This window comes from Artibeus jamaicensis, unplaced genomic scaffold (assembly GCF_021234435.1).
Source record: "Artibeus jamaicensis isolate MK-2021 breed Jamaican fruit bat unplaced genomic scaffold, CSHL_Jam_final contig_685, whole genome shotgun sequence".
Classification (NCBI taxonomy): Eukaryota; Metazoa; Chordata; class Mammalia; order Chiroptera; family Phyllostomidae; genus Artibeus; species Artibeus jamaicensis.
The window spans coordinates 10,690,691-10,979,048 of record NW_026521924.1 but is presented as its reverse complement, the minus strand read 5'-3'; the positions used below and the strand labels follow the sequence as shown (position 1 = coordinate 10,979,048).

The 288,358-nt window shown below is 42.3% G+C and overlaps 2 protein-coding genes, 1 non-coding gene and 1 pseudogene across 6 annotated transcripts; 2 read left to right on the top strand and 2 right to left on the bottom strand.

The window, feature by feature from the left end:
* Positions 1 to 73,234: 73,234 nt before the first annotated feature.
* On the bottom strand, positions 73,235 to 125,753 carry GPCPD1 (glycerophosphocholine phosphodiesterase 1). Of its 4 annotated transcripts, XR_008392600.1 has the most exons (21): positions 125,577 to 125,753; positions 120,003 to 120,076; positions 116,926 to 117,022; positions 113,836 to 113,920; positions 107,894 to 107,969; positions 105,537 to 105,578; positions 103,337 to 103,460; positions 99,338 to 99,569; positions 97,199 to 97,361; positions 96,697 to 96,829; positions 95,603 to 95,657; positions 93,178 to 93,270; positions 89,901 to 89,978; positions 89,167 to 89,206; positions 88,116 to 88,177; positions 84,550 to 84,615; positions 83,120 to 83,256; positions 82,523 to 82,658; positions 82,004 to 82,164; positions 79,672 to 79,731; positions 76,472 to 76,535 (listed from the first exon to the last, which is right to left on the bottom strand). XR_008392600.1 is itself a non-coding variant. In XM_037147743.2 (20 exons), exons 2-20 carry the CDS (start codon positions 120,046 to 120,048, stop codon positions 76,346 to 76,348), a joined length of 2,016 nt encoding a protein of 671 aa, XP_037003638.1. In that variant the 5' UTR covers positions 120,049 to 120,076; positions 125,573 to 125,752; the 3' UTR covers positions 73,235 to 76,345. The 4 variants fall into 4 exon arrangements, 3 of the variants coding, with proteins under 3 accessions (XP_037003638.1, XP_037003637.1, XP_037003639.1); XM_037147743.2 differs by lacking the exon at positions 79,672 to 79,731 and having other exon boundaries at positions 73,235 to 76,535; positions 125,573 to 125,752; XM_037147742.2 differs by lacking the exon at positions 79,672 to 79,731 and having other exon boundaries at positions 73,235 to 76,535; positions 125,577 to 125,752.
* Positions 125,754 to 140,708: 14,955 nt separating this feature from the next.
* LOC119051178 (immunoglobulin-binding protein 1-like) lies at positions 140,709 to 261,223 on the top strand. The gene is given in 9 exon segments (XM_053671060.1): positions 140,709 to 140,738; positions 140,897 to 141,174; positions 158,871 to 159,011; positions 182,886 to 182,971; positions 187,013 to 187,660; positions 204,963 to 205,080; positions 241,151 to 241,329; positions 256,946 to 257,791; positions 257,794 to 261,223. Coding segments are annotated over 4 exon segments (1,284 nt in total). The 5' UTR covers positions 140,709 to 140,738; positions 140,897 to 141,174; positions 158,871 to 159,011; positions 182,886 to 182,971; positions 187,013 to 187,660; positions 204,963 to 205,009; the 3' UTR covers positions 257,982 to 261,223.
* LOC119051213 (small nucleolar RNA SNORA26) lies at positions 141,203 to 141,322 on the top strand. The gene has a single exon (XR_005082883.2). It is a non-coding gene; the product is annotated as a small nucleolar RNA SNORA26 (small nucleolar RNA).
* On the bottom strand, positions 146,610 to 147,286 carry LOC119051158 (ADP-sugar pyrophosphatase-like; annotated as a pseudogene).
* Positions 261,224 to 288,358: the final 27,135 nt, after the last annotated feature.

The following is a 288,358-nucleotide window of genomic DNA, read 5'->3' as shown; positions in this document are numbered from 1 at the left end:
CTCCCAGCACCTCCACATGTTTGCCAGCCTGGAAGCTCTCCAAACTTCCTACTTGAAGGATTTTTGGCGTTGGTGGAATAGTGGTGAGCATAGCTGCCTTCCTACTTTAAGGATTTTTATGGAGACCTCATTATGTATGCATGAGTGATTGAAACATTGACCACTGGTGATTAACTCAACCCTCTCCCTTCCTGGGGGTCACTTGGGGCTGAAAGTTCCAAACTAATCACAGGCTGGTTCCCCTTACAACCAGCCTCCATCCTTAGGGGCTTTCCTAAAGTCACCTAGTATATACTCAGGTGAGGTTAAATGGTGCTTTTTGTGAATAATGAAAGACACTTTAATTGCTCTTATCACTTAGTAAATCCCAAGGGCTTTGGTAGGTCTCTGCCAAGAACAGGAGGAAGACCAAATACATATTTATTATTATATATCACAATATCACTGCCCTGGCTGCTGTGGCTTAGTGGATTGAGCACTGGCCTGCAGACAGTAATGTTGCTGGTTTGATTCCCAGTCAGGGCACATGCCTGGGTTGTGGGCCAGGTCCTGGGGTGGGGATGGGTTGGGGAGGTGTGGGGAGGTGAGATGTGAGAAGCAACTGATCTACAGATTTCTCATGCATTGGTGCTTCTCTTCTCTTACTTCCTCTCTAAAAATAAATAACTAAAATATTTTTTAAAATAAGTCAAAATATTACAGAATTAACTAAAGTAACTTGTAATAAATAACTCACCAACCCATAATGGGACAGCAGATAGGTTTTCCCAAAATAGGTATGGACTATTGGGATCTAGTGAGGGAGTAGGGCTAGGGGTCATGGGGATTTTCTGTATGAGGACAGAAGGTCAACATGGGGGTTCTGGGAATGGATTTGGGTGGCAGAACAGGAGGCAAAGAGGAAGGAAAGTGCACTGAGGACAACACAGACTATGATGTGAACGGTGTCCCTGGAATTATGCAAAGTGGCACCCATGGGTTGCAAATGGATGAGTCACCTCTGCCAGTATCATTGGGGCAATGGGAGATTCCAATGAGCTAAAGGGTGGGAACCACTTTGGTAGGTAAAGTATAAACAAAAAGGAAGTTTCATTGACCAGCTGTGATTTTCTAAAATGTCCACTTTTCATTCAAATGAAATGAAAACACAACTTAATACATGAGTCAGCCATAGAGTGGGGAGGGTTAATAATATATGCCAAACTGGCTATCATAAGATGAACCAAGTAAGCTATGGGGCTGCAAATTAGGGAAAAAGTGATATTAAAGAGAACCTTCCCCCACAATATATAGTTATTGCAATATAGTTATGGAAAGATGTGGGTGTGTATCCATATCACTACCCATTCAGAGATATAGGAAACTCTTACAGGCAAAGATGCCCTCACTCTTAGTTCCCTTGCAAAGCCTTTTCAGGTATAGTATTCTTCCGCAACTATTTTGTCATCTTTAACAACAGTATCTATCATTTGGTCTTGGGATAATGAGTTTATATGCTTGTTTATCCATCCAACTATGAACTCCTCAGGCTGAGGGATTATGTCTCCAGTGTGAGCACTGAACAGGCATTTCTCACTAAGAACTTCTAAAAATAAATGAATGAAAGGGCTCCTGCAAAGAACTGAAGCCCTTGAAAGCTTTTTATTTCCTCAGAAGTGTGAATTAACATATGTGGAAAATGCATCAACTTGGTTGCATAATCAATTCTTGTTCTTCCCCCTTCAAGTGAGATGAGAAGACAGAAAGTGTCCTATTTAAGGAAGAACTCCATCCATGCATCCATCCATCCATCCATACATCCAGGGGAGGCTGAGTAACTTCTATGACCATTAAGTGCTAGAAGGTTGATCTGGACATGCTGTGTTTACTGTCCCCCCTTCCTTTTGGCTGCAACTAGCAGCTCATGTGTTTCTGCCCTTGTCTGGAGTGAGCTTCCATGTAGCACTGCTTGGGACTGGGGTTCAAGTCTGTCCAGTTCTGGAGTTTTATTAAGCAGGTCCATTTAATTCCTCTACACCCTCTGGCACTATATGATGTCCTCTGTTTTAGTAATGACATACTATTTTGGCCTCCCAATTTCTGTTCCTTTTACATATTTCTCAATATATTTGTAATTCAGTGACAGTGAGGTGCAGTGGTTTTAAATTTAACTGGATGCTATATTTAACCTATGAAATGCTAATACTTGACCTGCTGTTTGAACCTGGTTGTATTATTAGTTTTGTTCATGGGATAAAAGAAAGAGATTTTCTGAGTCCAATAGAGAGAGAATCCAAGGTTATCAAGGGTTTATAAAGATGAAATGAACTGTGGATAAACAAACCGTGACCGTGGAAGGATTTCTCAGATAGATGGGAATCATCACTACTATCCACAGTCCCCTCCTGATGGTGAGGGTGGTGATCACAAGGACAGTTTGACTGACAGCTGCCCTTCTTTTATTAGAGTTTGCTATGGGCCAGGTCCCATGATAAATGTTTCATATGCAATAACTTATTTAATTTTAACAAGTCTGCGAGAAGTAGGTGTTTGTGTCTGTTTACAAATAAATATTCTGTGGGTTAGATAAATCAAGTCATTTGCCAAAGGCCACACAGTCCGTAACAGGTGAGAAAGAACTTGAACCCAGACCTCCCCAACTCCACTCAGGGTGACTTCATGGAGGTGGACCTAAGATTATGCCTGTCTCAGCACTGCTGATATAGGAAGAGGTAAAAAGCTCCCAAGTAAATTTGGGAGCTTTTCTTTTGGATTTCAGCTCACTCCAGAGTCCCCGAAATCATTAAGTTCATGATTCTCCCAGTCTATAAACATAACCACAATTATTCATAAGCACAGGAAAAAGTCTAAATAGTGGTAGGCCAGTAAATAAATAACAAGTAGCTCTCTAAAAAATTTTAAAGCCCTGATATGTACCTTCTATTATTGTTACTGAACAAGAGGAGGTGGTTCGAGGGAGGGGCAATACAATATTTGGCCCACCTAGGGATGCCCAAAACTGCTATACAACAGGGGCCCCTCCCAAAAACAAAATACTAAAATCTACTGGGCCCTTCTGTCCGCCGCCAATTGGAAAGACATCTCTTAATGCCAGAGATTTGTGAAAAGGAAACAAAATGTTTATTTAATGCTATTCGGGCCTAATGCCACCACTAAAATATCAAAGTCCTTTAGGGTATACACCTACACCCACACAGCGCTCCCTTCTCCCATTGTCCCAACTCCGGGTACCGTAAATCAGGAAAAGAGCACACATCTGTGTTGCAGGCCGCTGGCACCATCAGCTGTGTCACCGTGCAGGCAGGATCTCGAGTTAATCCAAAGTACTGCGGTACCCTCTCATGGTCCACTGGCAAGAGTCCTTTGTACCCAGTTCCAGTCAAAGTCTCTGTTGCTTTTCAGGCCCCGTGGCCAAAGGGGGCACCCCAAAGCCGCGTGGGCCTCTTCTACCAAAGCTGCAGGAGTCCGCACTCCACCAAAAGCATGTGGCTTTCTTCTTCACCTGGCTGCAGGGATCTCCATTCTGGCAAAGCTGCGTGGTTTTCCCTTTCACCTGGGAAAGAGAGGGGTCTGCACCCTGCCAAAACCACGTGGCCCCCTCTTTCACCTCACCAAGAGGGGGTCCTCACTCTGCTGAAACCGCGTGGCTCTCTTCCTCTGGCCAAGCGGGGACCATTCATGTCCTGGAGCCAGTCTTTTCCAAGCTCTCACCTAGGCGCTCTCACTCCGGAGCGCAGCCCCTGGTTACCTTCTGAAGTCCAAGCCCTTCTCACTCAGGAGAGCAGCCCCTAGTCCCCATCTTGAGTCCCCTGCAACTCCCTTCTTCTCCTCAGGAGCGCCAACCCTAGTTACATTCTCCTGAGTCCTAGTCCACTCACTCAGGAGAACAGCTCCTAGTTTCATTCTGAGTCTCTTCTAGTTCCATCTCACTCAGGAGAGCAGCCCCTAGTTACATTCTTGAGTCCCTGCCACAACCTTCTCCCTTCTCAGGAGCACCGACCCTAGTTACATTCTCCTGAGTTCAAGTCCACTCACTCAGGAGAGCAGCCCTTAGTTACATTCTGAGTCTCTTCTCACTCAGGAGCGCAGCTCCTAGTTCCCATCTTGAGTCCCCCCAGTTCCATCCTGAGTCCCTGCTAGTTCCTTCTCTCTCCTTTCTCCCTCACTCCAGAGAGCAGCCCTTAGTTACATTCTGAGTCCAAGCCCTTCTCACTCAGGAGAGCAGCCTCTAGTTCCCATCTAGAGTCCCTGCTCACTTCTGCCTGGCTCCAAACTTGGCCACTGCTATTTAACATATCTATGAAACCAGTTAAAGGTTATAGGTATGTTAAATAACCATTCCTCCAGAGGTTAGCTCCAAAACTGTTGCTATGCAAAATAGCTCTCAATGGCCTGGCTCCATTCATCCCTTCCCCCTGGGGGGGGGGGGGGGTGAGGACATCTTATATGTCTCTCCAATATTTCTATACACTTTGAATTCTGGACACCTTTCTAAATATTTTTTGGGGGGCCCCCCTGGCTGCACCCTGTATCACTATGATCTGTTTCTGCCCACAGAATACTTCTGATACCAAATGTATAGATTTTCCACACCATGCAATCCTCCAGTCCTCTGTGGATACCAACTGGGTACTCTACAATTTGATTCCATTCTAACACTAACCATCCAAAGTTAGCACAGACCCCAAGAGTGAATGGATCAGTTTCGGAAACTGCCTTCCCTCTGATTCAGATGCCAATCATAAGTGGCACATCACCAGGTTACCCACACTCCGTCCAACTAAGTTACAAATGCTTGGTTCCCATGACCCTGTCCTCAGGTTTGATAATTTGTTGTAATGACTCACAGAGCTCAGAGGAAAACTTTACTTATTATTGCTGGTTTATTGTACAGGATGTTATAAAAGATATGAATGAACAGCCAGATGAAGAGATCTGGAAGGGTCCTGAGCATAGATTTTGTGCAATTTGAGGTACACCACTGTCCTGGCATGTGCATGCATTCAGCAACCCAGAAGCTCCCCAAACCCTATCATTTAGGGTTTGTATAGAGGTTCCATTATGTATGCATGGTTGGTTAACTCATTGGCCACTGGTGATTAACTCAGTCCCCAGATTAACTCTTCCCTGCTTAAAGATCAGAGGTCAGACTGAAAGTTTCAACTCTCTAATGGTTTGGGTTCAGCTGGCAACCAGCGCCCATCCTGTAGCTATCTAGGGGCCTTCTAAGAGTCACCTCATTAGCATAATAAACTCAAGTGTGATCAAAGGGTGAATAACAAAAGATGCTCCTCTCGTTTCTATTGTTCAGCAAATTCCGAAGGTTTTAGAAGTTTTGTTTTTTTAATTCTATGCAGCAGAGAGAAAGAAGGAACTACTACCCTTTGCAACAACATGGATGGAATTGAAAAGTATTATGCTGAGTGAAATAGGCCAGGTGTTGAAAAACAAATACCATATGATCTCACCTTTAACAGGAAGCTAAACAACAAAACAGACAAGCAAGCAAAATAAAAACAAATACACTGAAATAGAGAACAGGGGGACAGCGACCAGAGGGGAGAGGGAAGGGAATTTAAGGGGAAAAATGGGAGGGATTTAGAGGAACAAGTATAAAGGACACAGGGACAATAACTAAGGGGGGTGGAAATGGGAGGGAGGTGGGGTGCATGGAGGAGGGGTTGGCTGGATGGGAGAAATAAACAAAACTGTACTTGAAAAATAACTAAATAAAAATTAGAAAAAAAGTTAATGAGAAAAGTTCATACATAATAAACACAATAAAAAAAAAGAAGTTTTGTGCCAGGAACTAAGAATAAAGAACAAACTGTATTTTTCATTATATCACAAGATCATAGTAGCATTTGCCAGTTTCCATGGTATAAATATGCCCAGCGTGGCCAGACCAATTTCAAGCTACCAGCTCCAACAGCTTTGAACGTGGAGTTGGGGGGAGATACACAGCTGGTAGGAGCCACCTCTATCTAGCACACCACTGTTTAAGCAATGTTGTCAAGTTTTGAGGAAGGAGATGATAACTAAGCCTCTTCCCATTAATCTGAACCAGAAAGGTGGTCTTACACTTAATAACTTGCTGGTTTTCTGTATCGTGTGCCTTTATTGCATTCAGCTTGTGTCATCAAAGAGCTACAGTACAGTTCCATAAATGTTATGAGAGGAGAACACAAAAGTCTTAGAAGACTTGATCCCTGTCTTATACATACTCTGGCCCCCTGAACTCAGCTGGTCCTCAGAGCAACTCTGTAAAAGGAGGGGGAGGCGGAATAGTCAGCATTTTAGCAATGACAAAACCAAAGCGCCATACCATCTGTCTAAGGTAACACAAGGGTATGGGAGAAGTGTCTGGACAACATGTCCCTCTATCAGTACAGGCGCTGTTATCTGCAGCCAATTACTTCTCCTTGGAAGTAATCTAGGGCAGTGTCAAGCAGGTCCCTAAACCATCCAAGATCGGGCATCTTGGGGCTCTATCCAAGTGCTGTTCACCTTCTTTTACACAAACTGCTTATCCTGGTGTCTGTCACCAAAATAGAGGTGTGGAGCCTTTGGAACTGGTTGGCAGTCGTGACCATACTCTGTCCTAAATGCCTGTATTTCTTATAGGTCCAGTTCTATCTCCTTTTAGTAGTATATTTTCAGTAAAGTATGCAGTGACTTCAAACTACTGCTCCACTGTGTACATGCAGTGAAGATTCAACAGTCATTGGATTGAGAATCACAAAAGTTGATTCTCTTGCTGATGAAAATGGGGTTCTTTCACAGGTGCACAAGGGAAGCATTCTGAGGGACCCACATACGGGAGGCCGTGTCATGGTAAGATTTATTTGGGTGGAAATAGAAGGCTGCCCCCAGGTTCCCAATGTCTCGTCTCCTCCTCTCCCACAGTGGAAAAAGCCCAGCCTTGTTTTCATCCAGCCCAGAAATAGTCCAGTGTCCAGACATTTTGCAACACTGGTTCAGTCCATGTCTCTGTCCTGATAAGGTGGATTGGTCTGCTCCTGGCTGGTGCTGTGCCCAGCCCCATGCTGTCTGCTGAGGGCCTTGGGTGGCTGCTAGGCTCACACGGCTATGGAGAGAGAACATGCAAACACACAGGGTGAGTGCATGTTGCCGGGGGAGGGAGAGAAAGGGTCTTTGTCTTTGTTAGGCTCAGGTTATATCATGTCCGGCATAAGACGGACCAGGCGCCCTTCTAACTTCCCAATCTTTCTTGGGCTTACACTGGGTCCTCCCCCTAACCAATTCATTTCCTAGATCTTCCGTGGTTCTGTGTCCCTTATCCAATCCAATGGTCTCCCCAGGCTACACAAATGGTCTCTAAGGTTCTGTCTGAAGACGTCTTGTCTTCTACTGCTCATGTGCTTACCTTCCCCTTTACTGTTCTATCCTCCCTGCAGTCATCTGTGGCGAACAGACATGGTCCCCTGGGGGGGGGGGTGATGCTATAATTTCCTAGTGACGGAGGCAAGCAGGCTCAGTGTCTGATTCAGCTCCCCCATGTATTAAACTCAACAATATCTGATTCCCTTTACTTCCCTCCTTCATTAATATATAGCTACCTAGCCTAACAATGCTTTTCAACTGTGATGTACTTGAAATTCATGTGACCAGTAGGGACATATGCAAAAGCAGCTGAGTTTTTAATTAAGCAAATTTCATGCTGCCAAAGGGATATTGTACACTTTACTGCACTTTAAAAATAGGAACTGCAAGTATTAAAAGAGCAAAGTGTCACATTTAATAATCACAGTTCAAGGCTTAATCATAAATTACATCTACATACATCATAGACATGTAAAAATAACTATTAGAGCAAAATTTAAGGAAATATAAATGCTCAAGTATGATTAGTTTCAACAGCTACCTGTTCTTAATTACTGTGCCTCTTAATCAGCCTGGCTTCACCTGAGTTCCCAGAGGGACAGGATATTCATATTTATCTTAAACTCATTTAAATAAAAATAATTCAAGGACATATACCCAAAACAAATGCTTTGGGGCTACTAAATATCAAGTCATTTCAGCTGAATTCTTTTCCCTATTAAAAAAATTTAAGAGCCTGTTTCTAACATAATCAGAAAGTATTCCATTGCTTTCTAAGATTCCCAGTTAGTTCTCAAATGTCCGTTTTGACTTCCTTGATTCTTCTTGCAGATGAGAGAAAGGGTCCTGCAGTAGCTGATGCCTCTGATATGAGTCAGAATCGTTTCCTTGTTGATAGGAAGGTGTGGTCCCCTTGGCTGGACAAGCTGTCTTGCTCAGGACACTCCCTCCAGTTGCACCTCTGGGAATTGGAGCAGCATTAACTTGCAACTTCCCATTTATTTCTGTATTCATAGCTTGACCTTTGACACAGACTTCTTTTAGAGCTATCTGGAGTAAGTCATTCTAACCCTATTCTACAATGAACTTTACATTTCTTTCCTTCTTTACCAATGGGAAAAGAAAAAAAATCCTAGGATATTTGCAGGCCCCAAACAAAACAATAGAGCTGTTAAAAGAAAGATGCTGTGAAAATTAGCAGTGCAGTGAGAAGATGGTGTGGAGGGGATAAGCTCTACCCCGGCTGCTCCTCCAAAACAGCTTGGCTGATAAGAATCTTCTGGAAGCACTTACTGCAACAAAACCATGTTCAGAATCCCAATTCTGTCCACAGGCAAGACAGACACAAAAGCACTTCCACCTCCAGGGTTTTTCCTGACTATTTCTCTGCTCTTTTCTGTAACCAAATTACATCATAAATGTGAAAGCATTCTCTATCTCAGCTTCCACACAGAAAATTGAGTTAAACACAAAAGAGAAGCAATTTCTGGTTTGTGGGTCTGTTGGTTTTGCAGAATTTCAGGAGAAAAGGATAATTTGGTGGTAAATGCATAATCCACCTTCTCACCTTCTAATGAGGAACCCCCAAGGATGCTCAAGGCCTCAGAGTGCAGGAGTCTCCACAGGACCACTGTGCTCATTTTCTTATGGAAATATTTCGGATTCCTCATCTCAGCTCTGTCCCAGGCCACAGGACTATCCTCCAATCACTCTATTTTCCTTCCCAATGAAAAGTCATCCCCTCTTTATTTCTGAATATTTTTTCTAGACAGATATCTGTGCCCTTGGCCATTCAATCATTCCATTATCAACACAGTACTTTAATAGGTGCTATTTTATTGCTACACAAGCCACCTTGCCTGAGGATTGATATTATTCTCATCTGATAGAGGCTCAGGGTCTCCAGGACAACCCAGATCACACTAGTCACTGGCAGGAACAGTCCCCAGATTAGTCTTCTGCCAACTTCTTTATAGCCCATAATATTTTGGACTGATTATTTTCATGATTTAGAAGAGCTCAGTGTTGAGACTGAGGCTGGAGAGTTAGCATCAGGAAATGCTCATATTGCTGTAAGAGGAGCTGGGTTTTGTCACTAGTCTATTCTAAAGTGTTCATCTTGCAGCATGAGGTATTATGGGCTGAATGTTTGTCCACCCCAAAACATTCATATGTTGAAATCTAATGCCCCATGGGCTAGTATTTGGAAGTGGAGACTTTGGGAAGTAATTGGGTCATGAAGATAGGACCCACATGAATGGAATTAGTGCCCTTATAAGAGAAGCCAGAGAGCTAGCTCACTCCCTCTCTGCCACAGGAGGATACAAGGCAGCCATCTGCAAACCAGAAGAGGGCCCTTTTTACAGCATTAGACACCAAGGGCTGGGAACTTTGGAGAGAATTTTTACTGACATGGTTTTTTTCTTTTTTAAATAAAGTTCATCTTTAGCTATTAATATTGGTGGGTACAACATAGGGTTGACACTGTGTGCAAGATTCATGCTTCCAAAGTTCAAATCATTGTTCATGACTTACGAACTGTCCAACTTGGGAAGTCATTAAAGCTCACTAAACCACAGTGGTCTCATCTTTAGAGGGGGTATATTAATAACACATTAGTATTAATATATTAGTATTAATAGAGTTCTTGTAAGGATTACACAAGTTTGTAGACATAAACACATAAGGTGTTTATTGAAATGCTGAAAAATGTTATCAATTATTATGTTTTTCAAATTGAGTAGAGAACTTTATATTCTCCAAGTATACTTGGAGAATGTAAAGTTTTAAAGTAAGTCAATTGAAAATTTTTCAGACAACTAAATACATTTGCTATCAATAAAGTAAATCAATGTTAATGATGTTCTTCCTGTGAAACTCCATAGACTTGGATTTGCATCTAGCCTATAACACATCATGTTAGACTTTCTAAAAAAAATAGACTTTCATCCAGGAAAGACTTAGACATAAAAAATTGAGAAGATAATACCCTCTACCCAGTTCCTCCTTGTGGCTAAATCTTACATTACTGTGATATGTTTGTCACAGTTAATAAACAATTATTGATACATTATTATTAGCTAAAATCCATGCTTTACTCAGATTTTCTTAGTTTTTACCTAATGTCCTTTTTCTGTTCTTGAATCCCGTCCAGGACACCAGACTGCATTTAGTCATCATAGAGTCTCCTGAGGTTCTTTGTGACTGTGGCAGTTTCTCAGACTTTCCAATTGTTTTCAAGTACTGATCAGGTATTTTGTAGGTTGCCTCTTTACTGGAATTTGTGTATGTGTTTGGGGATGGAAAACATGGGGGCAAAGTGCCATTTTCATCATATCATATCAGGGGAACTTACTATCAAGATGAATTTCACTGTTGGTGTTGACCTTGATCGCATGCCTGAGGTAGTGTCTGTCAGATTTCTCCACTGTAAAGTCACTCCCTCATCCCCTGTCCCCTTTTCACACTGCTCTTTAGAAGGAGGTCACTATGTGCAGCACACGCTTAAGGAGTGGAAATTTATGCTCCCCTCCTCGAGGGCCAAGTATCTACACAAGTTATTTGTAATTCTTCCGCATTGCCTCTTCTCCCCTCATTCATTTATTTATTTACTAATTTATTTATTAGTATGGACCCATGAATATTTATGTTATACTCTGGGTTATGATCCAAGATTACATTTTTTATTTTGTTGCTCACATTGACTGAGAGATCCTTTACTTGGTTCCTGTGTCCCTTTGACAAACTCCCATCAACATTCTTTTGTTTTGTTAGGTTTTTGCTTCTTTTGTAGCACTTCCTTACTTTCTGGCATTACTGGATGCTCCAGGATCATCTTGCAGATTTCCCACCTCAGTCCTAGGATCAGCCATTTCTACAAGAAGCCTTGTTTTTTTTACTGCAGAACAGCATTAGACACCAAGGGCTGGGAACTTTGTGTGCCAGTTGCTACTGCAGGTCACTTTTTTAGGTACTTTCACTTTATCTGAAAAAGAAATGTATGTGTTTATACTAATCCATACACACACACATACATACACTCACACACACACGAATAATTCTAGATGTAACCATCTGTGTCTGTATTAAGCCAAACATGAGTTTGTACTAATATCTCCAATTCTATTACCGCTTGGATCACTTTAGCGCACTAATTCCCTTGCTTATCTGTAATTTTCACTTCAAAAGTGAGAAATCTGGCTCCCACCATTTGTCCTGTATTTGCTTAACCCTTCTACTTTAATATACATGTGTAGCAGTCTGAGCATTGTTAACCTGTACTCCCCAGGAAAATAACTTTCTCAACTTGAGTACAATCCTATGTGTAGTTCACCCTCAGTGCTTCAAACGCCACTCTGCAAATTTCCCGAGTCGCATACGTCAGCATTTCCCCCTACCCACTTCAGTGAGGTTGGCACTGTAATTTTTAAACCAATAAACAGATGTCTGCATTCTATATCAGTAATACAGGAACTTCATAAAATATATGTATACATATGTACATATATCTGTAGATACACACACTTTGCTTGCTTATAATAAAACAAGTTCTAGAAAAATATAAAATGTTAAAATTTATATAAATAAGAGATGTAATATAAATTGTCGGTTTCCATAGTCTACATGTTTTTGACCTTTAATAAAAATCAAGTTTGTCCAGTATTGTTCATGTAATCTGTCAACTGTAATTCACCTTGGCTCCTACCATCTAAGGAAAATTTCTCCATTCGACCTCCATTTATAATGTATGCATCGTTTTCTGAGAAATAAAGTTGAGGAGCTTGAACCACACTAAGCCTTGATCCTACCTGGAATAAACCACACTAATCTGTTGAACCTCGGACTGAATCCTTTCTCTGTGGATGTATAACACTTCCCCCAGACTGGCCCTTTCTGTCTGTCTCCACCTCTGTCTCTCTCTCCCTCTCTCTTTATGACTCACAAGCAAATCTTATTGAGCCTTCATTGGTAAGAGACTGTTGTTTAAACTAAACCAAATTATGTTAAGGATTTAGGGTATATATCATGACAATGAAAAGGTCAAACTTCAGGAATTTTTAGTTTTTAACAACTTAAACAAAAAGATACATTCAACATAATTTTAAAGCATCATCCCTCTAGCCCTGACTGGTGTGGCTCAGTGGGTTGGGCATCATCTCACAAAGCAAAGGGTCGCCGGTTCGATTCCCGGTCAGGGCACATGGCTGGGTTGTGGGTTCAGTCCCCAGCTGGGGGTGTGCGAGAGGGAACCAATCAATGTTTCTCTCACATGGATGTTTCCCTCCCTCTCGTTCTTCCCTTCTCTCTAAAAATGAGTAAGTAAAATCTTTTTTAAAAATCAAAGAAAAAGATAAAAAGAAACGTCATCCCTCTGGTTTGTTTGACTAACCAGCATTTTTCTTTTCTGAAAATCCAGGGAATTCGAGGTTAAATAGAGAGTTTTTTTCATTTCTGCATTTCTAAAAGGCATACCGGGCAGGACAGATGTGATCGACAGCTACCTGCATCATTTAAGAAGGAATTTCTGAGGCAGTTTCGTGAAGGGGCAATTTTGCAGACAATGTAGAATTCAGACCCACTGAGGCGATATTAGGCACCAACACGTCAAGCACATAAAACAGCACCTGGCAGTTTCTCTTCGGAGGCCTCCTGTGCCAGCATTTCACTGAGATAAGAAAAGTCTTTTTTCAGCAATCTTCTGAAATGCTTTAATTTGACACTATCTGAAAGTGATACTTAAGTTGTGGAAAATCACATTTAATTGCAGTAGTCTCCTCACTATTATTTTACTACAGCTTCTATTTCTTTCTAAGCTCTTAACAACCCCATGGGAAAGAAAATATCCCTTAATTGATGTGCTCCCATATTTAATGACTTTTTGTCCATCCAGGTCAATTATTTTGACATATTCTAAAGGAGCAATAGTCATAAGGTCAAGGAAAGCTGAACCTTATAGCTCAGCTTGAATAGCTCAGTGTTTGTTGTCTGTGTTTTTACTCACTCTCTAAGACATGACTTCCTTAAGGATGTAAATCTGTGTGAGCCACTCTGTCTCCACAGCACCTGCTCCTGTACCTCAGTGATGTTTGAGTGAGGAGTTGATGGAGTCCCTGCCGGCTGTGAGGCCCTGACCTGGGGCTGGAGGAGGGGTCTCAGACACGGGAGATGTGAACCCCGTGAGAACCCTGCTGTCCAAGAGGTTGAAATAGGACTTGTGAAGACAGGGTGACTGGACCACAGAGGCTCCTGTTTTCTGAAAAACTGTGCTGGGTGCTGGCTCGTCCTGAGTGGTCACGACCACTCTTCCCCAACAGCAGCTGCAGGATGCAGGGAGAAAGGAAGGAACTGTGGTTCAGAGGAGTCAGTGAATTTGCTCAGGTTTTCATGGCTAGTCGGTGGTCAAGCTGGAATTGAAAGCTAGGTCTCTTTACAAGTACCATGTGATTTCACTTACATGTGGACTCTAAAGAACAATATAAACAAACCAAATAGAAACAGACTCATGGACACAGAGAGAGTAGGCTGATGGTTTGAGTGAAGGGGGTTGGGGGACTGGATGAAAGAGGTGAAGGGAAGGAGAAGTATGGATTGGCAGGTACAAATAGTCATGAGGATGTAAGTGAGCACCAGGTTAGTCAATAACACAGTAATAACCATGTGTGGTGCCAGGGGGTGCTGGAAATATGAGGGGAAGCACTTTGGAAAGTATAGGCTTGACTAACCACTATGCCATACACCTGAAACTAACACAAAATTACATTGAATGTAGACTGTAATTTAAACAGAATATTAAATGTTTCTGGAAAAAGGAAAACCTTTGTCTCTCTAGACCATGAACCATGACAGAGGCTGCCAGGGAGGTCAGAGAGTGCGGGAACAATGATCACTGTGAATGGATGCAGAGGGGCCGTTGCAAAGGCAGAGGAGGCACACAGGAACGATGAGAAATCAGAGGTTTTACTTGGCCCTGGCCTGGTGGCTCAGTTGGTTGGTTGCGGGTTCGATTCCTGGTCGGAGTGCATGCAGGAGGATACCGATCGAATGCTTCTCTCACACAGTGCCATCTCTGTGTTCTCTCTCTCCTCACCCCCCCCTCTAAAAAGCAATAAACATATCCTTGGGTGAGGATTTTTTTGAAGGATTTATTTATAATGATGAGGCTGGAAGGAACCTTGAAAGTTATCTGCACCAAACTTCTTTACTTGCAAGACTGGCAAGAGGCTCACTAAGCCTCTGCTCCAACATCTCTAGGGACAGACAGCTCAACCCGCCTCAGGGGCAGGGAGCCCTTGGAAAATTCTGACCCCATCATCTGCTCCACGGGAAATTACTAGTCAAAATCCCTTTGTACAGAGGAAGAGGGAAGCTCCTACTTGTCAGCGTATATAAGTGCATAAAGCTTTTTAACAAGGTACAGAGAAACAAGATATTCTAGACGGTACTCCTTAAAACAGTATGCCATGATGAGTTGGCTGGGTCAGAAGAAAGACTTTTTCTGGATTTCTGCCTAGAAAAAGCAGTGGGTATTGGAATTTTGGTTGAAAGAGAAAATAAGAGAACACTAGAAATGATGTTATATTGAGGTTTTCGCTTTGGGTGGGCCAGTATTAGCTTGCTGGGAAAGAAGTGGCGGATGGCCTGTAAAACTTAAGGCACTGATATCTGGGAGTCAGGTAGAAACAGTATTTGACAACCTCCATTCGAGCAGAGTCATGTAGGGAGAGACCACACACAGTGGGGGGAGCACGCTAGGGCTCACTTTCTAGTTCACCGGTTCTTCACTTCCTCATCTGTAAAATGAGGGACTTGTCACAGATCTTGCTAATACCCTATGGTGGGTTTTCATTTTATTTTACATTATTTGATGCAAAAAATCACCATTACTTTTTCTCTAAAACGGACACTGCTTTTCCAAGTCTTCACCCTTCTGGGTGGAGAAGAATTTCTCTTCCCTCATATTTTCTAGGAGTCTCTGGGTTTCATGCAGCCTAGAACATTCAGGTAAGGATGCCTTGGCCTTCTAAACACTTTCGTTTCTTTCATGGGTCCATGGTGTGACTGCCTTGAAGAAGCAACTTTGCCATTCTCCAGCCAAGGCTGGAGATGGCATTTTTGAGGTATATGAGAATCTGAGCTTCTTAGCTACCCCATTTAAAGTCCAGCTACCCTCTGGAAAACAGCAAGGAGAGGGGTTTGCTCTCTGCCATTCCCAGAGCTCATCCCCATCTTGAGGAAGCAACAAAAGCCTCTTTCCTCTCCCACTAGGCCCATTTCTACCCCTCCCAACTTTGGCTTCTCTCTTCCCACTGCACACTGAATTCATTACTATCGTGGGCTTAATTTTTCCAACACATAGGTTATGGGTGAAGAATGTATTCTGGGTGCCTAAGAAATTTTTTTCTCTGGTTGTGTCCTGGACATGGTATTTGTAAAATATTTGATGAAATAATTTGAGGCCAAGGTCTTTCTCTGAAGATGATTGGATTTGCCTTTGCAAAGGACCTTGGGGAACTAGCAGTTCAAGGTCACATTAATTCAAGTACGGGACTCTCTACAAAGTTAGTTTAACAATTGATGTAGCTGTATAGGTGTCTCCCAACTAAGTATCAGCCCAAATACCTATCATACTTAGAAAGATTCAATTCTTACTGATATAGCTATATATCACACTGCCCCCAAACTTAGTATTTAAAACAACAACATCTATCTCTCATGGTGCTGGCAATTCAGAAGCAGTTCACTGTGGTGGCCCAAATTCAAGGTCTCTCACGATGTTGCAGTCAAATGTCAGCTGGGGCTGGAGGCTCCGCTTCCAAGAGGGTTCCCTTACGAGGCTGGCATGCTGCTGGTTGTGGGCAGGAGGGCTTGGCTCTTCTCCATGTGGGTCTCTCCACAGAGCAGTTTGAGTGTCCTCACAGAGTAGTGGTTGGCTTCCTCAGAGATAGCGATGTAAGTGGTCAAGGCAACAACAGCAAAGCCTTTTGTGACTTAGCCTCAGAATTCAGACGTTGTCACTGTCACTTCCACCATATCCTATTGGTCATCCAGGGCCAGACATGATTCAGTATCCAAGGGAACTAGCCAGACATGTATACCAGGAGGTGGGACAAACTGCGAGCTGTCATGGAGAATGATGACCACATGTAGAAAGTAGGGCTCGATTCCAGGGCTGTGTCATGGAAAACCCCTTGGGCCTCACCGTGCTGTCCTTCCCATGCAGCCTCTTTGACTTTTGGGGTCCCTCTGAAGAGTCATCACCTTAAGCCTACAGCAGCATGGTCCAGATAAATCGACTGTATTCAGAACATCGTGTGAGAGACAGAGAAGCCCGATGTTTAAGCACAGTGGGGGCAAGAGAAACAGGAGGTGCCGTGCAGAGCACAGGCCCAAGAAGAGCTGGGAGGGGCTACTTAACTGCCACCTGCCGTACATTTTGCTTTTGGCTGCCCTTGGCATCATCTGTCAGAAGGTCTCTGTGTACTTTTAGACCATTAACAATTCTCCTGCAAAGCTCCTATTGATAGGTTTGGGTTTTCTCAGCTAGCACCAGGATTTTAGAATAGAAGCGGACTTTTCCCACGCCAGGCAGTCCGCACCTGCTGGGTTTAATTGGTTCTCAAGAAACTGTCCAAGCCCCGTTAGTCCCCCAGGGTCTGCAGAACACTGCGGTGTTCTGGGCAGCTCAGTTTTTTTCTCTTTCTCTTCAGGTTTATTTATACTGATACTTAATAAGTGTTCCTTCGGTGGTATCTCTATGCTCAGTAGTTCAGCTCTGAGCACGGAAGCCCCGGGGCTTTCATAGGAAATGCTGTTGACTCACTGTGGTGAGATGTGTTCTGTTCTTCATTCTATTACAGTGACCACTAGGGTCATTTCTCACAAAACGATTTTCATTATTTTGAAAGGTGAGTCTCAAGTTGGGATTTGAAGAAAGCAACCATTTCCTTGGAGGTCTCAGTTCTCATCAGGACGTTTTTCTTTCCTTTTTCACTGCTTTATTCATGCTCCCTGCATTTCCTCTTCTGTTATTGTTGATGCTAATGTTGCCGTTTTTTGAGACCTCCAGATGCACTGCTTGGCAAGGAAATAATTATTATTTACCTGCTTGTATTTTTATTTTCAAGCTGTTTTCACAAATATCTCATTTAATATGTGTTAAAACTCAACCAAGCAGATTGGACAGGCCCCTCCCCAGTTTATAGATGTGACAGACAAAGCCCCACATATTTGCGGTGCCGCAGGAGTGGTGAGAATCAGGGCAGAGTCCCCGCCTGGGCCTGGGAAACCTAAGATAGGTTATGAACACATGCCTTCAGTTAAGGAAAGTTCTGCTAGAGGAAAAAGAAAACAACCACCTCCCTAGATTAAGATAGTTTCTGAGGGGCTGGTGGGTTCTCTGTTATTTTAAAAATTACTTTAAATCATTATTTTTTCTTTTCAGTCCAAGAAATGGGTCAGATATAAAGAGGATTACAGCACACAATTTAAGAACCAATCAGATTGATCGAAGTTGATGTTTTGCCACAGGTGCTTGAAATCCATCCGTCCGTCTCTCCTATGAAATAAAACGCGGCAGACGCAGCTCATTCTCTGACCCCCTCCCTCCCTGCTTCCCTCCCAAGGCTGCCCGGCCATGACTGGTCGCCCGACCTTACACATGAGAGTGAGTCCTCTGTCCCGTGCCATCAAGTTTGTGACTTAGAAGCATTGGCATGGAGTCGTTTCCTTCTGCACACACTCATTTGTGCTCACCTCTGAATGATGCTGCAGGCTGCTTTGGCTTTTCCGAATGTCTCACTCTCTGGATGTTCATGGCTCATCTTAGGAACAATCTGGGGAATACCCAGGACATCGGCCGTGCCCACTACAGTAAGTGCTGGTTTTCATGACTGCGGTTCCCTAACTGAGGCAGAAAGCAAAGGATTAAGCTTCCACGTGGACCAAATTGCATGGCCATTAGCAAGGAAGGTTAGAAGAGCAGATGACATCCCAGGACAGGTAGGAACTTGAGCCCAGCCATTTAAGACAGGGGGACCAGACTTCTGGCCAAGATGGAGGTGTAGGTAGACACACCGTGCCTCCTTGCACAACCAAAAGAAGGACAACAACAAATTGAAAACAAAAAACAACCAGAACTGACAGAAAATCAAACTGTATGGAAGTCCAACAACCAAGGAGTTAAAGAAGAAATGTCCATCCAGACCAGTAGGAAGGGTGGAGTGGGGCAGATGGGAGGAGGGGACTCGGGGCAAGGGAGCAGCTGAAGGACCAGGGTGAGCAAGGCGGCAGCTGGTGGACCAGCAAGGTGGCAGCTGGTGGAGTGGGTGGTCTCACATTCATGTGCAGATAAACTGGTAGGAATACCTGGGGAGCGAGACAAACCTCGCAACCTGGGGTCTTAGCTTGGGAAGATAAAGCCTCAAACCACCAACTGAAAATACCTGTGGGAATTAATGTGCTGGGAAAGACTCCCAGCCTCACAGGAGAGTTTATTGGAGAGACCCACAGGGTCCCAGGATGTACACAAACCCACCCACCCAGGAATCAGCACCAGAAGGGCCCACTTTGCTTGTGGGTAGTAAGGGAAGTGACTGACATCTGGCAGAGAGTGGAACAAGCACCATTGGTCCCTCTTGGGCCCCTCTCCACATACAGCATCACAACAAAGCAACGTGGGTTGCCCCACTGGTGAACACCTAAGGCTCCACCCCTTTACGTAGTAGGTGCACTGAGACAAAAAAAAAATTGGCCCAAATGAAAGAACAGATCAAAGCTCCAGAAAAAATACAACTAAATGACAAAGAAATAGCCAACCTATCAGATGTACAGTACAAAACACTGGTGATCAGGATGCTCACAGAGTAGGTTGAATTTGGTTGCAAATTAGATGAAAAAATGAAGGCTATACTAATTGAAATAAAGGAAAATGTACAGGGAACCAATAGTGATGGGAAGGAAACTGGGACTCAATGGAGTGGACAAGAAGGAAAAAAGAAACAACCAAACAGAAAAGATGAAGAAACAAGAATTCAAAAAAATGAGATTTAGGAACCTCCAGGACACCTTTAAACATTCTAACATCCAAATTATAAGAGTATCAGAAGGAGAAGAGGAAGAGCAAGAAATTGAAAATTTACTTGAACAAATAATGAAGGAGAATTTCCCCAATCTGGCAAAGGAAATAGACTTTCAGGAGATCCAGGAAGCTCAGAGAGTCCCAAAGAAGTTGGACCCAAGGAAGCACATACCAAGGCACATCATAATTACATTAGCCAAGATTAAAGATAAAGAGAGATTCCTAGAAGCAGCAAGAGAAAAGAAGACAATTACCATGAGACCGTCAGCTAATTTCTCAAAAGAGACCTTACAGGCAAGAAGGGGCTGGAAAGAAATATTCCAAGTAATGAAAGCCAAGGACCTACAACCAAGATGGCTCTATCCAGACTAGCTTTCATTTAGAATGGAAGGGCAGATAAAGTGCTTCTCAGATAAGGTCAAGTTAAAGTAGTTCATCATCATGAAGACCTTATTATATGAAATGTTAAAGGGATTTATCTAAGAAAAAGGAGATAAAAAAACATGTACAGTAAAATGACAGCAAACTTGCAATTATTAACAACTACACCTAAAACAAAAACAAAAGTGAACAACTAGAACAGGAACAGAATCACAGAAATGGAGATCACTTGGAGGGTTAGCAACAAGGGAGTGGGAGGAGGAGAGAGGGGGAAAAGGTACAAAGAATAAGTAGCATAGATGGTAGGTAGAAAATAGGAGGAGGGTAAGAATAGTGTGGGAAATGGAGAAGCAGAAGGACCTATATGTATGACCTATGGACATGAACTAAAGCGGGCCGGAATGTGGGTGGGAGGGGGTGTCCAGGGCATTCGAGAATGAAGGGGCGAAATGGGACAACTGTAACAGCATAATCAGTAAAATATATTAAAACAAAACAAAACAAAACAAAACAAAAAACCAAAAAAAAACACAGGGAAACCAGGCCCAAAGCAGAGAATGATTTTCTTAATGTCATACTTCCAGAAATTGGTAGAGCAGGGACCAGCTCTAACCACATTATCTTTAACCAGTCTTACTCTTCTTCCAGAAAACCACAGGCCATTGATTTGATGATTTTCTTGGCCTCTGTTCCCCCGGAGAAAATGACAGCAAACCAGAAAGCCGCTGACACTTACATGCCCCTATCTACCAGACAGCACTGTGCTGAATCTGGAGGAAGACAGTCTAAGGGTTAGAGCAGCTTCGGGATCCTTTTGTCCGGAGCGCTCTCTGGTGGCCGACCGTGTAACAACTATTCTAATTTATCTGAAATGAAAAGCGTTCTTTTCACTGCTCCTCTGGGAACTTGGCCTCCCTCCTTAATGTGCCCCGCTATCCTTTATGCACAAGACACATTTATTTCTCACCGTATCTCTGGAACAACTTCAGGCCAGTATTGTTTTTGGCACCATGACTGGGAGTGTGGGAGGCCAGGAGAAGGGCCTTCTTTGGGCACTTAAGGAATGGGACGATTACTGGGTAGGACAGGCATGCAAGCTGACCAAGACTCAGAGCCGGAGTGGCCAAAACTGGATGAAAGCCAGAAAAGGGCTGGGGGATACAGAGGGAAAAAAGGAACGGGTGTCAGCCACAGACATCCAGGAGGTCTTTCTGGGGGAGGCCAGTGTCTGACTTCTCAAAGAGAAACAGGATTTCTGAAGGGGGAGGGCCGTGGCCAATTCTTCCCTGTCGTCCCTTCTTGTGGGGCCGTGCTCCCTTCAGTCACCACAGTCCCAGTCGCTCTCCAAATCAGAAGTACCCCTGAATGCCCACTTCCCAAGAGAGAGCTGGACCGGTCCCTAGGCCCCTTCCAACCAGAGGAGGCCACAGCAGAGGGTATTTGGGACAGACTGTCACTAATCTCTCATTCCATGGACCCATTTGCTCAGGGAACCAGTCACATTCATTAGCCACTGGCATCTAGTTTCTACGCGGAGGAGAGGGTGAACGCGGCCCAGTGGCCTCTGATACCAGCAGCCATGCATCTCTCCGTGACTCCAGATCTCTCCAGCCCAGCAAATCACCTCACCTCGCTGGGGCTCAGTTTCCTCGTGTGCTAAATGGGCACACCACAGAACCACTTCCAGGGTGATTGTGAAGCTCTAGGCGGGCAATGCCTATGAAACCCTCGACCCAGGGCCTCAGCAAATGGAGCTATTGTTCGGAAATAAGTCTTTCCAAATTATTGAAACACCTTAAATCTGTATGAATTAATTGCTGAAATCCACGATGCCTGACCAAATCTAATCAGTTGCTCAGGGTAAGACTTAGAGGGCATTCGTGAGGAACAAGTAAGTACAGCTGCCTAGTTTTTCACCACACATAATGAGGAGAGGTGTTTTTAGTCTGCTCAGGCTGTTGTAAAAAAAATACTGAAGACTAGATGGCTCAGACAACGGAAGTTTATTTTTCATAGTTCAGGAGGCTAGAAAGTTCAAGATCAAGGTCTGGTAGGACTCAGTTTATGGTGAAAATTCTCCTGGTTTGTGATGACCACCTTTTCACTGCATCCTCATATGAGAAAGACAGGAAGCTGATGTCTCTTCTTACAGGGGGACCAATCCCATGGGGAAGCCTCCATTCTCATGACCTCATCTAAACTAATCACAACCCAGAGGCTCCAACTCCAACTCCAAATGCCATCACATTGGGGGTTTGGTCTTCAAAATATAAATTTTGAAGGACACAGTTCACGCTAATTCTTGGCATTTCCTGGGGTGGCATTCCTGCAATAAACCCTGGGCTTATGGGAGTAGCAGCAGAATGAGATTTGTCTAATCTTATTCTGGAACCTTTCTGACCTTCCCAAAGGGTCACCTTGGAGAGGTGGCCCTGGACTTCTTGCTAGATAGCTACTATGTGAACTCTCTACAGTGCTGAATGTATTTTCAGGGCCTGCAGAGTTGAACCTGATGGGACCTTGGGTCCAGATGGTGGCTGAGCCTGAGGACATTGGCCCCCTGCATTCCCCACCCAGCCTCCCCCTCTGCTGTCTGACAGTCATCTGTAAGGCCCTGCTGGCTCTGAGGTCCGCTCTGTCACCCAGGTACCTGGTGCCCACCTAGTTGGTCATCAGTTGGTCGGGCGGGGCCTGCTTCTCAGCCAATCAGGATCATCAGCAGTGGTTCCTTGGAGACAGAATCAGTTAAACTGACAAAGCCTCCACCAGACGCTTTGGAGTCTCTGTGAGTCAGGGCTGCCTGCTGACCCAGGCCCAGTCAGTCAGGAGGGCAGCTGCCAGACGGTTCCCAGTCAGGTAAGTGGCACGTGATCAGCAGGTCAGGCCATGCAGGGACAAAGTGTGAGACTGCACAAGTGTCCCAGAGAAGTACAAACACCTGGTGGCTCGTGGGCAGGCAGGGGAGCTTGGGGGCATGGACAAGGTCACCATCTGCCTGGTAAACGGTACAGGGCACCCCTCCTGGCTCTCAGGTGGTCCCCAGGGACTGCACTGCTTCTCCTGGCCTGAGGGCAGGTCTCTGTCAGAGCAGACTGGGGACAGCCTGGGGACCTGGGAGCAGGGAGGAGCAGCTCCAGGCATAGGGACTAGGAGAGGGTCCCAGAATCTGAGCTGTCAGGTGGAGAGGGGCTGCCTGTCCCCTGGGGAGGGAGAAGGGCACCCACCATGGTTCACCCTGGAGATCAAGGTCTGAACCTGGATTCTGGTTTTACCCAGTCCCTGCTGGGGCACAGACGAAGGCGCCATGGGAGTGGCAGTCCAGTGGGGAGGGACCCGGTGCCCAGCTCTTCAGGACTTAAGTGCACCCACCTGCTGCCCCCTAGATCCTGTCCTTGGAGGCTGTGCTCCAGGGGCCTCAATACACTGGGTCACATCCCAGTTCTGACATGACAACAAAGCCACCCTCTGCAGGTGATGTCACCCCCCTGTGCCTCTGTTTCCCTGAATTTTAGTGCCAGGGACACCCCTCCATGGGGTGATCATGGACACCCCTCCTGCTCTAGAAGCTGCCCCTGGGGAACGGCCCCCTCCTCCCGCTGACCCACCCAGGGCTGGAGTGGGCCCAGGAAGATGCCACCTCTTCTCTTACAACCTGAGGCACTGTCACCTCCCGGTGACTGGTGAGAGACTAGACTCAGACAGGTTCCCATGGCTTCCTCCTATTCCTGGGGGTCAGCCAGATGGCCTGCTGTGCTTTGGTGTTGAAGTTACCAGAGGAAATGTTACCACTTGTATCATCCCTTTCACTGGAAAGAAACCTACGGGTTTGGAGTGTTTGGTGGGGAAATGCCTCCCCGCAGCTCCAGGAGCCCAGGTGACCAGAGAGGCGGAGTTTGAGAACCTCTGGGGTAGTTAAGGGTTGGGTCTGGGAGGGGATGAGGCTCCGCGGGTGCAGGAAGGAGGTGGAGATGAGGACCCAGGCTGGTGTCCAGTTCTCGATGCCCTCGTCCAGCCCTCACACAAGCCCCGCACTGGTAAAGGTGCTCACCCTGATGTTGAAATGTCTCCAACAGCCCACATAGAGGGGACAGGACCCTGGTGCTGGAAAGTGAGCTCTGAGTCAGACGACTGGGTTCCAACACCAGCTGCCCCATGACGAACTCTCTGGCCTCGGGCACCTATGACTCCTCTCTGTGTTTCCACTTCCTCACCTGTGAGCAGGGGTGGGAATAGCATCTCCCAATGGGAATGAGTCAGGATCTGGAGTGAATCAGTGAGATAGGTCTCAAGCGCTGCCTGGCCTGTAGGAACACCACACACATGTCAGAGGGTGATGAGAACTCAGCAGCACAGACAGTCCTGTTAGCAGGGTGGACACATGCTGCTCAGTGCTGACCTGGGAGCCATCCGGGACGTGGAGCCATTGGGCTCTGTCCTCTGTGCACAGAGATCGCTGAAATGTCTTTGGGAATCAACAATGATAGGAAGGAAACCGGGACTCAGACTAACGATTTGGACCAGAAGGAAGAAATAAATGTTCAACTAGAACAGCATGAAGAAACAAGGATTCAAAAAAATGAGGAGAGTCTTTGAAACCTTCATGACAACTTTAAATGTTCCAACATCTGAATCGTAGGCTATAGGGGTGCCAGAAGGAGAAGAGGAAGAGCAAGAAATTGAAAATTTATCTGAAAAAATAATGAAGGAGAACTTCCCCAATCTGGCAAAGGAAATAGACTTTCAGAAAGTCCAGGAAGCTCAGAGAGTCCCAAAGAAGTTGGACCCAAGAAGGAACACACCAAGGCACATCATAATTACATTACTGAAGATAAAAATGAAGGAGAGAATCCTAGAAGCAACAAGAGATAAGGGGTCAGTCACCTACAAAGAAGTTCCCATCAGACTGTCAGTGGATTTCTCAAAAGAGACCTTACAGGGGCTGGAAAGAAGTATTCCAACTCATGAAAGGCAAGGATCCACATCCAAGATTTATCTATCCAGCAAAGCTTTCATTTAGAATAGAAGGGCAGATAAAGTGCTTTCCAGATAAGATCAAGTTAAAGTAGTTCATCATCATGAAGCCCTTATTATATGAAATGTTAAAGGGATTTATCTAAGAAAAAGAAGATAAAAAACATGTACAGTAAAATGACAGCAAACTTGCAATTATTAATAACCAAACCTAAAACAAAAACAAACTAAGCAAACTACTAGAACAGAAACAGAATCACAGAAATGGAGGTCACATGGAGGGTTATCAGTGAGGATGGGAGAATGGAGGAAAAGGTACAGGGATAAGTAGCATAAATAGTACGCAGAAAATAGATGGGGGGAGGAAATGTAGAAGCCAAAGAACTTATTCGTACGACCACGGACATGAACTAAAGCAGAAGGGAATGCAGGTGGGAGGAGTATGCAGGGTGGAGAGGTATAAAGGGGGGGGGGGGGGGAATGGGACAACTGTAATAGCATAATCAATAAAATATATTTTTAAAAAATAAAAAAGAATTACTTTCCTAAAAGGCAAAAAAGAAATGTCTTTGGGCAGAGTGGGGAAAGAAGGGCCCGCAGCCACAACCAGGATGGCCAGGGGCCCCTTGGTCACTGGGCAGGGTGGTGCAGTGCCCAGGGCCACAACCTTATGGGGCCCATGCAAATAGTCTCCTGAGCTCATCAGAAGAATCACCTGGGCCCTCAGGCACAGGGAAGGTTTTGCTGAGCAGGTGCCACAAACACAGGGGGACACACTGGAGAAGGGACACGCTGAGACACGCCCACAGTCAGACACACCTTACTGTCCTCCCTGCAGCCCAGTGTGGCACGTTCCACTGGAGTGGTTGACAACTAACGTGCTCCCTGAGCACAAGGGACCAGCACCCTCCCGAACACCGCTCAGCACCAGCAAGGGCAGAGGTGCGCCCCACAACGGCTGCAGGGGCCACGTCGCAGGAGGAGCCCGACACATGCAGCGTCGGACCTGGCTCAGGGGAGGCGACAGGAGTGAAGGATTGGGTCCCCAGTCTCCCCTGCACAGCCCACTGCTCTGAGTGGAAAGGTAAGGCATGAAGCGCTCACCTGGGCTCCCCAGTGGTGCAGGTGGGCAGCTCTTTCTGCTCTAGGGCCCAATTTTGCCATATAAAAGACCTGACCTCTCCCGTCCCGGGCTGCCATATAGGAGGCACAGTTGTCCCCAGCCCTGACCTGGCCTGGGCCCTGCAGTTCAGATAACAGGAATGTGGTCACTTTACTGCCCGTTAGGGGACCACAGTCATGGAAACAAAATGAAACTTCTAATAACCCTTTGAGTGTGGTGTTATTTTTCATAACCCTCGTATGTCTGAAAAACCCAATTATAAGACAAGAGTGAAGGACTTGAAGGAGTAGCTGCCAGCAGGCAGGCCTCAGAGCCGAGCGTGTTCTCCTCACTGATCCTGCTGCAGCTGGTGCCGGCTGTGCTGTGGGCATCAGGGGGCCAGACTCCCAGAGGGACCATCAGGGAGCATGTGGACCCTGTCACTCTGCCCGAGCCACCAGCACTGGCCACCGTGCCCGGGGAGGGGAGGAAACAGGGCTGGCCCTGAAGCCTGCTCTCTCGTGACCAGCTCCCTGTCCATCTTAGCCTCTCCTTTGGAGCAGAAAATGAGCAATGCTGACCAAACAGCAGAGTCAGTGGGGATCACAGAAGCCCTCGGGCCTTTCACTCTCTTCTGTTGCCATTAACAGGTGTTGCCTGGTTTGGATGCTGATGGAGCTAAAGGAGGTGGACTCATGACTGGCTGGCTCTTCCCAGAGCTGGGACCCACAGCCCTCTGTGGCCTGAGGTTCAGGCTCCAGAGCTGAGGGAGGCTGTGGGTGCCCACAGCACCTCCCATCTGGAGCAGGACAGGACTTGGAGACTTCAGGAAGATTCTGCACTTTCTGGCTTCCCCTGGAAACTTCTGCCCTGCAGGGTTCTCTGGGCTGCCACCCTGGTCCTCATTTCTGCCAGGAGGGGCCTGGACTCAGAGAGAACCTGGGACTTGCACGCATCCCCTGCTGGTCGGGCGGGGTCCATTCTGCACTCCCAGGGCTCAGCCAGCTCTTCCTCCTCCTGAGCAGTGAGGCCCAGGCAGAGAGTGAGTGTGGGCAGAGAGCAGGGGCCGAGAAGTGCAAAGAACCAGGATGTATCAGAAAATGCCCTTCAGATGCTGGGTTCAAAGGCCAGCTCGCCCCCCCTGCTGGTAGCATGCTGCTGTCAAGTTTAATTCAACTCTCTGCGCCTTTGCCTTCCTCCTCAGTGGGGTGGTGATGTGATGCTAACAGAACGAACTGCGCGGACTAGGTGGGGTCTCTGCTGGTCTGTGTGCACAGGCCCAGGGCAGCACGTGGGGCTCTCCACAAAGGTTCCTCCTCCTCGCGATTTTCTGTCAGGAGAGCCTGTATAGGGTGACCCCTCGGAGGCTGCCCTCCTTGTGTCCCTCCTGCCTCAGTCTCCAGGGTAATCAGGTCAAGGTCCAGGGCACCTTGCAGTAGCCTCCCTGCTGGGTGTGGTTAATGCCCTCCAGACTCTCCAGGTCAGAGTGCTTTTGTCATGGCCAGTGGGTCCAGTTTCCAAGGGACACCCAGCAGGTGAGGTTCTTGCTGTGCCGGTCTGGTTTTAATGACAGGAAACACAAGTATGTGAATGCATTTCATTTATTTTAATGAGGGTATAATCAGCCCCCTGGAGTTAGTGAGGGCCCATCTTCAAAGCCATGTTCAATTGCAGCCAGTCTCTCTTGTTACGAGGGGAGAAGGTCTTTGTAGCTGGACCATGACTGGGTTGGTGGGAACCCGGCCCGTGTCTGTCTTGGCCCAACAGTGAACCTGGTGGGGAAAGGCCTCTCTCTGGAAGGGTTTTCTGACCAGGTCATCCTGGAGACAGTGTCATCGGCTCTGGTCACTGATGTATTTCTGTTGCTGGGCCATGAGGCTGCATCCACTTTCTTGGTTCTCTTCCATTCTTCTTTTGGGCTTCTTTGCTGGTGATCCCAGTGTCTTACGCAACAGCCAGGTCCCAGTGGCTCAGCCCCCGCCTCCCAGTCGATGCTCCCCTCCCGCCACTCTTGTTTTTCTGAAATCTGCATCTTTGGAGGTGCTGATGCTCCTTACAGGTTTATCCTTTTTTCATAATGGATAATATTTTCCTTTTGGTCTTTTGGTGACATTTTGAGCTTCTGCTAAATCCATTGTTGATCTGCTGACCCTTTCTCTGAATAAACTTTGTCAGAAGAAAAAAAAAAGAAGGTTATAAGCTCCCCCAGACTTCAGACCAGATGACCAGGGCTAAGACCCTCTGCTGGTACACCCAATGCTGATCCAATCCTTTCCTCTCCATCTGTAGCTTTATGATGAGAGATCTTCTGCGTTCATGGTGAACTCTGATATTCCCTAGCTCCAATGGGTTCAAGTCTAAACTGGCTTAGGGATTTCTATTTGAGAAATCATTTTCTCATATCCTCTCATATTTCTCCATGAGTAATGGGCCTCATTCATTTCACTTGTTTTTTCCTATTCTTTTCAGTGTCTTGCTGGTTAGGGAGTGTCACTGGCTACGCAGCTGTCATCCAAGGTGACCAGTGGGACATGACCCTCCCCTGATGAGAACTCCTACCTGATTTGTTGAGCTTTACACTGAGGCTCTGCCTGCCACCTTCCTCATTTTCATGGCATCTTGTCATCTTGAAGAAGCCATTCCCACCCTGGGGCACAGGTCTCCCAGTGACCAGGTGGCTCCAGATGGACTCAACAGTGGGCTCGCACTTGCAGGGTATTGGGGACAAATGTGTCAGAAAAAGTGCAGGGGCTGCAAGGTGTCTCCCTGTGCCTGGCTTCTTTCTACCTTGCCCCACGGCCTAGCAGAAGAATTTGATCTTCTCTCAGGGACTACTGGTCAACAGCCAGCCCCCGCTCTGATCTCATCTCAGGGAGAGCTTTGTCCCCACCCCTTTTCCCTCCCTCTGTGACATCCACAGACACCTCCTAGGACCTGCTTGTCTCTAAGCCCATACTGCAGGCAGAACCGTGCCCACCCACAGTCTTCTGGCTGGGTCTGTCTCTCTCTCCATTTCGCCTGCCTGCTGTTCCCTATGACCAAGAGATGTCCCACATGTGAGAGGTTAACAAGTGGGTTCACGGAGGGTTGTCTTCTCAAGACCACATGGAGTAGACAATGTGGTAAGCTCTGGAATCCAGGGTTCAATAACACAGGGCTGTCTTCTCTCTCTCAAATTCCTAATGTCCAGGAGTCCAATGAAGTGGAATGAGGAGGAGGCCCAAGAAGGGCTGTGGGAGCTTGCCACCTCCTAGGCCCCACCTAGTGTAGAGGAGCTGACGTTTCCATGGTGATGGTAAATAAACCCCTTCCATTACAGTCCTGTCCCCTCTCATCCTATTCCATGCTGAATGTCCAGGTGTGGTCAACTGAATCAGAAGGAATGGAGCCCAGAGGTGAGGGGCTAGACCATGGGGGTGGCAGCATTGGAGTCACAGTGGGGTGGGGGCTCAGAGGCTCTCAGTTCTGGAAGCTTCAATCCTTAGGAACAGAGCGGCAGTGCCCAGGGGTACAGGGGATTTTGGATCGTTATGCTGAGCAGTGAGGAGAGGCATGGTTTAGAGAATGCTGATGCTCAGGAGGCCCAGTACACAGAGCTAGGACTGGCTGGAGGGAAGACTGGGTGCAAGCAGGTTGCTGAGAACGCCTGGATCAGCATGGGGAAGGGTCTCCCAGGCCCTGGAGTCCCAATCTCTGCCACAGGGACAGGGCCAAGGGGACCCAAGCCTGGGCCAGGGGTAGGCAAAGGTGCTTTTAATCTTTTTTTCAAAATCCAAGTGACAAATGCACATGTTCTTAAGAGGCAAGTACCTCTGTGTGGCACCCAAAGAACTTCTTCCTCCTCCTCCCACTGCCTGCTGTCAGAGCAAAGCATTGTTGGTTATTTGACCTTTTCCTATTTTTCCCTCGCCTTCAGCCCTCTTTTCATCTCATCCTTTACCCCTAATATTTCATCTGGAGTCTCTTGTATCTCCACATTTGCCTCTTGCTTCCAGAGGTGGTAACTTCATTAACTCCGTAATTTCACTGAAATATTTGGTCCTACTTTTCATTTGCCTGGTGGCAGCATTTTCCATTTGTGATGATGAGGTTCCTGTTCTCTTTTTTCCTTGTCTCCCATCTTTAATTACATTATATGATTGACCTTTTTTCATCTCTCATATTTGAATGAGTTGAGTTTATGGAACTAAGTTTTTGTGCTAGTTTTTGTGTGGGCTGTGTCCCAGGCTCTAATGTGCTCCATTGTATTTAAAGGTTTTGTATCTACTTTTACCCATGCAAAGGAAACTGAAATATATAGTGTATACGAGAGATTTTATAATATGTATATTAAGCTTCAGTGAGTGCTAATAAATTAACTGTGTGCCCACTTCTTAGCTTAAGACATAAACCACCGTTATCCTTGAAGTTCTCTCTATGCCTTCAAACATCACCTCCCTCACACCCAGGGTAACTGCTATCCTGAATTTTATGCTTAATAGTCTCTTGTTTTTCTTTATAGTTTTACCACACCTTTTATGGTACATTCAAAGAATTCACTAACCTCATGTGCATGTCCTGGAACTTTTATATAAATATTTTAGTCTGTTTTATGTAGCTATTTCTCAGTAAGGCAACATAACCATACCAAATCTCAGCGGGATGTCACAATAAGCATTCATAGCATGGCTGTGTGACTGGGGGTCAGTGGACCTTAGCTGGGACTGGATTCAGCATCCAGACTCTGACCAGATCTGGCCCAGATGTCTCTGATCTGTTTGGGGCTATGGCTCCCTGAGGTGTATTCTTTGGTTGGCAAAAGAGGCACAAGAGAGCAAGACCAAATGTGCAGGTTCATTTTAGCTTTTGGTAGGTCATGTCCACTAATCGCATTGGCTGAAGCAATGTATACTGCCTAGCCAAGAGTCACACAATGTCAAAATTACATTGTGGAATTATTCCATGTTGGCATATGTAGCTGCAGTTTATTCACTTTCAGACAGTAGTTCATGGTCAAAACTACTTTTTTATTGCTCTCTTAATATTTGAGTGGCTTCTAGACTTTGCTAATAAAAATACGGTTTTTGAAAAATCTTGCAAATGTGTTTGGGGGCAGGTGTGCAAGAATTGTTATAGAGTATGTAATGACTTAGCATAACTATTCAAAATTTTGAAGTAAAGCAGAAAGATGATTGTATTTTTTTGTGTGTGTAACTTATTAACTCTACTTCAGAGTTGTCTGACTATCATAGGATAAAATTTTGTTGACTTTTGTCATTTATTGGGGCTCTAATGCTAAAGGTTAAATCGTAGCAAACTGGTTAAGGTGTGTTGATTTTTTAAGTAGTTGGTAAAGGAGGTAACACCAAATGATACAGTATTATTGTCCTGTGGGATAGTAATCAGTTTTGCATTGAAGTTAGCAATTTTATTTTAGTATTTCTTTTTCCATCATAATATAAAAAAGAAACTCATGTCTTCATTGAATTGATTTCCCATTATACTTCTTTTTTCATTATGGAGAAATAAAATCCTAATGTAGCTCAACATTTATGTATATGAAAATTGTGTTTAGCAATTTGAGAATGACACTTTTGTATATCTAAGAGTAGAACTGCTGGTTCACAGCAGGGATCCACATAAACCTTGCTAGATAAGGTCAAACTGTTTCCCCAAACTTACTAGACCAATGCACACCCCTAATTCCGGAGTGACAGACCTTGCCAATGTGACAGACACACGAGTAAGCTGCTCTTGCTTTTTCTCCACCAGACAGACTGCTTCCTGCCAAATACGTCTTGCCTGGGGAGCCTCCCTGGCCTCCTCTTCTTTTTCTTAGGAGGAAACCATGTCCAGAGATGTTCCTACCTATGTGCCCCATGCACCATCTTGCAGGGAAGGAGTGTTGTTGGGCTTGGCAACCCCCTTCTTGAAGGGATGAGTCTTGCAAGCTCCTCCTGTAATTCTGAATCCTTGCACCTGTTCTGTGACCACTCTCTACAGCTGTGGCCCCTCTTCTACTTATTCTTTGGTTTAGCATTTCCGTTTTAATTGTAGACTATTTGAAAATGGATGAGTTGGTAGGATAGATCCCTCTGCTGATATCTTCAGTAACAAAGGCAGAATCACACCTGTGCCCTGGCTTTTGTTTGGGAGGAGGGGGAAATGAAAGAGACTTGATTCACCTGTGCCATTTCTGCCTCTGGAATCCCCCAGACCTCTCCTCTCCATTCTTATATCCAGAGATTTTTAGTTCACTTCTATCCAATCTTGTCTCATTAGTTTCCATTCTGTTCTACCCAAGACACACCAGCAAATATTTATGGGGCATCATCTAAACTCTAGAAGTCTGTGAGCCCTGAGTCCTTCCCTCAGCAACCTCCCACTCTCCAGAGGAGGTACAGCCTTCCCCTCCTCCAGGCCTCCATTCAACTCTGATATTGAGCCTTCCCTCAGACTCAGCTCCACCTGGGCCCTCACCAGCTCAAATACCATCTATGGCTCCTCTGCCTTTATTGTATAAATTGGCTTTAAAATGCTTATTGTTGGCAAAGAAAAGTTGAAGTGAGAAATTGGATCTAAAAGATGATTCCTAATCTCCCTCTGCTTGCTAATACTTCTTCCCTTAACCACCTTTCTCCCACATGGTTGTGCTGGTTCTCTGAGCACTGAAAATGATGCCGTCTCTTATCCTTGAAGCACCACTGAAAACGAGCTGGCATTGTGACAGTGGGTAAAGCAAATTGTTTAGGCGTAGTTCTCACTCATTCCCTGGTTGGATTTTGATCACTCAGCTAGCATCCAGGTATTCTGCTCTTGTAGCTGGTATTGTGTTCAGGTTTGCATAGTAATAAGCAGCTTAAATAAATAGTTTTAATAAGATATGCTTTTTAAAAAGCACCAACAATCTGAAGTAGGGGTTTCTTCCACCTTGGCTGCTCAATGGTGGCATAAAAGACTTTGAATTGATGTACTGATTCATGTTCATAGACTCTGATCCTTGCCTATACACTGAGGACTCCCAGACCTCTGTCTTCTGCCCTGGATACTGTCTTGATTTATTCAGCTGACTGCCTTCTTGAGATCTCCATTTGGTTGTCTAACAAGTATCTCACATTTTTCAGTTCATCCTCTGTCATGTTACCAGATATTAATGGTCATTGGTTTTCTCATCTAAAAATGGGACCCTCAGAATCACCTGCATCATAGGGTTGTAGGGAGAACTAAGAATATGCTTATAACATGCTTATAAAAGACATAAACAGCAAAGACCTAAAAGTAAATGCTTCTATCCATCTGGGTTCAATCAGAAGTCAGAAACTACACAGTAATTTAAATAGGGAAAGTTTAATGTGAAGATTAGCTAAGACTTCTGGTCAAGATGGCAGCGTAGGTAGACATGTCTCACCCCTTTGCACAATCATGTCATACTTACAACTAAAATACAGAACAACCATCACTCAGAACTGTCATAAATCGAGCTGAATAGAAGTCTGACAACTATGGAATTAAAGACACCACATCCATCCAGACTGGTAGGAGGGGCTCAGAATGGGCTGGTCCCTCAAACATGTGGTGGATAAAAATTTGGGAGGGATAGCTCAGAAGTGAGCAGTCCTGGCCCCATATCAAGCCCCCCAGACCAGTATTCCAGTGCCAGGAAGATAAATCCCCACATTTCTGGCTGCAAAAACCCAGCAGGGATTGTGTTAGTGAAAGAAACCACTGGAGCCTGAGAAGTTCCTCTTAAAGAGCCCACACATGGACTCACCTACTCAGACTCTTTCCCTCTGAGTTCCAGCATTGGGGTAGCAGCTTGAAAGGCACCAGTGGTATACGGGGAGAAACTGGAGTGTCTAGCATCAAGGCAAATAGAAGGCATTATTGCTTTTCTAGACCCTCCTCCCCCACATAGCTGGCAAGCTGGTGCCATATCTGAGACTCCATCATCCTGGCTAACACTGTTTGACCCACCTTGGAGATCCCCAGAGACTCTGCCCCACCCAACTTATGGACCCACAAAAGCTGCTTTTCCATATTAATGGCTGGTCTTGGCTCATGCTGCATAACTTCCTAAATCCTATAACAAGCAACAGCTGGCCTCAGTGCTCAGCTGGCAACAGCTTAGTGCCAGGTCTGGCACTAACAGTAGCCAGCCTAGCTCCACAGCTTGGCTTCACCTGGGAATCTCCAAGCCCAACACAAGCAGCAGCCATCTCAGATTGCTTTGTGGCTTAGGAAGGGTGACCCGGGAAAAGCACAGCTCAGGCCTAATGTTGGCCTGCACCACCCAGGAAACCCCAGGGCCCGCACACCCAGAGAATGTCAGAGAACCATCACCCTGTCCCTGCACAGCTGATCCTTCACAAAGGGTGGAGGTTGGTGGTCAGTGGTCGCAGCCAGTCCTGGCAGCTGACTGGCCTGGATAAATCCCTCCCATTAACCTGCCAACAGCAACCAAGGCTCAACTACAAGAGGAGGGTGTACCACAAAAATGGTGCACCTCAAGTACCCAGTTTGAGTGGTAGGGGAGGCTGTGCCAATGGACCCTACAGGACACCTACTACATGAGGCCACGCCACCAAGACAGGGAGTCATAGCAGTTCCCATAAGACTGTTAGCTGACTTCTCAAAAGAAACTTTACAGGCTAGCAAGAAATATTCAAAGTCATGAAAAGCAGGGACCTACAGCCAAGATTGCTCTACCCAGAAAAGCTATCATTTAGAATCAAAGAGCAGAGAAAGAGCTTCCCAGACGAGAAAAAACTAAAGGAGTTCATCATTACCAAACCATCCTTATATGAAATGTTAAAGGGACTTATTTAAGAAAAAGAAGACTATCAAAGCTATGAACAGTAAAATGGCAATAAATACAAATCTATCAACAAAAACTAAGCAAACAAGAAGACAAAATCATGACACAGAGAGCATTTCGATGGTTGCCGGGTGGGAGGGGGTTTAGGGGCTGGGTGAAGAGGTGAGGAGGTTAGGAAGTACAAATCAGTAGTTACAGAATAGCCATGGGGATGTAAAGTACAGTGTGGGAAATGGAGTAGCCAAAGCACTTAGATGCATGATCCATGGGCATTAACAATGGTGTGGGGATTGCCTGAGGGAGTAGCGGTTACTGTGTGGAGGTGGGGCAAAGGGGGAAAATCAGGACAACTGTAATAGCATAATCAATAAAATATAATTAAAAAGATTAATTAAGCTATGATAAAATGATAAGATGTAAAGAGAACTCTAATGTGGAGATGAGATAGGGTACCCAAGGACACATCCTTGGCAATGTCCAGTTTTGAGTCTTCCAGAACCAGCAATGCTCCTCCAGTGCCCTCTACTAATAAACTTGACATTGTTCACCATCAAGGACAACTGCTGAAAAGAATCCCTTTCATTACACAGCGGATATGAAAGTGTGAATTAGGACCTGGGAGCCAATAAATTGGTAACTGGCACAAGGCTCAATAAATAGTAATCACTTTGTGATGTGGGTTTTTAATTTTAAAGGGGAGGATAGTATCTTATTCTGTATCTCTGACAAATATTACGACTCCTCTGAGCCTACAAGGCAGCAGTCTCCAAGCCCCCAGGTACCGAGAATCTGCTGTTGACCGTCCACAAGACATTATCAACAACAATTCACCACACCTGATAGCAACAATGCACCGAGAGAGCCAGGAGCCCTGCAGACCCAGCTGAGGATTCACAAATCAGGAGGAGGCAGAGACATGAAATGATAAGGTCACAAGCCAAATGGGGGTGCACAAACCCAGAGCTCCCAGCATGTTCCAGTTGCAGCCCACCAGCCACTTCCTCTTCCTACTGCTGTGGGACCCAGTGGATGGACAGGGCTTTGGCCCAACCTAGAGCTTCCCGATTATTTTTTAGAGCAGATGACACTCAAAATATTTTAGCCCTGATGACAACCCTTCGTTTAGAATTTATCTATGTAATTATCTATTCTTTTTACTGCTGTTTATTTGAAATATCACCTTTCATTCATTTGTGATTTATTCAGAAAATTTTATATTACCTCTCACCCATTCAGCATTGTGCTGGGAGTTGTGACTATAATAATAAATTAAGGTAGACAATGAATCTGCCCTTGATTCCCGGTGAACAAAGAGGTTTTCTTTTCGTAACTAGATTGGCTTCTTTCACCTAAAACACACACACAGATAGAGAATCATCATCTACCCATCAGCAAATACACATTGGGAACTTGTGTAACACTGCTGTAGGGAGAAGGATAGAGATTTTGTTATTTTGTTCTTGCCTTTGATGATTTACAACCATTCTGAGAAGGCAAGAGAGATAACGCACTGGCAGAAAAAGGAAAATTTCTCAGCAGTCACATGTGATTTCTAAACATCTATGAAATATTATTAATGACATCACAAAGGAATAAAGTATAACAGGTTTTCTAAAACGTGATTACAATACTAATTAATGTATGTCTGAAATAATTTCTCACGCACTTGCTGAGTATCTGGTATGTGCTCTACCCTGTACAGAGAAGGCAGGTGCTATACAGAGGGAAAGTGAAGAGAAAGCTCTCACGGCTCCTCTGAACACTTCTCTATCATGTTGTCCCTTAAAGTTCCTGAACTACTCACAGGCGAGGGGACCATGTCACATGCTCCTTTCATATGCCGAGTCGGAACATAGTAGCTTCAGAATAAAACAATACTTTTTATTAAATTTCATTCTATTACAAAGTATAGAATTAAATCTCATTCTATTGCAGTCTTCTATTACAAAATATAATTAAAGTAAACCTCACTCATGTGTGCTTCTATTAAATTGGATTTTGTTGCATCTCTGAAGTCTGTATTTTCTCAATGTTAAATAAAGGAAGTGTCATGACATAAAACTTCTTCAGAACTCTGTCAGAGGTGACCCAGCAGGTTTGTGAGAGCTTTTCTATGCAATAATGCATTTAATATCTAAAATAAATATTGAATTACCAAAAAAAACCCTTATTCAAAAATAGGATGGGTGCTTCTCATGCTGGGGGGTGAGAAAAATCCTAGGAAGTCTTCCGGAATTAACCTAAAAGGTGGCGGCTTAGAGCAGCGTGAGGCTGCAGGACGGCACTCACAGGCAGTGAGAGACAAAGGACCTTGCAGAGGGTGGAAAAAACGAGAACCACAACCAACCTGACTGCCCTGGTTGTTCTTTCACCTAAAGCAGGGTTTCATAAAGTTTAATAAAGTAAATCCAGCCAGCCATTCCAACTTTAAGAGGGTTGAGATATATTTTATCAGGGTTTTAAACACAAGGAATATCCATTCCTAAGAAAACTGGCCATATATGTCAAAATTATTATTTAATCTGCTATGAAGTGTTATACATAGAAAACTGGGTCGTGTCAAAATGTAATCGCCAAATTGCTGCAAAAAGAGTAATTGCCCGAGCAGTCCTGGAGCTTAGATCTAAGTGCTGGCAGAACGGAGCGGGGCAGCCTGTGGCGGGAGGGTAAGAGACCTCTGAGGCCGGGCTCAGAGAGGAGGCAATGGTTTCGGAGAGGCAGGCAACGAGGGAAGGGGGGCGGAGTTGTCCATTTCTGAAATAGGGCCTTTTAGGCGTTATTGGATGGTCGACTCATTGCTTCCACGTGAATGTATAGCTTGGATTTTTTTTTTTTTTAATTGAGAACCCAGTCCTGTTACTCAGTGACTGGGTCCGAGGAGGCTCAGACCCCTCCTGCCTCTTCCACTCCGGAGCAATCCCACCAGAAAGCGTTCTCGCGCTGCGCAGAACTACAACTCCCCAGAACGCTAGGTGGGGTTCCCCAGGCTGGGCCTAGCTTTGGACACTGGGCACGTAGGAACCAGCCTGTGGGCGCTCGCAGCCGGGCTTCCTTCTGCCGTCCCCGACCTCCCCACCTGAGCTCCCACGCCCGCCTCCCCCTGTGAGCGCGTGGTTGTCCGAGGCCGATGCTGCGTCCGCACCCGCGTTGGTGCCAAGCCAACCGGTCCCCTCCAGGGACTGAGTGTGGAGACTGCTTGCTGGGGCAGCCGCAGTTGTCGACTGGCCTTCTTTCGAGGACTCCCTGCAGGTTCTGCTGAACTATCCTTGGACCGAGTCACAGTTTACGGGGCTCCCGCCCCCCATCTTCCCCTCTTCACCCTGCCTTGGGGGCGAGACCCACCTGGCGGTCTGACAGCTCTCCCAGCCGTTCATAGCTCCCTCTTGTTCTCTTCAAACAGACATGTTCCCTAATAAAATCCTTGCAACGTTATAGGTTGTTCTCGGCCTTTGCTTTTCGGAGGAGCTGGATCACAGAGACTCCCCAGGCCCCTCTCCTGCCAGTCGCAGCTGCCCCAAGCCCCGGGAGTCCTGGGCCAGGGAGCCACACCTCCCCTCCCAGGGGCCGCGCTCCCGCCTCCGCCTCTACTCCTCCGGGTCCCTGCTCATCACACCTGCCTGTTTGGACCATGACTCTTGGGGACAACGTTAAATTGGGGGCAGAGGTGGACCGGCAGTAGAACCTTGTTTTCCATCACCATGGAAACTGCAAGCATACAGCTCTGGGCAGAGTTTTAAGATGGCCGAGCAGCTGCTCAAGGAGCGGGTCGGATGGGAGCGGGCGGGGTAACTCTCGGCCCTGCCCCTGTGCGCCTGGGCAGGCCTCGCCCAGGCAGCCTCCTCTGGCTGCCACGCAGCGGCAGGCCCGGGGGGCGGCCTGATTCTCTGACAGCCCGGGGGGCGGCCTGGTGGGCTTCGGCCTGAGAGTGTGAAGTGAGAATGTCACCCTTTCTGAGCCCCAGTTTTTTTCCTCCTGCGCACGTGGAACATACCCTGAGTGACGCCGCACAGATGGGGGTTGGATGGAGTGAGGGGGGATGAGGGAAAAAGGGGCTGCGGCTGGACGGGTCCCTCTGGGGCAGGGGGTGGGGCAGGGACAGTTCTAGGGACATGTCACAGGAACGAATGGTGGAAGGTGGGCTGCAGAGATACCACAGCGTCGCATTATGACCCCTTCTCCTACTCAGCGCGGATTGGTGGAATGAGTAGCGGCGGAGGGTTTGGTTGCCAGGAGACGGTGAGCGCCGACAGAGGGTCGGGTGGGTCCTGCTGGTCCTTCCCCACCCCTTCGTCCCTCTCCTTCCCATCCCCCCCAACAAGGACCTTGTCTTCCTCTCCTCTTAGTCTCCCGGGTCTGGCTCCAGACGGGCGCCCACCTCGGGGGACCTCCCCCTGCAGGCCCCGCAGACAAGTCGGTGGAGAGGATGGGGCTGGCCGCACCGTGCGAGCTGCCGGAGGGAGACCCCGACACAGGGACAGAGCGGAGATGCGGCTTCTCTACTGCGGCTCCGCCGAGGACGCACGGCAGTCCCGCGCCTCCCGGCTCTCTCGTGGGCTAGGTCTGCAGGTGTTGTCCGCCAGCCTTCGGCTTCTCTCCTCGCTTTGGTCCTGTTCTCCTGTTTCTTTAAAAATCCCGATGCCCCCAGGCTCCCCTTTTCACTTTCTGCTCGATAGCCCCTGAATGTCCGCATCTGCCTGCGGTTATCCGGCGGTTTCAAAGCCCAGGTGAACACCCTGGGGAGGGCACCTTGAGTTTCCTGGACCACAGTGCCAGTGAGAAATGCGCCCTCTCTGGGCCAAAAGGAACTAGCTCGTTGCAGCGTCATTTTGAAGATGGGCTCAAAGAACACCTGTCCTTTAAAGCCAGTTGACGAGGGACCCACAAAGACCCTACTTAGAAAATTCTAGCAGGGAGGTTGCAGTGGTTTGCGGGAGAGGCCTGGAGAGCAGGACCCCATCTGCTGGCGCCAGAGACGCTTCCTGGACCCCAGTTATGTACAAACGGCCTCCAAGGATTGCGTCACCACTCTCAGAGGGCTGCGGGGCAAGTTCATGGCCTCCTTCACCGGTGCCCGCCTGGGGGAATCCCCAAGAACTGCTCTGCAAAGGTGCAATTTTTGTTTTAGTCTTCATCTGAGGACATGCTTGTTGATTTGAGAGAGAGAGAGAGGAAGGGAGGGAGGGAGAGAAACATCAGTTGCCTCCTGTACTCACTTCGACAGGGGACTGAACCTGCAACCTATGTGTATGTCTTGACCAGGAATAGAACCCACTTCTTTTTTGTGTACAGGGCGCTGCTCCGACCAACTGAGCCACCTGGCCAGGGCTGAAAAGGCGCAGTCTGATGACCCCTACTGTACCTCCGAAATCCTTGACTACTCAGACATGTATACATCTGTCTTCTCTGTGTGACTTCCCATGTGCCAGACATAGATGATGAAAAACAGAGGTAAGACTATTCTTACCTGTCCCCCACCATATTCCATGTCAGGGGATTGCTTCATTTAGAACCAAAGTGTCTTTATGAAGAAGGTGCTCCATGGGGAGCTGAGCCTCCGTGGCCAGTTTTCTTGGTCAGATTCTGCTTTCAAAGGGTCCCGTTCCATCCTTCAACAGCGCCTACTCCCTAGCGGTGCAGGTCTGATCAGCCTGTGGGTACCAGCGATGTTTAGCTTGAAGGCCTTCCTCTTTGGCATCCCCATGGAGTGCAAACCGGGTTTGTGTGTCCTGTGCCATGTGCCGCCACAGTGTTTGTCCCCACAGAGGACGAGACTTTCATCCAGTTGTCCCACAGGGTGCAGACTGCCCCGGAGTCGGTGGAAATGGAACAAGGTTTCTGGGCCAAGCACCATCATCTGTCACTCTTCACACTGAGCAGAAATCACTTCTCTGTGAATAGTTTTAAGCCCTTTTCTTTGTTTTTGGTTTGGGTTTTTTTTTCTTTTTCCTTCAGTACACCCCACTGACCTTGAACGCAGCCAGTCTGTCTCTGGTCCACGCCCAGGGATCTTCAGGAGAGTCAGTGGACTGAAGCCCCTAAGAAGCCGAGGGCGGGCGCAGACGCTGCATCCGAGGGAGTCGTGTTTGACGGGTGAGTGGGCACGTTTTCATGAAGCTGTGAGATGTCACCGGACCTGGTTTACTTTCCTGCGTAGATCGCTTCCATCAGTAATGCACACTCGTTGGGCAGCACACACTTTGTTGAGGTTCTGACCCACCCCAGGATAGGTGTGTTGGGGCCTAACAACACCCACTGTTACTTCTGTCGCTTTTCAACATCCATCAGAACCTAATAACAAGTGATGATTGTCTCTCAAAGGGAATACACTTGGTGGCAAGTGTCAGGTGGCAAGGACAGCAACATGGCTCTCTCAAATTGTTAAAAAATAGTTCTCATACAAATAATAGTAAGCATGTGTCAAAGTTTTATTAAATTCCTTCATGAAGGAAGCAAATGAATGATAACAAATTTAATTATATGAGACACTGGATTTATATAACCAGAGGAAAAACTGCTAAATCTAATACATCATCGTACCACAGAGCAATCAGACTGAAAACTTTTGGGTTTATTGTCTTTAACAAAATCAAAAGTCATCAAAACTTAACACTTTTCTACAAGTTTACTTTAACCTGTACTGAGTTATAAAACTTTATTTCTAAATTGTTAGTAAGTCAATAAACTTACATCCCTGACAAGTTGGATGATCTCCAAGGGGCTTACTGAAAATGCTCTTACAATGCCATTTAAAGGTCATGTGGTCATCTTTTTGCTTTATTTCAGAGTTTTGGTCATTTTTCTATATAGTGATTTAATCATAAGCAATTCTCACACACCTGCCCCAGGAGACACATCAAAGCATGTTCAAAATAGCATTGTTTGCATCAGCAAAACTAAAATATCCATAGAGAGAGTGATGGAAAAGCAAACGACATTCATTACACTGGAATACTACCTACCGGTTAGAACGAACAGGGCACAGCTGCACGCTCCGAAGTGGAATCACGGAACAGACGTGACTGCGTCATTGCGGTGGACTGAGTTGCAGCCTCCGGCTGCTGCATTACAGACCCACACCCTCCCAGGGCCTCGTGAGCCCAGAGGGAACTTCCCCCGCCTCTGGATTCCCAGCACAGCCATCGTTAGGATGTTGGTGAGCGTGACGTAAGCTGATGCCAAAAATATGCTTGCACGCTGGGCTTGCTCTCTCAGGCTCCTGCATTTCGCCACGGGAAGAGAATTCCTCAGACAGACGCAGGTCTTAGGAGATTGGGAGCTACATGGGGCAGGTGTGGAGCAAACCACAAACCAGCCAAACCTTGCTCAGCGAAACCCACCCAGCCCTCAGGTGCATGAGGGAGGAGTCACTGCTGTTGTTGAATGCTGCCACGTTTGGGGATTGTCAAATATCATCATTGGGCGATGGTTAATTAGAACAGACACATTGTATAAATATTCAGAAATAATTTCAGGAACATGTAAAACTACTCAATTTTTTAGGTGTAAAAGCAATTGTCCACTTTCTTGGTTCTCTTCCATTCTTCTGCTGAGCCCCTTTGCTGGTTGATCCCAGGGTCTCACAGAACAGCCAGGTTCCAGTGGCTCAGCCCCCACCAGCTGATGCTCCCCTCCTGCCACTCTTGTTTTTCTGAAATCTGCGTCTTTGGAGGTGCCAGTGTTCCCTACTGGTTTGTCCTTTGTTCACATGGATACTATCTCCCTTTTTGTCTTTTGGTGGCATTTTTGAGCTTCTTCTAATTCCATTGTTCATTTGGCCATGCATCACCACAGAAAAGGCACTGAGAGGTGAATTTGGCAATAGCATGCAGCCAGCAGGGGGTCCAGCTGGCCTTCGAACCCAGCATCTGAAGGGCATTTTCTGATACATCCTGGTTCTTTGCACTTCTCGCGGCCCCTGCTCTCTGCCCACGCTCACTCTCTGCCTGGGCCTCACTGCTCAGGAGGAGGAAGAGCTGGCTGAGCCCTGGGAGTGCAGAATGGACCCCGCCCGACCAGCAGGGGATGCGTGCAAGTCCCAGGTTCTCTCTGAGTCCAGGCCCCTCCTGGCAGAAATGAGGACCAGGCTGGCAGCCCAGAGAACCCTGCAGGGCAGAAGTTTCCAGGGGAAGCCAGAAAGTGCAGAATCTTCCTGAAGTCTCCAAGTCCTGTCCTGCTCCAGGTGGGAGGTGCTGTGGGCACCCACAGCCTCCCTCAGCTCTGGAGCCTGAACCTCAGGCCACAGAGGGCTGTGGGTCCCAGCTCTGGGGAGAGCCAGCCAGTCATGAGTCCACCTCCTTTAGCTCCATCAGCATCCAAACCAGGCAACACCTGTTAATGGCAAAAGAAGAGAGTGAAAGGCCCGAGGGCTTCTGTGATCCCTACTGAATCTACTGCTTGGTCAGCATTGCTCATTTTCTGCTCCAAAGGAGAGGCTAAGATGGACAGGGAGATGGTCACGAGAGAGCAGGCTTCAGGGCCGGCCCTGTTTCCTCCCCTCCCTGGGCACGGTGGCCAGTGCCACTGGCTCGGGCAGAGTGACAGGGTCCACATGCTCCCTGATGGTCCCTCTGGGAGTCTGGCCCCCTGATGCCCACAGCACAGCCAGCAGCAGCTGCAGCAGGATCAGTGAGGAGAACACGCTCGGCTCTGAGGCCTGCCTGCTACTCCTGCAACACAGGGGAGCCCAGGTGAGCGTTTCAGGCCTTACCTTTCCACTAAAGACTCACAAAGGAGTGGGCTGTGCAGCCGAGCCTGGTGACCCAATTTTTCATCCCTGTCCCTTCTGAGCCTTGGGGCCCAGGTCCAGTGATGCGTGTGTCGGGCTGTTCTTGTGACCACGGCCCCTGCAGCCGTGGTGGGGTTGGGCCTCTGCCCCTGTCTGTGCTGTGCGGGGGGGACTTGTTGGGGGAGGCTGGTCCCACCTTCCTGCCCCTTGTCTCCAGGAGCCCCCCCACTCAGGGGCAGCAGCCCAGGTGATGGGCTGGAAGGGCTGGCAGTGCACGGGAGTCACGGCTGATTGCCAGGACTAAAAATGAGATATTACTCTTCTCATGAAGCTCGAACAGGAACAGAAGATATGTGCTTAGATGTTGTGAGCCTCGTTCTTAGTACGCGGCAGCATCGCCATTTTACTATTACGTGGTACTTTGATGGAGCTGGTATGCGAGCCACTTCTTCAAATGCGGCCCCTCACTCTGCTCTATCCTGTCCTTCATTTGCTCTTGGTCCTGGTCTCCCTATGAGACATTCGTGGGGGGTTTCCCTCCCCTGACCTTCCTGCCCACCCCTCTCTCTCTACACACACACACACACACACACACACACACACACACACACACACGTCATTGTCCAGCGCCTACCAGCTCCTTTCAGTCAGGGGGAGAAGTTCTGACAGAAAGGGCTCCGGGAACATTCCCCCTGGATGTGCAGCACGCAGGACTCCCACCAGATGCTGCTTCTGGGCTGCAGGGAGGACAGTAAGGTTTGTCTGACTGACTGTGGGCGTGTCTCAGCGTGTCCCTTCTCCAGTGTGTCCCCCATGTTTGTGGTACCTGCTCAGCAAAACCTTCCCTTCGCCTGAGGGCCCAGGTGATTCTTCTGATGAGCTCAGGAGACTATTTTCATGGGCCCCATAGGGTTGTGGCCCTGGGCACTGTGCCACCCCGCCCAGTGACCAAGAGGCCCCTGGCCATCCAGGTTGTGGCCGCGGTCCCTTCTTTCCCCACTCTGCCCAAAGACATTTCAGTGGATCTCTGTGCACAGAGGACAGAGCCCAATGGCTCCACGTCCCGGATGGCTCCCAGGTCAGCACTGAGCAGCATGTGTCTGCCCTACTAACAGGACTGTCTGTGCTGCTGAGTTCTCATCGCCCTCTGACGTGTGTGTGATGTTCTTGGAGGCCAGGCAGTGCTTGAGACCTATCTCACTGATTCACTCCAGATCCTGACTCATTCCCATTGGGAGATGCTATTCCCACCCCTGCTCACAGGTGAGGAAGTGGAAACACAGAGAGGAGTCATAGGTGCCCGAGGCCAGAGAGTTCGTCATGGGGCAGCTGGTGTTGGAACCCAGTCGTCTGACTCAGAGCTCACTTTCCAGCACCAGGGTCCTGTTCTCTCTGTGTGGGCCATTGCCATGGCAAGTGCAGGGCTGGTTCAAGGGCTGGACAGGGAGGCATCAAGAACTGGACACCAGCCTGGGTCCTCATCTTCACCTCCTTCCTGCACCCGCAGAGCCTCATCCCCTCCCAGACCCAACCCTTAACTACCCCAGAGGTTCTCAAACTCCGCCTCTCTGGTCACCTGGGCTCCTGGAGCTGCGGGGAGCCATTTCCCCACCAAACACTCCAAACCCATAGGTTTCTTTCCAGTGAAAGGGATGATACGAGTAGTAACATTTCCTCTGGTAACTTAAACACCAAAGCACAGCAGGCCATCTGGCTGACCCCCAGGAATAGGAGGAAGCCATGGGAACCTGTCTGAGTCTAGTCTCTCACCAGTCACCGGGAGGTGACAGTGCCTCAGGTTGTAAGAGAAGAGGTGGCATCTTCCTGGGCCCACTCCAGCCCTGGATGGGTCAGCGGGAGGAGGGGGCCGTTCCCCAGGGGCAGCTTCTAGAGCAGGAGGGGTGTCCATGATCACCCCATGGAGGGGTGTCCCTGGCACTAAAATTCAGGGAAACAGAGGCACGGGGGGGGGGGGTGACATCACCTGCAGAGGGTGGCTTTGTTGTCATGTCAGAACTGGGATGTGACCCAGTGTATTGAGGCCCCTGGAGCACAGCCTCCAAGGACAGGATCTGGGGGGGGGGGCAGCAGGTGGGTGCACTTAAGTCCTGAAGAGTTGGGCACCAGGTCCCTCCCCACTGGACTGCCACTCCCATGGCACCTTCATCTGTGCCCCAGCAGGGACTGGGTAAAACCAGAATCCAGGTTCAGACCTTGATCTCCAGGGTGAACCATGGTGGGTGCCCTTCTCCCTCCCCAGGGGACAGGCAGCCCCTCTCCACCTGACAGCTCAGACTCTGGGACCCTCTCCTAGTCCCTGTGCCCAGAGCTGCTCCTCCCTGCTCCCAGGTCCCCAGGCTGTCCCCAGTCTGCTCTGACAGAGACCTGCCCTCAGGCCAGGAGAAGCAGTGCAGTCCCTGGGGACCACCTGAGCCAGGAGGGGTGCCCTGTACCTTTTACCAGGCAGATGGTGACCTTGTCCATCCCCCCCCAAGCTCCCCTGCCTGCCCATGAGCCACCAGGTGTTTGTACTTCTCTGGGACACTTGTGCAGGCTCACACTTTGTCCCTGTGTGGCCTGACCTGCTGATCACGTGCCACTTACCTGACTGGGAACCGTCTGGCAGCTGCCCTCCTGACTGACTGGGCCTGGGTCAGCAGGCAGCCCTGACTCACAGAGACTCCAAAGTGTCTGGTGGAGGCTTTGTCAGTTTAACTGATTCTGTCTCCAAGGAACCACTGCCGATGATCCTGATTGGCTGAGAAGCAGGCCCCGCCCGACCAACTGATGACCAACTAGGTGGGCACCAGATACCTGGGTGACAGAGCGGACCTCAGAGCCAGGAGGAGGGCGGTCAACCATAGGCGCTTAGAGTCTTTTCTGCATTCTCACTTTTTAAAAAGGGTTTTATTGAGATACAAAACACGTACCGCACTATTCACCCATTTAAAATGCACACTGGTTTTTAGCATTCAGAGTTGGGCATCCTTCACGACAACATAATTTTAGAACATTTTATAACCCCCAAAGGAAAATTTTGTACCCACCAATGGTCATCTCCACTCCCCACAGCCCACCATTGCAATTAACTTTGTCTTTATAAATTTGCACATTTCATATAAATGAAATTCACACCACATGTGGTCTTTTGTGACTCTATCCTTTCAGACCATATGTTTTCAAAGTCTGAACTTGTTGAATCAGGTATCAGAACGTTATTTCTCTGTTTTTAAAAAGATATTCCATTGGAGCCCTGGCTGGCGTAGCTCAGTGGATTGAGCGCGGGCCTGCGAACCAGAGTATGGCGGTTCGATTCCCAGTCAGGGCACATGCCTGGGTTGCAGGCCAGTTCCCAGCAGGGAACTCATGAGAGGCAACCATACATTGATATTTCTCTCCCACTCTTTCTCCTTCCCTTCCCCTCTATTGAAAAATAAGAAAGAAAGAAAGAAAGAAAGAAAGAAAGAAAGAAAGAAAGAAAGAAAGAAAGAAAGAAAGAAAGAAAAAGATATTACATTGTATGCATAAACCTCATTTGTGTTTACCCATTCATCAGGGGACGGACATTGGGACCATTTCCAGTGTATGTCCCTAGGAACAAGTTTGTTATGAACCTGTGTGTCAGATTTGGGGGTTGATATATGTTCCCATTTCTCATGAGTATACACCTGGGGTTGGAATGTCTGATTCAAGTGGAAATCTATGGTCAACATTTTTAAGAACTGTCAACCTGTTTTTCTTTTTAATATTTTAAAAAAGATTTTATTTCTTTAGAAGGAGGGGAAGGGAAGGAGAAACAGAGGAAAGAAACATCAGTGTGTGAGAGAAACATCAACTGGTTGCCTCTTGCATGCCCGCAACTGGCCCGCAACTGGCCTGGAACCCTGGTGTGTGACCTGACTGCGAAGCAAACTGGTGCCCTTTCAGTCTGCAGTTCAGGACTCACCCCACTGAGCCACAACAGCCAGGGCCCAACCGGCTTGTCAAAGTGCCTGCATCATTTTGCATTTTCAGCAGAGATATATATGACCATTCCACTTTTCCCAGTGGGTGTGAATTGGTATCTCACTGTGGCTTTCATTCGCATTTCCTTCGTGATTAATGGTGTTGAGCATCTTTTTTCTTTGCTCATTAAGTTGGGTTTCTGTCCTTTTGTTGAGTTGTAACAGTCCTTTATGGAATATTGGTGAAAGTCTCTTATCAGGTGTATAATTTGCCAAATTTACATCCATTCTGTGAGCTGTCCTTGCACTTTCTTGGTGGTGTTCTTGAGGCACTACATTTTTAAAAATATTTTTATTTAGTTATTTTTCAAGTACATTTTTTGTCTATTTCTCCCGTCCCAGCCCCCCCCCCCGCCCGATCTCCCCCCTCTCTCCCATTCCCCCCCCCAGTCCTCATCCCTGTGTCTTTCATACTTGTTCCTCAAAATCCCTCCCCATTTTCCCCCTTAAATTCCCTTCTCTCTCCCCTCTGGTCGCTGCCCCCTTGTTCTCTGTTTCAGTGTCTTTGTTTTTATTCTGTGAAGCACTACATTTTAAATGTTGATGACATTCTTTTTTTTTAGTCACATGTGATTTGGTGTTCTATCTAATGAAATATTGCCTAATCCAAAGTCACCAAGATTTACCATTGTGTCTTCTAAAAGTTTTACAGTTTAGCTTTTACACTGAAGTCTTCAATCCATTTTGAATCAATTCTCGTAGAAGGTGTGAGATGGGGTCCCCCTTCGTTCTTTCACCTGTGGCTGTCCAGCCGTTTCGGTCCCATTTGTTGACAAGGCTGTCCTTTCTGTAAGGAATTGGTATGTCCCCAGGCACAGCCTGGAATCCCACGATCTGGAATTTTCTGGTTCTCCCTCAGCTGTTTTTCTTCGTAGTTTAATTACAACTGTTTGGATTTGCCCAGATACACTGAAGGGTTTTGCATGTCTGTACAACACATCGTTTTTCAGGACCTCCCCTTGCTCTGTACCCTTGTTCGTGCTTTCTTGCATGTTGGTACGGAGAGTGGTGGTGTGCATATTTTTACTGCCATGACGTGTTCCACTGTGATGGCTCTGCCGCAGTTCCTTTTCCCTCATCTGTCGAGGTGCAGCTGATTGTTTTAGCTCTGCTTTCTTGAACAAGTTTGCTGGTCTTCCAGGACACATGCAAACTTTTATCTAGCAGTGGAATGGCGGGGCTGAATTGCACGTCCCCCCTCAGCGGATAAGGCCAGACTCTTTTCGAGAGTGGCCGCACCAGTCTCAGTGTGAGTCTGTTTTGTACTGCTTCTTGGCAAACACATTAAGGTTTGCATTAACATTACTCCTTCGCTTTTTACCCAGCTGACAGGGACAGGTAATGCAAGGCTGTTCACAAGAATAAGTCTCCCCTCCGTCCTTCGGAATGTTTTTAGTTATAGCAGTTTCCCCATCCACTGCCCCTCTGTTTCTTTATTGCTGGTTTTCTCTCTCCTCTCGCAATGTAAAGTTCCAGGAGGCAGGGATTTCATCGCTCTTTTCAAAGCTGTTCCTTGTTGTCTAGAACCATGTAAGACACATAGGTACTCAATCCATACTTGTTAAGTATGTATTGTTAAAGCCTTGAATGAATAAAGAACATGAAATAAATCAGAATTATGGTAAAAACACTAAAATACATACAACCTTAAAATAACACAGATGTTTGTGAAGAGGGCCAGCGTCAGACAGGAAACTGCAGGCCCTGGCTGGTGCAGCTTGGTGGAGACACCTTCCCGAAAACTGAAAGGTCACCACCAGTTCAATTCCTGGTTGGGTCACATACCTGGGTTGTGGTTTCTGTCCCTGGTTGGGGCGCAAACGACAGGCAACTGATTAATGCCTCACTCGCACATCGATGTCTCTCTCCCTCCCTCCCCCTCTCTCTAAAATCAGTGAGCCTGTCTTTGTGTGAGGATTAAGGAAAACAAAGGAACCTGCAGAATCACCTGGAGGATATTCTATTTCCCTCTCCCCTGCACGGGTGATGTTCTTGGTTTGCAGACTCTTTTTCATCCGTGGACCGACTTTTGGTCACTTCTTCTTTATCCCTCTTTACCCAGTTTCCACACCTTGTTCCATTCACAGGCAAACTGCTTGAGACAACAGACTGTGAACAGCTACAGCTCAGTCCTGTCTGCTCTCAGGACCTCCCAGTCCGTTGTAGCCTTTCGGGCAGTGGTGACCCGCTCTCCTGTTATCATTTGACCCTGCACTTCTGGACACGGAAGTGTCCCCAGCTCCACCATCCCGTTCTTCCTGGTTCCTCTGTGCCCTGGGCCCCCACAGCTCCATCATGTTTAGTTCTTCTACACACACACACACACACACACACACACACACACACACAAGATTTCCCCCCGGCAATGTCTTTGCTTAGGAGCCTAGAAGCAGAGCTGGGTACCAGGCCGAGCAGCACACCGCTGGCTGAGGCTGCTCTCAGGAGAAACGAAGGGAGTGTGTTTTGCCCACCTGCCGGGGTGGTGAAATCTGGCCTCTGCTTGAGGTGCACTGTGGAGTCCGTCCTGTCTCCAGAAAAGGGGCCCAGCTTTTGTCTGCCTCACCCAGGGCCAGCCTTAATTGGGGATGGGAGAGTTTAAACCTCTTGATACTCACTCAGCACCACAAAACAATAGTCTCAGGGGCCTGGGAAGCAAGGTCCTGGCCGCAGTAACCATGGGAACGCTCCCAGGGAACCTCGAGTGCAGCCAGGACAGTAATGATAACCACTGGTTACAGCTTGGCTCTGACCTTAAATTCCAGCCCAGAGACCCAAGGGAATGGCCCTCCCACCAGTACCAGCATTAGGGGTTCCCTTATGTGGGGTCCCCACCCTGGGGCCTTATGAGAGTCTTCGGGTGGGGCATGGTTGATTTCAGAGGCCTGCTTGATAGCAGAACTCCTGTCCCCTGTCCCCTCCTGACACATTAAGGATCACAGGCAGCGTGCCAGACAAAGCCCTGAGGTGCCTTTGAGAAGGAAGGTATTGGGGTCTAAGGCTCCCCCTCCGTGTTCAGATGTGCAGGTTCTCAGAGGTGAACGGGGGTTGCAGGGACGTGAACATGTGCTGGCGTCAGCTATGTCCTGCACGCAGACGTCCAGAGACACTCATGGGCGTGATGCACCTGGGCTCCCACCTACCTGCCTGCACACAGGCGCACGGCCCCCGCTGCCCAGAAGAGTGGTGCAGGGAGGTGTCTCAGTCCAGAATGAGGGGCCTCAGACTGGAATTGAGCTGGGAATTTGCCACCATCCTGGGTGCTTCAGACACAGAATAAAGGGAGGCTTTCCCCTCACAGTGGTGCCCCTCAGACTCAGGGACTTCTCCGGACAGACTCTGAGCAAAGTCAGTCTTCAGGCTTCATCTGCACCATTGCCCCCGCCCCCTGGCTCCCCAGCCAGGGACTTGGGACAGGACCTGTCCGTCGCCTCCCTGGGTCTGCAGTGTGCCTCCTTTCAAGCCGGGGCATGCCTGTCCCTGAGCCTGCTGGCCCAGGTGGCAGACTTCGGACTCACCAGCTTCCGTGTCATGAGAGCCAATTTTTTTTTTATACTAAATCTCTTTCTGTATATGTACATTTCTATTGTTTTTTTTTTTTTTCAGGTGAATCCTAACTAGTACTCCCCTAGTCAAGCTACAGGGTCTACACCATATCTTTCAAAACTCCTGCTGGCTTCTTTAGAAAAATTGACCAGCTGACCCTAAAATTCATGCAGAGATGCAAGAGACCCAAAATGGCCAAACAATCTTGGGAAAGAAGAACAGAGTTCCTGATCTCAAAACATACCCCAAACTTCAGTAATCAACACATTCGGGGACTGGCAGTAAGGACAGACGTATAGATCAGAGGAGTGGACTCCTGGACATCACGGGGGGTGTCTGTGAAGTGAGGAATAGCTGCAGGGGGCGGGGTCTGGCTCTCTTTCTACTTCACATACGCAATTTACATGGTCTTTCCTATTGGCGTTTCATTTTTAAGATGGAGGAAAACACCGAAACGTGAGAACCTTAGCTCCAGCGATGATGTACAAGAACCACTGGGGCCACTGCGCTCCATCCCCTCCAGAGAAACTTCCTGCTAAAACTCCCTTTGGGAAAAACTTACCACATCCAAAAGTAAGTAAGAAACAGCTAGAGAGAAGCACAAAAACTCTACCAAAAGAAGAATGGAAAAGGAAAAGAAAGGAAGGCTTTATGGAGAACACCCACCAGAAAGTCATGGCCTTGGAGCAAAGACCCAAATTGCTGCAGCAAATTGCATTGCAGCAAGGGTGAGGTCTAACCACTTGCAGAACAGAATGGGGACAGCAGGACGCCCTGACCTGGAGCCGGCATGTGGGGACATGGGGAGAGGGAGGGATTGTGAGAGATGTTTGCAGCTCAGTTCAAAGGGGAGAAAATGGTATTTTGAGGAGCAGACAAATGGGGGCAGACTAAGGTAGGAAGTTGCATTTCCTGAAATAAAACCTCTTAGAGGTTATTTGTTCAATCCATGTGAATAAAAAAAATTTAATTTCAAAAATAGATACTAAAAGGAGGAGGCCTCTTGCCTGGCTACCACCCAGTGCTGACCCACTAATGGTGCTCCTGCTAGTCCCAGGCCTCTGCTCACACAGTGCCAGCCGGAAGAGCCACCTCCCCACCAGCCCAGAACCTTTAAGCATCTTCCATAGACGGAGCCCTTCCTACCTGCCCCAATGTGTCTTCCTCACACTGGTCCTAGCACCAGCCACAGGAAGACCCAGGAACATCCTTCAGCCATACCTCCTCCCATGGTCCCCAAGTTAAGCAGCGGAGCCCCCTGTTTCCAGTCGTCCAGGTAGCTGCCACCCTGACTCCCCAGGTCCAGACAAGCAGGCTGCAGTGCCTCCCTTTCGTTCCCTGACTCCCCACTCACCTGGGGGCTCTGTCCCTGCGTTTACTGCTTCTGCGCACATGGGCTCTCAACCTTTGGCAGTGTTACTCTTTGAGCATCATTTATTTCTTTCTGGTTCAAACTGGAGATGTGTACTTGAATTTACTCAGGACTCGAAGGGCGGGGGCAGGGATAGAGGGAGCAGGAGCTGGAAGGGGGGAAGGACAGTCACTGGGTGAGTCTCTCTGAGCCTGGGAGCTGGGCTGGGGTAGTTGACAGGCAATTCCCAGAATCAAGTAACCGAGGGAGGGGCGGTGATGTCATAAGGGGCCCACTGTGACACCCACTCACCTACCAGAATGGAGGCTAGGATTGTCCAGGAGGGCTCAGAAGGGAATAATACAAGGCCAATTGCCCAGCAACCAAACTGGAAACCCTGCTCAGAAAGGGTAACACTCACTGGGTCAGCTAACAGCTCCAGAATACATTAGAGACATGTTCCCCAAATTACCACTAGATGGCAGCACATGCACACAGTGTTTAAAGGTTCTTTTTTTAATTAATATTTTATTGATTTATCTTTAGAGGGGAAGGGGAGGAGAGAAGGAGAGAAACATCAATGTGTGGTTGCCTCTCGTGGATCCCCTGCTGGGGACTGGCCTGCAACACAGGAACCACGATTCTTCAGTTCGCAGGCCCTTGCTCAATCCACTGAGCCACACCAACCAGGGCTAAGGTTCTTTTCTAGGAGAAAACGTTGCACTTAAATTGTCTTCCAGTAATTCTCCTACCAGCATTAAAAATCCTACACTTAAAGGTTCATGATGAAACGTGTTTTTACGATAATGTGTAACAAACACATAAAGAATTTCTTGAAGTAGATTCAAAGTATGACTACCGATTGTGTAATTAGAATTCTTCACTTTTTAGTGTAGAATATGTATCTTACACCTGAAGCCAGAAATCAATGAAACTTAAGAGAAGGAATTGTTCAGCACAGGTTTCCTGTTTGGGTTCATAGCTTGGGAGTGGCTGTGCTGGACACTGTTTTCTCATTGCTGCTGTTCATTTGTATTGAGAATTTAACTCCATGCCGTGCACATTAGCGATGCCTTACATGTATTACGTATTAAACTTTATTGCAATTGCTGGAGTAGCAATTATTATTCTTACTATAAAGGCAGGAAAAGTAAGATTGGTAATGTCACGGAGCTAGTAGCCTCAAGAGCACACTCGCCTGCCTGCCTCCCAACATTCCCCCCAGTACATGCTGGCTCCTCTAGGTGGCGCTCATGTGTAGGCTTTGTGATGGAGGAAGAATAGGCCCAATACTCTTAACTCAGCGACTTTCAACCAGTGTGCTGCAAGAATGCAATATTACCTTACTAGTTAGTCAGGGGCAATGACCTCTTTTTACCTTGTCAAAGAAAATAATGACAGGGGCCATCACAACAGCCATCGGCTGTGAATGCCCCCGCCTTGAACCATAAACATATAGGTCATAGAATAGAGTTGCATCTTATTGGTCACAGATGCATAATAAGGTTGCATCTGATTGGTTAATCCTGGGTATCAGAATTCCCTACATACAAGTATAGGCATCTGATGATTTCCTTAATTTTTTATTTATTAGTTTGAGGGGGGCGAATGGAAGAGAGAGAAACAAACCATCAGTTTGTTTTTCCACTTATTTATGCATTAATTTGTTGATTCTTGTATGTGTCCTGGGGGCGATGGAACCTGCAACCTTGGCGTATCCCCAGAATGTTCTAACTGGTTGAGCTACCCCGCCAGGGCTTGGCACCTGATTTTTTAAAAGTCACTTTGGAGCAAAAAGAGTAGGTAATTAATATTATTGGGTTTTTTTGTAAATTAATCAAAACTATACCTATTCTGTCAGATTGGCAAAATACATATTTTTTGGTATGCCACAGAATTGTAGTAATTACTTTATGTGTGCCATGAGATGAAGAAGATTGTAAATTGCTGCTCTACTTGAAGACGGTCTTCTTTCTCTTCAGGAGTATTTTGTAACTTGTGGTCTCATTAGCAAGAGGCTACCAGAGGGAGTGATAGGACACTGGGATGCATGAGAGAGTATTGATATTGGACCGGACCGGTCGGGCAAGGCCACGGAAGGAAGGGCTGAGGAGACAAGACCATCGGCGAGGAACTCCGAGACCAGTATGTCGAAAACATTATTTACAATGATGTTGATGTTACCAAGGCTCGTGATGGGAGAGTGTTAGAGGAAGTAGCAGGGAGCCAGGAAGTGAAATCTTCAAGGAATTAATCACCTTCCCAGGCTTTGGCAGATGCCTGTAACCACAAGGATGGGAGACATGGTCATAGGAGAGAGAATGTTCCGGGAAAGGAGCAATGGATGGCATGTGAGCACGCAAGCACCTAGATACACAAACACGCACGCGCTGAAAATGCCCACCTGAGAGAACAGCGGGCAAGGCGAGGTTTCGCCCCACCCTGCCCAGTCCCATAGGGTAGTGCCGGCCACGTGTGGCTACTGAGCACTTGAAATGCAGCTGGTGCAGCAGAGGGACAGGATTTTTCATTGAGTTTCATCCCAGTGAATTTAAAAACTGAAGCAGTGTAAAATATTTTTCTGTTACACACTACTTCATTGTTTTGATAGGATTATGTTTCACAATGACCACTGAAAACCTAAACTGACATATGCTTTAAGGATAAGATACATTCCAGGTTTCAAAAGTGGTATAAAAAAGATGTAAAGTACCCCATTAAAATTTTTTACTTTTTCTTGTTGAAATATGTTGCGTTGCATAAACATGCTTTTGCGTGTCAAATTTATTATGCTTGATAAAATATTTTATGAAAACTTTTTTTACCTACTTCTTTATACTTGTTTTAATGTGACTGCTAGGAAATCCAGAATTACATCTGGGGCTCACCTTGCATGTCTTCTGGGCAGTGCTGGGCTGGAGAAAGATGATGACGGAAGCACCTAGAGAACAGGTGGAGGACACAGCACTTAGCTGACAGCTGGCAGTGTTCCAGAAGGCTGGGCGGGTGGAAGGGCTCCGGGGGTTGGCGGAATTAGAGAGGCAGATGCACAGCCATATGGGGACAAGTGTCTCCAGATGAGGGGTCTCCAGGGAGTCCTGGGATTCTTGTGGTGCCTGGAAGAAGCATAGACAGAAGTCGGAGAGGCCTCTTTTTCTCAAGGCAGACCTGGTGACAAGGCTGTGTGACTTTTCAGAGGTAAGGTGACGACTATCCAGTTCTAATCAGGGACCCCAATTCATACTCTACCAGAGGAGGAGGCAGGGAAAACAGAAATATTTTGAAGGAAGCAACGAACAGGATTTGCTGATGAATTGGAGGCAGGACATGGGAATAAAAGGAGAGTCAAAGGTCGCTCCAAGATTTGACCTGAGTGGCTGGAGGCAGGGAGGTGCCTTTTGTTGAAAAGGGAAGGCTGCAAGTGGAATGCTGGACGGTGGCAGGAGGGGACATCCTGGGTTCCCATGGGGGTGGACAGGTTAGGTGTGAGGAACCTGCCAGACCTCCAAGTAGAGACCTTGAAGGGGAAATGGGCTACAGGGGTCTGCGCTTCCCAGGAGAGCTGAAGGCAGAGACGCAAACCTGAGCGTCTCTGGCATCTAGGTTGTATTTAAAGCTATGGGATGTGCATTCTAGGATCAAAGAATTCTAGCTCGATCCAGTCATTTCCCAATAGGGCACACTTTTTTCTTTTTTGGCATAGATATTATCCCATTGACGTTTAGCTCAGTGTAAATCACCCTGAACACATACTGGCTGAAAGAGAGCACAGGGACTCAGGAGGCAGATTGGTGCTTCTCCAAAACTTAGAGCTGCTCATTAAGAACTTTCCTTTGCTCGCCCTTCTCGTAAGTTTCTCCTGCTTCAGTGCAAACCTTTTCCTAAACATCGTGACTTTTGTTACAAACGGTAAAATGTTGGGTAACAGTCTTTTGAGCTGAACCAGCCATATCGCTCCAAAGCCATTCCCTCTGCACCAGGCCAGCTGGGGAAGAAGCAGTTCTGTCCTCGGCACAGAAATGAACCAAGAGCGTACACTGAAGAAAAAAAAACAAAAAACCAAAAAACAGGAAAGGAAATTACAACAGATGATTCTGTTTGCCTTTTTGCCGTTCCTTGATGAGTTGAAAAGAGACACAAACACAGTCTGATTATTGTGCGTAACCTTGGGCTGGTTCCGCATTCCACTTCCCCCTGCGACCCACACAGCCTGCATTCAGGGCGCAGCCCCTCAAGGACGCAAATGGAATGTCCCGCAGAAATGGCATCCAGGTTAGAGAGGATGAAGAACCGCACACGGCCCTTAGGCCCTGGATGCTCGTCCTTTCTGTGAGCTGATCTGCTGATAAGGAAACGGAAGCCCGGGAGGGAAACCGACTGGCTCAGGTTTGAAAACTGGTGGTGAGAGAACTGAAACCAGAGCCCAGAACGCTCTTTCTGCTGTCCCTTTTAGCTTTTTGTTACAGAAAATCTCACACATATGCAATATTGGGCAAAACAGTATAATCAGCCCGGATATACCTATCACTCGGTGACAACAGTTATCAACATTTTGCTCGTGCCGTTTGACCCAGTTCCCCCTCTGGGTGCGCTGTGTTGCTTTAAAGCAATCCAGCCCCCTAGGTCACGTTTCTTGTCACTACGTTAGCACGCTTCTCTTACAGAGAAGAATATTTTTAAAAGGAAAAAAAAAACACATGCCGTTGAACATCCAACAAAGTTAACAATAATTTATTTATTTTTAAGATTTTATTTACCTATTTTGAGACAGAGAGAGGGGAAGGGAGGGAGATGGAGAGGGAAAGAAACATTAGATTGGTTGCCTCTCGTTTGCACCTTGGCCAAACTGAACCGACAACCTAGGCACCGTACTTTTCCGTGTATAATGTGCACTTTCTTTCCCAATTTTTTTAGGGAAAATTAAGAATGCACATTATACATGGGTAATACTAATCTGTATCTATATAAATGTTTTTAATTCTTTTATTTATGCTTATGTATTAAAAGTATAACTCTAGAAAGCAATAATGATATCTGTATGCAAAATGATACACTGGAATATGATCATTGGTTTTATTTCTAAATATAAATAAATAAAACTTGAATTAAAAATTAAAATGAAAGATTTATTTTCCTGCAAGTTTGGGCCAAAAACATGGGTGCACATTATACATGGCAAAATATGCCGTGTGCCCTGACCCAGAACCAAACCTACCAGCTTTCGGGTTATGGGACAGCCCTCCAACCAACTGAGCCACACCAGCTGGGGTGCCAGATGGTGAATTTTTAAGTTCTATCATTCCTTTTGCTTTTACTAGCTGGAATTCTACAAAGAAAAATGTTTCCTTATAAAAGAAGAATATGATAAATGCTTGATTCTGTCTCTTTATTTACCGGATTGCCAAGAGAACATTTTGTTCCCTGGCAACATCTAGTGGTAACAGACCTAAGGGGTCATTGTTTCACTTTGTTCTTGTGCCATTGAGATTGTTTCAGTCCCACTCCCTGTTTTGATGCTAAAGCTTTTCGTCCTTAGGTGGATAAAAGTCCCTGCAGACCGGCTCATGTGTTCTTTGAGGTCATTCCATTAGTGTTTGACACCTGCCTGGCTTTTGGCATAGTAAGGTGTCCCGTGCACATCTCTGCACAAAGGCCGTTACCGAAACCTGTTTTCTGCTGGTCCAGAGGGAGTTGTGTGTGACATTCTGGGCGTCTCCCAATACTGCCCGTTCCTTAGGGAATTATCTGGCTTTTCCTGTAGCTTACAGTTGCCGTCATTAGAAACTGATTTTAGTCACCTCTTTGCTTAGTAAGACACCTTGAAAGTTTTATTCTGAGTTTATATAGTCCCTTTTTTTTTAAGGGTTCAGAAGCCCTCTCTGCATGCCCAGATCTCATGCTTTGTTTTTTGTTTTGTTTTTCCTCTTGACATGATGACTTCATAACCACATAGGCAGCAACAGAAGGAAAGGAGGAGAAGGCAGAACGTTCTGGAGGACAGGAGACAGACCTGGAAGGTCACTTGTATTTATTCATCTCTGTATCGACTGGGGCCTAGTGAGGGCCTGGCTCTGAACTAAGTGCTGGGGTTAAGCCCTGTCCTGGAGAGAAGGGTGGTAAGGACTGAATTGTGTCCGTCCGCCCAGTCCACATTAGGAGATGGGCTCTTTGGGGTGATTAGGTTTAGATGAGGTCAAGACAGGGGGCCCTCACAATGGGATTAATGCCCTTGGAAGAAGAGGGAGAGAGAAGGATCCCTCTCCTCCCACGAGCACACACTGAGGAGGGGCCATGTGAGGACCCAGTGAGAGGAGACCATCTGCAAGCCAGCAGGAGGGGCTTCCCCAGGACCCGGTCATGCAGCTCCCTGATCTCAGACTTCCAGCCTCTAGAACGGTGAGAAATCAGTTTCTATTGTTTAAGCCATCAGGTTGCTGGTGTTTTGTTATAGCAGCCTGAACAGAGTAAGGCAAAGGGCGCACAAATCAAAATCACAAAGCAGTGTGCTACGTGCTATAGGCAGAGTGATGATGATACCAGAAAGTTCTAGATAAATCTCTACTCTGGTTCAGGCTGCCTGGTGCCCTGGGGCAGGGACAAAAGTGGCCTGGAAGGGCAGGCCACACGGCCCAGGCCCTGGGCGGAGATGCAGGTCTCAGGGTGGGGTGGGGGGAGGCGGGAAGGAGCTCTGCAGGGCTTTGACCACTCTCTGCACCAGACACTCTCATCAGCACAGATGCAATCTGGCCTGATAAAAGAGGGTGCTTTGGCTTAAGGAGACTTGTCTGGGTGATATAAGGGTGAGATTAACCTGAGGCTGTTATTTGGGGAGCCCCTGCTCTTTCCCAAGTATGACCCAGCACCAGCGGAGGCAGCAGTTGGAGCCTGAGCAGCACCGTGGCCTTATGCTCCCCTCAGGGTTCTCTCTGGCGGGGTGTCGTGAGGGGTCCATGGGAGCTTCCTGGGTCTCAGCCTTGAACACATCCCACCAGCAGGAAGCACAACAGTGATGTCTTATGACCAAACACCCAGCTGGCGCTAAACTACATGCTACACACATATCTGTAACCCACAGCATACTCTGCCAGTTTGGAACTATTACCCATTTTCCAGATGAGGACACTGAGGCTCAGACAGATACGTTTACACAGGTGGAGCCAGGATTCCAATGCGTTTGATGCTGTTGATGTGAAGCCTCATGAGGGGCAACCATGTCCTCACTGCTGAGGCTCTGAAGCCCAGCACAGCACCATCAATGCCTCGGTCAAACTCAGGGTATCCCGTGTGTGTCTCTGGACTGTGCAAAATCATGAGCAGTCCCTGCACCCCAAACAGTGCTCCACAGGAAAACTGAGCACTCAGCAACAGGAATCTGCAGTGTTGAGTCCTGCCTGTACTTGACCTGCCCTGTCACAAGACACATGACAAGGACCACAGCAGAGGGGTCACTGCTCCTATCCCTGTCACAAGACACATGACAAGGACCACAGCAGAGGGGTCACTGCTCCTACATTTTTAACATCACCAGCCACCTGCTTCCTTGTTTCCTAATGTCTCCCAAATTTAAAAATAATTGCAAGAGGTGCAAACATTTTGGAGACTTCTCCTGAGCCAAAGGCATCACCACTCAAACTTTATCGAGGTGCCAATAAAATTTCTGGGTCCAGCTCCAGACACTTTTGTGACCCGTGAAATGCCTTTGGAGAGGAAGAGGGAGCCTGTGGACACTGGATTGCCCCCCACCCAACAGGCTCTTCCTTGCGATTGGTAAGTGGGTCCTTGAAGATTTCCCTGAGGGGTGAGAAGGAGGCTTGATTCCTGCACTTTTGGCAGAGCCCTTAAAACACACCTGGAGCCTGGGCTTCTCCCCCTCCACCATGCCCATGGCCTCCTTCCTCCCATCACCAAGCCTGGGACACCTTCATCACACTCACACCCAAACCTTGGCCCTTCTGTCTCAGAACAGCCTTTCTGAAAGTCAGTGCAGTCAGACGCTCATCTCAGATGGAGCCACTCACTGACGAAAGAAACCGTGTTGCTGAAGGTCACTTATAAGTTGATTCCTAGAACTCGAATACCACTTACCCACTGGGCACGTTCTACAAGGCATGGAGAGTTCCAGGCTAGCCCCTCACACTTGCATACTGCTGAACTTCAGGGTCCACTCTCAGTCTGGGCTGGAGGGGAGAGGAAGACCACAAACTGGCTTCTTTCCTGGTTCAGGGCCACACTAGGCTAAGGGCTGTTTTAGTTTCTCGTTGGCATCCTCTTCCATCTTCCTTTACATCACTGATCTATTCCCGCCCCCACCCCTGGCTCTTGTCCCCCAAGCTGTCTTGCACCCCCATATTCTGGAGGTCAGTACAAGGCCCTAATATCCTGTGCTCCAAAATGACCCTCTTGCCTTCCCTGCCACTCAGAACCTCCACTCCAACACCTGCGCATGGAAATCAATCCACACCGACAAGTAAATGACTGGTGGGATTGATCGCTTCTTACTGCGGCATTTCCCAGAAAAAGAGGGTGTAGACACATGATTTTTAACGTTGCACATATTTCTCTACTACTGATTTCCCAGAGTTTTCAATATGCTGTCAGTCAAAATTTCTGCAGGTTGGGGGTAGGAGCATAGCCCTAACCTTTCACGTATAGAATTTACATCGTCCTGTTGGCTCCAGAATTCCACATCACCCACAATGGAAACCGTGTCCTAGAGTTTTAGCCTTTTCAGAAGAGACCAATGACTCTACTAAGTGGCCAAATGTTGGAATTTCTGTGTAACAGAGTTTCCTGGCTTGTGCGTGTGAATATGTGCGCGGAAGGGAAAGTGACAGGCAGATCGACGTGCTGATAACTCTGAATTCTGTACCCAGATACCCTGCTCCGGTCCAGACGAGTTTATCCTGCTGCCAATGGGACTTTGCCCTTGGGCGTCCCCAGACACTGAAAACCAGACAGTGCTTTGGTTTCCCCAGAGGGGAAAGCACTGTATTCTCCCGGTCAACTCATGGCAACGCCATCCTCCCAGTGCCCAAGCCAGAGACCTAGGAGTCCCTTTCTCTCACCTCGTGCGCCCACCTCGACCCTGCAGATTCTCCTGCTTGGTATCTCAGATCTGAACCTCCCCTGCCCCCATCACTCCTGCCCTGCTGGTGTGGAGGACATCATTCCTTCTCTCCTGAGTGACCAGCTGTCTCTTCTCAGGCCGGTGGGAGTGATAGGACCTGCATCGCCGGGTGGCTGAGAGAAATAAAATGCTTACTAAACACAAAGCCACAGTTTCTTCTTTCCTCTATTAAATATACACCCATTTGATAAGTATTGTGTGTGCACATTATTTCCAGACCAGTGCTAACGTCACGGAGTAGCAATTTTGTGTGCACTTGGAGGGCTTATGGGCTTGCCCTGGCTGGTGTGGCTCAGCAGATTGAAGGCTGGCCTGCAAACCAAAGGGTCGCCGGTTCGATTCCTAGTCAGGGCACATGCCTGGGTTGTAGGCCAGGTTCCCAGTTGGGGTCATGTGAGAAGCAGCAGATCAGTGTATCTCTCACACATCGATGTTTCTCTCCCTCTCTTTTTTCCCTCCTTTCCCCTCTCTCTAAAAATGAATACATAAAAATCTAAAACAACAACAACAACAAAAGCAAGGGCTTGTGGTGTAATAGAGGGAACACGTGAAAACTGAGATGAAGGCCCCAGCAGCTGAGGCACATGTACAAGGGAGCCTTTGCTGGGAGACAGAGAGGGGGAAGCAAACGGCCCTTTCAGTCCAAGGAAGTTGGGAAAGACATTGTGGAAGAGAGATGGGGACCCAATGGATCGTGCCATGAAGCGGTCAACAGATTGGTCCCGCACATGAAAGTCCATTCAACGCAGCCCACACCTCCTCCTGCAAAGGAGTCAGAAGCCATCGCTGCCTCCCCGGCTCACCTCCTCCAGGTCCAACTAGGAGAGTAAACCTTCTGCCTGGAGCCCTTGGGGTTCCCGGCCTGGCAACTTTTTACTATGCACCAATATTGGCTTATGTTCCAAGGACTTCTCAGGGGCCTTGGGGGAGAGTGACTCCTCCAAGTGGAATTTGCGTTTGCTTCTGATAAGCACCCCAGGCCGTGACCGACCTGGAAGCACTAGAAAATGAGTTCTCAATCTGGGGTTTTTCCAATCATATGGTAGTGCAAATTCAAACCTGGAACCTGTGTGAGGTTAGACCTATGATTTGAAATTTTAGGGGAGACTTTTCTACCCCTTATCCCTGCGCAGAGACCCCAGACAGATGGCGACTTGCTGGCAGCTACAGTTGTTTTTTTTTTCTAAATCATCCTTTCACTGACACTGCACCCTTCTGGCCGTGTGTAGGGTCTCCATGCCGTTCTCCCACCTTGTACGGGCCAAAGACATAGTCTGCGGTCCCCCCACACAGCCTCGGAAATCTAGTCTCTGGTTTTTGGGAGGAGCAAACTCTTCAGGGTAGCTGTGGCCTCAATTTTGGTTTTGCTTTTTGTGGATTTTCTTGTTTTCTCCAGTTTTACTGAAGTGTTTTGTGGTGGGAAGCTGTTTTGAGTGTATCTATCTTATCTGCTATATTGCTGAAAGTGGGTTTCCCTTTCAGAAGTAAACAAAAGAAAACCTTGCCTTCGGGTTTCTAGGCTCCAGAACTGTGAGTAAATAAATTTGTTTACACCACCCAGCATTCTGTTATGAAAGCCCCAACAAACAAATACAAGTCAGCTTCATCAATGATTAACTTTCTGCATCTCTTGTTTCATATTGCCTCCTCCCTGACATTTACTTCTTAATTTTTGGCTGAATTATTTTAAAGCAAATCCATAATATCACTTTAGTGGTAGTTACATCATTATTTATTTCTAGCAGGCAAGAAGTTTTTTAATTTTTTTTATTTTAATTGTTCAAGTACAATTTTCTGCCTTTTACTCCCATCCCAGCCCTCCCCGCCTCCCTCCCATTTGCACCCCGCCCCTCGTTTTTGCCCAGGTGTCCTTTATACTTCTGCCTGCAAACCCCGCCCCCTTTCTCCTGAAATTCCCTCCCCTCTCCCCGGCAAGAACTTTTTAAACACAACCACGGTATCCACGAGGACTCTGACTGCGAATTCCGTTTCCTGGGGTGGATTGTGAGTAGGCCCACACAAGAGCTCCACTTTGCCCTTGGGGAGGGAATGGCCTCCTTGGTGGGGCTTGTTGTGGAGGTCCCCACCGTCACCGGTCACCTTTTAATCGGCCAGGCTTCTGCTGCTCCCAGGGCCTTGCTGTCCCCTGACCAGCCAGCAGGTACCTATTGAAGCCTCTACATTCACCAAATCCCTTGGACTGGAAACATGTGATCTGCTTGTAAGAGGGTGCAGCCAGGGGGGCCCCCAAAGAAGGATTTGTAATGGGGTCCAGAACTCAGGGTGTCCAGGAAATATTAAAAATATGGGATGTCCTCACCCCTACAAGTCTGACCAGGGGGATGGGACACATGGAGCAGGGCCATTCAGAGCTGTTTTACATAAGAACAGCTTTGCAGATAACCTCTAGAATGGTCATTTAACATATCTCTAATCTTTAACTGGTTTCATAGATATGTTAAATAGCTGTGGCTTTGCTTTGAGCCAGGGAAATGGGAGCGACTTCAGCCCAAGATGTAACTTGGAGGCAACTCCCCCTGGTTACAGAGCTTGCTTGAGAACCTGGAGATGATTGGCTCCACGCCATGGGGCCCTGCCTGCCCAGACTTATTGTGAAAACCCAGAAAAGCTGAAAACTATGGGAGTGCTGGCAAGTGTAGTTGATTGTGGGAGGAGTCAGCAATAGGGCTGCAGAGGAAGATTAGAGCTGAATTTAAACCCAGGTGTGGCAGCCGTGAAAAGAATCACCACTCAGCTTTAGCAGAGAATTGCCACGTGGCTTTGGCAGGGGAGAATCATGCAGCTTTGGGTGTCCCTTTGCCACGCAGTTTAGGAAGCTGGAAAGCAAGATGTAGCAGCCATGAAGAGCTCTTCTTTCTTCATGCAGGAGAGATGCTGCAGGAAGAAAAGGGGTGAAAGGACTCTTGCTGGTGGGCCAGGAGAAGGTGCCATGTGGTATTGGAATAAGAACTGGAGATCCCGGTGACACAGTGAGGATGCCGGGAATTGAGGTAGGTCTGCCAGCTGAGCACGGATTACTGGGAAGAACTGGGGGCTGCCTGAGCCACAGTCTTCTATTTCTTTTCCTGAGATGTGGTATTTGGACTGGGCAAAAGGTAGGAAGGAACGACTGTGTGTGTTTTGGGGTGTTTTAAGGAACTTTGGGATTTTAATGAAGACATTAAGTCATTCCTCTTAAGTCTGTATAACTTGAATAAATAATTCCTTTCCTTTTCACCAATCTCTAACATGGAGAGCCATAATTCTCTGGCAATGGGCAAGGTGAACCTAGTACAGGGGGACCCCAGGAGAAGGGGGGATCCATTCGGTAACATTGTGTAACCCTTTCTCTGGTGGCCAATCAGGGAAAATCATGGGTGACCACATGCTCAGTAGCTTTCAAGTAATACAACTACTTGCAGATGCTCAGTAAAAGTCTGCCAAAACTAGCCAGGAAGGATCCACCCTATAAGAATAGAGTCCCTCCAGCCCGTGAGGTCAGTCTCTGCTTGGAGTTGGTCTGCTCCCATGTTCTCTGCCATTAACTCTGGGTGTTTGGTTCAATTCTTTGTCCTATTCACCAAGAACCTGGTTACTTGTGCCCACCTGTGACATGCTCACCCCCATTTCCCTATGACTAATTTATGCTGTAACTGGAAGTCTGTCCCCATTAATCCCCTGCACCTATGTCACCTGCTAAAAGTCAGTTAATGGATTTGAAGACTCAGCCCACGCACTCTATGTTATAAACAAGGGATTCCTAGGGGCTACCTGTAGGGCCAGAATGGTGACCACAGATCCAGGCTCTATTCATTGAGGATGTACAGGTGCTTGGTCTCTTTAGTATGCAACTCTCAGGAATGTTTCTGACAGTGTAAGAACTAGAACTGTAAGGGGGTGTTGAGCTAGAGGTCCCCATAAACAGAGAAAACCCCCACAGCTATAGTTTGGGGGATGGGGGAAGCAGAGCAGGGCCACTGAAAGTTACTTTGTATGTCTGAAGAACTTCACCAGTGTTTTAGTAATGTTAAAGGATTGTGTCTGCTCGGAGCCAGGGAAATGGGTGTGACTTTAACCTGTGATGCTACGTAGCTGGAGGAGCTTGCTGCACCTGTGCTAGAGCAGGAAGGCAGTTAGTGAAAGGTTTTCTTAGGCTCTGTCGAGGAATAAATGCCAATCAATCACAAAGTTAGGCAGTATAGAGCTTTATTGGGGCTTGCACACTCGGATGAGGTTCTCCGGTCTGCAGAGTGGGGCCGGGGAAGTCGCACCCAAGTAGGGAATATGGCGGGGTTTTATTTTGGTCGGCTTTCTTTGTGGGAGCTGTGGATTGGTCCCCTTTGAACAAAGCGGCAATATATCGTTGGTGGCTTTCCTGCATGGCTCAGGTTGCTATGCAGATATCCATTTTCGCAAAGCCCACTCTTTCAGCTCTCTGCTTTGACGTCAGCCATCTTTTCCGGGTTGTAGTTCAGCTGCCATTTGTCCTACCCCACCCATCCTGACAGTGAGCTCTGCATCACTGGGACTATGCCTGCCTGGACCAACAATGGCAGGTGAGGAAGGCAGAAGAAACCAGAGCACTGGCAGGCGTAACCCAGTGTGGAGGGAGTTGGACATGGGGTTACAAAGGAAAACCCACACCAGGATTTAAACTCAGGTGCGGGGTAGCCAGTCTCTCTCTCGGTCATGCAGGAGCTCTGGACCAGGTGGGAAGGAGTAGGAGAGTCATGAGAGGTTCTCTCTCTTTCCCCATCTCTCTCTGTGTCTCTGAAGCTTGAGTCTTGGGAGCAGAGAAGGGGGTCTTGGCCAGGTGGTTCGAAAGGATGCAGGAGGATGCCCCACCAGCCCCCCATGAGGATGAGGTTTTGGACTAAGAGCGGAAGCCTAGCTAGCTGGGAATGGATAACTGGAAGAAGCTGGAATACAGAATACAGATGGGAATCTGCCCAGCTAAGCCACAGACTTGTGTTTCTTTTCCTGAGAGACAGAAGAACCTCTGATTGGCCTGCTTTGGTGAGTGGAGGCAGGACTGTGTGTTCGTGGGTGTTTTGTTGTTTCTAAAAAGTGTGGGACTTAATGGCAGAATTCTGCCATTGTTCTAAAACTCTGCAACATTTGAATAAATAGTTCCTTTCCTTTTCATAAGACACTGGCATTGAAGTCATGGTTCTTATTGGCAGGGGCAACAGAACTGAGCAATAGAACCCAGTGGTTCTGCTACAGAACCAGCTATGGAAAAAGTACCCTTTGGTTGTCACCCATTGGCTAATCCAAGGTAGATGATGCTGTCCCCTCTACAATTATCAGCCAGTGCCAGGGAGAGGTGGGAAGAGAGTGGCATAGACCATGGGAGGGGTTTCATGCCCTGAGGGAAGAAGTGATTGATACCTGGAAGGAAGTTACACACTAGGAGTTTCCGGAAGCAGGTGGAAGTGGAGTCAAATTTCTTTGGGGGCAGCTGGTTTCTTCACTGTCTCTGGTGCTGGGTGCTAGGTCTTGATATTAATTTCCTGTGTGACTGGGACCTGCTGACTTACTGTATCACAGCATAAATATGACATCACAGGCACTCAAAAGGCAGAAGGCAAGTGTGTGTGTATCAAGCACTGAAACAAGCCTGACATGCCAACAGAGCAGTATCTCATTGTCCTTTTATATCCTGGACTCAAAACATGTAAGTAACTAGGCAAGCAACTGTCAGGTCAGCCACATTCAGCTAATGTGGGAATTCGGGGAGGGGGACGAAAGGAAGGGCACACCACCCTGTAAGCTGGTGTCTTCACAAAAGTCTTCAGGTCATCACAGAAAGGAGAGGTAAAATAATAGAAATAAAATGATGAAAACAAAGTTACCGAGACTGGGCTTCTACCAACTTGAATTACTTGATAAAAGCTTCTTGATGCTAAATATGCGAGTTTAAGAAAATGTAGGCTGCTGGAGTGTAAGCATGGTCTGTAAGAATTCTGTTTGAAAGTTTACATGCTTGTAGATGCACATACACCTGTAAGGGCACGTATTCTATTGGTCAAGTTTTCCTGGGTGTAAGCAACAGAACTGCCTCTAGCACTAGAACAACACAGGGGGTCTAACAGAATTGAACAGAAGGCCGAAGAGGCAGGCCGGAAAGAACAGGGATCAGGAAGATCCTGTGGGCTTTGCAGCAGAACCCACGGAAGTTGCTCTGCACTGTGAACAGTCTAAACACTGCTCTATCCTCTGGTTGCTCTGATGAATATATAACAATCCAGGAGGGAGTCCAGTTGGTTTGGCTTTGTTTGTGTGCCCAACTCTTGGCAGGGGGAAGAGAGTATACTTTATCTTACATTCCCCAAAGACTACCCAACAGGGGAGACGGAATTCTCAACATGTGCTCCTCCCCACAGCAGGTGGTGTGGTGCTGGGCAGCCAAAGAACCACAAACCACCACCACGCAGGCCACATGAACTCTGGGCCCCTCTGGGGAGGAGGAACCTGCAACACTCCTCTGGGATGGTGGGCAGTTAACACTCATTGTGATTTGGTGAGCCTGCTAAAAGCAACAAAAATAAAAACAAATCTTTGCTCCTCAGAAAAAATGAGAACACGAAAAGAGAAAACCACATACATTCAATGTCGATATATATATATGTATATGTATGCACAGACACAACTGCATATACAATATATGTAGGCATGCGTGTACATATATACAACTATACACACACACATACATCTATATGTGTGTGTATACACACACAAACACAATTTCTTTGGACCAGAAATCAAAATGATGCCATCTGGTGATGCTGGAGGAGGGTGCAATATCTCCAGTGTCCTGACGGGCATTAATGATCAGGTCCATCGGGTAAAATCATGTACCTGAATTTAGCTTTAGGTCCTAAGCTCATAAGGGAAGCAACCACAAGACCATCCAAGAGGCCGAAATAGGGAAGAAACAAAAACATAACCTTGCATAGCAAAGTTCCGACATACATAAAGAACTCAATGTCAAGACTGCTAGTTAAACCGACAAAACCAGAGCAGGAGCCCATCCCACAAGAGCCTAAAAAGGGTATGGTAAATTAGGCTGAGAATGTTTAAAGACATCAATGAAAAGTTACACTTCCATTCCAAAGGAATGGTAAATTATGTAATAAAAAGAAATAAAATCAGTTGGACACAATCAATTAGAAATCATAGAAATGAAAAAGGTAGTTTAATACTTAAAATGCACTAGATAGAGTAAGGCAGATATAGTAGAATGAGTAAGTGGATTGGAAGACAATACTGAAACCACCCAAAATGCAACACACACCCCTCCATTTACATGTCTAATACACATTTCAAACATTTTTAGCTAAGGAACCCCATGTCAAATCATGTCTCTGTTGGAATAAACCAAAAAGGTCAAAGCACAACCATTTCAGTTCCAGCAGAGATGGCAGGACTGATCTGTGTTGCTAAGTGAGCACTGAGGTCTAACTTGGTAATTCTACTGCTCTTGTAGGACAACTGCTACAATCTTGCATTTTTTAAAAACCAGTATTACCCCAACTAAATAATGAGCATGTTGAAGACAGAAGCTGCTGTATTCTCCTATCCAAGCCCTCAACATGTGTTTGATTTTGATTATGCCTTAATGAATGAATCACAATACAATAAAATTCAGTTCAGTCAGACTAGCGAGGAACTAAACATTTCACCAGTACACTCCAAGGTCAACTCTGCTATTTCACTGCTACAGAACCAGAATTGTATTTAACAATGAGGTAGGTTCAACTCAAGAAGCATGAAAAGGCACGAGGTAATCCAAATTAGGTAGAATTCTAGAAACTAAATGTAAGAGCAGAAATTAATGAAATAGTAAACATGTTGCTCAATACTACCAGAGTGTTGTGGACCGCTCTGCCTGGTTTCAGAAATTGTAACTCTACCCCCTGTGACTAAGGATGAGTCAATGACCTTTGGAATGCCAGCCACAGGAGACAAAGCTTGTCTCCAGTAGGAAATGCTGCCTCACAGTTTCCTCCCTGCCCCCAAAGCATGGTCAGAAAAGTCCTTGACAGGTAACACCCCTCAGAGGAGGGGCAACCTAGGCCAGACTCAATCACTTGGGAGGCCTTTATGGAAGGACCCTGGGGGGGGGGGTGCTGCAACAAAGATCAATGGACTCTCGCCCCCCCTCCCTCCCAGCTTTGACAAAGCCCGAGTCCCCATGTTCTCTGGGAGAAGTGCTTCCTGGCTCTAATCCCCTTAAGCCCGAATACCTGATGGGGAGGGGTGCAGCTCCTTGCCTTGCTGGAGGTGTCCTGGGGAAAACTCTGGCATCACAAGTCTGATAAACCTGTGAAACCTGCTCTAAGAGTGCTTTCATTCATCTGTTAAGGGTTTGAGCAGGAAACCCTAAAACTCTGTTCCTGACAGACTCTGACTCAGACTAAGCCCTCAGATTTCTTTGAAATGTTATCTGTTGTTTGATCCTTGCCACCCTGTATTCCTGTGTATTATAACCCAATAAAAGCCCTTGGAGGAAAAGGCTCAAGGCCTTGTGCCCTTGAGAAACTGGCCACTGCTCAAGGCCTTGTGCCCCTGAGAAACTGGCCATTGCTCAAGGTCTTTTTCCTCTGGGAAACTGGCCACCTCTCCTCCCCAAGCAGGTCACATCATATTTCTGTCATGTTTACTGTCATCCGTGGTACACAGGGGGACTTGTGAGGAAAGTTGCCCCCACACCAGAGCCTAGTTTTAAAAAAATTAGTGTCTTTGGCAATCTAATCAAGAATTCAGCTCTTCACCTAAAAAAAATATTAAGGACAAAAAAGTGGTCATACCCAGGGAAGGTTTTATGCGCTCTCACTAAATATGACACATGGTTTTATATACATATTTTTTTTCATCCAGAAAAACTGGAATGATTTCCCCAAGGAAACACAAATTTAATGAAAATGTAGGAACATAAATAGACTATAACTGAAGAAGAAACTATAAGGGCAGTAAAAAATACTTGAAAATATGCAAGTAGTTTTATATGAGTTTATCAAACTTTCAATGCACAGACGATTCTCACATTATATAAAATGGACCACTAGGCAGACAAAAGAATAAACTGAAAAGCTTCTTATTGTATAAGACTATCCTAAAGGTTTCTAAAACAAGATATAATTGCATAAAAAACTATGTCATATCATTTATGGGTATAGATAAGTTCTAAACAAATTAGCAAATAAATATTACAAAACATTCATAAATAGGTTTTATACCAGTTATTGAAGGGAAATTCAATATTAGAAAATATATTAGTCTCATTCACTGCATTAAAATGAATAGATAAGTGAAAAACTAGGATTATTTCCGAAATCTTCAAAAACTCATTGGATATATTCAAACCCTGCCCCTTGGGGGCGGGGGGAGAGGCAGAGCTCCTGTACTAAGAAAAGGGAATTTCCGTAACTTAGGAACGACCATCTCCCAGGAGCTCCGGCAGCCCATCCCTTACTTCCCACAACACTCGGGAAAGAAACAAGGATGCCTACGGAAAATAAGACAAGGTCCATTATTAAAAATGAGAAAAATGCATTTTCAGATAAAATAATCATCTAGAAAACCCCAAAGTTAACTAAAAAGTTGTTTTGACTAATTGAATTCAACAGTCGCTAGAGAGAAAAATAAACAAAAATTATCTGCTCATTACTGATGAAGAATGTATTTAAGGAAATGTAATAGGAATCTTATTTAAAAACCATAGTTTTTTAAAACTAAAGGAATAAATTTTTTTATTCTCACCTGAGGACATGCTTACTGATTTTAGAGAGAGAGGGAGGGAGGGAGAGAAACATCCATCTGTTGCCTCTTGCATGTGCCTCAACTGGGGACCGAACCTGCAAACCAGACAGGTGCCCTGACCAGGAACTGAACCAGCAACCTTCAGATTTAAAGGATGATGCTCCAACAGGGCCACACCAACCACGGCTAAAGAATAAACCTTAAAAAGCACACAACACCTAAACGGAAAAATTTCATTTTACTGAAGGACATAATTCTGAATAAATGGAGACACTGTGTTCTGGATAGAAAGCCATCATATTTTAAAAATATTAACCCTTCGCACACATTAACCTAGAAAATCAATGCAACACTGATCAAAATCCCAGGGGAACCTTCTGGTACTTGGTAAGGTGAATCTCACATTATTAAACTAAAGAGTATGTGGGAAAAATATTTATAAAATTTTTAAAGATTTTATTTTTAGAAGGGAAGGGAGGGAGAAAGACGGGAAGAGAAACATCAATGTGTGGTTGCCTCTTGTGCACACCCTACTGGGGACCTGGCCCGCAACCCAGGCATGTGCCCTGACTGCGGACTGAACCAGTGACCCTTTGGTCCACAGGCCCATGCTCAATCCACTGAGCCACACCAGCCAGGGTGAAAAAAATTTTCAACTGAAAGAACAAATGGGCAATTGACCCATTACATATAATATAAAGTTACACTAGCCACAAGTGTTCAGTAAGAAAAAAATTGTGGACGAATCCTAGCTACTGTTACTGAGCTGTGGAACACTGGTGGAGCAGGGGTGGGAGCAGTGGATGGAGGGTGAGTTTCACTGAGGTCCAGTAAATATGAGACACCCATCACATCTGTTAAGTGCAGATGGACAGACAGCTAGATGTGTGGATCTGGAGCTGAGGAGTGGTCTGGACTACAGAGATACATTTAAAACCACATGATTCCATGGATAGTTTTACTAGGCTTTTAGTTTTCTTCTTGTGAAATTATGTAGTTTGTATTTGCAAGTATATTTCAGAAGTTCACCCATTACATTTGTTTTCTAAGGAAGCAGGGAGAGGTATGTTTGGATCAATTTCATAGAGGATTAGATCATTTAACATCTGTACTTCTTTTATTCCTGTACTTCACTATTTTAAAATACATCTTTAATATCATTTTCCTTTAAAGTCATTTATATACTTTAATCTCCTATTGAGGATGCAAAGCCTCTAACAAATAGCCTCTCATTGTTGGGATGGCTTCACTTTCCTTCGAACCACCCTGGCCTCTAAGATGATGAAGGTCAGGCCCCAAACCAGCTTCACAACATCTCTGACCTCTACCTGCCTCTGTGAGAACTTGAGAGGTTCATGGAGTCTATGTTCCAACCCCAGGATCTCTCCTCACCTCCAACACATTCCTAAGGTCTTCATCATCTACTTCTCAAACTGTATAAACCCACTAAGAGTTCATACTTGAATCAACTTCCACTCATGAACCCCCAAATAATGCAGTAATTTCTACTTTGTTTTCTACACCAAAAGTACATGATCAAGCCTAAATGGCAAGGCTCAATCAGTTCTATTCAAATTAACAGGACTCACTCCACTGTCAACCTTGAGTACCAAACCAGGAAAAATGGGAAAGTCAGAATGCAGTTCAGCTGTGAAGAAAAGGCACCAAGGTGCAAAGGGCAACGATCGTCCATCAGGACTAACGAGGCAGCCACCCCACAGGTCACACAAGTCCTACCAAAGGCAGCACTTTTTCCACTGCCAGGCCACCAGCTGTGTGGTTTAGGTGTACTGCCTCCGTGAGGGTCAGCCAGGCCTGGGGGGAGGAGAGCCGTTCCTTATTCCCGTAATTGTCCTCATTCAGCATGAAGTATAAAATTGGTTTATAGTAACCCATCAAATATGTGACCTCAAGCAACTGGGGCAGAGTGAAAACTCAACATGTAAACATGCAAACACACATAAACACACATGCACACACTTGCATATACGCACTCCAGACAGCATGGCCTGGCATGCCACACAAAATTATTTGTACACTATCAAACAATCTGAATTAAGAAACTAGGATTGTTACTGCCACCATTTATTTATCTAGTGTATAACTAAGTACAGAACACTACAGCAGTGCCAGAAACGCAGAGAGGTCCTTGCCCTTATGGGGCTTACAATCTTATTAGGGAAATATAACAGGCACATAAAAAGTTGCTCTGTAAGAAAGCATATGCTAACAAATGCCACAAGAATTCAGAAGGCAGCAGAGCTTAAGAACACAGCATTGTCACGAAACCCAGTCCCAATGTGGCCAGTTAACATCTCTGGGTTTATTACTTCAGCTGCAAAATGAAGTAGTGAGATTTCGAGGTTGTCTGCATTTGTTTGCATCATGATTCTGATTAAAAGCTGAGGAAGGTTTGGTGGTGTAGATGGCACCTGAGCTGGACACCGAAAGGAGAGAGAGAAGGCATTTCAGACAAGGACAGTGGGGCCGAGGTAGGCGTAAGCATGGGGTTTGGAGGGCAGAAGACAAGCATCACAGGAACCATGGGAGTGAGGTAAAGGGGCGGCGGTGGTGGCCCTCGGGCACTACCGACACAGAAATGAGCTGTACTCCACACACTTACACCCAGTCAGTTACAGTACATAATTCCAGAGGGGAGGAAATACAAAGAATCGCGGCATTTTATCAAACATTTCATTCAATTTCCAGAAAATAACATTATACCTCTGACATCAGTAAATTGTTCCAATTGTCAAAATGTAAACCAATTTGAAGTTTACATTCTTAGTAAACATAACTAACTCTCTTAAATCAAAAGGACATTTGATAGAAATTAGATCATCCCAATAATTCCAACATACATTTCCCACTACGTTCCATTTACTGTGAAAATAAAAATCAGTAGGATGAGGTCTCTGCCCTTGAAGAGTCCATATCCTGGCATGAGATAAAATCAGCTACGCCCACCTAGACGCACTGTGACGCACTATGGAGTTAAAAGGTGGATTCGTCCCTTCTGAAGGAGTTTCACAAAGGCTTGAGGGACAGAGGCCAATGGCTCAGGGAGAAATGAATTTGGCAAAGAGGAAGTGCAGAGGGCACATGGCTACAGACAGGGAGTGCGACATGGTCAGGGCCTAGCACAGGTACAGTGTGGCTGGAGCAGAGTGTGAAGGCAAAAACAAGTGCTCTGGAAGCCTGGACTTAGTCCTGTACAACGGGGAGATACTGTCTGCTTTAATCCTCTGCTAAACCTGGTTTGTAAGGCCAGGAAGAGACAGGAAAGTGAGCAGGGAGGCTGTACGCTCTTCTCAGCAAATGACACTGCTCAGGAAACCCACCCCCACCACCTCCTTTCCTGCTCGTCCTCCCTTCTTTCCCTTTATGATCAGCAAGTTTTCAAAATGGAGCTGGAACTGGACAGGCCTAGGGAGGGGCCAACAAACAGAATTAGAAATGCATACATTTGGCTAATCAAGTTACCATAAGGTAATGGTAATTGTATTATACAGATCAGCAGATGAAGAAATCTAATTGTTTTTCAGGAGTTTCCTAAGAGTACCTAATGTAAAAAGTGTTAGGAAATCTCATTCAATGTGGAAAAAAATACAACCCTGGCAGAATAGTCCATTTCCAAAACTATTTTTGATTAAATATCAGTGTTACAAACACAATACCATAGGTCTTCAAAGCTATCTTCCCACAATCAAGATCTGACCAAAATTGCATTGCTTGGCTTAAAAAAATAAAAAGATACAATGTGTACTCCCAGTCTTAGATTCGCAGCCAGTACTGTGAAAACTGCCTAATGAAGAACACGGACAGAAAGGCAGATGGAAATAAGCCATCCCTTTAGGACAGACGCTAAATTCCAACTTCTCATACCATTACAGAACCAATTTTACAAAAGGAACACCTTCCTGCAATTTCATTTTATCATGGAGACACTAAATTTGTGCATTTTATTCAACATTCATTAAGTTACAGTTATGCCAAAACAATCTGCTTCTAATGAAAGAAATATTAGCATGACCCTCAGAACATGCATATACATTTAGTCAGATCTTCTACATTTGTAAATAAATTACATGCATGATACACATTAACCAATAAGGAATACCAATATGAGAATTCAGGACATTTATTTTTCTGCATGGAGATCGAACTACTATACAACACACACACACACACACACACACACACGCACACACAACAAAACCATAAAGCAATGGTGTGTAATAGGTAGTGAGAGACTTAAAATAAGCGTATTTAAAATGCCTACAAACAGGCTTTTTTTTCTTGTTAGGCAATAAAATATTTTCAGTCCTTGACACCTTCTCACACTCACCTAGCACCACAGATGCAGGACCTCGAGTAAACGTGTACAATCTCATGCTTAAAACCTAAAGCATGCATTCAATAGAACTTATACATAATGATCTACTCTACTAAGTATGCAATACATACTTCTAATATTTTATACATTAAATTACCCTGCAGCATTTTGAAATTTTAACATTTATGCAAAAACAACTTTGAATGAAACAAGTTTTCCAGGATCACCTTCAGGCTTTTTACACAGGCATTGGGTTGGTTCAATGGGAAAACGGCAGCAGCCTCGGGTTCATACTGAATGAAAATGGTCTATGTGCATGTCAATCCACATAAAAAATACATATATACATAGATGGCACAAAGATTTGTGCAGTTGGAATCGCCAGTGCAAATGCATGCATTTGAGGTACTCCTTTTTTCTACGGTCAGGTATAATTATGCATAGTCATGTTCCTCAAGTGCTAAATATTCCAGACCTGATTGAATGAAAACTGTAAGAAGAGTAAATATGAGATAGTTATACAGTTAATTTCAAAGTGCTATGCTTTTAGTGGACGTTTAACATTATCCATATACATATTTAGTTTGAAACATTTACCAACCAATATATTTTCTCACTGTAAAGAGGCTGACTGGTAATTATACCTGGCCAAATGATTTAAATAGCATACTTGAAATTCTAGCAAGAACTGCAGTGAAACAGTCGAATACTTCATTATTGCTTCGTTGGACTGAGGAACCTAAAAGGCATAGAAAAACAATGCTCGATGAAAAGTGCACACCCAGAACAGCGGTGCATGCCCCACACGGCCTCTGCCCAACAGAAACTAAGCACTGTCCACATTATCAATGCTGTTGGCACCCACGTGGATAGCAGGCTCCCCACACAAAGATGTGGGGACAAAGCGGCTGGTAGTGGGGCACAAACAGCTCTTAAGCTCTGGCAGTTCTTGCCTCAGGCGTTCCAACTGCTCCACTTGGAATATATTTGGCTGTTCAGGCATCCAATCATATATCCTATGATGAAACAAACACAAAACACGTAAAATAGGGTAATTTTATGGCTTACTCAGACCAGTCTGACTTAACCTCTTAGAAGAATTTGTTTACTGAATGCTGAGAACCCCCGTCTTTTTTTTAAAGATGTAAGCACTGGTTCTATATAAAAATATTTCTCTTCTCCCAGTCTTGTTCCCTAATACAAAAGAGCTGATTAGAAAGCAACTAAAACAAAATGAAACCTGTAGCTTACTCGTGATTTTTCAAATATCTTCTCTCCAAGTCAATCAATTAGCAATGCCCTATTTTACAAACAGGAAGTTAATTAGAGGCAGAGTTGGAATTAAAACCCAGTTCTGACTTCAAAGCACAAAGACCAAGATGAGAACTTGTCACCCGTGTGAGAACTATGCTCAAGCTGTGCGGTGGTGGCAGATGTGCCCAGAGTCAAAAGCACAGAAAAAGCCCCGCGTGGTGACAGCAGCACTGTCACGCACACCAGCAGGGAGAAGACGGCCTTTTATGCCTACATGGGAAAGCCAGGCAACTTGGATGAGCCACTACAAGAGAAGCTTTATGATGTCACAGGGGGAGAAATTTCATAAACAAATTAAAGTATGTACTGACTTAAATATTTGACTATTATTATAAAACAAAGATGTCTGTTAATTAAAGACATATACAAGAATGAAAAGTGACTTTTGGGCCATGGTATCAGACTGAACAGAAGCATCTAACTTCACTTTCTCCCACATCCTGTTAAAAAATAAAGCAAAGGGATATAAATACACACACACATCTGCCCTGACTGGTGTGGCTCAGTGGGGTGGGTGTCGTCCCAGAACCCAAAAGGTCACCAGGGTCACCGGTTGACTCCTGGTCAGCGCACAACCTGGGCTGCACACCAGGTCCCCAGTAGGAGGTGAGTGAGAGGAAAGCAATCGTTCTCTCACACACCAATATTTCTCTCCCTCTCTTCTTCTCTCCCTTGCCCTCTAAAAAAAAAAGGTAAATAAAATCTTTAACAAGAAAAACTCCACGGGTATGGGAAAAATCAAACAGAGCAACAAAATTCTAGAAGGTGGAAAATAGATGGGTAAGTAAAGTGTTTCAGATAGCAGAACAGAAAAGGCAAAACCACGACCCAGAAGTGGAAAAAAATTAAAAGTTAAAAAATAAAAATAGTTTGCTGCTGAGTTAAAAGCAGCACCAGATTCCTCCAAAACTGGGAGTGAAAGGGAAAGGGGCTGAAACAGGGCGGGCAGGGTGAAGGCTTCAAACAGTGAGTTAACCCCCTTTCTCCTAACTCCCTGCCTGGAGGCTACCACCCACCCCACTAAGGTTATTTCAAGAATTAAACAGGAAATCTCTTCAAGTGGAGGACAAGACCAGGTGAGGCTCTGGACATTCTACAGAACCTCCACCAGCACCAGGGTAATTAGAGGTAGCACAAACTTGTAACAAATGCTACACACAGAGACAAGCCCTCCCTTCCCCAGCTCTCTCCTCTCACTTGGCTCCAAGAATCCTGGCAGCCCAACACAAAATGAAAATTTACTTAAAACGTTCTGAAGTTTGTCAGTACGTATCACAATGTATTTAATATGTGGCCCAAGACAATTCTTCCAGTGTTGGGCAGAGATGCCAAAAGGCTGGACACCCCTGCCTTTATGTAGAAGAATTTATGTAGATTCTTCTACGAGCAATCTGATCAGCCAGAAAGTAAAGTTCAAAACCTAGTGACATCAGGGGTATGAGCCAACAGGCCACCCAGATCACCCACCATGAAATCCAAGTCAATAAACTCTGGGCTTCCAACAAGTGTTTTAGATTCAAAACATACGAGGAAAACATGGAAGGTAGGAGGCAAAAGAAAATTCCCTAAGAACAAACAAAAAGTCCTTCATGCTTTCAGAGAAAGAGTGTCAAAGGAAAACATGATGTTACTTACAGACACAGAAAAAAGAATTAGGGGGAAAACGATAGTTCTTGGAAATTAAAAAATCAATAGCAGACGTGAAAACCTCAACAGAATGGGCAGAAGGTTGAGGAAATCTTTCAAAATGGAGCAAAAAGACAAAGAAAATTTTAAAAGAAGGTAAGATTAGAAGTCTGGGCCATGAATGTCTAATATGCAAACAAAATGATTTATAAGGAAAAAAATAAAACTAGAAAAATAGAAGCGACAAAAATTGAAGAAATAATTCACGTAATTTTTCACATTTTCAAGGACACGTATCAACAGGCTGGAAGGCTACCAAGTGCACAGCACACGGGTGAAACCAGACCCGTAAGACTCAACTCTGGCATTTTTGAAAACTGGTGACAAACAGAAGACTCTACAAGCTTCCCAACAGGAACCAAGAAGAACACATGTGAGGGAACAGGAATCAACGTGGTTTATGCTCAATAGCAACACTGGAATTATGAAGGTAACAGAGAAATACTTTGAAAATTCTACATGATTCTAACGTGGAATTTTATGCCTGGCCACATTGCTTGTAGATGCATTTGTCTATGTGTGTACTGGGTTGCAATGTAAATTCATTTCTAATTGGGTTGGGATCAAAAAGGTTTGAAAGCACTGCCCAAGGGAAAGTTTACATATATATTCTAGGAAACCTGGTCAACAACATCTACAGCAAATATTGTAATGGCAAAAACTTTGAAACCCCCAAATGCTCTCCAGTAGTAGGATAAATTATGGTAGAAACGTACAACCATGACTATCATACAGCCACAAAGATGAATAGATTATAGCTACGTGCAACAAAAGTACAAATAAAGATTAAAGCCATGCAAAACTAAGTGGTATATTTAGTGACAGAAATGTAAGAAATTTTAAAGAGAATAATAAGTTGACAAGCGATTACATTAGAGAGAGATAAGAGAATAGAGTTAGAAAGAGGAACATAGGGGACTTCAAAATGCAGTAATGTTCTTTAAATGTGGGTATCTGTACAGTATTTTTAAAAATTATTTGAGCAGGCATATTAATTTTTTATTTTAAAAAGAGGGTATACTGACCAATTTACTCTAGGAAGCAAGTGTTATTTCCACACCAAAATCAAACCATTTGGAGAAAGGTAAATTAAAGGCCATCTCAGCATTATCATAAATGCAAAAATTTCAATGATCAGCAAATCAAACGTACCGGTTTATATGATAATATATCACAAAACCATGATGAAATGGAAATCTATTGTGTTAAAGCCTTTGTAAAAAAAGAGAACAAATTAGTTCCTGATAAACTGAAACACCAACCCTCATCGTAATTCTCCCTGATGTACTAGAAGGAAGAGCTAAAACCAGGCACAAAACCTCTGCTAGAGGCAATGAAAGGGACATGTGTAGGGAATGCTGTTTTATATTCTTAAGCTTTAAGTCTTATAGAACTATTTAAAATTTTGAACTATACATGTATTTTAAAACCATAATGTGTGTATATAAATACACACATATGCACATATATGGTTATATATATGTATATATGCAAGTTATTTGATTAAAATTAAAAAAAAACAAAACAACACTTTCAGGGTACGAACCAACTCCAACATCATCCACCTCACCTGTCATCAGACCCTGGCAGGAGCCCAGTGCTGGGTGTCTCCTCAAAATCCTCCACACGCACAACACAGACACGCCCCGATTCATGCTCTACCTTCTGTCTAAAATGCAAATCCTATCAAAGCACACTTCAGCACACCCCCAAATCCACCTAATGCTCCTTATTTAAAATTACTTGTATGGACCCCAGGTCAGGAAGACCTCATTTTCTTTAGGGCCCTTTATATCACAGAGCATCTTCTTGTTCTCCATTACACGTCAGTCCCTATTTGGCTCCAACCAAGTAAGGCCCTTGCGATAAAGAGGCTGCCTAAAATGTGTACACCCTACCGAGTCATCGATGGTATAATCACATTTTCTTGCCTGAAAATATTTGCAATCATTTCTTCCTCCTCCTCAACAAAACAAAGAAATATTCTTCAAAATTTTGCTAAAGCAAAGACTTCCTTAAAATTGTTGAATTAGAACTTTAACTTTCCTTTAATTAGGTGGAAAAGTGTATTAAAAAGAGCTATGAAACACATTGCTTAAAGCAAAATTAATAGGTAAAAAGAAAGGCAGGTATTATCTGGGCTGCAATTTTAAAACCAGACTCATTCAAACAAAATAGAAAAAAGTTTTATTAAGAAAGTGACATAACTTTATAGGACAAGTAGTAATATGAACTAAATCCAAGGAAAGTATTTTTAAAGGAGGCCTGGTAAGATTCCATTAGTTACTCTTTGCATGATGCTGCTCTCAAGTACTAGCAAGCAGAATAAATGACATGCTTCCTACCCCACATTCTTTATACTAAACAACCCTTTTCAGTTCTCAGACTAGTGACTCTTAAACTGACATCACGAACACCCAGGGGCTTATTAAAAAGGAAAGACTTGTTCAACAACTACTTTTAACTCCTACTCTGTATCACACATTGTTCTAACCTCTGGACATACAGCAATGAACAAAACAGGCAAAGAGTCTTGCCCTTATGGAGCTTGCTTGTATGGAGGTGGGGGGAACCAGGGGGTAAAAAAAGTAAAATATTATATGTGAGATGGTAGTAAACGCTATGGAGAAAAATCAGAAGTGCATTGTGAGTGGAGATTGTTATCTGAATCAGGATATTCAATAAAGGCTTTTTACTGAGATGTGCGTGGCGGGAGGGGTGGTAAGGACTTAGACTTTTACTCTAGGTGACCGAAAACGGTGAGAGTTCGAGGCAGTAGCATGATCTGACTTGGGCTTTAACAGGCTCCCTCTGGCCACAGTGCTGAGACCAGAGCGAGGGAGGTATGGGCAGAGGCAGCGGGCAGGCTCCTTTAATTACTCACATGAGAAATGAGGTAGCTTAAGGGAGAGTGACAAGTGTAAACGTGGTGAGTAGATAGACTCCGGATATATTTAAAGACAGAATCAGCTAGATTTTGTTGGACTGGATTTGGGATATGAGGTAAAGAACAGAGTCATGCAGGACTGACTCCAAGGATTTGGCCAGAGACCCTGGAAAGGCACAGTTGTCAATAATACTGAAATCAGAAGTCTTCAGGAAGAACATATATTGATAGCTGGATATAAAAGTTTAGCAGTCAGGGGAAAGATCTGAGTGGGAGATACAAAAATTTAAGAATACATAAAGGTGTGAAAAACTACAGCATTGGATAAAATCAGCAAAAAACTTGGTGTAGACAGAGAAGACGTCTGGGGCAGCCAGGCACCCCCACACCCAAGATGACTTAGGGCCAGTCACCTGAACAAACTTCCTGAGTGATTGTGGTATAGTCCAAAGTTTGAAAAATTCCACTGACAAATGTTAAAAAACCACAGGTTGAACTACAGAATTTGTACTAAGTTTAACATTATTTATAATTTTATAAGATGAAAGCTACTTTTTCCTTAACAGTTCATGAAAATTTTTCATGAAAAACAAGTACCTATCATAAATTAGACCATTAACTCCCAACTCCTTCAATTTCCTCCTGTTTTCGGGATCGTTGGTATCGTCGCCCCAGCAGAATATGACTAGTCCCTTAGCTTTTGCCTCTTGAATGTAGGATGGGTTTCGGAGCAGGTCTTCAGTATGTGCATTTATCCCCTAGTGGAAGAAAAGTAAGTTACTGATGAGAAAGTAACTTTGTAACTGCAAGTGCTAACAGTCAAAATGGTCATACTCTGTATCAGTGCTCTCAGCAGTACAGTGGGCAGGGAAAGAAAATGTTGCAATTTTTCCTTACTCAATTTATTTTATCAAGCAAATTTACATTCTAGCCATTTTAGACAATTCATAAAATCCACTCAACTACAAAACTACTTAACCTAGGTCTGCAAGAGAGTATGTATTTGTGTTCCTATTAGTGCTTTTGATTTTGAGATCCAATACCCTCATTTTTAAGTAGATCTGTCTGTTATATACAAAGGTTACTTTAAAATTAAGAAATTCAAACATAACTTACCAGTAGATTTTCAAACTGTGCAAAGCTCATTGCAATAGCAGTTGTTCGAGATCTGAGGTCCATGAGTTCAGGGTAAATATCAGACTTCCCTTGAGTCAAAAATAATATGGGGTATTTGTTCTGCTTGTGCCGAACCCTAAAGAGAGACAATTTAAAAAATACTTTTCATCGAGGACTATAATGATAATATATTGTGTTGTTACTTCAGGAAATACTAAATATATAAGGAAAACAAACACCACAAAGCATAATCCCATTACTGAGAGATAACCATCATTAATATGTATATATATTGCCTTCCAGCCAAAAAATGTAAACTGCACAAGGGCTAAAATATTCTCAGAAATGGGTAACAAGAAAGCCCTTGAAGGCTCCAATTTGAAGGAAGATGCCACATGCAACACAAGGCGTGAGACACTAGGGCCCAGTGGGGGGTGAAGTTCACAGGGGTGAAGGGCATTCCAGCGGCAGTGAGAGTATACACAGCCTGACTCAGAGGACAGATCAAGGGTGAGGTCTGGGAACCTCCCCACCTCCAACTATAACCTTTGAACCCTAAGTCCCAGCTATAGCAGAGGGAAAAAGGTTATTACTCACATTGTGCAAATATCTGCATCGAATGAAGAAAACACTATTCTCCTCTTCCCAGAATTTTCTAATACAGTTTTTAAAATTATATCCAAAAACAGATTCATGTCAAAATATGCTGATAAGTTACCATCCCACATTCCATCCTATATAGGAAAAAAATAAACAAAAGCTATTAAATATCTCAGAATCACAGTGCTAGAAAAAATTTTACTCACACAAGAAATGAGGTAGCTTTTTCTCATTTTATAGATGAGAAAAGCAAGGTCCTGAAAAGATGAAGCAACTTGCTGATGACCACATGGCTACAAAGCAACAGTGCAGCTACTGTAATTCGGTTATAGGGACACTTATGCACAAAGGAATTATACCATCAACAGACATTTGTTTTAGTAAGTTAACAAAATAAAGACTAAAACCCTGGAAATCTGCTACCTACTAAGACTTTTAATATATTTGTATATATTTTCATAAACTTTAGGACAAAAAGACTCCACTTCATTTATTAACTCTTTACCAAAAAACCCCCTGGTAATTCTGAATTACCACCACATTCTTTGGCTCTTAGGCATATCAAGTATCCTGAAATACAGCCAAGATGCCAAAAGTCCTGTTGATATTCAAATACTAAATATTTTAATTAGAATATTCATTAAAATAAAATGAATATATTCAGTAAAACAAATCTAAAAGCTCAGAAAACTAAAAATTACCTTATTGTAAATGGCTTATAGAAGGCATGATTGGAGAGCAGGTATGATTATTCTGACCAAAATAAATTCCAGGCCACTATTCTGCTTGCCCAATAACACCTGAATTAACTACATTTCATGCATCTTACCCTTTTACACATCTCCCCATCTGACACATTCAACAGTTGTTCTCCTTGACTAGAATGTAAATTCCAGGAAAGCAAGACTTCATTCTGTTTTGTCCAATACCCAGAATATGTCTGGCCCATAGTAGCTTTTCAATATAACTACTAAACAAAAAAATAAATCTGGGAGTGATCTAAAACACATTTGCAGAAATTTCTTTTCCTGGTTAATTATTACTAGCTACTTAACACAAAACTGCTTAGGAGAGTACCTGAAGCACGTTTTTAGATGGCAGGATAAAACAAACACTAACCAGAGCTGCAGAGCTCTGACTGTCCAGGGTGCTTTCATCGCTCACCCTGTAAGTGTGCCTAGAAACCACCCCTACAATGTGCACACGAGACACCTGTAAATGGAAATTCCTACTTTAATGCCTTCATCGCTATTTTAAGTAATCACGTTTTAGTGTAAAACATGCTTTATGCACTGTGCTTACTGGAAGACGCCACAGTAAGTTTTCAGTTTCACTTACTCCATTAAAACAAAGTGACAGGAATAAATGCATTTAAAGAAATGGGGGGACAAGGGAAGAAGAACATGTTACACAGAGAATTCACTCACCCTTTGTTGGCAGATCCACTTTATTTCTATGTTAAACCCCACATCTTCTGGCAAAGACTCTAAAACCTAGAGTTTTGTTTGTTGGTGGTGAATTTTGTTTTATTTTTGGTGAGATGAATGGTAGAATAAGAGGGGGGAAAAGGAAACCAGTATTAATACAGAAAGTAATCCCTAAGAACACATATCACTAGTGAGGGTAAAATGCTTTGTGCTATTAGCATAAACCAGTGTCTTTTCTAATACTCAAACTGACACCCTGTTAATTAAGAGTCAAATGAAATTAAACAGCAAAAGCAATAGTCTCAAGCGGTATCTGTGATAAGTGATTAAGTGATCACTACTACCACAGACAGATCCCTACCCTAAAATTCTTTTCACGATTACTAATGGATATCGAAAGTGAGCTGTAATAATTTAGGTGACCTCAAGGATTTAAGAAGACATTTGTCACATTTTCTGAATTTCATTCAAGTATGTCAATCTACTATATTGAGATATAGTTGAAAACCCATAGTTCTGTTAGGTAGGATAGATAGCAAACCAAGGCAAAGAGGAGGAGGGAGACATGTCTCACCCACCAACTCAGCATCCTGAGCCTGGTCCAATAACATTGCCAGGTGTTCTGAACATCACAAGCAATGCCATGCTAACACAGGATGAGGAGAGAGCCCTTGAAGTTCAGTATGTATGTCCACTATCTGGGAAACAAGCCTTTGAAACTGTGTATTCATCCAAAGGCCTAGAAGGGGAAGTAGAGGGGGTCCACAGAAGCAGCCCATAAAACAACTTCAGTAGATTGCCTACGTGTGGTCACTGTTTTATGAGGGAGTCCCGATTTATGGGCTTACAGAAAGAGCCCATAAATAACTTTGGGTAACTAACTCAACTTTAATTAACTGCCCCCTGTCATGTATCTGTTTTATAACAAGATGAATAGATATGGTCTGGAGCAAGATAAGTATTCAGGCTAGCAGACCACTGCCCCTCCCCAGACCCCACATACCTACTTTTGGGGAGTCACATGCCCCCTGGGAAAGCTGGCACCACTTTTACCCATGAATCAATATGTAATCGCCACACCCCCATCCCACCAATTATCTAAGTCCTCAGAACAAAAGACCTGATGCTCTTGCCACCCTTGCCTTGCTTTGCCCTGAACCTATATGCCTTTCTCACCCCTATCTCAGCAAGGCCCTTTCTCTTTCATGAGAATGTATCCCTCATAAACCCTGCCTGCACACTAATAGACTTGCTGGCCTGTAATTCTTTACTGCGTCAAGAAGAACCAAGTTTCTCCTGTAACAGTTCCAAGCTTGTTTTGAAGGTGATGATGGACAACAATACCATGCTGATAACTCCCAGAAAAGATGTTACCTCCAAATAAAAGATTATGCCAAGGCTAATAATTAAGGCTGTGAATATATAAATGAACAAATAATAAGGTGTCAACCTATTTAAATAAAGTTATCTAAACACTTTGCAATAAAACCCTTTTGGCAGTGTAACGACCAAATCAAATTGAAAATATGAAGCCTAGTTGTTCACCTACAAAGAGCTGACCTGGTTAGTCTTCAAACATGAAGGCCAAACAAATGCATAAGCATGTTCAGGGCAAAATGAATTTCAAACAGCTTGTTTTTAACTTCAATTTATTTCAAAAGTTTAGAAACCATTTAACATATATAGTATATATGGTTATCTGATTTAATAACAGCAAATAAACACACTAACAGAACAATGCAATAGTAAGAACATTCCATGGGACCCCGGGGAGCTGGGTCTGCACTGACGAATTGCATGAAAACTACGGACCTAAAAGGGTTTGCATTCAGTTTCGTGTGGGGCTTTTTTATCTTCTTCTCTGATCTCTTTAACCATATTTAACATACCTGCCACATTTTTACTGGGTTAATGCAAAATTAGAGAAATAAGGACAATAGTAAATATTAGCATTGAGATTGCTAAACATCAATTTTGTAGAAAGATACTCCTTTAAACTGAGATTGTATTTGGCTTTTTTTAGTTTTAAACTTTCTCTGTGATTCAGTTACAGAGATGGCAAAGTGAGTGAATAAATGAGTGTGTGTGTATAACTTATTTGGTTAAAAAAATGTTGTCAAAGCTTTCACAATTTTTTTAAAAACTGTTTTTTGTGATTCTTTAAAATCACCAGTCTAGAAATCATGAAATTTATAAAAACAAATGATTTTAGAATTTTGCACTAGAAAAAAAATGACTTTATTTAGTTGGTCTTCATAAATATCTGACAAATTATTCAAATCCCTTGGTAAATGCACTAGGACAAGGCCTATTTGACTTCATTTTTTTCATAGTTCTGCTTATTTATTTCTTACAAAACTGAACGCATACTGCTGTTGTTCCTTACCCTTCTTTCACTTAACACGACTGTACAGACTTTCCTTTAGCATGACTTTATGATAAACACGTACTGTATTTTGCTGTGTATAATGCATACTTTTTTGCCCAAATTTTTGAGAGAAAATAAGGATGCCCATTACACATGGGTAGTGCTAATTCCGTACCTAGATAAATGTTTTCAATTCTTTTACTTATGCTTATGTGTTAAAAGTATAACATCTTTAAAACTGTCTTACAATACAAAAAAACTGTAAAATTCCTTTATAATACAAAACATGTATCTAAATATTAATTAATTAATTAATTAATTAATAAAAAAATAAAACACAAGATTTTTTTCACTAAAAGTCTGGGCCAAAAATGTGGGTGTGAATTATTGAAGGGAGCACATGACACATGGGAAACTACAGTATTTTATTTACTTTTATTAATTCTTATCTTTTAACTTTATTTTTATTGTTGTAACATCCTTCTTGTAGGGTAAATAACTGTGATAAATTGAACTGACCTATTTTTTGCCAAAGAAACCTACTATAGGTGACATCACCCAGAAAAGACTCTGGAGAAGAGCAGAAGTTAGGAAATGGAGCCAGCACAACAAAAAACCGACCCAGCATGGCTAAGGGGAGCGTCTGGTGTCCCCGTAGGCTTGCCTGATGCTGTCAAATGGATTCCTGCATGAATGTGTTTAGTTTTTACATCTTCATGCTGGTTTCTGTTATACTTTTCAGAGTAAAGCCTTTAAGTCCGTGTCTGATGTTCAGTAACCAGGGTGCTGTTTCCTTTGGAGAATCTCAATTCTCTCCAAAAGCTAAGGAACAGTTAAAAATATTGTAAAAACGCATCTCTTGCCATCAAATCTCCCTCCTACCCTTTATCCATCCCATGCCCTCTCCTTCCTGCCCATGATATAGAAATTTAGGGATTTGCTATTCTTACCAAATTGACCAACCGAGGCGAGAATTTTTATTCATTTGAGCAGATAAGGTACTCTTTTTTTTTTAAAAGGTAGCATAAGAACACCACATAAGACTGTATCTTCTGTAAAGAGTTTAAGTGATGACAAGTTTATATTAATACTGCCTTTGACACAACCTTTTTGGTACTCATTTAAGAGACAAAATTAATTATTCAGACATAATAAAATTAATGAGATAGCCTTTCTTTAGTTTTCCTAAGGAACTTACCATCTTAAGAGAAGGAAATGGCTGATTTTCAGAAAAAGAATTTTCTTCTTCAACCACAGATTCTGAAATTTTAAATTACAAAAGCTCAGCAGATAAAATAACATTTTATCACTAAGAGCTTTCCCTAAATTCTTAAGGCAAAAAAAGACATGCTAAAGTAATTATAAAATCCTTTCATATACAGGTTTGAAGGCTTTTGTATTTATTTATTATTTGTAATCATTAAACCCCCAATTTTTGACATAAGAATCCATTTTGAAGACTACTTTGCAACATTTAAAAGAAATACCATAGTTTGTAGCCCAGTGATTCTTTTCTTATAAAAATTGTAACATTACTTTTTAAAAGTAGTCATAAGCAGTGATTTGTTATTTCTTGTAATTAAGAACTATGTTATCTTGCTAAGACTATTTGAAATATCAAAATCAGCTCGAAAGCTAGAAATTAAGGATCTATAGCTACTAATGATTTGGTTACCATTACGTTTAATACAAAACAGATTCCATCTTGAGACACACGAGATTTTTTTCCCAAAGGAGAAAAAAATTAATACCAAGCTTTTCTTTTCTTAAAAAAAAGAAAAGGCCCACATAATACAAATTAGAAAAAAATCATGTAAAATTTTCCAGTTGAATAAATTAAAGGTAAAATTCATTAAACTATGGACAGTTTTGAAATATCTATAACCTTATAAGTCGTATTTGTGCTCTGGGGATATAATCTTTGGAGTCTTTAAGCCCTTTACAATTTTTTCATAAAGGCATCCTAAGTATTCTGCTATCAAAAGACAGGACATATACAAAAATAAAGACTGAAGGATTCAAAATTATAGAAAAGCTAAGAAAATTCATAAAAGAAAAATATCGTGGTTACTATATATGACATATGCATTTGAAGATTAATATAGGAAAAGCTTTCATGTTTATAAAATTACATTTGAATAGTCCAGTATTATAGTCCTTAAAATGACCAAGAGTGTTAAAATGGATAAAGAAACACCGTATGTATGCTAACTATGAAATGAAAACAGTGTTTCCATATATGTACATACCTTTTAGATCTTTAGTTTTTAGTGCAGTCACATGAGATAGCTAAAAAAACACAAAAAATGCAGTCATTAAAAAAGCCTTTAAGAAGACGTAATTTACGAAGAACTGTAACATGAAGAGCTAGCAAGTTAGAGAAAACTATCAAATGTAGAATAATAAGTTTAATAAAAATTAGCACTAATCACTGAATATATTTTATGTTTATACATACACATAAGATCATAGTCAAATACCCAAGTAAGAATATAAAAATTCTTAAGTTAGGAAACTGTTTATACTCAACTGACCATTTATTTAGGGATCTAATGAGAACAGAAAGAGGGATCGTATAAAATTACATGATATAACAAAATATACAAAGACCTTAGATAGTAACATAAGTATGAAACCAACAGCAACACAAAAGGCTAACTTCAAAATAGTGAGTTACAGAAAGAGTCGCTAAAGCAGCCAAGGCAACTTAAGATTATGGATGAGAAGGGCCAGCCCCTATGGCCTCTAAAGACGTGTAGCCTAGCCCTTTCAGGTATGCAAAATCCAAGGAGGCCCGTGAAAACAGAGAAGACAGATGGATTAACACAAACCCCTTCTTTCTAATAGGACAGAAAACCAAAGCATACGCTCTCTGCATGTTGAATATATCGCCTCCACGTCAAAGAGAGGATTACCATATATAGACAGGTACAAATAGTCTTAAAATTAAAAGATAACTTATGCTTTATGTAATTATTACTACCTTTAACAACTGGAGTTGGTCAAATGTTAACTCCTTTACTGGGATTTCAAATAATTCCACTGGATCAGCATCAAATTTCTAAATAAAAAATAAAGACAAAAGTGGGCCCCAAATTATTAACGAGTTTACCCCAGAGAGGCCTAATATCTTAGTTTACTGACTGATGAGAATGGTTTGGTGACCACAGTGAGCCCATGTAGAGGAGCCCTTCTTAACACCGACCCCCAGCCCTTAATTCTAGCTTTGGTTTTTATTGTAAGTGGTAGTGCCTGGAAGAAAAAAAAGAGCTGGGAGCAAGCTATGGCATTGAAGACAAACTGAAAACGAAGCCAGAGCACAGTGATCTGCTGTTTCCTGTCATCCTGTGTGTATTTCATCTGCCACATACCAGGCCACATGACTTGGAAATCAGCAGGCAACTACTACATAAGAACTAATTTCTGTCAGTAAGTTTCTAACCTTTTGCAAACCTTTTAAACTTAAGTTTGGTTAAAAACAGCCACAAAAATCAATTATTACAAAAAATGTCTGTTTAGCTATGAGCAGTAAAACTTAACAGATATTCTACCATAAACCTTTTCCCCATGAGCAAATCTGTCTTATTACACTTTAATACAATATCAAATGTCACACTGTTTAGGTACCTCTATCTTAATAAAAATAAGTTGATGTTCCACCAATAACCATCAATACAACAAATACAGGGGTGGGCAAAAGTAGGTTTATAGTGGTAATACAAATAAATAATACAATGATAAACAATAATACAAGAATAAACTGTTTTGCATACTCACAACCGAAAACTTACTTTTGCATACCCGTGTATACTAAAATCCATTACTGAAAAAAAATCCTCACCCCAAAGATGTTTTTTATTGATCTGAGAGAATGGGGGGTGGGGGGAGAGAGAAAGAAAAGGAAACACTGGTCAGCTGTCTCCTCTTTGCACCCCAATGGGGGATTGAACCTGCAACCTGGGTTATGTGCCATGATGAGAAATCAAACCTAGCTTTGGCTGGTGTGGCTCAGTGGACTGAGTGTGGCCTGAGAAGGAAGGGGTCACTGGTTCAATACCAGTCAAGGCACATGCCTGGGTTGCGGGCCAGGTCCCCAGTAGGGGGAATGCAAGAGGCAATCACACATTGATATTTCTCTCCCTCTCTTTCTCTCTCCCTCCCCCTGTAAAATAAATAAATTAAATCTTAAAAAAAAACCCCAAACCTACAACCTGTTGGTGTACAGGACAATACTCCACCAACAGAGCCACCTAGCCAGGGCTAAAAATCTATTACTTTTATACTCATTCACGTCCATATAACGTGGACATAAAAGTTTTTCTGGGAGAATACATAAGAAACTATTAAGAGTAAGGGAGTGCAGCCAGAGGGAAAGGAAACTTTATATTTATTTCATAATCTTATGAACTATTATTGGTTTATTGGAAAATACCAGCTTAAAAATTAAAACTAAAAATATATACAATTCATTACCATCATTCCCCAAATAATTCACCCAAATTCAACTTAAGAGCAAGACAAAGAAGACATTTTTTGGAAAAAAAAAAAAGAGCAAGATAAAGTCTGGTGAAAAGGGGGCATCAATAATACTCTTCAATTTACTGTAATAGACTTTTAGAAATTAAAACTAGATTCATCAACCTCCGTCTTGATCCTTAGTAAGATCCTTTCCACTCCCCTCCATCCTTCTCGTTTTCCTTTGCACTAATGGTTCCCCACAGCAAAAACAACCCGCTCCACTCCATGCAGTTATTCCACTACTTCTACTGCTGTCATCTGAAGGTGCATCTCCTACCGTCCCTCCCCTGATACCGTGTCAGAGAAACAGACGAGTCCTACTCTACACATCACAGTAACGCAAACCCATACACCTGATAAGAATCCACTAGCAGCAGAGCCAGATGCCTTGTCATCTACTAACACAACATGCAGTGTCTGGTACCATGTTATACATGTAAGCAATCAAGCCTTAATTTAAATGAACTCCATGGAAAATATTATCTAGTACCTCGTAACACTTGGACAATTTGTATACTAAGTTGAGGCATTATATAATTATCACAATTATGTTTGTACAACAATTACAATTTTTAAAATCCTGACCCAAGACACTTTTTCTTTGCTTTTAGAAAGGGAGGGAGAGATAGAAACATCAATTCAAGAAAGAAGCACCAATTAGTTGCCTCCCATAAGCACCCAGGCCAGGGATTTCACACACCCAAACTGGGGATCATATGCACCTGGAGAGGGGATCAAACCTGCAACCCAGGTATGTGCCCTGACCGGGAATCAAGCCCACCACCTTCAGCTACAGGAAAACGCTCCAACCGAGTCATACCAGCTAGGGCACAGTAATTATAACTTTTAAGAAATTATATGCATTTTCAAATCTCTGGACTTTCTCCTCTATCATGCCCTCCTCTCCTCTCTTAGTCTCCACTCCAGTTCAAGGCTTACCTTTGGTCCACATTATTATTCCCTTCCCTTGCTTCTACTCTTTGTGCTCTTAAATTCCCCTTACATCAGGTATCAAATTATTAACCTGGAAGTTTAGTTCTGAACATTTCCTTTCTTGGTTCTAAAGTCTTTCCTATCTCCCCAGCTCCTAAGTCTAAACCCCTTCACAGAGGTCCTCCAGTATCTGTCTCCAAAGCACTTTTCCAATAATTTTTCACTGTGGCTCTTCCCACTTTAGCCAAATCACACTAGCCTATTAATTTGAAGAAAAGCTGGAAGCAGGTATTTGAAAAATAGAAGGCAGCCTAGAAAACAAACACTCTGATAGCTTCCTCTCCTGCCTCAATATAGAGATAGTTGCACACTGTAAAGAAACCACCTAGAACAGAAGTGGCAAACACAAGGCCCCCAAGGGCCAGACTTCTGACCCTCCACCTTGTTTTATCCAGCCCCGCACCTCATTTCTACCTGGCGTCAGCACTGAGCTCCTTGCTTCTAGTTAAGGAGTAGTTACATTTATACAGTCCTAAAATTACATTCGGCCCTTTGAAGGCAACCGTGAGGCTGATGTGGCCCCCAGTGAAAATGAGTTTGATGCCCCTGGCTAGAATGTGCTTGTTAGGTCATATCAAAAAGCCGATTCAGCAATAGAGACTCTCCTACTCTAGGACATTAATCTTCCTGTCTCAATGTTGTAGGAGCTTGAGAGAAACAGGGACTGACAGTTACCAAGAAAACGAATTGGTCGGCTTTGTTTAATAACAATCTATATTTCTATTTTAAATGCAGAACTCTCAACATACCTTTTTCATAGTCAAACAACAGGTGAGGTCATGATATACCACAGGCACAAAATCTTTTGAAAGATGTACATCAAATTCTACAAAGGCTGCACCCTGAGAGAAATAAAGGAAACAAGTATTGGAAAACTGTCATCTGGCTCACAATACATTTAAAACTACAAGGACGCAAGAAATTTATTGTTCACTATAAAATCACAGACCTGTGCACAAAAACCATAAAACTTCTTTGTGATTCAATGCTACACTTCAAGCTTTATCTTAAAAAGCAATTTCTTCTCTTAAAACCATTATAAGTATTTTCTATTTTGCAAGAGCAGAGCAATTTTTTCCTGGCAAAAAAAGGGCACTGATCCCTTGAACCTGCCCTGGGACCCCCTCTGTGGTGTGGGACAGCCTTCACAGGTGTGTTACCTTTGCTACTGCTCTTAGCAGAAATGGAGCTGAGCAGGAGCCTGGGGCACAGGGCTACCTCACACCCTTGTTGCCCTGAAGACCTTAGCTGGACAGCCTATCTTAAAGAGGAGGTGGGGAAAAAAAAGTCTCTTAGCTCTGCTCCTTGATACATTTGAGCAGAACACCACAGTCTTTTGTAGCAAAACCTCTGTAACCAAATGAAAAGAGGAAACTACAACTGCTGTTGAAAAGACAGAGAAAGCTGAAATGGGCAACAAGAATGATGCACATGGCAAATTTCCTGACAGAACCCTGAACAGAAGGAAGGAGGGCAGAAATTAGAGTTAAGGATATATTTTTTAAAGTCAGAATCGTTTGATATATGAATAATCCAAATAAACGCTGAGAATATAACCTGACGTATAAATTTGTGTTCACTACTAGAAAGCCAGCTGGGATCTAGGGAAGCAGGTCTGAGTTTTCCGTGATGTTTTATGGCCCAGAGAAGTACTGAGTAAGAATGGGTGGATACACTTCCAGACCACGCCCAGCTAATGAGTAAACATGGGTAACAGACTAAAATGCAGAAGCCAAGTTCTCTGTTGCCTTCTAAAGCAGGAAATAAGCTTAGCTCCTTCTATTATATAAACAAAATGATAACACGAACCATTTGTACCAAAAAAGACAAACAGCACCACCTCCCAATAGTTTTAATGATTAAACATATTAAGTTACAGCTTTCCAGTTTAAATGTTTAATTTGACATAATCATTATCCTTTATGAAAATAATTTTACTAAGAGATAAAATCTGATCCCAAAATTCATGTGTGAGTTTAGGAAATAAAGTAATAACAGGCCAAAACCTCTTCAAAAATATGTTTTTAACATTAAAACAAACCAATCATTAATAACAAAATATTCTAAAATGTGATCCACATGAGTTACAAAGGAATTTATTAGAATGCAAAATGAAAAGGCTACTGAAAACCTCTTTAAAAAGCAGAGACTCTGCCAAGTTCTGTAACAGGGATCTTCATGTGTTTATAGTTCATAAAACAATACTTAGATTAGCTAGCTGCAATGAATTAAAACTGGTTCTAAATAATAAACCACGGGCCAACATATATTTAATATCCTTTCAACAAAAGTCAAAAGTATCCATTATTAATATTTATATACATTAAAATAAGTAATTACGATAAACCCATGTACCTGGGTTGTGGGCTGGACCCCCAGTGGCGGGGCATATAGGGGGCAGCCTGATGTTTCTCTCCCTCTCTTTCCGCCTCCCTTCCCCTCTCTCTAAAAATAAATAAATAAAATCTAAAAAAATATATGAAAAAAGTATGCCTCAGAATAGATGTTTGCTCATTTATAAGTGATGAAGTTAAACATCTGAGGATTCAAGTTTACTTATTAAACTATTTTTAAAAAGGCAAAATTTAGAAAGGCATGTAGAGGACACTGTGGTAAAAGTAGAAATAAAAGAATGAATCGTTCCTTCACTTTCCCCCTAGTTTAACTCTCGAACATGAGACTTTTTAACCAGGTACAGAGAAGAATGGGAGGTGGGAGGGGAATCTCAGGCTCTTAATTTAAAAAGTCAAGTTGCAGTTGCTGAAAAAAACTAAAAGCTAAAAAAGACTAACCCTTTAGAATTAGATAAAAGGAATTAAAAATGTAACATTAGTATTATTCCCAAAGTGAGTATCTGAATTGGCACATTATTCGGTTGATGAAAACCAGTGTTTAATGGGGAACATTTTTCTTGCCCAACCACTCAAAATTTATTTCAAAAAAAATAAAAGGATGCTTCTAATTCCATTGTTTTTATCTCAACTGCACCATGAATCTAAATACGAATGTCTAGACACTTCAACTTCCCTTAGAAACACGTTCAGACAAAGCATAAATATTCATTCCTCTTTTAACTTATTAATGCAGACTGGAGAAGACTCCCCCGACCGACCCATATTTCTCTACTTTTCTACCTTTGGACCAACAGTCCTCTAAAAAGAGAGGTTCACTTACATGACTAGCAGCATTTCTTAAAGAAGCAATAGTATTTTCTTGAACTTTAGCAAGTCTGAAAGAGAAATGTATAGAAATGTAGTTATCATATACTATAGAGAAGATAAAGAAAACAAATGTAATAAAGAAGCCAGCTACATTTCTAACAATGAAAATAGTACCTTTCTCCATTTTGAGACTAACTTAGCCATTCCCAAAATAAGACTCACCATCACTTGGTGTGTGCATTTATTCCAAAATTTTAAGTATTTACAAGCTGAATATAGACATACCCTATGCTAAGACAACCCCCCCAGGTGAGGTGACCAATAAAGAAAAAGAACGTCTGCAATGGCAGGAAGTAGTGGAGATACTGAAACTTGCTCCTTGGGATGACTCCTCAGATGACTTAACACTGGCAGACTGGAGGAATGGGAAAAGGCTGACACTCCAATAGGGTGGAAGTATGAAAACCACACTGAGAACAGGTGAGGAAACTGAGACCCAGAAAGGGCAACATGCTAAAAGTCAGGACCACAATACAGGCACACTTATGTCATCAGGCTGACTCTTTGGGCAGTAAGCCTGTGTCCTCTGGGCTTTCCAGTTGGTATTTTTTTAAAAAGACATATTTAATGAAGTACAGTTCTCACACATTAGACTAGTTTCAGGTATACAAAACAGTGATTCAACATTTACATACCTTATGATATGATCACCACAATTAGTCTAGTAACCATCTGTCAAAGTTATTACAATATTATTGACTGTATTGTCTGTGCTGTAAACTACATCCCATGGCTTATTTATTTTATAGCTGGACATTTGTACCTCTTATTCCCCTTTACCTTTTTCACCCATTCCTCCACTCTCTTCTTCACTGGGGCCTGGCTTTCCAGTTTTAATGTCTTTCTTATCAATTCAGTAGAATATTAACACTAAGAGAATCTTAGTCAGTTTCTAATTAATTTGAATTGGGAAACCCAATCATCAAATTAAATTTAAGCTGCAGGGTAATAATAAAAGAATCATTTGACCTTTTGTCAGTCAAAACCAATTTAACATTATCAAGTCAGAGCTACCAAATGCTAACACTGCTCAAACATTCAACCTACTGAGCAGTTGTTGTAGAATTCCCTGCACCTCGATGTCCAACATCCAGTGGTGTTCTTGGCTTCCAGTACTTGGAAAATGAAGATTTCATGTCACAACTGTATCCTGGTAATGGCTTAATAATTATATAGTCAACTTTTGTAGGGAAAAAAGGGGGGGACAAAAATGAAGACAATTAAAAAGGCCATGATGAGCTCAATTACATTTAAATACCACTCAAACTAGCTTTATCAATCTCTATCAAATAGGAAAAAAAATCAAGTCAAAACTGATTCAAAGCTTCTAGAAAATTCAACAGATATATCCTTGTTGATATAGTTAATATTCTAAAACAAATCACTAATTTGATCTTTAAAATTCTCAAAAGCTCAATTTGAATCTAATAAAAATTTTAACTCTATTTGTAGAGTTATTTGTAAAGGACACATTGTAATTGTAAAGGACCACCCTGATTCTTTATTTGTCCTTTATTTGTAAAGGACCACCCTGCTTCTCCAGGCTTACCTCTCACTCTGCCTATTGTTTTTCTGGAATTTCTGCTCATGATAGGAAGAGTAAGGATCCCAGCGCTCTTCCCGCTCTCAGCAATGGTGGATGACAAGAGGCAGGCTGTACCCACATGTCCAGGAAGAGCATCACCCTGAACTACATGTTCACTGAGATCTTCCTAAAAAAATAAGGTTTAGAATAATCCAAATTCTTATACTTCAATATTTTCCATTTAAAGATCAAAACACTCTACGGAGGAAGATCAATAAGAAATACAATCAAATTTATATCCACGTGATTTAGAGAGCATTTTTGGGTAATAACTAATACTTTTTTGCACATCTTAAGACTTTATGTGTTATTTCATTAATCATAACTGTTGACTTGCACTTCTGATCCTCTAATATGTATCATGTGGATTGAAAGCCCCGACTGAAAGTTACTAGGAACTGTATATTCAAAGACTAAGATACACTTGTAGTGAGCTTTTTAATGTATATTATATTCTCTAAAAATGCACCCACACAGATGATACAGGGGGGATGGTAGCTCTCTAGGAAATCAAATACTTTGTCAAAAATGGTATTTTATCAGCCTAGTTTATAAATAAAATAGTATTTCTAAAACTGCTAACCAAATGAAAGGGAAGTTAGCTGTTCAAGAGATTATTAAAAGGTAGGTCCTTGAAGAACAAGGAAACATTACAACCAAAACTTCCTATTTTAATAATAAAATTCCACAGATCTTATTACTTACGTAAGATCTAATTATAGTTTTCTTCTTTTTAAAAAATATTTATTTATCTTTAAAGGGAAAGGACAGAGGGAGAGAAACATCAATGTATGGTTGCCTCTCATGGGTCCCCTGCTGGGAACTGGCCTGCAACCCAGGCATGTGCCCTGACTGGGAATTGAACCGCGATCCTCTGGTTCACAGACCTGTGCTCAATCCACTGAGCTACACCAGCCAGGGCTTAATTATAGTTTTCTTAAAGTGTTTTTGGTTTTTTGAAACTAAACAACTTTGAATTCCATCTAATGCAAGGTAGCTAAAAAGCCATTCACAAAGGCTATGTCTAGCCCTGGCTGGTCTGGCTCAGTATATTGAGGGCTACCCTTCAAACCGAAGGGTCACTGGTTCTATTCCCAGTCAGGGCACATGCCTGGGTTGTGGGCCAGCTCCCCAGTTGGTGCTTTGGGGACATGTGAGAGAGACAACCAATTGATGTATCTCTCACACACTGATGTTTCTCTCCTACTCTAAGACTAAATAAATAAAATCTTTTTTAAAAAACGGGTTATGCCTAAAGGAATGATCAAATTAAACAATTTAAAGATTATCATTTTAATTATGTGCAACAAATGTTATTCAGTGGGTTTAAAAGCATTCTGAATTCTGTCATTTTTCAAGAAAACTGTGGTTAGCTGGTACTGCTAGCCAAGGTGTATTCCCTACCTTCAAAGATTTAAATTTTAATCTTGTGGAAATGGGAATGGAAGTGGTGCACATAACTACTGAGCCCAACAGAGCAAGGACCTCAGGGGAGGGCGGAGGATTACACGTGGGGAGCATCTGGGCAGCCAGTAAGCTAGAGAACTTCACTGTAAGTGTCACAGTAGGTCTCTCAAGTCGGCAGCAGAGATTCTGAACAACCTGGCACCATTTTTATAGCATCTCTTTTTAATTATGTATTTACAATGTCAAGTAAAGTTGCAAAAATGAGCCCACGGTTACAATGAATTCTTATAATAGAATGCCTCAATAAACCAGGCTTCAGTCATGAAGAAGACTCAATCATGCTAGTTACACCAAGAGTAACTCTTACCATTAAGAGTTACACAGCCTGCCCATCCCTCTATTATCCCTGGGGGTTCCTCTGGACATAATTCATTTATATTTAGAACGGACACAGACATCAAGATATCTAGTCTTGATTTGAAACTAATTCTGCTGAAGTTCTCTTAATTATATTCTTAATAGTACTTGAGTCTGTCAACTCTAAGTTTTTTAAGCTTGCTAAAATGTATAGAGGATTAAACATCTAAAATGTACAAGTCGTGAGTTTACACAAATTAGACTACAATAAAAACATATGTAACAATAATCTTATGCTTGCGTTCTTTCTCAATCCCCTCATGTCAAAGAACTACTCACCTCAAAAAAATCAAATATTAGTTCCAGGTTATCTGGTTCCATTGTCTGTATGCTATATTCGGTCCAACGATCAGGCTGTAAGCCATACCCACACTCTGGCTGTGAATGCTTGCACTTGAACTCATTGTCACTTATTAAGGATATCTCCAGGCTATTGGACATTTTGTGAAGGACAGTGGGAGACACCCTGTCATCATCATCTTCCTCCAGACCTTCTATTGTCAGCTTTACCCTAAATGAGAGGGAAAAAATAATGAAATGCAAAAAAGTAGAACAGAAGGAAAACTCATACAAATGTTACAAACTCATACAAAATTCAGCAGTTTTCCCTGAATATGCAAAATCTTCAAGAAATAAAAGTAATACAGGGTGGGGCAAAAGTGGGTTTACCACTGTGAGTATGCAAAACAGTTTATATTATTAACAGTTACTGCGTTATTATCCATAAAAACAACTGTAAGTCTACTTTTGCCCCACCCTATGTAGTATTAAACAAAGATTACACATGTTACAGGTTAAGGCATTAGGTATATTTCATAAAATACTGACATTTTAGTCTACATATATCTCTTTAAAGTATTAAAATGAGACAAATGCTCATTATGCGTAAGGTTGTTTTAATTTTTTTAATGAATCTAAAATGTATTTATTGTTATCCAATTTGTAACTGGCTATCTCCATTTCTTTTGAAATAGAGATATGCAGTTTAACAAATGTATATACATAAAACAAATGCAAAATTGAACCAGATTCTGTTAGTGTGCACCAAGACTATTAGACCTGGGGGTTGTAAACTAAAAATTTTCCTTTCTTCTACCTTACCACAGTGAATTGAGGTACTCTGTGAAAAGTATATAAATATATTTTCATGCTGTATTGTTTTATTTTTTAATCACTTTTATTAATATTTGAATATAGTTGTCTCCATTTCCCCACCCCACTCACCTTCCTACCCTCAATCCTGGCCCCCTTCGGCTTCGTCCGTGGATTCTTTATACACATTCTTTGACAACCCTTTCCCTTCTTTTCCCTGTTGTTTCCGTCCCCCATCCCCTGTGGTTAAGTGTCAGTTTGTTCTTTATTACAAAGTCTCTGGCTATATTTTGCTTGCTTGCTTGTTTTGTTAATTAGGTTCTACTTATAGGTGAGATCATATGGTATCTGTCTTTCAAAAAGTATATTATTAAAGAAAACACTGAATTAAGTATATTTGAATATATGCATCTCTTTATGTGTTTGTATATGTTTACATACATGTACTTTTTAAAATTGAAACAAATGAGCCAAAACATAAACCAAGAGTCTAAAACTCTTACAGGCTTCACAGCAATGAAAACAAAAGACCAATACCCACAACATAGGGCCACACAGGCTAGTCTATTCCTTATGAAAGACAATTACTTGCACAGAGCACGTGTAATGCCAAAAAGTATTCAACTCTAGAATATTTCTTGCACCAACTGAAATGTACTTAAACACTTCTAATACTATTTATGTAGGAAGCAACGTTAGTATATAGAGCAGCACTTTTCAACCTTTTTCATCTCATGGCACACATAAGCTAATTACTAAAATTCTGCAGCACACCAAAAAATGTATTTACTGCCAATCTGACCCCAAAAAATAGATGTAATTTTGATTCCCTCCACACAAGATGGTTATTGTTGTGTTGGCTGCTGTCATTTTTTTATTTGACAATTTAAGGGAAAAGAGATCAGTATCCCAAAATAGTCAGGTAATGTATGTTTTAAAAATTCTGGCAGCACACCAGATGAAAACCGCTGGTATAGAATAATAGCCGAGCTACAAAAACTTATACATTTTAGATTTAAAGGGGATCTGACTGATAATACAAATAATGGATTGTATTAGTGGAGCCTGCTCTCTCCTCATGGCCTCCTGCCTCCAACCACTGCTGAGCCTCGTCTCTCAGCCACATAATTCTGAGGTCTCCCAGAGGGGACATCTATATAGATTATGCAATTAATAACTGTTCTATAATCATACTATAAAATAAAAAGTAGCACTGCAAAAATCCATGCAAAAATCACCATCTCTTCTCATAAAACAAGCTCTTAGGAATAGTTCTAGACAACTGATTCTGTTGGTGAACCTGAAGGAAGAAACATTCTCTAACAGGATACATAAAAAAAACACAAAAGAACACAGTATTTAATAGGCAAGAAAGGCATAGAGGATAAAAAGGCTATTCTGCAAAAAACAATGCATCTACAAAAAAAGAGGAAAAAAATCACGTTTAAAAGGATCTATGAAAGAATTTGTTAAAGATTTTCTTCAAATAGCTATATAAATATCAGGGTCTATCATTGCTTTCCACTTACTGGCGTTAATTGAAAGAGAACTTGTGTTTAAGATTTGATGGTAGTAAGATAAAACAGCATGTTTAGTTTATTTAAAATGCGTAAGTTGCCGGGGCTGGGTGCCTCAGCTGGTTAGAGTGTTGTCCTAATACACCAAGGCTACAGGTTTGATCCCTGGTCAGGGCACAAACAAGAAACAACCAATGAATGCATATATAAGTGGAATAACAAACTGATGTCTGTCTGTCTCTCTTTCCCTTTCTCTCTAAAATCAGTAAGTAAAACCAAAACAAAATAAAATGTGTAAGCTGTTGTTGCTCAATTTTTAAAGTATTTACATCCTTTCAGGTAAGTTTATCTCCTATCCCATGAAAGTTTGGTCTGTCACTAAAGCAAATTTGGGGGTCAGGGGAGATGGTCAGAACACCAGTTTTTAGCCAGGCATGATTACTTCATTAACTACCTGTTACTAATTTGTAGAGTCCAATGAAGTATGGTTATACAAAAATATGCCAATTTAAACCCAAGCAACACTGTGATATTATATATACTAGCACTCAAAATAATTTCTATAAACAAGAACAGTACAGGACTCAGCATACATTTGCAAACCAATCAGAACCCCAATCATTAATATCTATTAATTTCTTAATTACAGTCAAGGAAAATAATCCTAATAAGCCCAACCAACCAAGGCTTTATCTTCTACTGCTAGTTTAGTTCAAGGTCTTATGCTAATGAGACAGTTTATAGCTGTCACACAATTTATCTGCTTCTTTTAACACGTAGATAGAATATTCAACCATGTGGCTAACTGGTTAGAGAATCTTTGTAGTCAAATGGATCCTGCAGATCAACCATTTGGTCCAACAGCCTCGGTTTTTCTGAAGCAAAGCAGAGGCCTAGAAATGCAGAGGCAAGGCACACCCAAAACCCTTTACTCACTCTCGAAGCAGCCAATGCAAATAACTACAAAAGGTTCCATGACTGGGATAAGTATTATAATATTTAAGCAGTTATGGTAAGACATTTAAGGATTTCCAAACTGCAGTATTGTTATGAATTATATACAAATGACAGAGATGCCTGGGTTACTGAGAAGCCAGTTCACTCAAAGGTATATATGACATTATGAGAAAATAAAATTACTATTTATTTAGCTATTTACATCTATTTCTTACAATTAACGTAGGATTAAAAAGAAACTAATATGGAAGGAACTACTATGATAAGAACTATCTTTCTTCATGGAAAGGTTTTCATTTTTTAGCTCCAGGAAAGTTTAGGACACTGAAGGATATTTCCAACAATCATTTTTCTGTTTACGCCATTCCGCCCTCGTTTAGCACAAAATCATTTCCTTTTATCAATCTTAAACTAGCAATTGATTGCTACACTAAGAAACTATAAATGGAATAAACCATACAGATGCACAAACTTGGGAATCATTTACATAAAAAACAAATTATACTAACTTCAAATTTAGAGATTAAGACTACCATAAGTACAGGTAACTGCAGCAGGGCAGAGGTCACTATCACCAGACCCTACAGTTATTAGAAAATGAGACATTATAACTCCACTCTTTTCTCAGTTTATACACTTTAAGGCTAACACCAGAAACCCATAGCATTAGTGAAAATAAATGGCCTAAAGTAACAAACACACATGGTCCTACCTAAATCTAGATTTTTTAAATTTCTTCTTGGTTATTGAGACAGGAGGCTTTTCAGAATAATGCAAACGTAATCTTATTTCAGTCTGACATGTCAGCCATCCCGAATCCAAAGTCTCAACACCATCTGGTAAGTAATAGAAAGAATAATTATTATACATATTTTTAAAATAATCCAGTAAGTACAACACATGCTGACAATTCTAGTTCATATTCAGATTTTAATACACTAAAGTTATGTCACTGGTACATATATATGTCACTATGTATAGATTGACCCTTTGGAGGGGTATAGATTGGAGAGGCCAACCTATATGTAGTCTTAAATTTGTCACTGAAAAAGAACTTTTATAGAATAAAAGGGGGACAAAGTGAAATGAATGTTAACAGTAGCCACAGTTGAACAACTTAAGTAAATAAAAATATTCTTACAATCCATTCTAAATCCATTACTGAAGTAATACAAATCTATTTCAGAAAGAATACACGCTCCAAGATGGCTTGCAACCTACAGTTGTTCCATTAGACTACTTCTAAGCTTCGAAAGCTTCCCAGCTCTGAGATATATATCCATGAGATATTTATTCACCTGAAACCAGTTATACCAATAGTGCTGGGGACTGAGATGGGAGAGGATAAGACTAAAACTGTGAGTCAATCCTGTACTCTCACATTTATGTATTGTACCATAAATTGCACAACTATGATAACATGGTATTAGCCCTATTTAATCAGAGTTTCCTACTAAAATAGGTAACACATTTTTCATAATACTGAATACTGGCAAATGAGTTGCTAACTGTTTTGGACCTAAGTTTTTCAAGAGGACTTAAAAAAAAAAAAGTCAAGAAACATTTCTCCTTAAATATAACTTTAAAATGTTTAATAATAATTAGCAAATTTTAAAAACAGAGAAGCCACTATCATCTCTTCAACTGTTTTCAGAAATATAAAAAGTTGGAGATATGGCTTTCCTTCCTAAAAGCAAACTAAAGCTGAATTTAGAAGAACAAAATTTCCATGCATTTTAATAGAGGTATAGCTAGGCAGAGGCAGGCAAAAGGGGGGGCGGGGGGAGATGGGGACAGAAAGAGACTTTGCTTGGGGTTGTGGGGGAATTATGCAGTGTGCAGATGATATTTTATTCAATTGTACACTTGAAACCTGCACAGTTTTGTGAACCAATGTCATCCCAATAAATTCAATTAATTCAAAAAATAAGACAGATATATAATGTCATGCATTACAGTTGAAGAAATGAGATCACTATTCCTCCATAAAGCTTTCCAAAACGTGTAGCACAAATATTCTTTATAAATAAAAAGGACAAGACTATACAATACTAAACACTGAAGCTATTTAAGTATTTTAGACTACCTTATGATGTAATACAAACAATCCCAAATAAAATCCAAATTCCTATCCAAACATTGCCAAAGAATGTACATTTCTAAAAATATGTGTGCCTAGTAAAACCATAACCAAAACATTCAGATCTGTTCCTTCCTGTTCTGGACAGGAAAGCAAACTGGTTATCAGCAATCTATCTCTGGTTCAGTCAGCACAAGCAGACATTCTGCCCACCCCTTTACACTGTTTGACTCCTAAAGTGTTTAAAATGAAAATGCACTTTAGCATAATGCTGAAAATGCGGATACATTGTGAGAATTCAAGTCATTGAAAACATGAATTCTCAAGATAAAGTGTTTACTGAAGCAGAAATATACAAATGAGTAACATTTTCAACAGTATTCAGAGGTAAAAGGATTTTCTAATACACTGTAAATTAAGTGTTAAAGACTAAGCCAGAATTACTAGAAGATTCTGTTTAATTTGGATTTTACTGTAAATGCATACAAACATACAAAGTGCATAAATTTAGCTTAAGAATAATGTTTCACGCCTTAAATGTTTAGAACTGTTCATATCATTTTCAAACATATTATAAAAAGGGATGGTATTAACATTAACTCAAATACCTGAAATCACCAATCAAATAAAAACCAAAATGATAAAATTTTAAAGCGTAAGAATTATACATACCGGAAACTATTACTTGAGAGACTGTTATTCGTTTCTCAGTTTAGCCTCTACTTTCAATATCCAACTCTGTCATATTCCCCTGTGCTATTTGTTTCTAATGAATGTTGCATAACATCTCAACCATGTCAGTAAAAAAAATGGAAAACTCAGTCTCACTTACTGTGGATTCCAAATTGTCCATCATCAATAATAATTTCATTTTCTAGAATTGAACGAAAATAGAAAAGCTAGTTAAAATTCATGATGTATATAGAATAAACAATTGAGAAATACCTACGTTAAGCATTTTTTAAAATCTAAAATTTAAAAGCAGCCCAAAGTGAATAAGCATATTTATTGTAGCCCTCAATATAGAATTCCCTTTGAAGAAGGCTATCAAACGGTAACAGTTCTTACGTACTTGGTAATTATTCATGATGTTACAAAGAAGAGAAAGAAAACTCCTTAGACAGGTGCTCTAGAGGCACTGGAACAAACCTCCACCAGTGTGTGAGACTGACAGATTGCTGGACAACAATATCTCCTGGTTCGTTTTTTAAATGAAAGGTCTTGGCACAATTAAAATGCTTATTCTTATGTAATACATATTATGAACTTATCTAAAATGTAATTCTCCTCATCTATCCTGTACAGCCAGCTAAAAGCTTTTCAAATAGCATAAACTTACCTGTGTGCTCAGAGCTGTGAGGAACTACCAAAACGGTAAGTTCTAGCACATACATGCCCTCCTAAACAGAAAGTTCAACCGAATGAGCCATCAAGCCCCACCCTCTGACTAACATACTAACTCCCTGCTCTTTCCTCTCCTAGTTTACTTTAAATATGTCTGAAATGTTTGTCAAAATAAGTGTGATAGTTCCTAACAAAGATTTTCTGATAGATTTCACACAGCTCTTAAGTTTAGAAATTCTGTTTTACCAAAAGTATAAATATTTCTTTAAAACACCAGGAAGAAAATCATCCCACTTCTCACAATAATAAATATACTTAACTGCAAGATGCTTCAAAATGCAAATTATTTTTAAATATTCAGTATCTAATAATTTTCAACCTCAATATAGAACTATGATAATTCTAAAGCACACTATCAGAAAATTTCTAAATGCACTATAAAAAGGATTAAAACATAGAAAAAGAAAATCCAATAAAGAGGATGGAATGAGGTATCTGTTTAAACAAGATGTTTCTACTACAGGATAAAGCAGTATCTCCCACTGCTTTCTAAGCTGGTAACTAGAAAGCCATTTATTATCTTTACATTCTAATTTTCCCTAGAAACTGAAAGGTATGTTTCTCAGTATTGAGTCACTTTACAGATGGATCCAAGTGAGTAATTTAATGTATGTGAAATAAACTTCAAATTTTAATCTTAGTATGAAAAAGAAATTTTAAAAATACTTGTATGAAGAGAAATGCCAGTTTTAGGCGTAAGAAAACTGACTAATGTTTAAAAAGAAAAAGAAACTGACCTGGCTGGTGTGCCTCAGTAAACTCTGCAGCAGCCAGTGAACCGAAAGGCTGCCCATTTGATTCCCATCCAGGGCACATGCCTAGTTGTGGGCCAGGTCCCCAGCTGGGGCCATGTGAGAGGCAACCGATCCATGTATCTCTCACACACTGATGTCTCTCTCCCACTCCTCCTCCAGCCCTTCCCCCCTCTCTACAAGTAAATAAAATTTATATCTAAAAAAAAGGCTGTGGAAAATTCAGCCATTAAAAAATAAACTATTTGAATATCAATTTTAACACAGCCAGCAAAGTATTTAACTTATGAGGAAAACCTATCTGTTACAACCAAGAAATTTGAATTTATTTATACATATTTACTCAAGTATTTACTGGTTTTAAAAAACACACAGAATGAGTAGAATAACTTGTTCTATTCTTACTATTGAAAGTTAAAAATGTAAGAATCTTTGTTTTTGCCCTGGCTAGGTAGCTCAGTTGGATAAAGCATCATCCTGACACACCAAGATTGGGTGTTCAATCCCTGGTCAGGGCACATACAAAAATCAACCTATGAGTGCATAAACAGGTGGAACAAATCCCCCACTTTCTTCCCCCACTTTTCCCCATGTTTCTTCCCCCACTTTCTTCTCCTAAAACCCATAAATAAAAAAATCTTAAATAATTTTTTGTAAAAGTGAATCTTTGTTTTGAATTAATTCTTTCCTCAAAAATTCTCTAAGTTCTCTGAGCAAATAATCCAATAAAGCCATGGATGCTCAGCAACGACAACTTTTCATAAGCTTTGTTAACTGTCCAAATGAAAATAAATATTCTACAGTAAATTAACCTAACCCAAGAAAATAAAAATACCTAGGCAAGCATTTCTAATAAAGTTTATAAAAAAGACATTAAGAACTACTTAAGTTTTGACAGTAAGATTCATGATATGCTAAGTGAAAATGGCCCTTAAACTTTAGAATAAAAACTTATTAAATCCCACTAAGCCATTGTGCAGCATATTAGTAACTTTATGCATATGCCTCAAACAGATGCAGTTAATGCCCATACCTAAAGGGGTTATTGATCGTGGTTGTAGATGAGTCTCCCACTTGTGAACTATGACTTGACATGGACCACCGATAGTCTGCAATTTAAAAGTTAAATGTCTGCAATAATTTCTTAGATCTTATTTTCTACCCATGACTCCATGAGATGTTTGTGGACTAAGTTTATACTAAATATGAAACCAGGTGATTAATCTTGTTAATTATCAATATAATATGCCCCCAATCGGGAAAGTACCAGGTCACAAAACTTGATGAGTGCTGGGGAAAAAATGAGGATGAGACAGTAAACAAAGAAAAATGCGATGAACTGGCACATAAAACCATTTAAAACCCATTCTTAAATCTGCCTATGATACTCAAATTTTTTAATGAAATTTTAATCTTTAACTGATTATTCTGCCCTAAATTAAAGTTAACTGGAAATATACTTTATGTTTGGTAAGTCAGCAGTCAATGGGGTGTAACTGGATAAAGTATCTCAACTTGAGTAACTCTCAAAGTGTTTGGAAAAAGCCTAAACTCTGTATCATAGGAATAGTAGAAACAAGTACTTCCATTATGAGGTACTCAAGAAACTTGAGGGCATAATAAAGTTTGTTACTATATACATTTAAGAATAGTTAGTAGATAACAGGAAGAACATCAGATTTCTCTTATCACAGTAACCACTGTTTCTAAAGGGCACAGGAAACCCTAAAAAAAAAGACACATGCATGGGTAAATCTGAAGAACAAATCTGATAAAAGGGGGATTAACACCCACTTTTACTCTTTATGCCTTTGAGTTTATAAATTCGTATAGTGTGATAACTCCTAATATTGTCCCGTTATCAAGTTCCCTTACTGAAAGAGAAAATAAAGCTTTATATAGTGTCGATAACACCTACATCAATTTAAAAACAAGAATAAACCTACCAACAGATTCTAGGCATATACTATACCTAAGAAACTGTATTAAATGCTTCCTAATTTTCCTTTAATTATTTTTAAAAATGACTAAACTTATATGCCAAAATAAAACACTTAAATACATATTTTCAAAGCAAATTTTCAACTGTAACCTTTACAAGTTACTTTAATTTTTTGATCTTTACATGTCTTCTGAATAATGTAGTAAAACACAGGGAAGCAAAAAGAAAAAACGAAGTCACCCATTATCACATCACTCAGGATTAATCACCATCAACATTTTCATACATAATCCTCAAGCCCTTTTCTAGGTGTACACTAAATATACTCTTAAAAAGCCTGAAACATATAGCTTCTCTCTAAAAATATTGTATACCTTTAGATGACATTAAATATTCTCCTAGAACATGTTGTAGGATTTTGATATTGATTATATTTAATAATTGTGTCAAATGATAGTAAGTAGGTAACAAATTAGGCACATTAGGTTATTAAACATGAGATAATTCTACCACTTAAAGTAACCAAAGGTTAAAATCTTTTTTAAAACTTGCAAAGTTTCAGAATTTAACACTAAAATAGTACTACATGCTCATTCAAATCACTCATCCTGGGACAATACCAGAAATGCTCCTTCTCTCTAGACAAAATGTCCTCGTTAAAAGGTTTACTTAGGAATTGGCAGACTAGGCAGACATTTTTTAAAATGTAAATGTGAAACTGTTCATATTAAAATGTAGTGAATTTAATTCTCATTACAACTACAAGAAAGAGATGCATATAATCCGACACTGCCTGGATGTTTTTTTACTAGTTTTTCCCATCAGTTTTCTGAATTTGCTTTTTTTAAACACCAAATTTTCCAATCCTCAAGAGATACAAATGTATACATTAAAAATAGAATGATGTTCCTTAGCAATAATAAGCAGCCAGAAAAAACTAAACTACTCCCTTCCTCCCAAGTTCCCCACAACCCCTACCAAAAAATAAACAAACAAACAAACAAACAAATAAAATCCTCTTCACTACAAAGATGGTATGAATTTATATTCTTATGGAAGTTACTAATCAAAGGTGATTTGAAAGGGTGCCATGAATATAATGTTAACTATCAGCAAGGATAGAAACTGAATAGAGGAAAAAAGAGAATTTGCATTGTTTTTGTTTTAATTTAGATGTCAGGGGAACTTTACAATGTGTTCACTACAGTATCTCTAGTTAATCATGTTAAGAATAGCCCTGCGGATTAAATATTTGATAGGGAATATACTTTAGAAGTAATTTCAATGAACTCTACCTTCACATGTTTTAGTTGCAAAGCCATGAGTCACAGCATAAAACAATTTGGGCTTGAACAGAATGGCTATGTGAGGAGCAGTCCAAAGAGGTGATTGAACACATGACTTAAAACTATGTCTACTACTGTTCACACTACAAACCCATGTTGTCTGGTACACAAAGTGTTATAATATGAGGGGTGAGGGGAATGTACCAACTTTTAAAATACAGTGAACTTCCTAAATTGTTATGACTACTTTATTAAACTTTAGAAGGCAATCTTAAATTTGAGCTTACTGAAGTTCTTTTAAAAAAATGTTAAGGCCTGAGCAGTGATATATTAAAAATCTCAGTAATGACTCCAAAACATGAAATCTTTTTTAAAGCTCTATCCCAGGAAAAACAATCTTCAAGATCTTAGGAAAAAAAAGAACAGTTTCATTCTGTAAAAGGCTGCCACAATTTTAAGCATTTTGGAGTCAGGTGGAAAGTGACCTTGGGGGTGAGAGGCGGTACAGCAAGACAGTATCAGTCCAAGACAATATTCCATTTGCAGTACTAGTAGAATCGCAGTATTTCAGAAATTAGCATATTTTAAATCAGAGGATTGCTGCAATGTCTTCAAACATGCATGCTAACAAAAATGAAAACATTATGTTTCCACACACAACAAGAAATCTTAATGGCTGCTTTCTTCAATCGTATGGACAATCACTCAGCTACATCAAACACTGAGAGAAATAAACAAGATTATTATCCAACGTTAAATTGGAGTTCTTGTTTCATTTTAACAAACCACCAAGGAAATAAATACTCATGTAATATCACTGCTTTTAATATCATGAAAAACATAAACGTGAACTTTTGGAATTTTACTGATTATTTTCCACAATTTTGGGAAAAACATGCCCGGAAAAGGTTCTCTGAGGAAACTGTATCCATGCTGTCAGAGTCCAGACCACCGTTATTTATAAAAATCACTATTTTTAGTAAGACCATTAAGAAAAATGGTTGCCTAGGAATGAGCCAAGTAAAGAAAGCTAGGTGGACCAATATCTATGAGGTAGTTCAGATTGGAAGTTAACAGCTGAGGGTAAGATTTTTATTATATTAAGAAACCATTCTATAAAATAACACCCTAGGCTATTCTAAAAATAAACCATCAGTCTATCAAAGATGACTGATTCGTCTGTTAAAAGATTAAAAAAAAAATCAAGGGAGATTAAGAATGAAGTAAAACAGTTTTTAATGAATCTAATTATGAGCGAATGTTAACACCTATAAAAATTAGAAACAGATATGTTACTGAAAAATAAAGAGCTATTTATACTGAGATGAAGGAAATATTTCAAAAACAATATAATTAAAAATTGGCTACCATTTCTGTAAAGGCAACTGCCCTAATGCTAGCCATAAGAGGGGGTGGACATGGATTTTAAAAATGTTTAAATTGCATGTTAAATCAAAAATTAGTTTAGTGAAGATGTGCAATTAATGGACTATCTGCAGGCTCACTGCAATGTTTTCATCCCAGGAATATCTGCTACCTTTGTTTCCTATGTTTATATGTTAGTATTTTGATTTGTCACCTATAAAATTATCTTAAATTCAACAAATTAACACCTTATTCTAATTCTAAAAAGTATAAGAGAACATGTAGCTATGAAAAATTAAGAGAAAAAGGATTGCAAGATTCAACTTCTAAGGTAAAAGGAATATGCCAGAAGGAGCAAAATATAAGAGTATATGAATAGTAAAATTTTACATTATTTATTAATAAAATACTAGTAACAGAAGGGACCTAAGAAATTTATAGTTCAACCCTACGTTTTAAAGATGCAGAAGCTGAAGTCTGAAGGTAAAGTAACAAGATCACAAGATTTTTAGCTTAGGTTCTACAACTGTTCGGGCAGACTACCTCCAAGACCATAACCCAGTAAAATTAATTTTATTACCCATTTCAGCTTTTCAATGCTTTCATAATTACTTTGCTTTCTTATTATTCTTTATATTCATAAATATATATTCTAATAATTTACAAAAGTTCAAAATTTAAGATTCCTTATACATTTGTTCTATCATTTGACAATACAAAATTGAGACAAAGTTTCATAAGTATTTCTATTAAAAATTAAGTTTCATTTAAAAAGCGCCACCAACTTTTTAAAAAAGTGTCACTTTAAGCTGGCCTATGGAGGGGAAAAAGGCCTCTAGCCATATGCATGGGATTTTATGTAGCTATTTACTCTATTCCACGAAAAACATACTTACCACGGCAGCCCCTGCATCACACGGTACATGTGTACACGATACAGAGCACCTACTTAAAGAAACACACTCACCAACACATACTGTAAACTTTTGCAAGTATTACAAGGGGAAAAACTTGTTTCTTACTGTAAGTAGACTTATTGCCAATTTTTTTAAAAAAGGCATTTTAGACTGATTTGCTGCTTTTGGTTACATTTTCAATGAAGTGGGGACATACTGTAGGTTGGCTTAATTTAACCTGTGTTGACAACAGTCTTACTTTAACAAATATGCCCAAAGGACTCGTTAAGGACTCATTATGATTTTTCTTGTCCAAATACCCCTTTAAGTAAACTTTAGTTGATTTCATGTTACAAATTTCACATACCAGGACCCACAAATAAGCTTTCAATGTATCTATGCACAATTATTCAATTTATACTGAAGAACAATGCCATGATGCATAACCCCTACACTAAATACACGATCTTTTCCTAAGTCATAAAGTGAGACTATTGTCAAGATAAGCCAACACAGTGATCAACCATAATGTAATTTAAGTTTAATTACTGTGTATTTACAATATATTCTTGGAATAAGAAACGTAATAGGTGCAAAAGACAGCTGAAATGGGTTTGTCAGTTTTTTTCTTTCTTATAATGGTGGCTAAAAGAATAAGCTAATAGTGGCTGCTTGCATTTTTCATATTTAACAAGTATTCAATGACCACAAAGCGAAATAAAATCTTTTAAGAGTTCTAATCTATGTTTTGCTCCTAGACTACTGCCTAAACCCTTGTTCACATGCAGCCCAAGTGGGCTCAAAGGTAAAACTCTGAAGGAAAAGAATCCTTTCAGCAAGTATCTTCAAAATAAGAGGAAAAGACTCAACTTTTTTTCTAAATATGAAAACAATCCCAAAATAATAAATCATCATGAGCAAGCAGATTTAGATTTAATAGCTACTCCAAAGGCCTTTAGGAAAGATCCTAGTCTATCAACACCATTGTTGGAAAAAATCCAAGAGAAATGACATCAGTTTGGATAGAAGTTACAATGCAGCCATTAAGAGACAGCTGCTGTGAAATAATTTTTAAAAGTAATTACTCACTTAAAGGTGGCTATATATGCCTCTAAATGTATTTATACCAAACAAGGATCAAAAAACACAAAGAAAAACCCTTGCAACTGGTTACTAGTTTACAAAAATTAGAGAAATAGCATACCTACCCATCAAGAACATTTACTTATCATTAATACCTGTTTCATGATGACAATATTGCAACATACTTACTATTAGTCTTTTAAAAATTCCATTACACACATCGTCTGCATCTGAAGTGGTTACTTCCTTGCTTTTTTGGTACTAAAATGTTATTAACCTAGAGTTCTGTCTTCCTTATTTGAGCAAAACAAGTTCATTTCACTTTTAATGTTTCAAAATATAAATCAGTTGCTTTTGAAAGAAGCCTGCTAAAGAAACTGGAAACTAGATGAAGAAAACATACCTTTGGTTCTAAAAAGCACCCTTTGAAGTAGCGATATTGAACTGATACTCCTCTACTGAGACCAATGGTTGCTTTCCATAATATGCTGTGTGGAAAAAAAAATTAAAGCAGCAGCATCATTATCAAAGTAAAATGCATAAAGACTATAATTCACAAACCCACTCAAGTAAGGTCTATGACCCATACCACTTATCTATTCCTATACAAAATTTTATTTTAGGCTTAATCTGTACCAAGCGCTGAGAACACGTCGATGAACGAGGCACAGAGAGCCCCATCTTCATAGAGATTGCTTTCTTGTGGGTAGACAAACAAATAACCAAGCAACATACATAATGAGGGCTATTTGACCTTTCTGATGTGACAGGAAGTTTTGGAGGAGGCTTTTTGGATAGGAGGCCTCGGTGAGGAAGAACTGTCTGAGTTGAGACCTAAGTGATGGGAAGGAACAAGACAGACAACAGCTGGAAGTATTCCAAACAGAAAAAGCAAGTAGAGTAGAAGTAGAAGCCAGAGTCAGACTTTCTACTTAGCTAGAGATATTATATGGCTGCTAAGAGGCTTTGGGACTAACACTGGCTAGTTACACCCATGTTCCCAGCAGTCCCTTGTTCTAACTATCCTGCACACCCCGTGTCTACTCCCTGGGCTAAGCAATCAGTATTTGTATCTCTTTCCTGTTTCAATCCAATGTCTCCCTTTGAATTATGCTATTTTACGACTTTAACTCAACAGTGAAAAAATTCACTACAATTCATGATTAGAACTGATTTTTAGCTTCAAATCACAGACCAGTAGTACCCAAAGCATGGTCCCAGGACCATCAGTATAACCTGGGAGTCTGGTAGAAATGCAAATTCTCAGGTCACACCTAGGCCTATTTAATTAGAAACTTGGATGGGGCCCCCAAACCTGTAGTTTAACAAGTGAGTCCCATCACAAAGACTTAAGTTTGAGAATCTCTGTCACAGACCATTACCCAAACATTAATTCCACATGAACACTTCAGTGAATACACAACAGCTCCAAATGTTCTTCCATGGCACCAGATGGCTAGTACTGCTCCCCACCTGGATCTACCAAGATAGGCTTTAGGGCATTATGCTCACTCTGACTCAACTGTGGTTCCTAAGAAATATCCACAGCCAGCTGTCATCTGTGGTCCTACCTTCAGCAATCAGATTAATCTGGTGGTAACAAAATACATATTCCCTGACTCCACCCCAGGAGACTCTTAATTTCATAGGTCTGGGGTGAAGCCTGGTCACATGGAGTTTGATAAAACTTCCTAAGCACTGGATGTATATAATTGGTTGTGAATCACTACTGTAACACAGGAGAGCAAATGCTTGGCCGATATGCCCCTACTACTTTTCCTTCAGAGGCCTCAGAATCGTTTTCAACACAGGCGTCCAGGCAAACTCTACCAAGTATAAGGTGAAATTTATTTCCTATCTCTGCTACAGTCCACTGAAATGCCAAAGAAACTCATTTCTAAAACACAAAGCTAGTGTCCAAAGGCAAACGATGCTTGCCTTTTGTATCATCTACTTCCTTTCTGCTTGTGCACTGTTTATCTACCATATTTTAATCCATTATATTTCAGTGTACATCAGCAATGTGAAAGTGGCTGGGTCCATTAAGTAGTTAATGTTACCTCGTTCTGTCCACATCACTTTGACGAGGCTGGATGAGATGGACTTAAGACAGGTGACAGGGCAGCTCACAAGTTCAGAGCAGAAGGGTGTTTTAGGAACAAATTCAGAAAGATAAGAGATTTCACTTCATAGGAGTGGCTGATCCAAAATCAAGGGAAAAAACAGCCACTTACAAGGAATAAACACCTCATTCCTCTGTGATTCTAGTATCATTTATTAATAGAACTTTATTTGTGGCTGAGAAAATGTGCCACATTAGTAACAAACAGCAAAAAGGGTATTCTACATATATTTTTGTTTTCTTTTCCTTAGCTTATTTCCTTGTTATTTTCCTTTGCTTTGCCATTAGTACTTCTCAAACTATCTGCTGCAAAGGTCCATTTTTCTTTTTTTTGTTTATTTTACCCAACCGGTCCTGCAACCAATATGTCTGGTCTGGTTTCCATACTCAGTTCAATGAGATGAGTCCACGGTGACATGCAAGGATGCCCTAGCATGTCAAACTGCTATCAACGTTTCTAAATTCCTGCTCTCAATGTCTGTGTTTCTCATATTATGCACTAATTTTTTAAAAAAGTTTTGTACAGCACGGTTCATGGTCCACATTTTTAGTAGCACTGCTCCATAGGAAACCAGGATTAGAGCTTCATAATCATGAAATTTAGTATTTCTCCCAAGGGGTACTGCATGCATCTGTATACTATTCAGGATCTCCTCATCTCTTCTCACCCTGCCCCCATACCTAGATCCTGACAACCCGTAACACTCTTAAGTATCCCCAAGTGGAGAAGCACCCTGTTTGTTGACATTCCCTGATTCTATCTTAACCTCATTACTGTGCAGACCAGGTAGCCAAGGCCTAGAGATACTGGATCTGTCCAAGATCACAGGTAAATGCAGAACTGAAACCAGCACCCAGATCAACCTTCCCCCAGCCCAATGCACCACCAATACACTCATGCTAAGTTTAATGGAGCATTTAATCTCCACAGTGAACTCATTTCATTACATTAGCTAAGATATCTAAATAAGTATGTGTTCTACTCTCAGCTTTTAGTTAATACTATACATATCTGGAAAAAAATTTTATAGGCTAAAGCAAAAATTAAATCTTTTATCAAGAACATGTGTTGAGAAAAAGACACTACCTTAAAAAGGTTAAAAAAAAAAAAGGAACAGCAATATAAGCCTATTATGCAGAAATACCATAAGACCCAACTAAGAACTGACAATGGTTGTCTGAGAGGTAGAAACTGAGGAACAGGCTAACTCTTTCCTCACCACAAACTTTGTAAAAGTATCATTCTTCATAGGCACGTGTGACAACTTTGATAACAATTAAAAAGAAAAATATACCAAGCTATCTTAAAAGTCCCCAAGTTTATAACCTGAATGTCACAATTACTCTGTTACCTAACACCTCCATGCTTACCTTTCACCTGTCTCATTCTCTGGAGTAAGAGCCACAGCATTTTGAGGATTCCAGTTTCCCAAAACATCACAGTTTCCACAAATTGCAAAAACTTCTCCTAAAGGAACAGAGCACCAGTTACAGTGGCATAAATAGGAGTTCCAAGTTTTAGTTTCAGAGGGCAAGAAACGAGCAGTCAGTGCATTCGTTCTACTGGATAGAGTCCCTTGCTGCAGAGATGGAAGACCCTCACTGGAAACATGGATTTGGACCCAGGCACTATACTAGTACCTGCCTTATTAACTTGACCCACATCTACAGAATCAAAGCCAGAGACAAAGAGGGATGTGGAAGGATGAACTTTTCTTCATTCGTTCAACTGCATACTGAACCAGTAAACAAGCACCAAGAAGACAAAGTGATCAGATCACAGTCCCCTGCTTCAAGGCAGCTTCCAATTTAAAGGGGCAATCGCTAATTGTATATAAGTATTCTAAAGAAACAGTAATTGATAATTTCCCGGACAGGAGCAATGTAACAACAAAAATCCTCAAAAAATACATTGAAAAATCTAATACACCTTATAAAAATAATGACTATTGTTTCTTCAGAACACTTCTCATCTAAATGCAGACAACTGTAATTGAACAATAAAATAAATAAAGATAAATAAAAAATAGAAAAATGTTGTGAGAGAGAAAAATACTTCTCATCAACAGAAAAACTAACACCTAACATTTAAATTTGCTAAACTTACATATATTTAGCAGAAGCCCACACCTTCATGGATATAAATATGCAGAAGTCTTTAACTTCTATCAACACATATTGAATTAAAATAATTAAAATTCGTAATGAGAAAGATAAGGAACCGGGCCTGAATGATAAACCTTAAGACAAATTCCTCCCCTTTCTGAGACTAGCTTGGTTTCCAGCTTTAGGCAGTACTTTGGTAAGAGCTGAATTACAGTTGGTGTAGCCGCCTGTACGAGCATTTTGTAAGCTTGGACTGTAAAACTTAACTAAAAATTCTAGATACGAGTCATTCAGGAGTTTTCAGAGTTCTAAATACATGTGCATAAAGCACAAGGTGATTGTCTATGATGATTTTACATCAAAATCTTTCAAATACATAAATCCTTTTAAGTAATCAGTTATGATTAACTTAGGTTATCATACCATCTGTTTTTTTTTTAAAGGATAAACACTACTGCTAAATACAAGGTACAAATATTCATTCCCAAGAATGTGTATGTTGCTACGCATATTATAGCATACACTGTGGCTCCTAGCTCAAAATACAGATTACCATGAAATCACTGATTCAGGCCCTTATACCTCCTTTGGAAAGAAGAGTCCATTCATACTTTTTTCCTGGAGCCAGTTATTCCTTAGCCCCACACAAAACAGCAGCTACTCTTTACTCTGGAAAAAACATATACCCCGAATGGAGAAGTAAAACTTAGCAATCAGTTGGTGGTTCACTCTTTCCTCCTATAAGTGCTCCTGCATTTTACCAACTCCTCCGCACTGTTACTGTATTTTGTCTTTCTGCTGACTGCCTTTAATACAGCTTCTATGAGGGAGAAGGGGGAAACTACTAGAGCAGAGAGACCTCTGTTTAATTAGCTTTCACTTATAAAAGATTATAAAGACTTTAAAGGAATTTGCAAATAGTACCCCCACATAATTCTTTTTACTTGTTCCCTCTAACCTCACCCCTCTCTGCATTCCTTCCTCACTGAACTTTCAGCAGAGAACACTTCCTCCTCCTTTGGAGAAGAAATCAAGGTGACAGGAGAGAAATGGAGATAGTGGGAATCTCCCCGACATCCCCTCCCTGTCCTTCTATGTCCTCTCCTTCCCACCTACATATTTATCTGCATCCATATCCACCATTATCGTCCCTCTAGCCCTTAAGAATGAGAGTTTCCTCTTGCAAAAATGATCCTTTTATGGTTAATTGTGTGGTCAGTCTATTTGCCTGACATAGCCAGCTCCTTCTAGCTAAACTGCCTTTGTACAACTCTCTAAATGGGAATGATACAGTTCTATCGTCCTCTCTGACAAAGGTGGCTGGCTACACAGAGGGCTGGAGGTGAGGACTCAACCCAAGGGAGCCAACCCAGCAGCTAACTAGCAATCTTCAATCTGTAGAATCTTGCCCAGAGATGAGCTGTATCAGATCATCTTGGCTAAGAATTTACACTCAGACACACAACTGTCAACTGCTGTGATAGCTCCTAAAACAAAGATGCTACATATATACAGTGAATCAATCATTCATTCATTGTTTTGAACACACACTTACCCCAGCTGTGAGCAGGCATTGTGAGAAGTGCAGGAATTCAGCATGAACAAGACAAAGTCACATTTTTTACATAGATTTTATAACCTATCCACCAAAAAAAATTACTCAGATAATTCCATAAAATCTGTAAAAGTTGCTCAAGTCCTGGAACCCTGATTTCACAGGGACCTTAGTTGAAAGTAAGAGATTGCAGGAAAGAAAATTAAGGAGGGCACATAGATCTGGGCAAAAGAAATAATTTGAGAAAGTCCCAACAATTCTAGAGAAGAAACGCAACGGCGTTAAGGACTGGTGAGCACAGCCAGAGTATATTAAACCAGGAGGCATATAACCCAGGTGCGATACTGTTTTGACACATTATTTCGCATTAAAATAATTTCACACTAAAAACAAAAAACAAAATTAAATTTAAATTATTTTACACTGCTTAGTAGACAACAAGAAATGCAGTAAAGCTAACTATAAGAATTTATAAGTAGGAGACAATGTTAGCCAAATATTTTGCCAACTTCTTCCTCTCAGAAAATTTCCCTTATTTTCATGCTACTTAAAAAATCATAGCTTAATTATCTTTGTCATGTGCAAAGTTAAATAAAAATCACAGCTTTCTTGGAAAATGGGGTTGGAGGTGTTTTGTTTTGTTTTTTTCCTTGAGTTTACTATGCTCCAAGCACTTTTCTGGTATCAGGCCAGCCATAAAGATATTTTCACCTAAAAATCAGGCCCACTCTAATAACAACTCCATATTTAAGATAAGCCAGATAATAAAAATGCTCATTTACAATACCTGGTAACAGAGTTCCTCTTATTTCAAAGGTAACCTGAGGTGTCATTCTGACAGATTTATTTCAGGACGCTGTGCTAGAAAGAAAAAGAGAAGATACCATTTATAATATATGAAAATATCAGTTCTAGACAGCTACACAAAAAAATGATTTTTTTTATTTTAGAGAGAGGTAGGGGAAAGGGGGGAGAAGGAGGGAGGGGGAAGGGAGGGAAGGATGGGGGGAGGGAGAGAGAGAAACATCAACTTCTTGTTCCACTTATTTATTTATTCATTCATTGGTTGATGCTTATATGAGCCCTGACTGGGGACCAAACTGGCAACCTTGGCATATCGGGACAATGCTCTCTAACCAACTGAGCTGCCTGGTCGGGATCCCAAAATGAATCTTAACTATGAGCAAACGATTTTTGAGACCCTACATAGACAGACTTAATTGCTTAGGTAGTACCTAGCAAGTTTTAGGGCCCATAATGCTACAGAATTGTTCCGTAAGAGTGTATGGATCATAAAAACTGCAAAACAAGAGTGCCCCCCCCCAATTTTTTTAAGGATGCAAGATTCTGTTGTTGTATACTTTCTCTTCTGATATGCAGCTGTTCTGAACTCAACCTATATTTCCTGACCAGGCTCATGGTATAGCAGAAGTTAAAAAACTATAGCTAGAAAAGCCTTGAGTCAAGCGAGGATTTTTACTTTATGTTTCAACTTTAATAAGAAAGAAAGAACAAAGTATCATCCACTAAAACAAACCAGTCATGGTGTGCAACAAGTTTGAGAATGTACTTCTTAGTAACTAATGACCAACAAAAACCTTCCCAAACAAATCACTCTTTTCATACTTTCTCTTTAGCATCCTTAAAACCATCAAGTCCAGCTTTGCAAACCTGAATTTAGGGTCTCAACTTTCCAATCTATTAGCAAACCCTGTTGATTCTATTTGACCTTGCATAGATGCTTGTCTTTCTAAAGTCAGAACTTCATTCAAAACCCTAATTCTCCTCCTGTATTTTGGCTTCTAAACCTCTTCCCAGTAATACATTTTATGTCATTTAGAATAGCCTAATCTTAATATTTTTGAAATCACTTCAATTACTTACATAAATCGAAATCCCTAAGCCTTTGATGTCTTTTATCATTTATCCACCTTTTTGTCTCTGAATTTTGACTTGTTTCCCCAAGCCAAACCAATGTTTACCATCTCCTAACTTAAGTACCTAAGGGAAGATAAAAGTAGATTATCTCCTTAAAATACACAATGTCAATTCTCAAGGTTATCATTTAAATATAGAAAGAACATATGTGCCACACAAGGACACATCATAGCTACATAAGTTTTCAGTACTCCCCCCAAACTTCTGTACCCCAATCCACCAATGTTCCTTAAAAAAATTCCAGTAATGTTGTTAATTCTACATCCTTTCTACTAACTTACTGAGGTGTTTATTTTATAGATTATTTTATACTTAAAAGTCCTAAAGAAGCTTGTTCATCCTTCTATTTCCCCTTGTTCTCCCTTGGCTCCCTGGGAATACATGCACTACTCTGCAATGGTCACTGAATAGACCGGAGACCCACAGTTAGTCGCACTTTTAAGTCAAGGTAGACAGACCTACAGTAGTGGTTCCCAATGGAGGCAATTTTTAAAGAAGTCTTATGAAGTGAACATACAGTTTACTATTTTCTAATTTATAAAAAATTTTCAACTAGCACTAACATTCAGTATTATATTCACTTTAGGTATACAGCCTAATAGACAAACATTCACATAACTTATAAATAAGGCTAGTTCCTGCCTGGTACCATATACAGTTATTGCAACATTATTGACTATATTTCCCATGCTGTACTTTACATCCCTGTATTTTGTGACTACCAATTTGTACTTCTTAACCCCTTCACCTTTTCCACCCAACTCCCCAATCCCCTTTCCATCTGGCAACCACCAGTCTCTTGTCCCTGGAGGCAATTTTGCCCTCCAGGAGTATCTGGCAGTTGCAGGAGACACTTTTGGTTACCATAACTGGGGTTGATGCCTCCGCCATCTAGTGGGTAGAGGCCGTGCTGCTAAACACCGTAGAATGCAGAGAACAGTTCTCCACACCTAATTATCCTGCTCCAAATTTCAACAGGGCTGCGACTGAGAAACCTGACCTCTAATATCTATCCATATGGGGCTGCTATGGGGATCAAGAGTCTGGACTCAGTGTTAGCTATAAACTGTACTGTCCCACTTACATCAATTATAAATGTAAAGGTTGAGTATACATAAACAAGACCATCAATCAATGTGGTTTCCTGTCACTTGGATCAAGACTTCCCTATCTGGCAACTCTACCATTTCAGTTAGAAAATCCAAGATTCTGCGCTGGAGAAAAATCTGTCCTTGCTCAAAATCATTTCTAAGATACTGTAATCTGCTTTCTAAGAGTAAATATGACCTATTTAAAGCACATACATCCAGTTCAAGCGTTGCCAAAGGATGTCCTAAGTCTAGAAACTACCTAGATTGTTAACCTCCCCTCAAAATAACCTATTATTATCCAAATATCTTAACAGTTCTCTTTTAACATGACATCTGAGTATGTAACTCTGAATACAAGTATTTCCTTTTCAAATAAACAAATATGGCTCACTGAAGCACTGTAATCTTCCACTGAAATTTATATAATATCAAGAAAAAACCTTAAGGCTAGCACAAAAAGCTCAACTTCTGAATTAATTTTGCAACACACCAAAAAGTCCCATCGTCCAGGAAAACTGCTGAGTAACCACCTTAACCTCCACCTGCTTGTGCCTTCACCCAGTGTTTACTACCACAGTTGTCAGCTAAAGACAATCCTATCTACATAATCCCACAGTACTCAACTCTTAGATGACTAACTTTAAACATTTCAACCAATTTTAGGGAAATCAGATGTAATTATTCTTATGTATCAAATTCAACATATGATACAAAATTTTCTCTAAATTTCTACTGCATTAAATGAGAAAATTACCTAAATTCAACTTAATAAAAGGGATATAAATTGCTCATTAAAATGAGCCTTTTATTCTTAAGTTGCTCGTAAGAGTGGGTACAGTAACTCGGCTGGACACAGCTGTAGTAAATGTACTATACAAAGCTATAAAAGGACAATGATATTTCCACAAAAACTTCCCAAATGTCAACAAAGCATCATCTTCCACTTGGACTGCCAAAAGTCATATAATTTTGATTAATTTCAGCCTTACTCCCTTAATTTAATGCCATACCAAATAAAAGCTGGGAGGAACTGCTGCTTCAGCGGTTTACTTGATTGTGGATAGAGGCCAAAATTCTGGTGCAGGACTGAAGTACCCAGCTATCACCAAAAACAGTGGTGACTAAGTAAAACACTGCACTGTGGAGGAACGCAAAGTTTACGGACCCAACGACACTTCCTTTTCATCCAAAAGAGCAAAATAACAACAAAAAAGCAAAAAACACTCGCTGGGGAGGTCTTTCAAATTTACATAAAACGAGATGAAAAATTCTGCACACATGAGCTGACTGTATATGTAATATAACCAACTCACCTATTGCCTCATGTACAGACTATGCTTCCTAAGACAGGTTTTTGGTTTGCTTTTGTTTTTAATCTCCCCTTTGTGCTTTTTGAAGATAAATATTAAACAGCATTACCATCTGGGATTTTGAGTAGCATTTAACACTATTTAATTTTTTTGGAATGCTCAAGCAATTAGCAAAATATGACATTGTTATTTACATTTTAAAATATTTCTGATTTTACACTACCTGGCACAATAAATGTCACTCTCTTGTTTGTCAAAGAAACTATGCCAATACACGACCTTACTAGTTTACCAGCAGCTTAGGGGTCAAAAGGGAGATTTAAGCCAAATATGGTACAGGGACATTTAGTTTAGAGCTAAATCTAAGTCACAGATATTTTTAGCTAAACCGTGTTTCTCTGGCTAAAAAGAACCTCTCTCACCATTTCCCCCTCATTTTATTCCAAAGAAAAAGCTGTTTCCAATCTTCCTTGCTCTTTCCTAGACTCTAATAGCTTTGAGTCTCATAACTGGCTGTAAGAAAGGAATATATGTACATTTTCCTGAGTTAATTTCTGTTCACTCTGGTGGAGAATCATTATTACCCCCTTACTACTCTGATCCCAGTGTACTTTGAGCCAATATTTTAATCAAACATATGCAAACATGAATGGATTTTTATTAAGAAAGCATTTCTGGATTTCATTAAGCCAAGTTAATTCCTTAATCACTTTCCAAACATTGCAGTAATATTTTCCATTTTATATTATTGTAATATTATTTGCATATATATTTCATGTAATTTTTCCCGGTTAAGTTATACACAAAGATTTGATTCACCAATCTATTTTTTGTACATACAAATTTTACTCACTGCCACTGTAGCACTTCTTTTGTAGTCACTATTTCTCCGTGTCCAACTTTCCTAAGTCTTATTTTGTCTAGAATATTGGTTCTCCTTAGTTCTTAAACCAAGAACAGATAGGGCCATGTGCAGTTTTACTTAATGTTTGTGTTATTTGTAGCCAAAATATTAGGAGTTGGAAACTGTACTGGTAGCCTGTATTGACTTTTTAGCTAACTCACAACTATCAGAAACGTAGCAAGATGGAGAAACGCGAAGGGGAAGAAAGAGCAGTGGGTAGGAGCTGGGGAGACCTGGGGAAGGTGGCGGGAGTAGAGGTAACATCGGGTCCGAACATCCTGCTGGGTTCCATCAGTTCTCCTATGTTGGTACCATGAGAGTCAACAACTGCCTCAAGGTGAAAGAATTCTTTCCAGTTCAAGGCGGAATACAGGGCAGACTTCCTTTATAACAGGGCCATGGGGGTAAGAGGAGGGGCTGGTGAAGCACCTAATTGATTGAGGCTTTCTCCCAGAACTCATCAAGGCAGACAGCTTCAGAAAGAGTAGAGCTTTGGAGAGACGAGCGCTGCTGTTTTAAAACTGCATCGAGGGCGCAGATGTCTATTCCTGGAACCTTTTCCTAGGAGAGTGAGGACCTTGGTTTCTTGGAATAACTGAATTTTCCAAGCATGCCCCCGATTGCGCGGTTAGGCAATTTCAGAAAATAAGCAGTTGTCAGAGCACTTCAATTTAGGGACAGGCTGAGAGAGCAGTGGTGGGCAAGGGACAAGCTGTGGGTTAGGGTACACGGACGACTTCAGCTTCATTTTTGTTTCTTCGTCCCTTAACTTAGTCCTTCGTATACTCGCGGGGGTCCTACGCTCTTTGCATTACTTCGCAAAATTTTCAGAGAGGAACTAAGGAACAGCCCAGCGGAAACGTGGCAGCAAACAATAAAAGTCGAATAAATAGATGCTACCCACCCACTTACCCGAAAGAACGTCCAGGCCGCGGGTTCCCGGTCAGGCAGTGCCCGGCCTGGGGTGGGGGCCACTGACCACCCCTCGGCCCTGCTGCGGGGTCCCGACGCCCCCCAGCCCCGCCGCGTCCCCGGCCGTCCTGACAGCTCGGCTGCCACGTGAGCGGCCCAGGTCCCTGCATCGAGCCCCCGCCCGCCGGGCTGTCCGTCTCACCTACCGGGCCCGCGGGTCAGCGGATCCCCCGCTGCCGACGCCGCTGCGCCCAAGACCCAGAACCTCCGGCCGACCTGCCGGGGTCCGGCCGCAGCGCCTCGCCAGCGCTCCCCAAGGCGGCCCGCGGCAGCGCCCAGCGGCAGGAAGCGGCTGCGCTCAAACCGGTTTCAGCTGCTCCAGACCAAACCGCCTGGCCACCCCGCGGGGCGGAGCCTGAGGCACGGCGGGGCGGGGCTTGACGTCAAGGCCGGCGCCCACTCCACCAATAGGCGGCCGCGCGCGGGGGGGCGGGCCCTGCGCTCCTAGGGAGGGGCCGAGTCAGCGGCTGAGGGTTGTGGGGCATCCCCCGGGCTCCTGGGTTCCGCTTTTTCCGATGACCCGGAGACGAAGCGGACAGTGACACAGAAGAGACGCGGCGCCCCGGAGGAGACCTGGCTCATAATCGTAGACGCTTACCCTGGTCTCCAAAGGTTATTTAGAACAACCAAGTATCTGGAGGCTGGAGCTGCAATTCTGAATTGCATTTTTGCCCGTTCGAAAGTGAGGAAAATTAGCAGACTAGATGTTTTCTGGAAACTTTCGTTACTGAACAACTAGCACACTTGGATCACATCTTTAAAGTTGAAAGCGAGAATTAATGACTTGGTTAAGTGTTTGTAACTGTGGCCACGCAAAGTACGGTGTACATGCCAGCTGTACCACTTGGGAGCTGTCTGAATTGCAGTCTCAGGACTCACAGACTTGTCAAATCAAATCTGCGTAACAAGAGCCCCAGGTTATTTGTACATAAATTAAAATTGGAAGTAACTTTTCCGAAAGCTAAAAAAAAAAAATTGATTGGCGTTTGCTAGGCACCAACTTAAACTGTTATCTTTCCAGCATTGAGATTAACCCCAACTAACTACTAACATAAAAACTATATTACCAGATTCATTAAATTCAGTGAGATACTGAAAATAAAAAGAGCCTGTCAGGAGCATCTGTTCCTGATACAGTCTTTCCTGTAAGTCAGCTGGGCAAACTGTTCAGCTAGCTGCCTGCTGAGCATCTAGGCACCAAGGAATAGACAGGAGTCACACACCTGTGCTATTCATTCAGCTTTTATTGAATGCAGGTTCACTCAAAGTAGAACATCAACACACATTAATATCCTACTCACACTCTAATGATTTAAGAGGACTGTAACATACACCCACAGTAATCAATTGGGGGATATGAACACAAATCCCAGAGTCTCAGTCTGCAGGTCCAGGAGATAGCATGGTGGGCAAGGGAGTTGTTAGCGTCCTGCAAGGAAGGACCTCCAGAGTCAGGTGGGCAGTAGGACAGGTGAAATCCTCAGTGCAGCAGGACAGAGCCTCTGGTGGCTGATGCCAGGGGAAATCAGCGTGGTGTGGAGCAGCACTCTGGGGTGTGGAGCTTGGCTGTCTCAGTAGTGGTCTGGAGCCCGCCTCAGTTATACTTTGAAAGTGGTGTACTCCCCCTTCTGGATCTTTTTGATAAGTGTCTTGGTACCCCTGATGCCAAGTGTGGAATTTGCCCAGGATTCTATATATGGGTGGTCCTGCCCTGCGGACACAGCTACTCTGACCACACAAGCTGGGATCTTAAGTGTGTCTCCTTTCCAGACACGTCTGCTCTGACTTAGGTAATTTTCCTCTTGAACCAAAGTTTCATGACTCACTGAGAGCCATTTTAGTTAGCATAAGTGATTCCACTTTGCCATTTTAATCAGACCATTGCCATGGTAGTGGTCCTGCTCTCCACAGAACCACTTTCTGTAGGGAATGTTGAAGGACATGTAATAGAGATAGCTTGAGTTGTAAATTGGTTGGAATGAGCCTACTGGGGAGGCATTCCAATTAGATGAGCTCTAGCTTTAGAACCTCCAGTTTTGTAAATCAGATTGTTCATGACATTTGACCTCTGAACTTAGATTAGATTCCAGGGCATTTCAGACAATGTCATCCATTCAGATAATAATTACTAGGTGTCTACTTTGTGATAGGCACAGGATAAAATGGGTTTTTTTTGATGGCCTTCATATTAATTCCACATTGCTTTAAGAATTAAAATTTCCTCCTACTTATGTACCACTATCTTCTAAAGTCTGCTGTTCTGTATTTCCTAATAACTTGGAGTTTATCTCATTCCTCTGCTGTTAGTCATACTACAGTGATAAATTTCTTTCATACAAGTTTGCTTCCTTTAAATGTTTATTACAGCTCTTTATTTTCCTGTAATGACCATTTAGTCACGCAATCACTTGCCTAATGTTCGTAGGTCAAGCTGATGGACCTAATCCGTGCTCCTTCCCTAAATCCTGTCGAAGGATGCCACCAGTTTTGTTTTGGACTGATTCTTCTCTCAGAAATATTCATTGTGACTTGGATAAAAGGCTGACTGTTTGCACTTATCTCCTGATCATTCCATTAAAATATTGAAATATTCTCCTGAGATATTCCACAATTGCTCCATCGTCAGACTCAAAACACTATCAATTTTCTGCAGTTTATTTACCTCACTAGTGGCCCATACCTTTCATTTCCTCCTCTGCATGAGTCCAAGAACAATTTCCCAAATTACAGTATGCACTGCTTATTCTTCATGTAGGCAACATAGTTGTTACAGTTCAGTTTTTGCAATTGATTTTTCTTTCATATTAAGTTCAATTTTATATTTAGGAAACTAAGGAAATTGTTGATTTCCAGATGATTTGAGAGCCTGCTTCCTGGCATATGTCATCAGTTTGGCTCAAACTTATAAAAATTCACACACACACACAATAAATAAATTGCTGATTTCCAAAACTATTTAGGTGCCTTGAATGTGAACCTTTAAACTAATTTCAAACTGGCTGCAGCTTTTCTGGTGTATTATTTTCCAAGCTTTCAAATGCATCATAGGATCAAAATGTCTAGAGTGGAAAAGATTCAAATGGCAGGGTCAACATGTCTTCCTTGACCTTTTTCTTCATCAGCAGAATGGGAATTTAAGCAACACAGGTTATTTGAGACAAAGTTTGAGAAGACACCCAGCATCTAACATAGTACATGCTGCTCCCAATGCTTATATCTCTCTGAGGCCTTCATTGATCCTCAGTTCTATAAAGGAACTATGAGTTTCATCAAATCTAAGAAGTCTGTTGTAAGACAATACTAAAAAAAAAACCCTGCCCTTTAAACCATGCCATCATACTTTCTTGCAACTTAGAATGTTTTACTTTACTTACTGGAAGTATTCTTTTATACCTATTAAGACATAAATTGCATTATGTATCATTCTTTTTTTTTTTTAATTTTTAGTGATGAGAGAGAGAGAGGCATCGATTTGTTGTTCCACTTATGCATTCATTGGTTGATTCTAGTATGTGCTCTGACCAGGGGTCAAATCCACAATCTTGGCTTATTGAAACGATGCTCTAACCAACTGAGCTACCTGGCCCAACCTTATATACCATTCTTGTGCATGCATATGAAAGAAAATTCCACTTGTTATGATTTTTTGTCTTTCCAAATGCATCTCAGTCTTGTCCATTCTGCATTAATGTGAATTTTCCAAGGGAATTCCCTTTACTGCTCAAGTGAAATACATTAAGTATTTTCAGACTTCTCATGTATAGTTCAATTCTGAATAACATTTCATTGTTCTTGTTTTTCCAAACACATTATCCAATAACATTAGTTCTCAAATAATATCCCTGGGATTTTCTCCAATCCGCTGATCTCAAGAGAAGGTATGAGTGAAGATCTACAGACAACAGCTGGGGCTCCTCCATCTTCAGAGGGTCCTTACAGTTGCTAGTCATGCCACCAGGAAAAACAACCATGTTCAAGACAACCCAGGGGATGGCAATTGTGTCAGGATCGCTGCCTGGCCAGCAGTGATTTCAGACATTAAAATGATAAAAGAGAGACCTCACAATGGGTGAAACAAGGTAGTATCTACCTTAGTTCACTGAAGTGTGGCAATTTAATTGTGTAGATAGATAAACAGATAACCAGTCTACAGTTAGTTACCATTATATTTCCTCACCCATTTTTTAAAAGATTTTATTTATTAATTTTAGAGAGGGGAGAAAGGAAGAAAGAAAGACGGGGAGAGAAACATAAATATGAAAGAGAAACATCAATCCGCTTCCTCTCATACACGACCCCTGACCAGGGACGGAATCTGAAACCCAGGCATGTGCCCTGAATGGAAATTGAACCTGAGACGTTTTGCTTTGTGGGACAATGCCCAACCAACTGAGCCACACTGATCAGGGCTCCTTACCTATGTTTTAAATCTATAAAATTAAAAAGGGAGAGCTTCAAAAAAATTTTATTGAATGGAGAAATAATCTAGAAAGATTTGTCCGTTACAATAGAGTCTCCTCCACAATAGAGAATAGGAGAATAACCATTTTTTCATAACTGATTGTGAAAAATCGAAAGTAACTTTTCATCTCTAAAAAAGTCATTTGTAGACCATCAGCCCCCAACAAGCGTTAGTTCAAATTTTTATGTTCAGTTAGTACAACATTGTACAGAAACATCTCGACTAGTGAGATACTGTTTGTAAAGTACTAGTATATTGGTGAAACTGGATATTATGAAGCAGTCTCTAAAGAAAAATCACCACTGCCCTGGCTGGTGTGGCTCAGTGGATCGAGCATTGGCCTGCGGACCAAAAGGTTTCTGGTTTGATTCCCAGTCAGGGCATATGCCTGGGATGCTAGCCAGGCCTGCAGTTGCCCCCCTTGTGAGAGGCAAAGGGTAGATGTAGCTCTCACACACTGATGTTTCTCTCCCTCACTTCCCCCTCTCTAAAAGTAAATACATACTCTTTTAAAATAATAAAGAAAAATCATCACCCATAACATAATTTAACATCGCCGCAACTCTGAAAACTGTCTCTCCTATGGGCTCTTCAGGAGTCAAGACCTTGTAAAACTAAGAAACTAAGAAACAAAAGCTGTATCAGAAAACACTGAACTGAGCCATTTTTTAAGCCTGTTCTGTTTGTTATTATTTTTTGTCTCTCAGTCTCCTGCATTCTGCGTTAATGTGAATTCCCCAAGGGAATTTCCTTTGCTGCTCAAACTGTTCAGTAATGGACTGGCTACCATTCTATCATTTTACTGAAAATATTGATGACTGTCTGCAGAATGAGCTGCTGTTTTCAGGGCATATCCTTACTCTGAACAAAAGATTTCTGACAGCACTACTATTATCCACCAGGCTCAAAAACCCAGCTGCTCACACCAGGCTGGCAGCGGGCCAGAGTGAGCTGGAACCGGAGTCAGGATGGCAGAGGGTCTTGGCAATGGCGGTGTATTTATTATGTGAATGATTTAGTGATTTAGATGGGGAGATAAGAGGCAACGAGTCTGCTCTCTGTTCTACTGTCCCTATTTCCTTTATTATTTTACCTATGAAGTGAAAATGAGACTGAGAAATAACGTTTTGTTGCTTTTATCTGTTATATCTCTACTTTTTTCCTCCTATAATCAGGCCTTAAGGGAACCACAGAAACTTGCCAATGCTAAAAGCAAGGATTTCTAACACCCAGTTTTGGAAGGCTGGGAGGAAATGAATTATTTGCTACATTAATGCTAAGGGTATTCATTGATAACACTTTTGTGGAGAATACTGAGGTCATAACTATGAAAAATTTAAGTGTGCATAGCTTTGAAACCCAGAAATTGTATATCCAGAAATGTATATTTACAGAAATGCTAGTATAGGCACATGAATATACCAAGAATATTTATGTAACATAAAATCACCAAAAAAATTTAAGTAAAAACAATGTAAACATCCCTAAATGTGGTATTTTACAATAGTTACATAAATGATGCCCATTTATTTACATAGAAATACACATCCTCTAAAACAAGGTGATTACTACTTGTTTAGCCCTTGGAAAAATGTCCACATTCTACTGTTAAATTAAAAAAGGTAAATGGCAGAGTGTATAGTATGATCCCACTTGTCTTTTAAAATCTAAGGTGGTATAGGTATATAGTTATAGAGGTATATGTTGGTATAGCATTTTTTAAAAGGCTAAATGAATGCATAAAAAGTCATGGGGATATATGAAGTTTTTGCTGCTTTGCATCTTTCTAAATTTTTCAAATATCCTAAGTGAATATGTTAATTTAAAACAGATTTTTAAATTCTCCCCTGAAAGTGTGTTTTATTGGTTTTAGAGAGAGGAAGGGAAAGAGAAAAAGAGAGAGACATAGATGTGAGAGAGAAACATCGATCAGTTGCCTCCAGTACATTCCCCCAACTGGGGATTGAACCCACAAGTTTTTTGGTGCACAAGATAGTGCTCCAACCAAATGAGCCACCCAGCCAGGGCAATATATGTTAATTTTTAAATTGTATCTGAGAATGATAGAAAATTCTTTTGTGTGTATAAGCAAACTAAACTATAAGCTCATCTTAGAAATACTAAATTATGGTAACAAGGGAAACACGAATAAAACAAGATTATGTGAAAATTCCAAGACAAAATTATCCCTTTTTGTTTCCTACAAAAAAAAAATTTTTTTTAAGTCAAATCAGGTAGAGATCTATCACCTACCAAAAATAGTGCACACGGCAATCAAACCACTGCTCCCCCTCCTCTGCCCAGTGTGGGAACAGTGCACACACAGTCCTGCAACTGCCCTTCCACCCCATTCCTCTTTCTTTCCTCCACCCCCTCACCCCACCCCCCCCCCCCGTGCCACTGCCACCACTCACCCTATGGGACAGGCCCCATTGCCCTGCTCAACACTGCTCCAGGGAGCGCTTCCAACAGACTGGGCTTGCAAGAAACACATTAGTTCTCCCTAACTGTGAATTGGTCCAACTCAGTTCTCCCTTCATCTCTCTTGCAGCATTTGTGCGAGGTGTGATTTATAGATACCACGTGTCCCCGTGGGTGTCCCATTATGGTTATTAAACGCCCTGGGCCTTGATTGCATTCCCTTTCTTTGGACTTCCACTCCAGGAAGAATATCATAGAACATGACATATTATTCCTGCTGTAATTTATTTTTAAAAGTAATTTAAATACATTGGTATGCAACCTAAGCCTCCATCATGATTCAAACAGAATTGCATTCAACAATTGCTCAAATGCTTCAGTACTGGAAAAAAAGCATTTCATGTGCTTGTACTGCCTGCTGTTCATAAATCATATTAAGCCAGAGCCAGAATTCTACACCAAGATTTTTAGTAGTCATACGTATTTTAAATTTTCTTCTTTTTTGCATATCGGTGCTTTCTAATGTTCTACAGTGAATATTTATTGCACTTGAAATGGAGAATATATATTGCACTTTTGAAATGGGAACTACCTACCTGGCAATGTGCTAAGAATTTAACATGCATTATCTAAGTAAACCTTCCCAGTTGTCTTTGAGATACCATTATAACCCACTTTGCAGAAAAGGAAAGCAAGAGTATTCAGGTTAAATACCTTGCTAAGTTCAGCTTGACTACCTGGCTTTATACAAACCACTTATTTTTTTAGGCTCTCAATTTTATGGCCTATAAAATGTAGATAGTGTTTACCTCATCAAGCATAAGGCTTTAAAAGAATGTTAGCTATCAAGAAGATCTTATGTGAAACACCTAGCATAAAAAAAAACAAATTTTTTACAGTTTCCTACCAATGTCAATTGTGACCATTAGGATAGACTCCTAAGCAGTCGTGTGTAGAAGCTAGCTTGAGTTGCAGCTTTGCACCTCTCCTTCCAACTTGAAGTTCACTGTCCTGGATTGGCGACTTGAAATTATCCATGGAGTCAAAATCGAGCAAACGCTGCAGACCAGGGCTTTTCCCCCTGGAGGGACAATTGTTGGCTGTTTAGCAGCACACGGCAGCTCCCAGACTGAAAGTTAATGAATTTACGGGTCTGGCTCAAATACAGGGTTTATTATTTACTTTCGGGGAATAATTCATAACTTGGCTCTGCAAGTCCCAAGTCCTATTTCCCCAGCTGGAATGTGAAGGAATTACAAGAATGGCAAAAAAAACAAAACAAAACAAAATAAAAACAGAAACAAACAACAAAAAGCCTCCAGAAAAAGATTCTTCCCATTTCAGCCCTTTCAATCTGATCAGGGAAATACAATATACCCTACAAAACATCTTCAGGTGCTGATGTATGCTTTAAAAAAAATGTCTATTCTGCCCTTTGGTACCAGTTTAAGAGCCCAGATTAATAATTTTTTTTTAATATAAGAGAAAATTTATTTAGAAAGTTACCGAGGTAGTAGAAATGAGCCAGCTGGACTGTGTAGGCTTAAGAAACAAGTTTGGAAGCAAAAGTGTGGCTCCCAGAGCTTAGGAAAGAGAAAAGCAGAAGTAACGTCCCCAGGGGATGGGGAGAGAAAGGGAAGGGAAAGGCAAGGGATGTACTCCCAAGGGGAGAGCATGCCTCAATGAATCGTTTTGTGAGTAGCCCATTTTGTCTGGCATACTCGTGCCTTGAAGTAGCTAGTTCACTAACCAGACAGTGTTTCTTCTCCTCAGGAACCATGTCTTGCAAAAACAGCTGGCATAGAGAAATTAAGATATTTTATCAAAATAAGGCAGTATTGGCCAATATTATTTCAGTGGTTAGTGTTCAACCATGAAAAACTTCCCTTTCCTTCATGATAAAATATGAAGACTCGCTCATTATGGCTGAGGCAATTGTAAACTTTTTTTGATCATCACCCAAGAACATTTTTATCCCCATCATTTTTAGAGAGAGAGGAAGAAAGCGTGAGATCAAGTGAGAGAGAGAAACACAGATGTGAGAGAGGAACAATTGGTTGCCTTCCCATACATGCCCCAACCTGATATTCAACCCTCAACCTGGGCATGTGCTGTGATTGGGCATCAAATCCACAAGCTTTTGGTCCACGAGATGATGCTCCAACCAGTGGACCCACAACAGCCAGGGCAGAAAAGGAAAACTTTCTACTGGAGTTTGTTGTGGAAGTTCAACCACATGGGAGGAGTACAGGTGAGTCTTCTTTTTCCTCAATGTCTGTGATCCACTGGCCACACTCACTAGCCTTTTTGGAGTGGGTCTTTGCTTGCCAGCTTTCCTGTGTTAGACATGTAGGTCAAACTGTCCCACACCTAGTTGTCCCGGCTGGGAAGAAAAGCTAGGCTTGCTTCTGATTGGACGAGTGTTCAACCCATAATCAGAGGAAGCTAATCAGCCTCTCCCTGCAACTTCAGCCAGGATACTGTATTAGCTTTCTAGGAATCCTGCAACAAAGTACCACAAACTTAGTGGCTGAAAACAACAGAAACTTATTTGGTCATAGTTCTAAAGACAAAAATTGCAAAATCGAGGTGTTGACAGAGCCATGCTCTTTCTGAAGGCACAAGGAGAGAATCTGCCCCATGCTTTTCTCTTAGCTGCTGGTGTTGTCAACATCTCTGGCATTCCTTGATGAGTAAATGCAACACTCCAATCTCTTTCTCCATCCTCACATCATCTGTCTTCACGTTGTCTTCCCTCTGTGCATGCCTGTCTGTGTGTCTTCTTCTTTTAGGACACCAGCCATATTGGATTGATGACTACCCTAATGGCCTCATCTTCATTACAACCACAAAGACTTTATTTCCAAATAAGGTCACATTCACAGATGTGGGGGTTAGAATTTGAACATATCTTGTTGAGGGATGCAGACACTGAGAAGGAAGTCCTCAATACATGCTACATATTTAGGCCTGGAGTTTGTAAATTATCAGGCCACATCCGAGGTGAGTCAACAGAAGAAGGCAATGGGAAAAAGGGGAGAGAGGCAGAACAAATATATGGAGGGAAGCAGAGAAAATAATCCTGAAAAATGGAGAGTATGGTTTCCACACATCCCTTCCATTAATCCACTCATTTTCTTTATTTGGTTCACTGAAGAGAATTTCTCTTTTTCTACTGTAAAACCATTAGGAAGAACCCAGAGAAAAAGAGTGATATTCCCCAAAGTCCATGTGAAATAGGTGATGATTCCTCAAGACATGTTTGCCAGCCACAAGAAGATTAAGAAATAGAAAGAAAATGTCGTAAGTTTTCTTTCAATGTCATAAAGCCAAATTGATTCCCTTAGAAAGATATCCTATGATAAAATGTCCTTCACATTTATGTTTTAAAGGCCAAAATATTCATTAAAACTGAAATAACAGGAATTTGTTTTATTTTATAATGTTCTGTTTGGCAAAATTAAAGCCTGGCAATCCAATGTCCAGGCCCAAATTTTTAAAAACTTACTTTGTTGGATCACAGTTTCTCAGTCTGGTAACCACTAACCTAAGCACACAGAAGGCCCTGAGTTTCAGGCACATCACACCCATAAGCTCTGCTGAGGTGGAGATTCAGCTTTTTTTTTTTTTATTCCACATCAGCTTCTTTCCTCTCAAATGCCTCCTTTTATACCTTTTCACAGGCTGAGAGTTCCTTCAGGCCTCCCTTGCGGTGTCTATGGGGCTCCTGACAATTCTTCATGGCTCAGAAACTGTGCTCATCTCTAAGGGTGGGTAAGAGCTGGCCAGCTCTGTGCTAAGAGACCCAGCCTGTAGCTATTTGGTCCACATGTGAAAAACAGTGTCAGCTTGGAACAACCGGATTTCTCCTTCTCATTATTTTAGTCTGTAGTTCTCCAAAGCAACCTCTGAGCCAGAGATCTGTGTTCCCCACCCTTCTGCTCCCAGCAGACTCTCAGTGTCACGATTACTATATTTCAATACATTCCCTTTCTTACAAGGTAAGGGGAGACACCCTTTTGTTATCTGTAACCCAAAGGACATTAACTAATATTAGGCCTGTCCTTTCTGGAAAATACTCATATTCCCTTCCCCAAGACTCTGAAGAGTCCTCCGCCCAGCATGGCCTTGCTGGGTCCTGGCCGTTGAGAGTCCAGCCCCACGAGTTTTCTACAATTCCCAAGTCCATGCTGATACCTGAAGGGCAGACAGTTTTTACTGTTGCAGAGAGCTTTTGGGTCTTCTAACCTGGCTGTAAACATAGTTTACCCTATAGTTTATTGGAGTTGAGAATTTGAAATTTGGTCTTGGAGTCCTTAGTATCAATCCTATCAAAACATTTCTTGCATGAGCCTTCTAAAATTCACCAACTATAGTTTAGAAAAAACACAGGCAAAGGGGCACAATAACACCTGGGTTAAGTAAAAAACATATAATCTAGGTGGCGTGGTCTCTCTCTCTCTCTCTCTTTCTCTCTCACACACACACTCCCACGCCTTTGGGCATGCTGTCTCTCTTGAGCCCACCTTCGCCTTTCCTCCTCCCCATTTCTTCCCTCAAGGCACATACCTTTGCTTCCTTTCTTCTAAACTCCAAGGGCCCTGCTTTTAGCCTTTGTTAACTTGTTTCCTGATCTCAAACAGACCAGCAGGCTCACTTCTTCTACCTCTGGGACTTTCTAAATGAACTTTTGCCAGTATTTGAGTCTTGATTCTGAATTCTTTTTAGCCAAAATTCAAGGACCGAGGTCTAACATCTGGAGCTGTTTCAATGTTAACACGTTGGTTTCTCAAGAATCGTTCTTTGAAGCCCAGTCTAGAGCCTATCTCCAATCTTCCCAAAGCTTTTGAATGCACATAATTCACTGTACTACATCTCTTTCTTCTTAAGGAATATAGTATGTCGTTGGCAAAGAAATTCTGATTTTCACAATTTTGTAAATGTGGCATATGTAGTTGGATTCCTCCTTCGTCATACACAAAGTAAATTCCGCAGAGATGAAGAACTTAAATGTGAAAGGAAAATTTTATAAGCATTAGAAGAAAATACAGGGTAGAATCTTTATGGCCTCAGGATGCACTTTTATTGAATGAAGAAGATAAACTAACAAACAAAACAGAAACAAAGGCATAGATACATGGAATAGACTGACAGCTGTCGGAGGGGAGGAGGCTGGGGAGCTGGATGAAAGAAGGTGAAGGGATTAGCTAAAAAACCACATATACATAACGTGTAGACGTGGACAGCAGAGTGGTGATAGCCATAGGGAAAGGAAGGTGGGGGATAGATAGGTGGAGGTGGGCAAAGAGGGGAGAAATGGGGATGGAAAGAGAACTTGCTTAGGATGATGGGTGCACAATTTAGTGTGTGAAGGAGCCAGGGAAATGAGGAAGTGATTGTTCTCAATTTTAGCTGCTCGCTCGACCATAAGGACAGGGTGCACTTAAAGGAGGTACAGAGCTGATTGTGTTAAGTCAGCTCCTGGAATGCCAAGCGGAGGGGGGGGGGGCGTAAAAAGACCACAACCACAGCATGAGGTTTAAGAGCCAAGCAGCCATACTATCACGAGCTGTCCACGAGCTCTAGTAACCAGTCCTTGGTCAGATCACGCACCTTAGTATAGCCCCTGAGCCAATAGCTAACTGCCACCTTCTGTTCTGGAAGTTGCTTGCTTGCTCGCCTCTATAAGAATCCTAGACTGTAAGCGTTAGGTGTGACTCTCATTTGCAGCCATTGTGGCAGTCGTGTGTCTCCGGAGGCACCCCGAGAGTTCGCCCCTGCGCAGGTAAAACTTTGAAACTTTGGCCAATAAAACACCTCTGATTACCCAGCAGTCTCCAACCCTTCTTGCTCACAAGGACGGGATGTAACAGTGTGCAGATGACTTTTTATTTAGTTGTACACTTGAGACCTGTATGGATTTGCAAACCAATGTCACCCCAATAAATTCAATTAAAAAGATAAATAAAATGTACCCTAGCCACTAATGGTTCTGTTGGTTGGGGCATCATCTTGTTTGTGAAAACTCTGTGGATTTTATCCCTGGTCAGAGCACAGACCTAGGTTAGAGGGTCGATCCCTGGTCAGGGCCTGTACCACAGGCAATTGGTATGTGTTTCTTTTTCACACTGATGTTTCTCTGTCTGTTTGTCTCTCTCTCTTCCAAATTAATAAACACATCCTCGGGTGAGGATTAAATAAATAAATAAATGCATATTGATGTGTAAATAAATAAGAAAACAAAAGTACTCAACATACGAGAAACTATTAATGAATTTGACTATATTGAAATGGAGACCTTAAGCCCATTAGAAAGCGCTGTAGAGTAAAACATATGATAGAAACTAGGAAAATATATATAAATATATATAATCTAAACCTAAGAATGAAAAAATAGTGATTGGTCTCTACTCTTCAGAAATGTCACTCCACTCTGTTGCTGTAGTAAGACAAAGAAAGACTGAGGAAGTGTTCCAGTGAAAGGAGCCGGAAGAGGCACAGTAGTTCGATACCGCCTGCTCCTGGACTGGATCCTGTATCAGAAAAAAATTTCTAGAAAGGACTTGTGGTGACAAATGCTGGAAGTTGAATATGGACTGCAGATTAGATAAGATTACATAACAATGTTAGGGTTCTGAATTTGTTAACTGCACTGCGATTACATGAGAGAAGATCTTTGTTCTTAGGAAATAATACATTGAACTTTTAACGGGTGGGAGGTGCTTGAACTCAGAAACAGAGATTGGAGTGGTGATTACGGGGGTCTGGAGGGTATGGAAAATGAAGAGAAATGGTGAAAGGGTGCACTTACAGTGTCTTCTGTCCGTGGGGATCTAATGTACAGCATGGTGATCATAGCTGTCGGGAACTGCCCTGCCTGGTTTCAGAAGCTGTAACTGCCCCCATGGCTAAAGCTGAGTGAGCAACCTTCAGACCTTAAGCCACTAAGGAGACAAAGCTTATCTCTCTGGCAGGGACACCACCTCTACTCCTTTTACTTCATCCTGCCTAGCCCCCAATGCTTGATCGGTCAGTCAATGACGGGTAAGATTCCTCAAGGGAGGAACGACCTAAGACAGGCATGATCATGGGGCCCCCAGGGAAGGACTTGGGGGCTACAGAAAAAGGGGGTGATGGACCCTCGCCCCTCGGCTTTGACATAGCCTGAGTGCTCATTCTGTCTTCGAGAAGTCTCCTAATCTCTTGGCTGCCTTACGTCCCTTGCCTGATTTAAGCCTGGAACAATGCCTTAAGCCTGAAACAATGCTATTGGTGGGTGCTGCCCTGTGCTGGAAAGGGCAGGTTCCCTAGGGTGATCAGGCCTAAGAAAGAATGCATAAAATCCTGTGGAGCCTACTTTGCTAATACTCTCAATTTAAGTGATAAGGGTCCAAGCCTGAAATGAGTTTGTTCCCCAAAGTTTTCTGGCCCTTTAACTATCTGACCCTGACTCAGAATAAGCCCTCAGAGTTCTTTGAATGTTATCTATTGTTTAATCATTTCTGCCTGACAATGATTGATGGGCTTTGTTCTTGTGCAAACTGAACCCAATAAAAGCCTGTCAACGCAAGGGACCAGGTGGTCTCCCCTAGAGAGAGTGGCTGCACCATCCCTTTTCTTCCCCAGGACTCGGTAGTCCATGTGAATGTATCTCATTTCATCCATAACACCTTGGACACTGAGGGCTGGTGTCCACATCACATAGCTAATAATATTATATAGCGTGTACTACAGAGTGGACCTTGGTACTCGTGGTAATTCATTCTAGAACTCCTGACAAGTGCTGAAACCGAGTACTGAACAAATTTTTCCCATAAAAAACAGTGCAATTAGAAATAATTCATGAAAGTTCCCTGAACGTTCACATTTTACTGGGATAATACTAAGTAATGAGGTTGTTTTGTAATACAAAACTTTAAAACTAAACAGACATGGATTAAAAAGTAATTATTTCCTGGCTGATGTAGCTCAGTGGACTGAGCACTGGCTACGAACCAAGGGGTTGCCAGTTTGACTCCCAGTCAGGCACATGCCTGGGTTTCGGGCCAGGTCCCCAGTGGGGGCCACGTGAGAGGCAACCACACACTGATGTTTCTCTCTCTCTTTCTCCCTTTCCCTCTCTCTAAAAATAAATAAATAAGATCTTTTTTAAAAAGTAATTGATTATATAAGAATAAAATAAAATTTAACTTCACTTTATTTATACTGACAGGGGTTCCTGGCATAGTGGGATGCTTGGTGAGGTGGAGGAGAAGGAGGGGGAGGAGGGGGAGGGGGAGGAAGAGGAGGTGGAGGAGGGGGAGAGGGAGGAGGGGAGGGGGAGGAGGGGGAGGGGGAGGAGGGGGAGGAGGAGGAGGGGGAGGAGGGGGAGGGGAGGAGATGGGTTCACTGTTGGAAGAGGAGTCCTCTTCCAAGACAATTTCAGGTGAGTTCTCAGGGATTTCTTCTGTTTTCTGTCTCTTGGCTTCACTGAACACTGTTGGAGACTCAGATTTGGGGAGTTTCACTAAAAGCCTATCTAGATAAACTCGTTTCTGTCTATGTTTCAAAATGTTTCTAAAGCGTGGCATTATTCATTAACAGGTCCGTGTTTCGGCTTCCTAGAACTTTGTTTGGGTGAAGCTTTTCCACAAAGTTCCGAACTTCACCCCATTTCCCTCACATTTCTTTGATCAGTGCAGCAGACTTTCTCCTTTCCCTCCGCCTCACCTGAAGATGAAGCACTTTCTCTCGCTGGGCAGCATCCATCATGACTCACACAAGTTCTAGCAAGTACAGTGACCAGTCCTGGGCAAGAACCTAGTGCTTAAAAATGCAACGAGTACAGGGTTCGACAAATTCTGAAGCTGATGAGTACCGAGGTATGACTGTGCTTGAAAGCCCTGTTCTGTGCCCTTGTAAGGTTGCCGCAGTGCCTTAAGAGGCTAACACAGAAGGGTAAAGTCTCCGTAACACCCAGAAAAGAGATTGTGTAAAACTCCTCTTTGGATTATTTCTGGAGTCACTGTTGAACCTCACTGCTCAAAGGAAAGGAAAAAAATTTCCTTTGAGCACTTTGTGGTATTTTTACACAGTATATAGTATGTATATAAATTTAAATTTAACCTAGCTTTGATGATACCTTCAAGCATGCTTTTAAAATTCCTCTGGGCATACTACCTAGTATTTTCAAATAGGTAAGAGAATGTGGATACTTTGCTTATCTTTGAGGGTGGAAAAAATCCAGAAGATGAAACGCATGTTTCATGTCTAGGCCTTTCCTAGACATCCTTTGAAACAAACAGAAAAGAATGTACCTCAAGGTTTTTTTTTCCTATCTGTTTAAAAGGTCATTTAAAAACTTTTCTTAAAAAAAAAAAAAAGAAAGTTGCTAAGAGAGTAACTCTTTAATGTTCTCACCACAAGAAAGAAATGGTAATTATGTGGTAGGGTGGGAGTGTTAGCTAATGCGTTGGTGGTAATCATTTTGCAATATAGAAATGTATCAAGTCAACACATCAAACACCTTAAACTTACACGATGTTATATGTTGATTATATCCCAATAAATCTGGGAGAAAAAAATACCACACTCAAATCCAAACAGTGGTTAGTCCTCATCAGTTTTCCCTTCAGACATATCAAAAAATTACACATACATGACTAGAATGTTAGTTAAAATGTAGCAATTTATTCCCAAAGATGGAGTATTGAAGCAGGCATAAAAAAAAAGCCCCAATTAACAATGAGTGACATTTATGAACAAGGTAAGCTCTTTAATATGGTGAACTTTGAATTTATTACATAAACAGTATAAATAATATCCAAAATCATAAAACTGAAGTCACAAGTTTGAGAAAATATTGTGTGATCCTCTGCTCTCCCATATAAAAAGGTTGTGTGTGTGTATATGTAAGGGGGATGATGGATATAGCTTTTCACAAATGATTCAGATAGTCATGTGTGTGTGTGTGTATGTGTGTGTGTGTGTGTAGAGACAGAAAAAAGAGGAGGAAGAGGAAGAAGAGAGGAAGGAGGAAAAGAAAGAACAGGTGGAGGAGGAGATGCAGAGAACAAAAGAGAAGTGGGTAGAAGAGAGGGAAAGAGGTGTCATGGATCATTGGATAATTTACAGAAATCAAATAAAATTATAGGATGCCCTAGGATCTAGGGCTAGATCAGTGCCTCCCAAACTTTAAATTATCTTTGAGTCACTTGGGGGTGTAATGGGAGGCTCTTGTTAAAGTGCACATTCTGATTCAGCAGGTCTAGGACCTAAGATTCTGTATTGCTTTGTTTTTCAATCAGAAAAGTGTTTTATTATAAGAAACAATGCTATCAGATAAAAATGCAAAAAAAAGTGAAATGATGTCAAAATATTGTAAAATATCTACACATCTGCCCTTCCCCCCAAAAAACTATAGTACTCACTATATCCCTGAGTACTGAACACTGAATGACATTTTAAACTGCTTCACACAGGGAATCCAATTCCCTGCAGATCACTTCTAGAGATTCTGTGTTTCTAACGAGCCTCCAAGGGATTGCTGGTGCTACCAGCCTCTTAAGTAGCAAGGTGCACTGCCGTCCAGCCACAGGGGAGAATGTTCAAGCAATACATCACTGTAGGCCTCTAGCATCTATCTCTCACCTGGTGTTTTGGTGTTAGATCATATATTTTAGGAGCTCTAGATGCTGAATAACTAAGCAAACTTCAAGGCACCTGAAATCATAGCCTTAGTCACTGTGCATGACCTGGTGCCACAATCTTGGGTTTAAATCACCTCCCTCTCGAGCAGATGCCAGTTGATCGTCCACACCCTGCAGTTGCACAGTTGCTTTTCCATAATTCATGAGAGCAAACCAATAGCTGGGATATATTTGCATACAAAGTAAATATCAAACATGAAGATTATACTCAATGTCTTTTGTTCCAATTTCATTTATCTTTTCTCGCATCACACTTGTGGTGACTTTAGATAAATCACGTAACCCCATGTTATTTCTACAGCTAGAAAGCAGAGGAAATCATGCTTATAGCTCACCAACGATATTGTGAAAAAGTGAGTTGGGTGATTTGTCTCCAAAAAAATTCTTTTTCTGTAAAAGCTGGATGCGGCAGTCACAAATACAGACATAAAACCTACAAATTTCCCAAGGCAAGTAGAAGTCAGGCTACAATAAGTTATACTAGATCATTTTCACCTACACAAAGGTTTCTTTTGAGCTTGTGAATCCCACACAACTTGATTATTTGTGAAATATGTCCTCTCATTTCCAGTCTCAGTTGCTAAAAGGATAGCTACTGATATTAAATACAAATAACTTAGAATTTATAGCTTAGAATTTAAACAACTGCAACGTGATACATGTCTTTTAAATGTTATTGATCAAACAAAGAGATAATTAGATGAAAGTTTATTTACACAGTTCATAACTTAAAAAAATTCATTTTACTGAATAAGGATTTTACCTTTCAAAGATATTTATCTGTATTGTACTGGTTGCCACAAATATCTACCATTTAATTTCAAGATGCCACACTTTTAATAACAAAAGGATTAAAAGCTACTAACAAAAGCCGTGTAGCACAGAGACCTATTGGTTCCTCTTTAAAGTGTTCTTTAAATGACAAAAAGAAAAGTTTTCCAATTTGAGTCATAGACTCACAAAATATCCGACCCATTTATTTGTTACAATGAGTTTAGATAATTACAGCTGCTTTGATTTAGAAAATATGAACTCATCTAAAAATCTTTTTTCAAGCTATGTAGAAGATAAAGCCAGTGTTTTCTACCCCTAATTTTTCAGGTTTCGGTGGATGTAATCAAATATTTAGATTTGACTGTCTCTGCTCTAAATATGTTGAAAGTTTGTATATATTTAGTGGAATTAAAAGCCCAGTTGTGTAAACTCTGCATATTCTCCATTCCACACCCATTTGACACAATCACGGGATGAAATCTTGGTCTCTACCCACTTTTGCCTTTTTCACTTTTGTTTTGTGAAATTGCAGCTCCTTACCAATCAAGAATGGGTTCAGGCCTGTTTTATTGGTTTGGGAGTGGTTGTTGTGGAGTTTGTAACTTATCAAGAAACATTGAGCTGATTCTATAGAAACACACTTTGTTCCCCAAGGAGAACAGCCTCAAAATAGTGGGTGGTACAAGTCAAGAGAATAAACCTGGGTTCTATTGACCATCCTTTTTTTTTCTTTCAAATTGTAAGATGTAAGAGAAAGTTTATTTAGAGTGTTCTCGAGGTAGTATTGTAGAAGTGATCCAAGTGGGCTGCGTAGGCTCAGGAAATGACTTAGGAGGTAGAAGCGTCCTTGGAGTTTAGGAGAAAGGCAAAGGTGACGTGTCTGGGGGGACCAAGATTGGGAAGGGAAAGGCAGAGACAAGCTGCTGAGAAAGCACGCCATCTGTTGACTCTTAATAGCGTGTCCCTACTTTCTTAAAATAAATCCCCTTATTCTTGACTATTTGTTAGTAGAAACCATTCACTTGATAAGCCTAGGGACACTCAGTTCCAAAGTCTTTTCTCCAATCTCTCAAATGCCATCTTCTTGTCAGCCAGAGGTCCTGCCAGACTCTTATATTTCAAAAAAAGTCATCCTGCTTTTTCCTACCTCACTGAAAAGTAAGCATTTTTTATTATTCAATGGTATGGTTAACATCTGAGCCTGAAGTATTTGCCACTGGAAGCCTTCACCAAAGTCAAGAGCTACCTCGAGAAGGAAGAGGTTGAACTGACCAACAGGAGTCATCAAAGTGACCAAAGACCATGATTGGAATCATATTTCCCGTGTTTTTTTTTTTTTTTAAAGATTTTATTTATTTATCTTTAGAGGGGAAGGGAAGGAGAGAGGGAGAGAATGGTTTTGTCCCTGTTTTGAAAGCTTCCAGCTCTCAGTTTCATGAACAAGAAACATGAACAAACTCTTGACTGCTGTGGCTCAGTTGGTCGGGCATCATCCCACAAATGGAAAGGTCGCTAGTTTGATTCCGGGTCAGAGCATATGCCTGGGTTTCAGGCCAGGGACCAGGACCCCAGTTGGGGGACTTGCAAGAAGCAACTGATCAATGTTTCTTACCTTCTCTTTCTCCGTCCCTTCCCTTCTCCCCCAAAATAAATAAAATCTTTTTTTTTAAAGAAATGTTAACAATAAGAGGATTCTGAGGTTTCTTTTGTGGAGATTCTGTGGAAAGTAATCTCTAAAGTGATCTGATAATAAATTCCTAACTGGGCAGGTCATGGTGGATACACCCCAGGCAGGTATCTCCTTTAAGGCTTATCTTTGCCTCCAGCAAGCCCTGTTCATTGTTTCTGTACATCTAGGTTAACACACCTTTGAAATGCCCTCTTTAGGACTTCTCTTTCCCAAGGTGACCCCCCTCAAGAGAATACAGAATCTTAATTAGCCTGTAATCTGATCCCTGCCTTGCTTTCTCCCACCTTCCTGTGATCTTCCTTAGACTTCTCTCCTTAAACTCAAATGCATAAAAGAAACTGCAAACTGCTCTTCAAAGCGTTTTTTCTCACTGTGTGATCTTGCTCCCAAGAATCGTCTGTTTGGCTCAAATAAGTTAGTATAAAAATTCTCTACAGGTTCAGACATTCTTACACTGATACTTCTTAAAACTAAATACCTAGCAGCACTACAAATGTTTCTTGAAGGCCTATTTGAAGCATAGGCCAGGGGTCTGTAAGGCTGGTTAAAAGAGTAAGATGGCCCTTGCCCTGTTGGATGCCGTATCTCATAGCAGGGATTGGCTCAAGTGTCTGCCTACGTAATTACAATCAAAGGTACAAAGCTCTGGGTGAAACAAGGTGACCGAGAGTTCAGAAGAGAAAACTGCTAATGGTCAACCATCAGCTTTAAAAATATATATTTTAAACAGTTTAATTCTTTGGACAACAAGTGTTTGGGAACCATACCTTCATTTTCTGGATTCCTTTTCTCTTTTTAAGATCAAATGCAGTCTCGTTAAATGCCCATTTATCACTCCTTGGGTGTTTGATGTCTCTTTATGCCACGTGGCAAAATAACGATCTTGAGGAAGCCCTGCTGTTCATTCCCTCTGACCTGAGAAACTGAACTGGAGAAAGTCACACAGCTAGACAAATGGCTCTGTTACAAATCGGTGACCACCAGCCTTGATAAGAAGTCCTAGTATTCTCTGATAAATTCCCTTTTCATGCTTCTTCTTCTTTTGCAGTCTTTGTTGTTTATATTTTGTGAAAAAGGTCAATTCAAATCTCCATTAAACTTAGCTGAATGCAAAGCCTTAGTGAAGGAGGCCTGGCGACCTCATTTATAGAAACATGGCCACTCCCCTCTGGCCTTCAACGCTCAGGAAGGGCACTTCAGATGGCTTTGTGTTTACATGTTTCAGTGCCACAGCATCGGAGTCGACCCTAGTATCCACTCTCAGGTCTTCTTCAGCTGCCAGAGCTTCAAGTCTCTTCATCAGGTAAGGAAGTTACTTCCACAAATTCTCCATCTCCTAGCTTTGGCTCAGGACTAACATGTTCAGCCTCATCTTCATGAATAGTTACTGTCATGATGTGTGTGGCACAGTTCAACAAGCCTGGATCCATACAGACAGCTGGAGAACATTCAGCAACATCACCTTTCTAGCCAGTTTCCTCCTCCAGCTCTCGAAGAGCAGCTGTTCCTGGGCTTTCATTACCATCTATGAGACCTTCGGGGAATTCTAGGCAGCAGCCTCCCATGGGTGGATGGAACTGTTTCATCAGAAGGATACAATCAATGAAGAGTTCTTTGCAGCACTGGGATAATTGTCACATCATCAGCCGACTGTCATTTCCTGGTTGTACGTTTCACAGTTTCCCAAGTTCTTGTTTTACTAGTAGGATCCATGTGAGTTGTTTTTTCAAACTTGACCCATTTTCCTTCTGCAATTAACTCCTCTGAAATAATGAACTGTTTGGTTTTTCAAGAAGAATCTGGTGCTTTTTGGTTTTCCATTTTTGAATTAGTCTTTCCAGTCCTTAGCCAAAAAGTTCACATCCAAGGTGTGGGGTGAAGGGAAGGATACTCCTGTGGGAAGGGGTACGAAAGAAGAAAGCTTGAGTCTGAGGCTGCTGTCTCTGGAGATGCTGGTGCTACTCCCTTTTTCATTATTCTGATTATTTTTGCTGCAGGACCAACCACTCTAAAACTTAGTGGCTTAAAACCACCATTTTATCATTTCAGCTCTCAGGGTTGACTGGGCTCAGCTGGGCGGTTCTTGCTCAGAGTTTCTTGTGTAGTTGCAGTTAGACTGCGGGTGGGGCTGGAGTTGGCTGAAAGGCAGAATGGACCAGATGTCCAAGATGGCTTCTCCTCTTGCATGTCTAGCACTTCGCTTGGGGTGGATGGAGGAGCTGGAGGCTGCCCAGGCATCTCTCTTTTCAAGTACCTCTCCAGATGGTTATCTCGGGCTTTCTGCCAGTGTGGTGGTCTAAAGATAGACATCTTACATGGTGGCTCGCTTCCCCCAGAGTGGCTATTTCATATCTACCACCATCTATTTCAATGAAATATTTTTTTTAAAGGGGAGGAAGAAAAGAAGCTCTGACAAGAAGCACAGGTTTAGGAGAGGTTGGATTTGAAGACAGGCTATCAGGACCTACCTAACCATGTATTAGCATGTTCTGCCCTCACCTGCTTTCAAAAACACACACAAGCACAGAAAAATTACATCCTCGTCTTACCCTCTGCCTTGAATCTTTTACTCCACTTTTTCTATTTTCTAAAATGTATCAGTTACAGGTTTGAGCTTAACACATTTCTCTTTAGAAGGTTGTGGAGCTGCTTCCAGTAATTTACTCTCAGTGATGTATTAGTTATCTATTGCTGTATAACCCTGAAGCTTAGTGTTGTAAAACAATAATCACTTTATATTGTAGTATCTATGGGTCAGGAATTTAGAAGCAGCTTAGCTGTGTGGTTCTGTTGATGGGAGAGACCTGGTTCTTCTTGCCGATGCATGCAAAGAATTACCGATCAGCAAATCTGTTAGTGTGCAATCAGGGTTTATTAGTGAACTGTTCCCATGGAAGAGAACTGGCCCAGCTAATGTTTGGGGTGGGTGTGAAAGGCATAGGTTCTGGGTGCAGCAGGGTGGCAAAAGGAAAAGCAGCTGAAAGCTGGGGTGGCAGGCCCCCAGGTGGCTAGGTAGCCAGGGAGCCAAGAGAGCTAGTCCTTTTTTCGAGGACTTGTATAGTTGGCATGATGGGAATAGAAAAGTTACATATTGATTGACAGGTAAATGTGGTACCAGCTTTCCCCTGGGGATGTGACTACCCAAATTTAAGTACGAGTGGGGACTGTTAGCCTGAACACTTATCTTGCTCCAGACTTCATTTGTTCATCTTGTTGTAAAATAGATACGTGGCAGGAGGCAGTTAATTAAAGTTGGAGCAGTTACCCAAAGTTATTCATGGACTTCTTCTTTGGGCACTGTGGACCCTCTCTCATGTTCCAGGCCTTGGGATGAAAGCACAGTTTCAAGGCTTTCTTTCCCAGATAGTGGAAATGCTACGTAGAATTTCAAGGGCTTCCCTCCTCCCATGCTAATATAGTGTTTCTTGTGATGTTGGAATACCTGGCAATATTATTAGAACAGGCATGGGGCTGTTGAATTAGTGGGTGAGACATGTCTCGTTCCTCCTTCCTACCTTGGTTTTCTCTTCATTCTACCTAAGTGCTAAAAGGCATTTCCTGGCAACCAGGATGCTAGAAGCTGGCCAGTAACAGCAGCGCAGTCTCAGAGTTCTTCCTATGGTGTCTCCTGCCTCAGTTCTGGCTCTGGGGCTCACGGGAAGCTATCAGTTGGGGCTGTGGTCATCTGAAAGCTTAACTGGGACTGGAAGATCCATTTCCAAGATGGTGCACTCACTTGGTTCTGGTTATAGGCAGAAACTTTCCAGTCCTTCACATGAGGGCCTCTTAATGCATTACTTTCCCTTGACAAAGTGGCTGCTTTTTCAGAGTAAAAGCCACTCTGATTGCTTACTCTGATTTTTCAGAATAAGCAATCCAAGGGAGAGCAAGGTAGAGGCTATAATGCTTTTTGTGACCTAACCTTGGAAGTCATTCTCTGTCATTTCTGTAATAACCTATTGGTCAGAGATCAACCCTATTTAGTGAAAAAGGGGATGACTCACGGGTGCAAATACTAGGAGGCAGGCATCATTGAGGGCCATCTCAGCAGTTGAATTTAATTAAGCCAAGGAAAGAATGGTTTTGAGGAGGGAAGAGACAAAGGACATATGTAATGTTGGAGCCAGAGGGATTTTAAGGAAAAGTAAAACACTGCTTTAGGTTCTGTAGCTGGGAATGGGGTAGAAAGTCTTGAGAACAGATAGTCTCTCATACGTCTTGTCAAAGATAGGAGGTGCGACAGAAGTGAGAAGAATATAGACCAATTCCTTTCCTCTCAAAGTTGTTCTTATACTAATGATAGGAAACAAGCTGCTCCTGCCCTTAAAAGGTCATTTTTCAATTTCTTGGCTGAACTATAAAGGGAATATTTCTCCTGAATAATTAATTGGTTTTATGAGCATGGAAATATGTTTTCAGCTTCTATCAAGAAATCAGGGTCGCCTAAATGAAATCTTTGTTCAGCAAGGACACAGACTTTCAGGAAGTTTACTTTTGCCAACATAATTAGTAGTTACTTTACAGGACAATAATGTCCAGGTTTCACGCTGGGATGAAAGGAGGTGATTTTCCGGTTAGTGCTAATTGAAAATTGAAGAAGAGAATTTTGCAATCAAAACAGGAAGGGAAACCAGACTGTAATATGACAAGAACCTTAGAGCTTTGTTCTTTTACAATGTGTAGGAAAACAAAGTTTTTTAGATGGCTTTTGTCAGAGCCAAATTTCTTGGAAGAATGCCGTCTACATGCTGTCTCTACTTCCTCACGTCCCCTTTCCTTCTGGTCTGGCTGTGCCCCCCCCCCAACTTCATCAAACCTGCTTTCAACATGGTTAACAACAGCCTCCTTGTTGCCCAACTGGATGGACATTGCGTTGTTGTTGTTTTTGTATTTACTGATTTCTAAGCAGCACTGACCGTATTGTTTCTAGAAATATTCTTCCTGATTTCTGGAATGCCATTCTCTCTTTGTTTGCCACCTCCTTGACATTTTTGTAAGTTCTTTCACCACTATTCAACCTCTAAATGTTGGGAATCCTGAGCGTTTTGTCTCTTGTCTTTCTACGCTCTTTCCGTGTGATCTTATCCAATCCCATGGCTCTGATAGCATTTAGATGCCAACAATGTCAAGGTTAATATCTCTATCCTTGATCTCTTTCTAGAACTCAAAATTTCAACTACCTTCCTGAAATTCTCACTAGGGAATTTCACAAATATCACAATGTGTGTCCTTGTACTTTTAGTTCCTTACCTCCAAAACCTATTGCTGCACCCTAAGCCTTACCTATCTTATAAATGGTACCACCTTTCATTTAGGGAAAAGCTTCACCATATCTTGACTCATCCTGTCTCTCACTTTCTATATTCAATTCATCAGAAGTGCTGGTGATTTTATCTGGAAAGCCCATTTGAAACCTGTCCACCTCCATTACCACCCCATCTCCTTGCCCTCTGCAACCCATGATCCATACAGAAAATAAGTGGATCTTAGAATAAAAACTAGATTGTGCCATGGTCTACTTAATATCCTTTAATAGATTTCTACTACACTTAGGATTAAATATAAACTTGAATTAAATATAAACTTGCAGTCCCTTTAGCTACTATAGAACCTACATGCCTTCCTAAGCTCATTTTACACCACCCTCTTCTTGGCTCACTGCCCCAGCTTTGTCCAGCCTCAGAGCCTTTGCATATGCTGTTTATTTTTTACAGGAGCTCTTTCTATCATCTTCTTATGTTGGTTCTGTCTGGTTTTTGTTGCTGTTGTTTTGTTTTGTTTTTAAATTTTAGCTTAATTATTTAGCTTACTCGGAGAGGTCTCTTTTGACCATTCTGTCTAAAGTAATCCTCCTTGTTCCCTTCTCTTAGCTCCTTTTTGCTTTCCATCATCATGGTTATTCCCAGAATAATAATGCCAGCCCATTTTTTCCACAGATGAGCATAACAGGAGATTTGAAGGAATTTGTTAAATTGGAAACAAATCAAAGACAACATGAACAATGAACTACTTCTCTCCTAATTGGGGATCTTTCTGGGTGTGACCAATCACACGCAATAGCACCCCTATCTAAAAATTGTTGAGGTAAATCAGCATCTTAAACCAAAAATAAAGACATTCTTGAGAACCCTGCAGTGGAAAGCATTTAGCTAAACAGTTCTTGTTTTCTTGAGGTCTTGGCCCTCAAGGACATAGCTTCACTAAAGCTGACATGCAAAGACTGGAAGAATTTTCTCACGACAAGCCTCATTTCCTGTATTTCTCATTGGAATTTATTGTTGCTCTCTTTTTTTTCCTCCTCTAAGACCAAACTCCTGTGAGATGGACATAGTCTTGATGGAATAAGAGAAAAAGGTTTGAACTAAACTTAAATACTTTTGTATTTGAGTGCATGAATGAAACACTACATTAGAGTCTGGCACCTTAAAAGTCTTCACTTGACAGAAAATAACATGGAAAAATATATCCTTTAAAGTGTCATATACACTGAGCTGACCACTTGATAATTATGCACTTGAAGTTATCATTGACTTGGTTAAAACATACTCAGGAGTTTGAATTCTGTTATAAAAACATAAACAGCTTCTGTGTTTTGTCAGTAGATCACTAAATGGCTTTGACTGGTGTGGCTCAGTTGGCTGGGCATAATCCCACAAAGTACAAGGTCTCTAGTTTGATTCTGCTCAGGGCACAAACCTGAGTTGTGGGTTTGGTGTCTGGTTGGGGTGTATGCGAGAGGCAGCTGATCAACGTTTCTCTCTCCCTTTCCCCCTCCCCTTTGCTCTCTCTAAAAATAAATAAATAAAATCTTTTTAAAAAAATCACTAAATGTTGGGTACAAATCATTAGCAAGTTTTCAGTAGAATTTAACCCACAGAAGCTCCTACTTTCCTACATTCATAAAAGCCATAAATCTCCCTTGTTGAGTTACAGATCCTGAAGTTCTAACACCCAAAGCAACCTAGATTTTGTCAGGTGAATTCAATTCATACCACTGCAACATCCCCCAACCCCCACTGCCCAAGGAATGTTTCAAGCATTTCAACAGAAGTCAAATAAATAATAAATTAGTGAACAGATGGATAGAATTCTCTGGGAAAAGTGTATTCTGCAGGGAACAGACCTGTGTTAGTAAATCTTCAGACAACTAAAATGATTTTTGCACATAGAAAGTGAGTTACCAGATACCACAAGGTCAAAGATCACAGGCTCATCTGTCCCTGAGGAAACTTGAAAGAGGAAGTGTGTCCAGTTGTTCATATTTGTTTCTGTAAGGAAAAAAAGCTTACTTCAGAGCTAAAATGCCTTAATTTTCTCCTGCCACTTTAGGACAATCCTTAATCAGGACCCAATTAAAAAGTTAAAGTGACATGGAGAGAAGCATTTTGTTTTGTTTTTTGAACTCTAAGAGTCAGAAGATTGGGCGCAGGGATGGTTCTAAACCACCTACACATGCTATTTCTGTTAAACCATTTTCTTGGCTGCTTCTATAGGGAGTTGTCTATACTGTGTGCTGTGCTGAGTTGCCTGGCTTGACTTTTGTGCAAAAATATATATCAGTTTGATCTCTAATTCACCATGACGACCAAACCTCTGAAAGACATGGTAAGATCCCACCAGCTACAAAACACAGCTCTCCTTTTATTTCTCAACACTGAAGACAGGATGTATTTCTGATTTCAATGAGTCAGCAAACTTGGCCTGCCTTGAGCCTGGTGCCTTCTCTTTTAATTGGTCCCCTTGGGGCTGGGCCTCCTTCAGACACCTCCACTTTCAGGAATTAAGGCATGACACACAGCCAAAATATTTGAAAGCTAGAAGAGAGACATGGGGATTATTTTCTCCAAAGCTCTGTTAAAAAATCTTTGATTTGATTAAAAAAAATAATTTATTTATTTACTTTTAAAGAGAGGGGGAAGAGAGGAAGAAAGAGAAGGGGAAAGACATCAACGTGTGAGAGACACATTGATCAGTTGCTTCTCAAATGCCCTCAACTAGGGACCTGGCCCACAACCCAGGCAAGTGCCCTGACTGGGAATCAAACTGAAAACCTTTTGATGTGGGCAACACTCGATCCACTGAACCACACCAGCCAGGGCAAAAAAATCTTTGATTTAGAGTTGATAAAACAAAGCAGAACTTTCCTACATTCTCAATATATAAATGACTTAATTAGAAAATGATGACAGGACATACATTTTAGAGGGGAGATTTGAAAGAAAGGAATTGATTTTCCCACTCAGAGTATACCTGGCGATCATACCACCCGCGTGGAAGAAACTCAGGATGATGCTTTTGTACTCTGGGCTTTCAGTTGGCACTGGTAGCAGTTGTTTATCCATGGAATGAATACAGTAAAACTCAGCTTTTACGTGGTGACATGCATACATATTCTACCTCCCTCTTCCCTTGACAAAGTGGCACTGTCAAAACTCTTCATTTTTCTTCTCTTATTAGTTCCAATCATAAATGTACACTGGCCTTTCTCCACTTTCTGTGCCCTTTATCCACTTCAGTGACCCCTTCCAGTTCTCTCATCAAAGCCTGTTCTTGAAAAAAAAATTCACTTTAGCATAAATGCCTGATTATAGTGTCTGACAACACTCTCAGATGAATATGTATTTTACCAGGAAGAGACACTGTAGGCAAAAGAATGAATCTCTAATTATGGAACTTGCAAACCTCTCATTTTAAAGAAGAGAAATCTGAGGCTCCAAGAAAGCGAGGAGAAATATGCCTGAGGTTACCCTGCCGGCTGGTGTAGCGTTGAAACTGGAGCTCTTGGCATCTCCTTCCATACCACTCTCCTTTCTTGCTACCCTGGTATTTTGCCATCAGACTTGGACTTGGGTCTGCATCAGGTCCCTCCCTTAGTGGCATATGGCCCTGGAGCTCATTTATTTGGTCTGGATCCATACCTTGGGAGTGTGAGTGTCGGGACAGTTCTCAAAGGTTTTAGCATTCCACTCCCTTTCAAAGAGTCCAGGGTGGACATGTCACTGGTGAGCACAGGAAACAGGTTCTTGGTGATCACAAAGAATCGAATTGAGCACACAGAGAGTTTATAACAGAAAGAGAGAGAGCAATTTATTAAGTGATAGTACATTCTGCAGAACATGGGAGTGGACCAACTCTGAGCAGAGATTGACCTCAGGGGCTGAAGGGATTTTATTCTTAAAAGGCGTATCCTCCCTGGCTAGTTTTGGCGGGCTTTTATTGTGCATGTACAAGTAGTTATATTACTTTAAAGCTACTGCGTATGTGGTCCCCCATGATTTTCCTTGACTGGCCACCAGAGAAAGGAGGTTGCACAGTGTTAATTTATCATAATGCTGTTAAAACGAAGCAGAGGTCATGTAGCATCTTCTGCGCAGGCGCGTTCATGATTCACCATGATTCATCGCTTTTAAACAGTGGGAACAACTGTTCTTAGAACAGCATCTCTGTCCTGTATCGCTCTCCTTTATCTTATCCCTGGGGCACCTCCGGAGTTTTCTCATTCCTGATTATCTCCTGCCTCAGACAGGGATCCCTCCTAAATCCTAAACCTGGACTCCAAATCTCCCCACCAATGTAATTACCACACTGTTGTCCATGTCCATGAGTCCTTTTTCTTTTCCTTTTTTGGGCTCAATCCCTATCAGTGTAATTGCAGATATAACTCTTCATTTCCTAGTTGCCCATCAGGGAATGGAAGGCTTCTACACACATAAGCACAAGCAGCCTCCCAAAGACAGACATTAATTCTCCAACTGTGCAAGGTAAACCCAGAAGAAGGAAGTGAAACATTTTCCTAACACGCCCTATAATTTGCGTAGTTGTTTCTCCCCAACGAATATAAATTTTTACATTTCTATATAAGGCAGTATTATTCATTTCCTTCTTTACTAGACCTTGCCCTCTTCTTGCCCCTTCCAGATGGTTTTCTCAGGCCTGTCTGGACTATGAAAAAGGTCTGTGACTGAGCTGCAGCGTTTCTCAACAACTGTTCTCAGCCACACAAAGACCAGCTGGAGCTCTGAAATGAATGTGTGTGTGTGTGTGTGTGTGTGTGTGATTACTTTAGGCTATTTGCACTAACTATATACTATCTCCTGCTTTAAAAAAAAAAAGTGTTTCCCTGGCTGGTGTGGGTCAGTGGATTGAGCACTGGCCTGTGAACCAGAAGGTTGCTGATTTGATTCCCAGATGAGGCACATGCCTGGGTTGCGAGCCAGGTCCCCAGCTGGGGGTGTGCGAGAGGCAACTGATCAATGTACCTCTCTCACGTTGTTGTTTCTCTCTCAATTTCTCCTTCCTTTCCCCTCTCTCTGACAATAAATAAATAAAATCTTTTTTTAAAAGTCTTGTGATCCAAAGCTGCATTCAAAGTATCTGTTACCCAGAGTAAATAAAGAGGCAATGCCCTGGTGGGTGTGGGTCAGTTGGTTAGAGTGTCATCCTGTAACCAAAAGGTTGCTGGTTCAATTCCTGGTCAGGGCACATAGCTAGGTTATAGGTTCGATCCCTGGTTCAGGTGCATGCTGGAGGCAACCAATCAATGCTTCTCTCTCACATCAATCTTGCTCTTTCTCTCTCTCTAAAAGCAATGAAAACAATGTCCGCAGGTGAGTATATAAATAAATGAAAGAATCAAAGTTACAAATTTCACATGGGATTCTCTGTACTCTTGTGAATGAATTGGAGAGGTTTCCTGAAAACTGAAATAGAGATAACACTAGCGCTTACCTCATATGGTTGTTGGGAGGTTCGAGTGAATTCATATATAACACAAACACGCATACATAACCTAGAAGTAAAGTGCTAAGCACAGTACCTGGCATATAGCAAGGACCCTGAGCATATTTGCAGTTATTATGAATACACATATTTGTGGTTTTCACATGAGATCTCAGTTTTCAAAAATGCCACCACTTAAAAACTAAAAATCTCAGCTCTGGATGAAGCTTCTTTATACTATGGGTAGAAGGAAAGTCTGAAATGTTGTCCAATAAAGACCTTTGTACCTCTGAGGTACATGTGCTTAAAAGAAATGCACGACCTTCTATCATACAGAAAAGCTGTGGGATTTGAAGCCTCGTGGATTGCTAACATCTGTAGGGCAATTCTTCTTGAGGAAGAATTGATAGTTTATTCTCCAAAACATCCCCATGAGGTAGGTTCCAGTACCGTCAGTGCCATTTTACAGTGAGAACTTGAAGCTGACTTAGAAAATAAAGTGAATTTATTGGTTCACAGGTTGAGATATCCTGAGGTAGGCTGGCTTCAGGTGTGTCTAGTACAGATGTAGTTTGAGCCAGTGGCTCAAATCTTGTGACTGTTTCTCACTTCCACTTGCCCATGTTGGCTATAATCTCAGCAAGCTTCTCTCATCACCTTAAGTTGTCTCAGCAAATCAGAGGCCACTTGCTTCTTTGTTCACATCCCATGACAGAGAACGCCTCTCTGGTAAATCTTTCGGAAAACTAGGAAGGCTTCTTTTTCAGAGCCTTCAGACCCCTTCTCATTGTTTTGTTGCCCCAATTCAGAAATCAGTGTGGCCTGGGGATAAGGAAAGGATGGATTTTTCCAAATGCCACAAACCTGGGGCTGAGTATGGAATAAATCACCCCCCCCCCAATCGCATTGCAGTAATAGGGGAGGGAACCTCCCAAAGCAAGTTCAGGCTTGCTGCAGATTTTTATTCCAGGAAGCAGGTTCTGAGATGAACATTAATGTACAGATGTATTAGGGAGTTCCCTTATGAACAGCACCCATGGAAGGAAAGGGAGGCAGCAGGGCTGAGCAGAGGGAGAAGCTGGGCTGCAAAGGATGTCAACAAGCATTCAGCAACTTACAGGGACCTCCGAAGCTGGGATAACCCTTCAGAGGTAGCTTAGTTAGGTAGAGTAAGATGGGTGGGAGTGAGAGGGCTGAGCCTGTATACCCCCTAATCCCATGAACTAGATATTGTTTAGGGGGTGCCCAGGAGGAGGCTTGGCCCTGAGGAAGCCACCTCCTTTCAGGAGAAGGCAATTCCTGGAAAGGCACTCAGTCATTAGCTGACAAAACTTTCAGCATCTGGCAAAGTAAGAGCTGGCTGAAAGAGGAATCTGGGCAGCATGTCCCGGGAATCATAAAGCAGTTGTGGGAAAGGAAACAAGTCACTCAGCTTCTGAGAGACAGAGCCCAGGTCTGCATGCAGGCCTCCTAGACAGCACCGCCCCAACTTGTTGCTTTCTGCTTAGTGTGTGCCAATTTCTACACACTGACCGTAGCAGAGTGTTTCTGGAAAGAGTCCCAGATACACAGCTCCTCATCGTCAGCTGCCCATCCACGTGTGTTGGGTGAGTACAGGTAACTAGAGGGCTGAACGTGAGGAGGAAACCAGTGATACTATCCTTCGTCACGTGGTTAGGGAGGCACACTGTCTGGCCAGGCTCTCACCAGAGAACTATCCAGTTTGAACAAATGGAGAATAATGAGGAACTTGGAAAGATTACAAAGAAGGCACTACAATGGTGAATGTTTTTCTGAATCAGCAGAGTCAGGAAGGAGAAAAGACTACGAATCTGGCCTTGGTGAACTCACAAGGTGAGATGATCCCTTCTACACAGTGATGCAAAATTCAGCGTGCACTCACGTAGAAATTATGGTTATATCCTCCTTCTGGCAAATACGTCAAATTATTTCATTCCTGAAAATATAATCAAATCCTACAACTATTAGGTTCATGAGAGCAACCATTTCATCATGGATGTTTTGGGTTTTCACAGATAGTGAAATTAAAAACACGCCTATCAGAAGAAAACATCCTGGCAGCTTTAGAACACCTGGAAACCCTGACCCTGCTTTAGAATGTCAGCGCATGAAAGCTGCACTCAGTAAACCACTTACTCATGTCTGGTTCCCATGGCAACATTCACTGAAGCAGCTTTGCTGAAAAAGACTGAATGTGATCAACTGCCAACATGGAAATATACACCCTCCCCTATTCTGTTTTTTAGCATTTTGCTCTCTGACATGCTCTGTGTCACAAGGCAGGACTTAAAATGCTGCCTGTATCTCCTTCTTACACTCACCAGATTTCAGTGGTGCAGCCTCTCTCCACTGTGTTTTCAGTGTAGCACACAGCAGTGGGAAGAGGGAGATTGTCTACCTTCCAAAAGACAAGGAAAGTAATTTCAGGTAGTTCCTTACCCATCCAGGTCCCTCATAAGGGCTCCGTTTTATTTCTGTTTGGTTTGTTTTTAATTTTTATTTATTGATTTGAGGCGGGGAGAGAGAGAGAAGGAGAAACATCAGTTTGTTGTTCCACTAATTTACACATTCAGTAGTTGATTCTTTTTTTTTAAGTATTTCTTTATTTTTATTTAATTTATTTTTTATCCTCACCTGAGGGCTTTTTTTTTTTCATTGCTTTTAGAGAGAGAGGAAGGAAGAGAAGAAGGGAGAGAGAGAGACACCAATGAGAGAGAGAAGCGTTGACCAGCTGCCTGCTACTTGTGGCCGGAACACGGATCCACATTCAAATGGGGGGATTACACACACCCCACCCAGATCAAAGGTAGGATTCTCGACCAGGCATGTGCCCCTACCAGGAATGAAATCTGTAACCCTTCAGTTATTTGACAACACTCCAACTAACTGTGCCACACCAGCCAGGGACACTGGTTGTTTCTCGTACATGCCCTGACTTGGGCTGGAACCTGCAACCTTGGTGTACCAGGATGATGTCCTAACCAACTGAGGTACCAAACCAGGGTGCCCTGTTCTTTCTTTCAGATGGTAGCATTTTTTTTTCCTATTGGAGTCAAGTCAAAGTACATTTCTGTTCATGAGCAAGGCAGATTTCCTAAGTAAGACAGAAGCTATTTTTAGAGGATCTGGCAGGAGAAGATCTTGGAATTCACCTAAACTTAGACCTAGCTTTTGTACAGTATGTCTCACAGGGTACATGTGCACAAACACTTATGCAACAGATTATACACTTCCTGAGATGCCCTCAAAGGCTGTGCTGGATAGAGTCTGAATCTGCCAACCAGAGCATCACACATCCTTCCCCTCCTCTTCCTTTAAAGCATATTGTCAATTTCCTAGCCCTTGGAAAACCTTCCAGTGAAGTGAGATTGTGCTGAAAAGACCATATTGGTGGCATAGCTGGACTGTACATCAATAAATTTGTGTGAGTTCTCTTTTGGGGGACAATGTCAGAAGCAGTTTGTGGTTACAGATTAGCTTTGTAAATACGAGTGTGGACTTCAAGTTTGCATACCAAGTTTGTGGTCTGGGGTATAAGGGGCAGACAAATACTTTGTGGTCCAACCAATGTGATAAAGGATGTGCAATGGGAAAATATTACATATAATAATTCAGAAGAAAATTTTAAGTGCTATTTTATAAAGTGTGAACTCTGGATCTTGATTCAAACAAATAAGCTGCTAGAATTGCTTATAAGATGACTGGGGAAATTTAAATACTGGTAGAATGTTTGATTATATTTCATCATCAACAAAGTTGAAAGGTGAGTGCACAGGGCTTCATGATACCGTTCTCTCTGCCATGGCCTGTAGTGAACATGAAAAACATACAACCAGTGTTGGCAACTACCCTGCCTGGTTTCAGAAGCTGTAAACCTCCATGGCTAAGGCTGAGTAAAAAGACATCGGGACCATAAGCCACTAAGGAGACAAAGCTTATCCTCCTGACAGGGGCACAGCCTCTGCCCCCTTTACTTCACCTTGCTTAGCTCCGGGCAGATGACTAGTTAGCCAATCTCCCTTAGGTAAGATTCCTCAAGGGAGGGATGACCTAAGACAGGAATGGTCATGAAGGGGCCATCAGGGAAGGACTTGGGGGACTATAGAAAGAGGGGGTGATAGATGCTTGCCCCTTGGCTTTGATGTAGCCTGAGTCCTCATTCTGTCTGGGAGATGTCTTCTAATCTCTTGGCTGCCTTGCTTCCCCTGCCTGACTTCAGCCTGAAACAATGCCAGAGGGTAGTGCAGCCCTGAGCAAGAATGAGCAGTTGCCTGGGTCAATCAGGCCTAAGAAAGAATGCATAAAATCCTGTAAAAGCTGCTTTGCTAAGAATGCCCTCAATTTTCTGATAAGGGCCCAAGCATAAAATAAGTTTGTTTCCCACGGTTTTATGGCCCTTTAGCTATCTGACTCTGACTCAGAATAAGCCCTCATATTTCTTTGAATGTTATTTACTGTTTGAACATTATAGCCTAACAATAATTGATGAGCTTTACCTGTATTCCTGTGCAGATTGAACCCAATAAAAGCCCACTGAGGAACAGGCTCAAGGCCCTTCTTTTCTGAAACATTGCCCACCTTCCCTCCCCCCAAACAGATCATGTCTTGGTAGACTTGTTCTCATCCGTGGCAGCCGGGGGGGGGGGGCACTGCGGGTGGAATCCCCCCATAAACCAGCCCCAGTGGGGCAGTCTGAGGATTTCTGGAGGAAGTGTCCTTTCAAATGAGACCTCAGGGATGAGAGGAACTAGCAGGCACAAAACAAGGGGGAGAGAATGAAATGCGAGGTTTTGGCCATATTAAGTGTTTTGGAGAGAGGGAACCACATGGGGACAGGCCTGAAGGTGAAGGAGAGTCCCTTGGGACTGAAGAAAAGCTCAGTAGCATTGCATCAGAGTATGGCAAGAAAAGAGGCTGGGAGGTGGAAGGGGGGGCGTTCAGAAGGCAGTGATAAAGAGTCTGTATGTTGCTCTGGCTTATGTGGTTCAGTGGCTGGAGCATCATATGGTGCACCAAAAGGTCACAGGTTCAATTCCCACCCAGGGCACAGGCCTAGGATGCAGTGTTCGGTTCCCAGTAAGGGCATGTATAGGAGGCCACAAACTGATGTTTCTCTCTCACATCGCTATTTCTCTCTCTCTTCTCTGCTTCTCCTCTCTCTTAAATCAATGAATATATCTTCTGATGAGAATGAGTTTTTTTTTTTTAAAAAGAGTCTGGCTCTGGCTGGTCTGGCTCAGTGGATTGAGCACAGGCTTGTGAAGCAAAGGGTGCCTGGGTTGCAGGCCAGGTCCCCAGTGGGGGACACATGAGAGGCAGCCACACACTGATGTTTCTCTCCCACTCTTTCTCCTTCCCTTCCTCTCTCTCTAAAAATAAATAAATAAAATGTTTTTAGAAAATGAGTCTGTATATTTTCTTAAGATCAATAGGAAACCACTGAGCAGGGGAACAACTGGCTGGATTCAGGGTGTAGAAAATCTGCACTCAGGTTTGATGGTCCCAGGTCGGGACGCAGCCAGCACCCGTCCCTTGACACAGTCCGGACGAATGAGCTGCATCTGCACAGCGGAGGCAACTGTGGCTGGATTTCCCTTCTATCTCTCTTTGTGTTTGTTTTTGCGATTAATAAATAGGTAGTGAGATTTTGACACCTGTATTTCAGATCCAATGATCCGCAGAATTCCAATGAAGTTGCACAAAATGATTTCTTGGCCAGAGAACAAAAGTTCCCCCTGATGGGGTAGCCCTTGAACGTCTAAAAGTTGATGAGTAACAGCCCCTCCTCTACCTTGGACAGGAATATATATTAATTAGAATTAGACAGGCAAAGAACAGGAGAAGCTGGTTAGCTATTACAAATTAAGCATGTAGAAACAATTACCCAGGAGTCAGAGTCCATATTACATAAAGAAACATTTTAGACAGAAAGATAGATAGCTAAGTTAGACATCACAAAGGCCTTATAATAAATTTTCTATAACCTCTGCTCAGTCTAGCGTATCCTTTTGCCTCATGCCAAATTCTAAGAACCTTAATAAACAATAAGACATTTCAACTCTGTACATACAGCTATTTCTAATTGTCTGATTAATGGCTCTCCTGGTCAAAACAACCTTTGTTTAACATTAACTGAGTCTATGGAAATTCTTGTACTTTTCCTGGTTACTTCTGTGTTGGTCTTTTCTGCTTAACTGATCATGCTATGCACCTATTCCTTTAATGTTATGTAACAATCTCTATAAAAATAAAGCCTAAATCAAACTCTGAGAGTTCGGTCAGACCCACAGAGGCTGACTCTTCTGCGGCATCCAATCGGGGGTCTGACTCATCATTCATCACCTGCACCGTCCATCTTTCAGAGACCCTGAGACCTGCCAAGGCTGGACCCCAGCAGTCCCACGAGAACCTCAACTTTGGAAAGTTATCTTTTACTCTTACCAGTTATTATTGCTTCATGACTTGCAAGTTCTGCGGTGCCTAAGTGGAAATTTCCATGCTGAGACAAGGGAGGGGCTGCTTACTCTTTGCTATGGTCTAGATTGTGTCCCCCCATAAGTCCACATGTTGAAGCCCTAACACCTAATGTGACTGTATTTGGAAATGGGGCTTTTAGGAGATAATCAAATTTAAATGAGGTCATAAGGGCGGAGTTCTGATGTCATAGACTTGGTAACTTTATAAGAAGAGGAGAGAGATTTCTCTCTTTACACACAAGTACAAAGGAAAGGCCATGTGAGCACACAGTGAGAAGGCAGCGATTTCCAAGCCAGCAAGAGAGTCCTCACCAGAACCCAGCCATGCTGGTACCCTGGTGAGTCCGAATATTTTGCCTTCTGATCAGTTGGAAGCAGTGGAGTTTCACACTTCCCCTCCCTTGTCTCCTCCCCTTGGATTCAGGTAGGGGCTCTTTGCCAAGGCCTCTGAATGGCACCTGGGGTCCCAAATCCTATTCATACTTGCAGCCAACTTATCTGGAGGTCTTATCTCTGCAGTTTTGTAAACATTCCTAGTTTTCAGGAAGACTAACACCCTCCAACCTATATCCCTCATCCTTGTCCAATGGAGTTCTACCCTTCAACAAGGATTTTCACTACTACCACAATCAAGATATGGAACATTTTTACCATCCCCAAATGTCCTGACATGTCCTCTTGCCCCACCCCAAGCCTTATTCAATCACTGATTGGTTTTATGTCTATACAGTTGTGCCTTTTCTAGAATTTATAAAAAAATTTTATTTATTTATTTTTAGAGAGAGGGAGAGGGAGAGAGAAAGAAGGAAAGAAATGTCAATGTGTGATTGTCTCTTGTGCACCCCCAACAGGGGACCTGGCCCGCACCCAGACATGTGTCCTGACTAGGAATCGAACCACCGACCTTTCAGTTCTCAGGCCAGCACTCAATCCACTGAGCCACATCAGCCAGGGCTAGAATTTCTAATAAATGGATTCACACTGTTTATACTATTTATGTCTGGGTTTATTCTTATGAGACAAAATACATTTCCCTGCCACTAGATTTAGTTCAGCCATGTAAGTTGGTAAGGACGCCCCTCAGCAAGGCTTGACCCTATGACTTGCTTTGGCTGAATGGAGGAAGTGAAAGTGATGGCAGGACCCGTCTAAGCCCAGGCTTTAGGAGCCTTGCAGATTTTCATTTGCTATCTTGCATCTCTGCCACCATCTTGAGAACTTGCTGGGTGAGCTCACTGACTGTTTAGAAACTCATGGAGCAAAGCTGAGTGACCTCTGTCAACCAGCCAGTGGACCTCCAGCATGGATGTGATGAGCCACTTAGCTGATCCCCAGTCAAGCCCAGAGGCATCACAGATGAATGCCACCGAGGTTTTGTGGTTGTTTCTTGGGCCTTTTCATAATGATGGACAACTAATGTAGGGAGCAAGCTGGAAGGAGGAGATGTGGTAAGAGGATATTTCAGTCATTCAAGCAAGACATGGGGGTAACAGGGCAGGTGGTGAGAAGTGGTAGGATTCTGGATATATCTTTAAGGTAGCACTAACTGGATTTTCTCTCAGACTGGATATAAAGTGGGGAAAAAGAGAGGAGTGAAGAAGGGTTTGGGCCCAAGCATCTGGAAGGATAGAACTGCCTGCCATTAGCTGAGATAGGACGAGCCTGTAGAGGAGCAGTCCCCAGCATTTTTGCACCAGGGATTGGTTTTGGGGAAGGTGATTTTTCCCCAGAAAGGGTTGGGAGAGGAGACAGGAGGCAGAGCTCAGGCAGTACTGCTGTGCCACCTGGTTCCTTACAGGCCTTGGACTGGTACCCGCCCACGGCCCTGGGGTTGGGGATGCCTGCCATAGAGGAACAGGTCTGGGGAGGATATCAGAAGACCAGACTGGGGCACTTGGTGATTCTTGGGAGAATTGATATATGCCCCCTGGAATTTTGGGGTGCTGGGGAACTTCAAGACCAGCAGTGCTTTTTGAATAAAAAAATCTGAAACAAGGGGCCTCGGTGAAGCAGCCTGTACTAGATGAGCAGTGACTGCACTGCAGCAGGCCCCAGAAGGGGAAGGTGGGGAGAGCATGTCCCTCACCCTGTGTCCCTTAGGCTGAGGGTGTGAAGAGAACCTCAAAAGACCCCCAGACTCCTTATGAAGGGGCACAGAGCAAGGGGCTGACAGCAGGGGACTGACAGTGAGGGGCGGCACCAGTTATTGTCCAGCAAGGGGAAGCTTCACCCAGAGAGAGCCCGAGGCTTGGAGGCCAGCACAGGCTGAGTGAGGGCAGACATGACTGCCTCTGCTTAAGGGGGTCTTCAGCACAAATAGGCCATTTCAGGGAACCATCATGGGTAGGCCCAGCCTGAGGGCCAGTCACCAGAAGGCCAGTCACAGGAGGAGGTCAGACGTCAGAGCTCCTCTCCTGAGTCAAAGCAGAGAACCAGGATGGGAAGAGAATAGGGATGCGGGGAGGGGAACAGTCCTGGAACATAGATTTTCAGGATGAGTTTAATATTGTGATGATCTTCTGTGTTCACCCATTGTTGGTAGTATGTAGCAAGTTATTTAACTTAGTTTGAGGGGGAAATTTATTACACCTATATTGGCATAACTCACAGACCAGGAAGCAGATGTCGGAGGGTTTCAGGAAGAGAGGGAACTGATAACAGGAAGCCATCTCTCATCCCTGATTCTCCTGCCCATTCTCTCCACCACCCCCCACCCTCAGACTAGCTCTCTGCTTCTGACACACATGACACATTATGACCTTGCAAAACTCCCAAGGTCACATGTTAGAGCCCCAGTCCCTTGCAGAAACTGACCAACATCCTGTCTATTCCAATACCAGAATCCTGGAGAGAGAATCCAGTTGGCACAGCCAGGTGCCCACCCAGCTTGGGTGAGCATTGCCTTGTATGAACATTGCTGCAGGCTTCCCAAGGAATAGACCCAAAGACAAGGATGTACATATAATTGGTTTAGTTTGGAGGTGATCCCAGGAAGTACCTTCAGGGCAGTAGAGAAGCAACATAGGAAAAGGAAGGAAGCCATGGATGTGTTATTAAAGAATGGCAATTGGGCCTCAATCACTGAGAACTCTGGGAGGGTATGAAGAGCACATCTCAGATCACTCCTACCTCAGGATTCAGGTAGCTCAGGTATTTATCACCAATTCCCATCGGTCACTGGTTGAGCGCTGCTCCCAGAGCTGTTATTTCCCCATCTGCCTTAGAGTTAGCTCAGGTGGAAATTCTTTATGCTTGCGTTAAGAAGCACTTGGTGTGAGTGGTGAGGGCCAAATGGTCCAGACACCATCTCCATTCTACAGCACCTAAAAAGATCTAGGAAGACCTGTATGGACTGACGTAACAAGGTCTTAAAGATGGGGTTAATACAGTACAGGGGTAACCAGTGAGGGCTCTAACACCAGCCTGTCTAGAGTCCAGTCCTGGCACTGGAACTCCCTGGCTGTCTATGCTCAGATAAGCTTTCTATGCTTCTGCTATCCCATTTGAAAAATGGAGAAAATAATAGTTTCTTTTTAAATGAGAATTATATGTACTTGTGTGATGGAAATGCATCAGACATTATCAGAGCACATATTGTTAGATGAGGACTGTAAGTTGTAGTACACCAAGAAGAGTCTTAAAGCTTTAATAGAAAAGATAACATTTCTATACACACATGCCCACACAGGCATAGAAAATGGTCCAGGAGAACACACCTGATTAATAACAGCATTTATTTCTGGGGAAGGGAGGGCCTTAGGAGGGCCTGGAAGAGCCCAGGGGACTTGTCCTATCAACTCTACACTTCACTTTGATTACTTTGCTGTCCAAGTAAGTGTGACTGGTGCAAATACCCCAGAAAGCAATACAATATTTAAGAACCTTAAAATCACGAACTTGTGTGCACGTGGATGCACACACAGGCAAGGTTATACAGGCTTTGACCCTAAGCTCGAAGATTTAGAGTAACAAATGTTTCTCTCAAGGAAGTTGAATGACCGTGCAATCTTCAGCCTTGTTTTGTGTCTATTTTGGTGATGCAAGCAACTTCCTCAGCAACATGGAAACAAGTGAGCTGAAGCCTTGGTAATAATAATTTGCAGAAATAAAAAGATGCAAATGATCTATAGTCCAGGGGTGTCCAACCTTTTGGCATCTCTGGGCCCACTGGAAGAGGAAGAGTTGTCTTGAGCCACACATTCAATACACAAACACTAACAAAATCTGATAAGCCAAAAACCATGTTCTAAGTAAATTTATGATTTTGTGTTGGGCCACATTCATAACCATCCTGGGCCCATGTGGCCCATAGTGGGTTGGACACCCCTGCCTTGCTGTCACCTACCACAATGCCTTCCAGAGTTGCCTGGGGGCCAAGGTTACCTCACTTTCCACAGGTGTCATAGTTCTAATGGTACTTCTCCACTTCCCCACAACTTCTAAGCACAGAAAGTGCAATGCCTTGCCCAATGATGTAGAATTATCTTGGGCCTTCGGAGGAAGTGCTGGTGAAGAAACATTCAGGGCAACGGAGAAGCACTTTCCACCGGATGCAATGTGTCTAGAGCCTCATGCGACACTCATGTGTTGTCCTGAAAGAGGAAGAATTTCACTTTCTCAAGCTTGTTATTATAACAAAATATTTTTAGAAATATTTCAATCAAAACATTATACAACACCTATGTATTAACCACCCAGATTTAGCTGATTGAAACATTTTTATGTAATGCCTTCTGTGATTTAAAAAATTTTATTAAAAAAAACTTTGGAAATACAGCTGTAGCTTTCTCCTTCTCCTTCTCTTCATCCTTGGTTCTACTTCTTTTTACACAGGTAGCCAGTCTCCTGAAACTGAGTGTATAACATTAGCAGGCATAGTTTAAAATCTCCTCACATAAGTATGTGCATTTTTCGAGATCTTGGCAGGTGCTAGAGAGCATCTATTAAAGGTTCTACTTGCAGATGTGTAGGCTGTGACAATGGAGCTCTGCAAGGGGCGGTGAAGCACTTGGGAGGTGGCAACCGAATGAAGTCATTATTTTGCCTAAGCTTGGAGGGACACAGAGAAATACCCACTACAGGCCCACAACTGTGACCAGATCCAGAAAGATCTGCCACTCTAGGTGCGGAAGACCTGAGAGCAGCTGTGGTTTTCAGTGAAAAAATGCAGCCTCTGCAAAGGGCAGAGGCTATGACACTCAGACTCCCTCTCTCCTCCCCTCAGACTCCTACTAGTGCCACCTATTAGGTGGACCCAACTGAATCCCAAGGAAGAGAGCTGGAAGATGAAGTCCATAAAGTGTCCCAGGGCCAGAGCGTGATGGAAAAGGCTGGCAGCTGGATCTGCCAACTGGCGAATATGTGTCCACAACAAAGCAAAGCATTGTTGTATATTGTACACATTTACTTAAAGGATGTCATATTTTTACATGTGTTTTTGCAGCTTGGGTTTGTTCATTTACATTTTTTAAAATATTTACCCATGCCAAAGTAAAATGTAGCTCTAATTCATACATTTATTTCAACTGCCCCTATGGTATTCCACCATTTTGCTATCACAAGCAATGCTGCATTGAACAGGCTTATTATGTACACGTGGCGGACCCATTTGTACAAGAACATTGCTTCAGTCTCTACATGAAAGTGTGTTTGCTGAGTTGAGATTAGGTACATAATTTTTAAAGTATACTTTATTGGTTATGCTATTACAGTTGTCCCATTCTTTTCTCCTCTTTATTCTCCTCCATCTTGCACCCCTCCTCCCTCCAATATCACCCCCTGCCCTTAGTTCATGTCCATGAGTTGTATATGTATGTTCTTTGGCTTCTCCATTTCCCATACTGTTCTTAACCTCCCCCTATTTTGCACCTACCATTTCTGCTTCTTATTCCCTGTATCTTTTCCCCCATTCTCCTCCTTCCCCCTTCCTACTGATAACCCTCCATGTGATCTCCATTTCTGTGATTCTGTTCCTGTTCTAGTTGTTTGCTTAGTTTATTTTGTTTTTGTTTTTAGGCTTGGTTGTCAATAGTTGTGAGTTTGTTGTCATTTTACTGTTCGTATTTTTTATTATCTTCTTTTTCTTAGATAAATCCTTTTAACAATTCATATAATAAGGGCTTGGTGATGATGAACTCCTTTACCTTGACCTTAACTGGGAAGCACTTTATCTGCCCTCCCATTCTAAATGATAGCTTTACTGGATAGAGTAACCTTGGATGTAGGTCCTTGCCTTTCATGACTTGGAATACTTCTTTCCAGCCCCTTCTTGCCTGCAAAGTTTCTTTTGAGAAATCATCCAATAGTCTTATGGGAACTCCTTTGTAGGTAACTGTCCCCTTTTCTCTTGATGCTTTTAAGATTCTCTCCTTGTCTTTATTCTTGGGTAATGTTATGATTTGCCTTGGTGTACACTTCCTTGGGTCCAACTTCTCTGGGACTCTCTGGGCTTCCTGGACTCCCTAGAAGTCTATTTCCTTTGCTAGATTAGGGAAGTTCTCCTTCATTATGTTTTCAAATAAGTTTTCAATTTCTTGCTCTTTCTTTTCTTCTACTGGCACCCCTGTGATTCGGATGTTGGAACATTTAAAGTTGTCCCAGAGGTTCCTAAGTCTCTCCTCATGTTTTAAATACTTATTTCTTCATTCTGTTCCAGTTGAATGTTTATTTCTTCCTTCTGCTCCAAACTGTTTATTTGAGTACCAGTTTCCTTTCCATCATGGTTGGTTCCCTGTATATTTTTCTTTATTTCATTTTTCATAGTCTTCACTTTTCCTCTATTTTGCGACCATACTCAACCATTTCTGTGAGCAACCTGATTACCAATATTTTGAATTCTGCATGTGATAGGTTGCCTATCTCATCGTTGCTTAGTTCTATTTTTAGAGGTTTGATCTGTTCTTTCATGTATTTCTTTGTCTCAACACACCTGTTACATTTTAAGGGGTAGAGCCTTAGGTATTCACCAGGGTGGAGCAAGCCAAGTTGCTCTGTTGTGGTGCTGTATTTGAGCGAGAAGTCTGAGAGGGAAAAATGCCTTTTGCTCAGCTTTCCACCAGCTTTCAGTCACTTCTCCTGCTACCCACTAGCAAATTGGGCCCTTCTTCTGATGATTTCTAGGCCAGTGGGTTTGTGCACATTGTAGGACCCTGTGGGTCTCTCTAACGAACTGTCCTATGAGGCTGGGAGTTTCTACCACCACTGCAACTCCCACAGGTTTTTACAGCCAGATGTTTTTAAGGCTTTCTTTTCCAGCACTGGAACCCTACGGTGCTTGGTCTGTCTTGCTCCCTTGTTGTTCCTCCTGGTTTATACTCAGACAAATGTGGGACCCCTGGTCCTTCAACTGCCACCTTGCCATTCATCCTCTCTGCCCTGGATGCCCATCTCTGCCCCTCATACCATTCTGAATGAATGTTTCTTCTTTAATTCCTTGGTTGTTGGACTTCCATACAGTGTGAATGTCTGGCAGTTCTGGTTATTTTTTGTTTTTAAGTCTCTTGTTGTCCTTTTGGTTGTGTGAGGAAGCAAAGTGTATCTACCTATGCCTCCATCTTGGCTGGAAGTGAATTTATGTACATATTGACTTTACTAAGTATAACAAAATTGCTCCCTGTTGTAATTATTCCAAGTTTACTTCCACAGATAAAGTATAAAAGCCAATTTCTGATTCTCTATTCTCACCACAGGTGATATAGTAATGACTTGAAAACTTTGCTAACTAATGGCTCTGAAATTGTAGCTCATTGTTATTTGAATTTGCATTTCCCCACTAAAGAGCACTCTTTCCTATGCCTCATGATCCCCAACAGTGACATGAAAGTCATGAAACTGATTATTATCATGAGGCACGTGTTAACACTACCAATGTTCTAGTCAATGGCCATTACAACATAGATAGATCTTCAGTTGGTTTCTCAGTCTCATATTGAGTTTCCCATATACATAGCTCACAAATGCTGGAGAACATGCTGCATGCTTTCAGGAAGGACTGCTTGCTGACTTATGTCATTAGTAAACAACTCAAAACAGTCTTGGTTTCCCATGTTTTCTTGTCACTTTCGAAGGATTCTGTTGAAATGGAAGTCACTTATAAAATGAGATCCAAGATTTTTTCCACAGGAAAAAGACAAGATGTAAAACAACAGGTGTTAGAAATTTGGCATTTGTTTAAATATTTCAAAGATATGAGATGCTTATGTACACATAGGCTATTTTAGGGATAATATCCTAGAAACAGTAAATGGTTGCCTCTGGGGAGGAGAATGAGAATTTCAGTCTTGGGGTGAGAAACAGATCCAGTCTCCATTACAGCATTCTTGATATTCTTCACTTTTCTTTGTTTTACCACCTCCAAACAAAGCAACCAGAGAATCTGATCTGATTAAAATACAAGTTTATGACTTTTCTCCATCACAAATCATTTTATTTTTTACTTGCCAGTAAGCGAATTATTAGATACAGAGCTATGTGAAAGGGAAATTAACTCTAAAATTGTGAAACAGAAAAGTCAACACTTTGACGTATTTCTTCTTCTCCATCAGAGATTTCCTTTTACCACAAACATTCCGCAATATTTTTTCAGTTTAAAAGTTAGTAATGGATGGAGGCCAGTTTAACAGCCTGGAAAAGAAGGGCAATCAGCTGTCAAAGTGTTGCAAACCTGCTTAAAAAAACTTTAGGCCAGTCTTGTGTTTTCATTTCAGGAAACTTGTGCAATTTACTTTTCCATCTATAAAACAGATAACGGTGTGTCTCTGTTATGTTGAAATCTGTTTTGTATTTAAGAAACGACTTCATTGTACAGTCCTTCCGTATCTCTGATTTGTTTACCTAGGTAGACAGAGATTGTTTTGTCGTCTTGGGCATTTTCACTCCTCGCTGCTTTATCGTCTCCGGCTGCCCCAACGGGACCCTTTGGGTGCTGTTGGTGTTCTGCTTTGGTGGAGCCCTGATGTCTGGAAAGAGGACATATGCTCTCTGGATGAGTGACATTTTCCTTGGATCAAAGCAATTATCCAGATCAATCAAATCTCCTTTCTTATGGGCTCAAATAAAGAATTATTATATACCAAATTAAAAAAAAATTTTTTTTGATTAATCAATGCCTGAAGAAGTTGTTCTGTTTTGGGGGTAAGTTGTATGTTAGCTGGTTAGTTCTATTTTGTAGATGATGTAAAAGGTTTACAACAGTAGATATACTAGCTATGATGATTATTTTACATTCTGTTTCAATAAACTTATAGACATAAATATATAACATTTTTATACAGTGTTTAAAATTCAAAAGCAGTTTTACAGATTTCATAACAAGATCTTTTGGACCTTCAAGGATAATTTTCAAAGCAAAATCCAGGTAGAAAATGCTATTCATTTGCTCATTCTTTCATATAGTCATTAATTCAACCACATATATTGTGTGTTAGGTACTGTGTGTTAGGCACAGGTTAGGTACTGAGTACAGAAAATAAAAAAGAAAAACCCCACTACCCGCCCAATGGAATTTCACAGTATAATAGAAAAGATGTGACATATGGATAACTTAGTGCAATAAGCACTATAGGAGCTGTGAGAGTCAGCTGTACCCAACAGAGTGTCAGTTAGCTATTACTGTATAACAAAGAGCCCCAAACTCTCTATAGCATATAGCACTAATTATTTATTTTGCTGAGAGTTGTCTTATTGTTAGCTGATCTAGTCTGGCTTGGATGGGGTGACTTGACTCAGCTCCATATATCTCTCATCCTCCTCTGGAATGAATACACACACACACTACTCTGATGGCAGAGGAGCAAGAAGAAATACACATGGCTTAAGGCCTGTATACAAGCCAGCTCACTATCTCTTCTTATATTCCATTGGCCAAAGTTAGCCAGGTGGCTGAACCCAAAGTTAAAGAGTTGGGATTTAGACTCCATCTATTTGTAGGAAAGAATTACAGATTTACTCAGAAAATGACATGAATAAGGGAGTCACAAAATATTTGGGCCAATAATATAATCTATTAGAGAGGGATACAGAATAAGAAATAATTGGCTGTGATTCAAGCAAGAGACACCAAGGAACAAGATGAGCATCTATTTTTTGTTTTATCACCATGTGTGGTTCACTATTATTTCATCCACTGTACTTTGATCTCTTAACATAGACTGTTATATGTGAACAGGGCTATGTTCTACATGACTTCTGTGTCCCCCCCCATGCTTTAGCTCATATCGGTTAATCAAGAAATTAAGTGGTTGTTAATAATGGACTCAAGGAATAGAAATTGTAAGTAAGATATGATACCATGTCTTTCAGGAATATCTGCTGCCTTTTATGATCACAGTGGTCATAAAGCACCTAAAAGAAGATCTGCAGTCATCTAACAGAGAAATTGGGATACTGCATTCCTTTTCATCACCTTTGCCTGGGTAGAAACTGTCACTCCTTACACAGGGGCAGCCAGCCTGGGGAAATAGCCCAGCGAGGAAGGTGTGTGGGTGAGCATTCACCTCAGCTACCAGTCCTCAGTGGCTCAGCGTGGGCTCCCTTTTCATCCCTGGTTACCCCATGTCCTCAAGCTGACATATCCTTGTCCTGCTGGGGGCATGGTCCTCCCTTCCTGCCAGATTTCTGCGCAGTCAATCACTGCATTAGTTTCCTAGGGCTGTTGTCTCAGTACTTTGGGGCTGCTGTAACAAAATACCACAGACTGGCTTACACGCAACATTTATTTCTCATAGTCCTGCAGGCAGAGAAGTCTGAGATCAAGGTGCCTGCAGACCGAAGACCACTGCCATAACAAATTACAACAAACTGCGCACGACAAACATTTATTCTCTCATAGCTGTAAGGCTAGGAGCCCAGAATCAAGACATCAGCAGTGCCATGCTCTCTTTGAAGCTTTACAGGAGAATTTGTTCCATGACTTTCGTTTAGCTTCTGGGGTTGCCAGCAATTCTGGGCATTCCTTGTTTTGTAGACACATTGCTCCAATTTCCATTTTCATCATTATAGGGAATTCTTCCTATGTCTGTGGCTCTTCTCCTCTTAAAAGGGTGCCAGCCATGTTGGGTAAGGCTCATCCTGATGTAGCATGACTGCATCTTAAATTGATGACATCTGCGAAGACTCTATGTCCCAATAAGTTCAGTCTTACCCACAAGTGTCACCATTCCCTCACAGCCCTGTTTTCTGTTGTGTGGCAGCCAATTTGTTTGTCATGGTGTTGAGGGGGACATTTGTTAATCTGCTCAGCATCCCTCCCTTCTTGTGGGAGTAGTTAGGTTGCTGCTAGCTTATAAGGCATTGTGCAACATTTTAAAAAAGGCATCTCTTCTGGGTGGACCAGTTGCAAGATTTGTGCTCACTTCATGGATGAATTGCAAAAAGTTTGTACTCTGTCCTATTTACATAAGGAAGTGACACCCCCACCCCTGCTTTTGTGTCTACACTAATTGGAGCTGGGTTTTGTCACCTGCAGCTAAAGAATACTTACTGACATAGATGTTACTGAGTGTCATGAAATAATGTGCTGCTTCTCAGAAATAATTTCCTGGAGGTGATCGGTTAACCTAAATGAAGTTTTCCAAGGTGGTGAGTCTGGGGCCCTATGACCTCCAGAGCAGGCTTATGGTTTTGGTAGTTCGGCATCAGGGGGCCCCTCCAAGTGCACAGTTTTGTTTCCTCCCTGTTACACCTGTGGTAGACAGCGGTGTTGCATGTCCCCTCACTCTGACCCCTTCAGTGGGAAGGACCTACTTCTAGCTACCAGAGCTCACTTTGCCCATCCATGTGACAGGCTATAGTACTCAGGACTTGTCACTACCCTGGGAGTGGTCCTTGATGTCTGACAGGAGGTGGCATATTCCACACCCCAACTCCCTCTCCCTGAAATGGGATGCAGTGAGGTGTGATCTTCACTGGCTCTCAGAGGTCCCCTGTAGACACAGCTCCCTTTCTCTGCGTGGAAGCTCACTTGATAATTCACCTTGACTGGCTGATGATTCTCACCTCTCTTCTCACGTCTCCACCTGCCACCCCTCCCTTCACTGGTGTTTTTTCTGGAATCACCTCCACATTAGCTACTACTCTGAGTGAGCCTCTGGGGGTTTCCACATGAAGACAAGACCTATATGTAGTGTCCTCCCAGGAACTGCTGGTCCCAGTCAGCCACTAAATGCTGTGATGGCCTCAGGTAAGCACTTGGACCTCGGTTTCTATATGAAAAGGAAATGGCTGGTCAGTCTAAAGCAGGGTTTTTTTTTTTTTTTAAGAATAAAGTATGGAAAAGCTGAGTAGATCATTACTTTGAAAAAATAAACTCCTTATTTTTCTCTAATTATAAAAATCAAACATAACCATTATAAAATTTTGGAAACTAAAGAAGAATAGATAGAAAAAATTTAAATTACCCATAATTCTGCCACTCAAGAATATGTATTTTTGAACATACAAAGTAAATCATGGACCCTCAAACACTAACATTCTGTGTTTATTTATTTTTACCCAGTTTGGCTGAGACGTAATAGACCTACAACACTGTAAGTTTAAGGTGGACAGTGAGATGATTTGACTTATGTATACTGTGAAATGATTACCAAATAAGTTAGTGAACATCCATCATTTTATATAGATGTCAAGAGAAAGGAAATACGTTTTTTTAATCCTTGTAATGACAACTCTTAGGATCTACTCTCTTAATAACTTTCATATGTACCATGCGGCAGTGTCGACTATTAACAGTATGTTATACACCACATCCCTAGTGCTTATGTATCTTATAACTGGAAGTTTGTACCTTTGGACAACCTCCATCCAATTTCCCCCCACACCCATTTCCCTCTCCAGTAACCACAAATCTAATCTCTTTTATTATAGGTTTGTTGTTGGTTTTGGTTTTGTTTTGTTTTCAGGTTCTGTGTTCTACTGAAAAGTGAGAACATTCTGTGTTCAGACTCTGGGTATGCAGGAGGACCATAAATCTAAGATTTCCACAGTTATTTTCTTGCTATCTGTAGAGCAGCCTGATATAAACTGCTTGCAGAGCATGAGGAGGAAATGTGGCTGCTGGACTCTTATGTAACAGAACAGGAAACTCTAAATGTAAACAGGACTTTCTAATTTTAAATTTAATCTTTATCGTTTTTTTTCCATTACCATTTAGTCCCCTTACACCCTCTCCCCCCAGCAATCACCACACTGTTGCCCACGTCCATGAGTCCTTTTTTCTTTTTGAAGAATCCCTCTACCCTCTAACCTACTCCCCCACTAGCTGTCATCTGCTCTCCATCTATGAGTCTGCCTCTGTTTTGCATGTTAGTTCAGTTTGTTCATTAGATTCCACATATGAGTGAAATTATATGGTGTTTTTCTTTCTCTCAGTGGCTTATTTCACATAGCATAATGCTCTCCAGGTCCACCTATACTGTTGCAAAAGGTAAAACTTTCTTCTCTTTTGTGGCTGAATAGCATTCCATTGTGTAAAATGTCCCATAGTTGTTTTATCCACTCATCTATTGATGGACTTGGCCTGCTTCCCATGTGGGGATTGTAAATAATGCTGCAATGAGCACAGAGGTGCTTATGTTCTTTCAAATTAGTGTTTTGGGTTCCTTCGAATATAGTCCCAAAGGTGGGGTCTCTGGGTCAAAAGGCAGATCTGTTTTTAATTTATTAAGGTATCTCCATCCTGCTTTCCACAGTGGCTGCACCAATCTGCGTCCCCACCAACAGTGCAAAAGTGTTCCCCTTTCTCCACATCTTCACCAGTACTTGTTGTCTTTTGATTTATTGATGATAGGTATTCTAACGGGTGTGAGGTAGTATCTCACTGTGGTTTTAATTTGCATTTCTCTGATGATTGGGGATGTTGAGCATCTTTTCATATGTCTGTTGTCCATCTGTATGTCCTTTTTGGAGAAGTGTCTATTCAGGTCCTTTGCTCATGTTTTAATTGGGTTGTTTTTTTAGTACTGGGATTTATAAGTGCTTTATAAATTTTGCATATTAATTCCTCATCAGTTGTACTGGTGAATACGGTCTCCCATTCTATTTTTATTCTGTTGCTGTGCAAGTAAACAGGACTTTCTTTGTCAAGGAACAGGAATTAGTTACCAGCCAGTGCTTTCCAGTTCAGACCAGGAGTTTGGGAAAAAGTAGGAAGTTACAGAATGTAATAGAGAAAATCAGGAAATTGAAATCTCAAGCCTCAGCATGAAGTTTATTTAGATAATTGGACTTTTTTCTCAAACTGTGAGGAAACAAAGGGCTGAAGCAGGACAAATCGACTTAGAGAAATTGATCTGTGATCATAGGAAGACCTGGAGTGTGGACCAGCAATGAGGCAGAAGTGAGGTCTGGTTGTGTATTTAATAAAGCAGAAAACATTTTGCAAAGGTAACATACATTCAGATAGATTGGGACCAGGTAGAAGCACCATAAGAAGATGACCCCAGGAAGTAAATAAGAATAATAAGGAAAACGTTAAATCTGTGATGGTAACAGCCCTATGATAAAGACTTGGGTTCAAGGACTTTCTTTGGGAGGTGAATAAAGAAGCCAAACTGAGAAGATAGGGACGGTGAGACAGGAGAGAGAGCAAAGCTTTCAACCTGGCTTCCTGCTCTAGGCATCTGAAGCTTGGCCCTGGTGACTGCAGCAGAAGAAATTCCAAGCTGAGCCCAGTCCCAGTTGTGGGATCCTGAGGACACAAAACTGTTGTTGGTTTAAGCCATCGAATTTTGGAGTGATTTCTTTACGAAGAAACAGGTGACTGATACAGTGGGGAGGGCTGATGGGGTAAGCAAAATGGCCCTCAAAGATGTTTACTTTCTAATCCCTTTAACCTGTAAGTACACTATATTACAAGGTAAGAAATACTTTGCCAGTGGAATTAAGGTTAAGAATCTTTAAACAGGGAGATTATCCTGGATTATCTGGGTCTAACCTAATGACATAAACCTTTAAGCAACTTTCTCCCGCCGCAGGACCTGCTTTTGCTAGTGGGGCCACATGCAAAGCACGAGAAGTAATGCAGGAAGCAAAGACTGGCACTTGGCAGACAACCAGAAAATAAACTGGGACCTCAGTCCTACAGCCACAAGAAACTGAATTCAGCCAAAAACCTAGATGGGCTTGGAAACCGATCCATTCTCAGACCCTCCAGAAAGGAAAAAAAGCCTTGCCATCCATCTGCTTGATTTAGCTTCATGAGACTTTAAGCAGAGGACTTAGCTCAGCCATGCTGTGCCTGGACTTCTGACCTACAGAACTTGAGATAATAATAAATGGGTGTTGTTTTAGATACTATGTGATAATCCGTTACAGCAGCAATGCAAAACCTACACCCAGTTTGTAAACTGACCACTGCAAGGCATTGTGAATGATGTGATCTTTCAGGAGTGTGAGCCCGAGCAATGGGCAGAGGAGGAAACAGCCAACTGCTGATGAAGGGGGAAAAGACTTCTCAGTAAAGGAGGAGTTTGAGCTAGGTTTTGAAGGAGCAGTGTCTTAGGTCAGATTCCCCCAGAAGCCAACTCCAAGAAAAAAAATTTGAGGGCAAGTAGCTGTTTTAGGGAATAATCCCAGGAAAAAACAAGTAGAGGAGTGAGAAAGTGAAAAGGGGAAAGGAAAGAAGTCAATAAAATTGAATTATCAAGCAAGCTAGCAAGTGCAGGAACTTAACAAGTACAGGATCAAATGGAACTTAATCCTCCTGAGGATGCTGGAAAATAGTGTAGACCATTTCTCAGAACTACCATATTCAAAGGACAAAAGCACAAAGGAATGACCAACACCCATCATCCCTGGCTGAGAGCTTCTCCCAGGGCATCAATTTTCTGGTAGTTCTGGCCTGTAATGTATGCATGCAGAGCAGGCACCTGCACTTCAGAAAGCTCTCAGGCAGAAAGCTGCAGGTGCTGGCCGTTGGAAGTCTGGCTGGCATGGGCTGAACTGGTGGGGGCAACAGGATATGGGTGGAACACCTATAGCACCTGCTACAAGTGGTGAGGGTTTACCAGGCAGTAGAAAACAACTGTGCACACAGAGGCCCCTAAAACATGCAAAGGAGGGTTGCGAAGGAGTTCGTGGGGTCGGGTCTGCAGTCAGACACACAGGGGCTTGAATCTTGATTCCACCTCCTTGCTACTTGTGTCTCCTTGGGCAAGTAACCTTGCTGCTCATTGTGTTATCTGTACAATGGGAATTGTATGTACCTAGCCCAGTGGGTTGTCGCAAAAATTCAATTAGATGTTTTAAAAGGGGATGGTGAACTCTTATTTAACATCATATACAAAAATTAACTCAAAATGGATCAAATCTAAGCATTAAAGCTGAAACAACAAAACTCTTCAAAGAAAACATAGGGCAAAATCTTCATGATATTGGATTTGAGAATGATTTCTTAGAACACCAAAGGCTCAGAAAGCAAAAGCAAAAATAGACAAATTTAACTCTGTAAAATATTAAAAACCTTTGTGCATCAAGAACAGTGTCAATAGAGTAAAAAGGCAAATTATGGAATTGGAGAAAACATTCACAAATCATATATCCGATCAGGGATTGATATCCAGAATATACAAAGAGCTCTTAAACTTCAATAAGAACAACAAAACCTTATTAAAAAATGAGCAAAGAGGACTTCTGGCCAAGATGGAGGCATAGGTAGACACACTGTGCCTCCTCGCACAACCAGAATAAGGACAACAACAATTTTAAAACAAAATAACAACCAGAACTGACAGAAAATTGAACTGTATGAAAGTCCTATGACCAAGAAGTTAAAATAGACACATTTATCCAGACCTGTAGGAGGGGCAGAGTATAGTGCCTGGGTGGAGAGGGGTTGTGGCAAAAGAAAAGGCAGTGGCGCCAGGTGTGCAAGGCAGCAGTGAGTGGACCCTGGGCACACAGGTGGGAGCTGGTAGACCCCAGGCACATGGTAGCAATGGGCAGACCCAGCAAGGTGGCTGGCTGACCAGGTGGTCCCACATTCTCGCACAGATAAACCAGGTGAAATTGGGGAGCAAGACAGACTGTGCAACCCAGGGTCCCAGCATGGGGAAATAAAGCCAATTGAAAACACCTGTGGGGGTTGAGGTGCCGGGAGAGACTCCCAGCCTCACAGGAGAGTTGGTTGGACAAACCCACAGGGCCCTAGAATGTACACAAGCCCACTCACATGGGAATCAGCACCAGAAGGGCCCGGTTTGCTTGGGGGAAGCAGTGGAAGGGACTGAAATTCTGTAGCAGAAAGCAGAGCAAGCGCCATTGTTTCTTCTCAAACCCTGCCCCCACATACAGTGTCACAACTCAGCCACTGGGTTGCCCCGCCCTGGTGAACACCTAAGGCTCCACCCCTCACTAAGTAACAGGTGCAACGAGACAAAGAAAAAAAAAATGACCCAAATGGAAGAACAGATCAAAGCTTTAGAGCAAATACAATTAAGCAAGGAAGAGATAGCCAACCTATCAGATGCACACTTCAAAGCACTGGTGATCAGGATGCTCACAAAATTGGTTGAATTTGGTCGCAAATTAGATGAAAAAATGAAGGCTACACTAAGTGAAATGAAGGAAAATGCACAGGGAACCAATAGTGATGGGAAGAAAACTGGGACTCAAATCAATGGAGTGGACCAGAAGAAAGAAACAACTGAACAGAAAAGAAGGAAGAAACAAGAATTCAGAAAAAATGAGGAGAGGCTTAGGAACCTCCAGGACATCTTTAAATGTTTCAACATCTGAATTATAAGGGTACTAGAAGGGGAAGAGGAAGAGCAACAAGTAGAAAAGTTATTTGAAAGAAACTTCCCCAATCTAGAAAAGGAAATAGACTTCCAGGAAGTCCAGGAAGTTCAGAGAGTCCCAAAGAAGTTGGACCCAAAGAGGAATATACCAAGGCACATCATAATTACATTAACCAAGATTAAAATGAAGGAGAAAATCCTAGAAGCAGCAAGAGATAAGGGGACAGTCACCTACAAAGGAGTTCCCATCAGACTGTCAGCTGATTTCTCAAAAGAGACCTTGCAGGCAAGAAGGGGCTGGAAAGAAGTATTCCAAGTCATGAAAGGCAAGAACCTACATCCAAGATGGCTCTATGCAGCAAAGGTTTCATTTAAAATGGAAGGGCAGATAAAGTGCTTCTCAGATAAGGTCAAGTTCAAGGAGTTCATCATCATCAAGCCCTCATTATATGAAATGTTAAAGCGACTTATCTAAGAAAAAGAAGATAAAAAACACGTATAGTAAAATGACAGCAAACTCACAATTATTAACAGTCGCACCTAAAACAAAAATAAAAACAAAATAAGCAAACAGCTAGAACAGGGACAGAAGCACAGAAATGGAGATCACATGGAGGGTTAGCAACAGGGGAGTGGGAGGAGGAGAGAGGGAAAAGGTACAGAGAATAAGTAACATAGATGGTGGGGAGAAAATAGACAAGGGGAAGGCAAGAATAGTATGGGAAATGTAGAAGCTAAAGAACTTATGACACATGGACATGAACTAAAGGGGGGAATGGTGGGGGAGGGGGTGTGCAGGGTGGAGGGCAATGAAGGGGGGAAATAGGACAACTGTAATAGCATAATCAAGAAAATTTATTTAAAAAAATTTTTTAAATGAAAAAAATGAGCAAAGGATCTGAATAGACATTTCTCAATAAAGAAATACAAATGGCCAATAAACACATTAAGAGGTGCTCGACATCACTAATTGTTAGAGAAGTGCACATCAAAACCACAGTGAGATGCCACTTTATGCCCATTTAGTATAGCTACTATATTTTTTTAAAAAAAGGAAATTATAAGGGTTGGTGAAGATGTGGAGAAACTGGAATCCCACTGTTGTGGGGATGTAAAATGGCATAGTTGCTGTGAAAATAGTATGGTGTTTCTTTCAAAAAATTAAATGTGGAATTACCATATGACCCAGCAATTCCATTTCTGGGTATATATACAAAAGAATAGAAAGCAAGTTCTCAAAAAGATATTTGTATACTTATGTTCACAGCATTATTATTCACAATCGCCGAAAGGTGAAAGCAACCCCAAAGTCCATTGACAAATAGATGGATAAGCAAATTATGATATATATAAATATATCATAATATATATACATATAACACACATATATATACACACACACGCACACAATAGAGTATTATTCAGCTTTAAAAAGGCAGGAAATTCTGACAGGCTACAACATAAACCTTGAGGACTTTATGCCAAGTGAAAAAAGCCAGTTACAAAAAGACAAACATTGTTTGAGTTCACGTATATGAGGCACCTGGAGTGGTCAGAATCATAGTAACAGAAAGTGGGGTGGTGGTTGCCACAGGCTGGGACAGTATGATTGGTGGGGAAGGAAGAATTATTGTTCAATTGGTACAGAGTTCCAGTTTTACAAGATGGAAAGAGTTACAAGATGGATAGTGGTGTTGGTTACAGAATAATGTGAATGTGCTTAATATCACTTAATGAGCTTTTGTGAGTCAGAGCAGGCTTCCTTCCAACCTGATATGCCATTTGTGGGGGAGTGCTTGTGTAGGTGGAAAAAAATCCTTTAGGTTTTCTAATAGTACTCTCGCCACCCTCGGCAGCTGCTTCTGCTGCCACTTCTTCCCCTCCCCCCTCCCATTCTTCTCCTTCTCCTTCTCCTTCTCCTTCTCCTTCTTCTTCTTGTTCTTCTTCTCCCTCTTAAGTACTGTGAATCAAAAATATTGATGTGCAATACTCTAGGTCTAGGAACTCAAGAGAAGGTGGCCATCTTTTTTTTACCCAAGTTTGCATATACTTTTCTATAAGAGTATGACTTGTAATAAAGAGTTAACAAAGAAAAAAAAGAGAAGGTTGTCTTTATGGCTTTTTCTGTGAAGGCAGAATTTGAGCAAACTTATTCAGATAAATGACTATGTTCCTGGTGAATCTATTGGCGTAAATATAAATTCCAGTTAGATTAAAATGGGAAGAATTTCACAGCCAAGCTTATGAGGTTGAAATGCCCAGCTGCTCTTGAAATCCTTTTCCTCTTTCTCCTGGGACCCATAGATACACATTTCCCAGCCTTCTTGCAGTTGGGCAGAGCCAGGGGACTGTGTTCTGGTTAGTGAAAGGTTAGTGGATGCAAAGTGCATCACTTCCAGGCAAAGCAGTTGAAAACTCCCCACTTTCAAAGCCAGTAATATCCAGTTCACGCTGTCATCTTTCTGGTTCCAGTTCTGCTGCCTGCCTCTTACATTGATGAGGACGCTTGTGATTACATTGGGCCCAGCAGATAATCCAGGATAATCTCCCACGCCAAGGTCTGCTGACTGGTGATCTTAATTCCTTCTACAACCTTAAATCCCCTCTGCCACATAATTTAACATATTTACCGTTTCCAGGGATTGTGATATCTTTGATATTATTTTACATACCACATAGACCAAACACAATTATACAATCTTAGATTTTATTTATTTATTTTTAGAGAGAGTGGAAGGAAGGGAGAAAGAGAGGGAGAGAAACATAAATGTGTGAGAGATACATGATCGGTTGCCTCTCACACGCCCCCAACTGGGGACCTGGCCCACAACCCAGGCATGTGCCCTGACTGAGAATTGAACTGGTGACCTTTTAGTTTGCAGGCCAGCACTCAATCCACTGAGCCAGTGGATTCCTAAAAAAGATTTAAGGGGGTGTGCACACCCATCTAGATACCTTTCATTTATGTTTTCATTAAGCATTTGTAGCAGACATTTGTGATATGCTACGGCACACCCTTTCAATGCACCTGATTTCATGTGATTTTGGTACAGTTCATGCACTTTGCCAGCACTCTTCATAAAGCATACCTGGAAACAGCACTCTGCTTTCTCCAAGGTAGCAGAAGATACCCTAGTCAAATTCAGGTAACTTGAAAGTACAAGGGAGTTAACAGCCCCAGGAAGCAATGTTCCTCTAATGGGGGGTGAATCACTGGTAAAGTGCCACAACTACCACCCTCTGGTGGAAAGCACACTTCTGGTGTGCTTTCTCCCTAGTGCCAGCAGGACTGCACCTCAGTCGCCCACAGTGTTAACTAGCTCATTGGGGCACCTGCGCTGTCTTCTCTTCCTTCCTTGTCTCGTTCTTCCCAGGCCCTTCCTTCTGCTTCCTGGGATCACCTGCCAAATGTCCTCTTCTCTGATTTGGCTTTTGAAGGGAATCCAACTAAGACAGCACTTATTACTGATAATTTATGGATAGTTAATGAGTCAGATCTCTGCAGTATAGACCTGTGCCAGTACAAACCAGTACAGCTTGTTTACAGGCAATCTGTTCTGACTGGCTGGCATGAGTTTACTTGGTCAGTGCCCTTGTCACACAGGGCATCTGCCACTAATAAAGTCTGTCAACATCTAGCATAAATGACTATCCCTGACGTGTTCTTCTTGGTTAGCTATGGGGTTCTAGCTAGGGATATGTTGGAAGGGAATAGAACTGTCTTAAGATGCATTCTCGGTGGGCCATGTGCTAAAAAGGCCTGTGTGCCTAAAGTGAGAAGAAAGGGTTATTCGAGGTTGTCTTTTTTTCCCTTAGTTCAGGCTGAGGTCAGGGTTGTTTATTTGAATTCTGGCAATAACCCTGGGAATTCATTTAGGTGCCAAGAAAGACTGTGCTCCAAACCACACAAGGCATCAGACGTGAGCCCAAAGGAAGACACCAGGGCTTTGTCCCAGACACAGCAAGCACCTGACGACTTTTGAGGGGTGGGGGTGGGGGTCATGCATCATTTGTCAGCTAACGTGGACATTACTTAATCAATGTAGCACAGGGAGATCAGGTAGAAGGCAAAGATGCAGACTTCTAGCAGACTTTTATCATCTCTCTCTGGTATGTAGCCATTCTCTTATGAAACCTTACCTTCTCCCCCAGGTGTTGGCAGAAAGCTGAGAACGGGGCTCAGCACTCTGAACACCCCTGCCAGCACCTTCCCAATGTCAGCAAAGTTGGGCCGTGATGCTGTCACTACAGAGGCCGTAACTGATCCCGCCCGGAGCGCTGGCACTGGGTGGCCCTTCAGAGTTGTCTTGGATTGATGCAGCCAGTCTTTGGACACAGGCTACCCCCAGGAAGGGCACGGAGTCTTGGTCAAAACAGCCACCAGAGGCCAACCCTCCTGGTAGCTGAGGGGATGAGTGTCTTGGTCCTGAAGAGGGGGTCCTGGCAAGGCACCAGAGCATGCATTTCATGCTGCATTACTGCCCCCCCACTCCTGCTTTCCCCAAGGCACCACATCCCACCCTCATCATCCTCATCTTTGGTAACCTTCAGCCTTCCCTGGAAACAGGAAGTGTTGCTTTTGCATTATAGATACTGGACTTTCTTTCCTGGGCATTATGGGCTGAACCATTAAGGCAAAAACACTGACATAAAAACTCTTAATTAAGGCCCTGGCTGGTGTAGCTCAGTGGATTGAGTGTGGACTGTGAAAGTGTCGCAGGTTCCATTCCCAGTCAGGTTACATGCCTAGGTTGTGGGCCAGGTCCCCAGTGGGGGCCATGTGAGAGGCAACCACACATTGATATTTCTCCCTCCTTTCCCCTCTCTCTAAAAATAAATAAATAAAATCTTTAAAAAACCCTCTTAATTAAGAAGTTCATGTATGAATATTCTGAATGAGTCTGGTATGAGGTGATTATGGTGATTACATCCACCTGTGTGTCCCTAAGAAATAGTTGTGTTAGACCAGCTGTACTGAAAAGCCGTCTTTGTAATGTCTCTGGTCCCACTTCTGCAGCCACCAGAGACACCTGCAACTTTGTTGCTGGAGTCCCCAACCTCACGCATCTCTTTAGTCCACTGCTTCAGATCCTGGATGCAGGAGGAAGTTGCAGGGCAGGCAAAGAATGGGAGAGACCCCCACTGATAGGACGAATGAATGCTTACGAGGGAAACTGTGAGCAGGAGGCTGAAAAACAGGCAGAAGAAGGTGATGGTGAGGAAGAGGATGGAAATGAAGGTGGGGAGTTTGAGGCAGCTACGGGCAAAAAGGATGATGATGTTTTCATTGATGAGGATGTCCGAGCAGCAGAAAAGAAAAAGTTAAACATGAGAGAAAGAGAAAGGAAGAGAGAGAGGAGGAGGAGAGAAAGAGAGAGAGGGAGAGATAGAGAAAGGCCACTTTGACCTATTTACCTATTCACCTTCCGCTTGTCGCTCAGAATCCAAATGTAGTCACCTTGGACTAGATTCCCTCCTACCTGCCTACTGTGGGCAGGGCCACCCACAGGTGACACACACTCTCCACCACCCAGCCAAAACCACAAGGTCAATTTGCAACAGAGGAAGTAAAAAGAACCAAAAGTTTCAAGTCCCTGCTCTTTCTCCTTAAAAGTACTTCGAAAAATATCGGGGTTTGGGGGTATTTTTTTATACTTTATGCTTTTGTTAGTCTTGCTTAATGATCTCAGATGATCAAACATGACTTCAGAGCATTCTCTGTCCAACTTGACATGTAGTGTGATTTTTAAAAAGATTTTATTTATTTATTTTTAGAGAGAGGGGAAGGGAGGGAGAAAGGGAGAGAGAGAGAGAGGAACATCAATGTGTGGGAGAAACATCAGTGGGTTGTATCCTACAGCACACCCTCAACCAGAGACCCGGCCCACAACCCAGGTGTGCGCCCTGACTGGGAATCAAACCAGCAACCTTTCAGTTTGTAGGCCAGTGCTCAATCCACTGAGCCACACTAGCCAGAGCAACAACAACAAAAATCTTATTCTGAGCATTCATTAACTTCGTGTGTGTGTGTGTACATTGTGGGGACCCAGTTGGAACCCCAGAGTTAGCATAAAGATTATTTTAATCTTTATTATTTTATACAGAAAAAATAGCCGCCCCAGTCTTCCCTTATCTGACCAATAGCAGCAACTTCTGAGAAATGAAGCTGCCATAAATTCCTTAGGAGGGGTAATGTTGTGACCCTGAGGAAGAGAGAAAGGCCTATGTGGGCAAACTTTTGGCAACCTTGTCTCTCGAAAACCCACTGGTCTTTTTAAAAGAAACCTATTTGTTCTTCCCACAGAAGCTTTCTCCTCCTCCCCTTTCCCTTTTCAAGTTAGGTATATATGCCTTTAACTTTATTTGACAAGCCAGCTACTTCCTTTGTTGGCTCTTATATGTGTACAAGATAAAACCTTTTCTCTTATAATCTGCTTATTTATTTGTTTGGCCTGTTTGATGTGAAACCATGCCTTCCAACAATTAGCTGGAATTTTATTTTGCTGAAATGTTCTAACAGCAACAATAAAAGTTGGAATAATAAATAATAATTGTAGTATAATTACTGTGCACCAGGCATCATTCTGGGTCTTTTACAGATATTGATTCCAAAGAATGAGTGAGGAGAACAAGATGAAGCCAGTAGAGCTAATCTGCCAGTAGAGTCTGCACAGTCAAGCTGACAAAACTAGTTCAAAGCACACGGGCTGAAGCATAAGGAACAGATGTTAACTTTAACTAGCCCAACGACTTCAACTTTTGAACTTTGTAGCTATGCATCAATATTGGAAGATTATATATATACTAAGATAACCCTCTGAAGAACATAGGAAAGAATGTTCATGTATCCAGACCACCTGACATTCGTTATTCAGATTGCCCAGCATCTATTATACAGACCACTGGACATCTGGAAGATTACCATCCTGGACCAATCCAGAGGCTAAGACTGCAGGGCTGATGCATCTCAAGAATATATATTTTTTATTATAAGAACTGTCAACATTTCTCTTTTTGTTGAAACACTCCGGGTGTTGTCAGGTAGTGTTTCAGATTTGCAAATCCTAAGACCTTGAATAAAACTTTGCCACTTTAAATGTTAGTGAAGCTTCCTGATTCATTCATGCTCAGCGGACAATTCATTCATCCTCACAACTCCATGATGTATACAGATGCAAAAATGGAGTCATAGAGAGGTAAATCAACTCACCCAAGGTCACCCAACCAGGAGGCATCGGTATGGACAGGTGAGAAATCATGACCTTCTCTAGAAGTACCTCAGAAGTAGCCCCACTGATATCAGACAGTCCTGGATTCTGAAACTCAAGAAGCCTCTTCTCTGTTCATTGTGATCTTCCCAAATCACAGATGGACAGTACTTTCTGTAGTTCTGGTTTTTGAAAAACATTTTCTAGCTCTGGATTTCAGGAAAAAGGATGCATCCTCTTCCTCCTTTCAATTCTAGGTTAATCCCTTGTTCTGTAGGATTTTCTCACTTTCAGACGTCCTCATTCCATTGTTTTGTTCTCCTGTCTTTGTTATGCCTGTATCTCTTGTTCTAAGACAGTTTTAAATAGTGTTTTTATCTGTTTCTAAGTGGTTTGCTGGTGAAGGCAGGCTGCCTAGACTGGGCCAGGACACAATTGTAATGCCATGTGGTTGCTGGAGTTGCACTATTTTTCACAGGTTGTGAACTGAAGTGCATAAAGGTGTGGGTATTGCTACAGTTTTCTTTAGCATTTTCATGGAAGCATAAGAAATAAATCTTGTTGCGTTGCACTGCAATGACTAAGCGTGTGGGGAGTGAAGTTACCAGAATGGGCTGGCTATGGAGAGTTCCGGAAAAGCAGAGTAGCAGGTGTCAAGGCTCAGGTAGGGTAATACTCAGGTTTCACAGCTTTACCCACATTGACATTTGATAAGCGATCGCTGAGCTCATGCAGCCTCTGTCCTGGGCATTCAACTACAACCTGGAATGATTCAACAACGATAAAGTAGGAACTTCATTTACTCAGGTATGAATGTGCAGAGTCAGCCAACCTGTCATTCTGTTCAGTAAGCACTAAGTGTCTTCTTTGTATCTGGAAGCACCTGGGATTTGGAGAAATAAAAATTAATAAAGTGGGGACTTTACAGCCAAACAAAGAAGACAGCTAAAGGGACAGGTAGGAAGCTGATGCAATAATCCACATGAGAAATGGTAAGAGTCTGAATTTGTTACAAGACCTGAGAAGATGTGAAGTTAAATAGGCCTTTGTTCCTATTTTGAGTGTTGATCATCTGTATCTGAAGTCTTGGCTAAGTCACTGTGGGAAAGTGAATCACAAGACAGAATGGAAAGACGAAGGGAGGAAATATTGTCCCAACACTGTTGAGGAAGCTCTGAGGAAGTAGAAATATTTCTACCACCGTATGTGGCTGAGCTGCAAGAGTAACTCACTCGTTTCTTTATAGCAGTTACTTCCAGTCAGGTGATATTTTCCTGGAATCAGTAAATTGAAAGAGGAAATGTGCAGTTATTTTTAACTACAGCACATGTAAATTTGGGGGGCACAGGCATCTTTGGTGCACTGGTTGGGATGTAGATGCGTTTCCTGAAAACAGAGGAGTCTCTTCGGCTTTCCTCCCATATATTGTAGGTGTCCTTTTGACAGTCTGCCCCATTGATGGAGCAGATAAGTCAGCAGGCCTGCTGTGAGCAAACCGATTACTGTATTTGATTCTACATGCGCAAAAGAACTCAAGTCATTCAAGGTTAGTTTAAAATAGAACACCCCAGTAATGTGATCAGTATGGAACAAAGACTCCGCAGCAGAGAAGCGGGGACAGAGAGAAAAAGATACCTCTGGCTGGCAATCCTGCAGAGACTTCCAGGAATAAGCAGGCAGCAGGCTCAGAATGCCACTGATATCTGGTGTCAGCTCTGCCCAACGGGCCAGCATGGCCTTGTGACTTCTCTCCAGCATTCCACACAGTCATCCCATTTGCAACTTGTCTATGGAATTAGCGGAGGTGACAACGAATAATGTTTTCAGCTGCTTGAATGTCACGGTCCTTCTCTCTTCTAGAGACATATGGATATAGTATCTTTTATGAAGCCTAGCAAATTAACTGTGGAGATAAAAATACAGCAACACTGTAGCAGAATGCATAGCTCTTGGCTGTCTCTAACTCCACCTTTTCTGAGAGTAGACAGGGATAACCTAGGTTAGCTCACAGAGATACTGTGTTGTAGTATGTACTGCTCCCTGCTAGCTCCACCCTCATCATGGTTTCCTGGACTTTAATCTTCTGGCCTTTGATGCTTTGAAACTACTGCTGCTTCTACTGCTACTGCTATTGTTATAATGGCTAACACTAAGATCAAGTGATACCTGGAGTACATTATGCTCAAGGGAATTTCTTTCCTGTCCCAGGTAGGCCAAAGACACTACAACCTTTGAGGTTGCCGGTGTATCCATGCCCCTGGTGAAGAATTGATGTATGAGCCAAGATTGCCAGCGAAGCAGGAGAACTCCTCCCACCCCTACCTTTGTCTCACACTCTACTGTACTTACTAAAATTTACAAATGAAATAGAACAGGAGACCCTCTGTTCTACCTATTAGGCTGCCAAAATCAAAATGTCAAATACACTGTGTCAGGAAGGTCACAGAGAAACAGATATGACGGGTGGAATGTAAACTGATATAATGCTTTGGGAGAATAATTTAATCATATCTATCACAATTTACAATGCCAACACCATCTGACGCAGTAAATTTATCCCCAGTTGATTCTTCAACATGAGCAAAACTGCATGTGTAGGAGGACAATCCACGCAGGTGTGTTGTTTGTAAGATGGGAAACACGGAATAGCAGACACTGCGGGAACTCGCCAGATTCCCTTTGCTCCCCTCTGAGTTCACCTGTAGGCATGATGGAAAGTTCTGTCTGCGCCGACACGACTTCTCACCTCCAGCCACCGGCAGATCCCTCAAAGGCGAAACACTCAACCATTGAGAAGGAAAGATGGTGTGTAACTTAGTCTTCTTGGGCCGTCATAACAAAACACCACCGACTGTGTAGCTTAAAAAAACAAACAAGCAGAAATAAGGCCTCTCACAGTTCTGGATGCCGAAGTCCAAGATCAAAGTTCTGGCCAACTCAGTTCTGATTAGGACTCTCTTTCTGACTTGCAGAGAGCTGCCTTTTTGATATGTCCTCATGTGGGCTTTTCTCAGCATGTGCACGGAGAAGGAAGACGAGAGTGGGTGGGCAAGCTCTGATATCTTTGCTTATAATGACACTAATAAAATCAGGGCCCTGCCTTATGACCTCACTGAACTTTAATTACTGCCTTAAAAGTCCCATCTTCAAATACAGCCACACTCAGGGTTAGGGCTTCCACATATGAATTGGGAGGTGGGGTGGGGGAGGGGACACAGACATTCAGTCCATAACAGTGAATAAGCCCCCAGCTTCCCCATCCCTCAGAGCGATGTTTCTGAAGCATGTTCCACGCAGTTTCTCAGAGGATACCCAGTGGGATTGAGCCCAAGTTGCCCTAAATTGTAACTTGCTCGTTTATCTGTTTTATCATGGCTTTTCTCCCTCTTTTCTCACTGAGCTTCCTGGAGCCACCTCCTAAATGAATAACCTGCACCCAAGATGTTGTTTCAGGGTCTGCGGATGAAACAATATTTTGAGTAATCAGTGCTTGGAATCTACACAGGCAGCTGTAATATTCTGGTTCCTCGTTGGTGCCAGTTCACACTGCAGCACGGGGTAGGCTGGAGCTGGAGAGACCCTGGCAATGGGTCTGCCCAGAGAAAAGGCGAAGCAGGGAACAGAGGACAGACCTGCATCCGCAATACCAGGAGTCCCAGAGGGGACGCCACCATCACTAAGCACATCATAGACAAACAGGCAGGACTCCAGGTCCCATGGAACCCAGCGTATACCCACAGAGAGACTGATTACAGTTACTAAACAGCCTCTGAAACAAGGCAGAGTTTGAAACGTCAAAGTATGTTCTCCCTGGCAAATTGTTGGAAAGTTAGTTTTGGAGAGTTGGAATTGAGGCTATTTTAATTTTTATCACCATTGATTACTTGTCCTGTTCTTAAATTTAAAAAAAATGTTTCATTTATTTATTTTCAGAGAGAGGGCAAAGACGAGAGAAAGGGAGAGAAACACCAATGTGAGAATCATCAGGTGGCTGCCTCTTGCACGCTCCCAACCAGGGACCTGGCCTGCAACCCAGGCATGTGCCCAGACTGGAAATCGAACCAGTGGCCTTCTGGTTCAGAAGTCCATGCTCAATCCACTGAGCCACACCAGCCAGGGCTTACATTTTATATACATGAAATAGTTCTGTATGTCATCATTTCACGACTGACTTATTTTGCTAATATGATGCTTGTAAGATTTATCCATGTCACTGCAAATGCACTGACCATATATTAAGTAACCTACTAAAAACAATACAAAATTGATTCCAAAGGCAAAGCATAGGTGATTTTTTCCTTTCAGCTCTTACATCAAAAAAAAGTATAAGTAATTCAAATAGGGTATACCATGTAAGAAAATGCAATTTTCCACATGTTTAACATTATCAGAAACTCACATTTTTATGGGAAATGAATGCAGGCACAGCTCCTCAAGTTCCCTCCCCATGTGGTCTGGCCCCTCTCTCAGGGAGAGAAAGAATTTCTGTGTGGATGACTCCACAAAGGCTGTAAAACTTGTTTCTATGTTACCTTTGTGTTTCAATTTCTCAGTTCTTCTGACCTCTTGTACTCATGGGTAACTGTCTGTATTAATACTATCACCTTTGGAAAGTTCTCACGGCGTGTATGTGTCTGGTCCTCTGGGGCGAGAAGCTGTTCAGCATTACCTGTTGGTTAAATCTGCTATAGGCTTCTATCCTGGCAACCAACCTTGCCATTCAGATATTTCTATCCTTCAGTCATAAAGAAGCTTCTGGAAAACTAAATAAAGCTCCTGCACAGCAAGGAAATCATGAGTAAAATTAAAAGGCAACCTACCGAATAGGAGAAAATATTTGCAAATCATATACCTGATAAGGGGTTAATACCCAAAAAGTGTAAAAAACTAATACAACTGAATAACAACAGCAATAACAAAACCAAACAAACAATCTGATTAAAAAATGGGTAGAGGATCTGAATCACATTTTCCCAAAGAAGACATATGAATGGCCAACAGATACATAAAAAAGGTGCTCAACATCACTAATTATGAGGGAGATACAAATCAAAACCATGATGGGATGCCACCTCACACCTGGTGGAAAGTCTGTTACAAATGAGACAAGCAGTAGCAAATGTAAATGAGGATGTGGAGAAAGGGAACTCTCCCGTACTTGTCCTGGGACTGTGAATGGGTACAGCCACTATGAGCAACAGTATTGAGGTTCTTCAAAAGATTAAAATTAGACCTCGCATGATCCAGCAAATTCACATTGAGGTATTATCCAAAGGAAATGAAGACACTAACTCAAAAGTGTATGTGTACCCCCATGTTCATTGCAGCATCATTTACAATAGTCAAGATGTAGAAATGACCTAAGTGTCCATCAGTGGGAGAATGGATGTGGAAAAATGTGATAAACACACAGCCACACAGAGGAATATTATTTAGTCATAAAAAGCAGGAAATCCTGCCATTTGCAACAACATGAATGGAACCTGAGGGCATTAGGCTCAGTGAAATAAATCAGACAGAGAAAAAGAAACAACATATGATAACACTTATAGGTAGAATCTGCCCCCACCCTCCAAAAGAGCTCATAGATGCGGAGAGGCTGGTTCATAAAAGGACATGCAGTTTCTGCCTTGTTTGCTGAAACATTCACTCTTAGAGCCCTGGGCTACCATGTAAGAAGTCTGACAATTCCAGCCCCAGCTGTTAAGGCATCACCAGCCTTCAAGTCTTCCCAAGCAAGACTCCAGACATAGAACAGAAACAAATCACTTCTGCTTTACCTCAAATCCTGACCTATTTTCAAAACAGAATAAAATGTTTTTTTTAGACTGCTAAATTTTGAGATGATTTTCCTACAGTAATTGCTAAAGCAAGATATGACACATGGAGAAATCCGTTATTTTTTCCCTTCCTTTCTTAGATTACTCTGAATAACTTATCAAGATGCCAGGGAAAGCATCTGGTAATGTTGGGGATCTACAAGGACAACACATTTGAAAGTAACTATAACAAACATGACATCATTTATATGCTGCAGACAGAGGCAGGGGGCAGGGGCCAGACAGACAGCCATCCCCGGCAAGGCTGCTGCAGATTTCATTCCAACAGTCAGGTGCCCTGTTCAGAACTAGGCAAAGGGTTAGGAAAGGATGGGTCATTCAGCGCCAACATGTCACAACTCAGCAGGGAACTGGTCCCTATTGTTTGCCAGCTTCAGTAGCATGATGCACTTGGGTAAGAAGAAGGACCAAGTGTTGCTTAATCCTGGGACATGGAGTGCTGAGATACAATAGTGGGTGGTTAAGGAAAGGAAGTGGGATTGACTGGAGAGTTCAATTCAAGATGGAGTAACACCAGAGACCTATTCATTATCCAAAGGATTGTGGTGCAGTCAGTTTACTTAGGGTTGCTCAAGATGTTTACTTTGGTATTCAAGATGATCAAAACCAATGGATGAGACAAGGCAACAGGTCTTCATAGATGACAAGTCCACCTTGAAGTAAAGCATAAGGCAGTCTTGTAATTTCCAGTGTGTTTCCCAGAAAGAAGCTGATGATCCTCGCTAATGGAGAAGTTCATAGCCTATTTACAAAGATGTAGGCAGGTTAAGGAAAAACAAAATGGATGGTACAGTGGAATGAAGCTAGCAAGAGTGGGAAGCCACCCACACCCCTAGGCCTGAAGGGTCAATAGGCAGTCAAGGTTACAGTTGAAGAGGGTGGCAGCCTCATGGCATGAGCTATGAGTTCCAGCAGAAGGATGCAGCACATCTCTGGCAACCAGCAGACAGGAATGCAGGGAAGTACATTCTTCAGCCTTAAGCTCCTTCTGCCATCGCCCTTCTTGGCTAAATCCAAAGGGAAGCCAGAGGGAAGGGCCCACTGAAGCAGTCCACAAAGGCCAGCCTTCTAGGGCACAGACCAGAATGAAGAAATGTCAAGACTGGACCTGGAGGGACAAATGATAGATACGCAGTTTACCATGTATCTGCACATCCAATTTAGAATAACACTCTGAGGCCAGAGCAGAAGGAGGGCTGGTAAGGAGTAAGCATGGGCTTCTAGTCCTGTCTTCTCCCCCATTGTGGAACAAATGTTATGGGCTACAAACCAGGAGTAATCAACTAGGATATTGCACACACAACTGGGAAATCTATGGCTTCTTAGACTCTCAATAGACTAGGCTATGGCAACATAATCAGTTTCACATTCTATTCATTCATTCATTCATTCATTCATTCATTCATTCATTCATTCAGGGTTTGTTAAACCTAGCACTATTGAAATTTTGGGCCAGACAATTCTTTGTTGTGAAGGGCAGTCCTATGCATTGTAGGATGTTTGCTAGCATTCTTGGCCTCTACCCTCAAGATACCAGTAACAACACCCTTGTGACAACCAAAAATATCTCCAGACTTCCAGACTTCCAGACTGGTCCAGCTGTCCCCTGGGGGCAAAATCTCCTCTGGTTAAGAAGTTACATTCATTTATTTAAGAAATATTTAAGGAGCATTCAACATATGCAGGTAACATACCTTGGGGCATATGAGACACTGTGTGCCAATGGGATATGGTGTTTACTTTGTCAAAGTTTCTAGTCCGGTGAGGGAAGCCAACATTAAACGTGTAATTATACAAGTAACTCACTATTTTGGGAAACTTATATTTAATAGAAGATCAAAATGACCTTTCCAAGTGACTTCCAGTACTAGAGTAAAACCCCTAGGCAAGGAAATGCCAGGCTATCAGGAGAATTGTTTTTACTGGCCTTTAACATTTTTTAAAGTTTAAATTTTCTTATTCTTTGAATCTCCAAATATAACACACCTAGAAACTGAAATTTAAATAACATCTGTTAAAATTAGAAAGTTATACTTGTAGGTTAAAATGACTGTATTTTCTTTGCCACTCTTATAATAAAGAAGTCTAGTCTCATTCCCTCTCCTAGAATCTGGAATGACCTAGTGTCTGGCTTGACCAATAGAATGCAGAGGAAGTAATACTGTGTGGCTTCCAAGCCTGGGTCGTAAGGACATTTAATCTCTGCGAACAAGTCAGGGGAGCCTGGAGCCACCGTATAAGCTATTCTACTAGAAAAAAAGAAACTGGACAGGCCCTGGTTGAGAAGCTGCCTTGTGGAGGTAAAGGCCATGTGGAGGGGTCCTGAGATGCCAGACATGTCACCAAAGAAGCCATTTTGGATGTTCCAGCTAATTGAGCCTTCAGATGACCACTCAGCCACCCTCTGACTATAGTAACATGAGAGTCCCCAAATGAAACCAGCGGAAGAACTACTCAGTGTATGCAAGTCAACCAACAGATCCGTGAGATGTAATAAAATGGTTGTTTTCAGCAGCTAATTTTGGGATGATTTGTTTTATAACAACAGATAACCAAAATAGATAATGTCCAACTGAGCATAAGGATGGAAATAATCATCGATCTGTTTATTGCATTAATAATAGTTACATATGCAAATAAATAGGATATATTAGTCAAGATTCTTTTGGGAGCTAGTGATAGAAACCTAACTCAAGCTGCTTAGAGAAAAGGTGAACATTTTTGGCTCACGAAATCCTAGGAAGAGTTAACTCATCCAACTGTGGGAGGAGCAGGGATGAGGTTTAAGTAATTAAATGCCACATAGGCATTTTCTTTCCATCTTTCATTTCTACTTTCTTCTCTGTGCTGACTTCATTCCTGTTAGGTACAGACTAGCTTGTCAACTTAGTAGGAAACATGCTTCTGAACAAATCCCCAATTTCACATCTTGCAAATTCTAGTATTGGAAGGACACTGTGGACTTCTTCTTCTAGGGTACAGTTTCGAAAATTCCAGGGATGGAATCTAATTGGCAAAGCTTGTGTCAATTACTATCCCTAAGCCAATCGACAGTAACTAAATGAGAAAAGGACTAGAAGGAGGAGAGGAGAATCATTTAAGAAAAATCAGATTCCCAAATAGCCATGTGCATACGTAAGAATGGGCATTGGTTAAATTTTACTATATTATAAAACATCCCAAACAGAAACCATTTCATTTGCTCATGATTCTGCTGGCAAAATGGGTATTGTGCTAAGTCAGGCTGGGTGATCAAGAACGGTCTCACTGAACTGCCTGTTGGCTGGTAGGCTTTTTAGTTTGGGGTCTGGGGTAAATAGGAGACAGTTCACTCACTACCATGTCAGGCACTTGGTTTAATATCAGCTGGGGTGACAGTATGATTTGGCCACATATCCTTCATCATCCAGCAGGCTAGCCTGGACTTCTTATCATCATGGCAGAAGAAATTCCATCACCAGAGGTAACCTCTAATGCAATGTATTTTTAAGCTGTTTACATCCCGTTTGTTAATGTCCCATTGTACAGAGCAAGTTACATAGCCCAGCTCAGATTCAAGTTACCCCCCAAATTAACTCCATCTCTTGATGAGAGAAGCTGCAATACATCAAAACCATGCTATCTCCCGACTTATCACAGCATGTATGTGTAGAATAAGGAAGATAGTGAAGTGATGGTGGAGATTTTCAAGAGAAATGCTACAGGTACGTCAACTAATGTCGACAATATTAAGTGAACTGAATTTCCTATAATTACCTTGAACCTTCCCCTTGGCCTTTGCAACCACAAAGATGATGATACGTAAAATTAGAGAGCTATGATGGAATGGTAGAATGTATGTTAGTAACTAGTTAAGTGCTTCCAGTGTGCCTCAGATGATTGTGAGAAATTAGCCATTTCCCACCCTCTGCATATTTCTGGTATAAACAGTAACCCAGTTTTTGATTAAGAAGCCTTGGCAGCTTCTGAAAACCAAATGCTTCACTGGAAAATGTTGTGGAAACCATATCCTGCTGTCTATTAGTCATAAACATATCTTTTCCAAGTATGGGTTCTCTAGAACAATATGTCCTAATGCTCGTTGGGTCAAAATTAACAGCAAAAGATTAGAATTATTGCTTCTAATGGCCAATTAATGTGTAGGTGAGTCTAGAATGTGCCAGTAATTTGCCCTCTTAGAATTTTTGTTCTGGGTAATTTTTTTTATTCAAAGAGGGATAGAAACAATGGCATCGTTGTATAATGGCTAAATGCATAGCTCTTAGAGACAGAGTTCAGGGTTCAAATTCCTACTTTCCCACTCACTGTGACCTTGAACAGGGTATTTAACCTGTCTGTTCCTCAGTTTATTTGTCTTTAAAAATGGGATGTAATAGCAGTATCTACCTTCAATAACACGTACAAGGACTAAGTGAGTTAATAATTCTGATGTTCTGACCCCTGCTTTGTATAGAACCAATGAGACACAATCTGAAGCATTCCTAGACATGTCGGTATGTTATGGGAGTTTATTTCTGTCCCTAGTCATCACCAAACAAGCCATCACCTTTTTCTTGCTGATTAACAGCAGCAGCAGTAGCAGCAGCAGCAGCAGCAGCAGCTGCAGCAGCTCAGCTCAGGTAGTGAAATAATACTCAGTTTATTTGTGAACTGCTGTCTGCCACATAAGGCTGTGGGAAGAGGTAAACAGTGTGAATATTGTGGTTTAGAGAAGGTCAGAGGATTTCAACTGTCTGTGCTTTCTCAGTTTCCTCTATCCATAAGCTGTGCTTTTAAGTAAAGTCAAGTATTGATAAAGTGTTATGAAAATCATGGCCTGTATCTATCAATCCCCCCATGTAAGCCAGCCTTGTTTTTCTTGAACTATCCAACAAAAACCAGTGACATTCGAAAGAGTAAGTAGCTGACATTTAAAAAAAACAAGTACCTGAAATAATTACTCAGAGTGTTATAAAATTAGCCAATCTTCTATTTCTTATTCTTTTATTTAAAAAATTGAATTTATTGGGGAGACCCTGGTTAACAAAACCATACGGGTTTTAAGTGTACAACTCAACAAAATATCATCTGAACACTGCATCGTGAGCTCATTGCCTAAAGTAAAGTCTCTTTCTGTCCTCCTACGTTTCTTTGTCCAATTCCACCTCCCCCCACCACCCTTTGCCTCTGGATATCATTATACTGCTTCTTTCTTTAATGAAAGAAACAGTATAATAATACATATAAATATATATATATTTATTTATTTGTTTAATCCCTTCAGCTTTTTTCACTAAGCCTCCCAACTACCTGCCTCTGACAGCTGTCAGTTTATTCTTCGTATCTAGGCTTTTGTTTCTTTTTGTTTGTTAAATCATTTTGTTTATTAGATTCCACCTACAAGTGAGATCGTATGGTATTTGCCTTTCTCTGACCGGCTTATTTCACTTCACACAATGTTCTCCATGTCCATCCATGCAGTCACAAAAGGTAAGATTTTCTTCTTCTTTTTTAGATTTTATTTATTTACTTTTAGAAAGAAAGGAAGGGAGGAAGAAAGAGAGGGAGAGAAATAGCAATGTGAGAGAGCTACATGGATTGGTTCCCTCTCTCACTCTTCCAACCAGGGACCAGGCATGTGCCCTGACTGGGAATCGAACCTGTTGGTTTACAGGCTGGCATTCAATCCACTGAGCCACACCTGCCAGGACAGATGTTTTCTTTTTTATGGTCATATATTATTCCATTGTGTAAAATGTACCATAGCTTTTTTCATTCACTAATCTACTGATGGGCACTTGGGCTATTTCCAGATCTTAGCTATTGTCCATAATGTTGCAAGGAACATAGGGGTGCGTATATTGTTTTAAGTTAGTGTTTCATACTTCCTGTTCTTTAAATGGCTATACAGGGAAATGAGCAAATTCCTTGGGGCCAGCACTGGATACTTAATTAAATCACACTGGCTTTATTTTTGTGTTATTAAATCATTTGTCTGCCCCCTCCCAGTGCCCATCTCAACCATCATCTCTACTCATTGTCCCTCACATGAATAGTTGAATGAGATAATGAACAGCATCCTTCATATCACTGACCTCACAAAACACTTTTTCAGGAAAAAAAATGATCCCCTGAACTCAGAGTCTACAGTCATTTATGAAGTGTGGGCAGAGTTGAAGGTGGATTTAACCTAGGAAAATAGATCAGAAAACAATCTTAGAAAAGGGTTCCATTTTAACTGATCTATCATCACTGATATTGTAAGGATGGCAAAAACTTAGAGAAGTACATTTTTCTTTTTCTATTGAATGAGTGTTATCATTTGCAACCTTCCTGTCAACCTTGGTCATCTGATCCTGCCCCTGTCCTCCCACCCCAACACCTCCTGGAAAGGGGTTTTCCTCTCGCTTTGTTTCTTCACTGACCACATTTAAAAATTTTTATTTATTTACCTTTAGAGGGAGAAGAAGGGAGGGAGAAAGAGGGAGAGAAACATCAACGTGTGAGAGATGCATTGATCAGCTGCTTCTTTCACGTCCCCAACCGGGGAAGCATCAGCAACCTAGGCACGTGCTCTGACTAGGAATTGAACAGGTGATCTTTTGGTTCACAGGCCAGCACTCAGTCCACTGAATCACACCAGCCAGGGCTTAATCACATTTTACAAAAACAAATTTTAAGAAAAAAAACTAAGTCTACCCTTTAAAAAAATTTCAAATAGTCTAAATAACAGTGAATATGTATTGGTGTTTAGAAGTATCTTTTTAAATGGCACTTGCTTCCAGATTCTATGAGATTTCATTAAATCTTTAGATCATTGAGCTCCAGCCACATGAATTGATTAGAAAAGACAAATTATATTGGAGGAGAAAGGAAAGACCAGCTCTGGATTAGATTTGTGGGGTTGAGACAGTCTTAAACAAGTTGGGGGAAAAAAATTAAGATTTGGTTATCTTGTGTTTACTGGCAAGAATGCTGTGTCCTTCCACATTTGTGTTGACCTGAGTACCCAGTTACTATTGCAGCAACACAAACTGTGCCAAGCTCAGTCACATGAAATAACAACCACTTTATTATGATACAGACCCTGTGGGTCAGGACTTTAGAAAGGACACTGTAAGGATATCTTGTTTCTGCTCCACAATGTCTAGGGCCTCAACTGGGAAGACTCAGATTGCAGGGAGTGACTTGACAACTTGGGGTTGACATGATCTGAAGTTGCTTACTCACAGGTCTGGCAGAGCTTGCTGGCTGTCGGCTGGAACACCAACACGAGGCCTCTTCACAGCTCTGCTTGGGCTTCTCGCAGCAAGGTGGCTGGGTTCAAAGAGTATCCCAAGAGAAACTGGAGAAAGGGGCCACGAGCCAAGAAATGCGAGTAGCTCTTTTAAGCTGAATAAGGCCAAGGAAACAGATTCTTCCCCAGAGCTTTCGAAAAGAATCCAGTCCTGACCCATTTTAGGTTGCTGACATCCAAAACTATAAAAAGTATAAATTTCTGTTGTTTCAAGCAACTGAGTTCATGGTAATTTGTTACAGCAGTAACAAGAAACTAATACAAACAAGTTGTTTTTGTTGTTGTTTCAGAAAATACATAAGACCTTCAGTGAAAGCTGGTTGGAGAAGGATTTACAAATATTTATGGATTCTAATTGGATCAATGTGACAGGAGTTTAAATAAAGCCTGGACAATGACTTCCAAAATAACACATAAAACTATGGAGAAGAGGCTACTGGTCAGGGTGGCGGCACAGGAAAACACAGTATTGTATCTTCCCACAACCACATCAAGATTACAGCTAAACTACAGAATAACCACTGTTCAGAAAGGCCTTAAATCCAGCTGAGTGGAAGTCCTACAACTAGGATTTAAAGAAGAAGCCACATGAGACTGGTAGGAGGGACAAAGTCACACAGAACAGGCTGGTCCCACACCCACCTGTGGCAAATAAAAATCTGGAGGGATATTTTGGCTGCAGAGGTTCCCCACTGAGGAGCAAGGGGTCCCAGCCCCAAACCAGGCCCCCTAGCCAAGCCCAGGATTTCAGTGCTTGGAACAGAAGTCCCCATAACTTCTAGATGTAAAAATCAGCAGGGATGGTGGCTGAGGGAGACAGAAAGCTTCTGGAGTCCCAGGCAGTTCCTCTGCATGGGCTCTCACACAATAACTCAGAGTTATTCCCTCTGAGCTCACATCTACTCTCTCTGAGGGGAAGCAGCTCAAAAAGCACCAGAGACATACAGGAAGGAGGTAAATGATCTGGCATTAGGGTGTGAGCTGGTGGGGTGGGGGTGGCAGGCTTTCTCCCAGACAGAAGTATTCATAGAGGACATTGTTCCTTTCCTGAGACCCTCCTTATCCCTTCCAACCCCATGCAAAGCCATGTGCAAAGCCAGCAGGCAGGTACTATATATGAGTTTCTGTCAACATGGCTGATATTGTTAACCCCACCTTGGTGATTCCCTGAGACCTTGCCCCACTCAATTTGCAGGCCCTCCCAAGCTGTTTCCAGTAGCTTTTCCATGCAAATGGCCTGTCTTGACTCATGCTTTAGCCTTTCCTAAAATCTCTCAAGCAAGTAGCATCTGGCCTCACTATGTCCTGTACTTCTGACTAAGTGGCCCTAGGCCCAGCACTGGTAGCAGTGAGCCTTGGTTCCCATATTGGCCTCATCTTGGAACCTTCTAAGCCCAGTGCAAGTAGCAGCCACTTGAAGATCACATTGTAACTCATCATGCGTGGTCTCCTGCAGGACGCTGGTGGTGGCTAATTTTGGCCTGTACCTCCCAGGAGGCCTCAGAGCCAGCGCACCCAGTCGGCAACTTCAGACCACATTGAAGCCCCACCAATCACTTCCACTAGCTACATACTCAAGGGATGGACTCAGCAGGCACCAGAGACCTGCTGAAGTAAGTACTGCTTTATGGGGTGAGTCCCTGCACAGCTGATCCTCCATGGTAGTTGGTGGTTGAAGCCAGTCCTTATAGCTGATTGGCCTGCAGTAAATCTCTCCTACTGATGTGTCAGCAGGAATCAAGGCTTAACAACAGAAGAGTGTACACAGCCCACACACGGGGCAGGGAGGCTGTGCCACTGAACCCTACAGAAAATCCACAACATAAGGCCACTCTACCAAGACCTGGAGATATAGCAACTCTACCTAGTACATAGAAACAAACATAGGCACACAGCCAAAATGAGGAAACAAAGAAACATGTCCCAAATGAAAGAACAAAATAAAACTCCAGAAAAACAACTAAACAAAATGTAGTCAAGCCATCTACCAGATGGAGAGATCAAAACACTGGTTATAAGAAAGCTCCATAAACTTAGAGGAAGAGTAGATGAACTTAGAATTTCAACAGCATAAAAAAGGACATGGAAACTATAAAAATGAACCAGTTAGAAGTGAAGAATACACTAACTAAAATGAAAAATAAATTACAGGGTATCAACAGTACAGTAGATGAAACCAAGAATCAAAATAGCAATTTGGAATATAAGGAACTACAACAAGAATTTAAAAAAATGAGGATAGTGTAAAGAGCCTTTGGGGATAACTTCAAGCAAATCAACATTCACATGATGAGGGTGCTGAGTGGGGAAGAGAGAGAGCTAGACATTGAAAGCATATTTGAAAAAATAATGACAGAAAACTTCCTTAACTTGGTGAAGGAAAATGACATACAAGTCCAATAAGCACAGAGAGTCCCGAGCAAGATGAACCCAAAGAGGCCCACATCAAGACACATCATAATTAAAATGTAGAAGGTTAAAGACAAAGAGGGAATTTTTAAAAGCAGCAAGAGAATAACAGTTAGTTAGTTACCTGCAAGGGAGTTCCCATAAGACTGTCAGCTGATTTCTCAAAAGAAACTTTGCAGGCCTGAAGAGATTGGCAAGAAATATTCAAAGTGATGAAAAAGCAAGGACCTACGATCAAGATTACCCAGCAAAGTTACCATTTGGAATCAAAAGGCATATTAAGCTGTATGGAAACTTTTTAAGCTTTCCATACAAGGTGGCAGTGTTGACTAGGGGATTTAAGATAGACCAGGGGGAGAGATGAGTCATACCTGTGTGATGGCAAATGTAGAAATAGTTTTTCTAGTGTTATTTCGGCTCCCTTCACTTGAGATGAATTTCTGGGGAAGAGAGACTGTGATCATTGATGCCCTTAGGGTAGTTATAATTTCCAATGTATAGATCTAATATGTATGTGACGGGAAGATTTTGACTTATTTCTTGAATACTTTTTTTCTTTCATGACTTTTTAAAATTGATTTTAGAGAGAGAGAGGCTGGAGAGAGAGAGAGTGGGAGAGAGAGAAACATCAATTTGTGGTTCCACTTATTTGGAACCACATATTGATCCATTCATCAGTTGATTTTTGTATGTGCCCTGACTGGAGATTGAACCTGCAACCTCAGCCTATCAGAACAATGCTCTAACTGAACTACCAACCAGGGCCAGCCAGGGCTGCTCAGGGCTCTTTAATCACTGTTTACAAGCTTGCAACTTGCCGATTTTCTTAAAAGGTTTGTTTTATTTTTAAAAAGAGAGGGAGGGGTCTACTGCCCTATTATATTGTATATAAAAATGTATTTAAAAAGAAAAAAAGGAAAAAGCTAAAGGAGTTCATCACCATCAAGCCAGCATTACATGAAATGTTAAAATGTGTTCTTTAAGAAGAAAAAAAATATGAACAACAAAATGGCAATAAACACATATCTATCAACAGTTGAATCTAAACAACAAAGTGAACAAAAAAGCAGAACAGAAATAGACTCATACAGAGAACATTTTGACAGTTGCCAGATATGATGGAGTTGGGAGGATGGATGAAAAAGTGAAGGAACTAAGAAGTACAAATTGGTCATTACAGAATAGTCACTGGGATGTAAAGTACAGCATAGGGAATACAGTCAATATTATTCCAATAACTATATACGGTGTTAGATGAGTATAAGATTTGTCAGGATGATCATTTAGTATCTTACACAATATCTAATCAGTTGATTATATACATGAAACTCACATAATATTGTATGTCAAGTGAAATTGAAAAATGAAAAATGACTTGAATAAAATTTTTTTAAAGAAAGAAAGAAACTATGGAAAGAACAAAATCTGAGGTCCCTCTTCTAAAGTCAAATAAATACCTTTCTGCTTAGGATCTAACTACTCACATGGAATGTAACATAAACATATTGCATTTGACAGTGAACTGTTTAAGTTTGTTATGATAGGCCTGGATCATATTTATGCCAATCAAAATATGCTTAAAATTTGTCCAGGGATATATTGACATTTCTGGCCCCAGGTTGTATAAAATAGTGATGAATGCGAAGTGTCACTAGATTATTCAAATCTCACGTGTAATACTGTTGGGCATGCCTAAATGCTATAATTACTTATAACTAAAGAATGGAATAATTTATTTTCTCATATCTGCATTAGTTTATGTAAATAGCAATTCTCTTGAGAAATGTCTGAATCAAGTCTTCATTTACCCCTTCAGATTGACTTCCTGTCCTTCTGCTCCGTGCCCTAGGAGGCTGACCTGACATGGGTTTTCTCAATAGGCTCCCCAGCTTCCTGGTCTTCTGGCTCGAGAGTGTGGCAGAAAGCCCCAGCAGGTGAGCAAAGGGAGTAATAAGAGTGAAGTCTATATCCTTCCAGCTTCTTCCCAAATAAGCTAGTACTTGAATTCTTGATTTAGGATCTGCTTCTGGGAGAATCCAGTCTAAGACAGCATGGTATGTGTGAACTGCTACCACCTTCAGGACGGTCCTCCGGTCTTGCTGGTGCCAGCCATAGCTGCCTGGACCCAAGCTGTACTCATTAAATTCTCTTTCTCTGGAATCTTGTATTGGGACAGAGAAGATGTTGATCAGGGTGATCATAGTATATCAATTGTGTAGGAGAAGCACAGAAAGCCAATCTGCAGGATGGGGAGGGAGGGTGGGAACTGAGGCAGGGGATACACATAGATAGGCGGAGGGAAGGAGGATGGGCCAGAGAATCAGAAAAGAAAGATGGCTTCCTGTTCTAGGCTCCCTCTCTTCCTAAACACCTCCTACATCCAGCTCCTGGTCTGTGAGTTATGCCAATATAGGTATAATATAAGTATACATTCTCCCTTATTTATAGAGCTAACACAACTATCTTCTGTTTTTATACATTTTTTATTTTTTAGTGTATATTTTCCATTACCATTTATGCCCTTTATATCCACTTCCCCCTTCAATGACCACACTTTGTCCATGAGTCCTTTTTCCTTTTTGCTTGATCCCTCTACCCCCTAACCCAACCACCCCCCACAGCGGTCACCCTGCTCTCCATCTATGAGTTTCTCTCTATTTTGCTTGTTAGTTCAGTTTGCTCATTAGAGTCCACACATGAGTGAAATCATATGGTATTTGTGTTTCTCTGCTTACTTCACTTAGCATAATGTTCTCTCAAGTAACTTCTATAAAACACTATTAAAGAGTCAATTAATCCAGAAAGCACTATAAAATTACACCCAAAATCTCAGTGGACCAGAAAGTTCCATGCCACTACACTCTCTGTGAAAATTTCCTTCTCACAGTCCTGAAAACACAGCGATGGCTAATTTCCCCACAGGTGAGTGAGCAAGTCTTTAACCACTCTCCGGTATTCACAAAACCTGGCCTGAAGACTTGGCTGCTACGCAGAGCAATGTGTTTGTGGTCCAAGATAACCTGAAATGGAACAATTTATTCCCTAATTACTTTAGCTAGAGTTGGGCAAGCTCACCAAGCTGCCCCAGATTGAGAGATATGTGGCAGCAAGAGGGTGTCGGAGGAAGTCAAATATGCATGAGCAGGAACAGACTGTGACACCAATTCTGCAAGCACCACAACTCCTACTTGCTGCCTGCCAGCATTCTGAATTCTCATCTTTCCTCTCTCTGCTGTTGGGCCATCCTAATGTGTGGGTGATCATGGGCAGCTTCTGATGTGGTCCTGTTACTGGGGGGTATCAGTACCCTGACCAAAGCGTCCCCTTTCTACCAGCCTGTTGTAATTCATAAAATTCTCATTATAGAGTTGTGCTTGGGTTAAGACATAATTTCCAGAATGTCATTGCTAAAGCGCAGATGTACTATAAAAGTACAGAAAAAAAGACTGGAAAAATACCCACTGGCCTCTGCCATTGTTCTGTGTCTGAACAAGTCCCCCACGGGGTTCTGATACAGACTAATGTTTGAGAACCACTAAATGAAGGAATGAAGGGATCTCTCATTATAATGTGAGGCAAATGCTCTGAAGGAAAAGAACTCTTCCAATGCTGTTCAAAGGGTAGTTTTGCCCCCTATTGTTAGCACGAATCATGAAAGACCTTGTTAGAAATACCATTCCTGGGTCCCACCTAGACCTACTGAACCATGAGGAGGTATTAAAAGCCAGATCAAGAAACCATCAGAAACCATTCTAAGTAACTAAGACTTCACAGGATAGGAAATTGAGGGTCTCTGAATGATTCAAAGTCTGACCATAAACAGAATTAGGTTGGAGAAAAGGTTAGTTTATAGAGATTATATCTTAACCAAAAGCATAGCTCAATAATGAGAATTTTATGAATTGAAGTAGGCTGGTAGAAGGATACTTTTCATCAGGGTACTGCTGCTCCCCAATAACAGAGGCAGCAGGAATAGAGTGAAGGAAATGCAGGTAAGAAAACCTCAGGAGAAACTGTGTGGGATGTGATGACTGATTGGATTAGAGAGTGAATGTGTGTCAGAAATTTGTTTGACTGAAGTAACCAAAAAAAAAAAAAATCACAATGTAGAATGGCTTAAAAAGAGAACTTATTTTGTTTCTTTGATAACAAGATGTCCAGACTGAAACAACTGCTACCTTTGTTTGGTTCAGTGATTCAGCAATATCAGGATTGGTGTCTCTGTGTTTCTCTTGGCCTTTACTTAAAATTTGTTACCTCATGCTCACAGGTTGGCTGCTGCCTCTCCAGACATCTTGTCAATGTTCATGGGCAGAAGGAAAAAACAAGAAAGACAGGGCCTGTTTCTTTTAATAAGAAAGCAAAAGATTTTGCAAAACCACTCATAGACTTCTACTTATTGGCTAGAACTGTGTCACATGACTACTTATAAAATAGTGTGAGAGAATGTTTGCCATCGACATCTCCATAGTAGAAAGAAAGGTTGGGAGTTGGTATTAAGCCCTCCAAATTACAGTATCTGCAAGGGAGGAAGGAACAGACTAGAATGACTCTGGCTTGAGTGTGGGGGTGACATTGGCACTATTCCCTAAGATAGGAAGGAAATGAGAAGAAATGAGTATGGGATGGAATGAACATTGTGGTAGATTGTCTATTTGCAGTAATACCATCCATTGTTGTATATATAACTCTTCACTGTGTGATTCTGCTGCTCCTGCCATCAAGAAATAGAATTTCTTTCTCTACCCTTTGAATTGGACTTGGCTGTGTAATTTCCTTTGGTCAATGAGACATTAGCGAGAGTGACCCAAGCAGAGCCCTTAAACGCACTTGCACACTGAGGTTTGTTCTTGTTTGGCCAGAGTTGGAACACTGAGACAATGATATGCATAAGCCTGGCGAGCTATATAAAGGAGAACAGTAGTGCCCCCGCCAAGAGCCAGCACCACCCATCAGATATGTGAGTGAGGCTATATTAAACCACTGAGCACCAGATGAGCTAGCAGGTGACTGTAGCTGCACGAGTGACCTCTGTGAGACCAGCAGAGCTGCCTACTTGAGTTCAACCCAAATTGCTCCTCATGGGATTGTGAGCAAATCAATATCCTGGTGGAAATGTCCAGGAAGTAACTAAACTTTTTGATCTGAAGCTGGAGATTGAGATTTGGGAGTTATTAGCACAAAGGGAGTATTTGAAGTTGTGAAAAGGGACCTGGTTGCTTTGGGACAATTTCAGGCACACCGGTGAGAGGCTGAAAATAAAATGGAAAAGGAATAGGCATACCACTCATAAGAGGCCATAAGAGGGATTTCCAGAAGGAAAGTATCAAGAGTCATGTGTTAAGGAAGTGTTAGGACAGATGAAGATGAAAAAGAGAACATTGGATTTGGCAATTAGTAGGTCATGAGGGATCTCGACCAGACTGGTTTCAGTGGACAATAGGGGCCAGAAGTCAGGTTGCAATAGAATTGTCATGGGTTGAAGAGGAAATGGGAAGTAGGAAAGTAGATAATTTTACCTAGAACTTTGGGCTGTGTAGGCACATAGAGAGAGGGCAGTGGCAGCCCACAGTCAAAGAGGGCTGAAACTAATTTTTTTCTTTTAAATAGGGGAGGCTTGAAATGTTTAGAAAGTGTTGGGATAGAGAAGATATAGACATCATAGTAATCATCGGGTCTTGGTTCCTGAGAAGCAGGGTTTATCTTAACCAGGGGAAAGGGCACAATAAAACAAAACATAAAGAAAAGAAAAACAAACAATAACATCAACAAAGAAAACTAGAAGATAGGTGTTTGGCTGGGGGGGATGATGGAAAAAAGCTGTAGATATGGGGATGAGAAGTTGAGGCACCCTTGCTTGAAAGTGTCCATTTCCTATGGAGTGTCAAAGGTCAGGGAGGCATTGCAGGTTTGGAACATTGAAGGTTTGGAACGCCCTCTACAGGAATGGAGGACAGAGCTGCCCAGGCACCAGTGCAGATTAACTGGGGTGCTGAGGTGCACCCAAGGTTTGATAATCACTCATTTTGCTACTACCTGTGCAGTTGTGTAGTGCTCAGCAGTCTGTGTGTAGGGACTAGAAATGGAAAGATTGGCTCAACCCACAGATTTTTCTCTGAATTTCATTCTCTGTATCGCAAACTCCTGTTCAATTCTTTTAAGTGGTAGGACAGAAATGGTTATTGACCCCCATTATTCATTCTCTCTAACTTTTAAATTTTGTTTCTTGATTTTTTTTAAGAAACAGTGAGAGAGAAACATCGATTTGTTGTTCCACTTATTTATTGGTTCCCAAGCATTCATTGTTTACTTCATGTGCCCTGACTGAAGATCAAACCTGTGACCTTGGCATATTGGGTTCATTTTGTTTGGGACTCTCTGCACTTCCTCGACTTGTATGTCTATTTTCTTCATTGAGTTAGGAAAGTTTTCTGATATTATTTTTCAAATAGATTTTCCATTTCTTGCTCTCTCTCCTTCTCTTGGCACTCCCGTGATGTGAATGTTGATATGCTTGACATAGTCCCAGAGGCTCCTAACACTATTCTCATTTTTTTTATTCTTTTTTTCTGTTTGCTTCCTTATATTCCCAATCATTGATTTGATTCTCAGCTTCATCTACTCTATCGTTGTTCCCTGAAAATTGTTCTTTATTTCAATTAGTGTATCTGTTACTTCTGGCTGGATTTTTTTTATTTTGAAGTCCTCACTAAGTTCCTTGAGCATCTTTATAGCCAGTGTTTTGAACTCTGCATCTAGTAGTTGTTTGTCTCCATTTTGTTTCATTCTTTTTCTGGGGTTTTGTTCTATTCTTTCATTTGGACTATGCCTCTTTATTTCCTCATTTTGGTAGCTTGTACACTTGTTTCTATGTATTAGGTAGAGCCGATATGATTCCTTGTCTTGGTAGCATGACATAATGTAGAAGGTGTCCTATAGGTTCTAGTAGAATGGCCTCTCTAAACATAGCCTCTCCAAACTGGGCACTCCAGGTGTGCCCATTATGTGGGTTGTGCATACCCTATGGCTGTCGTTGAGCCTTGATTGCTGTTGGCATGTCCACTGTCGACCATCAACTGTGTTCTGTCCAGGGTCACACAGCATAACCTATAAAGCATTCTGCAGATATCTGCTACTTGTCCTGGGCTTGGAGTTGCCCAGGCATGACCAAGCTGTGAACCAAGGCTGGCTGCTGCTAGTGTTGGGCCTGAGTCTACTTGGTAAGAGGTACAGGGTTCACTGAAGCCAGATGCTGTTTGTTTGAGAGAATTTAATAAAATCTGAAGCTTGGGCCAAGACAAGCCATTCATGTGGAAAAGCCCTGGGAACAGTTTGGGTGGGCCTGAAAGTTGGGTGGGGCAGGACCTGGGAAATTATTTGGGTGAGTCAGGTTGGTGGAGTCTCAGATATGGCACCCACCTGCCAGCTTTGTGACTCTGTTGGGGTTGGGGACAGTGCTCAGAAGAGGAATAATGACCTCTGCCAGCAATTCTGTCTGGGAGAAGGCTGTGCCTCAACCCTGATGCCAGTCAGTCCCCATACCATATGTTTCTGCTGCCTTTCAATGTGCTGCCCCCATACTGGAGCTCAGAGGGAGTGAGTTCAAATAAGTCTGTGCATGGGCTTTTTAAGAGGAACTGCCTGAGACTCCAGAAGTTTCTGTCTTCCACAGCCTCAATCCCTGCTGGGTTTTATAGCCAGAAATCATGGAGACATCTTCCTGGCACTGGAACCCAGGCTGGGGAACATAGTGTGGGGCTGGGAACCCTCTCTCCTGAGATATCCCTCCTGATTTTTATCTGCCACATGTAGGTATAGGACCAGCCCATTCTGCATCTCCACCCCTTCTACCAGTCTCAGTGTGGTTTCTCCTTTAATTTTGGTGTCTTCTTTAGTTTTATAGCTGTAGGGCTTCCATTCAGCTTGATTTCTGACAGTTTTAAATAATGGTCATTTTAGAGTTTAGTTGTAATTTTGATGTGGTTATGCAAGCAGGTGAGCAGTGTTTACCATGTTGACTAGAAGATTCTGACTGATTTGAGAGACAGAGAGGAAGGGAGGAGTGGACATTGATTTGTTGTTCCACTTTATTTATGCATTTATTTGTTGATTCTTGTATGTGCCCTGACTAGGCATCAAACCCTCAACCTTGGCATATCTGGCAATGCTCTTACCAACTGAGCTACCTGGCCAGGGAAGACTTTTAAATAAATGGTATTGAAATGCCTAAATAGCCATGTGGAAATTATAAAATTGGATCTATATCTCATATTACATAAAAGAATAAATTAAAAATTGATTGGCTATCTAAGTGTGAAAATTAAACCATAGAAGTTCTAATAAATTCTTTTTATTTCTTAAGGATAGAACAAGGTATTTGTATCTAAAAATCTAGATGCAATAAAAGATTGATAAATGTGATCTTTTAAAAAGAAGAAACTTTTGCATAGCTAAAAACACAATAAGCAACTTCCGGCCAAGATGGAGGCATAGGTGAGAACAGTGTACCTCCTCGCACAACTAAGTTTAAAGATAATAAAGTTTTAGTAACAAAAATGCAGCCAAAACACATAAAATTGAACTGTACGGAAGTCTGACAACAATGAACCAGTCATCCAGACTGGTAAGAGGGGCGGAGTCAACGGCGGAGTGGGGTCCTGCAGAAAAGATCAGCTGGCTCCAGAATGCTGGAGTGAAGGAGTGCAGGCGGGGGTTGGCAGATCCCAGGCGTGGGGTGGCAATGAGTGGACCCAGTGAGGGCGCAAGGCGGCTGGCTGACCGTGGTCACACATTCACATGCAGATAAACCAAGTGAAGGAGCGGGCAGTGAGACAGACCGCTCAGGCTAGGGCTCCAGCAGTGGGAATTAGAGCCAGAAAGCACCAATTGGAAAGACTTTCAGGGTCAAGGGGCTGGGAGAAGCTCCCAGACTCAAAGAGAGTTCGTTGGGGAGACCCACAGGGTCCTGGAGGGTGCACAAGACCACACACCTGGGAAACAGCACTAGAAGGGCCCGGTTTGCTTGTGGGAAGCAGCAGAGGGGACAGAAATCTGAAAGAGAGCGGAACAAATGCCATTGCCCCATTCTGACCCTGCCCCCACATACAGCGTCACAAACCAGTGACTCAGTTGCCCTGCCCTGGTGAACATCTAAGGCTCCACCCCTCATACATAACAGTTGCAAACAGACCAAAACATTATGGCTCAAGAGCAGCTCAAAGCCTCAGAGCCAATAAATCTAAGTGACCAAGAGATAGCTAACCTTTCAGATGCACAGTTAAAACACTGGTGATCAGGATGCTCACAGAACTGGTTGATTTTAATCACAAATTAGAGGAACAAATGAAGGCTGAACTAATTGAAATGAAGGGAAATGCACAGGAAACCAATAGTGATGGAAAGAAAACTGGGACTCAAATTAATGGAGTGGGCCAGAAGGAAGAAAAAAAATGACCAAACAGAAAATAAGAAGAAATAAGAATGAAGAAATAAGAATTCAAAAAAAAATGAGGAGAGGCTTAGGAACCTTCAGGACATCTTTAAATGTTCCAACATCTGAATTATAGGGGTAGGGTACCAGAAGGGGAAGAGGAACAGCCATGAGTGGAAAACTTATTTGAACAAATAATAAAGGAGAACTTCCCCAATCTGGCAAAGGAAATAGACTTCCAGGAAGTCCAGGAAGCTCAGAGAGTCCCAAAGAAGTTGGACCCAAGAAGAAACACACCAAGGCACATCATCATATTAGCCAAGATTAAAATAAAGGAGAGAATCCTAGAAGCAGCAAGAGGTAAGGGACAGTCACCTACAAAGGAGCTCCCATCAGACTGTCAGCTGATTTCTCAAAAGAGACCTTACAGGCAAGAAGGAGCTGGAAAGAAGTATTCCAAGTCATGAAATCCAAAGACCTACATCCAAGATTGTTCTATCCAGTAAAGGTTTCATTTAAAATGGAAGGGCAGATAAAGTGCTTCTCAGATAAGATCAAATTCAAGGAGTTCATCATCTCTGAGCCCTTATTATACAAAATGTTAAAGGGACTTATCTAAGAAAAAGAAGATAAAAAATGTGGACAGTGAAAGGACAGCAAACTCACAGTTATTAAGAACCACATCTAAAACAAAAGCAAACTAAGAGGACAGCTAGATTAGGAGCAGAACCATAGAAATGAAGATGACATGGAGGGTTGGCAACAGGGGAGTGGGAGGAGGAGAAGGGGGGGAGAAGGTACAGAGAATAAGTAGCATAGACGGTAGGTAGAAAATAGACAGCAGGGAGGGCAAGAATAGTATGGGAAATATAGAATCTAAAGAACTTGAGACACATGGTCATAAACTAAAGGGGAGAATGGTGGGGGAGGGGTTTGCAGGGTGGAGGGGAATGAAGGGGGGAATAGGACAACTGTAATGGCATAATCAATAAAATATATTAAAAAACACAATAAGCAAACAAAAATGTATAAACAAATTCTAATGACATGACAAACTTGAAAATATTTGCAACATATATTTTATATACATATATATGTGTGTATATATATAATGTGCATGACTTACACACACACACACAAACACATATAGTGTATAACAGGTAAGGGAATGGATATATGGATATAGACATAAGGAACTAGTTAAGAGGGAACAATTAGGTGGATAAGTGAAGGGAAGATTGGTAAATAGTGTAAATGTTCTATAGACATGCTGGGACTGAGGACAAAGCATAGAATGACAAATAGGAACTTTCAGCAACTTCTGTATTAAATGAAGAGAATGAGGTCTGGATCTGGGTGGGGTTGGGTGTTTGATAGCATTTGGAAGCAAGTTGGCAGCCAGGAGGGAGTGGAGGAAAATTTGAAATAACTGTGATGGAGGAGAAGAGCCTGCACTGACCAGAGAATTGCTACTGAAAGATCACGCCCTGTTAAGTGAGCACAGTTGGTGAGGGGGAATTGACAAAGGAGCCGTTGTGGCTCCATGAGTGGCTTTTCCCTGGCAGTCCTTGAAAACCGAGTTGACTTTCTGTTGTCTTGGGGAAAGAGTGGAGAGAAGTTCCCTCTAATTTGACTCTACTGTTGTGGGAACATTTTTTTTTCTACAGATTTAAGGGAGGAGGGAGGAAATGAAGGAATGGTCAGCAAGAAGCAGTTGAATTTATGTTAAAAGTATCATCTCCAACTCATTAAGTTTGTCACGTGAAATGGTGGGCAATGTTAGACAGAGAGAAACAGAGAAAGTCAGAAGATGTTGAGGAATTTTAGGGATAACACAAGTCTGGTGATACATTTATCTCATCACCTTAATTTACAGCATACTCTCACTGCCTTTTGCAACCATGTTAAGTGAGGAAACCCTTATTCAGAGCTCAAAGTTCTAATGCTATTAATCTCTGAGTGATTCTCTGAAGGAGTAGTACATGGGTGTGTCTGTCTCTCAGCAGACTGACTGTGAGTGTGGTAGACAGCTAACCATTCGCAATTTTCTGGTTCCTTTCTTGTCCTCTCTCCCCAGGCCCGTGCAGTTTGTAGGTTAATACACATGAACAGTTTTCTGTATAAAAACCTCTTCATTTCCAGGGCTGATGGGAATGACCCTTAGTTAAGTGTTGGAGCTTAGGGTATTGAAGGTGGTATGTTAAAAGAAAGAAAATGGACAAAGGAGTTCTTTTTTCAAAGGGAAAAGGCATTCTCTTTTAGTATGTTGGGATCTTTAATCAGAACAGAATACTGATTCATTCTCCACCAGAAAGATTAGTTTTTAATGACAATACAATTTCAAAGAAAAAGCAAAAAAAAAACCAGTCTTCTGAGATTCAGAGGAAGAAAAAGATCCCAGGTGTCCCGCCTGGAATGCTCGCATCTGCCTCTAGGCACGGCCAGCGCACAGCTCTGTGGGTCCAGAGGGCCTCACACCAGAAGGAAGTTTGCCAGTGTGTCCCTGGTCTGCTTTGCTTGGTGGCTGTTAGGAAACTGATGTTCCCAGGTCAGGAGGGAGGTGCCTTCAGAGTGTTCACATCAGAACTATTGAGAATTTTAATGAGTTTATTTGAGCCAAACCAGATATGCCTGGAAGCCAGACCTCAACAAACTAAGAAAAATACCTCCAAGAAATGATATTTTGTAGTTTGTTTTATGCATTGGGAATTAAGGAAGATTACAAGAAGGTGGGAATTGGATTAGAGGATGGTAAACAAGATTATGTGCTTTCCTGAGGGTGGTCAGCTTTAGAAGTGGTCTGAAGAGAGGCTTTCAAAGGTGGGTTAAACTAGAAGCAGAAATGGTGGATGGGGTTTACTTAAGGCAAAGATAAGCCTTTTACTAAATAAGTTATATGCCCGGGGAGTGGCTATCCACCATCACCTGCCCAGTTAGGAATTTATTCCTTGTTTCCTCTACAAGAGGTAACCCAGCCAAAGCCTGAGGTGTCTGTGCAGTTGGAAAGTAGATTGTCAGCCTGGTCCTGTTTATGTGGCACTTATTCACCAGGAAGGTCGAGAGCCCTCAGGGTCCAAGGCAAGATGGTCTGGGTCTCTCCTGGGCAAAACACTCATACCCCCTGACGCAAGGTGGGGTGGGGGTGGAGCGGGGAGGATGTGGAGACTCTGCTTCCAGGTATCATTCTCAGTGACCCAACTTTGACCTCACTGTCCGTATCGAGAGAGCGCTGACATGAAGATATTTTCATTCTAAAAGAGGACTCCAATGATTCAAAGGAATGCATCTGTAATGGTAGAACTTCAAGTACAAAGAATGATGAAGATAATTGGGGCAGGATGTCTTCTACCTTGTATTGTTTAAATGACCCAATAGGTAGTTTCCCACTTCATCATCTTGAGAGGTTGGCTCTGCCCTTTGGATCTTGAGAAACATCTGGCTCATTGTCTTCCTTGGGTTTCTCATGGATTTCAGTCAGCTTCAAGGACTTACTGATAATGGGTATTTATACATTGCTTTTATCAGAAGATAATAAGTAATTGCTTCTCTCAGAGAACAGGGAGTGAGCGGTGACAGTCACTTCAATAGCAAAGGGAGAATATGTTCACACACCCTCAGGTGCTTAGGGGAGATAAGTTTTATTACCTCCTGTTTGTAAAACAAGAACAGCAGGAACCGGGAGGCTGCCAGACTGTCACTGCAGACGTACAGTGAACACTCTACCATTATGATGAGTCTGTCTGGCTCCATCCACAAGGAGGGAGCCAGCTTAAGATAATAAGCCCAATGAAAGTGATGTCTTCCCATTTTATTTTCTACAGCAATCAGTTTGGAGAATTTGAGCTTTGTAGTTACACATTTCTCCTCAATTAAGCTTTTGCTAATGATTTTCCCTCTCTAGGCCTCTAAACAAGCCACTTCAGCAATGAAGCACTCTGACATAGAGTTTTTGTGGCACACAAGGAGATGCTTCTGAAACAAACAAAAGATTTCAGTCACAGATACCCAGAATGGGACTGTGTCTGTTCTATTTTAATAATGCTTTTTAAAAATAAATTACGACATCAATATTTTAAAATTAAACCTTATTTTCAATTTTTTAAATTAAAACTTACCTTCAAATTATTTTCTAATGTTAGAAATGTTACCGTATGGGGACTGGGCCCAGAGTAGGTCTGCCTTGAGTGGGCTGGTAGCATGATAGTGCGAGGTTCTTGACTTCATGCAGGAAGGATTTCAAAATGTGCATCCAGGTGATTTTGAGAGTATATTTATTGAGAGTATATTTATTACAGCTGGGGATAGTGAAATGATGAAAGGGCTTAGGATAGATGAGGCAACAAGAAAGAGTCTTAGCAGGGCTGCTTTGGGTTTTTTTTTTTTTTAAGAGAGGGAGAGAAACATTGATGTGTGAGAGATACATCGATTGGTTGTCTTTTGCACACCTCCAACTGGGGACCTAGCCCTCAACCCAGGCATGTGCCCTGACCATGCAGGCCAGCACTCAATCCATTGAACCATACCAGCCAGGCTGCTTTGGATTTTTAGAAACATTATAGGAAAGAAGTGGGTCATGCTGGACTGTAAGAACTCACTGAGAAGTCACAGTGACAGAAGTGAGCCAGGGCAAGGCTGCTCTTAGCTCACTGGAAAGTCAGAGAAAATGGGGGTAGGGGGGTTGGAGACAGGTTCAGGAGGTTAACCTGGGATGAGCTGACACTGCCCACTGCTCCCCTGGTTGCAAGTCTCATGGGGACCCCTAGAGTTTAGGAGAAAGAGAACAAAAATATACCCTTCAGGGAAAAAGGCTTGAGTGTGCTCTAGAAAGAACATGCTTTGGGCTCTTTGCCTTGAGGCTTCTTGTATTTCTTTAGCCAATGAGAATCCTATTGGCTCTTAGGGGAGGATCTTAACAGAATATTCATTAGCTTTGTAGGTGTGTCTTTCAATATGTTGACTACAAAAATGTGGGTATAAAAGGGTCAGGGTTATTTTCTGGTTAGTTTCATTTTTTTTTAACAATGTCCTGGCCTGCCCTGGGACAGTCTGGAATGTGTGAACCATTTGTTCCCGTGTCCTTGGTTAGGGAAGATAAAACCTTGTGATTCATTAGCTGGCTATAAATAGCTGAAACTTTCTGGCCTTGTTTGATCTTTGATTATTTTGTCTGAGTTTCTCTTATTCCACTTCTTAAGGAATTTCCCTGGCTTCTTACTATCCTGCCCCAGCAATAATAACTGTGATTCCTTTTGGAATAACAGCATACTTTGCAGTTTACATATTTTAATACATTTCTGCCAGCCACTAATGAGCTCTGTCGCAAGTTACCTACAGTCTCTGTGCCTCGGTTTCCTCATCTGTAAAGTTGGCATGATAGTGATACCTAACTCACAGCATTGTTATAAAGATTAAGTGAGCCTGGCTGATGTAGCTCAGTGGATTGAGCGCGGGCCTGCGAACCAGACAATCGAGGTTCAATTCCCAGTCAGGGCACATACTGGGGTTGCAGGCAGGTTCCCTGCAGGCCAGTTCCCAGCAGGCGACGCATGAGGGGCAACCATACATTGATGTTTCTCTCCCTCTCTCCTTCCCTTCCCCTCTGAAGATAAATAAATTAAAAAAAAAAAAAAGATTAAGTGAGGAAATCCGTGTCTTTAATAATGCCCTTAGCACAGTCTAGAGCACTCTACCAAACTTAGGTATCATTAGTATATTATAATTGTTTTGAATTACAAAAGTAATATGTGTTATTTATAAAAATAAAATTTAAAAGATCCAAAGAATATAGATGTATATAAAGTAAAAAGTGATAGTATTCACTCTTCATCCAGCCCCTCCCAATTCTTCCTCTGAGATATAGCCACCATATATTTTTCTATGCATATTTATGAAACTATCTTAGAACTTTGTCTGTCCCCTCTAACAACTGATCATGGACATCCATACAGGGCATGTCCCCCGGAGTCTGTTTACATAATATGAATATTAGCGCCTTGCCTGATTGGTATGTGGCTCCAGTATATATTCAGCACAACTTTCATACTTGTATGTAGTCAAGTCCTCACTCTTTGCCTGACACCTATTGGGTTTTGTATATTGCTTAGAAAGACCTTTCCAGTTGCACTTCCTAGAGAAAACAAAGATTTGTACAACTCAAGAGAAATTTTGTAGCATACATTAAATTTTGTGATCCATTAGTGTGAGTGTATTTTGCTTTTTACTGGAGTTCAAATGGCTGAAACCCTTTTAGGTGTTAGGAATGCTACCTTTAACTAATGATGGGACATGCAGGCATGAAGACAGCCCACACCTTGCACTGGCCTCTTTATTGTATCCCATAGGCTTCCTATAGGTTATGCTGTATGTGGTGGAGTGGAGGTCAATAATTTAGTGTTCTATGTAATTGAACCTGTGATCTAACCAGCATGGAGTGTAAGAAGATGGTTTTATCTTATTTCCTTATTTCAGAAAGTCATTGTCAAAGATAATAACAGCAAAACCATTTGGAGACTCAAAAAGTTACTAATAAAGCCAGTTGAAGGCACGTACAGTTCTTGGCAAGTCCCATTAAGCCCTCCACATTCTTGAGACACTGTCTCTGAGAATATCACACAAAGATACTTATTAAAAAGACAAGGGGAGCCCTAACTGGTGTGGGTCAGTGGATTGAGCACTGGGCTGTGAACTGAAAGATTGCTGGTTTGATTCCGAGTCAGCACACAGGCCTGGCTTGCAGGCCAGGTCCCCAAACGGGGGCGTGTGAGAGGAAACTGACTGGTGTTTCTCTTCCTCTCTCTGAAATTAAGTAGAATCTTTAAAAAAAAGACAAGTGGATATGTAAAAGAAAAAAAAGCAATTGTTATATTTTTGAGAGGAAGATATGACTTTTTTCTTTTTTAAGTATATTTTATTGATTATGCTATTACAGTTGTCCCAGTTTTTTTCTCTTTTCCCCTCTCCACCCAGTACCCCTTTCCCTCCAGCAATACCCTTCCCCTTAGTGCATGTTCGTGGGTCATGTGTGTAAGTTCTTTGGCTTCTCCATTTCCTATGCTATTCTTAACATTTGCCTGTCTATTTTATTTCTAGCAATTATGCTTTTTAATCCCTCCACCATTTTCCCCATTCTCTCCCTTTCCCCTCCAGCTGATAACCCTGCAAATGATCTCCATACCTATGTTTCTATACCTGTTCCGGTTGTCTGCTTAGTTTGTTTTGTTTTGTTTTAGATTCAGTTGTTGATAGTTGTGAATTTGTTGCCATTTTAACGTTCATAGTTTTGATCTTCTTTTTCTTAAATAAGTCCCTTTAATATTTCATATAATACTGGCTTGGCGATGATGAATTCCTTCATCTTTACCTTGTCTGGGAAGCATGATATTTCTATGAATATCTTATTACTCATGCCTTTCCCTATATTTTTTCTCAGAAAACACTGTGTCTGTATAACATCAGTACAACTGCCTGAGAAATAGATAATTAATTAATTTCTAGCATTTTCTTTACAGAGTGCCAAATAATTGGATGGATCAATTTTTAAAAACCCAATGGCTATTTTAAAGCCTTAGAGACACTTATATACATTTATATAAATGTATATTTAAATTAAAAAAAACATTTATTCAATGCCTACTATTTCAAAATAGTTCTGTTAGGAGTTATGGAGTTTTGAAGATTAAAAAATGCTAGCATTTGCTCACAAGTTAGTTGTTTATATTTCTTACTTATTTTCTAGACCTTTTTGGGAAAATATTTACAAGAATACCAACCATGAGCAGAATGTTTTATATTTTGTGGTAGGGACAATTATCTGTGTGGTCTGATGTTAATCAATTGGGATGCTCTTCAGACACTGCTATCGTTTTTTAAAGGCATCATGTGACTTCCATGTGGTCTAGGATGACCCTTGCCTTTGGGTAGCCTTCAAACCCTAGCATAGGCCCCTCCCACAGTAACCAAGCCCTGAGAGACAATACAACACAGTGGAAAGAACAGTGTGTGTTTTCCAAGATAGATCTTTAGAGAATGGCAGTTTTAGGCACTCTCCCTTTTGGAGGTTTGCCCACGCTTTTTCCCTTGCCTTCTTATACCCAGGCACATTACTTTTGTCTTTCTCTCTCCTAAACTCCAAGGCTCTCTCTTTGCTTCTGTAACTAGTTTCTTGAGCCTGTGAAGCCCAGTTGATTAATTTCTACTACCTCTGTAACTTTCTAAATAAAATCTCTCTTATAATTTTGATAGGGGAACTCAAGAGTTAAAGATTTTAGCCTTTGTTATAATTGATAGGCTTAACCAATTAATGCATATCAGGGGGAAACTTATTCCAGAAACCAGGAGGTCACAAGCAATTCAACCTTTGTGCTCCATGGGGTGTGCAAGCCGTGCAGAGGGTATCTGAGCCATTGTGTTCCAGGGTGAGAAAGCCTGTGATGCAGATCAAGAGTAGTTGGTTGACAGAAAAAGAAGTACTAGGAAAAGACTGCAACTCTTATTCAATTAACCTTTTTTCCAAGCCACTTACCTACCCTTCTATCCAATTAACATTTTTTCCAAAGCCTTTACCTACCTTTTCTTCTCTTTACACAAAGGTTGGCTTGAAATGATGTGCTAAGACAGTCTTTCAGGGGACAAAACATGCTGTCTTCTCAGATCGCCAGCCATCTGAATAAAGTGCCCATGAATATTCAATCCTTGTCTCTACTTATCAGTTCTGATGGTGACAGGCAGCAAGAATGCCGAGTTTTCCTGTTTATAATTCCATGTTGGCAGCAAACGAATGCAACTTGAAGACTCTTCAGCTAAAGACACTGATAATGCTTCTGAATACTAAAAAATAATTTGATCGTTACACATTTATGGGAATGATGCCTCAAGTCTTATGGGAATTACTGTGAAGCTTAGAAATCAGCAGGTACATTTAGGGAGAAAAAAGTATATATATAAAGAAATCAGCAGGTACAATGTGGTAATGAAGATTTTTATATACTTATATTTTGCCTACTTCTAAGAATTATTAAAACAATAATGATTCAGTTTCTGTGGGTCAACTATTATCTCCTAGATTTTCTGTAGGTTAACTATTGGTCAGTGGCTTAGCTAGAAGATTCTAGCTCAGTGTCTTTCATGAGGAGATAGGCCAATATTGGCTGAGGCTGAAATTCCCTGAAGACTTACGTGGGGGTTAGAGACAACTTTCAAAGTGGCTCAGTCATAGCTAGCAAGTTTGTGTTGGCTAAGGGTGGGAGCCCCCAGTTCCTCTCTATATTGACCTGTGTACAAGGCTCTATGAGTGTCCTCATAGCAAGTTGCCTGGATTTCTCAGACTTGGGGAAAATTTTTTTTTTCTGTAAAAGACCAGATAGTAATTTTTTAAAGCTTTGTGGGCCATGCCAGTCTTTGTCACATATTCTTCTTTTTTAATTTTATTTATTTTTCACAATTATTTTAAGATTTTATTTATTTACTTTTAAAGAGGGTGGAGGGAGGGACAAAGAGAGGGAGAGAAGAAACATCGATGTGAGAGAGAAACATCAATCAGTTGCCTCTTACACATTCTCAAACAGCGACAAACTTGTAACCCCAGGCATGTGCCCTGACCAGGAATCGAACGAACGACCTTTCACTTTGCAGGATGGTGCCCAAGCAACTGAGTTATGCCAATTGGGGCTCTTCTTCTTTTTTTAAAAAATAACATATTTTAAAAATATAAAAATCAACCTCATCTTACAGGTCATACAAAAACAGTCCGTGGACCAGAACCCATGAACCCTAATTTGTCTGTCCCTGCCCTAGTGTAAGTAATCCAAGAGGCCAAGATGGAAACCACCATTTTATTAAAAAAGTAGGAACTAATATATAAAGGACACATGGACAACAACTAAGGGGGGTGGAAATGGGAGGGACGTGGGGAGCGGGGGGGGGGCTGGGATGGAAGTAAAAGACAGAAAACTGTACTTGAACAACCAATTAAATTAAAAAATGATATAATATAAAAAAATTGAAGCCAGAAAAGTCAGCATTCTTGCTGCCTGTCACCATCAGAACTGATAAGTAGAGACAAGGATTGAATATTCATGGGCACTTTATTCAGATGGCTGGCGATCTGAGAAGACAGCATGTTTTGTCCCCTGAAAGACTGTCTTAGCGCATCATTTCAAGCCAACCTTTGTGTAAAGAGAAGAAAAGGTAGGTAAAGGCTTTGGGAAAAATGTTAATTGGATAGAAGGGTAGGTAAGTGGCTTGGAAACAAGGTTAATTGAATAAGAGTTGCAGTCTTTTCCTAGTACTTCTTTTTCGGTCAACCAACAACTCTTGATCTGCATCAGAGGCTTTCTCACCCTGGAACACAATGGCTCAGATACCCTCTGCACGGCTTGCACACCCCATGGAGCACAAAGGTTGAATTGCTTGTGACCTCCTGGTTTCTGGAATAAGTTTCCCCCTGATATGCATTAATTGGTTAAGCCTATCAATTATAACAAAGGATAAAATCTTTAACTCTTAAGTTCCCTTACCACTTTCATTTTACCAGGCATTCATATTAATTTGTGAAGAAAGTGAATTTAGAATTGCTGGTCATCACTTACTCCATCAAGGTCTTTTTTAAAAAAGTAGTCCTGGAGGGCCTCTATTTTTCCCTTTTACAGATGAGAACAACATGTCTCACAGAGGTTAAAGGCTATTGTCATAAAATTGGTTAGTAAGAGAGTTAGGATTGAAGTTCAGTCTCCTGGCTACATATTCAAGGATTTGTTTGATCCACTGTTGAGTATAGGCAGTCCAGAGTGGTTCTTTGCCACAGTGTAACAGAACCACTGGGTTTATTGCTTTGGGTTCTATTGCCTGCCACTGATAAGACCCATGAGTCCCGCCCTGACTGGTGTAGCTCAGTGGATTGAGCGCGGGCCTGTGAAGCAAAGGGTCACTGGTTCGATTCCCAGTCAGGGCACATGCCTGGGTTGTAGGCCAGGTCCCCAGTGGGGGACACATGAGAAGCAACCACACATTGATGTTTCTCTCTCTTTCTCCTTCCTGTCCCCTCTCTCTAAAAATAAATATATTAAAAAAAAAAAAGACCCATGAGTCCCAATGCCAGAGTCTCATGAAAAGGAAAAGAACTGTTTATTCAAAATCGTAGAGGTTTAGAATAATGGCAGAATTCTGCTGTTAAATTCCACACCCTTTAAAAACAAAAGCTCCCTCCACCCCCAGATACACAGTCCCATCTCCCCTTGCCAAACCAGGCCAGTCAGAAGTACTGTCTCTCAGGAAAAGAAATAGATATCTGTAGCTTAGCTGGGCAGATTCCTGTCTGTATTCTGGCTTCTTCCAGCTGTTCGTGCTTGGCAAGGCTCCTGCTGTCAATCCAAAACTGCATCCTTGTGGTGGAACTGTGAGGTCCTTTTGCATCCCCTCAAATGGCTTGGCCAATGCCACATATGGCTGCCACATCCTGCTTTTCTGCTCCTTTCTAAGCTGCATGGTCAATAGAACCATGGCTGCCCCACATTTGGGTTTTAAATCCCAGCACGGATCTTACTCCTAACCCTATTTCCAACTCCTCCTACACTGGATTACACCTGCCAGTATTCTGGTCTCTTCTGCTTTTCTCAGCTGCTATTGTTATTCCAGGCATGCCTGGTCCTGTGAGGTGGACATGGCCTTCAAGCCACTAGCTCAGGTGCAGCACCCAAAGTACTGCCTCCCAGCCGCATCATGGGTTAGAGTCATGCCCATCTCCCTGGCTCTGAGCACAGCAGGCACAGCTACTTGACATTACTAAAACACTGGCCGCTTTTTAAAAATGCGCAAAGTAACTCTCAATGGCCTTGCTTGGCTTCTCCTTCCCCCAGCCAAGTAGTGGGGAAACTTCCCCATTTTTGGTGATCCCCAGTTCCCTGTTACAACAGGGCAGAAATACCTGTTCATCTTATCATTAAAATGTTATTGTAATGATAACATTGTTTCGATATCATTAACATAACATTTGATGTAATAAGCATGAGGTCCAGAAAATAGATATTTTTCTATAGTATCATAGAATGTCCATTAAGCCATATTTTTAAGGTCTTCACCATTTGTCTATAATTGTGAGAGTGTTGATTTCAGATATTAAGGCCCAAGTTTATGTTCATTATAAATATTGTGTATGAAAATGTAATAAATTTAACTAAAAGTGTACTCTCAAGATATGATCATAAAGTCCTAACTGAGCAAGTCATGGAGGGCAGTCAGGTCCAGGACCACATAAGGCTTACCTTTGCCTTGAGGAAGCCCTGTTCATTGTTTCTGTGCATCTAGGTTAACAAACCTTTGAAATGTCTCTCTTCAGATCCATTTTAAGCCTAACCACCCATAAGAGAGCACATAGCCTTATTAACTGTCCTGTAATCCAATCCCAGCCATGCTTTCTCCCACCTTCATACAGTCTTCCTTAATTCCAAAGGATGCTGATAGGCTTGGAGTGAACTGATAGCATAGTGTGCAGCCGGACAATATCTTTGTGAACCACCCAGGGCCATGGCAAGGAGACTGAGTTTCCCAGCACTCCTGCAGCAAGGCCACGTTACCGGCCAAACAAGCACTTGCTTCCCTGCTTACGTGCAAGATGGCGGCAGGAGGAAGTCCTTATACTGAGCATGCACAAGACTAGAAAGAAGTAGGAAAAAGCCCTTCTGACCCCTTCATATACCGAATTGAGAGTGAGACCAGGGGAAGGCAGGCACATGTTCGATAGAAGTTAAAATTGCAGCAGGGAGAGGTGCTGGACCAGAGGCCTGTTAGTCTAGCCAGGGGAAAGAAGGAACTGGTCAGAAAGTGGACCCGCCCAAAGTGCTTGAAAGTTTAGGATGTTAATTGGTCATTCTGAGAAAGCACCTGGTGTGTCCCACAAGCAAAAGTAACAAAAACCCAGGGGAACAAAGATATCTCTCTCTTGTTCATGGCTGCTGCTCAGAACCTGCACTCGGATGGTTTATCGGCTTGTCCTCACCATGGGCCCTGGGCCCTGGCCTCCGCGTCCCTTTCTCCCTGACCTGGTGGAGCATACACTGATGCTTTTGCATACTTTTCAACCTGGGAGCACAGAACCTTGTGGTCCTACAACTCGCATGGTCAGTGATGGTGCTGGCTCCACACACAGACTCCAGGAGGGAGTCTGAAGCTGTACAGCAGCTGGGAACAGCTAAGCTACCTGGATAACTGCTTAGAAGGTGACTTGGGCTCCAAAGGATGGTATTTTATGAGGGAGTAAGAATTCTAGGCACTGCCTTTTGTTTAGGACTTGCTGAGGACAGTGGATTTTGTGTGGGTTTTGCAGAGGAGATGAACTTGAGAAACCTCTGTTCATTTTTTAAAAAATATTTTTATTAATTATGCTATTATAGTTGTCCCAAATTTCCCCCTTTGCCCTCTCCACCCAGTACTGCTATTTCCTTTAGCAAACTTCTGCCCCCTTAGTTCATGTCTATGGGTTGTGCATGTAAATTCTTTTGCTACTCCATTTCCTGTACTGTTCTTAAGATCCCTGTCTACTTTGTACTGACCAATTTGTGCTTCTTAATTTCTGCACCTTTTCCCTCATTCTTCCCCTTCCCCCTCCCAACTGATAATCATCCAAATGATCTCCATATCTATGATTCTGTTTCTGTTCTGGTTGTTTGCTTGGTTTCTTTCTTGAGATTCAATTGTTTATAGTTGTGAATTTGTTGCTATTTAAATGTTCATAGTTTTGATCTTCTTCTTTTTCTTAAATAAGTCCCTTTAACATTTCATGTAATAATGGCTTGGCAGTGAGGAACTCCTTTAGCTTTACCTTGTCTGGGAAGCACTTTACCTGCCTTTCCATTCTAAATGATAGCTTTGCTGGACAGAGTAATCTAGGTTGCAGGTCTGTGTTTTAATCACTTTGAATACTTCTTGCCAGTCTCTTCTTGCCTGCAAAGTTTCTTTTGAGAAACCAGCTGATAGTTTATAGGAACTCCTTTGTAGGTAACTTTCCTTTCTTTTGCTGCTTTTAAGATTCTCTTTTCATCTTTAAGCTCTGGCGTTTTAATTATGATGTGTCTTGGTGTGGTCTTCTTTGGGTCCAACTTGTTTGAGACTCTCCATATTTCCTGGACTTCTGTGTCTATTCCCTTCACCAATTAGGGATGTTTTCTTTCATTATTTTTTCAAATAACTTTTCAATTTCTTGCTCTTCCTCTTTTCTTTCCTGTACCCCTATGATCGGATGTTGGTATGTTTAAAGATGTCCCAGAGGCTCCTTAACCTATCCTCATTAAAAAAATTTTTTTTCTTCTCACTTTCTGATTGAATGCTTTTTTCTTCCTAGTGTTGCAAATCATTGATTTGATTCTCAACTTCATCTTCTTCACTGTTGGTTTCCTGTAGATTTTTATTTCAATTAATGTAACACTCATTTCTGCCTGTTTTTTTTTTTTTTTTATGCCATTGAAGTACCCAGTGAGTTCCTGGAGCATCCTGATAACCAGGGTTTTGAACCCTGTGTTTGATAGATTGCTTATCTTCATTTCCTTTAGTTCTTTTTCTGGACTTTTGTTCTATTCTTTCATGTGGGCCATATTTCTCTGTCTCCTCAACTTGGAAGCCTCCCTGTGTTTGTTTCTGTGTATTATGTAGAGATGCTTTGACTCTCTGTTTTAGTAGCATGGCCTCTCCTTTTTCAGCAGCCTCTTTCTCTAAAGTTTACCTTTTTATGACAGCGAGCAGCCAAACCCCACTTTGTTTCAGTAACACAAATGTATAAAAGAAACTGAAAAAGTATAATTTACCAAATCATTGGGATCTTGCTTCTTGGTATGTCATCAGTCTGGCTCAAATAAATCCTCATAACATTTCCCTGAGGGTTTATGCTTTTGTTATGTCAACAATATACAAGAAGGACTTCCACCAAGATGAAGGCATAGGTGGAGACACCTTGCTTTCTCACACAACCAAGTTTAGAGTCAACTAAATATTAGCAACAGAAAATACAGCCAGAACACAGAAAATTGAACTTTTCGAAAGTCTGATAACAACAAATTCTTCAGCTTGACCGGTAAGAGGGGCGAAACCAGCAACTGGTGGAGCGGGGTTGCACAGGAAAACTCCGTCAGAGGGACTCAGACGCACGGAACCCAGGCACAGGGTGCAACGGGTGGACCTAGTGAGTGACCGCGGGGAACCAGCCAGGGAGCAGGGCCGAGATTTGACTGGTCGTGCATTCATGCACAGATAGACCAGCGAGGGAATGGGCAGTTAGATGGGACCCAGCAGGCCCCAGTGGCAAGCGGCAGCAGAGGGCGCCGCCATTTCCTTGCTCTGACCCTGCCTCCACATACAGCATCATAACCCAGCGACTTGAGTGGCCCCGCCCTGGTGAACAACCTAAGGTTCTGCTCCTCACCCAGAGGTGAGAAACAGCAGAGGGGGTCGCCATTTCCCCGCTCTGACCACGCCCCCACATACAGCGTCATAACCAAGCAACCTGGGAGTCCAAGGTTCCGAGCTCCTCTCACTTAACGGGCGTGAACAGACCAAAAATGGCTCAAGAAGATCTCAAAGCCCCAGAGCCTATAAATCTAAGTGATGAAGAAATAGCAAAACTCTCAGATGCACAGTTTAAAACACTGGTGATCAGGATCCTCACAGAACTGGTTGATTATAGCCACAAATTAGACAAACATATGAAGGCGAAACTAATTGAAATGAAGGGAATTGCACAGGAAACCAATAGCAATGAAAAGGAAACTGGGACTCAAATCAATGGAGTGGACCAGAAGAAAGCAAATAATGGCCAAACAGAAAAGAGTGAAGAAACAAGAATTCAAAAAAAAAAAAAAGAGAAGAGTCTTAGGAACCTCCAGGACATCTTTAAACGCTCCAACATCTGAATTATAGGGGTACCAGAAGGGGGAAAGGAACAGCCACCAGTGAAAAACTTATTTGAACAAATAATAAAGGAGAATTTCCCCAATCTGGCAAAGGAAATAGACTTCCAGGAAATCCAGGAAGCTCAGAGAGTCCCAAAGAAGTTGGATCCAAGAAGGAACACACCAAGGCACATCATAATTATATTAGCCAAGATTAAAATAAAAGAGAGAATCCTAGAAGCAGCAAGAGATAAGGGGACAGTCACCTACAAAGGAGCTCCCATCAGACTGTCAGCTGATTTCTCAAAAGACACCTTACAGGCAAGAAGGGGCTGGAAAGAGGTATTCCAAGTCATGAAATCCAAAGACCTACAACCAAGATTGCTCTATCCAGCAAAACTTTCATTTAGAATGGAAGGGCAGATAAAGTGCTTCTCAGATAAGGTCAAGTTCAAGGAGTTCATCATCACCAAGCCCTTATTATATGAAATGTTAAAGGGACTTACCTAAGAAAAAGAAGTTAAAAAAAGATGAACAGTGAAAGGACAGCAAACTCACAGTTATTAACAACCACACCTAAAACAAAAGCAAACTAAAAGGACAGCTAGATCAGGAGTGGTAACATAGAAATGAAGATCTCAAGGAGGGTTAGCAACAGGGGAGTGGGAGGAGGAGAAGGGGGGAGAAGGTACAGAAAATAAGTAGCATAGATGGTAGATAGAAAATAGATAGGGGGGCAAGAATAGTAGGGGAAATATAGAATCTAAAGAACTTGAGACACATGGTCATAACCTAAAGGGGGGTAATTGTGGGGACGGAGGGGTAGGGTGGAGAGGAATGAAGGGGGGAAATAGAACAACTGTAAGGGCATAATCAATAAAAAAATACAAGAAATTACTAAGTGAGACACTGTCTAGGTGCTGAGTGCCCATTGGCAAATAGCATTCATATCTCCACTTTCATGGATCTTCCAGTCTTCTCAGAGAGCTTCTAGTCTATCTGATATTTTCACTTTGGTTATCAACTTATTGCTTAATTATTATTTTTTAAAACATTACTTGAATGAAAAACTATAAGATGTCTTGAGATTCATCAATTACCAAACCCTTGAATTCTTGTAAGATTTTCTTTCCTGAAGCTAAATCCCCAGATATGAGAGCAATTAGATCAAGATTTAGAATGACAAAGAGAGAGATAAGGTGATTGCAAACAACACCCCCACTTGAAAAGAGCTATTTCTGTCTTTCACCTAAAATGACTTCTTTTTAAAATCTAATCTTTATTTTTTTTTAGTCCTTTTATAGGACTAAAAGGACTAAATAGTAATGGAAAACTTTTATATGCCTTCCTCCCAGCAATCACCTCATTGTCGTCCATGTCCATGAGTCCTTTTTCTTTTTTGCTCAATTTCTCCTCCTGCTAACTCTCCCCCATTTGACACCCCCCCCCACCCAGCTCAGCTGTCATTAAAGTGACTTCTTTCTGCTAAAAGATATTTGGCTGAAGTAGATGACTTAGCTGATGGTAGAAAAATGAACCTTGAAGTATAATAGTTTCATAAGATTGTGGCATAACCCGATTTTAACAGTCATTAAATAATCAATGTCAAAACAGCAGAGGATCTAAAACAACTTATACTTTACTTTTGGAATGCAATAAACATTTTGTTTTTCTGGCTCTGTAGATTTAAGGTCCCAATTATTGATGACTTTGTTTTAATAATGACTTCAATTACCTTTCATTTCTTGTGCACTAACCAATTGAAAGTGGTAAGAAAGGATGGTCATAGGCATGCAATTGGGCTAAGAAAGTCACTCCAGATTTCAGAAATTTGCTCCAAAAAGCCCATCAGAGAGACAAATCTATGGAAAAGCCATAGAAGAACAAATGAGAATAGTTTATAAGTAAACTTGTTTTTCAAGGAAAGAGTGACAATGGCAAAAAACTTCAATGGTTATTTCACTGATAACAGATCAAGAAGAAGTCAGATTTTTAGACATCTTCAAGAGTATAAATGTTGGGGGGGAGTTGGAGATTGGATGTGGAGGAGATCTGGGAAGAGATATCCATTCATTCATATAACAACACTTTGTGAGCACTTACACTCACTGGGCTGGGCTCTGGACTATCACTTTGAAATATATATGGTTTGTGCTGCCAACAGTCTATTGGGGGAAAACAAAAAGGCAAAAAGAATTTAGAGTACTTAGGAAATGGAGGAATGTGAGCATTCCTGGAAGGGACAACTAACTTGCATTTGACAAGTCAGAGAAGGTTTCCTGGAATAATTCCTAAAAGCTGAGATCTTAAGAAGGATGAAAGAGACCAAAGAATAGGAGAGAAGGGCATTCTAAGAAAAGAACATCGTGTAGATAAACAGCTCAGATGCAAGAGAGAGCAAGCATGGAGTGTTTCAGGAAAACAAAATAGTGCATGGGTAGAGGGTTGGGAAACAGTGATGGGAGATATGGGTAGGAATCTAAGTCTGGTGAACTTTGAACTTTAGCTTGAAGGCAAGGGAGTAGTGTGCTCACTCTTCATTTTGAAAAGAAAACTCTGGCTGTAGGGGTTTGGGAAGATTTCATCACTCAGTTGGCAGATAATGGTGGGCTCTACTCAGAAAGTTGCAGTGAGGATAGAGAGAATTAGGAGATAAATTAATAAGCCTTTAAAAGAAAAAATATCAGGAGAGGATTTGATTATTGATAGATAGCTACATGCTGACAAAAGAGGAGGACAAAGTTCTGGCTTTGGCAGCTAAATGGGCCAACTCACTGACACAGGAGACACAGAGGTAGGGGCAGTTGATTGGAAGGTGGAGGAAGGTTGAATTAAAGGTGGCTGGAGGATATGTTGAGTTGAATCTCAGGAGGAGACTAGGCTTAGAGGTTTCAGAGTCGTCTGCATAGAAGACAGAAAAGAAGAAGATTCAAGATAGAACCCTGACACAGGTTCACATGGGAGAGAAAGAAGAGCATATAAAGGAGATTTATATGGGCTTTTGAGAGAGGTAAGAGAAAAATCACAAGAAGGTGGTATCAGGAAAACCCAGGGACCAGAGCTTGTCAGAGGGAAGGAGTGGCCAACAACGTTCAATGCCATTGAGAACCATGTAGAAGCAGCAAACTCAATTGAGAGATATTCTACAAAATAAGTGATCTGTACTCTTCAAGAAATATAAAGAAAGACTGAGAAAACAGGTTAAAGGAGACTAAGGGATATAAACATGAACCATGAAGTATACCATTATGCAAAGCATGATCTGGGATTTTCTTTTGCTACATCTTTTATCATTTTAATGGTTACATAATAGTTATTATTAATTTAATTCAATTATATTTGAGTTTGTCATTTTTCTGAAAAGAAACAGTAACTTAATGTTATTCTAGACTTTCTCTAATCACAAACTATTTTGTTACTTTGGAGTTTTTATATCACATGATAAAAGTGAATATCAAAATTATACACTTTGATTGCTAATGTACTGTCAATAAAAGAATGTCCAGCCTATAGAAAAGTTTTTTTAGAGTTCATTTGAGCTAAATTTTTTTCTTTATTTTTTCCACATAGTGTATCAGGCCTTCTGCTCATCATACCCTCCAAAATACCCTTCCACCCACAAACTCACTAGGCCCTCCCGGACAAGGAGCCCTCATCTGGGTGCCCAGAAGCCTGACAGCCTCAGCCACAGGACCCCAGCAGCACAGCCTTCGCCCTCCACGCCTTCTCCCTTCCCACCACCTCTCTCCACAGTTGGCGCAGACTCACCCGCGGGTGCAGAGCTGGGTTCTTGCATCCTGGATGCTGCTGAGCCCACTGTGGGGTATTTTTTTTTTTTTTTTCATTTTGAGGACATGCCCAGAAACAAAAATCTCAACAGGTTGATAAAATGTTCTAGATCACAGAAGTTTTGCAGCTTATTTTAGATGTTAAAAGCAAAAGAGAAGAGGTAAAGAGTGTTATGAAATCAATGATGGTAGATTAAAGCAGAGAAGCAAAATGGGGAGATCTCTAGAATTTGATAAAAAGCAAAACGGAGAAACAGATAGTTCTTTTATTTTTATGGGTACAGGATAGTTAATATTTAACATTTACAGCACCTCGAGACAGTATTCAGGGGACAAGAAAACAGTGAGGAGTTTTATGGTCTTGTGCTCTGCTGCTACAGGTTGTGTTTCCAAGGGGTCTAGAAAAGAGAATTACTCTGCTATTGAAAGGTACCATATGTTATCTTAAATGCGTAAGTGCAATGGACAGAGCTCACTTAAGGTAAAGACTGACCTTGGCTAAGTAAGCTATAGGCTGTATGTGACTACTTGCCATGGTTCTCCCAGTTAGGAATTTATAATCAGATCATTCTATGTCGTTATTCACAATCATCAAGTTTGTAAGGCCTGCTATATGCCACTACCCACCCCAGCTTGTCAGGTTTAATGTATGGCCCCTTTTTGATTCATAGCACAAAGCTGGAAGAGAAAATAAAATTTATAGCTGCTGTGCTAGGTTTGTATGAATGTGAAGAAAAATTAGTTTTATTTCTTACTGTATCTTTAAATTTGCCTTCAAACGTTCTCTACATCTCTCAGGTTGTCTTAGCTCGTAGTGTCTGGCATGTGATTTGCCAAATCTCAGGTCATACTATTTAAAATATTAACCTCGAGTGAGGGACTCCTAACTTATGGGGCCCTATCCCAAGGTAAGCATCTATAGGAGACTGTATAGGAAGCATCTATAGAAAGCATCTACAGGACTCTTTCAAGAACATGGCGAAATGGGACAATAACCATCAGTTGTTTTCCCTGTTGTCCTGTAGTTCTGGCAGTCATGTACAGCTACCTGCATGCAACGTATTATATATAATATGTTCATTCTCTTTGTTAAGTTTTCTCTACTTTTATGCTTTTTTTAAATGTAGACATTCACATTTTTAAAAAATTTAAATAGCTTTCAGGTTTCCTTTAGTGTCCACCCAACGCATTTCATTAAGAAGCCTTCTTTAGAAATTGCCCAAACTAGCTATGCGCCTGCGGAAATCTTTTTTGGCTGGGCGAACGCCCTTAGTCAAGATGGCCGCGGCTTCCTTCCGTTGCCCTTGCTTGCCCTCAGCATAGATGGTTTCAAACCTGTCTTTTCCCATAGTAAACATGGCGCCGCCACTTCCGGATTCCCAGTCGTAGCTGCTACGGGATGGTGAGTGTAATTGGCGAGTTTTTTGGCGGGTTGTCTGGATTGATTTAGAAATGGCTTAGGACTGAGAGCAGAGAAGGGGTCCCCACATGCTTCACATTGTTGTATCACAGTTGTGAAGTTATGGCTGCTTCACCTGGCACAGTTTCTGCCCATCCACCCACTCCTCCATCCAACATGTGGGCTCCGCAGCTTCTGCAACCTTGGCTTTGGGGAATCCGGGGAGTTTGCAGGCAGTGGATGAGCTTAGGTTCTTTTTTAAAAAACAGCTTTGTTGATATATAATTTGTGTAAAATAAAATTCACCTTCTTAAAAGTTTGGTGACACGGCTTAGAAAAAGCCATCCCATTTTGGGTCTGTTGTGGTTTTTTTACCACTAGCTTTCTTTTTTTTTTTTTTAGATAATGGTTTCAAAGTTTTTGTTTGTAGCATGTGCCAGAACTTTATTCCTTTATTGCTGAAAAATATTTCATGTATACATATGCCAAATTTTATCTATCCATTCATTGGTTGATGGACATTTGGATTGTTTTCACTTTTTGTGTATTTTGAATAAAGCTGGTATGAACATTTGGGTAAGGCCTGTGTGAACACATGTGTTTTGTTTCTTCTCCTTACGTACGTGTTTTTATTTCTTGCACATATACCTACAATTGGAATTGCCTGGACAAAGTGTAACTCTGTTTAACCTTTGGAATAATGGCAAACTGTTTTCCAAAGAGCTTGGCACCATTTTACTTTTTTGTATGTGAATATCCAGTTATCGCAGTGTTGGAAAGATAGTCTTTTCCCCTTAGAATTGTTCTGGCACTCAGTGGAAAAATCAGTTGATGAATAGACATTTTTCTACAGAAGACATACAGATGGCCAACAGACGCATGAAAAGGTGTGCAACATAACTAATCATCAGGCAAGTGCAAATCAAAATCACAATCAGATCAGCTCATACCTGTTAGAATGGCTGTTATGAAAAAGACAATAAATAACAAGTATTGGTGAGGATGTAAAGAAAAGGGAACCCTCATGCACCATGGATGAGAATATAAAATGGTATAGTATAGCCACTATAAAAAATGGTTTGGCGGTCCTTCAAAAAAATAACAGTTTAGCAGTTTCACTTATGGTTATTTATCTCAAGAAAATGAAAACACTAATTTGAAAAGATAAACCTTGTGTTTATTGAGGCATTATTTATAATTGCCAAGATACAAAAGCGATCTCAATGTCCATCGATAGATGAGTAAATAAAGAACATGTATGTATGAGGGGGGACCCCCCCAAAAAAACCCAGAATTTCTTTAGAAAAAATTGTGTATTTATTTTAGTCACCTTCAAAGTACTCTTCATTTGATGTAGTACACCTATCGAGATGTTTTTCTACTGCTCAAAACAGTTTTTGAACTTGTCAATTCCAGTGCCTTTTAGTGCTTCTGCCATTTTTTTGTTTGTTTGTTTCACCTCTTCCATATCCACAAAACATTTCCCTTTGAGGATTTTTTTCATCTGGGGAAACAAGAAAAAGTTGCTAAGGGTGAGATCAGGTGAGTGGAGGCTTGGGGCATGGGGGCCATTATGTTTTTGGTAAAAAATTGTTGAACACTCATTGCGGTATGGGTAGGTACACTCGTAAATCACCCAACATGAAATAAGCAAACGGGTTGAAAGAGTCTTCAAAAAATTTCAGTAAAACTGAATGCAGCCTCTCACAACAGTGCTAGCTGATACACTGATACAGATGGGTTCCTAGAACATTCACCTAGCCGGGGAAGCCTGTACTATGTGGAGCCCACCCTCTGGAAGATAATTCTAGTTTTGGGGACTCCCTATTGTATATAGAATGAAATATAACTTAGCCATAAAAAGAATGAAATCTTGCTATTTATGTAAGCATGGATGGACCTAGTATGCTAAGTGAAATAAGTCAGAGAAAAACCAATACCATATGATTTTGCTTATTTGTGGAATCTAAAACAGCAGAATAAAAACAGGCTTCATAGACAGAACAAATATGGCTGTCAAAGGTGAGGGGGGCAGGGGGAATTAGAAAAACAGATGAAGGGAATTAAGACATGTAAAGTTTTAGTTATGAAATAAGTTACCAGAATGTAATATAAAGAATGGGGAATATAGTCAGTAATATAACTTTGTATGGAAACAGATGATTATAAGACTTACTGTGGTGATCATTTCATAAGATATATGACTGTTGAGTCACCGTTATACAACTGAAACTAATATAATATTGTATATTGTGTATCAACTATACTTCAATTTAAAAAATAGAAAATCAGTTGACTGTAAAGATTTTGTATCTGGACTCTCAATTCTATTCCATTGATCTATATGTCTAATCTTTTGCCAATACTACACAGTTTTGATTATTGTGGCTTTGCAGTATGTTTTGAAATTGGAAAGTATGTGTCTTCCAACTTTGTTCTTCCTTTTCAAGATTGTTTTGGCTATTTTGGGTGTCTTGCATTTCCATAAAAATTTTTGAAACCATTTTGTTGAATGTCTGCCAAAAAACCCCACAAAACCCCCAAAATACAGGCAACTGAGATTTTCATAAGAATTTCATTGATCTGTAAATCAATTTGGGCAATAAAATATTGTCTTCATTCCATTAACATAGGGTGTCTTTCCATTCATTTATTTTCAGTTTCTTTCAACATTTATTTTGTAGTGTATACGTCTTATATATTTTTATTACATGTATTCCTAAATACTTTATTTTTTGATACTACTGTAAATGGAATTTTGTTCTTTTAATTTCAGTTTAATTTTTTATTGCTAATGGATACACATATGAGTTTTGCAGCTCAACTTCCATCTCCATTTGTTCTTCCTTGAGGCTTAGCCCAAGGCTCTCTCCTCTTCTTTTATATGTGTGTGTGCATATATATATATATATACATAGTGAGAACCATTTGAGAATATATTGTAGACATCGTGTCCCCCTACCAATATATATTTGAGGGGCATTCATTTCTGAAGAATAAGGACATTCCCTTATGCATAAGTTTTGATGAAAATAGGAGCAATTTGGGCATGTTGAAAATCTAAGTGATGGTCCAATGGAACAGAGGTGAGAGAAGGATTGTTGCCACTGAAGGCTATAGACAGATCCAAAGAGTGGGATCTCAGTCCACGTTGGCCCCTGTTAAGGAAAAGCGAAGAGCGGTGACCCAGTATGCAGGTGCGGCGGCTTTGTCTTGTTTGATAGGAGAGTTGAGGAAGTCCCTCTGTGATGGACTCTGTTTTGTCACTTAGGAAGTGAGATGTTCTGCAGAGAAGAGGAAGAAGGTTGTGAGTGGCGGGGAGGGTCTGAGTTGAAGAAGCCTGGAGAAAACATAAAAGAGTCAAGGAGATGGAACTAATACAAAATAATATTAAATATAAACTGGTTGAAAAGTAAAAAAAAATTAAAAAGAAAGAAAAAATCATGGAAAAAAGAAGAGTCAAGGACAGTGGGAGAGGGAGTTACGAGATAAGTGTTTCAGGGTTTGTTTGACCGGATAGCCCATTCCAGGTTGGTGCTTATTCTTTTAGAGTGAGCCAGTTCTGCCCTGTTCTGTGACTCTGAGGACCAGCTCATGGCGAGTTGGGTAGATAGTTGAATTTGTGTAGGCTGGAGTTTTGTCAAAAGGGTATGATGAAAAGACAGAAGGGGCAGGGAAGGGAAGTTTGGGGTATTAACCAGACTGGGGAGGGACAATAGAAGATACTGAATCAGGATGAAAGAAGTAGGGTGGCCACTGGATGGGAAATAAAGGGGCAGATAGACTGGAGGTAGGCTGGGAAGGTAGGAGCCTATAATTTGTCTTTTAATTATTACTATTTCAGTTATTGGAGTTAGACATTAGAGCACATTACTGTAATAAATATTTTGCTGGCCTTAATATTATATAATTTTTACGACAATCCTGTAAGGGAAGCAAACATAATCATTAAGCCATTTTTATAGATGAGGAAAATGAGGTTAAGTGACTTGCCCAAGGTGACACAGCTAAAAAGTGACAGCAGGGGTTCGAGTCTCTCCAACTTCAGGCCCTGCGCGTGTCTAGACATTTCTGCAGAGCTTCCGGTTGTGTCCCCCGCTTCTTGCAGCTGACAGGGTTTGAAAGTGCAAACTGATCATATCACACCCAACTCAGAAGCTTCCACTGTATTGAAATTTAAATGGAAATAGTGTAAAAATAAGATAAATGGACAGATTAGGAGAGAGTTGGATAGATGGATAGTTATGTGATAGGAAAAAGCATAGTAAAATATTAGTTGTGAAACCTAAGCAGTAGCTATAATTCTTTCTAGCTTATGCTGAAAACTTTCATGTAAAATACTGGGAAAGAAAAGCCTTAACAGAAAAAGTAAGTGACTTAAACCACTTCTCCGTGGACCCTGATTGACTTGTATGTTAGGTGTGTAAGGATCTGTAGAGTAACGGAAGAGTGGTTGCCTTCTCTTGGTGAGCAGGTTTTCGGTACTAAGAGACTTCCTATGCCTGCGCTCTCAGGCATGTCTTGCATTGGAAAAGAATATTTAGATTGTGTAATTCAAGCACTTTTAAAAGAGGGAAAATATGCATTTCTGGACAAGGAAAGTGAACAACAAAAGTTCTGGGGCAAAAGGTAATCATTGTGTTTGTTCTATTTACTGGCCCACATAATTTTAGATCCTAATGAGAAGTGTTTCAACTCTACTCTGTTACTGCTTTCTCCTGTACACATTCACCGAGTCCCAAATAATGTGTTTTACATACACAGAGACTTATTTTATAATAAAAGGATTCAGCCTTTCAGTAGAAATTTTTTTTCTTTATTTGTTCAAATGCCTAGTTTGGAATGTTTTTGACATTTAATATAAGTGATTCTAAAAGAAAAGATACATATCATACCAGTGTGCTATTAGTTTTCAGAAAGGATTCCTTTTGCTTCATGTCGCTAGCGACACCTTGAGTTGGTGATCCATTTCAAGGCACCTTGGCTGTCAGGCAGAATATGCTGATGTCATTCATTGACCTGTTTGTTCCCTTCCAGAAGGCTCCAGAGCAGTGTTTGGTAACAGGAGCAGAGGGGGAGGAGCCTCCGGGAGCCTGCGGCAGAGGTGTTTGCTCAGACTTCAGGCTTGGTTGGCTAACATAACACGTGTGAAAAGACAGGAGGTACTTGATCACTCAGCTCCTTTCAGAAGCAATCAGCTGATGTCTTGGCTCACTCTCTGCCAGGGCAGATGTCTCTGCCAGAATGAATGTCACAACAGCATGTGACTTGATGTGCCCTAACAAGAAGGATCTCGCCAGGCCTCTCTGTTGATTTGTTTTCATCCACCTCCTGTCTGTGCCTGACTAGATCCCAGTGTGGAGGCTGCACGGACATAGGAGGCTGGGAGGTCTTGGTGCTGAGTTCATGCGAGCTTGGTACTTTCTTGATGGGTTTCCTTGGGCAAGTAACTCTACTTGTCTTTGTGTCTGGGTCTGACTGTCCGACTGTGAGTGAGAGTAATAATTGGATGACCTGCTTCACAGAGTTGTTGCAGCTAAAGCTCTTAGGACACTGATGGCTTCCAACAAGCACCTGATAGATGTTAACTACTCTTATTATTATGCTGTCCGTGTTATTCTGGAATTGTGTCTTGCATTCGACTTAACAAGTTCAGACTGTCATTTTAACAGTGGCATATTCCGTAATTTGGGGTACTGCCTCCTCCCAACCCCATTTCTTTTCCTGTCTTCTCTGACTCAGTTGGTAATACAACCCAGGTGCCACCCTCAGTGACCCTCTGTTTCTTTTTGGCTCCTTTATTCATTCATTTATTAAGTTCTACTCTCATTTTCCTTCCTAAACATGTTCTTAATCTGCCCCCTGCTCTTGGCCAATAGTGCCCTGCCCTTGTTCACATGCTCTTTTTCTCTCACTGGGGCCAGTGCAGGTGAATAAATTCCTCTTGCTTTTGAGATTGCCTGCCAGGAGGTGTAGGCCCTGCAAATCCATCTGCAGATCTGACTATGTTCAGGGGTGTCAAACTCATTTTCACCAGGGTCCACATTGGCCTCGTGGTTGCTGAATGCAATTTTAGGACTGTGTAAATGTAACTACTCCTTAAGTAGGGGCAAGGAGCTCTACATTTGGCCCTTTGAAGGCAACCACAAGGCCGATGTGGCCCCTGGTGAAAATAAGTTTGACGCCCCTGATTGTAACTCTCCTGCATGGTGCACGGTGGCCTACAGCAGTCTCAATGCATGGTGTTGTCTATGACAAGATTTAGTAATGGCAACAACTTGCAATGCAGAGAGTAGCAGAGGATCCTGGGTCTCCCCAGGCTCACGGTTATTTTACAGAGAGGTGGGCAGGGTTGGATGCACCGCAAAAAGCTCCCCATTAGAGAACCCAGTCCACAGGTAGGTCTAAATGCAGCAGCATGCAGACTCATTTTTAATAAAACATGTCCAAACACTGAGCCTAATAAGCCACTTTCATGGTCTCCAGAACTCAGCTAAAGAATTTGCGTATCCAAGGACTTGCTGTCCTTCCCAGACTTGGCACAGGAAGAGGAGAGGGTCCCAGCTGAGACCACACGGTTTGACCCTCTCGAGTTACATAGGGCATGACTGTTCCTTGATTCTCACTTTAGACTCCTGACACCCCATGACATTTGTGGTTTGCTCAAACTGGTTCTTCTGGTGTTCATGCTGTCCCCTGGCCAGGGCGTGGCCTGCCTTATGCTTGGGGATAACCCCCTCCAGAAACCCCCTGCCTCTTCCTGGGCTCTTCTCTGTTATGTCGTTTTGTGAACGGGGTGTGTTTCTGTGTTTGGATCACTGCAAACTGTAAGCAACTTGAAGGAAAGGTCCATCGTATTACCCTTTCTATCCCCAGGGCCTGGCACCTGGCCTGGCATGTTAAGTAATGGCTGAATGCATGTTTGAGTAGACCACAAAGGAAAATGCAAATTACCTATAATCTCACTAGCCGGAAACTAAACCACCGAATTAGTTACCAGTGAAATTCATTTGGGCTATACTCTTCCAGATTTGATTTTTCTAGTGATAGAGCTATATTTTTCACACACACACACACACACACACACACACACACATCCCACAAATGATATTTTATTTCACAGAATCTGGATCAAACCCTACCTCTTGTTTTAAAATCTTCTTCCATCAAATATCTTGTGAACAGTTTCCCTTCTCATTAAATAGTGTTACGGTCCTTGGATAATAGTGCTGCACAGTATTTCATCCTTACCAGACATACAGCTTATTTTCCAGCTGGAATGATTAATGCTTTCTCTATGTAATAAGAATAGTTGTTTCTCATGCTGAAGAAATGTGGTAAGCAAATACTAGATTCGAAGTAAAGACGAGGAAGTAAAGACACATTATTCTGGTGGTACTGGGCCTTGGCCTTTAAGATTCTGGGATTTTAGTCCGGCAAGTCATGACTGTCACGGAGGTTCTTCTTTGCAAGGCCTTTTGTGTTGATTGTTTCTTTTTTTTTTTTTCATGGCAGGACTATGGCAACTCAGGAAGCCACTCCAGGCAGCCAGTCAGAGAACAGTGCTTTGGAACTGCCATCTGCTTGTGACATAAGAGATTATATGCTGCAAGAAGCTGGCCAGGAGGCCCTCAGCGAGGCTGTTAGTTCGGTAGAAGCCCTTTCTATTCCTTCCTCTTCTGAGGTGGACCCAGGTACGAAGCAGAGTTTAAAATAAACTAACATTAACAAAAACCCCAAACCCTAACATGTATAGGTACGCCATTGTTTGTTTCTCTCTCTCTGGAATCAGTCATTGGCTTAGGTAGAAAAACATCTTATCTCAACAAAACTGGGGAGAGACTTCAAAGGATAGCCTCCCTGGTGTAACCATCACAAAAAACTGTTTCCTGCAAGCCTTTTTTTGGGGGGGGGTGGGTCTACGTCCCTTTCTGATCTCCATCCAAACGCATTCAGAAGCAGGGGAACACTTGGTTCAATGGGGAGAGTGGAATTGTTTTTTTGGTTTTGTTCTTTTAAAACTTCAGAAAATGGCAATGTGGGCCAATTATGCATTATAGGTGATAGTAATAAGGACTTTGATATTCCTCCTGTGGAGGATACTCTGGATTTAGATAGCAGCTTTTCTACAAGTTTCTCTGACTGAATTACCCAAAAGTCTGTTATTTGACTTTAATGATAATTGCTTGACTTAGTGACCGTCTCTGGTTGTAAGGCTCACATCTTCCTGATCATGCCCAATTCAGACCTGGTGGTCCTCAGACCTGGATTCAGAGCCTGGCTCTATTCTTCCAGAGAATTCAGTGTGGACTCAGTTTTTATTTGTTATTGACTAGTACATGAATAATCCGTAGGAAAGCAACTGTCATTATTAAAAATTTGGTTGACAGTTCTAAAAAGGAGAAGCATGTTGAAATATTTATATTAGAGTATTTGTTATGTTAATAGTACAGGCATTTTGTGCAGAAAATGTTCTTTTAGAAACTCTCATAAAGGTGTAAATGTGGGAAGGTGCAGTCCAGTGCGAAGACAGCCATTTTGTGTGGTATCGGTGGCCGTGCTGGGTCAGATTGTCTGGCTTGAATTTCGGTCCTGCTTCTTCCTGTGGTTTGACCTTGGGCAGGTCACTTGGCCTCTTCTGTTTTGGTTTCCTCATTTGTAAAATGGAGGTAGTAATACGTGCCTCGTTGTGGGGAGGGATAATGAATATATATGAGGCAGATGGTAGACTCTTGGAAACCCAACTCTTCATAAGCTCACAGCATAAGCTGGGCCACTCAGCACACTACCACGCTGACCAGGCTCTCTACATTTGTGACCTTCCGCCTCCAGCGGGTGGAAGGTCACACCTCCTTTGTGCTGATCCTCCATCACACACCATTTTCCTAGTGTTTTCACTCTTCCTCCCTCCTGGATGACTATTTTGTATCTTCTCCTCTCCTTGCAAACCTCTGTGGCCCCCTCCTACAGCGTTTCTCTGATGGCCTTACTAGCAGGTAAGCAGCTCATCCGGATGAGCTGATTTTCTGTTTCATGGAGGAAGCAGAAGCAATCAGAAAAGAATGACTACACACGCTCCACACCCACCGGCTTCCTTCCCTCTTGTATCTGTGGAGGACCAATCGCTGCTTTATCTTCTACTTCTGCAGTGGGTCCTGTTTTCTCTCACCCGCTCCAGGCAGTTACTCTGGCAGTCTGCTGTATCATTGACCGCCACTCCCCACTGTGAAGTCCAGGAGACACTCCTCAAACCTCGTCCTGCTTGCTCTGTCGGCAGCATTTACACAGTCGACTTTATCGTTCTTGAATTCTTTCCTCGCTGGAGAGGCTGGAGAAGTAGCCTCTCAGGGTTCCCTTCTTGCTTTACTGTCAATGTGCTGTCAGTCTCCTTTGGTGGTTTCTTCTTGTCTCCCCAGCCTTCTCCTGTTGGAGAGCCCCGGGGCTGAGTCTTCAGGTCTCTTGTCCATTGTCACTCCTGAGTCTTATCCAGTCTGGGGGCCTTTCACCCTCAGTCCCCGGCTCAGTTTCACATTCCCCTCTCCAGCTTGGATCTCTGGCTTGACACCTGGAGCATGTGTATACATGACGTCATCACTTAGATTTCCATTAGAGTTCTTATTTAAACAATGCATTTTGGTTTTTTTTAGTTACTCTGATTTCTTAAATTTGATGCATCCTAACCCAAATTCCCAATACTCCTACCCCCACCCTGTCTCCAGTCCCTTCTCCCTTATACACACATATTTACACTTGTTATTTGAGACTCTCTCACCTCAAAAAAAGCACTTCTGTCCTTCTGTTCACTTAGACAACGATCTAGGGGTCATCCTCAACTTCCCTCTTGCTCTTAAACCTCACATCCAGTCCAATGGCAAATCCTGTGAGTTTTACCTTCACAGTAAATCTAGGCTCTAAACAGTGTTTGTCATCTCCATTGCCTCCACCCTGCTCCAAGCCAGTACCATCTGTCTTCTGGATTACTGTTACAGTCTCCTAAGTGGATTTTTCCACACCTTCCTTATCTTCCCACAATCCCTTCTCAACACAGCAGCCAGAAGGATCCTTTTAAAATATAAATCAGACCCTGTTAGTCCTTGACACAAAACCCCCATGGCTTCTCTTCTGACTCAGGGCAGGAGCCCAAGCCCTTCCCCGCGCCCTCTCTGATCTCACCTCCTCTACCCACATCCCAGGACTGGGCCTTGCCCCACCAGGCGTGTCTCTCTGCCCTGTGTGCTCACCCTTCTGGGAGGCCACCTCTGCCTCCTGCGTCTAAGAGCCAGTTCCTGCTGATGACCCTTTATCACACCCTTTCCAGCTTTATGCTTCACCACAGGTCTAGTGCCATCCAACATCCTGTGTGTTTGACTGTGGCAGCCTGGCTGTAAGGCTGTGGGCCCAGGCTCAGACCTAACTTTTGTAAAGGATTCCCCATTTCACCTTGCAGTTGCCTCTGGCTACGGGCCTATCCCTGACCTGCTCTCCCCAGGCAGGCTTTTTGAAGGGGCTGCCTGCCCTCTTTCATTCTATTCCCCTTCACAATTTTTCCTCATTACTGTGTGTGTGACCTCCGACCCCACTACTCACTAGGCTAAGCCTTCTCTTGTTGATGCCAGTGACCTTCACTAGGAGCTACATTTAATGGACACTTCTCTGCCTTTCTCTGTGTGCTCATGCCCTGGAGGAGAACACTAGTGGTAAGGGATGTGAGACTTAAGAGTACTTTCTAAGAAACGAATTGATAACAATTTGAGAGTATTAGAAAAAACTCAGAAGCCTTAGTCATTAGGCACTTCGGTCTGGGCACCCAAAGGTAAGTGAGCCTGGGTTATAGTTGTCTAAATAAACAGCTCAGCTGTCCTTAAACGACCAGCCAGCCACTTCTCATGATGTACTGGCAGAGTAAACAACTTCTCACTTAAGCCAGGCACAGGAGTACGAAACTCCCTCCCTCTGCCCATCCCGCTGAGATAAGGCAGAAGCCCACACCCCAGGAAGGTCTTTCTGAAATACTGTTTCCATCCCGTTCCTCTAAGTACGTGCCCCCGAGATTTCACTGTGTGCTTCCGCTTTCCCGCCAGCTCCTGTCCACGCCCCAGGGCCTCGTTTTCGGGACTCCGTGTTATCTGCTGTCTCGGGTATTTGTTCAGAATATATAATAGCCAGTTCAGCAGCGCAGCAATATTTTAACACGTGGCAAGGCTCTAAGGTGCATGCCAGGTTAACAGAGGACCCTGCTCCAGTTGGCTGCTCATGACACAGGCCTGCCACACCTGTCGGGTCTGTTCTGTGCTGAGGCGGAGCTAAATGCCACGGCTGGGCTGCTCGTCCTCCAACTTGAAATGTGCCTCTTCCCCCTGGTCAACTTCAGTCCTCTTAAGAGGCTGCCGAACTGAATCCATCAGTTTAGTCCCGAGGACGTAATTGTTGATGGACATGAACTCCCTTTCTCGAAGATACTTGTTCCCTTTCTTTTTTGCTATGGGCTCAAGGAAAGCCTAGAATGAGCAGAATGGGAGCCCCGAGCAGAATGGCAGATGGTTTGGCTAAACCTCATGAAAGCCAGGTCACGCAGGATTCCTGGAGGCCCAGTCCTGTGTGCCTTACTGTAGCTTGATAAAGCCTGGGTAGCTTATGTGGCATATGTCACCAGCGACTCTTGAAGCCTTTGTCCTGGATTGCACCCGACATATATTCCGATATAGGACAGAATTTCCTGGAGTTGTGTTTAGACTTCATGACTAGGAGGTGGGATGGCTCGGGCCTTTCCTCAAACTTGAACTTCTGAGATCAGTTGTTGGACAAATGGGTTGAATGTATACGGTAAGTTGAATGTTAAACACAATAAGTCTTTGATGATTAAAGGCCCTAGCGGATAGACAACTACTGTTTCAAGTAAATTGTGCTTTCATGCCTTCTTATTATTCTTTTGGAATTTGTCAACATCTAATTTTCAAAGGCCATTTAATAACCTGTTACAGTCTCCTATTTAGGCATTTCATCCAAGAAATTTGATATTTAAGAGTAGATAAGCCCTGGTTGGTGTAGCTCAGTGGATTGAGCATGGGCTGTGAACCGGAGGGTCGTCAGTTTGATTCCCGGTCAGGGCACATGCCTGGGTTGCAGGCCAGGTCCCCAGTGGGGGCCACGTGAGAGGCAATCACACACTGATGTTTCTCTCTCTCTCCCTCCCTTCCCCTCTCTATAAAAATAAATAAATAAAAATTTAAAAAAGAATAGATGAATATATCTTCTTTTAATGATCATGAGACATAAGCTCTTAAATCCAAAGTTTCAAAGTAGAATTTATATAATTATGGATGTGTTGTTGTCATTTTTAATAGGAGCCAGGATATAGTTTAGATATGTAAATAATATTAAAGATTTTTCAGAAGAAAAAAATTGTTTAATAAAAATATATTTCTATGAGCATTCAAAACCCAAGTGTTTATAGTAATAAACTTTTAAAATAAAGGTTTCAAAATACAATGTGGTAAACAAGAATTAATACATATAGTAATTAAAAATTTGGATAATGAAAGTACAACAAAAACACTTAACAATATGGAAAATATCCTAAGTTATATCTTAAATGATAATTACGTGTAAATCTCCTTATATTTTTTAGCATTAGAAATATACTTTCAAGATAATAAGGAAAAATTGATGGAGAGGAAAGAAGAGAAAATGAAATAAAATAGGTAGAAATTGTTTATTTTAATAGTATGTAGAAGTGATTCTTTGAAGATACAGAATAATTGTATGAATGCACACACCAGGCAAGCCCCTCGAAAGGATGCTTTCTCACTTTAATGAAAATTCTTTAGTGAAAAGAGTAATGCTAAGTTTCAGGTACAAAGATTCACTTTTTCTCCTTAAGTTTTAGTGACTTTTAAAAATATGAACACATTTAAAAGTGAAATAAAATGAAAAAAGCTCACAAAGCAGACAATTTTCATATTAAAGTATCTTTTTACATTGAACTAAAAGACATTTTTTAAATATGTGCATTAAAATGATATGCAGCCTGGTGTCTCACCACCCGGCGCCCTCTGCACTGAGCCTGAGATCCTGAGGAAGAGACAGGAAATGGATGGTCCAAGTCTCAGAGAAATCCTACAACAAAACCTGGTGCTTCCTATCATGTAGCAGGTTGATGGTTTGGGGGGCACTTTTTTTGGAAAGTCTGAATGTTTGTGTGACACCACATCTGTGCATTTGGTACCACTTTCTGGAATGGATTGAGTTACGCAGATTCAGCCGTGTAGACTTGATTTCCGGTCCAGAATGAGGTTTTGAACTCTGTGCTTGCTCCTGCTGGAAGGCAGCAGCGTGTGCTGACTGCGTGGCCTAAGTAGTGAAGGAGAAGCCATAAGTGTGTATGATGAAGGCCCACGGAGGTAGCGAATGGCGGAACTTCTGGGCCAGTGGCTTTCAGAGTGTACTTCACACAGCCCCGCAGGGGCTCTGTGGTCAGGAGAGGGAGGCAGTAGTGGATTTACTGGGGCCTTGGACTCTCTACTCTTGCTCATCCGTGTTAGCTTATTTAGTGCGTGGGTGTCCAGACAAGCGTTCATTGGAAGAAAGGATATCAGGGCCAAAAAGAGTTTGAACACCACCAAGCTCACCTAGTTGTCTCATTTTCTACAGGGGGAAAGTAAACCCCAGGATAATGAAGAAAACCAACAAGGTCACAGAATAACCTGGCAAGTCCTGTTTCCTAGGAGACCCTCTGTACAGACTACGCCTGTGACTGTTCTGTCCCTTTAAATAAAAATAAAAAAATAATATAGTTCTCTATTTCAGGCCGCTAAATTGTAGATAACAGCCAGCAGTCAGTCATTAGAGATGGTAATAGTTTGAGTAGAATTATTTTAAAAGGCTCAAGCATGCTATTTGCCACCTGGGACGTTTCTCATCACGCCTCACTTTTGAGTTTCAGGGACACGTGCTGTGGGAGAAGAGACTTGTTTACTTCTGTGTACTTTGCCTGCAGTCACGGTTCTAAAAAGAAATCCCACCTGAGATGAAAAACAGGCTGTGTTCCTCCTGACAGCCACACCTACGGACGTTTATCTTTTCAGGCCACTAAACAGCAGTGCCCACACGGTCTGGCCAGATAGTGCTCCTCAAGGGCTTCCCTGAGTGAACATTCATTCATGACTTATTGCTCCGCTGTGTCTTCTTAAACTATGAGAAAACAGCTTGATTAAATCAGTTAAATGCAGGGTCTGGCAGAAGTAAGGCCTGCCTGAGTGTGGTGGGTAGGGTCCGTGAATGTCGCGCACAAGATGGGCAGTAATTCAAACATTTCACCTAAAATGTCATATGGTGTGCTTGAGTGTGATATTGTTATGTTACAGAGTGGCATGCTTACGATTTTGTAATGAAAAAGGGACCCTGTATCTAGTATCTAGTCACTACTATCATTCACTGTTACATATTTATAGGATAAAGAAGACTGTACACAATTAAAGGGAAGACAGAAAGATGAATAGTTTGTCATTATACACTCTCATTCCAGGCGTTGTGCTATGTATTTTATGTGCACTGTTCCTTCTGATTCTCACATCTGCCCCTGAGAAATAAATACTACTATAGTCACCCTGTTACCTATAAGGAAATAGAGCCTCGGAGAGAGGTTACATATTAACGTGTCACCCAAAGAATGGTGGAAAGTTGAGACTCAAATCTGGGTCAGGCTGACTTCAAAGGCAGAACTTCAAAGAAATGCAAACATCCAGGTATGAGTAAGTCCTAAGTAGCACTGAGTCTTAAATACTGTTACTTCCGTAGCTGCTAGCTTCTTCCTGCTAAGTCAGAATACCATCAATATCAGCCCCCTCCCGGGAGCGACCAGCATTGTTCACTGCCCACTGTGTTCCCCTTTCAACCTCTCATCTTCCCTTTGTTGAAGAAGCTCTGCCTAATCGGAGAGAAGGCATTGCTTTCTCAGTTACATTTCTCACACCAGATAGGATTCAGTTTCTTATGTTAAAACCAAGGGAAGGGGGAAAAAAAAAGAAGTCAGGAATTTTAACTCTGTTTGCTGGAATGAATGAAACCCTTGATCATTTTTTCTATCCAGAAGAAATATTCTCATCTGTCCTGGGAACTCTTCTTATTTTTGGCTCTTTGCCTTTTGAAGTTGTAAGTCATGTTTTTTTTGTCTGCTGAGTGGCCGTGCTTTATAGACCAGCAAGCTTCCTGAAATTTTTGATAGAGCTGGGTTTGCCAACATCAAACATTAGCAAAACCCAGCTTATTGAAGCATAACTTTTAAGGATAAATGTCTTTAAATTCATACCTGTTTGCCTGTCAGGGTTAATGTTTTGTTTTCTGCTTCATCTAATCTCAGTGCCTGTAGCTGCTGCCTTCTAAACCTAGTTCCTCACATGTTAGTAGAGAATAAGGGTGCAGTACCTGGCACATAGTAGGTGCTCAGTAAAGGCTGGTTGAATGACTAAATGAAAAACACGTATAAGTGAAATTCAGTGTGATTTTAAAATAGAGATAAAGTATCACAGTGCCTTGATTACCAGTTTATAACTTTATCATCATATTTAATCTGGGGTTGGTCTTGTGTATTATAGGATGGAAAGTTTCTAAGTTAAATAGAATATACTCTTACATAAGTCCTGCAAGTTGGTTTAAGTCATTGGGAAAGTCTTTAGCCTAAACTGGTCTTCCTAAAACTCCTGGATTTTTTTCCTTAATACTAATTTAAAAACCATCAGAGAAATGAAAATCTGTGAGGAGTAAAATGACAGCAGAAAATTACCACTACACTTCTCCGTCTTGAAGAAAGCATGTTCCCAGTGGAGGTGCCGCTTTAACTTATTTATTCAGCAAATGTTTCTCCAGTCACAGTGTGAGGGCTTATGGTGGTAAGGATACCACTGAAGACTTCTTTTAAAACAACATTGTTAAGAAAACTATTCCTATTATGTTTTATAGTATATGAGGGAGTTTTTTTCCCTTACAAAATAATGCAGTTGAGTGGAAAATTTGAATACATTTTAAAATCAAACAAACAAAGAGACTTCGTCCCATTTTTATACAATATTTAGTACTTATATCCAGAATTTTCTTTTACAAAGAACTCTTGGAAAACATTGGGGGAGTATAAATTTAAAAGCTGGGAGATTACCCACAGCCTGTGATATTTTAGAAGTAGGGTTTGGGGGAGAAAGAGTTAAAATAACATCCCATGTTTTCAGACAGCGATACCTACACAGCTGCTCTGGGTCTAGAACTTGAGAAGTGCCTGGCAAGCTCTTGATAGGGGGCATAGTTTGGATCTACTGCCCTCTAGTGGCTACTCTTTTACATATTCTTGAGCCTTACTAAGAAAAAGAATTTAAGTGTACCAGATGTCTAAAGCTTTTGCCATTCATTCTTTGCAGAGTTTTTGGCATAATCGGTACCAGACATAAAGTTGTTTGAGATTATTTGCTGTTGAAATCTGAGAAGCTCCCTGGCTGGTGTGGCTCAGTGGACTGAGCACTGGCCTTGGAACCAAAGGGTTGCAGGTTCAATTTCCAGTCTAGTGCACCTGCCTGGGTTGCAGGCCAGGTCCCCAGTAGGGGGCGCGCGAAAGGCAACCACACAGTGATGTTTCCCTCTCTTTCTCCCACTCTTCTCCTTTCTCTCAAAATAAATAAATAAAATCTTTAAAAAAATTAAAATAAAAAAGATCTGAGAAGCTAACTTGTCTTAAGGTCAGCCATGTTTGGTCTATTTACTGTATGTGATTCTGTAACCTGAGGATCCCTTTTCATTTGCTTTGCTAGATTGATTGCAGGCTAGAATGCAGACATAAAGAGCGATGCCTGTTTTTTTCTCTGCACATCTGCCAAGTACAAGTTGTACTTTAAAAAAGCAAAAACGGCCCTGGCTGGCGTAGCTCAGTGGATTGAGCGCGGGCCTGTGAACGAAAGGATCGCAGTTCGATTCCCCGTCAGGGCACATGCCTGGGTTGTAGGCAGGTTCCCAGCAGGGGATGCACGAGAGGCAACCATACATTGATATTTCTCTCCCTCTCTCCTTCCCTTCTCCTCTAAAGATAAATAAATAAAATCTTTATTTAAAAAAAAAAAAAGCAAAAACAAAGATAAGACCAAAGGGTTTAAATTTGCTTTATCTGATAAAATTATAATAGTCTTGAAGGGTAAATGAAATTAAAAAAAAATCTTTTGGGATATATAATCTGACAAGTTGTATAGTTGCTAAGCACAACTGTAAACCCTGGAAACCAAGAGGCAACCAAAGAACAACATTGGCAGGGGTAAGAAGAACAGGGGTTGGTGTAGAGCCCCAAACGGACTGACCGGAGGAACAACAGCAAAGTAGAATGTCTTATGCCTACCAACAGAACAAAGTGACCAGGACCCCATGCATCCTGACCTGAAACCCAGCAACAAGAAGGGGTCTAGGTAGACTCCTTTCTCCCCAGGATTGACCTATTGTCTGTCCAATATCATCAGGCTAACCCAGCACCCAGAAAGAGGGAATTGTTAGGGGACCCATAACAGTAAGTGGCCGTGGGAAATGGCCTGAGACTCCCATCCCCTGCTAAGCAGACTTTGGTGGCCAGGAGGCACAAGCGAGGGGATTCTGCCAGTGCATGTACAGTGACCTGGCCTGGGAAGTGCCTTTGTACCCAGGGGTCCGAGACTGCCCTCCCCTGCCTACATTCTCTGGGGCACCTGGAAAAGGGGATTCCCACCTAAATAAGCAGCCCAGCCTGGGAAGCCTCCACCCCCCAGGGGGTTTGAGATCTCACCCCACCAAGAGACTCCACGGGCCAGGCCAGTCCTCGGGCAGCCCCAGCAGGACCTGTGGGAGCCTTGGCTGTAGCAGACAAACCCAGCAGACCAGAATAAACAGCACAGGCTCTGAACATTAAACTCACTGGAACCACGGCCCACCAAAGTAGGCCATGGCCTGCGTGCCAAACCTAAAGAGGGTGTTTGTGGGCTAAAGTAAAGGACCAAAACTCTCTTAACATAATATTGTCTAAACATAGTAGACAAAATGCTCAGGATACAACCAAAGATCCCCTATCTTGGCACCAAGAACTGAAAACCACAACTTGAATGAAAAGGCAGTCACAGACACCAACATGATGAATTAAATGTTGGAATTACCTGACAAGGATATTAAAGCAACCACCACGAAAATGCTTCAGCAGTCAATTGCCAATTCTCTTGAAGCAAATGAAAAAATGGAAAACCTCAGCAAAGAAATATAAGTTATAACAAGAAGCAAATGGAAGCCCAGGCTGGTGTAGCTCAGTGGATTGAGCTCAGGCCTGTGAACCAAAGCATCACTGGTTTGATTCCCAGTCAGGGCACATGCCTGGGTCACGGGCCAGGTCCCCAGTATGGGGTGTGGGAGAGGCAACCACACACTGAGGTTTTACTCCCTCTCTTTCTCCTTCCCTTCCTCATCTCTCTAAAAATAAATAAAATAAAAAAGAAGCAAATGGAAATGATAGAATGGAAAATTGATAAATTTTAAATTATTCAAGCTAAATTCCTATAAGAAAAATTGCCTTTATCATATTAAAAGTTTTTGATACATATTCTAGTCTTAAAGAAAAAGGATGAATGTCACTTTTTTCAAAACTCTTAATCAATACCACCAGTATAATTTTTTTTAACTTTGCTAATAATATGAGCAGAGAAAGTAATTTCGTATTTCAGTATGCATTTCTCTGATTTTAGTGAAAAGAAACACTGTTTTCTTGGACATAATTTTTCTACACCTACAAATAGCCCTCTGACCTTGGGCAAGTTGCTACATTTCCCTTTACATTTCCCTCACGGAGCACAGCAAAGTTCCGTTATCTGCAGGATGAGAATGGTCATCTTGCCTGTTCCCAGGTTGTCCTGAGGCTTGAGGGAGGCATCGGGGTTTAGAACACTTGGCAAGGGCTAGCTGTCACTGCTACCGCTGTTACGAGTACTGCCACTGGGGTCGTTTCGGACTTCCACTTCTTTATTGAATTCCTTCCCGGAAGACACCAAGCTTATGAAAGAAAATCGTTAGGCAATTCTGTAGGAGAAGGTTTAAATCTCGTTTGACTATGGCTAATGCAGTAGTTCTCCACTGAAGGTGATTCCGTCCCCCAGGGGATATTGGGTGTCACTGGGTGTCACCACACGGTGGAGGGCAGTGCTTCTGGTGTCTAGTACATAGAGGGCACAGATAACGCTACATGTGCTACAATGCGCAGGACGCAAGAACATTCCGGCCCCAAATGTCAGTAGTTCTAGTCTTTCCATACCACCTCATTAGTTCATATAGTTCATTGCTTTTCATACTTCAGGACATCCTGTGTGCCTTTATCTTACAGATTTAAAAAAATGTAATCCCTATATTTCCAAATTCAAATTATGAGATTTTTCTAAGGGCTCTTAAAACCAAAAAGTAAATTTCTACTTACGTTTGTATTTAAGTCATTTATATACATGGATTGTCAGGGTGGCTGGTAGGGCATATATCCTGGCCCCTTCCACCCCAAACTCAGAGAAATGACTAGAAAAATTGTACTTGTCTCTATATCTGGATGTTTATTTCTCTACCTATCTCTGCTCCCTCTCCATCTCAGTCTGTATCCTTGTCTCTATCTCCGTCTATAGCTATATACCTGTATCTATATCTGTATCTCCACATCTTCTCTGTGTATCTCTCGGAAAAGAAGAAGGGTTATCACTATGGACCAGAAATTCTGTGTCTCATTGAAAGGCTGTGTCTGTCAGAAGAGGCTAAGTTATACTGTGGTAAAAAAACAACCCACAACTCTAAGTGATTTATTTGTTTATTTATTTGTTTAATCCTTACCTGAGGACATGCTTACTGATTTTAGAGAGAGAGAAAGGGAGGGAAACATCAATCAGTTGCCCTCTGTAGGTGCCCTGACCAGGGAATGAACCCACAATCTGGGCACATGCCCTTAACGGGAATCAAACCCGTGGCCTTTCCATTTATAGGATGATGTTCCAACCAACTGAGCCACAGCAGCCAGGTCATCTGAGCAGTTATTTCCCACTCATCCTGCATGTTCATTTTGGGCTGTCGGGAGGGCTAGTAACCCCGGGACCATCTCAAATGTTGCCATTGCCATGTAGAGGGGAAAAGAACTCCAGAGGGTTTTGATCAGCAGTTACATGATCCCTCCTGGAAGCGACAAGCACCAAACATCACTTCTATTCCCAGCTCATTGCTCAGAACGGTTTACATGGTCCTGCTTCCACCACGCAGCCAGGAGGTGCAGTGCCGTCAGGGGCCTGAAGAAGGGACAATTGGAAATAGTTGTCATACAGCTTTACTGACTCCCTCAGAGGCCCAGGTACAGGGGACCTGATGGAAGGAAAAAGCCACAGCTGGAAGCGAGTACAGCAAAGAACCATGGAAGGTGGGAGTTGCTCCTGGAGATGCAGGGAGCAGAAGGGACCCTGCGCAAAACACAGTAATTTATTAGAGTGCCGGGATAAAAATAGCCTGGGGGAATTAATATCCACTCACATCCCGGGGACAGAAGAACTAGAAGTGCTATATTTTAAATTTTAGATATTTTTCATGTTTAAAAATATTTAATGTGCTGTGGAAATTACATGAAGTCTTCTTTATAAAGTCCTGTGTTCAAAACCATGGTGCCTAGTACAGCGCCTGTTACAGATTATGTGCTCAGGAAATACCAAATCAAATGTTAGCTCTAACTTTACCATAGGAAAAAGCAAACATTGGTTTTTAAATTATCATCGTCATCACCACCATCATCATCATCCTATTATCCTGTTTCATGGTTAAGGTTGGCTTTGGAAACAAGTTAGTGTCCTGACCCCTTGTGAGGTCACTTTAAGGAAGTGTTCCTGCCCAGCAAGCTGCCAAAATCCAAATAAAAGGCCTGAGAATTTAGAGCCTGACTTCCTTGTGTTTTAGCAGAGTCCTCATTTTTCTTTGCAACTTCCTTGACCCACCTACTGTCTGCTCCTCTCACCCTCTTCACTTTGTAAAAAGATGTCCTTGGTCCTCCGGACCCAGCTTTCCTGTTGGTGGCTTCTGTCTGCACTGGGTCTCTGGAGATGCTGGGAGTGCGGAGTGGGCTCTGGAGCCAGATCTGCCTGGGTCAGACTCTGCCACATAGTGTAAGACTTTGGGGAAGCCTCATTTGCGACATTTGAATAATGCTGGTCCCCACATCCTAAGGCACCGCGGTGAGTCTTAAGTGAGGCGATGCTTCGAATGTTCTCCGAAGGGTGCCCAGCAGTGTGTCAGTGCCTGATCCACGGTCTGAGTGATCGCCCTTGCCGTCAGCACCACCCGCCTCCAGTCTCCACCCACATCCAGCCCCAGGACTTCTCCCAGGAAGAGTCTCCATGTCTCTGCCTCCCAGCTTTGCCAGCCGGGATGCTGGTTTCTTTGACATACGTTTGTTTTGTTTTAAGCCAATGCCCCAACACTCCAGAGTCCCAGGATACCATTTTTAGGGCTGGCTCGGTCTCGGGTTATTTCTAGCTTGTAACCCACATAGCTTCAGAAAGCATTTGCTAGCTCTGTCCCCTTTTGGTTTTCTTCTCTGTGAAACAGGAAACATACTTTTTTCTTCTAATTCCCAGGGATATGGAGGTTTTCTCTTCCTTGATTCTGTGTTTTATGCCATCTCACTAGCTTGCATATGTCCTTAAAGTCACCCTCAGTCCTTGTTGGGGAAAGATAAAGCTATAAATAAATACAGAAACACATAAATAAAAATAAAGAGTAGTTATGAAAGCAATGAAAGAAATTAAAAACATACATATACAAGATATTTTTAGCTGGCAGGTGTTATCAGAGGCAGATGTTGGAAAGTCCACCTTGTCATGACGTCTGTTGACCTTAGAAATGTTCGAATTGTAGACTTTGGATGGTATCTCCAGAAAACAGGATATAAGAAAAACGTGGAGGAGGGAAACTTGCTTTGATCCTTTAAAGATAGAAGTTCTGAAATAGTTAAGTAGCAAAGCTAAGAATATACTTTAAAAAAAGATTTTATTTACTTTTTTTCCACTTTTTAAAAATTTAATTATTGTTCAAGTACAGTTTTCTGTCTTTTACTCCCAGGCTAGCCCCCCCCCCCCCGCAGTGCTCCCCACCTCCCTCCCATTTCCAACCCCCTTAGTTGTTGTCCATGTGTCTGTCCTTTATACTAGTTCCTGTAAATCCTTCCCCTTTTTCCCCTGAAATTCCCTCCCCTCTCCCCCCTGGTCACTTTCCCCCTGTTCTCTATTTCAGTGTCTTTGTTTTTATTTTGCTTGCTCGTTTGTTTTATTGTTTAGCTTCCTGTTAAAGGTGAGATCATATGGTATTTGTCTTTCAACACCTAGCTTATTTCACTCAGCATAATGCTTTCCAGTTCCATCCATACTGTTGCAAAGGGTAGGAGCTCCTTCTTTCTTTCTGCAGCATAGAATTCCATTGTGTATATGAACCATAATTTTTTTGATCTGTTCATTTACTGATGGGCACCCAGGTTGCTTCCAGCTCTTGGTTATTGTAAATTGTGCTGCTATGAACATTGGGGTGCATAGGTTCTTTTGGATTGGTGTTTTAGGGTTCTTAGGGTATAATCCCAGCAGTGGAATTGCTGGGTCAAAAGGCAGGTCCATTTTTAGTTTTCTGAGAAAATTGTATACTGTTTTCCATAATGGTTGAACCAGTCTGCAATCCCACCAACAGTGAACTAGGGTCCCCTTTTCCCCACGCCCTCTCCAACATTTGTTGTTTGTTGCTTTGTTTATGATGGCCATATTCTTTTTAAAGAGAGGGGAAGGGAGGGAGAAAGAGAGGGAAACATTGATGTGACACAGAGACATAGATTGGTTGCCTCTCCTACATGCCCTGACCCAGGACCAAACCCGCAACCTAAGCATGTGCCCTGACTGAGAACTGAACCCATGACCTTTCACTTTGCTGGACACCCAGCCAACTGAGCCACACTAGTCAGGGCTAAGAATATACTTGCAACACATGTGGCCACAAGTTTTAAATGGAAGAACATAGAGATCACACTAAATCTCTCAACCTCAGGAAGTGGTCACTGCAAAGATCACACACAAAAATTATTACAAAGGGAGTGTAAGTCACCTATGAATAGTAATCACGATAGTGCGTTTGATCCCTGGTCAGGGTGTGGATGGGAGGCAACCAATTAATGTTTTTTCTCACATTTTTGTTTCTCCCTCCCTCTCCCCCTAAAATCAATAAACATATCCTCAGGTGAGGAGTTTTTAAAAAATGAGGGTAAGAAATTCTTTATTTCAGCTGCGTCCCGCAAGATGGAAGCAGCTGAAGGAGAAGAGTTACTGCCGTGGCGCCTCCCTGAGCTGTTCGATACCTGCCAGCGGCTTTTGGACGAGGTGGAAGTCGCGGTGGAACCCACCGGTTCCCTGGTTGTGCAAGAGGAGGTGTTGAAAGGACTACATCTCCTGAAGCAGTCGGCCCAGATGTTTCTGCAGCTTGACTTGTTCGGCCATAATGAAGATTTGGAAGAGATTGCTTCCTCTGACCTGAAGTACCTGATGGTACCAGCCCTTCAAGGAGCACTCGCTCTGAAACAAGTCAGCGCCGGCAGGCGGCTAGATGATTTGCAGTGGGCTCGAGAACACTTTTTAATCTACTTAACTCAGTGCCAACACTATCATGTGGCAGAGTTCAAGTTGCCTAAAACCAAGAACAACTCAGCTGAAAATAACACGGCTGGTTCTTCTGTGGCCCGTCCTAACCTTGTGGCTATGGCATCTCGAAGACAGGCTAAAACAGAGAGATACAAGCAGAAGAAGGAGACGGAGCATAGGTTGTCTGCCCTGGAAGCTGCCGTGGGGAGCGGGGAAGCAGACCACCAGCACGTTCGTGAGTATCACCTCCTGCACCCGTGGAGGTGGATCGGCATCCGCTTAGAAGAGATCGACAGCATTGACCAGGAGATGGAGATCCTGAGGGGAAAAGACGCCCCCGAACAGGCATCAGCTCCTGGCTCAACTCCTCAGTCCAGGCCTCCAATGAAACCCTTTATTCTCACTCAAAATGCCGCTCAAGGCAAAGTATTTGGAGCTGGTTATCCAAGTCTGGCAGCTGTGACAGTGAGTGACTAGTATGATTAGCATCGGAAGGTGGAGCTTTACCAGGTCAGGGAATGCCCAGGACAACCTCAGAGGTCAGGAGAGGAGCTCAGCAACAGGAAGAGCAAGGACAAAAGGAGGACGAGGATGATGAGGAAGCACTCCGGAGAGCTCGGGAGTGGGATGCCTGGAAGGATACCCATTCTAGGGGCTCTGGCAACCGACAGAACATGGGTTAGTCTTCCCACAACAAACGGGATGACGGGGCACACCTCTTCCCCTCGAAGAAAAGCTGTGCTGTCTTGCCAGTACCTGGGTTCGGCTTTAGCTCTGTACCGCGAAGGCAAAGATGCTTAATCTTGCCTTGCATTCAAATAAAGGGGCAAGCAGTTAAGTGTGTATCTGTGGCCTAGATGATGAGCCAGTGATTCTTGTTTTGGCATTGTCCCAATCATGTATTGCAGTTTCTTCAGTGGAAAGAAAAGGGTGCCGAGAAGTGGGCTGTGTACAGTCAACGGCTGTGTGAATTCTCCTTCAAAAATAAAGTCCTTTTTATTACAGGAGCCTGTGCAGGAAGAAAAAGGGAGAAAGTTTTAGTTTCAGATCATCCTATGTGGTTACTCTGGCCTCTGGGTTTGTAAGGCCGCCACAGGGGCCTCCCCTGAGCTCGTCAGGTTTAGTATGTGGTCCCCTTTCTCATCCACACCTTGTTTGATTGCCGATCCCTTGGAGAATCTGACTGAACGAATGAAAGCTTTCCTCCAAAAAGGGGGAACTTTAAATGTGGTGTGTGGTTCCAGGGGACCCCCCTCCCCCAACTCCTAGACCTAGAACTTAACATTTAAAGGAATAAAACAAGAATGACCGGAAGAGGGGGTTGCTCGTTGGGGGTTGGGCGCCTGTGCCCTCCCTCTTTTGATCAAAAGAGGAAGCTGCCTGCTCCTACAGCTGGATCTATTAAATTCTTGCCAAACAGCATAGAGAAGAAAAGAATCTAGTGTCTCTTGCTGGTGGAAATTATGCTCTTTCACGGGATTGCAAGGAAAGTATTCCAGGAACCCACACGTGGGAGGTTGTGACAGGATGAGGTATCTTTGGGCTAGAAATAGAAGGTGCCTCCAGATTCCCAGTGTCTCATCTTCATTTTTCCTGTTGTGGAAAAAGCCCACCTTTGTCTTCATCAGGCCCAGAAATAGGGCCAATGTCCAGAGATGCTGTGCCATGACAGAGTTTCGTCCATATCAAAGCTTGTTAGTCCCCCAGGCAGCTGGCACTGCTGTATCCAGTACCCAGGCCTGGCCTGGAGTTGGCTGATGTCCGCGTAGCTCCTGGCCATGTAGCTGCGAGGGGCCACACGGTTGCGGTGGAGAGAAAATGTGTGAACAAGTGGGGCAAGAGCATGTTACAGAGAGAGAGAGAGCGTGCGCGTTTTTGTTAGGCTGATTATCTTCAGCTTGGGAAGGACCAGGTGCTTCTTCAGACTAAGCAATCAACCTTTCAACCTTTCATGGGCTTTTCATCGGTCCGTCCCCTAACCAGTCTATCTCCTAGATCTTCCAGGGTTCTGTGTCCCTCATCCAATCTGATTCTCTCCCCAGGCCACACAGACAGGCCTTTATGGTCACCATCTTGACTTCTGTGCATGTGCTTACCACCCCCTGCTCCTTGCGAGGATCTGAGACCAGAGGCCGGGTGCTTCCCTACGTGGGGAAGGGAGGGGTGTTAATCCCCTTGGTGGGGCAATGCTGTGGTTCCCCTGAGTGCGTGAAGCTGTAGCTTCCTGATTAATAAGCAGGCATGTGCTCCCTAGTTGATTATGGTTAATAATGTCTGACCCCCTTTGCTTCCTTCCTTTATTAATATTCAGCTACCTACACGAACGCTTCCACTCGGTCTCCTGTATGTTTTTACATGACTTTAACCTTTAGGCCAGTGTTGTTTGCTCAGTGTGTTCCACGTCCTGTACTCTTTCACTACCTTAGAGTGATTTGTGATTGTGCAAGAACATTTCGGTTGTGGCCTGACACAAGGTGCACCCCAAGAATTCCATCACAGAGGCTGCACTCGCTGACAGTGTCCATCTGCTGTTTCTGTCACCGATCGTGCATACCAGTGCCACTTCACATTGTGTGACCGGCATGGAAAGATGTGCGGGTGTATCAGACAAGAACTGGCATTCAGAAGCAGGGTCTTGTTCAATTTTGCATGAGATGTTCCCTGTTGACTTGGAAAACTTGCAGTGTTTGAAAGCAGGGGTAGAAAATACAACCCCAGAGATTCTATATATCCAGACTCCTTGGCAGTTGGTGTACTGGGAAGCGGGCTGTGTACTGGGGCGAAGTGAAGCTGTTGCCCTGCCCAGAAGATGTTGGTGGCGTCCAGGCAGCAGGAAGCGTGGCAACATTCCACAGCGATCAGCTGAGGGAAAAACAAAAATCCTAACCCCAGATGGCCTTTCTCCCTCCCAGGAGATAGTATTGCCTTGACCGAGGAGACCTGTACCTTAGTGCCCAGCTCTTGGTCTCATAAACCACAGCAATATGATTGTGTTTCTAGTTCTTACTCTCCTTTGCCATTCGGTTCTCCAGTCTCCTCTTGGATTCCTCAAAATTAAAAAATTAGGCTTTTATACAAGCGGTACATGTTTCAATTTCTTAGAAAGGGTAAGAAGTAGATTATTTGGTGCTGACAGCACAGTAGGAATGTAAATGTTTGAACTCTACCAAGTTTGTGATCCAACAGAAGTGGGCCCAAGCAAGGTAGGACTGACGGCTGGGCCTGGTGACCTCCGTTTCTCTGTTGAATGGGCAGAAAGTACAGCCTTGGGGGCCAGAGGGCTTTATTACTTTGCACACAGTATCCACAGACATGTTATAGAACTCTGAGCCTCAGTTTTTCCCTGTTTTATGGGGATAATAATACCTGCCCCATGGAACTGGACACACAGCCGGTATCACAAATGACGGTCCCCTCCTCCACACTGTGTAAGCGTCAGGTGTAGTGGTCCATTGTGGATGGGTTTATGAATTGTGCCTTCTTCCTCCCTGTTGAAAAGTAGAATATTTGCTTGTCTGTTTTCTTTTATCATGTATCAAGTAGTTACGAAGCTTAAGAAGCGCTTACCACTTTTCTGTATGACTGTGAGGAAGCAGATTATCTGCAATAAATGCCCTGTGTCCATTATTTCCTGGTCAGGCACGTGGCTTTGATAAATGACTTCCTAAGTCCTGAAGGGATTGGGTCTAGTCCTAAAAGAAACCGAACAATTGAATTTTGATGGATGCAGAACAGAGGCCCACAGTATTATCCCAGGAGTTGGAGAGGTTCCTGGCATCTGCTCTGGCCCTGGACAAATTCAGCATCACTATTTCACTGCAGAATGATGGGGGGGTTGGCTTTCCTGGCCATCTTGCCTGCCCATGATATGCTGATCAGTTAAGATAGCAGTATTCCTTCTTTGCATGTTATATTTTTGTTTCTGTGCTTCCAGGGCATGTGAATGGAGCATCCTGGGAAGGTGCGGAGTGGAGGCAGTGATGGCTGCCAGCTCCCTGTTACCGCCTTGTCTACTAGAGTGACATGTACTGTATCTTTCCACTGAAAAGACTTGCTTTTAGCACCTGAGAGTGAGCGGCCTTATAACCTCTGCCCGTAGTTTTCTACCTTAAGTTCTTACTGTGTTCATGAACACACTGGCTTAGAAATCAGTTGGCGGCCGCTGTGGGTCTGGACAGTGCTCACTGCTCCACCTGGAACCCCGCAGGGCTCCGCCTCCTCTCAGTCGGCCTTGGCTTGTGTCCCTTTCCTGTGCTGAGCCGCGGGCAGCTCTTGCCTACATTCGATTGTGCTTGAATTTCGATTCAAAGTTGGCACCGTTATTTTACTTTTTTTTAACCCAGAAATGTGGTGTAAACTTGTAACTTCTGAAAATAGTATCCATCCCAGTTATTCAAAGCAGTTTCATAAGTCACAGAATCCTGTTTCTTGGGATGTTCCTGATTTGGCAAGTTGCAAACCCTAGAGTTATTTTAACATTGCTGAAAAAGAGGTCCTCCTTAGATTTCCTTTTTGAGGATATAGCCCTTCTTTGCTAGACTTCAGGATTTGTGCTTCCTAGAATTCACTGGTGATTTTGGGCAATGAGCTATAGAGAATAACCCAAAGTATATCTTCGTCCTTTTTATAGACAGCACAACTAGTCTTTGGGGGAGGTCCCCACTTTGGTATGTGTATGACAGTTATGATACTTGTGATAAAGACATGAGTCACCTTTTTCTTTCAAAAATAGCTAGAAGGGCGTGCAGTGAAATGTAAAAGCTCTGGGTCTCCATAGTGCTTCTTCCTAGACGTATTCAGTGTAAATAACTTTTGTATATCTTTCTAGGTATCTTTCCACACAATTATAAACATATACATACACACAGCTACACATACACACATACTACACACACAAATAGCACATACATCTATTTTTAATTTTTAAAAGGTTTTATTTATTTTTAGAGAGGGGAAGGAAGGGGAAAAGAGAAGGGGAGAAACATCGATGTGCAAGAGAAACATCATCTGTAACCTTTTGCGTGCCCCCAACTGGGGACCCAGCCTGCAACCCATGTGCTCTGACTGAGAATCAAACCTGCCGCTTTTCAGTTTGCGGGACGACACCCTACTTACTGAGCCACACCAGCAGGGCCGTATCTGCTTTCTAGAAATAAAACTAGAATTTTACCATACATACCATTTTTCATCTTGCTCTTTTCACTTCATGCTATACCAAGGCATCTTGCTGAGTAGGTGCGTGTAGACCTCGTGTTGTGAGTGTTTGCACAGTGTTGCATGTCATCACTGAACCATCATTTCCTTAACGTGATGTCTGTCCGTGAGTGTTTAGGCTGGTACCACTTTTTCACTCTCTCAGTCTTGTAGTGGCTCCCCTTGTACATATCCTACCCAGTGCAGTGGGTGAGTGAATGTTCTCATTAATTGGATTATATCTTCAGAAGATATAATTGGATTATATATTGCTGTGTTTTAAATATTAGTTCATATTTATGGTTGAGTAACTAATGACTAAGTAACAAAAGACTTCCTTAAAAATGTGGAAGAAGTACTTATAGGTGATGGCAGTGTTATGGAAACCAGTTTGAGTTAGGTTACTCTTATTATTTGCTGAGAATTAATTCATGGTAAAATAATGTGTTTTAGAATGTCCAATTTAAACACGAGGGAATTGAAGGGGGTGGCGTTTTAATGAGTTGCCATAGTGGCATGTAAATCACTGGGGCGCGCTTCCAGAGGTGGAACGAAGAAGAATAGTTCTTCCTAAGAGGAGGTGAGAAATGTCGGGGGTGGATTTTTCTTTCTAAAACTGCGTTCATAAGTGATTAAATGAAGACTTTAAAAAAAATCTCTAAAGAACTAGATGCCTGACTAAACCGTAGAAAGGAGGTGGACGTACATGTTTGCACAAAATAGGCTACCCATTTTAATTCCATGAAATGAAAAGCCGTGTCTCTGTTTCTCTTTGTGGGCCCATCCTTATGGGCAGGTGTCTGGTCAGCAGCGTCCATGCAGGAAAAAGCTGTTTCACACGAGGTGGGCTCCGGTGCCACAGCCCAGCTTGCTCCTGAGGGGGCTCCCACTCTGCTACCAACAGTGGCCCAGTGCAGCTGGCCCTTGGCAGCTCCTGCTCCAGGACACGTTTTCTTCTAACTACTGTTATCCTTCACCTTGTAACAATCACCTCCATCCATCCTCACTGGAGCAGAGAACTCAGGTATTTATTCTTCACCAGCGGTTCTCAACCAGGGCAAATTTGTCCCCAGGGGACATCTGGCAGTGTTTGGAGACATTTGGTTGTCACAGCTGTGGATGTGCTCCTGGCACCGAGGAGGCAGAGGCAAGCATGTCACTAAACATCCCACAGTGCACAGAACAGCTCCTCCCTTCCCGTATGTCGATTTCTGGAATGCGTTCTCGGTGTAGCTCCCTCCCGCTTCTCCAGGATTCTGCTTCACAAATTCCAGGCATCTCAAAGTCTGTCTCTGTCCCCTTAGTGAGGAGACAGCTGTCCTCTGCTTGGATTCCCCCCTCTTTCACTGTGGACCAGAAAGTACCTCCAAGTAGATAGCTGGGGCAGTCATAGACATCTTGCTGTTTCCCTTTTCTCAGGGATCAAAATCTTTATACTGCCTGTGTTCAGTATCTGAAAGCAGTTGGTTCATACATTTGTCTGGTTTGCTAGTTGGTCACAGCAGAAGGGTAAGTCTGGCACCAGTTACTTCATCATGGCTAGAGGCTATTTATTATTTACTTGGATTTTTTCCTCTCAGTATTTTTCTGTAGTAAGTAAAGACACGAATCCTGTGCCCATATTATAGATTAGATGTCACAGAGTTGTCAAGAGTGAGAAAGAGACTTGAAATCACAAAGCATATCGGCAGGATGGCAGGAGCCGTGGATCACATAATCTGACCCTTGCCTCATTAAACTACACCCACCTGCAGACAGAAGCGTGCCTGTGTGCACCATGGGAACCGCTGGCAGAGAGCAAGGAAACAAGAAAGAAGACAGAAAAAAACTGGTAAAAAAAAAATGAGGTAGAGAAAAGCTCTGCAGCCGTACATTAGGAGAGAAACTCGGGGTAGCTATAACCCCAAGAGCCACATCAGATATCTGTCGCCTAATAAGAGATCGAACTAATAGCCACTAGTTACTACCTCCTACCACTGTGCTGAGAGCCTTCCATGCATTATCTCATTTAATCTCCTTTCTCCACCTACAGAAGAAACTATTATCCTTATTTTACAGATCAAGAAACTGAGGCCCAGGGAGGCAAAGATATCTCCCCGGAGAAACAGCTGATACGCTGCAGTGTGGAGATTTGCTCTAGATCTGCTCAAAGCTTGTGCTCTTTCATTATGGTTTCCCATCAGGCCTTGCCACTTCCTGACTCATTTTTGTTGACCTGCCTAATACTTTGCAACTCATTCCACTCCTTCAGGGGTACCACTTGTTTTCTTCTGACTTTAAAACCAGTACTGCTCATTGAAGGAGAACTGGGAAATATGGAACATTAGAAGGAGGAAAAATCATCTGTCACCCTTGTCTGTCCTTTCCAGTCCCATACTCAGCCTATGAACTCTAATGCTCACCTTTATGACTGCCTTCATCAAATCCAGGAGGTTCTCCTTGAGTTCCAGGCACCGCGGGAATTACACATTCTGAGCAGTCACACATTCGGGTGTGTGCCTGAAGAACTACTGGATTCCAGTGGATGCACAATGAGGACTTGATAGTCTTTCTAAGTGTATCAGGCATGTGCCAAGTTACGTTTCGCAGCCCTTTCAGCTCTGCGTGCCGTGCTACCCCCATGGGCGCCCGGTAGATGCCCTTTGATTGAATGAAAGACCTTCAGGGATGGCAAGTAAATTCAGTGCATTTATTCATCAAATATTCACTGAGCACCTACTATGCGCCAGGCTCTGTGCTGGCTCCTGGGGTGAAGCATGAGCACGATGCAGTCTCTGCCCTCCTGGCATTTACCATCCAGTGATAGAAAACCCCAGAAGCCGGCCTCTGAAATGTTCCAATTAGAAGACATTCTCCCACAGTGATATGTTCATGAGGCAAACTCATAGTTGTTTGCCATGAGGAGGCTTAAAAAAGAGCAGCTGCGAGAGACCAGGTGAAGTTCCTCAAACGAAGAAGGGGAAATGTTCCTGCGGCTGTTGTCAGAGCACGGCTTCGCCAGCCACCATGCTGTCTCACAGCAGGAGGTTTCATCTCTGTCTCCTTTGCTCTCGTTTTCTTTTCATCTCCGGCTTTGATGTCTAAGCTTTAGCTGGGGCCTTTGATTTTTAGTGTTCTGGAGAAGGAGGCCAGGGACAGCAGAGCCAGCCAGGCCGTGCCTGAGAGCCTGATGTGCTGTTGCCCTAGATCCGGCGCTGACCGGGAGCTCACGGAGGATTTCAGCAGACTGCACAGGGAGCCTGCTGCAAAGGCAGCTCACCTGCAGCCCCATGAAACAAAGTGTCCAGTTCTTTGAAATACGCAGTTTGCTTGGGTATTGAACGTCATGGCAGCAATTTGTAATCCTTTGAAAAATCTTTTACTATCTTAAGTTTTTTCTTCTTTTATTTATTGATTTGAGAGAAAGAAGAACATCAACTTGTTTTTTCACTTATTTATTCATTCATTGGTTGATTCCTGTATGTGCCCTGACCTGGAATCAAACCCATAACCTTGGTTTACCAAGACAACGCTCTAACCAACTGAGCTACCCAGCCAGGACTTTTACTATCCAAGTTTAATCAACTCAGAAAATGAAAAGTTATGGATCCATCAATCACAAATATATTAAATAAGGGGCTTTAAAATTATGTGGAAGTCTTTGACCAACATTTTTTTAACCTCTAAAATATAGTTTGGTAAACACTTTGTTATCACATAGTGGATATTGAGGGATAGTGAGCTTAGTTTTCTTTTGGGAATAATAACAAATTACCCCCAAACCTAGTGGCTTAAAACAACAAGCACTCATGATCTTACAGTTTCTGGGGGGGTCAGAAATCTAGGGATGGCTTAGCTGGGTGTTCTGGGCTCAGGGTCTCTCATGGCGTTGCAGTCAAGTTGAAGCCTTGACTAGAGCTAGTGGATCTGCTCGCAAAAAGGTTCACTTACGGGACTTTTGGCTGGAGCCCTCTGTTCTCACACAGGTCTCTCCACAGACCCACTGGGTGTCCTCAAGACATGGCAGTTGGCTTTCCTCAGAGTGAGTCACGAGACTGGTAATACTCATCCCATAGGGATCAATGCCCATGTGAGGATACAGTGAGGGTACGAAGTGTCATCTCATTGTTTTAATTTGCATTCCTTTGCCAATCCAATGTATAAAATGTGTCATTTTAACCACTTTAAAATACATGGTTCAGTGGCATTAAGTACATTCACATTGTTGTGTAGCCATTATCATTCTTCATCTCTAGAACTCTCTAGAATTTTCTCATCCTCCCAAACTGAAACTCTGTACCCTTAAAGACTGACTCCTCACCCCCCTCTTCCCTGGTAACCACCGGTCTACTTTCTGCCTCTGTGGATAAAATGCAATGTGTGTATACACACACACGTGCATATATATACACATATGTACACACATACACACATAACATATTTATATGTATTGGCAATTCACATTTCTTTACCTACGAATTCTTTGAAAATGTCCTTCGTCTATTCTCCCTATTGGGATATTAGTATTTTTATCACTGAGTAGGAAGAGTACGCAGGAAAACAGAGTGAACAGATCAAGGATTTTTAGTTTTTAAAGATTTTATGTATTTATTTTTAGAGAAAAGAGAAAGAGAGGAGGAGAAATATCTATGTGTGAGAGAAACATCAATTGGGTGCCTCTCACATGTGCCCTGACCAGGAGTTCAACCAGCAACCTTTTGCTTTGCAGGCCATCGCTCAATCTACTGAGCCACACCAGTCAGGTCAGATTTTTAGCTTTTTAAGCATTATTAAAAGATTAGTGTTTTTTTCTGCCTAATCTTGATTCCTGAAAAATTTGCTGCCTTTTGCCCTCTCCTGGCTGCTAAATCAGATTCTGTCCTTAGAAATGGGCATGGAATTTATTTTCAGCCTTGTTGAGGAATAAGTGACATAAAATATTGTAGATATTTAAAGTGTACAAGCTGATGATTTGATATACATATATATTGTGAGATAATTACCAAGATCAAAATAAATAACACCCATTCCTCACATGGTTCATTTTTGTGTGTGTACGGTAAGAATGGTGAAAGATCAGAAAGTACCTTTGGCTTACAGTGCTTCTACAATAATGAAACCAAAACTAGAATAACAAAACTAATAAATTAATAGCATCAATTTGATGGTATGCAGTGTAGTGTATTGTTTTGGTGAAAGTAAATGGCAGCTTACAGCATGGATGTGACCCCGCAATGGCAATCAGTCACTCAGTCACCCCCCCAAAAAAAGGAGAGAGGAAGAAAAAGAATGGGCTTGACTGGCATTTGTAAGGCACTTAGTTTCTGCCTCTTCTGAGGATCACCCAAGAGCTTACGTCACCTTGCCTCCTGCATCTGATTTTAGAAAACAGCAGAAAAAGAACATTCTCATTCCCCTTCCACCTGCCTCTGTGCCCTGCACCCCCATCTGTTACAGTGGATGAGTTGTCTTTGCTTCTATTTAAGGCCGATCCCTGTACTTGTGTGCAGTCCCCTCTCTTCTCTCCTCTATCACGGACATCACACCTCCAATTATCTCCTCTCTCCTGACTTATTGATTTCTTCTTTTTGACAGGCTTATTCTTATTCTTATGCTGTAATATCTCCCATCTTAAAAAAAAGAGAGAAAGAAATCCTCCCTTGATTCTATATTGCTCTTCAGCCGCTGCCCTATTTCCCTGTTGCTTTCATTTCTCTGTTCCATTTATAGGAAAGGTCTGTGAGAGATAAGGCCAGTTCATTGACACGAACTTTCTCCATTCTTCCCTTCCCAATTTCTCTCCAACCCACTCCAGCCTGTCTCTGCGACGCCCACCCACCCCTCCACTCACTCCCTCTGCACTCATACACTCCACCACTGCTTTGTTTTGGACTTGGTCAAAGGACACACTCGGCAGCCGGGGAGGCTGGCAAATGCTGCCCAATGGTGAATGGATGAAAGGGGAAATCAGATTTGGGGACAGAGAGGGAGATGCAGAGGAGAGGGGGGAACCCTTTCCGAGCTACAACTTGCAGTAGAATGTAGCAGGAAGTAAGTACATTACTTCCACCTGTGTGTAAACCAGAACGGAGGAATTTCGAGAGGACCACTGGCCCCTTTGAATAGTCAGAGCCTGGAGGAATTGGCCAGAATGCTTGCTTCCTATAGACAGCTGGCCCCTGACCTTGACTTTAGACGATGAAGGTTGCTTTTTTAAAAATTTATTTCATGTGAAGGATCCAGTTTTTTATTGGTGATATTCATAAATCTTGCTATTATATATTTCTATCCAGGAAGGTGATTTTCTTCTACATCATTGGTCCTTTTGTTTTTTATAAATAAGAACTTGAATTCTGTTGTATGAAAATGGTAGAAATATGCATTTGTTAGCACATACACACAAAGTACACAGATCTTTTGCTTTACAACTTGAACCTAAGATACCGGTATTCATAGCTGGTTGTCATGAGGTTGCATTTTTAAGGGAAAAATGTAACCATGGAACAAATTTATGGTGAAATCTCCAATATCCTACAATATGGATTGAAGTTTGAGCCTAACCAATTTTATGTGAAGATCCTAAAATTTATATTACCTTTCCTAATCCCTATGTTCAGAATGCATCGTTCAAATCTAAAGGTGTGGATCAACTACATACTCTTATCTAGTCCTTATACATACGTTGGCCTTTATGGTCATGAGAGGCCTTAGCTTCCTTTTAGAAGCCACTGGGTGGCTTAGTGTGTTGCCAATGGGCATTGAGGCCCCTTTCCCCTGTTAGGTCGTTAAGAATGATTTCAACAGAGCTGCAGAAATTGTACTCAGAGAGGCATGTGGAGTGAAAGGATTTACTGTGCTCACAGACCCTGGGCACGTGGGAGGAACATCCGGGGAGCAGGTTCAACCAGCAGGGGCCTGAGCAGAGAGAGGCAGCGCCTGTGGGCAGGTGCCTGTCTTGGGGTCACATGCAATCACCACACAAGCAAAGGCACGAAGAGATTTTTTTGGGTGTATTTAAATGTCACTTGGTCACAGGGGAGGATGAGAAGAGGAACAGGCTATTGCAGGGACCAGCCTGTGATGCTGGTGCGCCTGGTGCCCTGGCGGGACAGGTGCTCACAGCGTGTTGATGGGGACGTTGAGGCATCAGGAAAATACGAAGTTTTCAAAATTGATAGTATACTTAGCTAAACCATGTGTCTTCCAAAATATTTTATGGGATCTCTCCTGTTATACCCAAAGAGAGGGTTGTACTCTTTTTTAAACAAATTAGCAGTTTGAACCTAAAAGAATATTCAGGTAGTGGCAGCTTTTCTGGGCTCCTGTTAATATAAATGTATGGAACGCCACTGACTGCTGAGTGTCCCTTGTCAGCTGCCCTGTCTCGCCTGGAAAAGCAGAGCGTACATATGATCATGGCATCCTGCCTTTGATGTTGAGCGAACAACTGCAGAAATAGACCATTTTCTGTAGTCGCATCTTTAACTGTGCACGGGATCCAGCCTGAGGACGTGAGCAGAATAAAGCAGGTCAACACCATCAGTAGCTATTATCGAACACCCACCGTGTGGCCGCAGGCCCCCAGCCGATGTGTCTAGAGCTCGCTATTGAATTCTTCATTACAACCTCAGCTGGGCCGGCGCGCTTGGCAGCCCACAGTGCGGATGAAAAATACATGAATCTGACTAGGGAGCATTTTTCCCTGTCTCTCATTCTCCTTAAGGAAAGAAAGTGATTGCTGTGGAGGTTATTTCTGATGTTAATAGGAACATGATGGCATGGCTCTGCCGGCCAAAGGAGGACAGCCCGGGTTAATACAGTGAGAGGTGATTTAAAATAGGTAACAGTGATGGGAGGCGCTGTGCCGTTACACGTCTCTAGCACTCCTAGTTTTCCAGAGCACTGTTGTTTTCATGGCCTTAGCTGCTGCAAGAGACTGGATATTATGCGTCTCACTATGTGGGAAGCACCATTTGCATTTTCTGGGCCACTGGGGGTTGTGATGTGAGCACTGGCGGAGGGAGCCCTGAGCCTGGCGGAAGGACGCGGCTGCCCGCAGAGGCCAGCTGGCGCCCAGCGCTTTTCTTTACCATCAGTGGATATGAACTTGGCTGCAGGTCATGTTTCTGTGCCATTAGGTTTTGCTTTTGCTTTAACCTTAGATGGTCTGGGATCAAGCCATTTAAATGATAAAAAATATAGAATTAAACTCTCTTAGATGGTAACAAAATATAATGTCTAAGCTCCTGCAGGAGAAAACTCATCTAGTTTTATAAACTTTCTGTAACCACACTCCTCCTTTTCCCGTATTAAGATAGCTATATGCTATGTTTTTGATAATATGAAGTTTCATAGGAACATAATTACACTTTTAGAGCAGAACTAATTTATTTGGACAGTGATTTTTAAAAATATTTATTCATTTATTTTTAGAGAGGGGAAGGAAGGGAGAAAGAGAGGGAGAGAAACATCAGTGTGTGGTTGCTTCTCGCTCACCCCGTGCTGGGAACCTGGCCTGCAACCCAGGCATGTGTCCTGCCTGAGAATCGATTCAGGGACCCTTTGGTTCACAGGCTGGCACTCAGTCCACTGAGCCACTCCAGCCAGGGCTGGACAGTCACTTGTTTTAAAAGGATTTTTGCCTTCCTGATACCTGTATGAAATTCTGCATCGTCACTGAGGCAGAGTTTGTGTAAGGGTTTCCTAAGAGGTGTCATCACCAGTGCCTTGCCACCTTCAAGATTTTGAATTCTGAAGGCCCCTTTTCTGCCCCAGCCAGAGGGTCAGTCTAACACAGAGGCTGAGAACATGACTCTGGTACCAGACTTGCCTGGGTCTGAATCTGAGCTTCACCACTTACTAGCTTGTGGCCTCATAAGGCCTCATAAGGCCTCATAAGTCCTCATAAGGCAGCTGGAAGAGTTAAATGATTTATGTTAAAGCCTGTGGACAATGCTTGGCATGTGGTAGGTTTCCCATAAATGCAGTGATCTGTGAGGAGTCCGTCATTCCACCTCCCCCATCATCCTCTTCCTCACCTACATCATGACCTTCCACCCCCTAGTCCCTTCCTTCTCCCACACACCTCTCCCTCTGTGCATTTGCCTCTAATGCCTTCATCAGCCCCCTGATTTCCTTCCTGCATGACCGTGTTAGTTCAGGTCCTACTAGGGAACAGATAACACAGTCCAACCAGGTAATTTGAGGAAAGCTTAATGAAGAGAATATGTACAAATGCGAGCAGCTGGGAGGAAACCACAAGCGGAGGCATAGTCGTGGGCCTAGAAACCCACAGGAGCGTGCTCACAGGAGCGGCGTGGAGTGGGCTGCCTGACCGGAGCCATGAGCCCGTCAGGGGTTGCAGCCACCATACGGCAGCTTCCCAGGAAGGCAGCCAGGGAAGTGAATAGTCCAGCCACACCTCTCCCTCCCCTTGCATCTCCTGCCAGGCCTCTTTGTGGTTCTCAGCTCCAAGAGAGAGGGCCATGCACCCGTTCGTACAGGCCTTCCTGTCTCTGCCCTCGTGCCCACTGTTCTGGTCTCCGCCACTGCCACCCAGCCAGTCTGCAGGCCGCTCATCCAACCTCTGATGACAAAAGCCATGACCTGTGCATGCCTTTTCAACTACTTGTGACCATTCCCTTTTCCCAGAGTTTCCTTCCCTCCTTCTCTGTTTAGAGGGGGTGCCACACATTCATACAATCCAGCCCAATACCCTTGTTCTCTGCAGTCTTCTCTGCCTCCTGCTAGGGACCCTTACGGCTGAATCTACCTGTGCTCCATTAGGCTACATTTCATGTTGGCGTCTGGGGGCTTACTTGTGGGACTGCGTCCTTTGTAGACCAGAGCATTTGCTCTTTGAGGACACACCACCCCATACTCATATTGAAATTGTTGTTTTTTTTTTAAAGATTTTATTTATTTGTTTTTAGGGAGAGGGGAGGGGAGAGAGAAAACGAGGGAGAGAAACATCGATGTGCAAGAGAAACATCTATCGAGTTGCCTCTTGAATGCCCCTAAGCGGGGACCTGGCACACAACCCAACCATGTGCCTTGACTAGGAATCGAACCAGCGACCTTTTTGTTCTCAGGCCAGCGCTCAATACAGTGAGCCACAGTGACCAGGGCTTGGCATTCTTTTTATTTTATTTTTTTAGAGAAAAGAGATGGCTTATTGTACCTGGTGCATTCAGCCACCGCTGTCATCTCAACGTTCTTTTGTGGTGCCTCCAAGTGGCTGAAATAAAAACAAGTACTCAAAAAAAAAAATTAGTTGTACCGAAATGATTATTGGAAGGATATGATAAATATCACTTAGCTTGCTAAAGATGACAACTATAATACTGGATTCAGCATATTTAACACTAGTTAACTATATCTCATGTTGCACATAACTAAGTCACTCTCTGACACACTCCCCTCACAGACAGATTTCCTTGCTGTCCTATACCCTGGGCTTATTGGAATTTACTAACAAGCCCTATATGTGGCGTATTAGAATTTACCTGGGTAGTTATTCCTCGTTCTACCATCTCTTCTAAATCTTTGCAGAGGAAGCAGTCCCACAAATAAGCCCCCAGACCCCAACATAAGGGACCATATCTGTGATGTCACAGTCTTCTGACCTTAGAACAGTGTATGGTACATAACAGCTCCTTCAGAAATATTTGTTGACTGAATAAACGTCACAATGCTGTGTGACATGCCATAACCTCAGGAGGCCAGCAGAGTGGGGATCCTAGGTGCCACGGGAGGACCCACGGAGTTCCTTTCCAGGCCCCGCGCGTCCTTCCTTCCTTACTGCCGGAGGAGTCGTTTCTGTAGGGCTGCACACTCCCCCATCAGAGTGGCCGCCCTCCCCCTCCCGCGGGAGCAGGAGCGAACCCCCTTTCCCTCAGTCACCATGGGGAATGTAATATTTGGGCAATTACTTTCCTGAAATGATTCTGTTTCTCCTTTCTCTTTCATAAATGGTGCCAAGCAAAACATATTTAATTGTTATTTGGACCATTTTGAACCTATTCAATAATTTTGAAAATGTGTACTAGGCATTGTCAGATCTTATATTTAAAAATTGGCATCCTGTTATATTATTCACTATTGTGATAGTCTAATCAGATTTTATTATGAATAAATGACTTCAGGGAGTTCTTTTTAAAGGTCACGAATGATGTTAATATCCTCAAAAAAGATTTTATTTTTTAGGAACAGGGCGTAGCAACACGGCCTGGAAGCCTTAGTTTATCTAAGCCCTGCCTTTGCTCAATTATCTTCTCATGTGCCGTTTTTCTGAAAGGAAATGAAAGGATTTTCTCTAACTGGGGTTTCTAGGCTCTAGAAAGGAAATTAAACTTGGGGTTTGAGGTAACAGGGCTCTTATGAAGCTTATATACCGAAGATATTAGAAAAAGATCCTAACCAATAAACAAAACAAAATAAAATAAAAAACATTAACCTTCCCTCACCCCTGAACAACAAAAAGCAATTAATTTGATTAATCTGGAGGGACTAAGTAGGATTGTTTAAAGTGAAAACATGAAAAATCGGACAGATGGACTTCATAAACTTGGGGCATATGAACTCTAGATTCATGTTGTAATTACAGGTTTTCACTGACGCATCTGTTGCAAACTAATTGCCTCTCTTCTGCTTGATAACTGAAGTTTAAGTTTGGGTGGTTTGTAATAGAAGCAATTAAAAGCTCGACACGGTCATATTTTTCATTAATTTCCTAGTGAGTGGTTGGATTTATATGGATGATTTGATTTATTTTGAAGATAATTATAATTATAAGTGTGTTTTACTGGACAGCTTGTCCTTGATAATATAATTTGCCTGTAACTACAGTATAATTCCTTCTGCCCTTCTGGTTTACAGCCTGTTCTTTAGGAAAGATGAAACAAGCACAGGCAATATCTGTGAAGATAATATTTTTAAGGTAGATGAGAATAGAGTGGTTTGGGTAGATGAGAATAGAATGGCTCTCAGTCTTGGGTGATAGAAAATCAGGTCTGGGCCAGGTGTGCTAAGGACACCATCAGTACAGCTAGGATCAGGCAAAAGCAGAAATGGGCCCTTGGTTCTCAGATAAGCTATTATAGCTATACCTGCTTAGAGTATGTGTAAAAGCTGAACATTTGTATTCCCCGTAACCCAGCAGTTCCATTCCCAAGTGCACACCTCAGAGAAATGCATCCATATTTTCACGGAAAGACATGCACCGAAATAGTCATAGCAGCACCAATTATAACAGCCATAACTAGGAGTGACCCAAATGCCTGTAACTAGTAGAATGGACAAATAAATGATTGTGTGTCAGGCAGCGGAATCCTGTATATTGTTGAATGTGAACAAACTGCTTCGTACACAACAAAGTGGAAGAGGCTCCCGAGGCTGCGTGAAAGAAGCCAGATAGCACAGAGCGCCTCCTGTGTACTTCCCATTGTATTCAATTTGAAACAGCGAAGCAGCCTAGGTGCTAGGAGTCACAATAATAATAACCCTCAGAGGGTAGTGGCGGTAACTTCCGGTGGGCATTGGAAGGGTGCCCAGAGTTCTCTGGTGCTGTTGATCTGGGTGCTGGTTATACTGAGTATGTTTAGTTTGTGAAAATTAATAGATCTATGATTTAGGCACTTTTGTATATGTATCTTATAATTTTTTAAAGTTTAAAATATATCAATTTGGAAACAGGACGTTGTTATAATTTGCAAGCTGACTCATTAGAAGAGGCAGAAGTTTACAGTGACACTCCGACTGAAGGTTAAAGGGCACACAGGGCTGCACCTTCTTTAAGCAGACCGCATCGCCCACCAGAAGAGACCGCTGAGACCCTTCGACTTGGCCGTGACCTTTTTGTGAAGAACCACGGGAGCTCATCTGAATCCCCATTTCTCTTAGGCGTCAGCTCTGGTTTCCCAGTTCAGTGAAATCTTTATGGTACTCTGACCTCTGTTCACAAGCTCTGATTGTAGCCACTGTGAAAATCAAAAACAGAACACAGTCTAGCAGTTAACAGTACCATAGGGGCTTTATTTCTTTTGATTCTTTCTTAATGGCAAATTTATCAACACCAACAGCCCCACCTCTTCTTTCTCCATCCAGGGTCAGGCACTGGGTGGACATCGAATAAATATTTGACAAGTGACTATTGCCCTTGAACAAACAGGAGTGAACAGAGGCCCTGCCTGAGGCAGAACGAGAGTTCGCTTTTAAGTGGCAGTCATGTGGCTGCCTATGAGTCGTCTCAGTTTGATTTCTCTCATTCCTTTCCTCTCTCTCTGCCTCTCTCTAAAATGTCCTTGTTTATGTGTTTATTGTAGAAGGATGGGAAATATGAAAAGGCACAGAGAAGCAGAAAATAAATACCCATAATCCTTCCACTCGGAGAAACTTTTACTCTTTTCCTATATTTTCTTTTATTTTTCCTATAATGCCATTGCTTTTCCTGTCCTCCTTTCCACACCACCCTCTTTCTTTGATTTCTTCAGAATAAGGGAAGCAAGTCTAGAAGAGAAAGTTCTCCAAATTTTTAAAGACTTTGGGGTAGAATAGAAGTCTTATGTGTTACTACCTCAGTTTTCTTTACTCTCCAGATGTGAAAGTGTAACTTAGATTAAGAGCTGGGCTTTCTTCTTTTTATATATTTTGTTGATTGATTGATTGATTTGAGAGAGAGAGAGAAACGTTGATTTGTTGTTCTGCTTATTTGTGCACTCATTGGTTGATTCTTGTATGTGCCCTGACTGGTGATCAAACCCACAACCTTGATGTATCATGATGACCCTCTATAAACAACTGAGCTACCCAGCCAGGGCAACAGCTGGGCTTTCATGCCTTGCTATAGAATAGTATAACGGATATGTAACTCAGTCTTCTCTTATCCACTGCTTGAATTTTTTAGATTAGCTTGACTGGTGTATACATTATATTCCAAATCACTAAAAAAGACTTCTTCCAGGATAGAATCAAGAGCTGTTCTAGGATAGAACCATTCTACTGACTACTGTTATTGTCCTCAGTCTCATCTTGAAAGCAGGATGAGATCTTGCAGGTCTCTTAGACATGACCATGTTTTAGACCTTAAAATCCTGTTAATCCCAGTTCTCTGCGTGAGGATTTTAACAGATAATTTGCCTCTTTGGGTGGTTGTCCAGTGCCGTGCTGTTCTTGAAGTTTCTGGAACCATACGGCAGTCACCTTCTGTAGACCAGGGCTGTGTGGCTGATGTGCCTGTCTTCCTCGTCATGACCTGGAGCTCCAGACCTGTTGTGTTCCTGGGCGCACACACCATACAGTGTTTGTACTCTTGCTTTCCTCCTAAAATAGTCTTAGACTCCTGTGCTTCTGTCCTTCACATTTTTCTATTTTTTCCCCCCAGATTACCATGAGCTTTGTATCTAGTTTTCCTTTAGACTCCTGAAATATTTAAATGATATTTATTTAAGTGAGATTGTTCATTGATAAGAAAAATCAGACAGACTATTTTTCTTGACCTTTAAAATACCTTAATGGGTGCATTGTTCTGCTTGTTTGCCTCCGCTCTGGTTGGGAGCCATGTGGCCTTTGCATTATCTCTAGGCCTCTGATTAACCGTGTTGATGCAAATGATTGTCTACCCTGAACAGAGTCCATCTAGAGTGAGTACCTTTCTCTTTGTGTGTGTGTGACAGAGATAGAGAATATGAATATGAATGTGAATGTGAATGTGAATGTGAATATAGTTGTCCAGAAAAGAGAAAAGAGATTTAGCTTGGATTCGCAGCTTCCTCTTTTCCATTTCATCTAACACGTGGCCTGGAGTTCCATCACCTGAAGTGGCCCTGTGCTCATTTCTCCTGGAGCCACCTTCACCTAAGATGTACCTGCTGTTTTTGGCACTGAGGAGATGAAACTTCATATGTGTTTACATTTGGTTCCCTTCAACGCTCTGACCCTTAGAATACAGAATCTGCCTGAGGGTGAGTTTATAGATGGGGTGTTTATGTCATCATTACCAGGAAGGCAGTGCTTAGTCTGGGGAAAGCCACCGTTCATGTCTGAGCTTCCTCCTGGAGGCTGGGAACAGAGCTTCCTGCCAGGAAGGTTTATGGTAGAGCTTTTCTGCCTCCAGTTGGATAGTTCTCTTATCCTCTCAGCCCTTTTCTTCGAATACAGCTTTCCAAAGTTAAAAAAATTTTTGTTGGAGAAACTAATGGTGTGTGACTTTTATGCAGAGGAAGAACTAGGAAAGGGATTGTATGTATAATAATACAGGAAAATGAGTATTTTCTCATCCAGCTGGGTTGCATTCTAATTGGATGAATTCTTTTAGTAAAATACAGTAGCTTTACTTTTTTTAAGTAAAAGTAATGTACAGTCTCCTTCTATGGGAATCTCTGTGAAAAACTTGCAGAGTATAGATGGATGAAGAAAAGTAACAATAATGAAACAGCAGTTAGCATTTCTCGAGCACCTGTAGTCTCAGTACTTCACCTGCATTGCTTCATTCCATCCTCCTCTGGTTTTGTGGGTCGATGGTAAAAACACCTAGTTAGTGTTTAACCCTGCCGTCTTGAACTTACTGGAAAATCAATTCCCTTTAAATGGAACACCTGCTACCTCCTGCAGGGCACAGGTGGTATTCTGCCAGCACAGATCGGAAAACGAGAGAGGTTTAGTCATCTCCCAGCCACCGAAGGCCTGAGCCAGGACCAGACGCAGTTGCTTCCCTCCAACCCACCACCAGCCTTCCAGGTTCTTCCTGCTAATTGTGTTGATGCTGACTTGGAGTTGTCCCTCAACATTAAAAGCTAGAGCAGTACATTAATTCAGCGTGTCTCATTCACTAAAACCAGTTACCTTAGTGCTGTGGCAGGCCCTGGTGTCCCACTATAGGTAGGACAGGGCTCTTGCCTTTCGGAAGCCACAGATAGGTAAGGAAAGAGCCCGCACAAACTTTCAGCAGGATGGAAATGTTGCTGAATACCGTATACTGAGTGCAAGTGCTGCAGGACCTGGGGTAGGCAACAGCTGGCCAGCTCTACCTGTGCAAGTGAAGAGGCCTCACAGAGAAGGGGCATGGGCACAGGGTCCCCAGGGAGCAGCGGAGTCTCCAGGTGGAGAACGCTGGGGAGGAGAGAGTCAAGAATGTGTTTGGCAGCGTGCGAATGACACGGCTGTTAGTAGGGTGGCTGGGGAAGGAGCACAGATGGTGTTTTAAAGTCAGCTCTGAGTCACTCTCTGAAATTACAGAAATTCAAGGAGCAGGGTCTGGAAACCATGCAGCAAGCTATTTGACCTTCTAGTCTGTCAGTAACCATTTCCTGGCTAGCTCAGAAATGGAAGTTCTCTGTAAAACTGTGTCACACCGGAAAAGTTGCAGAGTAATTTCAAGTGAAGAAAAATGGTTCTGATGCCTTAGCCTGTGAACCAGAGGGCTTACTTTCTCACCCTCTTAAAGGTTCTTTACTAGCGAGTTGCCCCACTGCCCAGCTTTGACAAAGGCCCCTGTGCTGCGGATTCTCGATTCTTGCCCCATCTCCTCAAATGACTGAATGAAGGTTAAAAATAACTTCCCATGTAGGGCCAGAAGACACTGAGCTTCTGACGTGCTGGTGCTTGAGATGGAAACTCTGTTTTCTGTCTAATTTTTTTCTTGTTGTCTTGACAACTGTTGTTTTTTTTTTTCAACCTATGTTTTTTTGTCAACAGCATGAGCTGCTTCGTTTGGATTTAGCTCAGAAGTGTTTACAAGTCTATATCTTATTCAGAGAGTCTCTGGTATAAGTGTTTATGTTTACAGATTTTTTTTTTTTATTTTTTAGACTGCACAATGTTGAACAAGGATAGATAACTGCACTAACTGTTAGCCAACCTCATCCACCACAGGCAAATGATAATGGTTTTTTTGTCTGATGTCAAATACTATAGGAATGATTCAGAGTCACTTTTTAAATTGTTTCATTTGGGGAAAATGCTGTTACAAAAGGGCAGCTGTAAAATACAGTGACCTCTGTAACAATGACTTATTTTTTCTTAAAGTGAAAGAATGGGTGGTATCTAAGGAATCAGTGCAGTTGATAAACAACAAAGGAGCATCTCCAAGTTATTTTCAGGAAATAGAGCGACAAAACACAAAGTTAAAATTTCCGATCAAGGAATTCTTCTAACAACTTGTCTCATGGGTTTCCACCCTTGCACCCTTTGGTGGGAAAGCAAATTGACGACTCCATTGCAAGAACACCTAGGACATAGTTTGATAAGTATTCACGCTTATAAATACATCGAAATATTTGGCTCTTTAATGTCTCTGACTAGGTCCATGTGAAAATTGTTTCCATAAATTATAAATGTATGTGCTTTCTTCTGTCTTTTCCTTGCTAGTTCTGCTCTGGCCACAGTGGCCTCTTGTCTGGTACTCATTCTTGTTGAACCTGTTCTTATCCCAGTTATAGGTGTTGATATAAATAAGACTGTATCTCCATGATTTCTTTACTGTTTAAGGTTTCATGCTGTGAACGCAGACTAACCTCACTGTTCCCAGCAAGCCTACCAAAGCCTTATGGTTAACAATTAGCTGTTAGCTGTAAGCTTACACAGTCACCATGGAGATTCTTGTCAGTAACAGCCAGAATGGCACAGCAATGGAGATAAATCATAAACTAGGCATTAGCATCCATGGTAAGCAATCATCCATCGCAACACCACCAGGAGGTATGGTTCATGGCGCTGACTATATTCTTTGTCTTTGCTTTTTCAGTCACTTAGTACTTTACATACATTATAAAATATTCACTGTAGTACCTGTCTAGTGGTAGAGATTAGCTGCACACACTCAGACATGGATTGTCTGATTACTCCAATCATACCCCCTGCAAGTAACTTGCCCTACAATAAATTTGGTTGTAATCTGTGGAATTGTATGAATTGTTTTTCAGTCTCAAGCATGGTTTAGTGGTCACCGTCCCTTCACTCCACTGTCAGACACTCAGGGACTCTGCATTTGCTGTTTCCTCTCTTTGGAACCTGGATGCCCCAGATATTGCATTGCTCTCTCCATCATTGCATTCAGGGCTGCAGTTAAAGGCCACCCCCTCAAACAGGACTTTCTGGACTTTCCTGTCTAAAACAGCATCCTTATCCATCATTCCCTTGCCAGTTCAGAGATGAGAGGAGCCATCTCTGGAAAACCTGAATGATAATCAGTCATTCTATATAAAGTCTACCAATCTGTAAGCCCTACCCATGGCAAGAGCTTCCAAATTAGTTTTTTGATGCCTCACCCTTCAATTACAAACTCGCAGCCAGGGATCACCAGGTATTTGTGGAAATCCTATGTCAGAAAATACAGAGACCAAGATGAAAGAAAACTAAGGAACTTGAAAGAAATAGAGAGATGGAGCAGAATAAATCATAAATAAACAAACAAACAAATAACGCGAAGCAGAGGAAATCATCCTAGAAACAATACAAGAAATTCAGTAGAGCAACAGAGGAGAGACCCAGGTCAACAGCTGTGAAACAGGCCTGGGGGGCGGCCTGGAGCTCTCAGACGGAAGTGACCAGGAGGGCCGGGAATTGAGAGACCATCATACTGAGGTCATAGAAAATCATCCTGAGAGGCTCTTGGACAGTGTGGATATAGTTGAAGATACTTACAAAGCAAAGCAAGCAGAACTCACTCTCGATCACAGAAACAATAGTAGTGTACACTAAAGGAAACATCATGTTTCCTTTTAGTGTGTTTAGTGGTGATCAACTTTATATAGTTAAATAATATAAATACTGAATATTGATTTAATAAAAAATGATATAACCATGGAGAATGGGGGAAGGCAAATGTGCATATATAAAGCGTGGGGATATCAATGTATAATGTCTAAAACTGATAAATTTTCATGTGTAATTATATTAATTAGACATATAAGATTTAAAAAACCAGAAGGAATGGCACGTTGAAATGTAGACTGAGAAATGGGAAGGAGGATGGAGGGGGCAGAGAATTACTGTTCATTGTAAGACTTTCAGCCCCATCTGACTTTTAAAAGCTATGAGCATATATTACTTCGATAAACAAAATTAGTTAGGAATTAAAATTTAAGTGTTAAGCGGTCCTTCTGTGCACATGTCACTGATACAATTTGATGTACATTTGATTAATGTGGAACTTAGTCCAGTACACAACTCATGTCCACGGCTGGCTGGCCCATTTGTTGAACCAAATCTGTTTTCATTTGTACGTGGAGTAAGTCAGACTCTTTTCACGAGAAGTCAGGCTGAAGAGCTTGATCATTTCCTGCTGCACCATGGAGATAGGTTGGACTGTGACTCCTGATTGTTGAGGCCGTGTACTCATTAAAAACGGAGAGGTGCATGGGGTACTAAATTGAGCTTTTTAATTACTTTAGATTTAATGACATGCTTTTGCCATGTACTTAATCTTCAGCAAATATTTATTCTTCCCAAACTGGCAGATTTGTGATTTATAACCGGCCATGTCAAATGAAGCATTTTCTCTTTCCTCTGACCCCAGAAAGATCTCTTGTCAAAATTACAGTCTTTGAAAAATAGCGGACACATTCTCCTTTGTGGGGAACTTTTAATATTTTCATCCTATGATTTGGAACTGGCCCTTCTCATCCTTATGAACCTTGGTCTGTACTTGCTGATATATTTATATTGGATTCAGTAAATGTTTTTTATGATTTCTTTAAATGTTTAGTTTAAATATACATTGCTTACCTACACTGTATTTTTTTGCACATTTCAAATATTACAAAAGTGAATCTCATAAAATTCTTTCTTTACTTTTATTTATCTTAAAATTAAACTTCACTGTATTTTCTACATTACCATTTAGTCCTCCTTTACCCTCTCTCCCCCCCCTCCGCAGTCACCACACTGTTGTCCACGTCCGTGAGTCCTTTTTTCTTTTTGCTCCACCTCCCACCCCCTCACCTCCCCACCCTACTAGCTGTCATCCTGCTCTCCATCTGTGAGTCTGTCCCCATTTTTCTTGTTAGTTCAGTTTGTTCATTGAGTCCACATATGAGTGAAATCATATGGTATTTGTCTTTCTCTGACTGGCTTATTTCATTTAGCATAATATTCTCTAGGTCCATCCATACTGTTACAGAGGGCAACATTTTCTTCTTTTTTGTGGCTAAGTACTATTCCATTGTGTAAATGTCCATGGTTGTTTTATCCACTCATCTATTGATGGACACTTGGGCTGCTTCCCTGTCTTGGTGATTGTAAATAATGCTGCTATGAACATAGGGGTGCTTATGTTCTTTCAAATTAGTGTTTTAGGTTCCTTCGGATATATTCCCAGAAGTGGAATAGCTGAGTCAAAAGCAGATCCATTTTTAATTTTTTGAGGTGTCTCCATACTGCTTCCACAGTGGCTGCACCAGTCTGCATTCCCACCAATAGTGCAAAAGCATTCCCCTTTCTCTACATCCTGGCTGATACTTGTTCATTGATTTATTGATGGTAGCCATTCTGACAGGTGGGAGATGGTATCTCATTTTGGTTTTAATTTTCATTTCTCTGATTAGTGATGTTGAGCATATTTTCATGTCTGTTGGCTATCTGTATATCCTCTTTGGAGAAGTGACTATTCAGGTCTTTGCCCATTTTTTAATTGGATGGGTAGAGTAAATGTTTTTATTCTACTGTTTGGATCATTCTTGTAGAGAGATGGGTGGGTGGGTGGTGGGTAGGCATAGGTAGATAGACAGACAGATAGGCCAAACCACACTAAGAGCGTGTGCAAATAGAGTGTCAGATAACAAGAGGATACATAAAGATTTAGTCTCAAGCTTTCCAGTCCATAAGAACTGTATGATGGCCAGCTTTCCAAGCGGAGGTTAAGTAACCATCATTCTAATGCATCTGACATAGTTTCCCAAACTTTTTGATGAAAGTGGAATCAGGAAGATGTTCTATTAGAAGGTCCTGAGATAACTGTAAGATACTTTTAGATATTTGTACCATGGAAGTAATGTGAGGAACTGGAGCTGGAGGTGGTTATCACAGCCTGGGTGTGGATATCTTCAGTGACTGCTTAGCAGTAGGAACTTTTTCAATCCCCCCATCACCCAAAACACTTGCAAACACTGTCTAGACCAAAAATAAAATGATCAAATAATGATTCCTTTTTGAATTTTGAAGATGAGAAACTATGAGCTGAGACTTAAAATTCTAGAGGTGATGTCAGAATGAATGAGTATAATAAATTGGAAGTTGCACTTTGTGAGCCCAAAAACTTGTATGTGAGGACTGCAGACCTCCCACCCAGGAGCTTGCCTGTGCACTGTGTTGTTATTCTCTAATATGCCTTACGAGTCTTTGGGGCATGCTTCCTCAGTTTGAATTCTGGCCCTGGCACTTACTAGTGTTGTGTCTTTGACTAAATTTCTTAATCTCTGTGCCTCAGTTTCATTACCTGTGAGTTTATCCATTAGCCCACTCGGTGCTTCTGCTAACCTCCTTCTACCATGATTTCTTGTCTTACAGAGGGTGGAAATTTCCATTTCCGGGATCTCTTATGGCTGGTGTTCTGGATGTAAGTTAGGCATGCTAATCAAATGCATTCCCATAAACCTTTAAATTTAGACCTAGATTATGTGGGAAGAGAGAAATGGGGCATGGTATATTCCTTTTTAGCTGGTGTGTTTAATGGCAGAGGCAGCATTGCTCTGGAACGAGCAGCTGTAGTGACAGCTTCCTGATTGGGAAACTTCCAGACTAGCAGAAACTTAGCGGCAGCTGCGTAATTCTTTGGGTTCCTAATAGTGATGGAGCCAGTAGCCCCTTTGGCTGTTCAGGTCTGCTTATTGATTTGAGGAGCAATTCCTAAAAGCTCAGCCTGGAGTCTGTTCCTGCAAGTCTCCCACCAATGATGTGAACTGTGTTATACTTTTTAATACTTCTCTTTCAATTTAAGTAGCCAAGTGATTTATGTGGGCTGCAGCTAGACACCATGAAGAGTCAGTCACCTTACCTCGTAGAATTGTCATGAGGGTTAATAAGATAAGGCATTTACAGTACTTATAACACTATCTGGCATAATTAAAAAATATATAGGCCTTTTTCTGAACTTAGCAGTATACCTACAACCATGAATAACACGGTTGTTTATTAGTTTGTTGGTTTGATCATTCATTCATTCATTTATCCATTAATTAAAACAAGTATTTACAGAATGTCTGTTCTAATCAAGACATGTTCTAATTGACTTAGGGTAGTGGTTACCAACCTAACTGAACATTAGAACCCTCTGGAATTGTTTTTTTTTAAACTTAATATCTATGTCACATCCAAGACTTACTGAAGACAGGAAGTGTGTGTATGTGTGTAGATATTTCTTAAACTGAGATACAAGTTTTATACAAAGTACACAAATCTTACAGTTTGGTAGATTATATGTACATACCAAATTAACCACTACTCATGTCAAGATACAGAAAAACAGAAATGTACATCAAAGATTTATTGTGTACATGGGTTTTGGGGCTTCTTTTAGGAGCTAAAGTTACAAATGCATTTGAGGTTTTGCCACTCAGAGGTCAACAAATTTAGTTATCTGGAATAACCAATATAATTAGGTTATCTTTCTCTTTTTTTTTCTTCTTCATAGTACCCTACAAATTTGTATTCCTTTCTGAGTTTATGCAATAAAGCTATTTCATTTATATGTGAAATAAAATGAGCTTAAGGGGGGCCTTACATAACAGAAAATTCCAAAATATTAATAAGGCAGTACATGTTACCAATAATAACTTTGTGACTAATAATCTTTGTGTTTATCTTCTTAGGATTGGCATGGTTTATTTGCTAAAAAGAGCTCAACTATCTTATTAAAACAACGCCAAATGGCTTCTTTTGTATGATCTCTTGAAAGAGAGTAAATATCATAAAAATTATTATTTTCTCTTTTTCCAAAAGAGTGTTTGGAGACAATATCTCAGTCTGTGGGCCATCGGCCGCGCAGTTAGCATTGCAACCCTGAGGCTACCAGAGCAGCAGGCAGGACTTGAGTTAGGAAGATAAAGTTGGCAATTATTTGAAAAGTAAATAGGAATAGTTGATTACAGAGAGAGAATACGTCATCTGCAAAACATTAAGCGAATATGCATGTTTTATAAAACCAACTAGGACAGCTTTGATTTTGAATGACTTTGTATAATTGGCTTATTGCATGAAACTTTCAGAAGCAAAATGCAGTGTGAACATGAGCTATACTTTTAAGATAATCGCATGTGATTTGGGATCAAAGTCTAATATTGGGATGCTCTCTCAAGATAGCTGTATCACATTAGTAGCAAATTAAACCAACTCATGTCATCAAAGGGCTAGAAAACATGAAAATTGTATGTAGCTCATTCCTCTGTCTTCAGGCAGAATCTCCATAAATCAACAAGGTGAGTGAATGTTGTCCATTTTAAGCACTCTTAGAGCATGAGCTTTGGATGTGAAGGCCATCTGGCTATGGCATGTATCCCTTTGTTGGTGTGGCTGTCTAGGAGACTGGTATCTTCATTTCCTCACCATTTCCCTCATGGCCCGAGGTTGGCCGTTTTCAGTTAACTCTGCAAATACTATTCCACTGCCATCTCACTTGCAGCACTGCTACTGAGGTGGCAGGTAACTTCGCCATCATTCGTTTGTAGGTCATCTATATTTTCTTAGTGGGTGGTTTTAGGATTTTTATTTTTTGCCCTTGATAGTCTGCAGTTTTATCTTGTGCCTGGCCATACAGTTCGTTTGATTTATCCTGCTTTTAAAACATTGTGACTGCTAAATTTGAGAATCCATGTTTTCATCAGTTCTAGGAGGTTCTTACCGATTAATTCATTGTGCGTTGCTTTCCCCTATTCTTTCTGCTGTCGCTCTCTGCAATTCCAGTTCATGCATAGTAGGCCATCTGGCTTTGACTTGCATCTCTTATTTCTGTGCTGTTTTCTCCACCTCTGTTTCTTTGTGCTAAATTCTGAATAATATCTTTAAATTTGACTTCTATTTTGACATTTTTTCCCAGTGATACCTAATCTTGTTTTACCCAACTATTATAATTTTTCATTTTTCTGATTACTTTTGTTTCTTTTTGTGATTTACCTGTTCACTTTTTATAGTCATTTTATTCATACTTAAAGTTTCTACCCCCAATTGTATTGTTTAACATACTAAGCACATCTGTTTTGTCTTCTGTGTCCATTAACTACAATATTTAATGTCCTGATCTGGGGCTGGCTCTCTTTTTTTTTTTTTTCTCACTCACAGTGGGGGTGTCTTGCTTCACGGTGTATTTTGTGAGTATTGCTTTTATCGAGAGCTCACATACAATGGAATTTTATGTGTAGGATTTCTGTTGAGGTTTGAGTTGACAGTGCACTTCTCTAAAGAGGATTTGCACTTGGTTTCTCTAAACTTGGGAGGGCACATCAATCCGGAACTGTGTTAAAATAAATACCTGGCTTTGAGGTTTTGGGACCTCAGCCGAGGCCACAAACATATGTGATGTGTGGCATACGGTTAAATCTTAGGCAAGACATTTCTGTGTTTTTCTTCATGCAGAGCTGAAGCCAAGACAAACAAGTTTTCTTCCTGTGACCCTTTGCAAGGCACCCATATTTTTCTGTTCCATCGTTTCGCAGAGGGTGCACTTCAGGGCTCCCAGCTCTGCAGTTGTCTCCTGTTGGGAACCTCATCCTACCAGGACCCTTGACCATGTGTCCTGACCCCTGTGTGGCCATTGAAGCCATAATGCTAGGTCCAGATTCATTTACCTCTTAGAATGCCTGCTGTCATCTTGCTTTTGGTCTTAGGGATTTTATTTACATTATTCCAGCTCAGTCATGGATTAAAAAATTTTTTTCAAATATTTTACCCAGCATTTTTAGATATTTGGTAATGGGGAGGCTTTTCATAATATCCTGCACACCATATTCATCTGTCAAAAATATGTAACTATCTCTGCAATTCTACCAGAAGTATCCTTAGAAAGATGGAAGTTCAATTCCACATTTGCGCCCACTTTGAGCCTTTAAGAATCCCTGGTAGAAACACTTTCAACACAGGTGCATCCTGCACCCTTCATGTCTCGTGTTTGCTGTCATCCTGGCAGCGCCAGTTTCCACGTCTCCGCTGGTTAGAGGCCTTTTCTGCACAGGTCGTATCATATCATGCTATTTAAAATTTTGTTTGTGGACTCTTCCATTTTCTCTGAGTTTTCCATGTTCTCTGAAGATTTTGGTCCAGGAGAGAAAGCTGAAAGCTTTGCCCTTTCTCAGATTCAGCTGTAAGTGGGGGAAGAGAGGGAGAGGGAAGGAGATTGAAAGTTCTGTCCTGTAGCCGTTCTCATTTTATTTCCAGTCTCACCTTACCTGTTTATCTCGCACTTCAATCTGACTCAGCAGTCACTTTGTGAACCCTAGATGCAGCCTGTTTCTCCTTCTTCAATATGTTTACTCACCTAAACTTTCCCTGAAGCTGTTTCCTTGATTTATAGTTTCCATCAACTTCCAAAAACCACCACCACCATCAGCTCCCTGGAGACTGAGTCATTCCAGTCCCTCCTACACTCTGGTGCTGGTGGCCCTTGGGGAGGCGTGGTGGGGGACGGCTGCAGAGCTCCGCAGCCTGGGCCCCTGTGTTTGACACTCCCACACACGGAGGCACCTGCTGTTTCCACCCACTCTGGGATCATGTTTGCTTTGCAGAGCGTACACTTGGGACCTCTCTGTAGTCATAGTCCTGCTGCTGCTGTGAGATGGGTAATGTTCACTGTGACTCACTGCATCCACTCTGATGCCAGGATGGGGTAGTAGCTATTGGTAGAAAAGATGTTCCTTCTGGTCAGGAATGAATGCTTGTTCGTCCAGACTTCCCTTATGATGTGTGT

What these genes read in the sequence shown, in the direction of transcription:
- GPCPD1 (XM_037147743.2), bottom strand. Translation starts at nt 120,048, where the DNA reads ATGACACCTCAGGTTACCTTTGAAATAAGAGGAACTCTGTTACCAG. An exon ending in ACGATCAATAACCCCTTTAG is followed by an intron (nt 105,579 to 107,893) that starts GTATGGGCATTA and finishes GTTCAATTCTAG; the next exon opens with AAAATGAAATTATTATTGAT. An exon ending in AGTGGATCTGCCAACAAAGG is followed by an intron (nt 83,257 to 84,549) that starts GTGAGTGAATTC and finishes TTTCCTATATAG; the next exon opens with GATGGAATGTGGGATGGTAA.